Below are 288,358 nucleotides of genomic sequence, written 5' to 3'. Positions count from 1 at the left end.
TGAAGGATCAGTTATGTTAAAGGTAATTAACATTTAAGTTTTCCTAAGAAAGAGTTAAGAAACTGCTCCCACTACCCATTAAAAAATTATACAGTGTACATAAATTATTAACTCAATATGTAAACACCCCAAAAACCAATGGTGTGGTGTGGACAACAGTACAGTAAGAACAGAAGAAGGAATGATTAATGTGGCATAAAATACTCAATGATACAAGATGCCACCTAGGACTTCTGTAGAAAAAGGTCGTGAGATCCAGCAGAGACATTCAATCCATGAAACACCCTCTGTCAAATAGGCATCTTTGGTCTGAACATGTTTTTTGAGTAAAGTATTGCAAATTTCCTGATTCTTTTACTCAGCCACAAAAAACTTCCTGTGCCCACAATGTTTATAACTATCTATTTTGAGAATAATTTCATAGCCATAATTGAAACAGTAGGTGCAATAAATTCTAGGAAAGCATGTTCTTTGAAATAACATTGTACATATGAGTATCTAAAATAATAAAATAGAGAAATTATCAAACTATCAGTACATTCAATATATTAATCTTAAAAGTGTAGCAAAAATACTTGACATTAAAGAATATAGACAAAGTTATAAGCTCAAGAAAACGTACAAACTCAATGTCCCCAACATACTAATGTTTTCCAGATGTTGACACTATGTCTTCGATGACTAGACAAATGCTAATTCCAACGCAAGTGGCCAACCAATGAAAGAATACAGAAGCCATCCTATTAGACCAGCCAAACCAGAGATGCAGTGCTGACAAGAACATATTTGCTCAGGGAGAATAAAAAAGCCTCAGAGGAAGAGGCAGGAGTTATGTCTCCCTTGTGGTAGGCACTGTATACCATTGTAATAAAGAAGACTGTCTGCAACTCAGCGATCTTATGTTTCATGCAGCTTGGCTGTACACAGTGAAAAATAGGTTACTTCAGCCTTGTGAGGTTCCAACTTTGTACAATTCTTGGCGATTTTAGAAAAAAAATCACTGTGCATTTAGCTGGTCATTTTAAGAGTTCTGAAGAAGCAAAACTATGCAATTTATTTTCAAGTTTTGAAGACAGTTCATATGGATATCTTCTCAAACAGAATATCTGTCTGTAAGGGTAAAAAAATCACTGCAATGCACAGAGTTAACATTATGTAAGGAGGGCTGTAGGCTACTTTTATCACACCTACATTTTGCCAAGATCAAAATCTTAAGAGCAAACCAGTTATTTACTTCACACAATACTTAAAAAGAAATGTGAAACTTATTGCCACAGGATATTGTAGAATCAAAATGGAATCAAATATGACCAGAAAGATGCTGAATAAATCAATAAAAGATAATTTGTAACCATGAACCCAGAGCAGGTCAAGAGGGAAAGAAGGTGTATAATGGTTCAGGCCACTTGTGAGAAGATGGTTTTAAATGCCTACCTTATGTATGGTTCAGAGTATGCTGAAGTATGCATTCTTGTTTAATCACTGGAGAGTCTTGAGTGACTTCTGAAGATTGCTCAAGTGCCTGAAGGTAAACTGTGCAAACCCACTGGGATAGATTTCATTACCACAGAAGATCAATGTTTTTAATGTTCTATGCCCATGTGGCCAAATGGAGAAGCAACAATTGAAAGGTCTTGATAAGAAAAATCCTTTAAATTCTTTGTTTCACCCTCCACGTCCCTTATTCTCTAATAAGAAAGAGATATGAAGGTAGCCCTGGCCTTTTATCACAAAGTGCATATGCTAGTGTTTTCATTATGCAGTCTGTTAAACAGCCTCACTCCTCCTGTAAAAATGAAACTCTTTAAAAATTGTGTGCATAGTATACAAATCTACATGCAGACTGACTTTTTTTTGCATACAAAGACCATTTCAAAAGTAGCTGCATTGCACCCCTTTGCTAAGACATGAACCTTCATATCCATTGTAGGAAAATACATTTGGAACAATTTGCTTTCTGTAATAATTACTGATTTAGGTAAAGGTTAATATTGCCATGTGTTTCAGTTTAAAATATTCTTATTTTCCTTTTTTGTTTTTATAAAATATTATGTATTTTTTATTCTTCCTGTGCATGGTCAGAGTTTACAACTAGGTTTGAAGAACATTTTCACTTTTTTTTGAGAAACACCTGCTTTTTCATTTAAAGAGCTCAAACTGTAATCCAGGTTAATAAGAATACAGGTTTGGACATCCAGATGTAGGACATGTTAAATCACTGCAGTTTTTAAGTATACAGGAAATCCTTTTGCAAATGTTTAGTGCATATGGTACTTTTGAAGTTCAATTTAATTTTCTTTGTTCTCTTTCCCTCTCCCTCAAACTTTCTCCAATGCTTTTTGTCTGTTTCTATATGTTCCTTGGATGGCAATGCCATGGACTTTTGAAGGCCATTTCGATGCATAGGTGCACAGCTCTGCATCAGATGACATAGTTTATCCAAGATATATGCACACAAGCAGTAGATACGACACAGGTCAGCTTCTTTCTTCTTTTCAGCATCTTTGTAGAGTAGTAGGACCCAACAGTGCCTGAAAGAAGATTGTGTTCTTACATTCAGCAGCTGAGTCCTGCTGTAAGTATTGGTAGCACAGTGCAGAGTACATCTACCTCTGAGCCAGGTGTCTAAGCTCACTTGATAGTCCATGGTCAGGACTAGGCAGGACCCTTTCCCCTCTAAAGCTGGCTTCTAAAATGCTGAGAGTCATGCCCAGAAGATGTGTTTCTCTCCATTGACTATGAAAGGTGTGAACTCCAAAAGCTGTACAACACAAGTTACACCTTAATGTCCACATAAACTGGTACGTTCTGTGAAACTATTGGCCAAGTCAAGTTTTACTTGGTATGAACACAGAAAAAAATGGTCCTGAATTACCTTGCTTTTAATTAAAATTTTATATAATTAATTTTGGTAATTTAATTCCTTTACTTTCCCTTAATTATGGGAAATTAAAGGTTTTCTGCTTTTCCACTCATATTTTCATTTGACATTTTTCAGATATAAGGAAGTAGCTCATTGTAATTTGTGAATTATATAAATATTCAGAGTTATTTAACTACTCAGACTCTCACAACCAGTAATAAATTAATATTTTCTCACTACTGAATTTTTCTCTATGTTAATATATTTATGTGCCATAATGCAAATAGGATGCTACATGGTATTTACTGGGGAGTATTTACTTCAGTTCCTATGGTAAAAGTACTTTTACAAACCCTATGGTCTACAAATGTTTCACAGATTGAATTTTTATGAGATCATAGAGTAACTGATTATATAAAAGAAACTTTAATATACTGCAGGCTTCAGTGCTGCTATATGAAATATGACACACTTTATGTACTGTATATGAAACATATGCCTGTTCCATGTAAGAATTCGCTTTTGTGATAAACACCTGTAGCTAGGCTATTTAAAGTATGGCTATTGGCATCACAGGACCTGAATCCTTTTACCCTCAGGTATGACTCTGTGACATGCTGTTATCCTCATTTTAGTGAACATGAGGACAGCACAGCACAGGCTGGCAAAGTGAAATCCCAAGGCCAGAGGTGAAACTGAAACTAATATGGGTACTAGAAACTTTATAAACTATCAAAACTTGCATCATACATAATTTTACATTTACAGAAATAGGCATTGTCAGTCTGTGTCTCTTACGAGGGGATCTTCTTTTTATCAAGTTTTATATTCTTCTAAAATCTCATTATAACATGGCAATAATCTTAATCTTTGGTACAGGTATTAAATGCAAGATAAGGCTTACTACTTAAATTTATTGGTCATCACAATGTATTCATAGAGGAGAAATTTAGAAAGACTCATTTTGAAAAAGGTTTGCTTTATATTATGGGGTTCATATAAGAAGATATTGAAGTCTATTAATAATGCTGTAAAAATAATTAATTAGTTTATATTAATCTGGACAAATTTGGTCAGGAAATCATCAGTGTTACAGGGGCCTCTCTTTAGGAGCAAAGGGATGAAAAGATGAGCAGGTTTGAAGGTGGTTGCTCAGTATACCAGAAAAACTGGCTGAAATGGCAGAGGATCAGACTCAGTGACACAGGAAGCATTTACTCCTGTGAGAGACTGAAATGTTAATGATTAACAGCTCTAACAATCAGCCATTTGCAAAAACAGCAGAGTGCTTTGCTGACGATGTGCACAGTAACAGTCCAGGCAGAGGGCGTGAGTAAAAGAGGATGACCATCACAAATCAACCTTTAGCTACATGTTGGGTTTTGAGCCAGGTAAAGGAAGAGGCTGATAAGAAGCAGATCCTGTGAGGTGGGATAGTTCTTTTTATCACACCAATGTCCTCCAACGAGTGGCTCAGGTGTAAAACTGCCCCTTCCTTGGGGAAGATATTGGGACATTCACACATAGGACTGGAGGTATTCATCACTTCTCATGGGGCATATCTTGCTTAGCTAGGTTGGTGTGAGAGGAAGATGTCATGTCTTAGAAGGTGTCATAAACCACCAAGGACTTCCAAAGCACCCTCAGACTCATTTCTGGAGCCTTCCAACTGAGGACTGTGCATGATCCACACAGTGTTGCAACACCCAGGGGAGGTACCTGGGCATTCCCACATAAATCTAAGAGTAGATTAACCCACTGAACTTAATGTTTTGAGGGTTTCCCCCACCTCCAATGGATCAAGAGAGTGACCATCACTTTGACCAACAGACATCTAAATTACAACAATCAAGTCTTGTCACTGGATCCATGTGTGGTGATATCTTTCTACTCTTAACCTTTCTTTTTCCTTCTTTTCCTCTTTCTTCTCCTAACTTCTTCTATAAATATATTATAAGTCAGAATAAAAAATTCCAGTCAATACGTTAGCAAGTGCATTGTTGTGTCTGAATAAGTTAAAGTTGTCTCCGTTTAAGTTTGCCAAGTTAAATTTAGTGAAGTGCCTTACTTTTTCTAGATATTGTTTAAAAAGTTGCTAAGTATCTTATTCTACCTTAATGTTCTAAGGTTTGTCAGTAAAAGTTTGTTATTGAGCTTCCTGAGAATTTTGTTTGTCCCATGCATCACCTGGAGTGAATCAACTTTCCTCTAAATCTGCTGAGCAGACCAGGCATAACAACAATGCATTTGAACCTCCACATTTCCTGCCATTTGATGACATTTAAAACTCCTTAAAGAAGGCCTCTTGCATTTTCCTTTCTAGCTTTTTATTTTTGTTTAAAGAGGGAAAATATTATATTTAAGAATTAAAGGTGGTCTTCACTGGATTATCTTTTCATGATTCCTTGCCTTACTCTCTTTGATGGCCTTTTCTTTAAGCCAGTATTTGTCTATTTCTCATTAACTGTCTCAATTTCATTAAGTAGCTTTTCCTTTTAGTTCTCTGCATTACTCACTTTCAAAGCATTATATATCTGGAGGACATGAAATATAATACAGCTTCAGTGAAGCACAGCAGATTTGAGGAGGAATTTGCAAAATCAGGAGGGTCACATTCATAAAGAAAATCCAAGACAAGATAAGACATCTTTATTAAAACCAAGGTTCAGGGATTTTTTTTTTTTTTTTAATGCAAGAGAGAGAAGGATTCCTGGTAAAAATCAGAAGTCAATGACTAACACTATTTCATTTTTGTAAGGTCAAAAGTAAACAAAATCTCCCAGAGACAAACATTAGAACGTTTTCCATCAGTGTATCTTTGCCTCCAGTGTTATGAAGTCAAGCAGAGGCTCCATAGCAGGACCTCCTGTGACAATCCACGAAGTCTTGTTCTTGCAGAAAGGGTAGAAATAGAGGATGGGGGATCTGAACAGTTTGAATGAGTCTGTTCCAGATTCTGTTTCTCATTTACTATTATTCGTTATTGAAGCGGTGCAAACTGGGAAAAAGCTTCTTAATGCAGTGTGATAAACACCAGTTTGGAAGACTCTTTTTAGATCATTCTCCACAATCAAGGAACAGCAGAACCTTTTCTAATGTAAGCTAAAGGCAAGAGGCCAGCTGCAATAAAAACAGGGTCCAGGCCAGGTGTGAAAAGGATCAGCTGAACCATCGTGCACTACTCAAACCTTGGATCTCATGCCCTTCTCAAACTTATGAGTTGTGCTGATTCTCTGATCGCAGCAGAGATCAGACCTATAATGATGCAGAATTTCCACACAAAATGTGTGATGATAAGACCTAATGGAACAAACTGCTGAGCAAAATCTGTTGCTCATGACACATATTCATGAAAAGTGAAAATAGGGCCCTTTAGGTATCTGGGAGCCATTTGAAGGAAAATAATAAAAAACCTATGTGCTAGACTTAGGAAGCAAAAATTGAAAGTTACTGTATGAAAATGGAAACTAAAACCTTCAAATGTAGCAGATTTCACTTGTGGTTTTTTTGTTTATGTTTCTTTTAGGGTTTGTTTGGTTTTGTTTGTTTTTTGTTGTTGTTTTTTGGTTTTAGGAAAAGTAACTAAATGTTTTTAAAAGAGGATATTCTAAACAATATTTGAAGTAAATTATGCATGAAAAAATAGTCACACATGTTCTTAGAAATCCAACCCAACAGGCCCTGTTCAGGCAAAAGTCCATCCACCAACAGAGTAGTTTTGGCCTGAATAAAGCCTGTTGGACCAACCCCTCCTGGTTGCCATACAACAGGATGCGTATCAAGACTAGGGCATCAAAAAAGAAATAGTATTAGCAACACACATGCAATTGCCTGTGGGTAGGTGTTTAAACACTATTTTAGATGTAGGGGCTTCTGCTTAGGCCTGCTTCTCCATAAGTTTTCCCATGGCATTTGTGTTTTGCCTGCTTTCCCTCTATGGCTATGCTGCATGTCTTGGCATGTGTCTGTTGACATGAAGCACCTACCTTCAGGCTGAGGTTAGCATTAGGTTTTTTTCTATAGCTCAAACACAGACACCTCAATTCCCAGTTCCTAATCCCAGGCTGAATCCAGCCTTCATTTTGTCCAGTACATCACTGGAAAAGAGCCATGGTGACATCACCTGTGGAGTTCTAACAAAACAATAAATCAAGCAAAAGAGCAGAAATATTACTTAGCAGTAAAGATAGATAAGAATTCATCTGGGGGAGTTACACCATGTACTTAGCACTGGTGAGGATGCACTTTGAGTCCTGTGTCCATTTCTGGGCCCCTGACAACAAGAAAGACGTTGAGGTGCTGGAGTGAGTCCAGAGAAGAGCAATGGAGCTGGTGAAGGGTCTGGAGCACAAGTCCTGTGAGGAGGGTCTGAGGGAGCTGGAGTTGTTCAGCCTGGAGAAAAGGAGGCTCAGGGGAGAGCTTATCACTCTACAACCCCCTGAAAGGAGACCAGAGGAAGATGAGCGTTGGCCTCTTCTCACAGGCAACTAGAGACAAGACAAGAAGAAACAGCCTCAAGCTGTGCCAGCAGGAGTTTGTATTAGATATCAGGAAAAATTTCTTCACTGAAAGTGTGGTTAATCATTGGAACTGCCCAGAGAGGTGGTGGAGTCATCTGCCGTGGAAGTGTTCAGAAGAAACGACTGGATGTGGCACTTGGTACTATGGTTTAGTTGACAGTAGTGTTCAGCCAAAGGTTGGGCTTGATGATCTTAGAGGCCTTTTCCAACCCCAATGATTCTATGATTCTATTCTATGATTCTATAATTTTATACAGAAAATATTCTTTGAAAGTATAAAATAGATGAACTAAAGACCAGAAGACTTTCATATTTTCAGTGTTTGGTATATCATATCTGCTATCTGGGTATGTAGACAACTCTGAAGACCAGGTGGCACTCATGATAAATTTTCGCACAGCCCTAACTCCCTACTTATTCATAAAAGGTCATAGAAACAAAGGGAGGTTGATTGAAGGAAAGCAACAGAGTTATTCATGTAAGAAAGTGTGCATGACAGACGCATGAATATTATTAGAAAAATTCACAATGTGTCCCCGTGGTGAAATGAGCAGCAGGTGCAGGGTTGCTGCAAAGGAAATTAAACAGGCAGTTTGAAAGGGCAGATAGATAGCATAGCCCTGGGACACATTCATTACAGCAGAGGAGATGGGAACGTTCCCTTAGCACATGCAATTACACTCTGCTGATTTGAAAACAACTGATTTTATTGTGAAAAATAAAGTCATAAGTGGCCAAAGAGCCAAAAGAGCTCTTGAAAATTTCCGAGGACAAGTTTTTTATGAAATGGGAGCATCAGGCAAGTTTGGAGCTATTAAACCAGGGCTTCAGGGAAGGCATTGTTCTCAGCTTGAGGACAGGAGCAGTGGAGAGTTCTGGTTCAACAAAACTCCCAAAACCCAGAGGAAAGTTTTTTTCTTCGTAGAAGGGAGTCGTTGGAAAGGAATAAGAAGATTTGAGTAACTTGGTTACCTCTACAGAGAGAATACTTCAGAATAGATGTTTCTTGAATGTTTCCAACACATTAATCCTATAAGGTGGCAAATGAAATCCTATGCTAGTGAGGCCCAAATACTGCTCCCCAAGAGATAAATTGAGAATAAATTCACTGATCTCAGTGGAGCTAGTGTGGATTATACAATCGTGTCATGAAATGAAAATACAATTTGGCTCCTTCTCAGCTAAGCAAGGCAAATGTCAACTTTATAAATGAAACCAGCCGCATAGCAACAGCCTGGTTTCCCTTATCCAGCACAGACTCTGCTTTTAATTTCCATTTGTATTAAGGAAGTTTTATTTGGGTCATTAAGCATTTTTGTATCAGAACATCTGCCTTTGACTATAGAAACCACTGATATGGCTTCCAAAAGTAGCAGCGAAGGAAGAAAAAGGAAGATCCAGGAGAACAGCTTTAAAACATTGTAAAATGTATTAGTTAAAACTAATTATTTTATGCTATATATTAACCAGCTGAAAATACAAGATGAGTTGCAAGATTTTATAAATACATCAAAGACTTCTGGTTACATCAAAAGGCGTTCACATTCTTTATCTATTATGCTTAGGCTTAAGGTTTCCTATTCAAACCAGTTGTCATTTTTTCCTTTGAAGAGCAGATGCTCTAAAAGAGCATTGATACTTCAAAAGACTGTACCTTGAACATGAAGTAACACTTAGTAAAAATTTTGTCTTATGTTCCTCTCTCCATATCTTGCAGAAGAGAAACATAAAACTTTCTAATATTTTTTGTCTAAAACTCCATCACCATTATGCTAAAAAGAAAATTTCTCATATTTTTCTCCCCTTCAGTCCATTCTATACTTGTTTGAGAAATAGGAAAGGTCTGGATTCACACTAAGCTGGACAGAAGAGCAACACCATTACCCTTACACTAGATTATATTGCTAAGCCTCACACTGTATGTGGGGAACTTCCTTGGTATACTGCACTTTTAGTTCTGGAATGAGCAGTGCATTGAAGAAGGCCTGAATCCCTCACCTGAAGCTGAAATCAAGTCAGTCTTTTTGAGAAATTTCCCACAAGATTTCAGTGAACTTTAAGTCATGCCCTCAAACATGTCATAAGTCAAAGTAAACAGACAATTACATCTTAGAAATGTTACAAGATAAGGGTAAATGCGATGGTTTTATCCATCAAAATACTAAAATGACTGTAAATTTTGGAATATAGAATTGTCAAGGAACATAACTAAAGAGTGGGAGACAATAAAAGGGTAGATAAAGTTATGACTGTAAGTGCAGAGCAAACCAAATCAAAACTTGCCAAAAGGGCAATCCTGCTAAATAAAGGTTGCTACAAAGCTGGTGGACCTAAGTCCTCTTGGTTTAAGTTAAAACAGAGGGCAATGACCACAGAGTGGTGTCGCTGTTGAGCCGCTAGCAGAGAAAGGACCCGGGTTCTCAGTTTGGCAAGAAAAGAGAGATTTATTATTTTGATTCCAACTTACATAGACTTTTCAGGGGTCACCCAGACTGGCCAGTCAGAAACCTCCCCCTGGGCCCGACTGGCCAGGCCTGAACTGTCCAAATCTCGAGACACTGTTTCAATAACATCCGAACTTTATCTTTGTTTATAAAACACAGGAGAAAGTTCTCATGGGAAAGACCTGTGCTAGCCACAGAGTGGTAGTTTGGTTTGGATGTTAGAAAACTCTGGAAGGCAGGATGTATGAAAAATGTAGGAGGGTAGTACAGTGCTGGAACAGGTGCATGGAGACATTGTGGTAAATCCCTCTCCCTCCGGAGAGGGAGATGTGAGGGGGATGTGACAATGCCAGGTCTGATGACTAACATCAGCCCAGCTATTTGAGCTAGGTGACTCCAGAGGCTTCCTCCAAGCAGTATTTCTGCAATTGCTTTGGTGACTGAAGGGTAGCATCTGCTTAGAATTACCATGTGTTTTCTTGGAATGAATCTTGCTTAAAATATGGCAATACTTTGTTCATGCTGAACATGAAAGGGCAGGTCAGGTGTACCAGGGTGTGTTTGTAATCAGTACAAACCTGTCACTTTATTGGCATTTTGTTCCAAATTTGCACAGTAGAAAGCTTCCAGTCAGCATCTCCCAGCATCCTTGACACCTATGGAGAGGTTTCAAAAGGATTTTCAATTCCAGGAATTGCTCCTTTAAGCACAGATGGGAGCTGGTTTTCTAACTGTTAACAGTTCCCCAAGCCACCCATAACATCAAATTCCTTACCTACTGTATTCATTATCCAGAGAAATTGCTAATCCTAAAAGGGAAATGGCCATTAAAAAGAAGCATAGCTATTTCATATTTGTATGTACAAGCTTTTATTTATGCCACTCCAACTCTTGTTAGAGTAGGCAGCTACTGGCTTCAGCTCTCTGCAACAGTTACCCCATTTTTCACAGCTCTAGCCTACAGCAGTCTGAATTATATTCAAAACATATATAACCTACAATATATCCAGTAATTAAAAAAAAATATTGACAGACAGGATTACTGTGAACACTTAGTATAACCTAAATGCTTCACTGAGTTAATTTCTTCTCTAAGATGATGCATGCATTTCAGAAAAGCATGCAGTCTTGATTTTAAAATTGCTGCTGCTGTAGAAACTCACAGTATTCTAAATAACTGTCCCAGAGTTCACCTATTCTGGTGATCTCGCCTCAATTTTGTATTGTAGTTATAATTTGATTTTATTTCCTTTCAACTTCCTTTCAGTGTATTTTGTTAGATCAAAGGTTGCCTCTGTGTAAATAATGTCTAAACATTGCCACTTAGGTTGGTTTTCAAAGAATTTGTTAGAGCACATGTTAACAATATGATATTGTGTCTTATATACTTGAAATGATACAAATGCTTTAAACACTGAATAGGAAAATAGTTCAGGTTTCTCTTCCCTCTATTATCACAAGTAAATGAAGATCAAACAAACTCAACTGACAGATGAAATTCATGACAAAAAGTACAGTACATGTATAAAAACTCATTCCCATGAGTTTAAAATGACAGTAACCCTGGCTGGCTCATTGTTAATTTATATCAAAGGCAATATTTATATCAAAGGCATCTAGTGCAATTCAGTCAATTGGAGATCACAGTTTTGTCTGAACTATTTAACTCTGCAAGTTTATAAAGGGAGGATCCCAGAGGTGCTTCTCTTCTGAGTGATAAACAGAGGTTTAACCCTGTGACTCATATCAAGTTTAAAGCAGACTGTGTCCCCAGATCCCCACCTCTCACTTTCCCACTCCCAGTTATTAAGAATAGCATGTGTAAATAGTAAGAAAAGAAAAGAGCAAATGACTTGGTTTGTTTATGCTCCCATTAATGTATGAAAAGAGCTATGGTTGGTCTTTATAAATGTATTAACCAAGGAAATCCCATGGTGGAGAAAAGTGTTATTTGGGTTAAAGAACTTAGATAACCCGGCTGTAAAGAAGCTTATAGTGATAATTAGAAGACTTCTAGACATTATTACAGTGAAAATTCATAATAAATTTCTACTTGGAGGCATTAAGGCAAAAAAAAAATCTAATTAGCTGAAAAATAGAGCTTGATCAATTATAAACCTATGGGGTTACATGAAGTGACTGCCAGCAATGACAGGGGACTGAACTTGTTGAAGTCTCTCTGCTGCTTTAATTCTTACTGGAATATTTCAACCCCTCTGTTCTCCTGCCTGTGAGAGAGAAGATACTTTATGTATTCATGGTATTGGAAGGAAATAAGACTGACAATTTCACAAGGCATTTCAGTTCATTGCACCATGTCCCTCTCTGATTCAAGACCTCCAAAGCAGTAACTTTACCATTCTTTTTCACAGCAAAGTGTGCACTTCTCAAACACTGGTATGAGTCTCGAGAATTGTGTTCAGTCAGTTGGTGTAAATCTGCAGGTACATTTCTACTCTGCTTCACCTCTTCCTCTGTTACAATGGCCCTCTTGGGTCCCTTCCAACTCAGAATATTCTGTGATCCTATAATTCTGAAATACCGACATAGCTCAAGACTTGCACAGGTTTCTTTCAGTGATATCCCCCATATTTTCCTGAGGAAAAGAGAAGTTCCCTCTCCCTTATTCTACTGCCGTTGGTACCCATACTCCATTTTGGCATGCTTAGAGTATGGCATCCCATCACTTGCACCTCTTACCTCAGACAACATGGCCAGCTGCTCGTCTGCGCCTTTACTGGCTCAGGTGTCCTCTGGCAGCAGAGCTCCTCTGAACCTCAAGGATCCCAAACAAACCTGTGACCACATGTTTTCATTGTATTGTCCTCTACAGGGCTTATCAAATGTGTTAAAGGCAACACCAAAGACAGCTCCACAGCTGAGTCTGTGCTTGCAGAGGCAGACATGGCAGGCATGGCATTGTCATCTTGTAGGTACTTTGGGTCACCTCAGAGAAGATAAGGCTTTCCAACCTGACAAAACTTTTGGCAAAGGACAGAGGCACAAAACATTCTGTACCCCTTTTAAGTTCACTCACGTGAAAATGACAACCTGTGTTGTATTCAATGGTTTATATTTACTCTCTTCTACCTTATTATATGGAGTCATACCCATTGATCTTCATGAAAATAGGCTCATGCTATAAAGAAGTGGCTGAAAAAAGGTTTTATCCATCATACTTTTCTTAATTTGAGGACACTGTGATTCAGGAATTTTGAAATAGGACAGATAGGAATTTTGTATTATTGTATCTTAATGTACTTTAGATAGGAATGGATACAATTACCCTGGAAAATGCTTTGGGCATGGTATCATTCAAATCTGCTTTAAACAGAATCAGATAACTAGGTAGGAAAAAATTACCTGCATTCTGTAAAGCCTTGTCTGTAATCACTTATCATAATTTACCCCATGAAATAATGAGGTAGATCTCCACAATGGTAGACCAGATGCATAAAATAAAGCAGCAATTTCTCTTTAGATGTTTGTGCCTTATTTTACTGTCAACTGCTTGGGTTTTTTCTGTTAGCCAACTCTAATTGCCTTCTCCAAGCTTGTAGAATCTATTCATTTTAAGGGGACATAAGCCACCCTAGAGTCATGAAGTTGAAGAGGTTACAGAATTTAATCAGCTTGTTTACATTATTAATCCTTTTAATTTTTAACAGCCTACATTTTCTCTGTCATTCTCCCAGCGCATTATGGCAGCAGCAAAGCTTTTCCAGATGAAGCTGCCCAGCCTGGGTTTTTGAAGGCCACTATGGTCTTACTGAGGAGATTCCAGATTAAAAGAGGAACTACTTCAAGCTGTAAAATCTGTAATGGAAAAAAGGCTGAAGTTGCTGTGGAATTAGGATATCTCCTTGTTTTTTCGGTTGGTCTACATGCAGGCACTTTCCTCCTGGTGCCTCAAGATCCATTTCTGTGGAGGTCCCTCCTCCCAAGAAGGCTCTTCAGAGTGTATGTGTCTTTCATATCTCTCCTGCCACAGCTCTCATGGACAAGCAGTGACTGTGGCTGCCAGGCAAGATTTACCCTGGAGTCAAAGGGCCCAGAAGATATTTCTTGTTCTTTTTCCTCCATACATAATATAACCAACTGCCATGGCAGAGTTTTCAGGAGGACAGGCACAGGAGAGAACACACTCACAAGTGTGACATGAAGGGAGCTCGTGGAAAAGGATAAAGAGCCCCTTTTTGGCTCCTAAAAGAAACTAAGCAAAATAAAACAAGAAAGTGTTAGAGAAAGTCAGAAGAATTATACTCCAAAAGTAGAATTCCAGTCTGTGATGCAGAGATTTGGGACCTCGCAGTGCGTAGCCCACGGCTGGGCTAACGTCAAACCCACGACTGTTTGTGGAGTAACGACCATCAGAGGAGCAGCCTTCCAGTGCCTCAAGCCATAAAAGCTGCAGATGTCAGGAGTGTCTTAAAGGGAAATAGCCTTAAGAATGAAGTGTTTGGAGAAATCCTGTTGAGACATACCACGCTGAAGATAAATCAATGCAATCATTCCTGGAAAGCCTGGCTGACAAATTTCCCTATCGCATAGTTTGTGGGGATAGCATAAAATATTTCCTGCCTTACTGATACAAACATTCCGGGTAATTTCAGTAAGACCCAGACTAAATCTTGGAATGAAGAAAATAGGATTGAGCCAAGAGTTTTCTGGTGCTTATGAAAATTCCCCAGGAGTCAGAAGGAAAATTATAGCTATATTAAGGTAGCCTAGAATGTGAGAGATAATGCTTGATCTGGACTTTTCAGGAGAATTTCAAAATTGATAGAAGAGGTTTCTGATAAGATTCACTCAGTGTAGAATGTGATTGCTACGATACTGTAATGATTTTAGTTGGATAGATTTTCCTCCATATTATGAAAACAGATTTCTAGAAGACAAAAATGAAACATAAGTGAATATGGCATACAGTAATTGAAAAATGCTGCGTCCCAGTCTCCCATATGTTACACTGATAGGGCTAGACTCTTATTTACGAACTGTTTTAGGTCTTCAGCAGAGGTGATACAGTTGCTTATCACAGACAATAAATACATATACTGAGAAGGAGTTTAGGTTCAGCTGCAAAACTACTGAACTTCTCATGACAGCATGGATCTCCTGTGAAGTTTCTGTCCCTTCCAACATAGTGGTGAACCAAAACAATGCTAAAGCAAAGGGACCAGCTGCCCTTTATCCCATTTAGGGAATATGACTATCCATGCATATTAGAAGAATGTTTTTAATGCTGAAAGTGCAATTCTTTCAGGACAAAGACAGTTCTGTTTACAAGAAGTTATCTGTTTTGTAGCAGCCTGGTGCCTCTAAAATGCAAGTTGCCAGCAGTTCCTGGCAGTGAGCTGGATGTAGGATGAGAGCTGAGGGGAATTCCGGGAAGAGCTGGGCTGCGAAGAGGCAGCATGGAAAGAGAGCATCTGGAGATGGGGAGCTGTGACCCCAGTCACTGGCAGCCACACACAGGGAGACACACCCCAGCACTTGCAGTCACATCCTCTCCAAGGACATCAGCAATTCTTGTTATAAAATTCCTTTAGCGCTGCAGTAAGAACTGGAACTTTTCCTCTCATCCACTGTTGAGTAAACTGCAAAACCAGAAGATGTCTCAGGACCCCTTGGGAATGCTTGTTGACTATCTAGGCACAGACACAGGATCATATAGCTGTGGGTATGGAGTCCTTGCTTGGATCAGTTTTAGTTTATTGGTTACACGTAAAGTTGTGTCATGCTGGTTGCTCACCCTAAGCCACAGAGTAAGAATTAAAATAGAAAAGATGTAGCATTCAGGACACAATTTCCAGAGGTAATTATTTTGGTCCAGTCAGACTTTACTTTTCTCCTAAGAAATGAGGAGGAAAAGAGACAAGAGTTTTCCCCGTGGTATCATTCTGTGCTTCTGCTGCAACAATTAACATATAACATCTGCTGCACATCCCAACACGATCCTAACTCAACTCATCCAATTGCAAGAGACCTGAGACGTTTCTTTCTATAACCCTGCAAGCAAAGTCTTTACTATGGCTGAGGAATGTGACTAGTACTTTTATCCTAGACCTTTTCTTTGTTGTCTACAAGTAGTTCACACAGTTTAATCTTCTAGTTTTCCCATTCCAACATTTATAATAGTCTTTGGGTTTTTTCATAGAATTCCTGACCTGATAACCAGTGATCAGTGTATACCCCACTAGGGTGTGTCTATACATCTGAGGCACCATCAAGCAAAGAAATAAGAGTGGAAAGTGAAATTAATCAGTGAAGTGTAAAAGGGTCTGAAGTAACCATAATTTTTTTTTTAATAAGTGAAAAGAGTTTGAATTTTTAGACTTTCAAATTATTACCCTTGACTTTTGGGAAAAAAGAAAAAAAAGCTAACCCTCCAAATAGCTTTAACGCAAGTGGAAAAAGAAAGTTTTGGCTCACAACTTCTAAAAGGATAATTCAGCCTAATCCAATCTTTAGGAGTAACTAAAATTGTGATGCCAAATCTCTGTTTCTAGCCCAAATTGTTTTGTTATGCCAAAAATGTGTCTAGAAATATTAAACCGCCTGAAGTTAAAATGTTTTCCCTGATTTACAATGTTTGGTTGAAAATGTACTTAGGCCAATGACAAGCAATGCAGGGTGTAATTTAACTTGAAAAGAAGTTACTATAATGCTGAAAACCTCACTGAGAAATTTCAGATTTATAAAAGATAAAGGGAAATGCTGACAAACCAGAACTATCACAATGCCAGAGAGTAAAATGGTTTTAAATAATGTGCATATTTTGTGAGGTATTCTTTTTATAATTGACAGTGGAAACGTGTATACTTTGCACATTCTAATCATGGCAATTGCTGCAAGATCAGCAAAGGTTTATATATAACTTCATCTGCATAAAGCAACTGCAGTGAGCTACATCCCATCTAAAATTAATAAATTTACATATCAAGCCCAGTATTCAAATACCTGTATTTAGGTGCCTACCCTTATCTCTGGATCTCAGTAAGGTGTTACAGTGTGTTAAACCCAGTATCCAGAATTACTTTTCATCAGCTGAATAGCTCTTTAGCTCCAGGGAAGGGTAAAGTTTAGCTACCTGGACAGACCTTTTGAGATGGTAAATATTTCCTCTACTTAGACACTTTAAACTACTCTGCACAGCTTGAGCTGCTGCAGCAGAAAACCACGGGCTTAATCTGCAAGTCCCCAGTGATGACAGCCTTGGGTGCCATGGGACATCTCATTTGGGATTGACAGCCTGAATCTGGGAAACTGAGTCTCACCTTTTGTGGTAACTGAGTCTCACCTTTTGTTTACTGTCGTTAGCAGAGGCTTGATTCAGTCGCCTGAATAAGGATGGCCTTAAAATAGGCTATTTGAGAGGATTCAGGATGTCAGGAGAATCTACTCAGGTACCACAAATGTGGGTCAGGCCCCAGGGGAGAGCCATGCTTTGCTGGCCAGGCAGCCAGCAGACAGGCAAAATATCTTACCCAGGTCATTTTAAAAGGCACTGGGTGCTAAGGTGGGGCAGCTGAATGGAACTGTCAATTTTCATTAACTCTAACAAGAACACAAGAGCCTCAATCTGGAACTGAGTTTCTGTCTGTGTCTTGTGTTTAAGCTGACTATCTTAACTTCTTCCATGGTCAGCAAAGAGATGTTTCCAGGGTCACTTGCCTTAGATGTTTATTTCAATGTGGAACAAATCTTTCTGCAGAAAATCCTCACCCACTCTATGTTGATTAGAGGGGGAACTTATGTGAGAGGCTGCAGGAAAACAACAAAGGGGAGATGAGAAAAAAAGCCAGCTGCATTGTGTATTATTTTTTCAGAACATCTTTATATTAGCTCAGATAAGGTCTACTGAGTTCGCTAGAAAATCTTTGTGTTTTAATGAGATCAGTTGTAGGTCCAAAGATGCTTCAACTCAAGGAATTAAAAAGTTTTGTGCAATAATACACCAGGCTATTCTGCTTTTATAGCCTACCTGTTTTAAGTGAAATACTTGGTGGGCTTGTACTTGCAATACAGTGAATTTCTGGGCAATTGCTGGAGAACCACATTTTGGTAGTGAATAATTTTGTCTTTTATATTCTTATAAAGCTACCTGGAGATTACACTGGCCAGTTCTGTTCCTCTACAGTCGTTCACTGTCATTTTCAGAAAATCCAGGGACATGTAAACTGTACTGCATGAGAATTGAACCTCTGGTTATTGCTGCTGCCAAGCTATAGTAAGCTATTTTAAAGTAAGACTGGTTCTACACTTAAAGAAATTTTGGGACACAATCTGTGTTTCTACCTTCTGAAAACCAGAGGTTGATGTGGTGGTGGTGTTGCTATTTGTTTTTCAGCTCTTTTAAACAGAGAAACCCAGATAGTTTTGTGACTACTTCTGGATCATACTCGGATTACAAGTCTTCATAAGAGGTAAAACCATAGCAGAAAACCAAAGGGGTTGTCTGTGTTTCAGGTAAATTTTTTTTAACACAGAACAAAGAAAAAGCAAACAAAAGAAAAAAATACAAAAGAAAAAGTTGCTTGCTGTAGAGAATAGTATCTGTCTCTCTCTAAGACATAAACCTAAAAAAAAATTATTCCAGATCTCTGTTATTTGAGTAGCTGGCCAGTTTAGACTGAGTATCATCTATTAGCTAAAACACATAGTTTCTAGGTGCCAGAAAGCTAATGAAAGAAATCAGTGTATACTGCTCTATTAAATTAAATTAAATTAAATTGCTATGCTAACTAATTTTTCTCTGTACTCCAGATTAGATTGGTATGGATTTTGCCATAAAAATACTGAATATCGTCTTCATTTTAGTACTAGTCCAGACTCATCCTGACTCATCTGTGAAGTATTTTGCTGTCAGGAAGACCTCACACTGTCTAATGAAATATGTTCACAAAACTCAGCTCTTCAAGTGAATTCTAACCATGCTGTGGTCACACTAGGTAAGAAACACACATGGTTTATGACTACATGCATTTTTAGTGTTATTTATCAGAAAGGGGTATGATACTAGTTCACAGGGTAAGGGCTTTCAGTGGGTTTTAATAAGTTCAATGCTACAATTTACTGTGAAATTGAAATAGTTTCATGCCAAGGGCATAATCAGTATAAGAATAAGATTGGGATTTGATAAAATATGAGTTTGAGGGAATAAATTGTACAGGGATTAAGCAGTGGGGTCAGGCTGAAAACGTGCACCTTTAGGAAAAGGAGAATGCTTAATTTTGATTCAGAGCAGATTCATGTTTCAGACAAAACTCCAGGCTGCAACTCTCCTTTTGATTCATTTGAATATGACAAAGGACTTCATTGGGGTAAGACAGCAGCTGAAAATAAAACCTTCATTATCATTTGCTTTCCCACAGTGATCACCCAGTAACAGGAGAAAGTGCCTTTGAGGCTGTACCACGTGCCAGGAGGACAGGGCAAGCCCTGTCTGTGATTGTGACAGGGGTGATCCTCTGGGGGAGGATTCATGGGAGCAGAGCATGGCACTGTGAGGACAGGCTGCCCAGGTGCCTTCAGTGCAGTTACAGGATTTCTCTTGGCAGCACATTTCACAGCTGAGCAGAGACCTGATAACATTAAATGGGCATCTAATGCCCAACGTGGGCAAAACCCGCAGCTGTGTGCTTGTGCTCAGTCTTACCCTCTCTCCCCTCTATGAGTTGCTCCTGTACTGACTCAGTTCTGAAATCTCACAGGGTGATGCTCTGATGTGAAAACAGAAACTGAACTAAACTGTGCAATGCTGAGGGGAATAGCCACTGTGCACCAGTTTGTTAGACTGCTGTGCCCTACCTCAGCTTTTCCCCCAGAATCAGATTTCATTGCTCTTATAAAAATAGACCCAAAATTTGTTTTAAACTCATACTTTTGAAAACATTGCCCTTATGTAATTCCTAAATTTTGCTAAATGTGTAACTGTGCTAGAGCCCCAAGCACTGTATGTTTATCCCTAAAGGCTGGATTTCCAGTACTTGTAAGAGTAATGCCCCACCTCCATAGCTGATACATTTCATTTTCATCACTCTGTTTTTCACTTGCCAATGCATACAAACAAAGACCTAGGGAAACCTTTTCAGGATGCTAATGGGGAGCTTTCTGGTTTGACAGTGCTAGCAGGGTGCAAGGCTAGAGCAGAAAAGGAGGAAATTAGTCTTTCACCCTGGGAAAGCATTGCCTACTGATGTAAGGAGCCCTCTAATCTCAGTAGCCTTTCTAAACAGTTTACATGCAAAGAAAAAAAAATCCTAAAACCAACAAACAGAGGGAAGAAAGGAAGAAAGGGATTACTGTTGCAAATCGACAGGAATGGTTGTATTGAGTTTCTGCTGATAAAATCTCTCCACAGCAAAGAGTTAGAAGGAACAAAAGAGGCTTTATGACTTTTTAGGGGGAGAGAAATGAGGACGTAATGATGAGGCTGAGTATACAAGCAAACTTCTCCAAACTTCCCTGAGTACTTAGGGATTTATAAATTAGGTTTCTGGATAAGCAACACATCTATCAGTTTCTTTTTTTTTCCCAGTTATTTTTGTGGGGTTTTTTTTCTGTACATGACTCAGGTATTTATGAGTGTCCAAAAGAGAGATCATATTCTACAGTCAGAGATGACAGCAACTCACTAGGCTGTTTTGAATGTGAATTTAAAAATTACTGAAAGCAGACTGAATTCTGGGCAACCCTGCCAGCAGTTTGTTAGCAAGTGCAAGTTAATCTAACACAGGCTGTACAAATAACATTTATATATAATAATTAAACTGTCTTTTCTGCAATAGCAGTATGCAAAATGGAAAACATTTGAGAAACGCCTGAATAAAGGATAATATATTTAATACCAATGGACTGCAGAGATGAAAGAGAATCATCTAGATGATCTTTTGGACATGAGATTAATAGTCAATGGGAAATGGTAAAAACCTGAAGTTTTAAAAAAATACAAATCTAAAATTCCTTCCATCATTCTGGAACCATTCAGGTCAGAGATACCTTAAAGATTATTGATATTGGTCCACTGACACTTATACTATGTCAATAAATTAATGAATATGGTTTGATAAACTGGATAAAGGATAATACAAAACCTGGAGAACTTAATTCTCGCGTATTATTTCCTTAAGCAGAAAGAATGCCAAAGAAATTACAAGGAGAAACCTTAAAGAATTCAATAAGGGACATCATGACCCAGGATGTGTAAATTAGATGTTCTGCCCTCAGGAACATACAGTACCTATGATTCCACCATGTGAAACCTTTGGCAGCAATATTGGCTGCAGGTATTGTCATTACTATCTTTTCCTGATTTCACCTGCACAGTTTCTGGAATGGATAGACTGAAATCCACTGGGGAGTCAGTAATTTTAATATAGCTTATGGAAAGTTTTTAGGGGTTGGGTGGATGGGTTTTTTGTTTTTTGTTTGTTCGTTTGTTTTGGTTTGTTTTTTTGGTTGTTTTTTTCTGCACAAAGACAGGCCATGACCTGCTACTACCAATTCTCACTTTGTATTATGAAATCTATTAGTCTGTATCTAAAAGCTTGATACAGCAAAGCTGGTGCCTTGCTGATGAGAACAAAGACATTGAATGAAATAAATGCCTTGAAACTGGTAAAACTGGTAAAAGATAACTACCCAGAATCATTCTAAAGGTTTGAATGTCATCCTGGTCTTATCCTCAGTCAATCACTTTACATCCTTAAATATGTAATTTCAATGAGTGCTTGTTCATCCTTTACTGATAATAGCTCTGGGTTTAACCAGCCAAATTACTTTTAAAAGAAAAGTTTTACATTCCTTTTAGCTCCAAGGATTGGTGTGAGAACTTCAAAAGCTATTTTAACCCTTTCAAGAAAATTCCCAACATACAAGAGTGTTCCTTTCATATGAGATGTATTTCACTTGTCAGAAATGTTTCTCTAGGCTGCTACCCTGCAAAATCAGACTGCCCCATTGCATCTCAGAACTTGCTGCTGCCCAGTTGTTTTTGGGGTTCTGGACATGACAAAACAGGACCAATAACCTCTTTAGAAATGTTCCTCTGGAGAACAGATTTCCTCCGGTTTATCCTGCCATCTTAAAGCCTTATGTAACATGAAAAATTTGTAACATAAATAATTTTCATAATAATTGCAGGGATTAGAAAGTAATTATTATGTTTAAAGAGAAGTGCCCTGGAGCTAGATAAAACCCATGCCTGTTGACTCTAGATTTTGGTAAGTTTTGTAAGGGTTTCCTACTGCTGTTTCAACTAAAAGGCTGTTGGCTGTCAGTGGGGATGCTTTTCTTCTAAATAGGATAATGCACAGACCCAAAATACATCTCATATATTTTTTTTCAAAACTGAATGATCCTTTGCTAAAGAACTCTTCCCAGCTAGTGCTTCTTATGATTAACAAACTTTATCCAGGTGTCAGTTTTACCACATCTTGCAACTGCTGACTGCTCTTTGGAGTCTAACTTCTTTTCTGCATGGAGATACTTTTGATTATTTCTGGGTGAAGGTCAAGCAGAAGTGTTGCCTGTAAACATACTTATTTCCTGAAGATGAATAAAATATCCTCCTAATGACATAGTACTTCTGAGTGCTACTCTTGATTTTCAGATCACTACTGGCTTTCTAGCCATAAATTGAGTAACAACTTGTCTGTATTATTTTACAATAAACAAATGGGAGTTTATATTCTTTCCAAGTCTCTGTATGTTTTTCATACCTATGTATTAATGCTACCCTCAGTGTCTTTATTTGTATTTACGTCATCTTTCCAATACCCATTATCTTTCTAATTCTGTACATCACAAATATCTTTTTGTAAGGAGTTTCAAATATAATTTGGATGTACACTGTAATGTATAGAAAAGTGCTTAATTTTGATGAATTAATCATTATTTATTGCAATAATTAACAGACAAGTAGAAGAGAGAATCTGCAAATGCAGAAATCATGATAAATAGGTGGCATAGCATACACGAGGTACTAATTCAAACCCTCTGAAACAATGTAATGCAGATGTGAAATGAAGCAGAGCCAATGTATAGTAAGGAACAGATGGAATTGATGCATCTCAGAGCAAATCATAATAGGAAACATTTTGAAATTATCAGGAAAAACAAATAAACAAAACAAGCAACAAAGAGGTTCCTTTAAATCCTAGAGCTGGCTAATCACAAGCTATTGCTTGAAAGAAGCAGGAAAACAGAGGCATTGTGAAGAAAAAATGGTGGACTCAGTCCAGATCATCAATAAAGATATTAAACAGAAAAAAGCTGTAACACCTCTTCACTCTGTTTATGGGTTTCTCTGAATAGCTCCTCTGGAGTATCTTGCTCGACCCATTCACTGAGGAGATGTTCCAGGTCTTCACTCTACATTTCAGTTTACATTCAGAAAGTCAAGCATCTCACATATATGTAACACCTCACGTAACTTCTGCTTTAGGTCTTCACTGATTTTGGGCCTACCTCATCTGTGGGTCTCCTAAAAGGATTTTCTGAATGATCCTGGAATGTACACAAAACTTGCATTTTATTTTATTTTATTTTATTTGTTTCAGTTGCATGTCATTATTTTGGAATTCTGTGTATCTTTAGGATGCCTCTAGGCATCCTAAAAGATACTAAAGGAATATAGTCAATAGGAGACACTTTACATGAACAAAGGACGGTAGCTTTGAGTAACAACTGTTTTTAAAAAAAGGGGGAAATGTAGTTCTCATTTATATAGTCAAGTCAAATAAATCAAATTAGGTTTCAGTTATTCCTTCATTTCTTTACCAAATTTATAGTTCCCACATGTAAGATTTGTCAGTCTTGTGAGAATAGCCAAAATAGCCCTAACTACCTTGGGTTTAACTTGAATTTAAATGCTCTAATGTGCCTATTTTTGTAGAAATAAAATCTCTTCAGGGTAACTTTTTATTTTTCTAATTTGACTTCTTTTTTGTATGTGTAGAATTTTAGACCCTATACTTCAGATTTCTTTTTCTAATTTAGCTTTAGTAAAGTGTAATTTAGCTTTGGTAAAGTGGAAAGTATTACTCTGTAAAACTTTACTAGAGGAAAAAAAAGTCTAAGGAAAATATTTTCAGAAGCAAAGAAATATGAAAAGTTTGAGATAGGTACCACAGTCTAGGCCAGATGTTGTTCTCTTTATAAAAAATTTGTTGTAATGGGAATGGTGACAATGGCATTTCAGATCACATCAATATTTACATGGCCAGAATTCATCTCAGTTTGCTTTCTAAGTTTACTGTGATGCTCAAGGTTACACATCTGCCAGTGATGCATTGCCATGTAATGGAGGTAGTAAAAATGCAATGAAGAAATCTACCCTGTGTTCAGCAGCTTGTTACCAAGCTCTTGTGCCGCTACATTTACTACCTTGTAAGAACCATATTTATTAGCACTGAGCATTGAGACACACAATACAGCCATGGCAAGAGAAATGAGTGGTTTTACTTCCTCTGTCAATCAGATTATTGCTCAAAACCACTACCTGTCTGGAGCAGATAGGGTATGTAAGTAGTTAATGTGGAAAGTGAAGGGTTTAGAGCTCGTGTCTGACAAAGACAGCTCTTTCAGAGAAGAATGAAATAGCATATTTGGGTCTGCACTTTTATGTGCTTTTATTTGTACTCTAGTGTTTTGCTTATCTTCTTTAAACTTTTATTGGTCATAATGAGAAAGGGGACTGGGATTAGGAAATTTTACAGCTACAGTTTAAGAACTTTCCCAACAAGCATCTTCAAGAAATTGCTCCAGGGGGACTTTGGAGATACATTTATTTCCAGATTGTTCCTGTTTGCTCCTGCTCTTATTGGGTATTCCCAACAAAGAATAAGCTAAGAAAGGAAGAAGTACAAAATTAATTTATATGAGTTTCGTGAAAGACGCTTGAATAGTCTGACAAAGGAAACTGTTCTAGAAATTATTTGCAAGCATAGTCTAAGCAGGGGAAGTCCTCCTAGCACTCACTATAATGGATGTGTCCAACACTGAGGTGCTAGATATACCTTCATCAGTGAAACATGTGGAAGATAAGGAAACAAATGGGAAGAGTTATCTGTACTTTTTTGCTTCAAAATCTGTATCAATAGATTCATTCACTGTAACTGTTTCTATTATGTCTTGATATAACATACATGATTAACATACGTGATTAACATACATTATTTCTTTTAAGATTTGTGGGAGGGACTGGAAATGTTGTCCAAAATATAGGGAAGGAAATGCAACTGTAGTGCCCATAATGGTCTGCAGATTATTTAACTGCATGAGGTACAGGCATTTATGTTCAGAGAAAATTTTCCTGTGGTTACTACATTCACAGCCAGTGTTGGAAGTTTTTCTCTGTTCTTTTATTTTTCTCCAGATTGCAGCTAGTAATGCTCCAAGAAATGCTGCAAAGTTAGAGAATAAACCCATTATCATTACCTCTACTTTCAACTGTCAATCAAACTTCCCACACAATTCTCCCTAATCTTCCTCCTGCTCCCATAGAAAGTATTTGTCTTGTTAAAATTTATTTTTTGTTGAAAATATGTCTGATTCCATTCCTTCAGCTTGTAATGACCATGATTCCAATTGCAGGTCATGTTGAAGCATTTTTTTCCAAATGAAGATTCATGGTGCTATTTTCCAGCTTTGCATTGGAAAAAACAAATTTATTCCAAACTTGATAAGACCATACTGCAATAGAATTTCTTTTCCCCCAGATTTTCTCTTCCATCCTTATCCGTAAAGTGTTTTTTTCAATTAGGGAATCCTGTCTTTTCAATTAGGGAATCCTGTCTTTGCTTATTTTGATTCCCAGTTGTATAAGTATAAATATATAAAAGCAAAACATTTCTCAATGCAGTAAAGTAGAATACTTATTTTTAATGCTTTTTTCCTTGATTCTGAATGTCAGCATTATTGCCTGTTCATTGAGCAGTGAAATGCATAAAAAGTAAGACTTATCACTGCCTGGTAGCAAGATACTTTTCCATACTGCTTTGTGAGACAATGACTGCTTATTACAAGTGTCTATAATGGGAGGTGTCTGCCTCTGAGTAACAGAGGAGTGAGGCAGCTGGGGCACTGAGGTTAGAGTCTGTGTCTGTGTAAGAATAATGCTCTTAGAACATATCCAGACTTTATGCTATTTCTTATTCTTTGGTGGGAAGCTGCTTGGAGGGGAACAGCACTGAGCTGAAAGCTGAGGTCTTTTCTTAGAGAGCTGAACCTGTGCAGCCCAGCACAATATTGACTGTAAAGAAGTCACTGTGTCCATTACCATGAGAAAAATTTCCTTCCTATGTCTCTCTCAGGTCTCACCATTGCAAAGGAAACCAAATTCATCCAATAATAAACAATTAACATACTATTTTCCTGATATTCACCATTATACCTCATTAAATACACTCCATCTCCAGACCTTAAAATCTGCAACATTATTGTAATTTGTTGATCTCTTTTATTTTTTCATTACAGACAGAAGTTTATATTTCTGTTGCTCTTTGCTTTGAAATGAAAAAAGTACAAGCTTGTCTTTCCCCAGATTAGGAAACCAACAGGCATCTATTTTTTAAAGTCAACACAAGCAGAAAATGAAACATCTGTCACTTCTCAATAGCCACCAAATAAAAAACTTAATACATTATTTTTCTTAACCTTTGATACAGCTTGATACGTGCATATAATGTCTCCTAATTTGTCACTCAGGAGAGAAGCTGCCATGTGGACACAACAGTGTTTCTCTAGTTTCTTCAAGGACCATTGGAGAGTGACTCTGCTGTTTTATTTATTAGCCTTCTTGAGAGCAAAAGCCCATACTGAGAAGGAGGGGGATGACCATATGCTCTTTTTTCATGCCCACAGAGACAATTTATTTCCATTATAAAATTGTTTGTGTCTGGGTCCTTTGCCCATACTCTAAGCTGCTCTAACACACTCCAGACCAGAAGAGAAGTGTCCTGTGCACTAGGGGAGAAATGTGCCCAAACTCTTATCCATTGCCACTAAGCACATGCTACCCACTGGTCTTGGCAGATTCTGCATAAGGAGAGACACCACCAGTGTGAGGAGTAGAGTATGCAAATGCAAGCAGTAGAGTATGCAAATGTTGACTTAACAAATATGATTTTGGATAAAGGTGGACTCTAAACACAAAAACACAAGCATACAGATGGCTGTTTTTATTGATGCAATGATTAAGTACAGGCAAATTTATGAGATGTAAAGTAATGAAATATTTTGGGGTTTTTTAAGTAAAAAATTTGAGTGGTAAATAACAAATTATTATCAGGAATAAGACCCAAATTTTCAGCTAAAGGTATTGAGCAGGTTCCATGAAAACAGGAGAAGGATAGAAACTGTCATGCCCAATTAAAAAGGTTTCCTACTGCTTGTGTTTAATGTTAAAAGAATTATGATACATGCAGGGGGAGACAGCTGTTAGATGCTCAGAGATACTGTTACTGACCTCAGTAGGAAAGGTTAACATGTACTGCGAATCTGAATATCATCCGTGTGCTTGTGATAATGAAAGCCATATGACACAATCAATGCTTCAAGGAGGTTTAATTTTAATGAAAGATCTGAAAGGCTCAGGACAGAGCCCTGAGGCTCACTGACACTCAAAGAACTCACAACTGAACAAAGCTTGATCAGCACATGGAATCGAAAGGGTGGCTAGAGAGAAAACAAATCTCATCCCAGTCCATGGAGCTTCTCACACAACAACTGTGGTAGTAATGCCAAAGGCAGCTGCTCAGCTGAACAAACCTGAAGAAAATCTGAGGAATGCCACTCAAGATGCTTGTTCCTTACAACAACTGCCCTAAAAATACAACTGCATCTCATTATACCCTAAACAAATGGTCAATTTGAGACAGCATATGCTAAAGGATGTGTGGAAGAAAAGACCGTAAATACAAGTGTAAATTTTAATGAACTATAGGAGATACTATAGGCTTGGTACTAGTCATAATGGAAGCTTCATATCAGGCTTTGAACTCTGGTGTGAATCCAGAATGACTCACTGAACTAATAAAACTGAGAATTTTCAACGTGGTTTCCTTCTCTAACAGTTGAAACTCTAAATTAGGCCCATTGAGCATGGATAAACAATCTTTTCCCACCCTAACAATTAATTCCCTAGCTGTTGGTCCCTTAGATGACCAAAGCTCACATTACATTGTGTTACTGACAGACAATAAATGTATGGACATACTTGTTCTGGTTTGAGCTCTGACATAGACTCCCAATAGGGACTCTTAGGGTGTGTTTAGTTCTATGTAAAGAGTCACAAAATTTACATCATGCATTGTTGTATTGCATTCCTGAATATTCAAAAGGTCAATAAACTTTTTCTTCTGCTGAGGCCTGTTTCTATGACTGTGCTGTTCAACTCTGTCACTAAGATTTTTTAAAGGCTCTGAGGTCCCTAGAAAGCAAGGCTAAGCTACACAATTTAAAAAGTTCTGTATAGAGTACAGTCATTTACAGACAAGGGAATGACTAATTGGACTGGACTTCAATTTCAGTTCAGTGGAATCTCTCACAGATAATTTCCTGTCAATTACTTTTAAAGATGCAGAAATCCTGTAAGAAATTTTCTTCAGAAATACAGTTTTAGTATTTCTAATAGGATACAAGCATCTCTGGAAGTTTCAGAATCCCAAAATAGAAAAATAAAATCAGCACAATGAGTCCTTGGATATACTATTCACTAGTTAACACCCATCCTGTTTTGGAGAACATGACAGACAATTACAAATCCTGTGTTAGACTTGCTGTATGTATTTTCCAAGGATACATTTCATAGGGTAGATTTTTGTAAATCATTGGTGTTGTGCATGTATTTTCTTCATTCTTTTGCTAATTAGGGTTTTGGGTTTTTTTCCCTGAACAACTCAGAAAACAGAGATGAGACATTTTTCCTATATTTGTAGATCAGTAAGGAGTCCTTCAGAAAAAAATGTCTTAAATAATAGCAATGAAAAATTCATAGAGTTTTAATGTAACCTAAAATTCCTAGAATATTTCCAGGAATATTTCAGTGGTGATTGGATTGGTACTACCTACTGATGAGGGGTTCCCTTGTCTCCTGGATCGAGTGAATAGGGTGCTCTCATTAGCTGTGCCAAGCCGGCCAGCTGTTCAGGTGGGCAACACCTGTAATTCCAGAGCCTTCAGTTTGCTGTAGAAGCCACATAACCATTATATGTATAGAATAGAAACACTAGTCTAGTTGTTCAAAGGAAGGAAATTATTTCAGGTGCTAAATGCCATTTTCCCAGTACACCTACTACAGAAGTAACTCCTTAAGCAAATACAGACACTGATGCTAAGCCAGACAGGTCTGTCTTTGGCACCACAGTGGCAAGCACCTATCTGAAAGCCTCAAGTGTCCCTATACAGGGTCTAGGTCCCTTCAAGCCTCTAAATGAGCACTGCAAATTTGTCCCTGGGCTTTCAGGCATTGTGGCAACACCTGCCACATCAGCAGAGGTCCCAGGCTGAATGCCTTATTGGATGTTTCTTCATGTGTACGGCACATGTGTGCATTTGCATGCATGTGTTATCATTTATTTGATCACTTATTTATAAATAAGTGATCCAATAAAACTATCTTCAATGTAACTACATTACTAATCTGTCCTTCATACATTATGTATAGGTAAAAGGGCAAGGACAAGACTTGGAGCAGTGTTTCAACAGGTTAGCTTGGGTCCATTTCTGTGTCAGCATACATAAAATATGTGATGGCATGCCATGAAAATGTCAACATTTTCAGAGAGAGGGGTTTGTCAGATGACCAGAATGGAGACTGAGCTAGCTAAGAAGGACATGTGCAGCTGGCAAAGGCAGCCAAAAGGCACAGCACTTGGTGCAGCAGATGGTGCAGAAGAGTGCAAGAGAGGAGAAGCTCTGCACAAGTGCTTGGCAGTGGTGATGACATGCCACACATGGGATCAACTCCCCTGGCACAGCAGAGGCCTTGATCCAGCGCAAGCTTCCCCAGGAGGATGGAGGTCCAGAGCACTAAAGGGCACCCTGTGTCTCTCTCTAGGGCCAGAGGAAGTCCTCACATGCAGCCCATGTACATGGGGGAAGGCTCTAAGTCAGCAGGAAAAGGAGCCAGGAGAAGATGTCAGCAAGCTGCATGGCCTCAGGGATGATGAACACGAGGGGAAATGGTAGACTGGGTTTGCTAAGCAAAAGATACAGGGTGATGTGCATAAGATAGACTTTGTGATCAGCAAACTGGGGCTGTGAAAGCCCAGCTCTCCATATGCATGCAGATAAAGACATGCCAAGAGGACAGCAAAAAATATATGAACTATTGAAATTAACAGAGAAGTGGACTAAAAACTGGCTGAACTGTCAGACTCAGATGATTGTGACCAGCAGCACAAAGTCCAGCTGAAGGCTGGTCACAGGGGATTAGTGCAAGTGCCTCTTTAGTACTCTCAGTAGTGGCCTGGATTTTGGGAGGGAGTGCACTCAAAGCAGTTTGCAGGTGCATGCCACAAAATTGGGACAAATAACTGATATCCTAGATTGGTGTGCTGTCATCCAGGCACCCTTTGCAGGCTGGTTAAATGGGCAAGGAGTTACCACAAAGACCAGTTAAAAGTCCATAATTTATTATTTCTGGAGACAAATAACAGGCACTTGGAGGCCAAGTGGCTGGGAAGCTCGGAAGAAGAGGATCTGGGTGATCTGGAGAACATCAGGCTGACCACAGTCAGTGTGGCAAGGAAGCTAAACAGCATCCTGGGCAGCTCTAGGCAAAGTGTCACCACCAGGTCAAGGAAGATGATCCTTCAGATGAGCTAGCCCTGGTGAGACACCTCTGGAATGCCAGGTCCAGTTCTGGGCTCCCAGGTATAAGGGATACACAGAGATTCTGAAGTGAGTCCAGCAAAGAGCCACAAGTAAGACTGTGGCATCTTCCATACAAGGAGCTGTTGAGAACTAGACTCAGTGGTCTTAAAGGTCTTTTCCAACCTAAACAATTCTATGATTCTATGATTTTATTCAGCCAGGAGAGGGGAAAGCTCAGGGGATCTTGTCCTTCTATGTAAATACCAGGTGGGGGAGTAAAGAAGCAGGAGCCAGACTCTGCTTGGTGATGCCCAGAGGCAGGACAAGAGGCAGTGGGCACAAACTGCAACACAGGAAATTCTGTATAAACATCAGAAAATACTTTCTTTCTCTGGATTTCATCTGACACTGGCATGGTTTGCCCAGAGAGGCTGTGGAATGATTGAAAGCTTGACTGGACATGGTCTGGCAAACTCTGCTCTGAGAGGAATGGTTGGATGATTCCCAAAAGTCCCTTTCAAACAGCACTGCTCTGTGATATACCTACTTAAGACAAACAATGTGATTTTTTAAAGAAAGGTGGTCATTCAAAAATGCCTGCAAAAAAGCCTTATGGCACATTCCATTAATTTTGGACTTACCATACCTGTGTATGCTGTTATTTTTTATGCACACATGGAAGCACCCATGCATAAATTACTGAAAAGAGGAAATACTGATATGCTCACAAATAATGCAAACAAACACACACACATTTCTCTCCATGTTTATTAGCTCATTTCTTATCCTGCACTTGTATACTGTCTAAGAAAATAAAGCTCAAGCCTTTTTTGGTCTCACTGTGTCCAGTGATAAATAAAAATACTTGCTAGCAATAATGAAGGGTCATTCAACAACAGATACCTGCTAATTATCTCAGGTCCAACAGTCTTTCTTTCTGTTTTGTTTTTTTTTTTTTGCTATAACTGAGTGATATTAAAAGGTGCATTTTTGCATATTAGATGTTTTCTTGTTCAGTGAGAAATTCCAGTTAATACCCCACACAGAGGTGAAGGGGAAAAAAAAGAAAAGAAGAATATCTCATGCAATTTTTAAAGGATACCAAGCAATCCAATCTCACTAGGAAGTGATTTCTCCACCAGCTAAGAAAGTATTCATTTTTGGGTCAGCTTCTCTGCAGCTGAGGGCTCTTAATATTTCAGCTGAGTTCACCAGGCAATGTGTTACCACAGTCTTTGACAATTACCAGAAGGAATGCAGGAACCATCAAAGCATCTGTTTTCCAGCACTTTCTTATATAAAGGCTTTCTGAAAAACGCAGGTACCTGGAGCCCTGAACTCTTACTGCAGTACCAAGGCTAGAGAAGCAGAGACCATGGTTTTCTTTCCTCTTTGTATCCCATTTGCTATTTATTTGTGATTTCATCTCTTACATTGTGCTTTTGGTTATAGTCTATGCTCAACTCCTTTTATTTACTTCTTCTATGTTGCAAGTGCTTTTTTTTCTTCTTTCTTCTCTCCTTCCCATTGTCTCAACCTGCTTTTCAAGCTAGGAACTGGCTAAACTTTTGATTTTTATCCGGCTCTGATGCAACATCTATAGATTTTTGACCATGATTTTGAAACCTTGCCTTGACCCTCCTCTTCCTGCTGTGGAATGGAGGATTCAGAAACAGATTTAAAGCTGCTGCCTGCCCAGGTATGTGTCCACAATCTCTGTGTGATGTTAAGACAGTGGTTGTAATTGGGGAGCTCCAGCATAAGGAGCACCACAGTAAAAATGCACTATAAAACTATTTGGGGAATAAAAAGAAATTGATTACTTAAAAACTTCCTTGAAAAGGGAGTCCTGTGGGATTACAGAACAAAGAGTCAGGAGAAAGATGAAGAAAACATGTCTGTGGAGAACAGACGTGCCTGCAGGGACACATCTTAAGGAGGAAGAGATGTGAGCAGAGTAGGAACTAACAAAGAGAATTATTCCCATCTGCCTTTCATCTGGTGGTGAAAAAAGGTCGAAGATATACTCTTAGACACATTGTTAGATGAAAAGTAACTCAAAATTAGAGGTGAAAATTATGGCAGATTTACAACATAGTTATTAGAAAACTCAATCAAAGCTGTGAAGAGTCATGGGTTAACAAAAAAGGGCAAGCATTGCTGACAGCAGCTGGATTTATTTTGATATGCTGTAGGGAGAAATAGCTCTTGGTCCTGAGCACAAGGCAGACTTTTATACCTCCTTGTGCCCTGTGGCTTATCTCAGTGGAAGAATTCAGGGTTGTTTTACAGTCATTTCAATGAAGATCTTGAACTTGCTGAGAATATCTTTTCAAAATAGCAAAAAAGTTTAAAAGGTCAAGGAAATCTTAACAAAGCTTTGGAACTAAAAGTGTAGTTTTAATTCCTTATGATGTCAATAATTTTTTCTGTAGTTACTGGTGATGGGGTAATACAGATAAATAATCAGCTAAAGTTATTTAGAAGGCTAATTGTCTCCTTAAATCACACAAAGAAAACCATTTTGCATATAGCAAAATCCTGGCATGTTCTTTAACTGTCCTGTCATTTGTTCTTATTTCCCAACCATGTACCAGCCTAATTTGGCTTTGGTATATTTTTAGATGCAAGTATAAAAACAGTGGATCCAGATTCTGGTCTTTCATGCTGAAGCTACATTTATTTTTCGGTTTATGCCAATTTCTCAGGACATCCAGGGAAGCTGGGCGGAGACCACCCCTCTTCCACAGTTAATACCCCTGGTCCAAGCTGCCCACAGGAAAAGGCCCAGGGTTTATTCTGCCAGAAAGACTTTCCTCTCTCCCAGCAGTGCCTGACCCCAGCAGGGTTCTTTATGTGGTCCCAGGAAACACTGATTCCCTGCTCAACTCCTCAGCCTCTCTCCAGCTCTTTAACATCCAACACTCACTGGACAACCCCAAGCAGAGACTCAGAAGTCTTTCCAGTCTTGGTATTGCCTTGCTGCATAACCCCCCACAAGATGGGGAGATCTCAGTTCCTTGGGTCAGCTCTCTTTCCTGAAGGTGAACACAGCTTTTGCTGGGAACACCAGTGCCTTTCTGTGCACACTCCGTGGCTGGCTGTTAAGAGGCTAGCTAAATACATTTTCCCTTCTGAATTTTGGCAGTGTGATGACTAGGGATACACCATGTAGAAATGAGGAATTGTGGACTGTAGGGAGCTCTATGCACGACACATCTGTATAAAAAGTTGTCTTTGTCTCTGAGAATGTCTATCTATCTATCTATCTATCTATCATCTATATCCAACTATCTATCTAATCTATATCATCTATATCTATATCTATATCTATCTATCTAATCTATCTTTATCTGACTGTATCTATGACCTGTATTTGCATTTCTCTTTTAGTATAGAGTGATTAACAATCAGTACTGCCCAGTTACAGCTGACATTCAAAGACTGAGTGTCCTTGAATTAAACCTGAGACCAGCCTGTTGCAAAGAACTCTAAACTTATTTTGCAGAAGAAGCAAACTAAATGCGACAGGAACTCACAGGGGTAGAAAACTTTCAGTTGGTCTGGTAGGTATTAACCACCTCACTACCCCAGCATAATGAAACCCCATTAAACACAATGAAACTCTAGAAGCCCCTAGGATTATGTGAGCTGCCTTCTACAAAGCAGATTTGTGCTCTCCCTGGCTGCTGAAAGCCAGTGGAAAAACTACTGTCTGCTGCTAATGGAAATTATCAACGTCTCCTTTGAAGAAGCTTGTTCGTCAGGCTCCCTGAAAACAGCTGTGATTTCAAAAAGAGTAAGGAAGTTAGAAAAGCCACATCACCCATTTTCCTATCTTCAGTCTGGGAAAATTGATGAGAGGCAGAGAATGCAAAGCACGTGACATTTGTAACTGGGCTGACTTGTTTCTCAAGGAACTATGATATTATTGAGGACCACGACTTCCTAAAGTTCCTGTTGTTTGGCTTTCTGCAGCTCCAGAGCAGCAGAGCATGAGTTACAGGGTTACCATGTCTGGAGTAATTTGCATTAGTATGCCTTCAATTTTGTTTCCTTAACAAAAGCCAGTGATTCATGATAGACAACACTCTTTCTAGCCCAAATGATCTTTTTTTACATCTTTTTAAAATATAAAAATATAATTTGGAATTGTGATGACATGATATCAGGCCCACAGAAGGTTGATGATTATCTGACACAGCCAGCAACATCCTAAGATTGCTTTTCTTTCTGAGATATCTAGAGATTAAGGAAAATCTAGAGGTTTAAATGTAGAGATTTAGCAAAAGCTGCTGACTCAGACTATCCATGCCAGACTTCAGTAATGTTATCTGGAAGAAAAGCATTAACTAGCTAAATACCAGACTCTTCTATTTATAAGGCTGGATAGAAGCAGATGCATTTGACATTTGTCTGGACAACTGATGTCAGCATGAAAAATACCTTATTTTAATCACCAGGAATGAAATTAATCTCATCTAGTTTAAGATGACTCAAAATAAAGTTGTGAGTTTAGCTAATCATCTAGACTCCTGTATTCTGTGGAGATTTATAGACATTTATGAAAGGTGATTCATTCCACCCTGGGTATTCAGGAGCACTTGGAATAATCACTCTTTAGAGGTGTCTGTCCTTCTCCCTTGGCTATAGCAGGAAGCTAAGTGCTAGTTTAGGCTAAATGATTAGCATTTAATTGGTAGGCAAGATTAATCCCAGTTCATTTTAAAAATTCCCTGGCTACAACAGGCTTAATCCTGTCCCATGAATTCTGTAACATTCTTTACTATTGCCTAGAGGTGGAAATGAAATGCATTTCAAGCTATGGAACACAGAGACAGATTTCTGCCAAGTCCTAAGTTGCTGAAGCCACATTAACCCTTTATCCCAACTTTCTCCTGGGTTCCAGTTTGCAGCCATGATTGGTTTGAAACCTGGATTTTACTTTTCAGTGGTGACAATGAGCTGGGTCTTACAGAAATGCAAAGATAGCCAAGGCAAAGGCCCTAAGGGACATGAGACTTTTTTTTCCCCTGGGATTCCTTTACTTAGGGGATTCAATATGGAGAAGGGTGATGGCTTTTCTGCTTTTTTCAGAGCATAAGACTCAACCACAGACATTTAAGGCCATGACCTATCTTGCAGGATAATGATTAAAAATTATCCAAGACTGGGACAGGACTTTAAAAATTATGAACAAGTCAGTTGCCTGATCAAGAATATAGTATGAAAATGGGTGTACATCACTCCACCTTCTGCTTCTAGCCTTTTATTCCTTCCACTCTTCCCTTTCATTTTCAGCTCATGCACAATTCTTAGTGTATTTTAACAGTATTTTTTGCCTCCCAAATTCTCCTTTCAGTGAGAATCCACTTTGAGTGTGATAATAAAATGCATTTTTTAATAGTAATACATTAAATTGCAATTGTGCAGTACTGAGTTGGATCACAATCCTTCCTATTTTTTTCTGCAAATCTAGTGCTTCCTATTGTCATCATGCAGCAGAGAAAGAGGTGAATCACTGACCCTTCCTAGGGGAGAGTCATATAACACAGCTTCAGGTTTCTATTACTGAGTTTTATAACAGTAATAAGGTAAGAATTTATTGCTGACCTGATATGCAGGAACAAAATCTTGCCACTTAATAAAGCCATCAAACATTCTGGATTTTTCCCATGTAAGAGATCAAACAACAATACCCAAATTTCCTTTGCACTACGAGGCAACATTTAATGCCATTGTACACTGTCATATGGTTTGTCCATAGATTTTATAATCCTGGAAGATACTGTGTCTGGAAAGTGGTTTTATTGCAATTCAATACATCCTAGATATTGCCATCAAAGATTAAACATCACTCTATCAACAGTGCTTGTTAGGGAAAAACACCTGGTGTCTATGCCACAAAGGTTATTGTATTTCCTTTTCACAGTAGAGGTTTTCAGTCCTAACAATGGACTAGCTTTTTACAGCTGAGATTAAACCTGAGAATATGACAAGAAGAGCAAGGTGCTCTTCTGCTCATTGAATTATCTGGTGATTTAAACAGGAGGGCAAAGAGATAATTTCTCCCCCCCAAGTTTGTTTTATTTTCCCAAGAAATCATATGTATAATGCCAAGTTCTAAAAACATTATTCTTCTAAAGATTTTTCCACCTCCATTTTTTCAGGTATACCTGTCCCTCCCCGAAAAATTTTTAATTTGTTTAACTCTTGAACTTTGTGTTTTTACATGCAGCTGAAACTAGATTAAATAAAAGTGGAATTAAGGTAAGATTGATTTTCCAAAACCATAATTCTGTTACATTAATCACTGGAATAATTTCAGTATAAAGAGTCTCCTACAGAGACCTTTAAAATGACATCCAACTGGCCTTGAGATACCAAAAAAAAAAAAAAAGATAAGTCTTCTTTAATTTAAACAGCTTCACAATGAAATTGTGAGATTCATAGTGACTGGAACACATTTAAGACCAGTTGTAATGTTCTAGCTGTTCATTGATAAGGAATCATGGCAATCACATGCTTTTCCAGTTTTTAGCATTAAGTTCTGCTCAAACAAATTTTGAATAATTTGTGAACGTTTTGAATGCTTTTTTCTTTAAAAAAAAGTGGGTTTTTTTGAAATGTGTTTTATGAAGACTTAGCTTGTGTTTGATTTGCATTGATGGATGAGACATTAATAGGTTGAAGTATGGATGAACATATGGATAGAGAAGACTCTGGGAATGTCTTCTGTAAGCCTGCCTCAGCTGGAGAATGTATGACTCTGCTGGCATGGGAATTGCATTACAAAAAAGCAGTAGCAGCTCACTGCTTCCACTTTGCCTCCTAACCTTGTAGGTTGACTTGGAAAGTCTGATGTTAACACAGCTCTACAGACTCCAGACCTCAGCCGGCTTGGATGTGGCCAGCTTAGGAACAGGGCTTTTGCCCAAGTGGCCATCCCTGAAAGAGAACATAGTGATGTGTGTAATGGGTCCTTGCCATGCAGATGGTCTCCCCACTGATGCTGAAGGCAACATGCAGGGATCCTTCCTGTTCATCCCCACACATGTGGGAGATAAGCCCCAAACTGTGGGAGCTTCTGGAGTGGGAGCCTTGGGCTGGGAATGGTACCCTGGCCGTGCTGCTGCTGCAGGACGAGGGGCTGCTGTGGAAGAGTATTCCTTCAGGTCTCTCCAGGCTGTAAGCAGGTGGGACAGCCAGCCAGGGGTCTGGCTGCATCCTGAGCACATGCGAGGGATGCAGAAAGGACACTTTGTGTTTCTCAGGCACAGCTCCTGGTCCCCCAGTGAATGCAAATCCAGCTCCCCCTCTGCAACATGCGCAGCACCAATCCTCTGTGTGCCTCCAGCCATTGCTGGAGAGAGAGCTGGACGTAAATGAATAAATCACATGACAGGATGGAGGAATCTGTGCCTTCTGCTTCGTACTTCTCAAAGTATGAAAGAAGCTGCCTGTTAGTTTCTTCTGTGTAAGTAAAAATAACTGCAGCTTTTTCTTTCTTTTTCCTTATGCATATTCTTTTCTGATTCTAAGATTCCCCATTTGCATCACAGTGCTATCCTAATTCCCAATGGTATGAGATTATTTTCACATGCTCTTTTTTCTTCCTAGATTAAGCTAGTGATTTATTGTACCCACTAAAGGCCTTTTCTAAACTCAGACCAGTGTGTGAATCGCTTTTCTTTGCTCCCTGACTTTTAAAATCTTGAGAGAGTACCAGTAATTCAAATGCAAGTAGCAGTGCTGGGAATGGTTTCTGACTCACTGTAATTACTGGAGCAAAGGCAGCTAAATAGAGATACTGACAAGTCTACTCCAAGGAGTATATAGCAAAGGGAAAAGATGTTCTTCCTCCCTCCACTTGTATGTAAACGTAACTATATTCTAAAAGGGCAGGAAAATATAGAAGAGAAAAAAGGGCTTTTTTTTTTTCTTTTAGTTTGAGCTTTAAGATGATATGCCCAAGAGGGACAACCAAAAACAGGGGACCAAAGTTCAGCAGTAGAATAAAACTGAACTAGCAGAGATTCCATTAGAGATTAAAATGACAAAATTAAGGTCAATTAATTTAGGTCAGCCAAGGAATGACCCAGTTGTTAACTATGGGCCATTTCACATGTCTAGGGCACCTTGCCTGCTGCTCTGGAGAAACCACGTCTCCTGTAGATTCTGTGGCATATCTGCCAGTCCCTGTGGGTATCTCCTAAACCCTGGGGTTTCCCAAATGGAACTAGATGCCGATATTTAGGCACTAGTCAGTTACATGTGGGCATTTAGGTGTCTCAGTTTTGAACTGAACATCTCACTGAATATCTATTTCCTCTTTCATCTGCTCTGAAATTTTGGGGTGGGTTTTTTGTGGTTTATATTGCATATAAAGCTGAAGAAAGCATTTAACAGTTATTGGAAAATGAATCTCACAATTTTTTTTAGAATAACAGTCATCATGGTCAGCATTTTATGTGCCTTTTCATATAAAATAAATTGACATGCACCTAGAAAATAGCTTCAAAATTAGTGTAAGCTAATATACATTTGTCAAGAACAAATATATCTGACAAATTGTATTTCCTTCTACAGCAGGGTGGCCAGAAGTGGGAAGAGACAAGAGGCAGTACTTGTCACATAGTTAGTTCTCAGTGAAAGCTTCTGGCTTTGTCACCCGTGGCAATCTTACAAAGAAAGAAGGGAAATGTTACCAGGCTGAAACTACCACAGGCAGACATAAGAGCTGCTAGGAAAATTCTGCTCAGAGTAGCTGTCATTAAACACATTTTCACAACCCTGGCACTGATGGGTGTTTGCCAGAGGAAGAGAAGGTCCATCTCAGTCTTAACATTTTTCCATTGGTACCCAGACACTCCAAAATGTGGAAGAGAGGATATGTTTATTACATTTGCAGCTAAAACAGAGCTAGACTGTAAATTCCCTGCAGCACAAGACTGAAAACAAACATGATCCTGACAAGGTGGGATTAAATCCACACATGTTCCTGACAAGGTGAAGACAGAGGGGAGGTAGCTCTCCTGAGTCCACAGGGGTTGCAGTGGCTGTGAAGGGTATGTTATTCAACTTTGACATGGTGACATGAGAAAGGCAAGCACTGTATTGGGGTTTGAAGACTCGAATGATTGCTTTTAACCTTTAGCTCCAAACTGCTGATAAAGTCTTGCACAGAATTTTGTATTGACTTTTGGGTACTGCCCTTATAGTAAAAGCAATGTAGGATGAATTGAAAAGAATCCCTAGGGAAGCAATACGAAAGATGACAAATCTCAAACCCCATGATTTATAGGAAAAGACTGAACTAACCAGGGACTTTAAAACTACAACAAGAGAAAAAAGATTAGGGGGAGGCAGGGTTTGGTATCAGTCTTCTAGCACAACAAGCAAGACATTGCCTGAGTGCCATATTTGGCTGCTGGAGGTTCAAAACCTACTCTGTGGAGAGCAATATTCAGCATTCCCAGCACCTGGGCATGGCCTAGCCCTCTTGAGGGAGCTGCTGGGACATCAGAACAGGGCTGCAATAATTGTAGGCTGAGAGTTTGCTTTGGCTAAAGTGATTATAAGGCATGTAAATTCAAGTAATGATTAGCTACGTATCATGCCATGCCTCTGCCAGGAGAGAAGTGCACAGTTTACAAATCTTGTATCATAGTTAGCTCTTTATATTTTTTTCTTTTTTCAGTAATAAATGGTGAATAAATAGGTGCAATTCATCTAGAGTGAGCTTGATGAGCAGTTCTGAGAAAGTTTAGATGGGTATTTCTGAGGCAAGGCTTTGGGAATGTGATGGAAAACTGTCTTTCAGTTAAAAGTTATTTTTTTATACTACTAATTGGAATTTATGAGTCAGACATAATCCCAAAACTATGTGGATTCAGTAAGAGAGAAAAAAATCCTCTGAACTTCATTTCACTCATCTTTCCCACAGCACATTAATCCCAATAAAATCCCTCTTTGTTCTCTCCTTACCTGTGCACATTTCCCAATTTAGCTTTGCTATTATTACCCCTGGCTTCAATAGTTCTACACCACAAAATCATTTTGCTTCAGAACTGTTTCAGTTCCTATGAAATTACATAGAGAAGAAAACTTGTTTGAGAAGGGATGAGTGGCTTTGTTTCAAGGAGTCACCTTGACCCAATCTGAAGGTGTGAGGCTAATAGCCCTTCCGTTCCCTTTGCAAGGAAGGCTGTTATCCTTGGTCATAAAAAGTCAGAGAGATCCATCCACTTCTTGGTGTGGCTAGCACAGGTTTTTCCCATGAGAAATTTTCTTGTGTTTTATAAATAAAGATAAAGTTTGGATGTTGTTGGAACAGTGTCCCAGAACTTGGCAGTGCAGGCCTGGCCAATCAGGCCTGGGGGAAGGCTTCTGACTGACCAATCTGGGTGACTTTTGAGAACTCTATATATGTGATGAAATCAAAACAATAAAGGTCATTCCTTCTTACCACTGAGAACTGGTGCTTTCATTACTCTGCTAGCTGCTCAACAGCGACATCTTGGTCTGTTGTTTTTCCTCACTATAGCCATCACTGTTTTCCTCAAGGCTACCACTGGAATAAATTTCTGGAAACCTGCCTCCAGTTTGATATGCCCCATGATCTCCCTTCAATTGGAATTCCTTAGCAAGGCTATGATTCAGTTATTTGTCTGCTGACCCTTATCTTAAACTGAGATTAAATAAGGCTTAATTACCACCCTTGGATTTGTTAAGATCTATTCTGTCCAATACTGAAGCTCACAGGTATACTTTAGCAGAAATTAAGAGGTAAAGTTAACATTCTTTATTACAAAAATCAAGACACATTCATACAATCCAAAACTTGCTAATAAATTGTTATTTCTTTTCATATCCACAATTTCCTTAGTCTGGTAAAAGAAAATCACTGACAGATGGTAAAAGCACCATCTTTTATAACCCAAATAATCTAGGTTACACATTCATTTATATATCTCTCACAATACATCTGCAGTGTCTTATCTTATTGCAATAACTAAACATCAGTTCATTTACATTAACATAAATTCCAGATTTTAACACCATTCAGAGCACAATAACTTTACAAAGATTTTGTCAAATTCCTTTTGAATTACAGTGACTGTGGTTACATTTCATTAACATCCTTGACAGTGACACCTCACCAATGCCTTGGCAAAACTTCCTCATCACCCAACATCAAACATCTTCACCACCCTTCAGACACATTCCATTCCAGCAATTCAGCACAAAACCACTCGCCATAAATTTTAGTCACTTAATCAGTGCCTGCTTCATGCAAAAGACAAATCATCCCTACTTCTGCCACATCAACCCACCAAGCTCCCAAACCTAGAGGCCTCAGTACCTATCAAGTTAAATCATTTACCAAAAATCCTTGGCAGTTTCAACCAGAGACAGAAAAAAGTGTCTCCACGTTCCTTACCACACTGTTGGAAAAGCCCAGAGTTTATAAGGAGATAGGATTAATTCCATCTTCTATGGATTGGGAAATACCTAAGGATCTAAGGCCTTGCTTTCACATAAATCCAGATTGGAGGCAGATAGAGATTTAAGCACCAGAAATGAAGGAACATTTTTATTCAAATAATAAAAATTATTATTTTATTATTATAAAATTATTGAATCATGTTGTCACAACCTGTTGCAGTTTAAAAGCTATCTCCATTTCAGTACTCATGAATGTTACAAATCCAATGGTAAGAAGACTCATTTTACAGAAGTTTTCCAAGCTGTGCTATTTCCTATTCCCAATTCCTTCTTTCTTGACTCGTACTTCAGTTCCATTATTTTTTGACGCTGCTTCCAACTCTAAGACCCCTAAGCAGGATTGGCCAGGGCAGTTTCACCAACTATTCCCATACTCTCTATAAATAGAAATCCTCACTGGTCCCTCCAAAGCGCACCAGGCTATCTCTGTCACCTTTCACCATGACTTCAACCACACTAAATCCCTCTTTGTCAAGCCTTTTACAAAATATTTGCCTAGTTTTAGTGACTTTATGACAGTTTTCCTTAATTGACCTTCCTGGATTGTTAATCCTTTCCCCAACAGAAAGTGCTTCCTACAGAAACTCTTACCTTTTATTTGAGAATTTTTTTTCTATCAGACTGAAGAGCATCAACAATCTTCACTTCAAAATTTCTCCAGCCTGAGTCATTTCCTTCCATTTTATGAACAAGCAGATAACAATACTTGGTGTGTGAAGGTTTTTTCAACTGTGCACTCTATTAATCTGAAGAATGAATCATACCTCACCACAGCATCATTAGATAAATACTCATGCTGTTTAGAAATAGATAAAAAGAAACCTCTAAAAGTGATCTATACAATATAGAGAGGTGAGTCTAAGTCAAAGCCCTGGAAAAGGGATATTTACATCCATCTACAGAATATTTTTCTCTTCTCATTAAGATTTTCTGGATGGTATCCATCCAAAACAATCTACTATGAATATCAAAAGGATTTTCAGTTATCCTGCAGAGAACCAGCCCTACTTCCTTTGCAGAAGATGTAAATAAATAACATAGAAAAACAAGTACTTTTGACCTCAGCATCCAACTTATATCTTAAAGAGCCAGCACTTCTCAGCTATCTCTTATGCATTTCTTTTAACTTGTAGCTGTTGGCTACTTCTCTATTAGAACAGTTTTGCTGAGGAGCTCTTGGTTCCATAACACAACTAAATAATTTGGCTCAAGCAATGCTGACTATTAATTTTGCAGCACGGGATAAGAAAATCAATTTAGAGCCTAAAATATTTGTGTACAAGATCAGTGTAATAGAATGTGTATGAGCACATATAATCTCCAAGCCAGTTTGTTTTGTGGTCAAGTAAAGGTGTTTTTATTTGTTGATGCTGCCTGAATGGCCATTTTACTGAAGCATTATTATAAATTACTTCTCTGGAAAAAACAAGGGCTCAGTGGCTAGAACAGTCCTTTTTAAGAGGAGATGTCTACATTTAATATGACTTTGACCTACAATATTTCACCTTATTCATATTTAGGAGGCAAAATCTTCACTGAGGCCAGTGAAAAATTGCCTTCATACTTCAGTACAATAAGGATTTAAAGTCAGAAGCTGTCTATAAATTCCTGTATTATATCCAAAGTAATGGATTTACTCTGTAATCACCACTATAAAAATGTCAATATACCATTTAGTAAATATATGGAGTGGTAGTCACTTGATCTGGCTTTAGCTATCTAAAAGACAGGTACCAAATATACCCTAGCTGTCTGTGACTCCTCATATGACCAATGGTGAAAGTTCAGGCATGGAGTGAAATTCTCCCTGTTCTGAGTTTGGGAGCTAGAATACCTGGAATGCACATTTGCAGGTGCTTTTTGTTTCCCATTCCTTGTGGAAGATGCCTAGAAAATATGCTTATGCCTACTTGACAAATATTTGGGCAATTAGACTGAAGTGTGATTAGTCTCACACACAAAACTTCATCTTGAAACAACAAGGGTTTTTTTCCTCTTGCCATCCCATGAAGTAACCTTCTTGATTTCTATATATCTAACTGTTCATAAACAAGCTGACTGCATTTATTCTCATACTATTATTATTTTTTGCATTTTCTTCATTTTGACAAAGATCAGTAGTATGAGCCTTCATGCAATGGAATTTGACAATTTTTTCTTCCCATTTGTCAAATTTTTAGGAGAATGGGGAGAAAAACTATGGGAAAATGATTTTTCACTCTTCAAATTAAATGAGGGTCTGCCTGCTCATAAGCACTGCCAAACCTGACACATAAGGAGGCAGCTCTCCACACTTCCATGGAAACATGGAAAAATGTATCCATCCTTCTCATGCAGACATTCCTATGAGGATGAATGACACTTAAATTTTTCTCTTTGATCCTTTTGGACATGCCTTTAGAAAATGTGCCATCCTCATAGCCCTGTCCTGCAGCAGATCTCCGTTGCATTTCCTGACTATGTCAGAAGCTGGAGAAGCTGCTTGAGAAATGTCTGGCCCTTGCTGCTGCAGCCAGTTCAGCCTCTCCTTCTGCTGGGTCAGGTTCCATCCCAGAGCCTGCTTAAAAAAACTTCATGGCATAATTCTGTTGCCACACATGATGTGGAGTAAAAGTCATCCTGTGCCTTTACTGTTCCTGCCATGAGAAAAGCCAGGGAAGGATTAGAGATGAAGAGCTCTGGGGGCTGGCTTGCTTCTTCTACTTATGGGGAAAAAGGAGAAACTGGGACAGTGGGAACACTTTCAAGGTGAGTTGTACCCATATATTTGTCCCTCAGCACGATTTACAGGGCTTTTGAATTCTAAAAATAGATACAAGTTTGTCAGGACTTTTGTGTGAGAACCAGCATGACTACAGGTCCATAAAAATATTTTCCTTTCCCAATACCAAGTAACAGCTTTGTAGTTGATTGATCAGTTTTTTGTTTTTTTTTTTTAAATGTTACATGTTTTTTGTGGCACAGTTAAATATACATGAAAGCATTCATAACTTGATGGTAATTCAGCCTGGAAAATGGCTAATGACTTATGCAGGTTTCAAGACTGCTGAGAACTCTGTACTTGTTTCTATGAGATTTCTTCATCCTGAGAGATTTCCAAGTAACACTAACATGGAGCACTGACTTCATAAGAATGGAAAGACAAATCATTTCTGTTTCATCCTCTCCGTGGAAGGAAGCAGGAAAACATGAATCATTGATATTGAAGAAAAAGGTTTTTTCTTCTCTTTTTGTGTATATAATTCAAAGGTTTATCCTAATTTCCTCAGTTTTTGCATTTGTTAGAATTTACAGCATAACTCAGGGCACTTTCTTAATAATAAACCCTGTTTGTCTAAATATATGCAATGTAGTAATTCTATGAGTAACAGTTAAAAGAGAAACAGTGCTCTGTTCTGAACTCAGTTTGCACCTGTTCTAGGTCCTACATTGTTCCTCATCTCTACACTCTGCCATAACCTGCTGATATTACATCAACAATGTTTGTTTAAAAAAAAAAGTGTGACAAAAATCTAATAGGTAAGAAAAATCCCAACATTTTGAACTCCAACTTCAACAAATGTTCAAGGAGTATGTGGATGGACAAATTGAGACAGAGGTCCCAGTCACTAGTAGAAATTAAAAGGGTATGTTACTGATTGCATTAAGGAACCAATCTTCATCTGCTGATTTCTGGGTGAGGTGGGCCACTGATTGTAATTACTAATGCAACAAAGAGGCTTTCCACATCTTCCTACACCTACAAATCTGGATGAATCTATTTCATCCTCTGTTTGGCCATCACTACTACTTGTATAAACAAGATGACAGAAATATAGATCAAATTATCCTCTGCTGGTGGGAGATGATCTCACTATGTTAGCATCAGCTTCACACCTACCACAGGGAGGAATTTTCACCAATTCTATAAGGAATTAGAATTTATGCTTCCCAAGAGAAACACATACTTCTAGGCTGGGAACTACTGTTAGTGAGGACACACAATATTAATAATAATAATAAAAAAAGAACTCCCAAACCCCCAAGCTGACATTAATGATGTTGAATATATGTATTGCTGCTATTAAAAGGAGCTTGTTCCAGGGTTATCCTAAAATAATCTACTATCTCTCTGCTTGTGCTCCTTAATCAGATCTCCTAGTGCTGTTTTAATTAGAGAGCAATGCTATTAAGCCCAGACTAATGAAACCAAATAATTCAGTAATTGTAGAAGAGTGACAGGTTTATCTGCATTCCCTCTTTAACTTCTATTTCAAAAATATTCTCAACATTCAAGCTGCCATATTACATTAGAATTTTGACTTCTCATTTAAATTTTTGTGCACATCCTGAAAATGGTAATTTTAAAGAAAATAAAAAAATAAAGCCAACTTTTTGAAACACACACTCCTTGCAACTCTAATGTTTAAAATCTAAAAATGAGGCTGAAAACAGAGGTGAAAAGTGAAGAAATAGAAGGATAACGGCGAAACATTTTCAAGTGGAATTGTCAGTTTTCCAAGTAAAATAAAAATGAGGGTGAAATAAAAAATTGCTAATGAAAACTTTTCCCATCCTGTCATGCTGTCATTTATGGCATGTTTCAGTGATCTAAACAGCTATGGCTTCTTTTTTCCTCTTCAATGACTGTACAAAACACAAACCCTCCATTTGCTGCCTTTGAAAGGCTTGGTTATAAGCTGTTCTGTGGATTCATAATTTTCAGGAATACTCATAATTACTATCTGTCCATGTGTATTAACAAGAAATGAGGTGATATTCCTTAAGAGGAAACAGCTCTGTGAATGTATGAATTAGGACAGTTAGAGGAAGCAGACTTCTAAACTTTTTAGCTATTATCCATTTTTAAATGGACATCCAAGAACAATAGTATTGTGCTAGAGCAATTATATTATAACTTGTGTATCTGCCACTCTCATGATTTTTATAAAAGTAACATAGCACCTGCTAAGAGAATTGTTCCCACACTGCTTGGAGGAAACAGCAAAGCATTGCCTGAACAATTCACCCAAGAAGAATGTTACTGAGCCATACATTTTAAAAGAACCAGACATTTTAAAACACACCTGTGTTGGCCTCGGGAAACAGCTCATGAGAAACTGCAGTTTTGCTAGCAGCTACAGTGCTTTCTCCAAAGACATGATTTAATGGTAAGTCTGAGCTGTTCTCACAGGGGCTCCTGCTTCGCTTGGATTTGACTCTTTGGAAAGTGAAGATTCATGGGCTTGTACCTACCTCTGTGTAAATCAGGACTATCTCCTTTGAAGTCAGCAGATGTAAAAATCTGGGTGAATAAAGGAGGATCAAGGCCCTGGGCTGTCATCCCTGCCCTGCTGCTTTTATTCAGGTTAGGATTTCAAACATGTAATTGCAATATTATTTTTCCTGTCATTCAGGAATGTGGGCTGAGGCTGAGCTGGAACAAAAGGATGAATAGGTGCAGGCTTCCTTTGCAGAGCTACAGCATGGTGCCAAGGCAGGTAGTGGTGGCAGGTTTTCAGCTGCCCTGTCACTCTGAGTGATCTCTCTCAGCACTGCTCCAGAACTCCCTCTTTTGCTGACTCCATTCCTCTCCCAGGCAGCAATAATTATGCCACTGTTGATCACACTGTAGTAGAAGACTTCATGACTTCCTAATATATTGTCATGCTTCTAAACCAGAACTGCCTCAACACTGATGCTTTTCAAGCCCATATGTTTCCTGTATCACCCTTGTAAAATAGATGTGTCCCTCACCTTTAGCTGATATCATGATTTGCTCCTTACTCAAAGCAGGATGAATCCCACCTGGGAAAATTACATACTTGGTCAATGGCTTAAGCATCAGTCCTCACACTGGAGGAGATGTTGCAAATATTATGGTTGCAGCTGATGTGTTCAGGGACCTGCAAGAGGCATGTGATATTGCAGGGCTTGCTAAAATAAGTAACACGATGAATGATTGTATTATTTACAGTCTCGTTAACAGGGCCTGCACTTGAATCAGAAAACCAATTAAAAAAAATAAAGAAACAGAATATTCCTCTCAAAGAGTGGAGTTAATGCAAAAGCCTGCCTCAGAAGAAAACACTTGCACCTGCACTGCTCAACTCCCACATGAATGACAAATCAGTCTGCTCTGGCACAGAGATTTGATTTATGTACATGGATGCCCTAAACCTCACAGTCCAAACCAAGAGTCTCACCCACACAGAAAGCATTGTTAACATCATTGCTCTTTAGTGTCTTAATTTTTTTATATGAAAATCAAATACTAAATCAAAGATTAAAATGTAAAGAAGGTTTCTTTCATTTTAGAAAGCACTACAAATACAAACAGCTCAGCGTAATCCAGAACACACACCACCAGCACTTGGAAGTGAGCAGGACTTTCCTCAATGTGGAGAAGACAAAAATATTGAGCTCATTTCTATATGGGCAACCAACTCAGTAACACAGAAAATACTGCGGTTTTCATCCCTAAATCTCAAGACACACTTCCACTATTAGAAAGATCAGTATGTGAAAATACGTCAGAGATGGTGTTACAGTAAACCTCCCAGCACATCACTACATAAACAACCTGTGCACATTTTCATTTGTCACCAGCTTGCCAAAGCTGCCCCACTGAAGGCCTTCAGGCCAGCTGTGCCCTGCCCAGTTACCAAGGCACTGGTGTGAACTTCCTGTGTGGGTCCAGCACTTCTTCACTCCTAAATCACGAAAAAACAGTTTCCAACTAAAATGGATACCCGCCGTTTTGGTGACACAGATGAGAGGCCTAGCAATCCTCACTGTGTTTTGGTGCATGAGCTTATCTGAAAATTGTGTTGCTGCAACTAAAAGCAGAATCTGGTAACTATTAGGCATCTGCTTTATGACAATAATTAAAAAAGAAATACTTATACTAATGGAATCTCCCACAGTCCTTCATGGAGGTAGAAATGCTGGCCATCTTAAAAGGAACTGGTTAATGAGCTGGCATTTTAATTTGTGCTCTCAATAGTGCCCTGTTGTGTTTTCTACCATGTAAAGAATATAGTGTTTGCAATTAAGATACAGAACCAAAGCAGATGATGCACACTGCTGTTTAGTGACCTACTGTTGCTAAAATAATGAAGAATGTTCATGTTTTCACCTGCACTTGCAGATTTCCTGCTTTTCACAGTGTACCCAGACCTAAGTGACTTTTATGCTTCCTACCCTTGGGACCCTCTGCTCACTGAGATTCTCTTTGCTGAGCAATTGAAAAATAGGATACTCAAAACCGACAAAGAATAAACTAATGGCAGAAAATGCAGCAACTTTATTGCTCTCTGAAAGCCAACAAAGGGAAAATACAGTAGACTGGAGACAGCCTACTAAATTATTTATGACATATAGCCCATTCCAGAATGATTTTTTTTCTCTATTAGATATGCATTAACACATGAAAGTCAAACACATGGAAAATCTTATCTGGTCTCAGAGAAAAACAGTCCCCCACCCTTCTTTTACCTCAAGCTCAAAACTACTCTGAGCTGCTACTATCTTCTATAGAGATTGTGCTATTGTTTGTTCTAATTCTGCTGAATCCCAAACTGGGTTTTAAATACACTTTTGAAACAATCATTGTACCAACACAAGTTTTATCTACTTCATTCATTGCTTGCATCTCAGCAGATTATTCCTCAAAAATCTGTGTTTGTTAAACACAGCATTATACAATGCTACCTCACTCCTAGTCACAAAACTGTCAAAAAATAAAAGGGAAAAATCTTCATCTAAAACTGCATGCCACATTAACATACCATGTTTTATTTTTATACAAGTGTTACTTGTTCCCCCAGGTTTCAATTCATTACTATGGACCATGCAAAATGCCACAGACCAGAGAAGCTACATTTTCAAATCAAAGTTTTTATTGATTGATCAGGCATCGAATCACGTATTGTAAAATAAACAGATTTTGTTTGTTAAAAAATGTCCAGAAGAATACCATTCATAGCAAACTTGTTTCCTCATTGTCATACAGAATACGAAATTGTTCAAGAAACAAGCAAAAAAGGAACACCTGACTAATTGCTGTCACTTTGTATGTATATATACATATGTAAGTATATACACAAATTACACACATTGTGCCTATGCTGGTGTGTGTATACCCATACATATGTGTACATATATACACAAACATGTATGCACAAAGAGTACTGACTGAGTTAATAGGACATTGGAGAAATGTGGCTTAGCTCCAAATGAAGTATTCTGTGTAAAAGTAAAGATGATACAGCAAGGTCTGTAGATAACAGACTATCTTTTTTCCATTGGCCAAAACCATGATCTGTCTTTAGACTCATGCTCTATCTTTACAATGAAAATTAAATCTTTTGGGACCTCTCCAAATCCATGGTATTAGTTCCATCCAGCTCAATCTCTGCCAACATTGTAGAACCAAACACTGAGCAGTGTTTTCAGTTTACCCACTACTGAAATCAGCTTCTAGATTTAATATTTCTGGCAAAAGAGAAGATATACAGCCTCACTACATGTACTTTGGTAATTCACTTTTTCCTTTTAGACAGAAACTTGGCAATAACACTAGATTAAAAGTCCATTCTTCATGCATTCTTTTATTGTTTGCTTTGCATCAGTCATCTTCTGTCAACTCATTTTCAAAATTTTTGTACCATCTCAGCTGCTTTCCAAACATCCCAGGCCAGATCATCTGGGCATTGTATATCAGATTTTATCAGTAACATTGTACTCAATTTTAAAATTCAAAGCTCGGGGACTTATTTACTTTTTCATTTTTGAGGGTATGTGTTTCTTGATTATTAAAGACACTATGATAAACACTGAGGTTCACTCTATGTACACACTTTGCCTTTTTATGTCTACTTGGGAAAGATCTGTGGCTCCTACCTGTGAACTGTGGGATGTTACCCAGCTGAAAACCATGGTACCATGCTCGGCCCTGCACCGCCGAGCCCATGCCTGGCCTCCCACTTATTCTACACCTCTCATGTCTCCTCACAGCGTTAGACTAGAGTCTAGCTCAACAGGGTCTTCTTTCCCTGCTGATTCCACCAAGCCTGTTCCCTTGGCTGTGGTTTCGCTGGATAGTAGGTAGGGACAGTGGGAATCTCGTTCATCCATTCATGCGTGTCACTAATTAGGTGGTGAGGCATTTGGCTGCCTATTAAACATACAAATCATGCATATTTCTTTTCCAGGTTAAATGAAGGTGGCCTGTCCACCTGGTCTAAATCAGAATTTAATTGGCCCAGATATGGGTGGTGGACATGGTATGAGCAGAATGAATAGCCCCACCGGTACCACCACACCTTCCAGCGATAACACTGCCGATTTTTTATTTAATTTAATTTTGTACAATAGAATGAGCTTGGCTAGTAAAAATATGTACAATATCAACTGAGGAGAGGAGCACCCTGGATGCTAGGACATGCATGGCCTTCTCTAGCCTCGTTTTAGAGAGACCGAGGGTGAGTAGCAACTCAGAATTTCACTCGTACCACTTCCCCCGTGCCCCCAAAGGAAAGCCCATGAACTCAATAACAACTGCATTCATCAGTTCTTGGATCTGTTTAAGAAGGCATTGATATTTCTTTGCCTTCTCAACTGCAGCATCCTTGAAAGAAGGGTTGCTGTGCTTGTATCTGACTGTCACATCAACCATGAATGCCTTCTCCTCCTTAACCAAGATTAAATTGGGTTTATAGAATTCATTCATATTGCCAGATTTTTCTCCATTTAATTCAGCAGTTAGCAGGGCATGTAAAGGGAAATCAAAGAAACATGAAAAGGCATTTATTTTCTATTTAAAAAAAAGGGAAGAAAACAAATGGGCATGTACATATTCCCCTCATCTTGTTCATAAATTTTTGATATAATCATAAGGCAAACTGTAGTATAGCTTTGTACCTGGAGAATCAGTCTATAAAAAATCTGAAGCTGAGCTTAGGACCATTTTATTTTGGACCCACTGACGATCAAAGTGCATTAAGGCATCTTTTTCAAAAGACACCTAAAGCATGGTCATAAATTACTGAGCAAATCTTTAAAGCTGATATTCAATTTATCCTTTCTCTACACAGGCAGATTTTCACCACTTGCATAGTAACAACAAAACACTTTAGGAAAACCATTCTTTTAAAGTTGTCATATACCTCGAGCATCTCCCAAAATGATCATTTATACTTAAGCATTGCAATAATTACAAAAGGCTTCTACCTGGGAAGGGAAAGAGAAAAAAATGCACCTGGTTCAGCTCTGAGATAAAGTACATACAACCCCTATTGCCTTCACTGAAGCTCTTCTACCAACACCAGGATGAACATTGGGTCTCCCCATGGAGATTTCTACTGCTGCTGGGAGCTTGCTCTTTACTCCTCATTCACAAAATGAAATGTGCTTTCCCAAACAACCTGGGACAATGGTAACTACAAGCAAACTCCAGCTGCAGTGTTTCTCCATACAGCACATGTAAAACAGATTTCCTTGCTTTGTTATAGACACTACGCAGTGTATGACAATGAAACATTTGTATTTGATTTAAAACCAATGGTAAAGTGTTGCATGTCTCACTTCCGAGTTGTTGGCTGAGCTTGCTATGTTGAACCTTGTAAAATCAGCACTAAGCATTCACATGTCTACCATCAGAACTGTGACATCTTCTATTACAATCAATCCTTAAATGATGTCGTGCTTTATCAAATTAGTCTAGAGTCAGACCTTGGATTGGCTGCTCTCCTCCAGTGTTGCTGATTCTCAGAGATGGTATCAGTCTTCCACATCCTCAGTAATTCTATAATGTTTCCCAAAGACGAAAGCAAAGCACTGGTAGATGGGAATATTGCCATCAATAAAATAAATCACCAGATGATTTATCCACTCACATTTCTAGGAGATATTCCACATGTTTTTTATGAACTGAGAGAGCACTGCCCTGTGAACAGAAGTAAATTAAACTTTATTCTTTTGCTGTGTTGGAGAGCTCCACTTCCTCTCTTGCTTAAGTTTGTTCTTTTGGTCTGCACACTCCCATGTGCAAAGTAGAAACTGGGAGAACTTGCACTCAACAAGGCTGGTAATGAGACCACTAATGTTGGCACAAATAAGACCTGCAGTATACTGACTTGTCCACTATGCAGTTTTCATCCTTCCAATGAACTGCTTTTATCCACGGTAAAATAAAATTATGCAAAAGGCTGATGAAACTTTAATTAAGAGGACCATCGCTGTGCAAAAAAAAAACCCCAAACAACAAAAAGTCATTTCCCAGGTGTCCAAACTAGGCTTTCACGTTTCTCTTTTTTTTTCTATTTTTATAAATAATTTATAAATCCTCCTGCAAGAGATGAAATACAAAACCAACCAAACAAAATCAACCAAAAAAGAGAAGTTCTAAGATATTATTAAAGCCACTTCTTGTCCTTCCATACAAAATACACAGAAAGAGAGAGATTCTCTCCTTGTCAGTTTTGCCCAGGTTCGGCAGCATTTTCTAGGACGCCACTTGGGTCCACCAGCTCCGGGTGAGCTCCTGCTGGCCACCCTGGGAAGATGTTCCATCCTACCTTTTGGCTTTCAGCAGTCACGCGAGCTGCTCGGAGGAGTCTAGGTGGTCAGGGATAGGCAAGCCAGTTATAATGGTCAAACATTTATTCCACACTGTGAACGTGGGGCACACTGGCTGGCCGAATGTAATGTCAAAAGTGTAAAGGTGTAGGGAGTTCAAAGCATCATAAAAGGCAAGGGAACCGTTGTCATAGTCCAGCAAAATCCCGACGCGCCGGAGGTGAGGCGCGGGCTCGATGGGGATTTCCTTGCTGTTGTGCCTCACCACCCACGTGTTATTGCAGCGGCAAAGCACCCAGGAGGCAGAATTCTTTCCAATCCACTCGTGCTTCGGCGCTGACTTGTAGGAAATACCAATAGCATACCTGCAAAACAAAAGAGCATCTCAAGGAGACAAGTGCTTCCTGCTACTTTGTCTCTCAGTGAAGTCAAATGTTAGCCCAGAGGACTCCCTGGAATGCCCCAGCCTCTTACTGCTGTGGGTTAAGCTCTAATTAAATGATGTTTCACCACAACATCTGTACAGGCTTAATTAATGCTTTTCGCTGTCTCTCTTTTGGGTCTGAGAGGTCAGGGAAACTCATAATATTATTTCTAGTTTGGCAGCTATGGCAATTTTTTTGAGGGCTTGCCTCTGGTATTGAAAAGGAATATTGTTGAGTACTCAGCAACTCAGAGTTTAAATCACTGGACCTCAAATTTCCATTTCCAACAGATGAATACAGAGGAATTCATTGATTTTAAAATACACTGCTATCTGTCAGCTAATCTGATCTCTCCCTGCTCCTTTAATACATGGCCCAGAAGAAGGAATGTGAGAGTAAACATCAAAGGACACATTAAACTCCCCCCATTTTGCCATTTTCAAATATGTTTTGCCAGATGTTGGTGTGGTTTTCAGATTCAAATGAGAATTTTCGAGACTGGGTTTCAGGCCAAGTGAAGCAATTGTAGGTGAAGACATTTGCTCTGCAAACCATAATTTATGGTAAGATGTGCAGGGCAAAAGGATTGCGAAAATGTTCTCATTAGTAGGCACTGAGGAAAAATACCTGATTTGTAATATATAATAAAAATGTAAAAGTTCCTCACATTCTAGAGATACTGCAGTATTTTTTGGGCTTTCAACCAACAGAGATTAATGTGCCATAAGTTTTTTTTCCCCATTCCTTAGCATTGGCAGAGACAGTTATTTTTCTGCTTTGAGACAGTGGGCAATACCTGAAAACCTTACTGATTTTTGCACTCCATTAACTTTCATGATGATGTCTTTGAATACCAAAGCATAACATCTCTTCCATTGACTAAAGGCCCTCTGAAATGCACCCCTGTATGACACAGAGGATCATTCAGAAGTGGAGTTAAGCAGTCCTCTGTGTCCTGCTCCTTGCTTCATACCCTGGGGCACAGACCTACAGCCCTGCTGCTTCATGTCCCCTCCCCAGAAGCAAATCTGACCTCTGCCCCTGTTAAACTGAGCCATCAAGTTGTCCTCATTTTTATTTATTTTTTCGTAGTGATGGACAGAAAATCTTTCACGTTTAGTAGAGAAATGATCACATTTACAAAGTTCTCTCTCTGTGTAAACAAGATGAAACTTTTTGTTCCCTCCAATTTAAAAAAATCTTAAAATATACTGTATGTGGGTTCAAGAAAACAACCAACCCCAGCTGTGGAGTAAAAGTCCTGTGGAGGCTGCTAAGTATAAAGATGCATGATCTGACAGATTTATTTCCAGAGTCCCAAAGTGCTGGAGATTGAGAAACTCATCTGACAAACTATTTGAAAATACATGCTTGGCCCGCTCTTGCACTGTTCCTGGTGTCTTTGCTACCGGTCTCCATCAGAGAAACTGTGCCAGCACCTGCATGGTGTGGACTAGTGATTCTTTTCACATATATTTTTGTATACATACCACGTACTCCCGCTGATAACCACTTCCCAGTAATGCCGCCCGCTGTCGATGAACACATTGCCAGCTACTCCGTAGCTCCCTTGGCTCGTGAATCGCTCTGGTGTGTGACTCTTTTTGGATGATGTTTCATCCCGTTCCACTGTCAGGTTATCATGAGACACTTTCAGTTTTCTATGAGCAGATTTGGGGTCCAATTTAAATGGCTGACCTAGAGATGCAGAGACAAAGAGGACGGCAGAATGGTTTGGCTTTGATATTGAAAAGGAGGGTGGATTAGCAAGCCTCTAAGAAGCCCCCAGGATTACATAACCATATTCATTTCCTCCTCTCAAGCATTCTTGAGATAGACTAACCTGTTCTGCTCCCTGCAATAGCTAGTTTGCATTGCATTGTCAGTTTACTGTCAACTCCATTGTGCACTAACTTCCCCATGTCAATAATCCCTGAAAAGAGCCCTGCATAATCATCATGTCCATTATCTCTGACCTAGAGGTAACCAGAATACACTAATTCTTGCATGTAATTGAAACCAATATACATGCTAATAAAGGTCTGAGGGTTGCTTTTTTCACAGCATATTAGATTTAGAATAAATTGTGTTCTATTAATTCTCTAGGGATAAAGCTCCATAATAACATCTTCATCATTCCTACAAAAAGTATTATTTCAAATCCCACAAAATGAGCTTGAAAATAAGAAGAAGCACTAGCCTTGTCTCTTTTTTCACTGACAGCTTTATTTGTAACAAGCACAGTCAACAATTCAGGATTGCTTTGGAAGGATGCCCTTCCTTCCTATCCAGCAATGTGGTGCTGGATACTGTGCATTAAAAAGAAGGAAGTGAACTGTAACTTGGTCCAAATAATATGGTGCAATAACATTACTGAGGCTGTTGCTCTTGGCAAGTATCTTCAGCTGTAGCACAAGGTTTGTAGACAATAACAGGAAGCTTTTTGGTAAACCAAACCTTGTAGATATATAAAGCCCACCACAATTCTGACAGGCTTGCTCATTGTGTCAGAAGGCAGAACGATAATTTACCTCCACCAGGAGACAACTAGAAAAGTATGACTCCACAAGTGGTCCAGCAAAGCACTTTTTCCTTCTTACTGTCTTTCACATCCAGGGGAAAAACATGTTAGCAGAAGATTTGATGACATGCACAGAAAATGAAAATGAGATCTCTCGTGAAGTCTGTGTAAGGCACTGGCACATTTACTTAAAAACAAGATGTAAATTGTTATCTACTTCTGCAATGTGTATTTAGTTATATACTATGACTAAATGTAAAATAAACTCATTGGAAAGTATTTAGGGGCTATTTCTTCCTGCCTGGCAGCAGTAACATAACTTCCTGCTTGCCTCTCCAACTGCTTAGGAACATTTGTGTGCTGAAGAAGTATCTGAAGGATTTCTCTCTGTACTAAATTGTGTCTGGTCACATCACACAGGTTAATAGCAAACAGAAGGAAACCAGAAAGGTGTACATGCCATTCTCTTCAGACTCCTTCTTGTAACATTCACTATTGCCCGTCTTCAAGCACCCTCCCCTACAATAAGCTGGTTTCAGAGGATGCACAAATCCCAGTGTTTCCTTTCCAGCCCTCAGAGCTGCCCATGATGACTACATGACTGAGTGATTAGCTGGGACAAGAGGAAAAAACAAGAGCTGAAAACAAGTCTTAAGGTTGCTATTCTACATCTGCTAATAATTTAAGTAACCATTGTTTTTTTAAGTGGGATCTCTGACCACCCTATCACCTTGCTGAACTCCATAAAAAAAAATAAAAAATGAGGGGGATGAAGCTAAGAAATTTTCCAGTGTCCTAAGAAAGAGATAATTTTGGGGGATATAATTAGACTAGCAATTATCTTAGGAACATTACACAAAAATAAAATGTTTTACTGCAAACAGAAAGAGAAGTTTTTGCTTTGTAGAGGAAAAAGAATAGAGAGGATATTAAAACAAAACCACAAAAGAATATTTTCAGCCATTTCACATGAGGTGGCTTAGTTCCTATGTGACATTTCCAGTGACCAAACTGCAGATGTATTTCTCAAAAAAAAGCCAACCCAGCAGCATATTTTCTGCACTACTGAAGACTCAGGCAATCTTGAATTACGCTAAATAAGCGGCTCTCATTTTGGAAAGCACTTTAAAAAAGTTAAAATTTTCTGTCCTCTTGTATCTTCCAAAGATCAGATCTGAAAAGGAAGGCCAGAAAGGAGAAGACTTTGAGCATCCTGGAGCTCATGTTACTCACTGTTTGTCTTGAGCTTGCCAGGGTCGCTGCTCCTGCTGCCAGCCTGATTAATGGCCTTGACAATGAAGATGTACTTGGTGCCACTCTGCAGCCCATGCACCGTGTAGTGGTTTTGTTTGATATTAGGAACAATCATCCAGCTGTCGGCTGAGTTGCATAAACCTGCAATTTCAAACAGAGCACATCAGTCATAACATACTAAACATTTTGTAACAGAGGGACACTTGGAGCATTCCCAGGTACCCAACAACCAATATGAACTTTGCTTCTGCACCTTTTAAAGTGTTGTTACATTTACTGAGCCACTACTTAAAGCCAGTAACTCAGCTTAGCAACCCACAGCCAAGGTACCTTTTAAGCTCTTGCTAAGTGAAGTGAACCATAAAAAGTGGGCATTTAAGAAATGGCTCAGTGGAGACACTAGCAGTCTGAGATTTTTCATATCCCAGCACATGGCATTCTTTATTGCTTAAGAACTGGAGGATTATGGAGATCCCATCAATCTACTGTTTGGATTAATGAACTCAGTTTAAACCTCAGAAAACAAACGTAAGCAGTAAAGCCAGGAGGGCTCAGGAGGCACCTTTGCTGACAGTCCCCAGGTATGCATTCTTAAGAACCTGAAGCAAATCATGGGAGGCCAAACAGGGTAGAGCATGTGCTTCAGTGAAACCCTTGGCTCTTACACTTCAGACTTTGCCAGAAAGCAATCTAAGCCAGCAAATTTAATGGATGCAACTTTTTGATTTATGTCCTCATGATGAGATGCCAGCTGGGAAAGAGCTGGAAAATTTTCCATTTATAAACCTTTGTGGTTTATATTTGGTTTACATTTGATGCCTACCACAGATGTATAATATGCAAGAATTAAGTAAGGGAGTACCAATATCATAATTAAAACAGGAAAATACACTATTAAAATGAGCTTATTAACCTATATAAGTCTTTCCTACTGTGATATAATTGCAATGGCAGTCCATCACCCATACTTCTCACTGTATATTTGGAACAACTCCTGGTCTAATGGATTCCCCAGTCTCTGATTGTGGATGTTTACATAAATAAAAATTTTAACATTAATGAAGAGTATATCTTTTCACAAGTTTTTATATGGTTATACAGCTAGAAAAAGAGAGAAGCAGATGGAAGTGTATGCATGTGTGCACACATATAAGGCTGGAAAACTTAATAGAGAAAGACTTGACTGGATTAGGAACCTGACAGATTTTTTGGCCTCTGTCTTTACTGGGCATAGAACATTTCATGAAAGCTGTTGTTCTTTCCAGACAGTTTTCAGCTTTTAACTAAGGATCTACCAGCAAACCACTCATGAAGAGAATCTTTTAGAACTCAGTAGTAATTTCAGCTCTGCATATCAGACAATATGAAACCTTTATGTAAAATAAAATGTAAAGGCTACTGGTTACAAAACTTGAAAGAAACATATCTGATATAGGTTTGCAGACTGATAGCCAACTCATGGCCATATTATGAGATTCCTTCCTAATTTGATAAGTGCTTTTCATAACAAAAGAGCATTAGAAACAGAATTCAAATTCCAAATTGCAATCTAAACATTATGAAATTTGTGTCTCAAAATTCTCTTGTATTATCTTGCATTACGAAGTGCTCTTGAGAATCATGCAGAGCAGAGATTCATCCTGCTGTGCAAATGGATAACTGTGGCACAGTTTCAGGTTGTATTCATATTGTCACCTAATGTTGTCACCTAATGAAGAGCTACAATGCCTAAACTATTTTTCTGGACTCTGTGGAGAGGCAGAAATCAGTAAGTAGTTCCTTTCACTTCTCCAGGTGTGAACATCCTATCAACCACAAGTACCTCTCTTTCCTTGTCCATAGAGGGAGCCTAGGTGAGACCTCTAACTTCAGGTATCTAAAATGACATGAGATGAGTCACTTGCCTACAGATGATTTTATATATATATATAAATATATATATACACACACATATATACATGATCATATAGAACAATTTTCTGCCTTTCTCATGGAGAAAAGGAACCTCATGTGGTACCCCATGGTAACCCCAGCTGGGCCCAGCACTTGCAGTGAACTGCTTAAAGCAACATCAGTCCATGTCTTCTTTCACTGAACCATATACCCCAAATTATATTTATTTTTTCAGTCTGTGTTGAATGTGTTTCCTATGAAGAAGAAAGGAAATAAAAGAAGCAGCTTCCTGACAAAATATTTCACTGTCTACTCAGAGGAAATATCATCTTTTCCCATTTTACCACAGATATCAAAGGCACACTTCTTCTGTAGCTGAGCTACCACAGTGATTTTACATTGAGACCATCCCTTACTGGGCATATTGATGCTATTGCAAAATAAATTAAAGTATGTTAAAATAAAACAAAATGAAGCACTGGATTTAAAGGGAATTCAGTATGATTAAGGAGTCCTTAACTAAGATGCCTCTGATGGGATGCCAAATAACATATGACTATCAGTGGGATGGATACACACAGTGGTCCTAGAAGTGTCTTCTCCAACCACAGTCACACTTTAGAAGCAAAGTTCTGTGGTATATATAAGCCATATATAAACTGACCATAAGGTAGGCACAGAAATGCCCAGAGTTTTGCTACCTCATCTAGAAACTAGTTTTGTATTATTCACTACAACCTCTGAATGGGGAGATTTTTAAGACTTGTATTACACTTTCTATGATAATCCCCAGAGGCTGATTGCTCCTTAACACAGTATAAAACTTTGATCCAAATAAGTATATGAAGGACAGTAAATGTAATGTTGCATTGGTGTGAGTCTCCTCTTGAGTTCATCCCCTGCCCCCATGTATGTGGATTTATATGTACCCAATAATCACTAAGGACCTTCCCTACACACAACTCTCTGCACAGTCAATAGGGAGAGTCAGAAACCTCCTGTTCCACCTGACTCATGTTCTAGGGGAGAGATCTATCCTCTCTGGTAACAGAATACATCTTAAGTTTCTTTTCTTTGTTTTTCCAGTCTTAGGCATTCCAGATTACCGATGTGCAATAAATGTTGGATGTGCAGAGACTGACTTGGTTACTTTGTTTGACAAACCTTGCTGTCTCAACAAGCTCAGCTCTTGCCTATGCATCAAGGGGCTCAAGAATATGTTCTTGTACTTTCTGACTGTAAGTTCTTTGATAACAAGCTTTAAATTGTACTTGATTCAAAAATCCTGGAATGAAGTACTGATGATGCCAAACTACAAGTCCAAACTCCTTCAAAAGGGAGAATAGTTACTAGTGGCAGCCAAGTTAAGCTTTTAGGTATGAAAGAATAATTTGTCAGTGCATCAAAGGAATTTGTCTCCAGTTATGCCCTATCAGGACAGCCTTTCTTCTCTGAATACAAAAGAATATGATTAAGAAAGTTCAGGGAAATGAGCAAGGAGCCTGGTCACACTGGCATCCGGGGGTGGTGTTTGCCCTCTCAGTTCCCTGCCAGTGGCAGCAGGTGAAGTGGAAAAGCACACATCTCCTCAGTGGTGCAGCAGCAGGAGCCAAGGGTCTCCTATTGTACCCACTCCTAATCCAGGCTACATTCAGGTTTCTTGTTTCAAAAACCCAGGGCTTTTTACAGGGTTATGCAGATGGCAAAACAATGCATTTTAAAACTGTAGCTTACAAAAATGTAGAGAATTTAAATTACATCCTGGAATGGTGCAGTGAGCACAGTGATGTCCGTACAGGATGTGTGAGTTTTCAAAAGAAGTTTCTCAGAGTCTGGAGGTAATAATTTGTAAAGCTATTTCCCTGGTGTTGGCTGTTGATGCACTTTGAAAAACAGATGGGAAAAATCCCAAGGTGTAAATCCCCCTAAAATTTACACTGGTAGATTTTAATAAAATGTATTTTCTCGAAAACTGGAAGAGGAGCAAAAAAGTCATGGGAAGGTTATTTAATCTCTTGAGTATTTTAATTATTGTAAAATGCATTATTTAAATAAATTATTACCAATTCAAATTGGTAGAGCAAATAAGGTAGGTGAAAGTAAGAGAGAGCTCTCCACCCCCCACTCTTCATTCCCATCTGAAAAAAAAAAAAGCAGGATTTCTGCAAAACACATTGAATTTTTTTTAAAGAAATACACTCTTTCTATACTTTTAATGAGGCAGAAGTTTCCTGGTTTTATCCCAAATTTGCTTTTGTGCCATTAAAAATTCTCACTAAAATCTTGAGTAGAAATTGGAAGACTGAAAGGAATCTGTTTTCAATAAAATAAAACTTCCAGAAAGAGACAAAGGCTAGAATATTAAAAAATGAATTGGTGAATCACAAATTCCCTGTTTTTCATGGAAGCTTGGGCTCCTAATTGTCTTAGATCCTTCAAAAAACTTTTAGCCTCTCTGACAGGAAGAGAAGTCCTGTAAAAGTGAAAAGGTTCTGACAGTAGTACACTATATCCTCGACACAGTGATTTTTTTAGAAATTAGACTGTATAACTAATTAACACTGATTCCTTTTACCAGGTGAGAGAGAATTGTTATTATTATCTTGTTTTTTGTCAAGAAGGTAGAGGTGTACTTTTCCTGAAGAATCTTGTATCAGAGCTGGAAAATTTGAACCCTCCTGAAACACGCTGTAACAAACCCATGGTGTTAAAAAAAGGCACACTCAATGAATACTTGAAAATCTATTGAAACGGGATAATGAAATTATAATGCACGTTAGTTAGCTAGTGACAAAGTAATTTTAAAAGCTTTTACGATATTCAGATTGCAGGTGATTAGCTGCCTCTCAGAAATGCAAATGTACAAATGCTATAACTCTGAGAGCAACTGCTTTAGTAAAAGCCTACTTAATCTGAGGTCCCATATTGCTCTTATGCACAGAACAGGTCTGCCAAATATTCAATAGCCAAGAACTTTGGCCACATTTGGAAATAATCTTTCCTGTATGAAATAGGATTCAAATGAAATACTCTATTTGGACCTGGGCCATCAAATGTTAACTTTCCAATTTTTCAGTTAATAAAAAAGAATATAGTTGATTATGTTGGATAGAAAGTATACTAGAAAAACATAGTATTGCTTGTTTTTGTTACTGAATTCTTAGCAATCTCTGGATGATATATGCCCCTGGTGGGGGAAATGTACTGTGAGTGGAAAGTGCAGTCAGGCTGGCGATGTGGTTTAAGAAACAGATTCCAAAATAACAGCCTCCATTAGCACGGTAGGTGGGTATGTATGCAAAGTGATTCCTATTGTCTCAGGGGGAAAAGGCTTGTTGGTTTAATGTAGTACTCGAGCTACTCCCTGGTGACTAACTCACAGCTACAAAAACACAGAACTGAAGTCAATTTGTAAGCCTGTTCACATTGTCTGCTACAGGCTGCACACAATACCAATGGAAAATTTTGGGATATGACAGAGAAATAAAAACATATTTACACGCAACAGCATGCAAATGCCATAAAGAGGAAAAAATTTCTGCTAACCCTAAGTCTATTTCATTAAAACGATTTAAAAACCCCCCAAACCACCTATCTTCAGTTCAAGACATGAAGATTACAGTGCAGCACCTGCTAATGCCAATTGCAGTGACAGTAGCTCTGTGTTCCACTGCACTACTAAGGAGCACTCCAATATTCTAAGAACAGCCTTGGAAAGCCATTTGTAAGAGGTGGGATGTTAGATTCTTCTGCTGGATCAAGAATATAATGTTAACAAACTGAATAAACATCCAAGCAGTGTTCTCAGAAAAATGAGGATGGGATTGACAGGGCAAGAAGAAACAGTCTCAGATTGTCCCAGGGGAGGTTTAGATTGGATATTAGGAAAAATGTCTTCATGGAAAGGCTGGTCAAGCATTGGAACAGACTGTCCCAGGAAGTGTCAGTCACCATTCCTGGAGGTATTCGAAAGACATGTGGATGTGACATTTAGGGCCATGTTTTAGTGGTGGCCTTGGCAGTATTAAGTTAATGGATGGACTCAATGATCTTAGAGGTATTTTCCAGCCTAATTGATCCCATGATTCTATGACGTTAGTGGGCAAATCTCCAATACCAGTGTAATTTGAATGAACTGGGAGAATCTCACATTTTAGAAACCCAGGCAGATTTGTAGCGTGTTAGCATTAAGATCACCATTGGAGGTGTTCAAGTCTGTGTTAAATAATGAGATTTAAAAAAAAACTTTACAATATTTAGAAAGGCCTTTCACATATACTTATATATGTATGTATTTAATTTGGGGTAACATTGTAGCATTCAATTAAACCAGGATATTTGCATAAGAACTAGCTCTATTAGAAAAATAAAACAGAAACCAACCAACCAACCAACCAAAAACAAAAAACAAAAGAACCACAAAAAATCCAAACAAAACCCCCCCAAAATAAACCAACCAACCAAACAAAAGCCCTAAAAAAACTATTCTTTCACTTCTTTCCACTTTAATTGAAGGCCTTTAGTGCATTCTGTAAACAGTTTCTTACAGTGCTAAATTTGTTTTCTCTTCAAACTTTTAATTACACTATTTTTGTGAAGTGAAAATATGAAAGACTGCATACTGAGCACTTCATGCTATGCTTGAAAATTATATTGCATCCCTGAAAGCAGACTTATTGATACATGTTTTGCAGATCAAAGCTTTCACCTCCACATGGGAAACCCACAGTACAGCCTAAAATAGAAATACCTTGTTATTTATTCTCTAGTAAGCAAGGAGTAAAATCCCACATCCCAAGGGTGTGGAAATGGCACACCTTTTGCTGCTGCCTTGCTCACACAAAGTGCCAATAATTGACTTGCATAGCATAAAGCCATAGATAAAAATGAACTAGAAAGCAAGCAACACACTGTCTTAACATTAAGTCCTCTCTGCTTAGTAGTGATTAATCAGGGAAGCTTTTCCTTCCTTATCTACCTTGCTTCAATTTGTTCGAAATTACTGAGTTTTTATTACGCAGCTTGTTCAGATGTAGAAGCATGCATTGAAGTTTATTTGGTCTTTTCCACCAGTCTTAAATTTTGCAGAATGTTCTTCAAAATCAGGCTGTTAGGGAAATACTAAATGGAGGTTTTGACAAAACACTCATCAAATTTTCAATCATCCATCTCCTTTTTTTAGTCAGTCATAAACACTAGAATACATTCACAGCACGCTTTAAAATGATGTTAAGATGCCAGCACACGAATCCTCAGATATCCTTTCAGATGGCTTGGAAAACAAACTCCTGCTTAGTGATGAAGAAGATGAGATTCATGCAGTAACAGAAGAGTCAGTGGGAGAATTTGGCTCAGTACTCAAACTTGGCATAGGCCACACAATTTTTCCACTGACATAAAGCATGTAAACGTGCCCACAGCACTGACTTACATCAAAGTAGCTCAATGAATTTTCTTCTTACAAACAAACTTTGCAAGAAGAAAAACACTTCTGCACTGTGTCACAACTAAGCCTGTCTAGCTCAGTGTGTGCCCAGGGTATTTGATGGCAAAGGTGAGAGTGTAGGAAGGTTTTAAGGGACAGGGAAAGCACACACTGATCACTTCTCACCATGCTCCCCCAGGCTTCAACAGCTTACAGCTCTGGGACTTCCTGAGCCAGGAGGAAGTCCCTGCACTTCATTGTTCTCAGTGTATTTTTTCGGCAAGATCTGTTCAGGCATCTCTCAAACTCAAAACCACACCAACCCTCTGTGGCAACGAGTTCCCAATCTAAATATATGCTGACTTGAACAAGCTCCACATTTTGACTGATTTGGTTCACTTCAGAATCCTTGTTTTATAAAAGAAGTATGTCAGCTAGTGGTATTCCCATTAAATATATGGTGAACAGGAAGAAGTTGAATGACTTCTCTAAATTCTTAGTCAGTGATCCCAATGATTGCAGAACACTGAACCCAGAAGTGTTGACTTCCTGACCAAAGGTTAGACAATACTTTTTTTTTCTGTGAGGAGCAGTTATTTAACAATAAAGCAATTCAAACCCTAATAAGTACATTTGATCAATAAAGAAAATCACAGATTCAAAACGCAGAGAGTACTCATAAAAAATGTGCTATAATACAAAATATACAACCATGTCTCTTAACCTAATTTTAAGTAAAACAGTTACCATATAAATTGTTGTTCTATTGATGTTTTCTGACTTAGCCTGTAGTTCACTAACTGAAACGTATGCTTTGCAGCCTTGAAGACTAAAAAATCAGAGAGAAGGACTTAATCTCTATTTCTGACAGAGGTCCAGATGTCAAGTTTATATAAATGACAATGGGGCTACAGTTCTAACTAATGACCAGTTCAACACAGGCTCCCAAAAGCAGACTGCTTGACTAGTGCAGACAATGGAACTGAGGCCTTTGGACTTGCTACATCTGCAAAAAGGGACATGGAATGCAAGAGACAAGTCCTGTTAATACAGACAACACTTTTTTGCTGGGTTGAGTCTTTGAATGCTCCCAATAAATGGCACACCCAGAAAAGACACAAGAATTTTTAACTGACTTAATTCTGAATTTTAAACTCTTTTAAAGTAATTGCTGGTTTGGACTGAAAATTTTGGCTTTAAATCTTTCTAGACATTATTTTTTCCTTTTGTTCTTGACATAGGAGTACATTTGTCTTTAAAGAAACCACAAGGAGACAGAGCAAGAGAAGAGAAGGTTTATACTCACTAACAACATTGGCTTGTCCAGTGAAGATGGTGTACTGCAGCTCATAAGACACCACACTGAACTCATCATCTGATGTCCAGTGCACAGTGATGGTATCATAAGAAGCTGTACAGAGCTCTTCTCGAATGGTGGGTGGGTTGGGAGCTGTGAGATACAACACAGGAGGCACAATCAGTAAAGTATTTCCCCTTTCCCCAGAGATTAGGGGATGTAGTTGATGTATGAGTTTGTAGCAATATCAACCAACAGACCTTTCAACAACTCTTTGCTAATTCCAGTACTAACTTTAATTACCAATTAACTGTTAGGAAAGAATTCTTAATATCAACATAACCACCTAGGATCCCCATATTTTGAAAATATTTTGTATTAAAGTAGCTTTAGGTTCAGATGCAATAGAACAAGTGACGTATCAGTGGTCACATTAGATGGATACCACAACAAGTTGCTTTTCCTAGGATTGTTCTGACCATTTCACTAGACCTATCAAAATGTCATTGATGCATATCAAGAGGGAGGATCAGCCCTCTTCAGTGTTGACTTGCAAGCAGTTTTTGCCCAATTTATCCTACCTACTTATTGCTATAAGTGGTATTGTGGTGGTGCAGCCTTCACTGCCCCTCTCTAGGACACACAGTGATCTGTCACTCATTAGCAGCAGATATTTAAAAATATAATTTTGGGGAAACACCCAACAGTCATACTTTCATGCACAATTTTCTCCTCTCCCCATTTTTATTCATCTTTTGGTTATCCTTTCTAACATATATGTGTGTAATTTCTTCTAGTTATAAAATTCACTTTTTCAGACTTAAATAAAAAGTTCCTATCAGAACATAATGACTGTATGAATATTACAACCAAATAGTCACCCAGGAGCCCTCTGTCTCTCTTTTTTTTTTTTCTAATCAATAGGCAAGATATCTGTGTAATAAGATATACAATCTTTCCCCATATTAATACATGGGTTTGTTTAAAGACCTATTTAAAGAAGTGGAACTTGAAATAAGTTACTTAGCTCTAAATTTTCTTTTTTTTTTGCAATCTTTAAAGAGCCAAATACCTAAATAACAAGGAAATTAGTTTCTTGTTGAAAGACTGGTGAATCTTCCTGCATGCTTGTCCCAGTGGGAGCTTCATTCCAAATCATCTTCCCTACAAGCCACATCATGAAAAGAAAAATAACAAATCCTTGTGCTTAACAGTGTTTCTACCAGCTGTCACAGAGTGAAGAAGGAGGGCATTCATGCTGAAACAACCAAAATATGTCTGTATGAAAGGAAAAGGAAAGCAACTCTGAATATTTGTGGTTTATTTTTTTTCAGTCAACTCTTTAACCTCTGTAAGCCATAAATAATAGCCTCAAAAAAAGTCCCTCTAAAGGAATTCCACCTTTACTTTTGCAACATCTTCTTTTTATGAAACATTTATTTTATTTTCCATTAAGAATTTTTATAGTTCATGTCTCTGATTTACTGATGTATGTTCCCAAGGATTAAAGTGCAGACACATTTCCAAGTAGCCTCTTTTAACCAAGGGGCATAAGGAAACATTCAAATATTTTTCATGATATGGCCATGATTTGTGATGCTCCAAATACTGAAACACAGAAGCTTATCAATACCTTTTTTAATCTTGTCAGAGAAATCATTGGGACAGATGGGTATTAATGAAAAGAAAGACAAATAAACTCAAATTAGAACAGTTATCCAGGAGAGGAATATAATCAAAATGTAGAGAAAAAAATGTCCACAGTTTTCTGAAAATATTAATGGTGATATCAGCTATGCTCCAAAAATGTATCCTGTAGAACGATCACTGGAGATTTAATTTTTTTTTCTTCTTCATTTTAATATTTTGCCTGTCCTTCAGAAGCCAAACAGAAATTGGAACAAGTATTTGTTGCAAATATACAAGTAGATCCATTTTTTTTTCTGCTGGTGTTCAACTAAAGTCTTCTGTCATCTCCTGCACCTAACAACAAAATGTTTTACTTGAGAAATGTACTTGCTATTATTCCAACATAGAAAGTAAATATTAACTTATGGAAAGCATAAATTACTGAAGGCTTTGTGAACTGTGAACTGCATTTCAATAACACCAAAGCATCTTCAACTTCGTTTTGAAAACAGCAGCCTAAATTTGCTCTTCATATGCACACCTGGCCTTATAGCTGAAAATTTACAGGTCTTCACGTGATGAAAATGATTGAAAAGGATTTGACTTAAGCAGGACATACATTCCCTGGCTCTTGTGATTAACCCACACTCACCTGAGACTATACTGCATGAATTCAGCTCTTTCATTCCCTAAAGCACTTAAGAGTAAAACAAATACACCTGCTTCTCCTACAGAAAGGCAGGGAAGTCTACATTCAGTTGCTTTGTTACAACAAAATAATGCAGCAGTCCAACTGCCAAATTCATCATTCCACAGCACATACTCCTTTAGAAAGTGTAAATTTGTAATGCAATTAAAGAGATTGACCTCAACCAGTTAGCTTCATTATTGTGTTTGATAGTGTGTGATTTGGTTATGGCATTCACTAGTAGTGTTTACAGAGCTCTGTGCCACAGCAAAGCCTCCTCAAAACTTCAGTGATCTCAGGGTTGCACCAGCACCTTCCTCTTCCTGCTCAGATGTGCTTCACCACTGCTCCAGAGGGGAAGTCCAGAATACTCCCAACACAGCAATGGAAGGAGGAATTCTCCATAGAGGATCAGAGCAAATATCTGGGAGTGGTAATTGCTTCAGATACTCAGACTTTCATATACCAGCTTTTGTGAATCAACACTCTCTCACAAGACAGAAAAATCATTGCTGTTATACTTCAGTTTGACCCAAAACTGAGTAAACACACTTAAAAAGTCAGTAACCACACCTGAAATGCGTGAAAGGCACTAATATTAGAAATGGAGTTTCTTAGATTTGCTCTCAGTAACTGATATCAAGAGCATAATTTCTCCCTTTCAACTGGGTGAGCTTAACTTGCTTTCCTTTCCATGATATCTGGATGTCTTTTGATCTGAAGCAAAATAAATGGCTCATAAGATCTACACAACTGAGAGACAATTTAGGGACACTGCCACCTCTCCCTGGTGAATCCCAGCATGAATGCAGTGCCTCCTGGGTGCCTGTTGGGATTCTATCTAAATCCTCTCAGCACAGAGATTGCCTACAAGGTCACAGATTTTGACTAAAAACTCCTCAAATTAATTTTGTTTGCTCAGCTTCCACCTCCCTGCTATCACGCAGTGATTGACTTTGTAAAGGTTCCTTATGGATTTTGACACTGAGTAACAAAAAGCAGACCTAAGCAATCTGCTTGATTTAATGGTGCTAGAGATATCCATATTGCTGGTATGAACGTGAGGGAGCTGCAGAAGCTGCTCTGAACCTCTCAGATTTTCATTGACTCAATCATGTATCATGCTGATACGTGATCATGATGTATCACTGGACTGAACCATCATGCAGGAATTCGAAAGGCATGTTACATCAGATGTGGATACAAATTTCATGTGTTATTAACTTGTCATGTATGAGTAGGTACCAAGGGCTCAGTCATACAACCATCTGGACAGTGTTTGTGTAGACCAGGACGGCTCAAAACCAACAGAATGAGAAGAGATTACACCCAAACCATGAGACTGAGCACAGACCATAGCTGGTTATTGATCTTTCAATGCTGAAAGAATTAAGCAGTAAGACAGGTTGTGAAGAGTTTCCAGGACCAAGTTGTTTCTGTGTGAAAAAATTGCTGACATATGCTAGGCAATACATATTTCTTTGTACAGTCATAGCTGAAGTGATGGATGAAGAAAACTTATCATTGTTTCAGAAGGGATTTCTGACGCAGGGCAAATTGCAAGGTCATAGAATAGATGTTCCTGCAATTGATTATAAAGTGCTATGACACAAACCAAGTATTTTTGATTCACAACGAACAAAAAAAGTCCTTATGACATTAATATTGTGCAGAGGGTTTGCAAGTAATATGTATTGCCTGGATCTAGCTAGATACATTTTTAGAAAAAGATGATTTCCAGATGAAGAGCTTGAGCAACTGTTAAGATAAGAATGCATTCAAATGATATCAAGGCTATATATACAGAGAATAGAACAGTCAGATGAAGATTAAAAGTATTGTTTTAATATACTGAGCTTGATATCTCAATGTCTGGCTGGCAACTTTCAAAAAGGTATCAGAGATTTTATTTGGATAGCAGAAGCTTTGGACAGACATCTACGTAAATGATAAGCACAAACTAATTAAATTTATTTCTTCACTCAAGAAATAGCCAAGGAAGAAAGAAAGATAGGGTTGGGGAGATGGAGTATGAAGAAAATCTGACAAATATTATACTGGGGAGAACCAAAAGAGAAAAAAAAATCTCCAGGAGACAGCCAAGGTCAATTGTTTCTAAAGCAACTGACAGCAGAGATAATGAAGCTGGAATTTAGGTTTTGACATTTTGTTCAGAAGCAGTACAGATGATAGTTATAAGGTAGGCTTCTTCACTTAATCCACAGCATAGATCTATGACAAGGATGTACAAATGGTCTTCGTTTTACTTAACTGTGAAATGTGATAAAAGTAAAGCCTAATTCGCTCTGTCACAAAGTGTTCAGTTTATGATCTATGAAAATTCCATGCACCAGTCTGAAAGGAGTAATATAAATCTTTCTCTGGAGTTTCTGGACAAAAGTAGAGAATAATCAAATGCATTTTACTCTTGGGATTATATATATATATATATCTATCTATATCTATATCTATATCTATATCTATATATATATATATATACACACACACACACACATATATTTACATGAATGTATTTTAACTGTCTGCACAGGTTGCATTTTATGCTCAGATAATTTGGACATGTGCTTTTCATTTTGCCACTGCAGCCATATGCTATTTATTAATGTGAAGAAAAGCCAGCTAGAACTGTTTTTCACTGGGCATCAAGGGCAAGGATAACGGTCTGTTAGGAAAAAACAGCTAAAATGCTTGATACATTTGCAAGTTCCCTTAGACTGCATTGTAAGCAATTTTTTTAAGATTGTGGACAAGTTAGAAAAAAGGCAGAGAAGGAGCTGTGTAAGTGACAGCCATCATGATGGATCACAGAAAATATCTTTGTAGCAAGACAACCCTTAGTTTTGGTACAGATATAACCTTTGTTTTCTGCAATGTACAGCAATTAGGCTGATAATATTGACATCTGATGCACAAAGGGGAGAAGACCTGAGGGCTGCAGGAGCAGACTTCTAGACAGAATTCACTTCATATAACTTTAAAGATCTGAACCATAGTTATCTGCATTTGAATGAATATGTCTATTCTCTGTTGGAGAGACAAGTTGGAGAAACAGGCAACTCCAGAATGGAGTCAACAGCCTTGATATATATGCCTGAAAATGAGATAGTTATTTCTCTTCTTTGACTCCAAAGGAAGGAGAGAGGCATTATTCTAGAGGTAGATTGATAGGTTAGGGCAAATAAGTCTGTTTTTTGTTTTAATCCTTCCTTTAATTACCTTGGACTTTACAATTTTGTGGTGAACGCTCAACATGATGGCAAAATTCCTGCAGATTTGGAGAAAGGCAGACACTGTAACATATCTTTGATACTGTATAAGAAGTTAAAATTACTCTTATCACATTATTATTGTGTTTTATTTACTTGAATATGTGTTAGACACTGATTGTATTCATCAGTCACACAGTGATAAAGAAATTTCTTGCAGATAAAATTTGTCTTTTAGATGCAGCAAGAACCCCACAGCTCTAAGAGGCAAGGGTGCTGCTGCCCTGTGCATGAACCCAGTCTTGTGGTTCCCAGTATTGATCTGTTAATTTATTCATAGAATCACAGAATCAGAGAATAGTTTGGATTGGGAGGGAACTTTAAAGGTCATCTGGCCCAAGCTCTGGACAGTGAACAGGGACACCAGCAGCTAGATCAGGTCGCTCAGAGTCCTGTCCAACTTGACCTTGAATGTTTCCAGGGACAGGACATATACAGCCTCTCTGGGAAACATGTTCCAATGTCTCACCAGCTGCATTGTAAAACATTTTTTCCTTTTATGTAGGCTGAACTTACCCTGCTTTGGTTTAGAATCATTACACCTTGCCCTGTCTCAACAAACCCCACTAAAATATTTGCTGAAAGGCCACAATGAGGTCTCTTTGGAACCCTCTCTTCTGCAGGCTGAAGAACCCTAATTTTCCTCAACCTTTCCTCTGAAGAAAAGCCAGAAGCCAGCCCTCTGCATGGAAAAGATAGTGGTTGGCAATGAGGAGACTGCACCCCTACATTCTGCTGAACTAACACAAGTATACCCTCTGCAAACTGGGACAAGTGAATGGACCCAGGAAGTGTTTTACAACGCTTTTCTAACAGTGCTTTGTGCCTTTCATTGCAAATTCTCGCTGCTAACAGCAGATGCTTAAAGACCCTGGAAAATAACCTACCACATCTCTTCTGTTTTCAATTGAACTGGAATGAATTGTTCTAATTCTGGCATTGAAATCAAAACACCCTTAATTACAGTAATTTGTTTCTCTTTGTGAGTCATTGTACACTCTGAGACTGCACATTACTCAGGCTTTCAGTAAGGGTCTAATCCTGTGGGTTTCTTCAGGCCAAAGATCTCAGTGAAGCAAGGTGGGGCTCTGCTGTGGGGAGAACCCACCCCACAGCCTGGCTCAGAGCACACTGTGTGCTCTCTAGCTCCAGACACAGCCAGATCCTCCAGTCCTGTGACGGGGGAAACACAGAATCACCAACACGAGAAAACATCTTTCACTGCTGAGCCTCTGATGCTGATTGCTTGAGCAGCTTCTGGTTGCTCACGGGAACTCTGCCAGGCTGCAATCTGCTGCAGCAAGGAGGCAGCCCCAAGGGAGAGAATAACACCTGGAGCATCCATCTCCTGGGAAAGAGGGTTTGGTCCCTGTTCTCCCTCCTCTGCCTGCTCCAGGCTGAGCTCCAGATGTTCTTTCACTTCACGCTGTTGCAGTGGCTTTTAACCATTTCTCAATCCCACTTCCTCACACTCTGGTGGTGAAGAATGCAAGGAGAGGAGGTAGGAAATGCATCCTGGTTGTGTGAAGCACCTAATGCTTCCTGGGGCATTCTGGGGCTGCTGGGGGTAATATAATTAGGATTAAGAGGGAGAGTGTATTCGGTTTATGCAGCAAGGTTTTGGTTGTGGCTGGGCTACAAGGGTTATTTATGTCTGTCAGAAAAGATCAGGAGCTGACTCAGTGTCAATCACAGACAGTTCTAAGATACACCTGCCACTGCCTAAAGCTGAGCTCATGCCTGGTACCAATAGTGCCTCTGTGATAGCATTTTTAAGAAAGGGTAGGAAAGGCTATGCAGCAGCTGGGGGAGAGAAGAGTAAGAAATGTGATGGAAACAGCTCTGCAGCTGCCAAGGTCGGTGAAGAAGGAGGGGGAAGAGGTGCCAGGTGCTAGAGGAGAAATTCCCCTGCAACCTGTGGTGAAGACCATGGTGATGCAGGCTGTTTGCCTGCAGCCCACGGAACACTACAGTGGAATAGATATCCACCTGCAGCCATGGAGGAGCCTCACTGGAGCAGGTTGATATGCCCTGGAAGCTGCAGCCTGCAGAGAGAGGATCACATAGGAGAAAGGCTTCTCACAGGAATTGTGGCCTTTGGGGGACTCACACTGAAGCAGTCCACTCCTGCCTAAATACATCTGGCAGAAATGACCCCTGATGGAGCAGGTCTTGGAGAATGGCAACCTGTTGGGAGGGCCCATGTTGTAGAAGTTAATGAAGAACTGCATTCTGTGGGAGAAAGCCCATGCCAGAGTAGGGGAAGGGCACAAGGAAGATGGAATGGCAGAGGTGATGTGTGATGAACTGACCACAGCCTCCATTCCTCATCCCCAGGTGTCACTTGGTGGGGAGGAGGGAGAAAAGGTGGGAGTAAAGTTGAGCCCAAGAAGGGTGGAGTGGGGAAAAGGTTTTTTTTTAGATTTATTTTTATTTCTCAGTGTCCTACTTTTACAATTAATTTGCAATAAATTACATGAATCTTCCCCAAGCTGAGTCTGTTTTGCCTGTAGCAGTAATTCTTGAGTGAACTCCTTGTCCTTATCTCAACCCAGGAGCTTTTCATTTTATTTTTTCCCCTTACTGAGGAGGTAGAGTGAGAGTGGCTTAGTGAGCACCTGGCAATCAGCCAAAGTTGAGACCACAGGGAAGACTGAAGAAAATCCAATCACTACTATTTTATGAGGAATATATAATAATAGCACTTCAAGAAAAACAAAAGTACCTGTAAGGTAATCAAGGCATTCCAACAACTTCTTCTCCCTGGTAAAATCAAGTGCGAAAGTATCAAAAGTATCGTTGAGATTAATTTCAGGAATTAGAACCTGGGAGGATGCAGTTGCCATGGAAACCCTGTAATGAAAGTAAAAACGTCTTTGAGCACTCAAGACACAATAACTTTCATATCAAGGTGAACCTGATCAATATGATTGTTATAGCTTCTCAAAAAGCTTGACAAAAGCTTCTACACATATTTAATTTATATAGTTCAAGTTAGGAACTTCTCCAACCACTTTTATTTTTGAGAGCAAGACCTCCAATATATTTTTTTTTTACTGAGCTTAGGCCTACCATGCAGTGTCAGAAAAAATTTTTACAAGCAAAAATATACCTTGAATTCTCCTTTTTAATCACTCACTGAACCAAAGAAAAAAAGAGCACTATAATTAGCCGTGTTTTAAGCAATCCTGACAGATGCTGCATCTCTCCCAACCCTTGTTTTCCCAAGCAGTTTCTTGCTTGAGGCACACCTTGGCACTGCTGTCCCAAGGGCTTGGTGCAGTCCCCACTCCTCCTCAGCTGTTCAGCACAGCACACTGCTGTTAACTTCAAAAGGCACAGGAGGGAGATAAAACAAATAGATGTCAGCATGGTTTATTTTAAAAGGCCTTTCCCTGCAAATCATGTGTGCATACTTATATTTCCTCCAAAACTGGAAAGTTTCCTCGCCTACTCATTTCAGGAGCTATATCCACATTTTCTCTGTCCAGGTGCACTAATATAAAGGAATGAATTTTCATGAGAAAAATGCCATCAGGAAGAATTTTTCACACCCTTTAGCCTGGTATCTCAAAATGCATATTTCTTGAGAGCTGGTTACTGGATATGTTTATAGAAAGTTTGTTTGGTTTGAGAGGGATTGCAAACTTTATGCTATACAACAGAAATTGGGCAAATGTTTCAGTTTGGAGATAAACAGACAACCATGCATGCAATATATGTCTGCTATCTGTCATTCATGACGTCTCATCAAAATATTTGATTGCTTCAATTTAAAATTTTCCCAAATTAGAGTATTCTTTTTCTGTAGAAATGACTGAAGTGACTCCAGTCACCAAGGACTTACTAATGCTTACTAAGGACTATTTTTTAATATTATTTTTGGTGTAGTTCTTTAGAAAAATACAATCAGGAAAGTAAAAAACTGAGCTGTACATCTCACTGTCTTCAGCACAGTTTTTAAAAGCTGAGCTGAGGAGGTCTCCTAGTCAATATTCTTGTTATACAGTTTTCAGCATTGTTTCTCTTGCAGCTGTGGATGTAGAACTTAGTTTAAAGTAGATCCTAGGACAGACTTTTTTTTTAATATCACCAGGTCTTTTTGGACTGTTGTTTGGGGATATGCAAAGGGTCCCCAGTGTTTGTATGTGTTATTCTGAGATTAAAAATCCAAAATTTCAGACACCACATCACCATATTAGGTTCAGAGGATTGAATTTCATCCTGTAACTCTGCCCACTGTTGACACAGTAAGCACTGACACTGTACTTGATTGGAAAGGGTTTTTCTAAGATAAATGCCTTTCACCCACTGTAAATAATGCACAACCTAAATCACTGGAGTGTATGCAGTGACTTTGCTTGCATAGCTACCTGTTGTGCTTACAAGAGAGAATATTATACTGCAATTACTTTGAAATGTGTGGATAAAGAAATGCAATGAGCATGATTTCAGGAGACTGCTTTAGCTGCTGGAGCTCAGAGCCCTGGTGAGACTGTTACATGAGCAGTCTAAAAGCAAACAAAATGTTGCTCACCACATGAGAACTAGGAGAGTTACTTGTGAGGAATAATTTATTAATCCTATTTAGTCTCTTTTTCCATTTGCAAATTGTCTGCAAGCACTTGGTATTTTTTCACCCTGGGTTTTATTCACTGCTTGAAATGATTCTCTGATTTTTAGGATGTTCACAGCCATCTCATTACAGGCAGCAATCTGTGATAGCCAAGAATTAAGTTTGATTGAACACATATGGCAGCTTGTCTCATTTCTGCTCTCCCAGTGTCTCTCCTGTGATTGTGTTTATGATGCAATTGTTCATGCTTACAAGTTCAAAATGGAACTTCTCTGAATATTCCCTGGTAGTCAGGCAGAAAGCTCTGTGTCTCCACGGGTTTCTGCCCTACTGCTGATTCTGCTGAATGCTGAGAAAAAGGGCAGACCCCACCCTCAGCTTTTGACACTCCTGCTAGTTTTATTACTGGCCACAATGTTGCTTGGTGACAGAATAAAAAGGGTCTGACAGACAACGTAAAACCCACTGCCTTGCCCGGTCTTTCTTTTTTCAACTGATTTTTAATCCTCTGAACCTGTAACAGGCAACCCAGTGTTGCTGATTTATTTTTAAATTGATAATTAGCTTCATGAAGACTGACACAGCACACCAGAGTAAGTGATAGACTTAAACAAATATGTAATAGGAGCAGGGAATTTCATGCTTTGGATTTGGGGAAAACTGGTTGGAAAATGAGAAGATATAATGAGAACCCAGAAATAAAAAAATTGCTGCATTAACGAGCATACTTTTGATGTCTTGCTTCTTTGTTGTCCATATTCTCCTTTCTTAAACTTTTTTTTTTTTTTTTTCTGATTGATTGCTGAACAGCTGATTTTCTGAGGAAAAAATATTCCAGAATATTTTTTCCTCAGAAAATCCTGCTGAAACTCAATGGGAATGTTTCAGCATTCACAGCATTGCACTGAAAACCAGACCAAATTTTCTGATAGCATGGTCCTCGTCTTTGGGATCCTCGATATACCTGGCATGCTAAAGAGCAGCCAGGATCCTGAAAGAAGCAGAAATTCCCTGCACCCAGGGACCCAACACAGCAACTGCTGTAACTTCCAAACCCCCTGGACTGTTGAATCTCCATCTCTTCAAGATGCATTGTGCAGGTTCACAAAGTTACATCTTTTATTATCTTGTGCCTTGCTATATTGTGAAGAGTATAAATCCATTAAGATAATTCCCAGTTTCTTCTAAGGAATGCACCTACTACCTGATTTCTTTCGCAATCTCAGAATTTTTCATGAAGTGGGAATTTCAACCATAAACCTGTTTTTTTCAGTGTGCTTAACATCAAACTTTTGCTTGTCAACCATTCTACCTCTTTCATTTGTGCATGCTGTTATTGTTCTAACTCTTAATTTCCACCCTTTTTTGAGTGCTCCTCTTCTCAAAAGGATGTTCTTATTTAGCATTACAGTAAGGTTCTTCCCACTCTGGTACAGCATGAAGCAGCGTTTTGGGGGAATATGTTGACTATCCCCTGCCTTTGACCACATCTGTGGTGTGACAAGACAATCAGCAACTATGGCAACCCAGCTGCCTTAAAGCAAGATTTTCCTTATTTACTGAGAGGAAGGTCTCCTTTACCTTTCCGTGATGTTTTTAGCTGTTTGCAGGAAGCGAGCGTGATCATTCTCCTTCAGAGACTGCTCAGCCTGAGAGATGAGGGATGTCGAGCGCTCGATGCACTGTTTGCAGTTGGCAATCTGCTGAGCCAGTTTTCTCAACCTCACCACCTTGAGAGGAAACACAGGAAAGCAGTCACATCACTAAGGTCAGAAATCACGACTGGGTTTGCACTTCAGAGGGAAAGCTGGCCAAAGGAGGAGCTAAGAGGAATGGCTTTGGTGACAAGAGCTTCTTTCACACAAGCTTTGTGGCGAACTCCATCTAGCCATGTAACATTTTTAATATGGACAGGCACAGCCTTCCTGCCTGAATATTTTCCACATGGAAAACAACATGGGAGAGCCAAAACAAGCACAGCTGGCCTATTTTCCAGCAGAAGCAACGTAATTTCCTGGTAATTTCTGCTTACATGATAACTAAGGGCTATTTAGATAACCATTTCCCTGAAATGATGAGATCTGTGGTAAAGGCTACTTGTAGAACAACTACTTTTTTCCTATGAATTAGGTGAGTTTCATGAAAAAAATCTGAAAATAAAACTTAAAAGAAAAAGACTGTTCAATTCTATTAACAATATGTGCCTGATCTTCTCAGAATGTGCTTTTTGTAAAACGGGGTGTTTTCTGGTTGGATATTTTTAACTGGACAAAAGCACAGTAGTGCTGGAGAGCTGATTATTATTACTGCAAACATATGTGCTGGAGATAAACACACTAGATGTGACTGTAATCATTAGCTGAAAGGTTAAGGAAGGGCACAGTACTCCATTTAAAGACAATGCTGGCTAACAAAACTTTCAGGAACTACAATAGTTCCTGAAAGGTCTGGGAGTCCTTCCCTTTGTTATCACATCAGGATCATAGTTTGAACAGGAGTAAGAAATAGGAAGGAAATTAAATAATTCTGGAATTTAGAAAGGCACATTTAGACCCAGTTACATGCAAAATGAGGAAACTAACAACCAAGTCATTTGGCAGGAATATCCAAATTTATGATCAAGATAACATTCCGAACTAAAGGATTAGGGCACACACTATGAAGTTGCTGAGTTGAATTTCATATATATTTGCATCCTAAGCAGTGATGAGGGTATCTTAGTGCACCTATTTGACAACAGAAATAAAAAAGAAAATATACATATTTGAAAAATTAAAAAAAAAAAATCTGGCCAAATGATTAGTGTCATTTAACATTAGTATTTCTATAAAGATATAAACAACAAAGCGGAGAAAAAGCTGGGAATGCACAGATTTTGGTAGTGCTAATGATCTGATCAGCTTCTACGATGAACTAACGCCATAATGTTTCCTGTAACTGTGCATTCGCAGAGACTACAATTTGTCTTCACCAGTCTAATGAGGGAAAGGTGCACTGCGCTGTTAAGTTCATTTCTTTATTTACTAATTAATTACAAGCAAACAGTGAACTGAAATAAATGTTAACTTGTGAGTGTTTTGCAGTAAGAAGGCATGCCGTGATTTGTGACACCTATATATGAACCATGTTTTTCACTTGTTTTATTCTTTTTTATATCTTCTTCTAGAGGATGAAGATGATAAATTTGAAGAGGAAGAGTCTCATCTCACTCACTCCCCACCCACTTCTGCAATGGTAGGAATGACATCTGCCCTAGGATTATCTTATCTAGTTGATATTTGCTTCTTGCCTGTTAACATGTTCTGTGGGATTTTAAAGGGTTTTGGGGATAGGTGAGATGCAGGATGGAGCTGCACAGGGTTTTCAGCTTTGTGCAACTGAATCTGCAGCCTTGCAGGCACAGCTAGAACTTTGTACATGAGTGTTTCCAGCTCTGGAGCTACAGTCCTACTGAGAAATTTGTCATGCTCTACCTTCCAGAAAGACTCTTAACCATAGGCCCCCTTAAAGTAAGATACATTGGGCAGAACTTCCTGTGGCTTTTCACATGGGTCTCCTGAGCCCCTGAAATCTTTCAACATATACCACATTTGAGTCAAAGCATTCCAGATCTTGACTGGACCTTCACTGATAAAACTTTTGGCTGACCAAAATAGAACAAAGAATAGGGGCAGATTCTGACAACAGCTCTATTTAAATAGATTTGGAGTCAGTTGTATTACAAATCTTCCATGTTAATGGAAATTAGCATATGTCTTTGCAAGCAACAGAGTTTTTAAAAGCAGTCATGTATATTGCACTAATCCAAATGAATGGTAAGTTTTCTACTTTGTTGCTAGCACATCTGGCCTCTCTGCACAGAAAAAGAAAGCTGAAACAAAAATGAAGAAGGCCATCTATTTCATTTGAAGGGAATTATATTTTGTTAACAGCATGAAGAAATTCAGGTTTTGTCACACAGTGAGCAGGACCTGTGGTTTCAAACGTGTTTAAGTTAGCCCTTGCCTACAGGCTTTTCATTTCAAGTTAATTGGAATATCTTGACAGCCACATGAACCGTTTAACCTGCTCTTGACTTTATTCCTTTCCTGAGCTTTTCCCACACAAGAAGAATGAATGTCTGCCTTAGTTAGTTTAGTAGTTAAAGAGTAAACACCTTGTACCTAGAAAATAAAAACATTAATTCAACTCTAATGCATTTCTGAGTTAACAGTTAGCTAGCAAAATATGTTGAAACTTGAATATCAAAGGCTTTTCCTGCTTAAAGTGTTTGCTACTAATTATCATGGAACTTTGGGAATTAGAAATGCACACCTAATTTAATTTCTTGCATGCTTTTGAATGTCTTTTTTTGTAAATAAGTGAAGAATTCCTATTCTCATGAGTGACAATGATGGGAACAAAATTTTTATGCAGTAGTACTTGAATAAACAATTACAGTACCTAGGAAAAAAATATGTAGATAATTGTGAGACATATTTCCATGTGCTGTGGCACTTTGTGAAAGTGAAACTTTGGGGCAAATACTGTCAGGCACATAACAGAGTGAAGGAAACATTAAGTGGACATAATTTAATTGTCATTTACTGATCATAACAACATTTCTGTTTTTATCCTCAAAAACCATAATCACCTGTAGTAAGAGAAATGTCAAATAAACAGTTGAGGTCTAGCATACTAATTCTTCTTTACATGAAAGTAGCAGTAGCCAAGAACTACATAAGGAATTTTACAAATTTCCACTAATAGTATCTGCAGTCAAAAAAGCTGCAATCAAAAGGAAACTGTGTTGACCTATTTGTAGTGTAATGAATAAAATCTTTTACCTTTCCTTCTTTGATTTTGGTTCCAATTATTTGTCGTCTTTGCTGGATTATTTCAATGAGTTGGTCACATTCTTCCATCAGCTTGGTTTCTTGGCGGGATGCATTTACCTGTGAAGCAAAACATAAGGATTAACAAAACCTTTTTTTTGACATTTTCCTTTTCCATTTTCTAGTTTAAAATTTGCAGTTGCTAAAATGTTGGGTTGGCATATTTTTTTTGCTCCCTTCTGTTAGTAAAGAATGTGAGGAGGAAAGAAGTCCCAACATGTATGATGATTCCCGTGAATGTTTTCTCATCCTCCAACCATTTGTAGCTCAGTCTCCTTGAACCAGACACATTTTATACATCATTACTAATACTCAGAAGAATTATATTACATGGATTTATTTAGTCTCTCCTTCAAACCCTGGAAACCTTAAGTATCTGCATCATTCTACAGAAATGAGCACCACAGCTTAATTCACAGTGAACAACTGCCTCCTTTTAGAGGGATTTGAACCTATTTCCTTCCAGCTGCATTTAGTGATCCCAAGTCCTTTTACTGGAAGGGACAATGAACTACTGATACCATATATGTCCACATATGGGTTCCTGAAAGATTCAAATTACCAAAGATCCAAGTGACAATACCAAGTCATGTGTGTTGACTGTCTTAATTGTTCCCACTTTGCCCCAGTATTGAATCAGGTAGAAAATAGTGTGCTCATGTAGTTTACTAAAGTATAAACATATGAGGAAATTAAACTTATTTTAGTGAAAAAAACGCTCAAAAATATTAGCTTTCTATTGAAAATGTTGACTTTTGTTTAAAAAAAGACAAAAAACTTGTAAGAGAAAAGTTTGTGCTCTCACATAAATATGCTTTGTTTCTGAAGGAGACTGATTTTTTCAGTGAAAAGTCAACTTTCTGTACAACCAGAAAAAAGTACTTCTCCTCCAGTAGTAGTATGTTTAGCTTATTTATAAGTGTAAAGAGTCAGAGAAAAAGGTAAAAAGTTCTAATTATGTCTAGAAAAAAAAAAATTATTTCAGAGCTTTGTTTCCATTTGCACTTTGCTAAGAGTAAAAGATGGGAAGAAGTTAAAGCAGCTTTCAGCCCTGGCTAATTGGCCCTACAGCTATATCACCTTTTCCTCTGGGATAGTAAGAGTCAGTGGTGAAAACCAACAGGGAATAGTTTCAGGTGACAAGTAACTATACTGCACCCCTTGGTTATTTCTTCAGTCTGATGAGCCCCAAGATCTGCATCAGCATTCTTTTCTTTCCTTCCAGCAATGTGTTTAAACATGTATTTACCTATAAGCACATTTTGGAGCTCATTAAACTTAAGCAAGTGCTTAAATATCTAAATTTGGACCAGAACCAATTTTACAAATAACCTTCTTATGTGAAATACAGTGTCCTCCAGGCAAAGAGAGAACTTGTTAATAAAGGCCTGCTTTCATCAAGGTTTTGGATTATCCTTCTCAAACCTTCATAAAATTAAAGTTTGTTTGTACATTTTAGAGACTTAATTGTTAGTTAGGACATCATAATTATAAAGAGAGAATACATTTGCTCCTGAAAGGGGTCAGACATAACTGCAAATGCTGGTGAAGATGTACAAGGTGTTCTCACTGTGCTGTTTTAGGTGCCCATCCATCTCCATACATTCAGTGGTTGCTCTGCCTGGCTTTCATCACAGTCCACAAGGAGAGACAGACCACGAAGCAGCCCACCCAAAGCTTCTAGCAGTGCCCTTGCCTCTCCACTGATAGCTCAGGTAACCTAGAAAAGTTAGTTAATCAGCACTGTCCCTCCTATTCCTTCTGTTCCTGCCACCCCACCACCTCAGCTGCACCATGGATCTTTGGCACGAAAATCTGCAAAGCTGCTTTCAACAAGCTGTACTGTGTACCAGTTTCCCAGCCCTGATTTCAGTCTCACTAGTGGACTGAAATTCCACTAGTTTCAGTGGAATTTCCATTGAAAATTCCCCTGAATTTTCAGAGAGCAGGGAATCCTCCCCAGGCTCTGACAGAGGCAGCAATCACATCCACTGCACGTGGGCACAGCTCCTGTGTCAATACCAAGGTCAGGTCAGCCACAGCCAACTTCAGCACTTAATTACAGTAACACTTTTGGCACTTAATTACGGTAACACTTCACGGGAATTTTGAGTAGCTTCCACTCAAAGTGTTACTTCTAGCACCACTTACATCACCAATTTGCTTTGTCGAGCAGACCTAATTAATTTTTGGGATAACTGTCATGAAACACAGAGTTACAGGAAGGTCAAATCAACATTGTTTCATTTAATGCTCTGGTTGATTTGAATAATAACCTATTAATTGGATCTTAACCTAAAAAGCTTTTGGCTAAGAAAAACAAAATGCTTGGGAAAAAATCTCTGGACTTCTTAATGCACTGACTGCAGACTTCTCTTTTTCCTTGAAATCTGAAATGTATACTCTTTTATAAACTCCATTTGAAGACATTTCCAACTTTAGAGTTTGAACAACCTTATTGAAAATGAAATAATATTCTAAAATTATATGATATGTCTGAGCTTTGTATGAAAAAAAAAAACCCGAGCATTTAATCTGGGGGCTTTTCTCAAGCTGAAATACTACTTAATCACATTTTCAGCCCACAAAGCCTCTGATTCAATAATAACTTTACCATTGAGCACATGCCTAATTTTAAGTGCACTATATTAGCTGTGGCCCTAAAGGGACTATTTGGTAGATTACCATTGAATATTTTTTCTTGTATGTTCCTGAGGAGTCATATGTCAGACCAAAGAGCCACAGGCATGGATCAGGGCTCCAAGGTACAGGTGCTACAAAAATACCAGAATAAGGCTTTTCCTTCTGCTTGAGTCCTTTGATGAACAGCAACCTTGACAATAACTTCCAGCTGGAGCTGGCCAAGGAATGTGAGTTCTGTCTTGTGAGAATATTTGAGGTTTTACATTCTGCATTTTTTCCACATTAAAAAACAAACCCTCTTTCCAAGGAGTTCGTTAAAAGAGACTGAGAGCTGCCTTTTAAAAGTCTGGTGACTGTGCCACACACTTTGTGGGTGTCTCCAAATCATCCAGAGAGTTGACTTCAGTCTGGGCTTCCTCCACCCAAGATGAAGGTAGATTCCTTAATCTGAGCTATCTATTGTCTGAGAGTTTATGGCAGAGTTGGGGACATCTTTCTATAGAAAATTTCACTGACATCAATACACTTAGTTTTGGCATCAACCGGTTTCATAAAAATCCATGTCCAGAAATACGTTGAACCTAAAGCTTTGTAGTTTATTTGTATCATTTTTATAAACTTTTCCATGCCACAAAACAGTTTTAAAGCTGACTAGGAGGTCTTATGATTTAGCAAGAGCTATGACGGCTACAAAGAAAAAAGGACAGATTCTAGTCCTCCTGCTTTTCTGGGGAATTTATTGCCAATTCTGTAACACACATGGACCTCAAATAGTTTACTGAAAAAAACCAACAACCTTACAGATTTCAGGTTTCTTTCCAGGTTTTCCAGAGAGATGGACAGGAAGTAGGTGTAGTTAAAAAAAAAAAGGGGGGGGGGGTTCCTCAGATGTCTGTCAGGGAGCTGGAAACAGCAAGCCCTCCCAACCCAACGGGGAGAGCAGGCCAGCTGTTCCCAGCTCCGCAAGCTGAGAACTGCTTTGGAAAGTGTTCTGCTCTCTGTAGAGGCTTCCTAGGCTTTCATCTTCAGAGACCTGAGTTAAATTGCAGCTTAGCGCATAAGAAAATGAATGTGGTGGTTTCAAAGTCCCCAGCAGATGTTTGGGAAATCACAGAACTACAGAATGGCTAGAGATTCAAGGTTACAGTGGAGCTTCTATGGTTAATTCAAAGGCAAACAGAATCAGAGGACTGGATTCATACCCACAAAAACTTCCTCAGCTAATATACTGAAGCAAAGGATTTTTTTTAGTGTCAGCAGAATTTTTCTTGGAAAAGCAAAATTCTCCCTCTGAGATTCCTTAAGGGTGAGGCAATTCTCTCCACAAGTGGAAATCCTCACGTGTCTTTTTGGCAAATAATCTCTAAATGACAAGCAAAATAAGACACCCTAAATTAGAGGGGGTCTGCTTTTTAAAGACTCCACTGTCTGTGATAAATTCATGAAAACCAGACCAATTGTTATTAACTAGTCATCTGTTGATTATGCCAAATGGTAGAAAGTAAGTTGTAGAAAGATTCTGATCTTTGGAAAATGATGTATGAATTTAAGTTTTAGCTTCATGATTTAAAAATGGCCTCAATTCCTTAAAAATAAATTCTTTGCAGCTGTGGCTTTACAGGTAAAGAAGAGTTTATGAAATTTTTTTTAATGTGTTTGGGCTGATCACTATAGAATGACTCTATACTCACAAGAAAACAATTACTGTATGCTCACAAGAAGACAAAAATATCAGAAAAGTAAATAAGTAAATATCATTATTCCCCTCAAAACCTGTTACATCATTGCCACATACTTCACTTTAGATTTGAGCCGAATTCCTTCTTACACCAAATCCAGAAACTGAGATTAAAAAATCTAGAATTTTTACATATAATGGCCAATACCTATTTGCTCTAGGAAAACATTCCTCATTGCCATGCAGATGTGGAACACATTTTCTTGGATTAGTGTCCCTAGATGAATGAAAGGATTATACTCCTCTAAAGAGAGAGGCTCATTTATTTCACTCCATGTTGTAAAGCCAGTAACTTTTCTTCAGAGAGCCACAGTACATTGAAGCAATATTTTAACGTCATCCATGTTTAGTTTAGTTATTTAATGGAAATGCAAAGGATAATCATTAATGCACATTTATGAAAATATTTCTTCCCTTTCTTTTTATGACATTGCTGAGCAGGAGCCATGGATTACAACATCCTTTATTCCATATCCCTGTTTGATATTACAGGTTGTTCAATTTCGTCTTCTGTAGAGCAAAAGCAGCTCTTGGAAAATAACTTTTTCACGCTTTCCCTAGCCTAAGCGTAAATCTGATTTTATCTATGACGACAAACTGTATCTTTGGAAATATGTGATATTAATCAGCTTGCCATCTGAATGGATCTTCTACAAATTCTTTACTATGAAATGGTGCAAAAAAAAAAAAAAAAAAGAAATGGTCATCTTCCATTTCAAGTGTGCCAGAGGCTTTGTTTTTGTTTGCATTCCACATTTATCTCTAACCAGGAGACCTGTGTTTAGAAGCTGTTTCAGAGCAGGTTAAACAAAGGTCAGTGCAAAAATATGCCAACTTACTCTGGCTACATAGGAATTTTGTGAATGAAGGATCAATTAGGCCAGGAGAGCTAAACCACTTTGGGTCAGGCAGATAAGACTATCAGCCCCAATCTTGACTGAAAGTAAACTTTTTTTTAGAAGATTGAAGTACTCATTTTACTTACTAAATTATTGTTTTAGTTTTTTGTCCCGCTGTGGTTTGAAACACATTGCTGAGAAACTAACCAGCAAGACACCTAGAAGTCCTCTAGTGACACTTTCAATCTAATCACAAAACAAAAAAACCCCACAATTTCATGGGAAGAAAATAACTTTTATAGGAATCCCATTATTTTCGCTCATTTCTTGCCCTTTATGTTAATCCTTTCTTTAAACCTAAATAATGAAAATACTTTTTAATTTAACAATATTTAATTATTTATTGGTTTTACTTTGTTTTTCCTGTTGATATTAAGCCTTCGTTCCACATTGAGCAAAATATTCCACTTCATGTGTTTCATTTGGGGTAAAAACCCAAAAACTATCAAACAATCCCTGAAGTTCAAGGGACTGCCCATCCTTTCATTATGTCAAAACCAGTGCACTTGTAAACAGTAGTTCAATACTTAAAACTGTTGTCCAGGATCCAGGGTCTTTAGCCTAGTGTTTACATGCTCACAAGAGGTTCAGTGCCTTTCGTCTCCTGCTGCTCTATATGCTGTTTAGCTGATTATGTTAGGCAGAAAAAGGAGGAATTTAAGAGTATTTTGTTCCCATAACAATAAAGATCTCAGAAGGTTCCATAAAATGACAGCATTTTTTCTTACAAGATACAGTGTTTGATAGCAGGCGCAAAATATTATCTGCTGTAATATAGAAATTATATATTTATAATATATAAATACATATAAAATATAGCCAGTGGTTAATAGTCAACTAAGCTCCATTTGCTAGTCTATGGACAAAGCCTTGCAAGAATATCAGTCAAAACAAAAATCTCTACATTTGGATGTGAGGCACAGGGAGAGGTGGAGCAAATCAGAACTGGCCACCTCAGCAGGCACTGGCAAGCTCTGCTGTTAGTTTATATACAATCTGTGTGACCTCCTAGCATAACTGTGACTCCAATTTACAGAAGGTACAAAACAGTTGTAGGTGCAATAACATATTCCAGCACATGCCTAACTGTGCATAAAATATATGCATAAGTGCTGCAGTTCCATATTTGTATAGGACCAATTATACATTTAATTAGTCATTTTTTGAATCAATTTAATAATTCTTTAGGGAAATAGTATTTGACTACCAAGCTACAGCTTACTAGGCATGCAATTTAGGACATCCTTGAATGGATATTCTGTATCACCATATGCCATGCAGCATGTTTTGCCAGTTTTTATTGCTGAAGTTTCTTTTTTCAGATGCTATTTAAAGACTTTGACTAAAGCTTACCTGAAATTTTCATTGTATTAAATCAACTTTTCTGAGAGTGGAATTAAATGTTGAGTGAAAGTAATTAGAAATCAAAATAAATCATGCCATATATTTCATCAAAGTAATGTTAATAAAGAGTCTCTCGTATTTTCTCTCATTAGAAACTGTCTTAGATAAAATAAATGGTGTAAACTCCTCCTTAGAGCTTTATGTATGTCATGAGCTTTGCTAATTAGTATCTTAGTGAGCGAGAACTCCCAGTTTCCTTCAAGTCACATTTTCCTGTCCATTTCAGAAATCAAAAAATATCATTTACTTCTACCACTTAAATATGACAAATAAATGTAGCTGCTGAACAAGCATCTTCACAAAAATAGAAGACACTGGGGCAGAGGAAAAGGCAAACTTCACTGGCATTCCTTTCCAAGTTATGTGCCAAGTTTCCACACATATTCCATAGTGATGGTAAGCACTTATCTAACCCATTGGTCCTTTCCTGAAAAAAAAAAAATCCCCAGCAAAGTAGATTCCTTGCTCCAAACTCTTTGTGTGACTCTGAAGGCCATTTGCTGCAGTTCAGACACCAGGGTTTACATACAGCCTTTCCGACTTAATTTTCCCATTGAGGACTACCCAGTTTACTTGGGTTTTAACAAAAATAATCCCAAATCTCAAGGAGTGAGTACCATGAAATTTTGTGAAAACAGAGTACTCACTCTTTTTTATTGTCACAGACAAAGCCTCTTTATTGTTTGAGTGTCCTTTGGGAATCGTATTGACAGCTGAGTTTTGATTTTGCTGTCTCTCAAGTAACAGAAATGCCATAAGTATCTTATACAAAAACTGATGGAGACATTTTGTTGCAAAATAGAAGGAGCTATCTTGTAGCTGAAGGCGAACCAGAAAATCAAATTTCCATTATTTATAATTTTCCTGTTTGTCTCATTTCTTTTTGATAAGCCATACATAAAAATGGCAACAGCAGGATTTTTTAGGTGCTGCCATCTTCTCTTCATTGGTTTTGCACTACTGTTTTACACTGATTTAAAATGTATCTGGCGTGTGAGTGGTGAGTATCTGTGCCAGAGAAATAAAGGCTCTTTCAATATACTACTTTTTATGCAGGTGATTATGTAACATGGCTATAAAAACCACTATTTGACACACACAAAACCAATATTTGACTGGGAACTTTACACTGGGAACTTTACACTGAGATTTGGCCTGCAGCAGATCTTGAGAAGTGAGCTAGAAACTGAGCATTTCCATTACATACAAAGAGCAAAGGATGCAGCAGTTTGAGGGTTACACAATTAGAGGAAAATGCCTCCTCCTCTTTATACAACCAAAAATTATTTTACAGTGTTGTCCAGAATTTGCTTCCTATGACGTTTGGTGAATTCAAAACAAAACTAAACAAACAGAAGGATTGAGATACAGATGTTATAAAGCTGTCTACAAGCAAAATCTATTTCCTTTCTCCTCCCCCCTAGATAATTGCTCCAATTTCTCCTCCAGCTGAGTTCAGATTATGTTTCTGTCTAATGGATGAGAAGCTTCATGGTATTGACTATATAACAGACATTTAATCATGTATTTCCTAGAAGAGATGAGAAAAAAATCCAAAACCAACACTCAAATTGCTTAGAGAAAAAGTAACTAGCATAAGAGGCTCATGCTCAAATTTGTGCCTTATGTCAATGAATGCCATGATCTAAAAGACCTCTACAGAAACCTCATACAGTCATAGAATGGAAATTACGACAAAGAAGCAAATTTTCTGTAACACAGCAGTTTGTCAGCCAGAGAAACCTGTAAGACCAAAGCCAAGGGGAGAACCTAAACACAGCATTATGTCCTTCCCTGATTCAACTAAGAAGTGGCTAAATCCCAAGCTGCAGGCAGCTGGAAGAGGCACAGGCAGCAGAGCAGGATGCAGTCCCTGTTCCCTCACATGCAGCAATGCTGCAGAGCTCATGGGCAGGGCAGGGGTGATAAATGCCACCCTGGGGCTCCTCCAGCACAGTGGGATGAAGGGAAACCTGGCAGGGGGTTGGTGTGGCCACAGGGGTGATGCCACCCAGGGATTCACCTATATTGATGTCACCCAGGGATTCACTGGGCCTGTCAATCCTAATTTTGCAACAAGTGGTTTTGGATGACATGTACAAGGCCCCTGCAGAAAATTTAAAGACAAAATTGTCCATGACAGTTTTTAATGCTCTTAAAAATGTTTTCTACAGTTACTATCAGATGTGTGAGCGCTGCGAACTAGGACTAAAAAGAAATATATATCCAAGTAGTAGCCATTTTTATTCCATTTTCTCTGTGGAGAAAGAGCTCTATTTTATCCTATGAATCAGTTTATCATTTCATGCAGCCAGCCCTGCCATCCCTGGGGAAGCAGCCACAGCTTCCTGCCCTACACAGAGTGAGGAGCAGAGCTGCCTCCCCAGGGCCAACCCAGTGTGCTGCCCTGGGTGAGAGGAAGCTCTGCAGAAAGCAACCTGGCCAAAAGCAGGGGGTTGTAGACCTGACAGGGACTCTGAGGAAGGAAAACAAAGATTTCCTGATTAACAGCCTTCGGGGTTTCTGCAAAACCAGGTAATGACAGACAGGATTACAGGGGAATGGAGAGTGGAAAGACAGAAAAATTAGAGTAGAACAAAAAAACATGTTTGAGATGCGTCTGAAAGATGAATAGAACCAGTGTGTCAGCATACTCCTAAAGAAATAGAAAGATTTGGGGCAGAAAAGAGTGTTATAGTCTCAAGCAATCATATTTCAGGGTGTGGTTCCCTTTGAGAAATGGGATTTTAAAAATTGTTGCCATAAACTATTAGCCCAGATTATACATCCATGTTAGGCAAGAAAGCAGACATTCAGATATTAAAATTATTGTTAGTATAAAATCCTTAATATTATATCTTACTTGAAGCAGTAAAGAATACAATTTTGGCTTGATTTATTCACAAAGGTTTTCCTGCTGTTATGACCAGAACCACCCACAGGAATGCAAGACTGGAAGAGGACTTCGTGAATCTCCCAAGATCAGGTTCTCCATCAGGATAAATACTGCCAAAAATTGAAAAACTCCATCTAAAAATAGGCAAGATTTCTGTCTCCATTGCTGTAAAGAGAGGCCAAACCAGATACCCCCTCCCCAGTGGCTGGAAGATTCTCTGCTTCCAGATAATCCACATCACTGATCACTCCATGCCTGCTCATGGGAGAAAAAGGTCAAAATGACTCTTTCAGAAAGGAATAAGCATTAGCTTTAAAACATAGAGAGACTGGGATTTGGCCTTTGCTATGGGTGATATTACAGTGGGGAAGGATGCATAAGGAGATCACTAATCTGCTGTAAAGCTGGTTCCTGGGAAGCCAATGACAGCTCACTTGGTTGATGAGAAACAGTGGCTCTGTGACAACATTTGGTTTGACTGGCAAAGATTCATTTATTCAAAACACACAGAGCCTGCTTGTTGTTCATTTTCAGAAACATCAGCTTCTGCTCCAAACGAAAAGCCAAAAAAGGCATTCCTTTTTCATTTTTCATGTAATATTGAATTTTTTTGCTTATGACATGATAGAGGCTTAAAAATATTAGTTTATAGCTGCAAATAAATGTTAATTAGCATGACTTTTAAAAGTTTTTATATCTCAGAATAAAATCTTGGTAAATTTAATACAAGGAATAATAACAATTTCATTTCTTTCCTTGTTTTTAAAAGTTCAAACTATATATGAAACCAATATCTTACTTCCTTTTTTTTTTAAAGTGGTTTTAAACCCCCCAAAATCTAAATCAAAATTAAAATGATTTCAAATTAGGTAAGGAAAATCAAAGTTGGTAATTGAAATCTTTAAATTTACTGCCTATGTTTTTATATGTTTACAAGTGATATACAATGTATTTTACATTATTATCTGTAATATATATCTAAAAAATGAAAAAGAAAGCATTCACTGTAAAGTTAACTTCGTGTTTAATTTCAGCATTTGACTGAGTTCATATGTCAAAACTAATACAGTCATTGGAAAATGTTCCTAATATTTTGTAATTTTAAATTTGCATCATTAATGTTTTAACCAATATTTTTTTTTTCATTCGGGCTCCTGGCTTGGGATGAATATCTCTCATGAAAATGCCAGAAGAAAAAGAGTGTACTGACTTCTCAAAAATCAGTCTAAGCCACAGCTTCTCCAGTGCTGGAGATATGCACATCACATCTGAAGTTTTCACAGAGCTCTGAGAAACAGAGATAACTGTAAAGTTTACTTCCACATCCCCACTTGCCCAATTTCCAGCACGGCCGAGGTCCAAGGTTCTGACTGAAGCTCATTTCTTAATATTTAGCTAATTTAAATGCTAATTAGACTAATTTGATGAATAAAACATGGTAGGAATTCATTAACAACTGTGCTGTGATTGCTTTATGTCTACCGAGAAATTTTCTAAAACAGGACTCAAGGGACAGTAGTGCATCTGTTACCAGTTGAACAAGTTGGATTCTTTGCAATACTAAACTTAGAGATGGTAATATATTGCAGAACTGCAGAGAAGGTGGAGGAGCAATTTTAAATTTTTCAGATCTAGCACATCTTGGACAAAGGCCACCAGTGAAGAAGAGGCCTTATGCTGTCCTGAGCCCATCTGCTTCATGGGGTTTGCTCTGAGTGTCAGACACAGAGCAAGAAAATGTGCCTTATCTCTGTCTCTCATTACCTTCTGATGTCGTTCCAGTTGTTCTGCCTGGTGTTATTGGTGCCTATATAAAGAAATTAAACCATTCACCTCATGTCTGATGCTCATGTGGATAGACTTTCATGGTTTTATTGAGCTCCGTGAAGTTAGTGAGGCTCCAGAGAAGTGGAGCATATGCAAACATAGATAAGATGATCTCTTTGGAAGAATGGGGGGTTGTTTGGCTTTGGTAGGTTGGTTGGTTTCGGTTTGTTTCTTTTTTTTTCCTTTTTTTTGGTTTTGTTTGCTTTGCCTTTTTGGGGTGAACTTTTTTCACCTTTTCTTGGAGGGGGAGAAGTATAGGTTCAGATCCCACCCTGCTAAATATTTTTTGTGGTACTCAGAGTAGAACATGTAAGTGAAGCAACTCAAAGACCTTTAAGCACCTGTCTTCTTTGGAAGATACATATATTTAATGTATAACATTTGAGTACAGATATGTGTTTAGATAGTTAATTCTGATTAAAAACACCAAAACAAAAAACAAAACCAGAGGTCAACAGAAACCTAAATGAGGTTGGGGATCTGGGTATTCCTATTTCTTTGTATTCATTTTCCACCTGTAGATATTTCTCTGTCTCATAAAGGACCCAGAAAGACATACATTAGAGATAGTAAGTGATGTGTTCCAGTACAGTAGTGCTGGAGGCTGTATTAACACACCATAATTAAAGCAGGACAGAAAGGAAGTAAAGGAGGTTATCTGTATTGGGAATACCATTCATCAGTGAAAAAGCTTTAAATCAGTTTTCCATTACTGAAATTTCATTTCTTCACTTGTTTGTTTTTGTTTGCTTTGTTGGGATTTTGTTTGTTTGTTTGTTTGTTTAAATGTTTGCTCCTGAATGCTAGAAGTGAATGTAATCAAATTTATAAGTATTTCAAACAGAGGTCAGTACTCACTTCTACATGTTGACAGGTCTGAATGAGTTTTGCCAGAAGAGTTTCCAGTTCAGTATTCCTCTTAATAAGGTTGGTGAGGTTACTCTCCAAATTTTGCTATTAAAATGAAAGAAAAAAAGTATTAACATTTCAAAGAATTTAATATTTAGGTGAATATTTGAAAAATCTAACTACATAGATACAAACATGAGACTTTCATATTGATATGTTCCATTACATCCAATCTAATCAGATTAAATACTTTGTCTACACAAGACAAGAGAACAAAAAAGTCAAAATAAGACTGAATTCTAGAAAACAGGTTTTCTAAGGATCTACTAAAAACTAGATTAAGCAAATAGTTTTATTCAGGAGGAAAAAAAAAGAGTAAGAAGACCAGAAAATGCAAAAACATTTCCCCACAAGAAGTGGTTTATTTTAACCGAGAACATTTTTGACTCTCTATTTCCTGCTCTCAGTCTAACATCTGAATTTAAAAGCCTGCTGCAAGCTGAGATCTCTGAGCTGGTCATCACTTTCTTAGGATTCACACTGCTGGGGTGGGGCAGTTGATCTATTTGATTTAATTCCCTAGTTCAGTAGAGTTATATTTTTTAATAAATAATTCTAAAGAAAAGCATCCTTTCTATGCATAAACTCTGCCTTCACTAACTGTTCTTAACAGAGAACTCGTGGCATGTGTCTGTGTTTATCCATTGATTATAAATATCTGCAAATGTGGTAGAGCAAACTCCTTTCCAGCTCGCAGATCTGAGGTTCATCCTGGCTCTCTGCAATTACATGGGAGATTGAGATCTAGCACCAAATGTTTCAGCCTCCCTTCTCCTGCCTGTATCCCCAGGAAGGAAACCCAAGCACAAGAGGAGCAGGTCTGTGACAGCTGTGACTCTCTCCCCGGAGTTACTGAACAACAATTCCAGAAGTGGGTCCCGTGCTTTTCTCCTGACAAGGACTGCAAGTGTCTCTGCACAACTTTCATTAATTTCAACCCACATCATCTTTTATTAATGACCTTCTTTTTTTCACACTGCTACTTTCTCTCTGGTGTATCTTTTCTATCATTTCAGTCCCTGCAGCTACCATTAACTCACCTGACTTGTATAATAAACCTCCTCAACCCCCACCTCCCCACATGCATTCAGAGTGTGTGTGCTTTCTGGTGCTGTAACTGCCTGCCTATTTCATGCTGGTTTAAAACACTTTGTTTCTTGCCCTCCCTTTCAGCAGCTGTGCAGTCCCCTTCCCATTCTTGCATCTGGCTACAAGCAAATGAAGATGGCAGTATTTCATTGCTGAGTGATACACACTATGGCATGTACCAGGGCTGATGCTGTAAGCACTGGAGAGGCAGTCAGTTCTGCTCCACTAAAGAAAGCACAACATTTTGATGGCTTTACATATATGACCCTTCCAAGAAGCGTGATGGGTGTTTGAAGTATATAATTTTGGCATTTTCTTCCCAGCAGAGCCATGCATATTGTCTATGACAAGCTCTGGCTACAAAAATACCTTCTACACTACATTTATTTTATAGCCCATTAAAACAAAGAGTAACAAGAAGAGGCATTTTTACCGAACTGTTTGTGCTGGATCCTATACTTCCATAAGCTGTACTGTCAATGATCTTAATTGCAAAGGCATGTTTGCTGTGCTGTCAGATGTCCCTTTGTAGGACTGAGACTCACATGCAAAGTCAAAATATCATATATAGTTACAATATCAGATTAGCCTTTCATTTATATAACTCCCTAATCTTACATACTGTTTTTTACATGTTCTAATATTTTACACTAAAATGTTTCAATGAAAAATGTATATCCTTGATTGAGGTTATCTAATTTAAAATGTATTACTGGTCATAAAAAATAGTAACAGTTTGTACCTATACATACTATGAAGAAAACAGTATATTCAAAACTATTGTGGAGCACTGCATTGATTTTAAATAACTGAAAGTTATTACTCTTCAAATAAGGCCATTAATACACGAAAAGTCAGCATTTTCCCCTGAAACAGAAATTTATTGATGTGTAGATTATATATAGATCATTATATTCAGGATATTCCCAAAATCTGGATATAACAGTCTATTTTCCTTGATATGTATACGTATACATTGGATGAAGAACAAAATTTTAGAATAAGTTTCCTATCCAGTGACTATAAATATAAACCCATTTATATTATTATGGCTTCACACAGGTCTCTTGATACCCTCTGCATTTCCTGACCATGAAACCAAAAGAAAACTACTAAACAAGTGTGTTGCCTTAGAAAAACTGGAGTTAATCCATTCGCATGCTCTAGCTCCTTGAACTGTATAATTTTCAATATGGGAAGCCTGGAATTTTGTTTCCATGCAGTTTGGTATGCAAGAGATTTGGGTTTTTTTAAAGTCAAAAATGATCAGAATTTTGTTACATTTTTGTTGAACAACATCAGTTTATATTAATGCTTCACAAGACAACCTGGTGGCTGCTTTCTGAAATTAAAGTCAATCTTTCCAGTTTCACAAGGGTAGTACTGAATGGCAGCTCTGAAAATTGGCCTGATTTGAAAGTTTTAAAAGTAATGAAAATTGATCAATTCCTGCAGTATGTTTACCCAGATTTTCTCTTGGCAGTATCTTCCTCTAGTACCTTCCCCTATTATTTTCCCAGTCAGGCCATGGTGCCATTTTGGCTACCACATGATAGTAGGTACCTGGAGCAGAGTTTGAGCTCTGCCCTCTTTTTTTTACTCTGTATAGGCAAACACAGAAAAGGACTGAACATTTAAATTTCAGAAACAGATGTTTGCTCACAGATTTTCCAAAGTGTTGCAACCTCATTTCTCATCCACACCTGGAACTTGCCCAGTTGCATAAGATTACAGTGGCCACATTTGCAAGTCCAACTGCCTTGAAAAATTAATCCAGTTGTTGTAGACCAGTTCCTGGGAGGGTGAATTGTAGCCAGGTTTGAAGTCTGAAGAAAGTGTGCTCTCACATTAGAATGAGTACATGTGAAAAAGAGTAGCAGAGTAACCTTATTTCATTTATCTTCTTTCTTCCCACCTAATCTTCTACTGCTGTTCTGTTGGCCAAACCAAATTACAACTGTGTTTTTGGAAATGCTGTAGGTAAATCATAATTTCTTAAACATTCACACCTGCCTTTTCTTATATTTTTTTGTCAGTTGCTAATTTTCATTGTTATCTCTCTACTAAAAACTGATCTTAGAAACTCTGGGTTTTTGGGGTTTTTTTTAAGAAGCACAATAGCTGCTCTGCATTTGCTCTGTGGACATGCTTCGTACATGTAAACTCAGTAGATGCAAACTGCTCTCAAAAATCAAAGCCAATGCTGAATGCTTCCTGACTTACCAAGGTAGACCCAGGCCAAGACCTCAACATTCCAGGCATACTCTGAAACTGTTTTTACAACATCCAGTATAAAGTGAAAAGAATGCTTACTGTCCATTTAGCATGGTCTGACAACTATACAACATAAATATTCCTATAATCTTGGGATAAATCCAAGTACATGAAATCACAGACATGTAATTGAAAAGGACAGTTAAGGATGATGTTTCATTTTGTCTCTGCATGCCAATAAAATGATATGATCCAAGGACTGGAGTCTAAGTTGGAAAAATTAATGCCAAAAACTAGAGGAAGGCAACTCAGGACTGATCACATTTTTAAGCTGCTCTAGCTCATGATCATGTTGCTGCTGAAGTCATGATCATGTTGCAGCAACGATTGCGTGAGGCTTGTGCCCTGACTGAAGTGGGAGGTCAGACTAGATGATCATAATGGTCTCCTCTGGCCTTTAAATCTATCAGTCTATGAAAACCAAATGTGAACCCATGCCCTTTACCAAATTAACAGTCTCACACAAAGCATTGCTTGTCTAAAATAGGAAGGTAGCACAGATAGTTCTAAGCTACTATATGGGTTGGAAATGCTGTCAAAATAAATTAATGTAAGCTTCTAAAGAACAGAAATGCTGAGTTGTGTGCTCCTGCCTTATGTCACAGCAGACAAAACAATAACATCCCTGAGATCATCTTCTCAGAGACATTTTCCACAAAAAATATCTATTCAAAAAGCCACAAAATAAAACATATAACTATCAGGTACAATGAAATTTTAAAGTTCTACTTGAAGTAAAGCAACTGTATTTTTCTCATAAGAAATATTATTTTTCCTCCCATTGGTAAATATAAGTACTCATTTGAATTTTCCACTCACTGCTTACTGGAAAGCTTTGAGAACAGGTCCACTGAAACTGCAGCACATGCTAAGACACACATTGTGGGATAGTATATGTGAGAGTAGTCCTGATCACTATTTATATCATATCCACCATGATCAAAGCCTTTCAACAACAAACACTGACTGCAGTTTGCATTTCCCTTGATCCTGGTGTGGAACTGACCAGTGTAAGGCATATTTTGAGATTATCCCCTGGTTTAAAGAAGAAAACAACTTTGCACAGTGGAGATAAAGTTTAGTAATTATACAGGTTTCTTGAGAACCACGGCCAGTGTCTCATCACCTCTTTACAAACAGTCAAAATGCAAAAGTTTATACATTTTCAGATTGGGGTGGTTAAAGTGTGTAACTTAGACACACAGTTACACTGGTGTAAAACATAGATGAGAAATAAAACACCACAAAGCAAAGCGTGATCACATTCTAATTTACTCAAGCCAGAAGGGAAACCAGAGTGGTGTTGACATGGTAGATCAGTCTTTAGTACATGCAGGCTGGCTAGAGATCCTAAATATATTCCCTGTCACAGCCCATGCAAACACATCTTCACTGAAACTTTTCCCTCCTAATTCAAAGGCATTATGCTTGCATGTGCTCCAGTTACATTCTCACCTCGTCACAGTGACATAACCCATGAACTAGTCCTGTTGCCTCCAGGACTTGTGTCTAACCTATTAAAAAAGTTGCCAATCAAATCCAGGATAACTGCCAGAATATCAAGCATAGTTTTGAGCCAGGTTTGGGATATATGTGAGCTTAATGCTTCCTTTGGTGTTCTTTATTTAAATGGACATGCCAGGTGCACATGGAAAAACTTAAATTTTTATTCTATGTACTTATCCTAAAACAGATGACTAGTCTCCTGTAGTATTCACATGATCAACCCTTTATTTCTCCTGCCAGGGAATGGTAACATTTTAATGGGAATGATTGACCTTAAGTCTCAAATGTGCAGAGCTTGACAACTGCACTCCACATTCCTATGTGTAAAGAAATAACAGCAATGATGTTGATAGACTCCTGGGGACTAAGATTTTTACCTCAAGTGATTATAGTATATCACAAGGAAAGACCCATGAGATATTGCACTGTTAATTAATTGTCCAAGACTATTTTTATTAAAAGTGCAATGAAAATATCTGTATAGGAAGCCATTATGACTCCAATGATATTAACTAAGTTGAGTCTATTTCCATATTTCATGGGAATGTCACTTATTTTTTTTATTAATCTCTAACACGGGACACTGTGGAAACTAAAGGAAATCCAAACACTTCAAGTTCTTGACCACATAAAATCTTTATTAACTGTGAAAGCAATATTCTAGGGGGAACCTCCAAATACACTCTTGTGTCTCTGCAAAGCCATGCCCTCAAACATACCAGGAGTTCTTGCCATTTGTAGCCACAGCTCTGCCCCTTGATTTAACTACACTAAACTCTGTGAGTTGCTCTCTAGTCTTCCTTCGCTGCTTCTTCTCCCTTGGAGAAAGAGAAATTTCATAAATGGGGTCTCTGAGGAAAAAGAACAGGACAAGAGCTGTATATATAAAGCATACTACAGCAAATATTTTCCATTGATGTGTACTGTTCGGTTTGGAAAATAAACAATATATATACTTAAAAACTATTTGCTCCCAGCAGGGACTATGTTTACCAAGAGCACAGGTCAATGAAAATTACACTGTATAATTACTTTTGTTGTTGTTTTGTTATTGCAATGGAAGGACATACAAAAGTAATGAAATAACATTTTTTCTTAAACAGAGGCATTCAAATTTGTTATAAGAACTTTGTTCCAGTTTATACAGTGACAAAACTGACTATACAGTACAAGTTGTTTTTTTTTTTTCAATTAAGCTATTAGAAGATATTGAAATGCTAACTTGGCTGGGATCTGGGGGGTTGTTTGAGTACCGTTTTTAATGAGTCTTTAATCAAAGAGGGACCAGAATAATAATAATAAGGAATCAAGGATCAAGAAGAAATAGATTTAGCATCTGACCAAATTAAAAACTGAAATGCAGCTTGGACTGATGTGTGATTTAATACAGGTATGCAAAAGTATAAAAATATGTTTCAGGCCACAATATAGATGGTGTTTATTTTCCTGCCTCAATACAGGAGGAGTCAAACTGGAAACTGAAGTGTTAAAAGAGCACAACAAATACCAGACACATTGCATTTAAAGCATGTCATTAAAGACTTATTGTGGAGAGCCAGAAGGCTTATAAAATCATTCTTTTCCCCATGGGCTAATCCAGGGCAACTAAGGGTGTTAAAGACAATTTGAACTATTGCACAGCTGTCCAGCAGCACCCTAGCTAAATCTACCTCCAACCTCCCAGGACATGGACTGTACTTAAAACCAGGAGTTCAACATGAGCTGCCCATGCGAAGCATAATGTAATCCTGCACAAGCAAGATCTAGGAAGTATTCATTCCAAAATCTGAAATTCTAAGTTTTTCATGTAACTAATGACAGACATCTATATGAAAACAAAGCAAAAAATATTATCTAAAGAACCACAATTTATGCAGTGCTATTAAAGTCCTGGTTTCTACAGATGTCTGCCTAAACATTTCTGAAAGTTATATTTATTTAAGAGGTTTTATTGTGGAAATAAAATCTGGGTTTAATCAGTCAATACATATTACTGCATTTTGCGGTTGAAAAATTCCATCTTATCTAAGCAGGTAAAAACAATTCAGTATTATGCAAAGCTGGCAGCTTAGAAAGGACAGCTAGATAGGTAAGGAATGGAGAAGGTCAATGTGGTGATTTGGTCTGCATTAGGCAGCAGAGTGGTGGAGCTGTGACAAGCCTAATTCAGCTCTTTCTGCTGGCCTGTAATAAAGCTGACTCCTGGGGCAGCTGCACCCATTTCTGTTTCTTAGAATAACAAACAGCACATTGAAGGATATCTATTGATTGCCCTCCCAAGGGTATTAATTGTCCATCCTGAGAATGAAGCTGTGAGTCCATCTGTGGGCATGGCCAGAAGGTCTGGCACACCCAGGACTCACACTGGCCTTGTCTGCCACTAGTGCAGCTTGTAGCAGCTGGGCTAGCACAGAACAGCAGCAGCTTCTGTTCCAGAAATGGCAGTGACCTTCTGTGCAGCTCCACTCTAGGGAGGAAACAGGTGCATCTGTGAACACAAGGTGTTCCCAGCTGTTGTCCTAGTGGCACATCAGGAGCTGTACAGGCACCATTGGTAAGCAGAAAGGAAGCCAAAGAACTGCACCTCTTTTGGAAAATGCAGATCCCACTGTCCAATGGTTTGGTCCGTGAGGCTAGTGTCATCAAAGCAGCTAAGCAGAAACCCCATTTCTGACAAAGGGTGAATTATATTAAACAAAGCACCACTTCCAATTGTGTTTTTTGTGTTTATGGACCCTTTGAAATTTTGCTAAGAAGCTAATTACACCATGAGCTAATTATGACACTCTGGAGCACTCTGCTTTTTTGCCACTGGAATCATGGATGGCTCTGCCTTGTGCTTGCAGTGAATAGGCTCCAGCCTACATACCATAGAAAGCTGGCATCTGTCCAGTTTAGTGCTCATTCTGTCCCATGCTCACTGCCTTGCTGCCCATGGTTAGAGCTTGCTCTAGACAGAAGTGTAAATCTAGCTGTGTTTTCTTCTCCTCATTTGCTTTATTGCCTGTTCACCAAACTAAAACCTTCTATTAGATTGAATAAATGCCCTGAAAGACGTTTTGTGTGAAGAACTCGAGTTTCCCACAGTTTTCAAGTTTAGATCTAAGTTTAATTTTTTTGAAAAAAAGGTTTAAGCATTCATCTAAAATACTTGTCAACTTGACCTGATAGTATAATTTATCAGTATTTTTCTATACAAAAGCTTTTGACCAAGCACCAGGTCTTGCATACATAAGTTACTAAAACATCTTTGGATCAGATATCAGGTATAGAGCTGTTATTATATTTAAATCTTTGACTTATTAAGTTGCTATGGATAAAACCACATAGCGATATTAAATAATTTTAGTATTATTACATTCTTAGGGACTTATTAAAAGAATGTGATGGTGACGAGCTGAGCTTCATCTAAATAGTGAATATAAATTGCAAGATACAGACTTGGAAGCAGATTTTGTTTCATATCTCTGTCATAGGTGAAGTTTCTTTTCTGACCTGCCTAGTTTCCTATTGCTAATACTTCCTCAGAAATCAGCTCAGGATTTCAAATACACTAACCACCACCACTACCACCAAAAAACCCCAATCCACCCTAAACCCAAAAAAGACAAAAAACAAACCAAAACAGCAAAAAAGCCCTCACGAGTTTTAGCTGGAAAACTAAAATTTCTGAGTATACTTTAAGTACTGAGGAACTAGAAAAATACCCATGACAAATCCATCACTTAATTTTCCCCTGGCATTTTGTAACTGCTAAATGAAAGAAGAGCATACTAAGAAGATACTCAGGCAGAAGTATCACCCTCTCTCATTTAATGCTCAACACTAAAAGCTTTTCTTTCCCTTGCATCAGTAGTGCATCCAACCCCACTCCCAGACACCCTGATCTCCCTCACTACTCCTACTTCCAAAACATGTTTGCATTTTGCTCTTTTCCTGGTCATGCTATGACCTGTCTAGCTGCTGCTACAACATGCCGCTCACCTCCGGCCAGACTTTATGAACCTGAGTTGAGCCCAGTTTCTGGCTCCTGCTTTGCTGGCAGTGTATGGTGCCAGGAGTTTCTGGGAAGAATGTCTGAAAGTAAGATGAATGCTCAAGAAAATGCTCAGGGAGTGAAGGGTGCATGCTACAGACAGGGCAACACCCAAAGAAATAACTCCTTCCCCTACTAAGATACTATTTTCACTCCCTATTGGAGTGCACTTTCATAAAGAAATGAAAGAATAAATTTAATGTTAATCCAACTATCATTTGAGAGGCCAATAATTCAGGGACACATTATTTTTCAACAGTCCTCAATAATGTATTTGCAATGATTAGAAAAACCCAACCAGCCAAAAGCAAACATCCCATGTGGAAGCCACAGCAGACTTTTATGTCCACTTCAGCCTTGCAGATGATCACAGAAGTGTTTTACTTTACTAATGTGAACCAATCAATTTGTATCAACTAATGAGTTGTCCATGCTAGTGCGAAAAATTGCATGTGGATACTTCAAAGTAGTGAATTTTAGCTCAAGAAGGCATGTTTGCAAGTACTGTTGTAGTTTATTTTTACTATGCTCCTATAATCACTTGCAGCATGCCAGACCATAAACACACCTCAAGCCAGTTCTGCTTCATCAGTACTTGAGATCCCACGTCTATGTACAAAATGCTATTTTCTATTTTTTATTCCTGATTGCACACAGTTTGAAAAATAAAACTGGAGAAAACTTCTGTCAGTTAAGAATCAGTGGTTTGTGAGAAAATATTCTTGATATCTCCAGAGAACTGTGGTTCTACAAGACATTTAAAATATATATTAAAAAATAAAACTTTTGCTGTAGTTTGCAAGGTGATAGATCATATAATATGAAATCAAAGGATGTTTTTAGGAAAAAAAGTGCAAGCAGAAGCCCAGATAGGTGCACCTGTAAGATTTTAAACTTACAAGAACAGGTCTGTTTCAATTTCTGTAACATTATTTTGTACTACAGCTTCTGAGTTAGAAATTTGATTTCTTAACAGTTCAGATTTTCAGCTGAAAGGCAAAACACTAAAGAAAGGCCTATGACTTTTCTAAGAAAACTGGAAGAATCAATAATAGCTCTGCATCTTCTAATAGGAAAAGACTTTAAATATTTTACTAACGAAATAAGGAGGAGATTCTTTGGTTATAGCCTTAGTAAAAAGCATACAAATTTGCATAAGTAAATTTGGTAAATCTGGCATCAGAAAAGAGATAATTTAATCCTTATAAAAGCAAAGGAATTTATAAGTACATATATATACTAGAATTCAATAAATGCTTAATTAAGAACAAAATACTTATGAATAATAGAGAATAAAACACCTGATTTCACAGTCCCTTTTCTATAAGAAGAGAAAGTGACAGGTATTGCCCAATCCTTCCTTAACACCTTAAAAATTCAGACAAATAATAATAATTTTAAAGTGCCATTTTCTTGGTACCTCTTATTCCTCCAAAAAACCAAAAATGATGGTTCCCTAGAGGAACTCGTGTGAGTAATGAAGCAAATGCCAGATTCTGCACCTAGGACAGGGCAGGCCAGGTTTTATTTACAGACTGGTCAATGAGACACTGGAAAGCAGTGCCATAGAAAGGGACCTGTGGGTCCTGGTCGATGGCAAACTGAACATGAGTCAGCAGTGCCCTGGCAGCCAGGAGGGACAACCCTGTCCTGGGGGCATCAGGCACAGCATGGCCAGCTGGGCAAGGGAGGGGATTGTCCTGCTCTGCTCTGCACTGGGACAGCTTCACCTTGAGTGAAGGTTGAGCTTTGGGTGCCACAACATAAAAAAGACATCAAGCTATTGGAGACTGTCCAAAGGAGAGCCACAAGGATGGTGAAGGGTCTGGAGGGGAAGTCATATGAGTAGTGGCTGAGCCTGGAGAAGAAAAGACTGAGGTCTATTCAGTCTGGAGAAGAAGAGACTGAGGGGAGACCTCACTGTGGTCTTCAACATCCTCACGAGGAAGTGGAGGGGCAGACACTGATCTCTTCACTCTTGCAACAAGCAAAAGGACTCATGGCAGCAGCATGAAGCTGAGTCAGGGGAAGCTTAGGTTGGATACCAGAAAAGAGTTCTTCACCCAGAGGGTGTTTGGGCACTGGAAGAGCTCCGCAGGGAAGTGGTCACAGCACCAAGCCTGACAGAGTTCAAGAAGTGTCTCAACAATGTTCTCAGGCATATGGTGGGATTCTTGGGGTGTCCTGTGCAAGGCCAGAGTTGGACTCAATGATCATTTTGGGTCCCTTCCAACTCAGCATATTCTATGATTTTTTGACCTTTGAATGATTTAAAAAGGATCTTAGAACCTTTTCTCTTATCCATTCCAGCATACCTAAACTAAGGATGAGCTAGTCCTGCACGGCTAACTGATCATCTTCACATCAGGTGGGATAACAGTAGTGAAATGGAGAATCATCCTGCCTGAACCGTTCCATATAGCTTTGCCTACTTTTCTGTAACCATTGTAACCATAATATAGCAGGCATTCAGGTAATGAAAAATAAATGACCTTACATTTTAGTGAAAAGACTAGCAATTTAGAGGGCAGTGCAAATCCAATTATTCCTGAAGAAAGAGAGAGGGAGATCTTAACATTTCATTTGACACATTTACATAATGTGACCAATTTATACAGACTTCCTCCAGACAAATTATTCATTTGATTTATGACAGCCTTTGAAGTTTTGCCTACTATCAAGGCTACCAAACTTTTTCTGCTGAAAACATAAGTCAATGCTGATTATATAAGTATGTTTTTCACTGCACTTTGGGAAGATATCAAAACTGTAAAGCACATGGAAATCTCAGCTTGAGGCCTTCAATTAATTCAGCCAGATTTTGATCTCTGACAAAGTTTTCTTTGGAGAAAAGACATGGACTTGATTTACCCAGGGCATTATTTAAGGTCTCTATTTTTTACATCCATTGTTTCTGAGAGATGAGACTTTGTGAGAAATACCTTCTCTTTAGCCACACAAAACTTACACATACAAGTGTGCATTTACATAGGTGCTGATACATGTTCTGTAATGTGAAAGAAATGAGTTATGCAATGTGCAAGTGGCGTAGAGAGAGAACAGAGTATTCTCTGGTGTTTCTGCACATGGTCAACAATAGTATTTTGAGGTCATGCAATACTGATTGAGTGCTAAGCCTGATTTCACATACAACAACTTTTTAATTTCCTCCTTTTTTCATTGACTGAAGTAAGATCTCTTCTCCCTTGATAAGTGAAGGCTCAGGGGCCCTCATTACAGTATCCACATACTTAAAGAGCACCTACAGACATACAGTCTCTTCAAAAGCAGCCACCTGGAGAAAACAAGGAGCAGCAGGTACAAGTTGCACTGGGAGACATTTCACCTCAATGTAAAAAGACATTTTTTACAGTGGGAACAATAATTTACTAAAGTAGCCTCCCCAGGGACAAGGGAGTCCTCATCACTGGAGGTCTTCAAGATGCAATTGGAGAGATAGTCTACATAGCCACCTAGGCTCCCTTTTACATGGAAGGTTGAAACAGATCATCTTGAGAGGTCCCCTCCAAAGTGTGCTGTTCTACAATTGATGATTTATTAACCACTCTTACCAGTTAAAGAGCTGTATCTATAACTGAATCATTCTTTTAAGCACAGCTCTGTGAGCATGTGCATGTGTGTACATATGGATGTGTTTTAGCAAATACTCCAGTGAAATCAACCTGCAGCTGAGCTCGGCCTCTCACTCCATAGCACTGAGCTCCATGGCTGTATTTTGAGCTGATTTGCCCAGTCTGAAACTATTTCAATTACACAACTGTTCCATGATTTTGAACACTACAGTGTCATTAACAGTCAAAAGTGAATTATGTACACGAGAGGCGATCTGGCATCTCTCTAATTCCTACTGGCCTGGCCCACTCTCTTCTGTACCTCCAGATGTTTGGAAAACAAAGCCTGGCAAGACTGGCCAACCCTCAGGATGTCAGGCTGTCCCAGAGTGGGGGCCTTTGACTCTGCACATGAGTCTGTTTGCCTTGTGCATCAACACACAAGTCTGTGAGATGGCCAAGAAAGTAATTGTGCAAATAGCTGAGGAGGAGCAAGCACAACCATGCCCTATATTGCCTGTGTAACCATGTCAAGAAAGGCTCTGCTTTCTGAATTGCTGTAACACTCCAATAGGAAAAACAAGTCGGTTTTGGTAAGCATTTCACTTTGTTGTAACTCTTCATGCACGAGATGGGACATACATTTTGGGAATTACATATTCTAGAAAATATTACTGAATATTGAAATGACAGTTCCATTAACTTCAATTGTTTTTCATTTGCTACTGCCAGTGTGGTTCCTACTGAACGTATAAAACCATCTTTTACCCATGATTTTTTAAATTAATGAGAAACCAACTTTTACTTTATAATTCGATAGATCTGTTTTCTTTGTTTTATAATAATGTATTCATTCCCAAAGTTAACAGTGACTCAAATCTTCCAATGTCTTTGTTTCCATAGTAACTACCTTACTTCAACTGAAAGAACCAAATCACATACATGAGGCCCTAAGATGCTTTAAATTACTCATTTAACTAATTAAAAAATGATAAAACAAATTTTCTTAATAGAGATAAAAGAGTAATAATGCATAATTTGTACTTTCCCTATGTGAACTTCAATTACTTTTACAAGAGAAAAACATCCTGATCCTTATTTTACAGATTATTCAATTTTCCTAAGATCAAATGCCTTTAATCAAATATGCACTGAAGGCTATACTAGTTTTCCTGCTGAGTCTATGGGCTTTAAATGAGAGTCATCAGAAGCCAGTAAAGTTAAGAAGGTCCCTCCCATTATGAATACTATAAGATGGTAAAACTTTTGTTCAGGCAAGTAATCTGGGTGCTCAAGATGATGATTATTACTTGTTTGTTAGAGTGGTATCAGCTATTTCTGAAAGAACATATGAATGGTTACTGAAGACAGAAAAAGCAAAGATGCCTAGGTTTGACATAACAGAAGTAAGTTGCCCTTGCCACAGTCCATTGTCATGTGATCAAAATGAAAACTTACTGGATGAACATTCCCAATTTAGACTTCTAAAACTAGCTCCGTAGAAAAATGTTACCAAAAAAATCCAAAACCCAACAAAAAAAAGAAAATCTCAACTGCCCCCCCCAAAAAAAACAAAACAAAGAAAAACTCAAAACCCCCTCTCTTGCTGCTGAACCTAATTTTGAAACCGCGTGTCTGAAAAAATAAGGTTTCAATAGTTCTTGAGGAGTTTGTCCAGACCTTTAAGGTTGTCCATTCTCATTATCAAATATGTGCTGTGGTATGTCTCCAGTGCATGACACTAGCTGCTGGGTGCTTTTCAAAGTAAATACAAGTCTGCTTTGTTTCATCTTGCAGAGTTCCCTAAAGGTAATCCCAGAAAATGTCTTAGGTACAAACAAAATCTGTGCATCAACAATGCTTTTGAGATTCAGGGTCAAACAACTGGCACGAAAATCAAATGTGAATGAATTAAAGAAAAGGGAAATGAAAGAAAAGGTAAGGACAGTAAAGGCAATGGATTTCACAACTTGGTGATTGGGGAAACACTGTATTTTGGTAAAAGAGCTGTTAACCCTGACAACTGCAGAAAAGTCCCCACAGACCGTGGACAATGAGCTGACCATGTGCTCTCACAGCAAAGGTGGCTGTTGTTGCCTTGAAGGTGTTTAAATGGTGAAGAGGCTGCACAAGCAGGTTGCACAAATGGGCTGTGAGGTTCTAGCCTTGAAGACAGTCGAAACAGTTAGTCCTTAGGCAACTTGCCCTCATTGTGAAAGGGGCTGCTGACTATATAACTTCCAGAGGTCTCTTCCAAACTAAATTATTCTCTAATTCTGCAACTAGAATACTTATTTTTATAAATCATAAATTTCACTGAAATTCTGAAAATCTGTAGATAATTAGTTGAGGCATAAATAATTTTTATATAAAGAACTTAATGAAATATGCTTTTAGAAGCTAAGTTTATCATATATGACTAATAAATGATCATCATTATAGTACATAAGTGTCAATGTTTTGTACTTTTTCAAAGTATGTTGTAAATCATGAGTGAATAAAATGGCTACATAGCTTTTTCTATTAGCTATATTTATTCTATTCTTTGAATTTTTTATCTTCTGTGTGATATCAAGCTCCAGTGAATAAAATTATTTTTAGGTAGTGTACAGTTACAGAAACATCACACTTTTTCTGCTTCACCTGGAATCTTTGACAAAGAACAAGACTGTAATTTATTAAGGGATGTTTTCAGTTTTCAGTGCACTTGTGAGAGATGATAAAAAAACCAGAACAGGAATTACAAGGCATCTTCAGCATTAACTATTTCAGGTACTCTACTAAATAGAGAAATCTGATTTATTTTCCTTCATTCAGCATTGGTTGGGCACTCTAACCAAGGGTGGAAAAATTACCACCCTTTTTTCAGGACTTAGTCTTCCAGCACGTGGCGTCAAACAGTTGTGGTTCAGTGCTCCTGGGCTGCATTAATGGGAATGAACGTTTCAAAGAGCTCTAAATTAAAAACCCATTAATCGAGAAGACAGATTCAGACCTGCTTTTAAGTGCTTTTAACATTTACTTGCTTGATATAAAAGCTGTAGGGCAAAAGGAAGATAAAGCCTTAAAATATGTGTGGGTTGCTTTACACAGAAGTACAAATGAAATTAAAAGAATTTAGTTTTATACAGTGTTAGAAAACTGCAAAGAAACAACCACCTACATGAATTACAATGCTTATGACTACTTCTCAGTTTTCCCTGAATAGCCTGGCTGCCCTGATTTTCTCTGCCCCATTAAATTGTGCTCTTCTTTTTTTCACAGTCAAAAATGTTACTTAGCTAAAGTGAAATCCTTAAATCTTTTGAGGGTATAAAGTATGGCTCTCCTAATTAGGACATGATGTAGAAACACAATTTGAAGAAGACTGGAGAAAGGGGAAAGAAATACGACATCATACTTTGTACTGAAATAATGCCCCAATTAAATAAAAGTGCAAGCTAAAATTGCATGCTCTTCATTTTTCCCTAGAGGTCTTGCATGAGGCTAAATGCATTTTCAGTTTAGTCCCACAGATTTTAAAAAAATTGTGTGCTATTATGCATCAGAGCTGTAATTAGTCATTTTGATAATAACAATGGAGTTTATAATTTCACACCAGGCTGATCATCACTTGAAACCATTTATTTCAGCTCAGCACATCCCCTGTTAATTGGAATGTTTTGCTAGTGGTGTGTTCCCATTAAGATACAGTCTTGTCTTTATGGCCATTAGGGTTGACCTCTTCTCTTGACTACAAGCCAAGAAACAGCCATCCGGAATCCATGCATATGGATAGCAGGATTCAGACACACTAACAGCTATCTTCTTGTTCCACTGTGAGTTCTAGGTGAAATGAAAGCATTAGTATACAAAATGTTGCAGCCTCTTTTGCATGAGGTCAGATTCAGCAATTACTATGGTCATATCTGGCCTTAGAAAGTGGAGAAATCATCATGTCTGCCTGCAGCATGTTTTTAAAACTAGTTTTGCGATACACAAAAGGCTAAGTCCAGCCATTTTTTGACAGTTAAGAATCAGATGATTTCCAGAGATGTAGCTCAGTTCATAATTTATCCTCAACTATTTAGAACATATTTCAGACTTTTTAAAGCTGTTACTCATATCAGCAGGGATTGTAGTTTCGTCTATGATTATGTGTACCTGACATTTCCCATTATTAGATCCTTATTTCACATACTGCAATGTCAAACTTCAGTTATATCAGATTAAATTTTCCAGTTGCCTTGGCCTGATTTAATTTAATTTTCATTTTTATGGAAATGTCAGATAAAACCACCAGCTAATTTCACAAAACAAGTTACAGAAAATATGCTGCCATCAATGATAAAAAGTCTTGCTCTGCCGCTTCAGTGCTTTGAAAGCTGGACTTAAATTTGGCAGGAGACATTTTTGTGCCAGGTGTGTGCCTTTTTGCCTTTAGCTGCCAGTCCTTCCAAATTCAGCCAAGATCAGAAAAAAACTGTACATAAGTTTTGCAACTAAAAATTCTGAAGATTGTCAACACTAGCTGAGCTCCTGACTCCCAGCTGACCAGATGGAATGTGTATTATCATGGTACAGGTCAGGGCTACTCAAACTAGACAGCAATATCCTTGCAATGACTTCTCCCACCTGATGACCTAAGGCAGGGTCATATTCCAGATCTAAAGGCAAAGAGAGTTTGTCTCTCCTGTGCCCCCAGTTTCCCTCCCTTGAGGACACACTTGGTAGCGCACAAAAGTCCAAACGAAAATTGAAATGAAACAAGCACCACAAGTTAGAAACAGAGAAAGGAGCATGACAAATACATGGAAATAGGTGGACTACCAATGGATAAAAATGCTCCTGGTGAAACTAGATTGAAAGGAGGTGGTGGAAAGACACGGAGATGGATAACTGGAAAAGCAGAGTGAGCAAATAGTCATTGTGAAAAAGGGTGCTGAGACTGGTAGACAAGTGAGCTGGAAGCCCCTCTGGAAGTACAACCAGACAAGAGAGCCTGAAATGAGACAGTAAAATAGCAACATAGATACTGGAAATGATAACCACAGGAATGGAAAAGGGGCAGAGATGGTAGGTAGAAGAAACAGTGGAAAAAGGACCAAAGAAAAGAGAGCATAGTGGGATGAGAATATGCAAATGGAAATTACTGGGTTTTGGTTAAACAGGTGGGAAAATAAGGCCTTGCAGGGTAAAACCACTAGGGCAAGAGACCAGGGAGGGCAGAGCCCTGAGCAGAACAGTGGTCTGTGGGATGGCGGGGGCTTACCGAATATAGTTGCTCATCCATGGAGGTCCGAGCAGTCTGGGAACCAAAGGAAAAGGTTCAGAATAAATACAAATGTAGAAGAAGGGAAATACTATTCTTGGGACACGGATGCTGAGCATCTACAACTGGAAAAGGATCTGAGCAGGCAAGGAGACTGAGACTGGGTGCCAGGAAAGAGGAAGGCTAAGTCTAAGGATGGAAGATAGGAGTTAGAAATTGAACTCCCTCAGAGGAAAAGGCCTCTAGGTGAATAATTTTGCAGGACTTTGTGTGGGTTTATTTAACAGGGAAAAAAGTCAGCACCAGATAACTTTCTAATAAATCTCAAATGATCTCTATGATATCAGCTATATTTTCCCATTTAGCAAAACATTTCCATCTGCCAGCAGATGTGTAATCATATATTACAACAGAATCACATAAATGAGACCAACAGAGACAACTGGTCCCTCAGCAGAGAGTCTGGTTTTATTGTTTCTCACAAATCTTTTTTTTCAAACTTGGGAATACTTCTTACATGCAAAATGTGAGAAGTAAAATCCAGAAATGGTCCAATGGTTGTCTTTGGAAATGCTGCTTTTTTGGATGCATTTAAAAAGGCAAACATCAAAGGATCCTTTACTCTTCTAAATTACCAACTTGTGATTTCTATGAATTTGGCCATTGATTTGATTTAGGTAGGATTTGACCCCTTCATTGTTCATAAAGGAAATTGAAATAAAGCACTTGTTCTCCCAAATCAGCTTTTAATTAACAAAAGACTGCAATGTTAAAGTGATTATTTGGGTTTTCATTTGCTAAGAATATCTGAGTACAAGGACCAAGACTTTGATCTCTTTTGTAGAGGTTTTTTTTTTTTTTTCTTTTCTGACATTACCAAACAAAAAAGAAGTTAAAGTGGTTTCATTTCCCATAATACAATAATTTCACAAAATACATTTTCTCACTTTTGTGGTTTAGGCCCAGCTGTCAGCTAAGTACCAGCAGCCAGGCTGGACAGAACCTCGAGGATCATGTGGTCCAAACTTTCTTGGCAAAAGAAAATTTGTCTAGACTAGATGGTCCAGCACCCTGACCTGCAGAATCTTAAAACTGTCCAGCAGTGGGGAGCCCAACACCACTTCCCTGAGGAGATTATTCCAATCGCTGATTGTGAAATATTTTCCTTTCATGTCTAATCAGAATCTCTCCAGTAGTAACTTGTACCCATTACCCCTCATTTTTCCATGGGACTCCTTGTAAAAAGAAGTCTCCATCCTCCTTGTAGTCACCTTTTAAATACTGGAACATGGTGGCAAGTTCTCGCCTAAGCCTTCTTTTCACAAGGCTAAACAAACCTTCTTGAGTAAAATACTTAATTCTTTTGAGGATACACTGTAAAGTTCTCCTAATTAGTACATCCGATAGAGACTCAATTAAAAAAAAATACTGGAGAAAGAGTAAGGAAAGTCCTCTTTTAGACTAAGCACTACTTAGCAACAATAAGTCATCAGTGTGTTATCAACATTGTTCTCACACTAAATCCAAAATTTAGCAGTGTACCAGCCTGACTCTGCCAGCTGGCTTCAGAAATATTTTAGTATTTAACACTTAGCATATGTAAAAGGTGAAATGTTCTCCTCCAATACTTTTATTCAGTGCTAGCCATTTCTCTTACCCTGTTGATACTGCAGTTTGTTCAAGGAATAAGTCACTGTCTGGAAGAAAACCCTTTTGAAAATAAAATTCATATGCTTGACTTAGCCCAGAGAAATCCCAGCAAATCCCAATTCCCTTGTGAAAGAAATACTTAAGCATAACAAAATTTACCACTTTTAAAAAAGATTCTGGCAACAGAATAGTGTACATTGAGCATGCTTTTAAAAGCAAGAGGTTTGCTATGTTACTTTCTTATTAGTCTTAAGGAAAAAATATTCCTGACTGGTATCATCCAGAAAAGAAAAAAATTAAGAAATCATTATGAGAGCTGCATTATTTTGAGCACAGGCTGGTAGGAAAAAAAAAAACCTACAGAGCAAATTTTCACAAACATTTTTTTCCTGACTTTTATTCCCAGAAGTGTTTATTCTATGCCTTTGCCACTTCACATTACTGAGTACTTTAGTTTTTTCATCTATAAAAGAAAAAAAAGTAATATTGGCCTAACTCTATTTCATGAGACAATGCAAAACTGGCCTCAGAGCAGTACCCAGAGCCCTTCCACAACCACCCTTCACATACTGGGACTTGCTGGTTTTCCTGGGATGGGAACAGGCACTGCAAATGTCGCAGAAGCCTTTACATGTTAATTCTCAGCATCCACCAGTATGTTGACTGGACTGGTTATACACAAGTGTTACAACAACACTGAAAATAAGGAGTCCTGTAGTCTCTAGTATGACACTGTCACTTACTTGCTGCCATGACAAGGTCAGTTTAAGAAATATGGGTTTGCCCTCCCCACTACCCTAATCCTGCTGGCACCACTCTGTGCAGCTACGCTATAAGCCAGATGTGGGCTAAACCTCTGGGAGAAAGTAGGAAATAAGAATTATCCTGTAAGCATGTGTAAGAGTTCCAGTTTGCAACATCTCCACAGACAGTTGTAGCAGAAAAACTGAGGAGTTGATGAGCTGTGACAGAGCGGGAAGAGCGAGGTGCTCAAGGGTCAGAAATTGCCAGGCAGTCTTCATGCCAAGGGCAGCATCTCGTGGATTCACTAAAAAGTAATCCTGACTCGCTAAAGTCCCTCTAGGACTTTGAAATACACTTACATAGATCACTATTTTCACTGATGTTGTGATAGTAAAAGGAGAAATTTAGTAACAAAAAATGAAAAGTCAGCATCTGATACCACATGTGAAGATAAAAGAGAAAGGGAGGGAATAGAGCAACTGCACAACTGCTGCCAGTTTTCAGAAAAAAACTCATGCTGAGATGTGTGATCATATCTCTTTGGTCAAACATCATTCAATTTGCAAAACAGCCAGTCAACTTCAGCTGTAAAGATTTATTTACTCATTAAATCTGATAATTTAATGATGCTCTATTTATTTATTTTGAACTGGCATGACTATTTCTATTATCAATATATTTCTTCCCTTCTATTTTAAAGTTATGTATGTGGCCAAAAGGTTTGCTCATACAAACCAATGCACTCATTTACTGACACCACTTATTTCACATGACTGCTGGAAATGTGTTTATTATGGGATGAGTATATACTTGTGTTCAGGAAACTGAATTACAAATGCAGGTTTTCTTACCTGGCCTACCATGGCACTACAGTGTGGTACTGCCACAGCTCCTGAATTCTCAGCAAGTTCTGGACTCCAGGGTGGGGTTAGTTCCTTGGTGAGAAAGAAATTAATTGATACAGATAGAGTTTATGGCATCCTTGCATCTTTTATTTAAGGTAGATGCAATTTTAAAGAGAGGAATTAGATAGCAAAGTCAGTGTGTGGTATGTGATTCAGAGACTAGCTCTGAAACTCCAGAAAAGACTCCCTCATATAAAAACCCCCACTGTTTTTCAGAGTAGAGGAAGGACTCTGTTTAAGCTCATATCTTCAGACAGAGAAAAACCCTCAGCTTTATCTGCTTTTTTTTTTTTTTCCTTTTTTGGCAGCTAGTGACTTAATTTCAAAAGTTATTAAAATAACTCATGAACATGCCACTGCTGAAAGGGTCATTCCTGCTCTCACCTTTTCATCAGCACTATAGCATGTGGGGGCATATAGCCAAGTACATCAAAATATTAATCTTACTGAAAACAAATCGTTCTCAAAGGTGTGTGACTGTAACAGCCAGCACTGGTGAGGAGGTGGATAACAAGCTATCATGAAGCAAGGAGTGAAACAGAGCTCTCTCTCCTATTAATGAGGTCTCAAATTACCTGAAATTACTCACAAAACTTCTGTAAGTGACATTTACCCCAGAAGTTTCTACAGCCTGCACTATTTTCTTTAGGCTTATGACTGTTGAAAGTCTTGCAACCCCTCTGAAAATTAACCAACTTTTACTTAACAATGTTAATGATTAATTTTTCCAGATGCCTTGGATTTGAAGGATGCATTCCGGAGGCATGAATTAAACAACCAAAAAACCCAAAGAAATCAAAACCAAAAACTAAAAACCCATTGGAAAATCTAATGGGTAAGTCAAATTTCAGGTAGTCACAAGTATTTCATTCACATGACATTATAGTTCACTTATTTTTCTGGATGAGAAAATGACAACTGTAGAATGGTGAGTATCCTCAGAACACCTGTCTAGAAGTACTGGGTCATTCAGAAAAATTCAGAAACTACAGAAATATTTTAAGCAGCTGCTCCCTGGGAAAAAAAAAATGGATTCAACTAACTGTGTAGAACTGTATTAGGGAAAGAGGGAAGAGGAGAGCCTGAAAAAGTAGGTTTTTAGCATTCTAGAGGGAGATCGAGAAGAAAACCCTTGTTTCCAACCGGGTTTCATTTAAATTCATCCTCCTCTCTTTCGACTAGACTGTCTATATAATCTCCATGCAGCTATCTTCCACATCTATAACAGTTGCAAGCTGAATGTCTAACTTCAAAGAAACAGAGACAGAATCCTTAGATATGCTGAAGTCCTACAATTTTCATTAAAATTTCTTGCTGAATGGTGCAGCGAGAGCTCTGTTACTGCCCCTGTTGAGAAGGAAAACCATGGTGTGAATTGAGCTGACTCAGGGCCTGCTGAAGCATCCGTGTGCCCTGGACACATTCCCTGTGCTGTCCAGCTGCTTGCCCAGCTGTTATGCAAAGGAGGAGGTATTAAGGAGAGCCATAGGTTTTCAAGAAAGTACAGCAAGGAAGGGAACTGAACCCATGGAGCATGAGAAGGAACTGGGTTTATTCCCAGCAGTAATCGAGGCACAAGCTGCTCTACTCATAGCTTTGTTGGTCCTGTTGCCCACACAGTCCACTTTGTATTGCACTTGCTAGTCTTCCAGAGACTCCAGCCTGGACTGGGGCTGGCTCATGAATACCAGGAAAGTAGCTAACCTCTGGCCACAGGAGTAGTAAAAGCAAAGAATAAATTCTTATCTAAATTTCTGACCATCAACCACTCTCAAGGCAGAAAGTAGCTGGTATTGACCCCAGCTACAGTAGATACTGGTTGTACCACTAACAACACTTCAGGGTACCACTACAAATAATTGCATAATACCCCAAAATATATATGATACTGTTTGCTGTGCATTGTTGCGAGGTATACTACATTGCAATATTGCAATATACTACTTCGGTATCACTAGATGCAACAGGATAAGTAAAAGCACAGATTATGGCCTGTAAAGGATTACAGACAAGTATTATAGTGAATGCAGCTTTGCATTTTTAGAACATTTTTTGTATTACCAGAGTTTCACACTCATATTTGCAGTATTTGTCTGCCAGTCAAATTTGAGAGAAGAGTCTAAGTTAATGACAAAGGTCTAAATAATCAAAATAATGCAGTTAGATCTATGGACTGGCACATTTCCTCTAAGAATTTTTAAAGAAACTTCACTAGAATGGTTCTATCCTAGAGAGCTGCTCTTTAGCTAATACCTTTCAAAGCATAATGCCAAACACTCAGCTAATTCACCAAATTTTTGCAGGGAGATTTTGCCATTTGCAATGATAGTGCACCATTTTTACATTGCAGAATGGGAAGAGAGCATTTATCTTCCCTCTTGGAATGGTTCAGAGGACTTGGGCTGGAATGCATCAAGCTGCATAAGCATGTGCTCTCTCTTAGATTCCTTCCTATTATGAGGACTGGCACTCAGTACCAGAAATCCATCTGAACTACACCACTTCTACAACGTGCAAAATCCAAAAAATAAGCATACAAAGTTAATAAATAAACAGTTAATCAATTAATATACCAATTGTCAACAGATAAGAAAGGACAAACCACTAAATTTTGAGCCTGCTAAAACCTCTTTCCTTCTGTGGTGTATGAGACATTTATCTGTAAACAAAATGCCACTAGTGAATAACTGTGAAGTTAAAAGAAATTTGTGGTAATTAAAAGCAGAGCTGAGAACTGAAATATTCCCTCCAGGGACACTTATTCAAATACTGCCTTGTTTAAATGTTAGAGAATTTAGGCTAAAACATAAATAATGATAATTATCCATAGCCTACAGATGACTAATTGATTACTGATGAGTGATAGTTGGTTAAAATTAAACTAATTTATCAACTTTATATATAAATATCATAGACCAGGCTTTAAAAACCATAATTCATGTTTAGAAAACTGTTCCAAATGTTTATTAGCCAAAAGTCGTGAAACTAACATTTAGAATTTTTCACTGAAGTTTTTAATACTTACTATATTTTTATACAGTGGATCCAAAACTGAAAATAGTCACTAATTTTAAAATACCTGTGATAAAGCAAGCTATTTATAAGAAAATTAAGTGACATGCTCCATGCTTTCCTCTGTCTCCTGCTACAGAGTGGTGTCCCATATCAGAAGTCTGCTCTGCTAGATACTGTATGAATATAAGACAAAAGCAGCTAAACATTCCAAGCAAAAAGCCTAGCATTAAAAGATCAAAAATTGATACTACCTTTTATTAACATTATTTTTAAATCCCTTGACACATGACATTCTAAAAAAAGCACAAATTTGGACTTCACTGCTTTGGAAGCATTGTCTGGGAGCCTGAAGGGCCTTGCCCTGAAACATTAAGCATTTGTCTAGGTAAGAGGATTAAATACCAAAACCAGATATTTATTTGGAAAACGGCAGCACTGAGACAATGACAAGAACAAGGAAGATGCATCAGCAAAATATCACCATGTAGGCTTTCGAGGGAATCATGGGAAGCTGAAATTCAGGGAACATTAATACAGGAGCATACTAAAGTAACATGGCTGAAGCGATACCTGGGACACACAACTTTGACAGCAGCATCTTGGACAAGGAGGAACAAAATGAGCCAAGAATCAAATTCATGAGGAGGCAAGAGTAGGAGCCTCTAAAGGGGAATGGTCAATGTATAGACAAGCAAGGACTTGAGCATGGCAGCAGCTGTATGAGAAAATGAAAGGCTAAAGTTATGAGGAACTTCAGCCTGTCTGAAAATATTGTTTCAGACAAACACCTGCATATTCATACACAGATACACGTACAAACAAATATATCTACCTGTTTATGTGTGTATGTATACAGACACACACACAGACACTTGTCATTGTCAGGTCAAAAATACCTGACAGAATGAAAGAACATCTGTGAAGGTCCCATTCTGTGGATGCCACATCCCTGCAAGTGCTCAAGGCCAGGACCCTGATCAACCTGATCTAATGGGAGGCATCCCTTTCCACGGTGGGGTTGGGGGGTTAGATCCTTTTAAACTGAAGCCCTTCCATGATTCCATAAATGCAGATTGTTCAACCCATGTGACTGCCTGATTTTCCACAGATTGCAACAATTTTTGGTTTTGTTTCAAGCTGTGTTTTTTTCTTCCCAGCTCTTTCGCCTGCAGATCGTGCTCCTGACTGATCTCAACTGCAATAGGCTGAAGCCAAGCATGCTGATGAGAAGTACAGCCTGAGTGTATGCAATGCTGGGATATGACTCTCAGAGAAAGATGTCAAGCCTCCCAAATGTCATTAAAGGTTATAGTGTCAAAAATATTAAAAATTAGTTTCTTAGATGCACATTCTCTGAGGGGAAGTCTTAAAGGCAGTAGCAGACAGCTGAGGACAAGGAAACAGTTGTCGTTGTCGAGGAAGGAAGCCCATGTGGTTTAAAGAACAAAGGAAAGTGTGGGAGCACAGGGAGGCAAATGTGCATGAGGGAAACCACAGCTGGCTGAACGCATTCTAGCAAAGAAGAACAAAGATTGTAGAGGTTTATAAGAGTCATGGTAGAAAGGCAACTGAATTAACTGAATACATTGGTCAGAAACTTCATGAGATGAGCAAAAAGTAGGCTTTAGCTTTTACATTTTCCATTGGCACTAAGATGATTCTTTTAAGATAGCTACACGTACAAGGAGCTATGCTTTCTTTCCTGAATTGCAATTCAGGAAAGAGCAATTTTCTTATCATGTATGAATATATTAGTGTGAGAGATCCATGTTCCAGCTGTGATTTCAATATTTATACATAGTTATAGATTGAGCACACAGTGTAGAGAACATATACTTGAACTTTGACATCTCATATTATTGATTTGAACAAGTTGTCTTCAATGTCAACTAACAGTCCACCTGTTACAGGAGCATGCAGTTCCTATCACAAAATCCCCCTTTATATATATGTTCACTTATAGAAAGAGTTGCCAGCTTCCAAAATGGATTTCTCCCTAATCATTGCTGAAGAACAAATACAAAGCTTAATCTGGTTCCCTTGTTCTCTTTCTCTCAAGCATTTCCTGGCTCTCTGCAGAAATTTTATTAAAAGTGGACCATACCTGGAAAACAAAAAGGTAACTACCAGCATACAAAAAACCCAAGCAATAGAAAGTCCATGTTCAAATTTCTGCTTGCCCCTGCTTCCAGTCCCATACAGAATCCTATCACCTTGATATCTATAGATGTCTGTAATAACAGTTCTGTAAAGGTAGGTAGGGTTCACCTTTGGACTCTTTTCTTTGCAGCACAGATTGGAATGCATTAATTAAGAAAAAAGAAACCAGCTAATAAACCACCAGTTTTCTCTATTTGAAAGTTTACACTGGAATGGAAATTGAATCTTTGTGACCTAATACTATGTTTAAGTGACAGGAGATTCAGTTACTGGTTCTGAAATGATCAAAAACTGTTGAAGTGAATTTCAGCATTTTAGAAGTGGATTTGTGCCCAGGCATTAGACTATATTTAATTTAAAGGTTTGGGGTATTTTTTTGAGTTTTTGAGGTTTTTTGGTTTTGGGTTTGTTTTTTTGGTTGGTTTTTTTTTTCAGGATGAAGAATGAAATAACAGAAGACAATTAATTGAATATTAAGAGTAAGAATGGCAGGAGAGTATCGGATTTTACTTCACTCAGTCTTAGCTTTGTTTTAAATAGAGAAAAGTAATTTAATAATGAATTTCTCATATAATATAAATAATAACTGTTTCCAATGCTTATCTCATGTTCTCTACGAAAATAAAAGAATACAAAATGACTGTCATTATCTCCTGATGGTTTTGGCTCTTGATCAAAGATAAACCTAATCTGATCTGCCTGTGCCCTATACTGAGATTTTCTATTGGGAGTTGCACTGCAGCATTCATCATTTGTGAAGTTTCAGGTTGCTCTTTTTGTCCTAGTAAAGCATAATGCTTTGTCAAACTTCTAAGATGTTTCTATCTAACATAATTAAAAATAAAACATTTGTTCAGCTTCACCACTTAAAATAAACATTGAACCCTTTGGAATAAAATAGGTGATTCAAATCTGAACCCTAGACAGGAATTCAGAATTTTTTTTTCAGTTACTTGAGGCAGCATTGTTTACTAGCTAGAATATGAGCACAATACTTGACAGAAGAAAAAAACCCCTGGGTTCCATCTCAAGACTTGGCAACAACTGTTGGTGAGACAAACACAATGCTTTCTGTTCTTGCTTTAAACTAAGGGTACAGTCACAAAAACTGTGGGAGTAGATATGGTTTTGAAGTACTTCAAGTAGAGAGCACAATAGATAGAAGTAATGAAAGAACGTTTGTGATGGTTCTGCAGTGTCACGTTGCTTTTGCTTCACACTGTGGTTTTCTTTCAAGTTTCAACAAAGCTCTTCTCTTATGCTGCCTAAATTCTGCTAGCACCTTAATTCAAAACTTTAGATAGAGAATCTAGCTTTCAAAGTTCATAAAAACATCAAGAAATCATGGCTGTAGCTGTCATAAAGTTCAAAGTAATTTTCCCTCTCCAAAATTCTCCAAGAGTAATGCTAACTCAATGAGTGAAAGAGTTGATTTTCAGGTACAATCCACTAAGCAGTACAAAACCTGTATGATCTCTGTGATCTCTGCTGCAAGCTTTGATGGTGACTTACAGGAATAAAGTCACAGCTGGAAGTAACAGGCTGCATCTTGGATTCTCAGGTTGTTTATAAATTTGAGACATGCTACACTCCTACTTAGCAAGGATTACTTAAAAGACACAGTAGTGTTACCTGTAATAGTTTCAAGGGATCCTGGTCCAGACCATTATAAAGACTCAATAATTTTTTTACTTAAACCTAGGATACTGAGAAATTTAAACAACAAAAAATAGACTCTTTTTCATTTATCACGAGTCTGTCCTCCTTAATGCAGCCGTTTATTTAAAAGAGGATATTCTTTTTTTCCTAACATGTATAAGTAAGTATATCATGTGAAGGAAAATATGCCAAAGAGAAAGGCGTGCTTTGAGTTTGTTGTTTCTTGCACTGTGGTAAAAAGTGCTGGTTGGAGGCATTCCTGGAGAATATTATTGTTTAACAATTCTGTTTAGAGCTTTGAAATGGCAGCCCTGGACTTTATCCCATAAGTTCTCATATGAATGATCCTTACTCCTGCAAGTAGTTCAGCCAGAGAGAGAGACAGATCACTATTTACCATGTATTTCCATTACATGGGGCTGAAAAATTATATTGTTTTTAACTATTCATGCCTCTTCCTTCTCAAAAGCTGTGAGATAACATACTCAGTCTTTAAAAGTTCCATTCCTTGTTCCATCCTCCCTGCTATGGGCAGGGATGTCTTCCACTAGACCATGATGCTCAAAGCCTTGTCCAGCCTGGCCTTGAACACTTCTGGCAATGTGGTATCCACAATTTCTGTGGCCAGCAAATTCCAGTGTCTCACCAACCTCATAGAAAAGAATTTCTTCCTAATGTCTAAGCTAAACCTACTCTTAGTTCGAAGGCTTTTTCTTTTGTCCTATCACTACACACCCTGGTAAAAAATCCCTCTCCAGCTTTCCTGTAGGCTCCCTTCAGGTACTGGAAGGCTGCTGCAAGGTGTCCCCAGAGCCTTCACTTCTCCAGAAGCAGAACTGAGCAGCCTCAGTTCTCTCAGCCTGTCTGCCTAGCTGAGGTGCTCCAGCCCCATGACCATTTTTGTGATCCCTTCTGGACCCACTCCAACTGCTCCTGGCTGGTACCAACATGAAACAAAAGCAGCAGGTAATAGCCAGTGGGCTGTATGAGGGTTGGTAGTCTGTCAGTGACACCCTGACATGAGCCCCCAGTAAGCAGCACCTCTATCTTGAGCACACGGTTGCCTCCCTCTGTACCTGGCAGAAGAGTCACCCACTGCTGTCACCAATCCCCTTTTCACAGCTGCACAAGTTGTTACACAGGAGCAGATGGAGCTGCCTTTCTCAGATCCAGCAACAACCCTGATCTGACAGGTCTTTCCTCTTCACTCTCCAGAGCAGTGAAGTGTTTCTGTGAGGGCATCTCAGGTTTCAGGGGAAGTCTCTTCCTCCTGCAGGTCCCTGCCTGTTCAAAATTCTGTTTTTCTGCCTTACTGCCCCCCTGCCTCTGTGTGTGCTGGTAGGAGAGGTTTTGGCTGTTTGGCCATAGGCTGTGTGTCCCCTGCAGACTGCTTGGAACCAGCTGCCTAACTCCTTCTCAGTGTCCCTGAGGAGGACAACATCCCTGACATTGTGCAGCCTTCACTCCACTTTTTGCAGCTCAGTCACCAGCCTCAAAAGCATAGGGAACAGATACTGCAATCTCCACTAAAATGTGATGATAAAAACTGGATGGTATTTTGTAAGAGGTTACAGCCAGAGTAGAAAAATCCAGGGTGGTATCAGTTCTGATTCCTTAATAATTTGCAAATCTCTCATTGAATGTCATATTTATGTTCCCGGAGTTCTTCAGTGGATTTCAGAGATGAAAACACATTTCACACCTAAAGATACCTTACAGACTGAAATATGTACTGAGTTGAGCTAGATGTCTCCTGCTGTACTCTTAGGGCCAAAACAGCACAGCAAGTGTGGTACTGTCAGTGAATTAATTTTAGATTTGACCTAGAGAGGCAGGTTTCTATGGGGTAATGTTAAGTCATTCACTATAGAATCCCAAGGTCTCTTGCAAACAAAGCTGTCAAATTGCAAAGGTGCTTTGTGAAATCACATATTGTACATCAGACACTGAACTGAGACTCCAGTGTTCATCCTCTGCCAAGTTCTCAGACATGAACAGCTCATCTTTAACCTCACTAAAGACCCTTTTTTTGACAGTAGAATGAGAGCTGCAACAGACTGCAGATTGTCATTGAAAGTAAAAGGTTTACAAAACTTGTATTAGACATTAATGCAAGCCTGGGGGCCTTTAGCTCTTGGGTGACACGAAAAAAAATATGGCAAATACACAAAACCATTTTACATAATGACAGTCCCATGTCTTGTAAGCAGTCATTCTGCCAAAGGGCAAGTTCCTGCTCCCATTTAAGTGAACAGCATGATTTCCATGAACAAGACTAGGGCCTTTACACAGCTTTTATTTACCTTTTCTTTTCTTACATATTCACTAGTCTGATTTTCATGCTTTCCAATCTCTATTTTATATTTTTTACAAATCAACTGAGCAAAGTATAAGTCCTGAAATACTTTTAAATTACAGTAAAACAAAATCTTTCACAAATTAATTCATAATAAGCATCATAATAAGCATTCATTCATTCAAAATAAGCAGCCCTTCACTTCAGACAAATAGCAAGTTACAATGCTCAGAAAGATTAACAACAGGACCGTGAAACCTGATGTTTTCCAGATAGAAGGTCAATAAATAACTAACAGGCCCACCAAATATCTGCCTCAGAAGGATCTTGAAACATATTAGAACCAAGAATTTCTGAAACATAGCAATTACTGTCTTTTCACATGAAGTTTGAATTCAGAAAATGGATTAGGATGCTTAAAAGAAATGTAATTATGTACTGCGAAACTGAAAAGTAGTTGAATAGTTTTATCTTGATTTGGGAGGAAAGAATACTGTCTCAGAAGGCAAAAGAAAAGTTTTAAAGAGACATCAATCCTTGTTCTTTAAAGTAGACACTAACTCATATTGTGTCTCTTGTAACTCAGTGACCAGATATTCAAATTTCATTCCAGAAATTCAAATTCCTACTGAAGCAATGTTGCATGAATTGGAAACGTTAACAGAAAGACAGGATATATTTTCCAACTATTTTCACCATAGCTTGGTGGGCTACTAGTTTATGAACAAAATAAAATGAATGAAATGGAGAAGTAAAGAATGAAATAAAGATCAAACACACAATATCCTAGTGACAGAATTCCTTGCACCACACACCAATATGCTTGCAGGGCATTTACATAACCTTTAAATAGTCACTAGAAGTATTTCCTCAACTTGGCCAGTTTTTCTAGTGAAGTAACAACACACTGTGAAGTTGGTCAGCAAAAGTAAAATGGACCACTTTTACTATGCAGAAACCTCTTTATTGTTACAAAGTTGATGGTGGCTTTGTTTCCACCTATATCTATTTAATATGGACAATCCAGAAGGTCAGGAGGTTGGATTACATAGAAGAGTTGTGGCTAGGTAGGATTGCCTAATGTAAAAGCTGTGAACTCTGGGTATATATTTAATGAAACTAAAATATTGAGGGTATGTCAAATTTCTGGGGCTGCAAAGGCCATGTGAGCACTGTTTTACCCTTGTCAGGGATCTTCTGAAGGCTTATTACAGAGTTGAAAGTGAATATATAATACAGTTCATGTTCAGGAAGGCTGGGATGTCCTGACAGTATCAGAATTCCCATGCACAAGTGAAGAGCAACATGCGCATGCCTGGGTAGTGATTTCTGGAAATCCCAAAGATGTTTAGGGTTCCAGAGGAAGAGCAGGCAAATTAGAAGCATGTGAGCCATTAGAGTTACCATCTGGAAATTCTGGGCCTTTAAAATTTGCAAAGTCCAGGAGAGGACTCACCTCAGAAAACCTGAGTATATGAAAACTTGTTATTACAAACTTGTCAGGGCTTAGAATGTGAAAAAAACATCATAATCGTGGATGCTGATGAACTTCAGTTAGCCAGAATCAGGGAACCACAGTAGGATCCCTGAGTACTTCTCACCTGTGAAATCCACTTGAGCAGAATGGACAAGGCCAATGGAAAACATTCTTATGATCTGATGCAGAGTTGATGCAGAAAAAGTGCATTATTGGTATAAAAGCTAAATTCAGATGAAAAGCTGAGTGAAAACTAGTACTGTAGCTTGCTCATCAGTAAGAAATTCCACTTACACTAGTAAGGTGTTATTTTGCAGAAATGGATAAATGCCATCCACTACCTACTAGAGTATCAGTAGCTCTCACACAGTAACTATTGAATAAAACATTTAAAATTCCGTATTCTAACTTTTTTCTGTGGTTGAAATTTTGCCACTGTAAATTTCTACTTCAATAAGAAAAAAGCAAGTGAATGTAACATTTTGAATGGGAATCCTTGTAGAAATTAGACTCCATTGCTTCTCTGAAGGAGAGGTTCATTATGACAGCAGTTACTTTAAATGAAGAAAAATCAACCAAAATTTTGAATTAATCAGAAACACAACTTTTTCATATTGGTTATGATCTGGATTCTATTAATTCCCAGGACTTTATTCTATGGTGTGTTGTTCAGACCTCTAGGCTTCTGGATTTTAGTTACAACCAATGTGAAGGCACAGAGGAGAGAAGTACTCTTGGCATTTGGCACATTCTAAAGCTATCAAAAATCAGTGTTTAGGAATCAGCCCTTTCCCAAGGCATCACAGTACTTACTGCCATTTCTTAATTTTTCTGAAAACCTTGGCATCCAAAAATCTTCCTCTCCTCTACCATGTTGGGAACCTGGCACTGTGTTCCACAGGACTTGGCATGGTGTCTCCTGGTCCCCTCTGCCATCTAACTGCACACTGCCCTGCGGTGTCCAAATCAGACACACATCAGGCTGCATGACACACTGCCAGTGGAGAAGCCTTGGAGCAATTCAGATCTTCCTCAGTGTGTGGTTCACAAACCACAGAAGCCCTTCAGAGCTCTGAGGCTGAAATAATGCTCACAGGGATGAGTTGCTAATAGAGTTTCCTAATGCTTGTAGTACAAACCAGACAGCAGCAGCCATGTGCTTCAGTGAGGAAAACCTGCCTTACATGAACTCATGTAACCTTGTCGTGTTGCTGGGGGTGTGCAAAAAAAGAACAATTAAATGTTTCCTTCTTCTCTCTCCAGTTATTATTAATTTGTAGTGCAAAAATGTAGAATCCAGTGGTCAGAGTGATAACTCAAGCAAACACTGAAAAAGCTGATAGAACAGAACAAAATTATTTTCTGCAAACTCTGTGGGAAGCTTCCAAACCCAAGACTTAACCTTAGGATTTGCAAAATTACACAAAAATGATTTAAATAGCCCTGTTTAAGGAAGTTGGCCCACTAGTGCTACGACAAAATTACAGCTGGTCAGTTGATTAAAGACAAAGGTATCCAGAAATGACTGGATTTGAGGACCACAAAAATCCAGCCACAGCAGCTGGGCTGGAATAGGCCAAACTTTGACTATTGCTCTTTAGTAATAAGTGTCCTGGTTAATGATCTTTGAATGTCAACAGCTGGGATCAGATGGAACACAAGAAAAAGCAAACTATGGATATGAGGAAGCAAAGAAGGAATGCTGCAAAGATGTTACAGTGATCAAAACTGGACTGACTGCAAATCCCAAACCAGGCTGCAAGAACAAAAGAGCATTTAATGGGTGGAAATTATTTGTAATATATTATTCTCCTCACATAATAAAGAGGAAATCTCTTTTTTCCCTTTTACTGTTGTCTTATATATTGGATTGAAACACTTCCTTCTGGTCCTCTCTGCCAAGTCTCAGTATCAGAGGAAATATCAGCTCACTATTGTTACTATATAAATTAGTTGAACTTCATCTAAGACCATTCTGTAGAACTACTGTGCCAAAAAGAAAAAAAAAATTGGTATTCTCTTAACTTACTACATCTCTGTTTTAAATAAATCTGCACAGACAATGAGATTAATCTGGAGAATGTAAATGACTATTAAGAGCTAAATAAGGCAGTACACAGAAAGCAGCCTCTGCAGATGTCTAAGCTCCACATAGGCCAGACATACTCACTGTCATACTGAATATTACCTGATTCTGCCCTATGCAAAGCTGTGACTGTAACTGATTTTCTGGGTCAGCAGCCAGACTGAAATACTGGAAGCAAAAAGTGGTTGTTTCTTTGGTCCTGCTCTGGGCTGGGAAAAGAACAAACTTGACCTGGGCTTCCCATTTCTCTGGGAGAGAATGAACATCCAGGCTCTATGGACAGCCAAGCAGGAGGGCAAACATGGCCAGTGATGCCTCTCCTGTTCAAGCTGTGCGTGCCAAGGCTGTGTGCTGCTTGGGACTCTGTGGGCCAAAGCAGCAATGTCAGCAGGCTGAGAACCCCAGAGCCCCCCACCCCTGGTTGGCTGGGCCCAAGAGATGGGCCAGAAAAAAGAAGAGTCCAGTCCAAATTTCCTGCAACTTTCTCCTCAGAGACATTGTCCTTTAGTAGAGGGAGTTGTTGTTTCCAAGACCCTCATGCTGAGATTAAAACCAAATCCCATAATTCCTGAGTTATTGGGGAAAAGAGGGATGACATGTTTAGAGTTTATCTCCAGGCTGCTTTTTCCTTACCACAAAAAAATCTGTCATTCTACTAAAAAGTGGAAACAGCTTTAGGAGCAAAACTCCATTTGTGATGAATTTGCAGTCACTAAAAATGTTACCCAACTCTATTGACTAAATTGCATGATAAGGCCAGTCTGATCCTTCCATTAAGCTCAAGATTATGCCAGCATTTTCTCAGTGACTTTAAAGAGCCAAATATTCTGACCAAAGGGGCCAAAGCTGAAGTCATTAACAAAAAATGTGGAAAAAAATCACAGTGAAGTTGTTAAGCAACTGCTACAACAGTTTTTTTGAGTATAGCACAGGATAGAGGCACTTAATTGTCTTCAGCAATGATGAAGGTATTGCATGTGAAATCCAGGATAACTGTTGAGTGTATTGTGAGCTGAAACAACTTGGCAACTAATTATTTCATCCTCTCACTAAGATTGCCAGCACTCTGCCATTTGACAAACTTCTGAGAAGACAGGAATATTTGTTTTTCTAAGTCTCAGACAGCTTTGGGTTTTCAAAGCTGCATAACCAAATGAAACTCATGAAATCCATGACGAATCTACAAATCCCACCCTGCCTATTTCTCTTTAACTTCCCTTTGTGGCAGCTCAAATCCAGGAGACATTAGTCTGTTGCTAGAGTAGATTTATGCTTTTGGAACAAATGTTGGCTCTAATAACTATTTTCCATTTCCATAGAAAGGAATGTTTACTAGTCAATACTGAGCAACAGAAGGATACAGCAGTCTCATTTACTCTTTGAGCCTCAAAATATAGTTTTTCTCTAAGTATATACATATAATAGGGATTCCCACCTACTTTTGAATGCTTTCTGCTTAGTATTTTTAAAGTTCTTTGCACATCAAAGTTCTTAAATGGTTCTGTGAACTTCACTCTTGAACATGTTGACCTTTAATCTCAACATTTGATCTCTACACTTTTTTTTCTTTTTTTAGTAAATTATTTTTTTTTTGTTTTCATCAAAACTCTGAAATTTCTCTATTTGTCCATTCCACCAAGCCCCTTTTTCAACTACTTCTGCTGGCAGCTGCTGCTTCTGCAAATTTGCAAGTAACTGCTATGCAGTAAGGAATAAAAATAAAATAATAATGAAAAAAAACCCCCAATCCCCCACCAAAAAAAAAAAAAAAAAGAAAAGAAAAACAAGAAAATAATGTGAAGGATTTTGTTGACTTCATTTGATCAGCTGCCCCTGAGCTGAAGTGTTAGGTAACTCCTTTGGGGCATGTAATGTTAATTATTGATGGATATCCAATTATGAAGCCATAATATTGAATATTCATATTGGAGACACAACCCCAGGAGATTTGCTTAGCATATGAAGGAACACAAACATTGTTGTTAAACTAAAGTATGCTCTAATCTGCAATATTTTATGTAAGGCTGATTTGAATGGGCATACGAAGCTTTATTAAACATAAACTTTTAAAGGCTCAGATTTGGCCCAAATGCAAATTCCTGTCTCCTGAAATTAGAATTCAATTTGTGGTCACTTTTAAAACAAATTAGAAATACAACCCACTTTCTTATGAGACTGGGTCACCCTGGTCTTTGTTTTACAGTTTTGTAATAAAGAAACTGATTATAGCAGTCACTTCATCACAACTCTCACCACTTTGTTTGATCTTGAACAGCCTTAGCAAAGACAACAGGGTGTTCACCATGGAAGTTTTTACAAATATTTGAGTTTTTTGCTGAATCTCCATGTGCCAGCCTGGGTCCTGACAGCTCTGGGGAATTCATTGTGCAAGAGCCCAATATCACTACTTTCCCCCAGGTGGAGGAGGTTGTTGCAGTTACAGTCAAGCATCCACACCCTGACAGAAGAGGGGGGAATGTTTTTGTAAGGGAGCAGGCAGGGAGGTCGAGCCAGCTCTGAGCATGAGGCCCCAGAGCTACCCTTGCCTGATCAGGGGTTGTGACTCTTCTGACCCTGATGGTGGCAAAGCTGTGGCTCCTGCTGGCTCCCTGTGGTGGACTCTCTTTCCTTGTTGACCTTGTCCCAGTAGAGAGTGGTGGGGAATTTTTCTGATGTAACATATTCGAGTTTTCTCATCCTGTCCTCCCCTTGCCATCCCAACAGGCTTTCCAGCATGGCTTGGATTAGCCTTAAGTTCTTGTGGTTTCTTGTTTCAGATTTTGGTCTGGCCATTTGTCATCCTGGTTCTGTTTTTCTCTCTCTCTCTGTTCTTAGAATGACAGAACACAGGATCACCTCTTCGGATAAGATTATAAATGCTTCACTGTCGAGTTGCCAGTAATGAGTCTCTGCCAAATTTATACTCTAAAATTCCCCATGCAGCAATTTAATTACATTATTTTGGATACAGCACCATAGCAGCTGCATTCATTTGATGAGGATTCATTATGGTTTATGGTGAAAACAATGGCAAATTAGCTCTGGTGTGTTTTGGAATTTGCTCTTTATTTAGTTTAGAATAGCCTTGATTCAGTGAGCATGACTCTCAAGCCCATTTGATCCTGCAGTCTGTGAGAAAGTGGGAAGGCTCTGACAAAAGTTTTCAAAAATCAGATATATCTACACCTGTTGAGCTCAGCTGTTGAACTCCTGCTGGTTTGTGGTTAAAAGGGAATTACCAGACAGATCATTCTACTATATTTCAAAGAATATTACAGGACTATTTCCAGTCATGTATATAAATCAAAATAAATACATAAATAACAAATCCTCAGTCTTGCCCATATTTTTCATGGATGAATCTTTTCTGCAGAAAAGTATTATATCCCTACCAGAAATTTAGTGTGAGTTCTCAAGGAAATAGAAACCAAATGACCTCTACAACTATTTCCAAGCTCAAACTTTAAGCCAGATTTGTGAAATATTTGTTTAACTTTTTTTTTTTTTAACTCTCTGGAAGATTTATAGTCAGGGGGTGACATGAAGCCTAATCATAGGGCAAAATTCACAGCTGGGATGTAAAAACCTCCTAAGTTTGAATTTGTTCTCCTACCACTATTCTCAACAAAAGCCACAGCTTCACATTAGAAGTTTTGCCAGAATGCTAACATCATGTGAGGGGCATAATTTCTGCAGGGAATTCTTGTGCTGAAAAAAGTCTTTCTATAGACACAGTTATAGTAACATTTTTGTATCTCTAGTTTCTTTTGATTTATTCATAGATGATAGTAATTTTAATGGTAAAAATTATTTTTGGCCATTTAAAAACACAAGGAAAAAGGAAGCTTTCTGTTTCCAGATTTCCTCAAATTCTATCACATTTGTACATCTTAACCAGCCTGTAGTGAGAAAGAGAACAACCCTTTACAGAGTTTGACATAGAGAAATTGTTGTACTCCCTTCTTTTTAATGCACTTAAGGGCTACAGGTGGAATTGCTTCTCCTTCCTTGAGGTAATACTTAAAGTTCATTCAATCACTTTCCTTCCTGTCCTAATCTGTCAGATCCTTGTCTTTACTTTGTGCCAGAACAAGACTAAGTCTGACCCATCACTGCATAATTTCAACTTGCTAGACACCCAGGAAATTACTCAGTTACTATGCAGAGTTGTTTCTTTTAACTGCTCTTGAGAGCTGGCATAGCTCACGGTGGGATTGAACTGGCATGGCGTGGGTGCTGAGGAGGAGGTAGGGATGAACTGCTACAGGAAGGGGAAAGTGGTGGATGCACGGAAAATAGCCATTAAATTGTTATAGCTGCTGGGAAATTGTATTTGAGGCACCTAATCTGTGAATCTTCTACATCTAGGGCAGAAGTCTTCCTAGAGTACACTTGTGCAGTCCATGGAGACTGCTGGGTGCACAGTGGGAGAAAATGGAGTAGGCTCAGTGGTCCCACCTCTGGTGTGCTTCACCACTGCACTGTTGGGGCTGCTCATGACCAGCAGAAAATGTAGGGAAATAGCAGTTCACCAAAGGGTTGCACAACTACTGAAGCTGCTCCAGTGGGGCCATAGTAGTATGCAGAACAGACAGGGAGAGCAACATAAAAGAAAGAACTATTTCTGGTGGCAGCAAGCTTGTTAAGTTAGTCCAGACATCCCACAATGTACCTTAGCATAAGTAAGAAAAATCCTAATTTGTCAATGATGAGTAATCAATCAATAAACAAATAAACAAACAACAATTAAAAAATGCAATAACATTTGTTGAAGCAAAGTGGAATTTTGGTGGTCTGTCTGAGGTCAGAATTTGCTATATGCTATAAACATAATATAAAACAAAAACAGTAATAGAACCAAATTTTTAAGACTGAACGGGACACGTTTTACTCTCAGTACCCAAGTGATACTGCTTCACAGCACTAGAAAGGAATTTAATGAATTCTGAATCTTAAACAAGAATACTGAAATTATGTATATAATGTATCAGAAAACAAAACACAAAAGCTTCAAAACACTTCTCTTGTACCTTGGCACACCCAGTTTAAAACAGCTTCCCATTATGGAATCACTTAGCTTCTCTGGGCTTTCTGACAGACTTTCCCCATGAATTTTTCTGTAGAAATAATGACTCAGAGAGTCACTGAGAGCCTTGAGACACGCAGCTTCCAAGATCGGATATTTGCCTGACCTTGCAGACCTCCTCAGGAAGGAAATGAGTTCCTCCAAGGAAAACACGTGACAGCAGATTCAGAGTCTGTTCTGCAAGCAGGAGTCATTCAGTGAGGCACTCCACTCTTGAACTTCAGGGTAACCTGGGGTTCTTACCATGCTTACAATATGTCAGAAAAACCCCAAACTGAATCACATGAACAAACAAGAATCCTCCCCTTTACTTTCTGTTGTTTTCTTCCTTGGAGTGACAGTTTCATTGCAAACTATAATTGGAGTCATTATAAAATAAGCTCTCCCACATCTGAATTTGTAACTTGTGACAATCATTTACCTGTAACACAACAATTTACTTGTACCCTTATACTGCAAACACTCATCTCTGCATACAATAGGTGCAAAAATTAGACTAAAAGAGTTTCCTAATTTATTCAAAATTATTTTGATATTGTACACATTAAAATCGGAAGCCTTCACTCTTGAAATGAAGTATTATGAGATTTAATAGTAGAATTCAAAATTAGTTTTATTTGTTGGGGTTTTTTTTTCATTTTGCCTAAAGTGTAGTAGTGACTTCTTTGACAGAAAAATTACATTGCTTTCAAGTGAGAGCATGCTAAATTATTTAGGCAGAGCAAGAGCCCATTTAAAACTACTCAAAATTCAGACTTCATTTGAATGATTTTCGTTTGTTCAGAAAAATGTTTTATTAGCTTAGCACTCTCTTTACCCAAGCTCTTCTAACAATAGCCATGACCAGAAAATTATTAACCTAAAGAGGTAGTATTACTCAGACTAGTTCACTGTATGTTCAGGCAAAAGTTTTCAACTAGTATAAACATGAACAAAGCTGGAAGTAATCAAGTAAATTAAAGAGGTAAAAGAAGATTCCTCCGATAATATTCTAACCCCAAAAGTACCGCAGCAATTAATAGCATCCTGCCTGCATAAGAATTTCAGTACATCAAAATTTCAGAAGCATATGTCTACCAAGTCTGAAAAGAAAGCCAATTCAGAAGAGGCAGAAAAAGTGTAAAAAACAACAAAAGGCTTCATGGTGCTGCTATGTTTGGTGGATTTGACTGGAAAGGTCAGTTTTTCCTCCAGAGTGATCATAAGAAATGCTCAAAAGAGGGTGAAAACATTGTTTTATGGTTAATATAATGCCCTTTCCCCCCCAAGCAAGAAAAGATTGAATAATCATATGAATTCACCCAAAGTTTGCATGATCTCAGCAGCATCTCATGAGTCTTTTTGGTAAATGGGCACCTTATCGACCCCTGGGCTGAAAATGGCCTCAGTGCAGGAGCTCCCTAACATGACAGATTTTTCAGTGTAGTAGTGTAGTTTTATTTTGAGATGAGTTGTAACCCTCACTGCCAGCCTTCCAACAGCAAATGCTTACAAAGCAAACATAGCTCACTCCTGCCAAGCTGAAGGGCACTCTGTGCAGTGGCAGAGCCCTAGCATTGGTAAAGCCATCTGGAGTGACCCACAGCCTCAGCAGCCATCTACACAGGGGAAGCAGGAACCATAGGAATGACCATGCAGTGACCAGGAGATCCATGACTACTGGAAAAACACATGAGGTTTCACTACCAAGCATTCACTTCTATTCATCTCTTACCTATCTGTACCTATATCTTTCCCCTTTAATAGTTCACAGAATATAGTCTGGTTTGTTATATTGGGAAAGACATTGAAAACATGTGGTTTTGGGATTGAGAATTTTAATGTTTTTTTCTTTTAAACTATGTCATTTAGATATTGTTTGCAGTATTTTAATAGTTACTTGAATTATTCCTTTGAAGGGATTTCTTTCATGCAGGTGTTCCAAGTCTTTGGACCAGAAATAAAATATTTTAAATAGTTATTCAGATTAACCTTCATTCATACACTGATCAGAATGTTCTCCTCTCTTTGGTAACTTATTATTAGGATCAATATTGCTCAAGTTCAGTTTGCATGAGTTATAATGCCCATATGCTGCTGTCTTAATTTGGAAATAAATTTTGCACATGCTGTCATTAGCTATGGCTTAACGAGTCTGCTTAAGGCTTCTACCACAAGACGCACATGTTGTGAACAGTTGCTCATCTTTAATCTCTTTCAAAGTTTGACAGAATCATAACAAATAGAAAAACTGGGGTTTATAGTCTCACATTTCAGAATAGCCAGCACATCTCCAGAAGCACAGAGATGAGTTTCAAGGGGGGGAAGGCTGCTGTGGGAACCTATGGAGCTTCCAGCTGGTCTCAGAGCAAAGCACCAGGTGCTTACCAAGGGAACATTAACCTGTATAACCAGCCCAGCAATGTAGCTTCTTCTCTTTCACTTCCTCACAGGATGTTTTCACTTCTCCAGCTGTTAATGAAAGATAATGTGTTTTCTATTTTTCCTTTACTAATTTTAACTATCAGGTAGTTACATGCAGAAAATTACTGACACTCAAGCACATTACAAGCTTGAACTGACATTGTTTTTGGTTGTTTTTGTGTGGGGTTGGGGTGTGGTTTTGTGTTTTGTTGTTTGTGTGGTGTTTGGGGGGTGGTTTTTTGTGGGGGTTTTTTTTTTTTTTGTTTTGTTGTTGTGTGTGTTTGGTTGTGTTTGTTTTTTGGTTTGTTTTGTAGTCAAACGGGTTAATGTTTATCTTCTGAGGCAGAAATAGAAGTTTAATACCTTTAAAGTAAGTGCTTCAAAATGTGCATGAATTTCTGGTAGAATTACAGTAAACAATATTAAAAAAAAGCTGCAGTGGCTTAGCATTTTAGGCATACCCCTGAACAAGAGGTATATTAACAATTCCATCCTGATATTAGTTCTGTGACCCAAGAGCTCTGTCCCACTCTCAATCCCATCTCTTCACTCAGCCTAAGAGTAGATTGCTGCTCCCATCTTCATCTGTTGTGGTATTAACAATGATTTATCACCCACAAGTGGTGAGCCTACGGTAAACAATGGTGTAAGAAATGATTAATGCAGTATGGCACTAGGAAGTAACTGCATAGAAAAGGCTGCACATTTTGCTACTATTTATTGTAATGAGCTGATATATATGTTACATTAAAGATCTTTTCTCACTGTACCTTTTATTTGGAATAATATTTCAAAAATAATTTTATATCAAAAGCATATTTTCATTAAGAAATTAAATCTGAAACCCTTATGAGATAGAAAGATTCTTTATCTCTTAAGATATGAGAGATTATCTCATATTCTGGAATATTTATTTTTTCTATTTTTCTTTTCAAATTTAGGGTTTGCAGATTTTTTGTCAATAGAGATGTTGGTAACTAACACCAGTTTCAACATCAGAATTAATTTATTACACTGGCACATAAGGCAGGACATACAGAGCCAGGAACTGCAGTGGCACCTCTTCTCTTAGGTGAAGAGCACAGGAATCCAGGCGTTTCAACATAAGGACAAGGGGAGGCAAGACTTATATTTCAAACCAAAATAATTATATGAAATCAAATATTAGTGCTTCCACTGAGTAGTGATACTAGCCAATATTAATTTCAAACTTTTTTAATATCTCTGCCATTACATGATGCAAACATCTCACTTGAATTTTACCGTGACCATATAAAATATCTATGTATCTGTCATGCTTGCTGTTGCAATTTGTTCTAAGCATAGCTGAGTGAATATTCCTTGAAGCTGGAATTACCTCTCAAGTACTTGTACAAGAACTTATATTATAGGACTTTTTTAAAACTGAGCCTTTGGGGATTGCCATACTAAAAATAAGTAAGTTAATTTCTATATTTGACAGATGTGGTTGGCAGAGATGATAGTACAGGGGAACTCTGTCTATTCCAAAGACACAAATGCTCATTGAGATGTTATTTTTCTTTTTTTCTTAAAAAAACCCTCAATTTTCATATAGATATGAAACTCTATGTTGTATGTTATTCCATCAAAACATTCTTGACTTTCAAATTTTCAGCATTTGATTTCTGCAGCCACTGTTCTGTGGGCCACAAAAAGGCTGTGGACAAGGGCTCTGAGGTAGTTTAGAAGATCATGAAACCAAATAACTCTGTAGATGCTCCCCTTCCACTGTTGTAAACTGAGATATTGCATAGGACCAATATGGCACACAAGGGAATATACATGAAAAAGTAGTACTTCCACTCCAGCCAATAGATATTAAAAAATAAAAGGCTATCATAAGCAGCAATCCCGCTGGCACCATGAAGGTCTATCATTAGGAAAGTCAGTGATATATTACACATTTATTAGCTAACAAAGATATTCTAAGGTATTCTAAGCATTCTACTTGTGAAAACAATTCACTTTTGACTGAGCATTTGTTCTGTAAAAGGATAAGGATTATTTAAGTATGTACTAATTTTCCTTTTTCTTTGCTCCTCCTAATTATTCACTGATTTGAGACAACTAGAAAATAGATTTACAAGAGCAACATTATAAATGAGATGTGAAAGCTGTGAAGTGCAGGAATCCCCTTGCCTCAACTCCTTGATGGGGGTGTTTGCTCTCAAGGGCAGCAATGTCCTTCCCCGCAAAAGAAAAGGCTTCCTGCATGGACAGTCAAGGGATGCCAACAGAGACAGGGGTTTGGATAACTGGCTTTGGGTAGAGGTAAATACAGATGGGAGAGAATGGGAACACACAGTCGGATCACCCATATCAGGCTTTGAATCCAAAGTGTACTTTAGCAACCCAACACAGCTTTCCAGGCTGTGACCTTCTGCAGGAGTTTCCCCTGCCATGGACTATTCTAGCTTTCCAAATTAGGCATCTTTTCTGTTTGGTATAAACCCTATGTAAGGTTCACAGTGCTAATAACACAAACAAGTAATTGTCATTTTGCTAGGAAGTGTACATAACCAAACAGCAGTTTACAGCTTTAACATGGGCTTAAAATCTGTTATCTGAGCAGTGTAGACCAGAACCATGGAAAAGTATGGCAGTATATCTTGTTTAACTTCTAGTCTGGCTTCCCTGGAAACCAGAGTCAGGAGAACAAAAATAATAATGCTGTACTATTCACAATTTTGTTTAATTCTTTTGTTCTTCCTGAATAGATTAGACCTTCAACACCATCATTTCCTCTAAAATTGAAGGAAATAAGTATTATGTGAAAGATTTGCCAACTATTAAATTTTTGAAATTAAGTTAAAAAAAACTATAATATTATTTAAGGGAACTTGGGCAGATAAAACCCCTAATCTCGTAGTAGTTAAAACTATCGTAAAGTTCATTATCCACAGTTACACATGAAGTACTTCAAAATGCGTCCAAAATAATGAAGACACACACACACACTTGCCCCCTAAAAGACTAATTTTGGTATTCTGTATTAACACTTTCTGTTATCCTTCTAAACTCTGACAAAGAAATACCAAATGGAGGAAACAAAGGCATTTCAGATAATGTTGAACTAAAGAGAGAATTTTCTGCCTTAATAATTATATTTCAATGTAATAAAATAAGCGCAGATGGAAAACCATCGTAGTAAAGAGTTTATTCCTACATCAGTTCTCTTCCCTGCAACAACTTCATATTTTTGGATCTTTGCAAATACTGAACATAGCCAGTTAGTTATACTTTTGCATCTATTTCTGGTTTAAATAATTAAGTAATATCAAATAATATTCCATACTAATCACTGCGACCATTCATAATTTTAATTTCATAAAAAATTTATACACTGAAATATCTATCAAGCAGTATCTAATCTAATAATAATATGAAGCTGCATCTAATCTAATAATAATGAAAGGCCATGAGCTCTACACTTTGCCAGGCTGGGTATGATGTTTTAACTATATGTTGAACTTGCCTAACTGGCACTACAGAAAGTAATACTCTCAATCTGTTAAGTACAATGTAAAGGAAGATGCCACTTACCTAAAAGTTTATTAACACATATCACTATTACACCGACATATTATGTCTTCCCATATCAGTTGGATTTTATTAATATAGCTTCCATTAAATAGAAAGCTAGTAAAGTTAAGGGTATGCAGAGACAGTATACATTTAGATATGAAAATATTCAGCTACTAAAAAGGATATATGTATAAAACTGTAAAAACAGATAACAAATAAATCTATTAATGTATAGTTTATATAGATATGATCAAATATACTTTCACTGACCTACACATAGATACATACATTTTTTCTTAAAACAAATGTGTCTTTCTTCAAATTCAAAATTCTAGATATTCTTTAAGTTAGACATTACTGAATATTACCTGTATTTTTATGCTAGACAACACTACCTAGACAAAAGTACCAACATATTTTATTATGCACTGTTAGTATTGGTTTCATATATTGACACAAGCACTGTAAATATAAGCATAGAATGTATATAGATATATGTTTACATGTATGTGCATCATATAGGTAGTCCAGAAACCAATGTTCCTGAATTGCCAAGCCCACTGTTTGTAGGAGAACAGGTCTGTAAGTGCTGGATTCTTATAACATCACAGTATATCAATTAATGGTCAAGCTGACATTACAAAATAGTGCCATATAAAAACAGTTCAAAAGCTTCAACATTTTTTTTGCCAGAATCTCTGCAAAGTCATTTAAAGATGAAAACTTTTTTAATCTATAGCATGTGTACAGCAGGGAAGTAGACATATTTTTGTATTCTATTTGTAATAGCTATGGACTTGACAAAGGCTCCTATCTTTACACGGTAAAAAGTTTATAAGAGTTGAATTCAATACTCCCTACACAGAAACAATTCCTATTCCTTTAACATTCATGAGTAGTTGAATTGACACACAATAGAAAAAGTAATCCTTGCATCCTGAATTGACAGTGTAGGAAAAATAGATGTGTATGGACTCTACCACTAAAACTAGCCGGAAACCAGACAAACAAGGAGCTCCTTTTGTTTGTGGAATTGCTGAGTGTTATTCAGAGAGTTGCCCTGCTTTATAAACATGCCCAAACTAAACCAGCATTAATAAATTTCAAACAAAAATATGGTGAAACTAAGCTACAACAATTTGATTCAGCAGAAGATCTTTCTTGACTAAGCATTAGAAAAATTGTGCTAAAACTATCTTTTTGGCAAGAAGATATATGTTAGAGCCTAAATTCTTAGTACATATGAAGAAAAGTAAAAAAATTCATTTCGGTGGTGTTACGCTGGCTTTACACCATTTCAAAATACGTTTTATCATCTATTTTTCTCTTTTGTTACACCTCTTCACAGCTCCTTGCTAATATTAAATGTGTGCTATATTTCCATCCATGCCTTATAAGTTTGTTTTCCCTCAAATATTCTCTATTTTTCAGAATAAATCTTATCTTACTGCATTTTTTCCTCACTCCCATGAGTCTAACTGTATCTATCATACAATGGTAATTTTATTAATTTTTCTGGAAAGAAAAAGAATGTATGTTAAAATTGTAATTTCCTTTTTATTGCAACAAGACAAAAAGCAAAGAATCAATATCAAAAGTAATTAGCCATAAATATTTTCTTTGAGGTAATATGGTGTTGTAAGCACAGGCAATTTTTTCTATACTTATAACCTTGATTGTTTTTGCCGCTAAAAATTATTTTTGATTTATCATTATTTTGATCACCACATCATAAATCTAGTGTATTACCAGTATATTTCCTGTTCTCTGTTTTGGTGATGGTTTAGTGCTTTCTCCACTACTAACCATCATCTATGATCATCTTCAAAAAGAAAAACCAAAACCAAAGCGCATCTATCAACACAAAGCCAGCAATGGACATGAAGGTTGTATCATGTGGTTGCACAGCTAAGCACAAAAGGATTGATCCTGAAGGAAGACAAACACCCTCAATCCCCTCTGCCCCAAAACAAGTTGAGAAATAAAAGCACCTCTCAGGGCTGGAGATGTAGGTGCCAAGGGAAAACACTTTCCCATTCCGAGATGTTCACAATTATTATTACGCTGAGTGTTAAACACACATCAGTGTAGACACCTCTGCTGGACAAATGTACAGAACTCCTAATTAAGGAGTTTCATTTTTGCCACAAAAGGAGCTAGATTGTAATGGCATCTTTTGTCCTATGCTTAATGAGGGGTGAGATATTGTTTAAACCATTAGCAACACCACTGCAAGGAAATGTAAGTAATTAGAATAGCTTAACACCCAGACCAGCACCAGTTGCTGTTGTAGTATTAAGAGTGTGTTGATTTAAAAAGAAAAACCAAAAGAAAGAGTCGCCTTAGGGGGTTTAGCTTTTCTTTTTGAAAGATAAAGTTAACCACACATTTTTTAACTGATCCACTACATTATTGGCTACCTCATTCTCACTCTTTTGGTATTTTTTTAAAAGATTTTGGTAGCCTGTGTATCAAAACTCATGTATATTAAAAAGCCACAGCAGCAATATAGAAAGCAACAACCCATTTTCTCAAGTGGGGATTTTCGAAATCATTTCAATATTTAATTTGCCAGCAGTGTGTACACATTACCTGTAAGTTAACAAAGACCATCTGCAATCTCATACCTGATCTTATGTTAGCAGAAAGACCAGTGATTCAAGAGGTCATATCACCCTAAGGAAGGAGGAAGAGGACTGAATGTGAAAATGGACCTGAAATTTTTGCCCATCAGCTACCAAACACTGGTGTGCACTGTTATAGTTCCTTTACTTCTGAAGGATAAATGCCAATCTACGGAACTGAAAATCTCATTTTCTAAGATTGATTTATAAACCAGAACTAATTGCTGTGATGGGAGAGGTAATGAGAAAGAGAAGAAATCACTTTCAGATTACCGTCTTATGAACAGAGCATGTATGCTGGATCTGCATGGAAACCACTTGGCCTAATGTTCCTGGACCAGACCATAAACGTGTCGTATATGTGGCATAATAGGCATGACTGATGCCATCCCTGGCATTAGCAACATCAAATAGGCTTCTTCATGACTAAGATGATAGTAACAGAATTTTACATAGACTAACAATTTTCTGTGTAAGCTTCTTTTATACAGTTTTATACAAAGAAATGGTATAAAATTGTTTTATACAAAGAAATTCTGCATCTCAAAAAAATTATACAAATATTACACATAATGGTAGGAGTTGTCATTCTGAGACAAGATTTATTTGGCTCAAGTCTATGCTAACCATTAAATTAGTACTTAGTCTTCAAAGAGGCTGGTGTAAAGTACTTTAGTCAGCTTTTGCCAGGTTAGCTAAACTGGGTGACATCCAAAGTGAATGTTACTTGTCTTTCTGAGATACACCTTCAGAGTTTGCTTAGTCCTCTTTGCAGGACAGAAAAGACACAGATCATGCAAAAATACCCTCATTTTCTTCCTATCTATCTACGGTATTGAGTCAAAGATCACAGGGGAGAAGACATGCCTTATAAAGTCTTCTTTCAAGACTTGCATTATCTATGTACCTCAACACCAACAAATGTTTACTCTTGTTTTACATCCTCAAAACTATGCTTATCCAGTATTTAATGTTGAAGGTCTTTCATGTTATGTAGTATATTCCTACTGGTATAAAGTTGGTAACCAACACATTGTTAAGCTACTAAATAGTAGCACCTGTTAAGGATGTAAACCCACTGGATTATTAAAAACCACTGTAAATCCATGCACCTATTCATGTTTATGGCCCATACCAACATTATCAATGACTAAATTATTAACATAACAAATTAGTTCAGAAAAAAAAAATAAAGCAAAAATTACGACTTCTCTTTGGTAAATAAAAAGGTCTTTAGGAGGTGAAAGGAAGCTATCAGGTCCAGGTAAAGAAGTGTCTTTCATTATGTTAATATAATCCTAGAATATGATCTGCATATTTGCATACCAAAGAGGCACAAAACCCACACAGAATGTGCATGTGGATTTCACCAGCAATCACCGAAAGTTGTAGACACATGTGGAGCCACACACTTTAATCTGAAAGTATTTAAGTTATTTAAACCTATATTTCAGTTTCTTTTCCATGTTCAAAATTCTGTGTGGGAAGGACAACAGACAAGCCTTGCTCTCCATACTTGTCATTTCTTGATTGCAGTCCATCATTAAAAAAGTTCCTCCACAGCTGCGCACAGGCACACACAGACCGAGCGGAGGGAGGGATGAAGGAAAGTGTGAGATGCCTAATTCCTGCCTTGGCTCTGTAGCAGCACAGGAATCAGCATGAGAGAAATGTACACCCAGATGGGTGTGAGGCCACTTGCTTGGCCTCAATGTTCAGCAGGAGCTCTGCCTCTGCTGGCAGTGAGGAGAGCCTCTGAAGCACCCTGAGACCTGGCTGCCCACTGCCACCTCAGCCAGGGCATCCTGCACAGGGTCAGGCTGCTGGAGCCTCCCAGCTACCTGGGGGGAGATGTGCCAGAAGCTTGCTGAACCGTTGGAATGCCACAAGATCAGCAACAATTTTGGCTTTGTTTCCAGGATTGCACTGCCTGCAAGCCTGGTGGGAGGCAGTGTGGGAAGAGAGGGGCCGGCATTCGGCTTCCCTGGCTGGACGGGCAGCTGGCATCCCTGAAGCCAGCGCAGATAAATGCACCTCCTGTTAGTGGATATGGGAAGGGCTTTTCACAATGAAAGCAACCTAATGAAAAGTAATCAACAGCAAAGCGCATGCAAAGAATGCCTGACATTTCAAACAGCGCCTGTGTATGTGAAGTCAGCATTAAACCTTGCCAGCTGCCAGGAATAAAGCTGCAGGTAGATGAGAAAATTCACCTAAATAGTACTATACGCTGCATATTCCTTGTTATAGATTTAGAGAAATCCAAACACAAGTGAGGAATTTTTTCTTAAATAAAATCTGATCCCTTTTTACATGGTGAACAAATGGACATGGAGATCTGTATGTGTATCTCATAGGATTAGAGATCACACATCTGCCTTTCCCAACCACTGACCAAACGAGGACTTTACCATGCAACCTAAGGGTTCTTTCCTTCCCAACCACACACTGCTTGATCAAAAAAACTGAAAGGTAACACTGACCTTTAACTTGTCATAGCGGTCACTTAAAGCTGCCACCTGATGGTCACGGTGTCGCCCGACCAGTTTACACAAGGCACAAATTAACTGGTCATCAGTCACGCAGTACATGTTAACTTTCTCATCCTCGTGCTCCAGGCACATTAATCCCCTGATGTGCGAGTCCGGGATGGGCTCGATGAGCCGGTGGCCAGTGAATGGCTTCTTGTTGGGGTGAGTGGCTTTCAGGCACTCCTCGCAGTAGGACACCTCGCAGGTAACGCAGGTTTTCACTGCCTCCTGGGCAGGGTCCTGGTCGCAGAACTGGCAGAGCACCTTCTCGCAGGACGACATGCTGTTGTTATCGAACGCCCGCTCCCGGCGGGTCTCGCTGGGGGAATTGGGCCCACTGACCGAGGCTTTCTGAAACCTGTCGATGATGTTCTGCAGGGTGACGTTGCGCTTCAGCCCGTCTAGACCGCGCTGGCTGAGGGTGATGACATAGCGGCAGGTCGGGCACTGGAAGGCGGTGATAGACTCCACCGGCTCGTTGGTGGCGCAGTGGGAGACCAGGATGCGGTGCGCGCAGTTGAAGCAGAGGCTGTGAGCGCAAGGCAGCAGCAGCGGGTCTTCAAACAGCTCCAGACAGATAGGGCAGGTCAGTTCTGACTCCAGTGTTTCCATCTTCAGGCAAAGCTTTCCTGTGGCGTCAGCGAAATCCAGGGAAGCTGATCAGCTATCTGGAAACACACGTAAAATTCGATTAGGCAAGAGAAAACATGAGGGGTCAGCCGTGGGGGGTTGTCAACTTTCGCCACTGCTCCCTGGTCTATCAACCCACCACGCCGGGCGGGAGAGCAATCAAAAGTTTTCAACCTGCAAATACACACATCAAGGTATTTAAGCTGTTTTTTCCCCCCGTCTGTTCACTTGAGAATGAAAAAAACCCAAATGTTCTTGATTGTTTTTCTCTTTCCCTTTCTCTCTCATGCAATCAAGGAAAACAGCAGATGTTTTTGTGCATTATTAAAACCCAAAATGATGAGCTTCAAACAGCCTATTACAGCAAAATTAGATTTCTTTTTTAGAGGCTGCTTTTGGCTTCACTCATCTATTAGTTAAACTTTTAAAAAAACCATTTCACCTTTTCATAGCATTGTCCAAGGTTCAGTCCAGAGTATTAGAACTCCTAAACTTAAAATCTCTATTAACATTAAGAGAGTTGTTTTATCAGGTTGAAATTTTCACTTGCTATTATGGCAATAGCACAGCATTTAGAGTACATGCCTATGTTTACTTATGCAAATATATGTATATGGATATAAACATAAGGAATAATGTTTCTAGGAAAGCATGTGATATCCTACATATATGTATGCTATATACCATATACTGGTATACACCTATGAATTTCAAGAACACATGCAGCTGTATTTATATGCACCTATATTTTTGTGCATATTTACCTATATACATATGCCAAAAAGTATATCACATATGTGTTTGCAGTAAGATTGGTATAGCCAGGGGAGCACATAGTGTTGTAACTGAAATGCCTGAATGAAGATGAAATAAGTAGATGCCAAACGGTAGTTTAGCCCAAATTTGTGATGATCCTAACCTCTAATACAAGAAAAGCATCTAGACAGTAAGATAGTGTGTGTTTTCCTAGGAGGAGTTTGTGGGATTGTGTAAGTATCCACTTTTTTATGAGTATTCTACTGCCAAAACATACAAACTATGGCTTGCTTTAGTGACCTTATTAAACCCCTGAAGAGGATTTGGACTAGAATCAATGATTTTTTGAATGGAAGGCATGGGATTTTCTGGAGAAGGCAGCAGTATATCCCCATCAGAGATCAACTGAAACTTCATTTTGCTTCCTTTCCTGTGCTCAGTGTTACAGAGAGTGGTTTTGAAAGAGTCGCCCTACGCGGCTCTCCCTGCCTAAGCTCCCATCAAGGGCTCGTCACTGCTGCAAGCAGACAGGTCAGTGAAGCAGAAGCAAAAGCTATGCTTCACACTCACAGAGCTGTACCTCTTCACAGTACAATCTATTTAAGCTTTGTTGCTCATAACTGAGGACGGCTTCCGATGGCACAGCTGCATCGTCGTTACACTGTAAAGTCATTGTTCAGTTGTGTGAACTCTTGACTCCTCCCCTGGCCAGGGAGAAGGACAGAAGGACAAGAATCCCCCACAAACAAACCTTGATTCATTAAGGGTGAGAAAAGCTCAAGGCTCATTAGCAGCCTTGGGAACCAAGCATGCTTGAATCTTCTGTACTTCATGACAATTAGCGTGGGGAGCGCGGTGGCAGCGACAGGAATGCTACCTATAACCCCAACACAAACCAAAGCAAAAAGGAAAGTTCAGCAAACAGAGGCAAGGTTCAGACTTCACCATTGGTATTTAGTCCTCCTTGCTGTGTGGGAAGATCAGCAAGGCGTCTGTTCCAGAGCTATGCTTAGAAATTAGGATACTTTGCCTCTCTGCACTAATGCGTCCTTTTATTCTGCCAAGAAATCTGAGCATTTGAAAAAGGCACTGACCCCATCACAAAATTTGCTTTCCTGTATCTTCCATGATGCTGACCTTATTTGAAATAAAGTTCAGTTTGCCAGAGACTAATTCATTTATAGCTATCCATCAGCTGCCATAATTGCACGGTGCATCTGGTCAAAATTAAATGTCTGGGAATTTAATATAAGCAGGAAGACAACTCCCCTCTCAGCCATAGCCATACAGCACAGAAGAGATTAAAGCCTTTTCTGCAAATGAAGGCCAGTTTGTCTTTCCTCCTCTTCACTCTCTGTCTCACAGAAGTCTCAGAAGATCAAAATCTCATTCAAGGTGTTTGAATCTCTTCCACACCACAACTGTCTACCTCATCATTCACTTATTCTGCAGGCTGAATACTACACTGGAAAAGGGAGAAGGGGATTTGGGGTTGGCAGGAAACAATGTTTAAAGAGACAAACTAATCATTGCTCATCTCTTGGCCCTGTGAAAACCTGCCAGCCTTTCAGGTTTGTTTCTTAGGAGCATTTTCAGAATACAGGTCTTTCTTCTATGCTAATCTTTCTGTACAAAATTCCTTCTGCTGCTCCATGTGCCAAACAATTTCATTCGTTCTGTTTCCTTCTTAAAGCACTTTCTTTTTAAGCAAAGGCTTTTTTTATGGTACTCATATAAAGGAGAGGTACAGATAAACAGCTAGAAGCAGCAGAAAAACATTTGCATCACTGCCTCATGGAAAGACATTTGAAACACCATCGGGGCTCTACACAAATACCACCATCTCAATTGATGACTAACTCTAATCTATCTGACCTGAATGAGCAGCAGCTCAACCCTAACTAATGCTATTCAGTATGAGCAAGGGTGCCAAAATCTGATCTCAGACTGTAAATGTCTTGGAATAAGAGCCTATCTTCCAAGGTAAACAAAGCTGAGCACAGTGATAGAAACCAAAAAATTATATTTTCCCTGTTTTCTTTTGCAGTTGCAAATAAGTCAAAACACGCCACATCTGGGACTGAATAATGAATCCTTTAAGAGCCCCTCACCAAAGAGGGTCTGCATTTTCTGGACAATCAAATGATTACTCTTTAATCCACTTCAGCTCTGCTTTCGCTTTTAAATATGTGCCTAAAGTGCAGATCAGTGTGCTGATGTTCCAGCTACAAACTCTTTCAAACTCATTGGCCCTTGCCTTAAGGTTTCATATTGAGTTTGTTTTGCTTTTTCTGTTGAGAATGGTAGAGAATCCATAGCTACAGAAAACTGGAAGACTAGGCAGAAACACAGTATGCATGGTTTATATATGCCTATGGTTATATTCCATATTCAACCCAGCTCAAAAATTGAAAGACACATAGCCCCCAGACACAGAAAGGAAAAGAAGGGATTTCAAGCACACAACTTCCCATTTGCAAAAATATGGAACTACTGGCAGAAAATGATACCATTACCAAAATGTCATTGAAATGGCAAATATTATTTTCTTTCCACAGGAGGTACTTTTAAGAGTAGATATCAAAATAATAGTGATTATAAAAAAAATGTTATTTAAACAACAAAAATACACTTAAGGAACTCTGAATTTGTGACATCTCCCCAGGCACATAATGATTAGTTATGCAGTATGTTGTAAACATGCACTAAATGAAATCCCAGCATCAGTGTAGTTCATTGCAAAACTTCTAACATTAGTGGAATTAGCATCTCTGTAACTCTGGTTACAAGCATGACATATTTTGTAGGTGGCATTAAAACCTTTGTTTGCCAAGACATAACCCAGCAGCAACAGCGGTATAATTTCTGAGATAATATATTTAGGAAGGGAAGAAAAATTTACTGCAGAGAAACACTTGCAGCCAGAGAAGGGAGTGAGAGTATGTGAGAGAAACAGCTGTGCAGAAAACAAGGACAGTGAATAAGGAGAGGGAGGAAGTGCTCCAGGTGCAGATTTCCCTGGAAACTGAAAAGAATAAGATGAATGTGTCTTTACAAACAGATGGTATGAATCTGCTTGTAGATAAGGCCAGGGACTTGTAGACAGGGAAGTAACAGGACAAACGACCAGTTTCAGAAAATGTCACCCAAGGTTGTGCTAAATTCCTGAACTTCAAGAGGAAGAATAAAGACTTAATAGAGTTATGTTATACAAGGGGGGAGGGGGGGCAGTGGTGCACATATTTAAGGGGCACATATAGTAGATGAATTGGGAAGTCGGTACCTTCCAAGTACCTTGGCCAGTGGGGAAAGGGAGAGGGTGATGAGACTGGGAAAATTACGATAAAAGGAGGCTGCGTCCTCCAACAGTTTGAGTGACCCCATTAGGAAATGCCCACTGGCCCTTTGCTCAGGAATAAAGTTACAGGACTCCTCTGTCCCCTTTTTGGGCATAAACCTCTGGCGACATGAATTTTTCTGCACGAACCCATGGTGGAGACCATAGTGAGGCAGGCCATCCCTCAGCAGTCTGCAAAGGTTCACGGTGGAGCAGAGATCTGCCTGTGGCCCATGCAGGACTTCACACCAGAGCAGGTGAGTGCCAAAAGGAGTCTGTGACCCAGTGGGAAGCCCATGCTGGAGCAGATTCCTGGCAGGATTTGTGACCCTCTGAGGGACTCGAGTTGGAAGAGCCTGTTCCTGAAGGACTGGACCCTGGGGAAGGGACCCACACTGGAGCAATTTGTGATGAACTGCACTCTGTGGGAAGGACTCATACTGCAAAAGTTCTCATAGGAACTGCTGTCTCCAATGGGAGGGACCCCACACCAGAGCAGGGGAAGAGTGTGAGGAGTCCTCTACCTGAGGAGGAAGAATTGGCAGAAACAATGTGTAATGAGCCAAGGGCAACCCCCGTTCTGCATCTCCCAATGCTGCTAGGAAAAATGAGGCAGAAAAGTCAGGAGTGAAATTAAGCCTGGGAAGGAGGGGGGAGTGTAGGGAGAGGTATTTTATTTGTCATTACCCTATCCTGATTTGATTGGTAAAAAGTTAAAATAATTTCCCCTAGTAGAGTCTGTTTTGCCTACGACAGTAGCTGGTGAGTGATCTCCCCCTGTCCTTATCTTGACCCACAAGCCTTTCATTATATTTATTCTCCCCTGCCCAGCTGAGGAGGGGAGTAACAGAGCAGCTTTGGTTGGCACTTGGCATTCAACCAGGGTCAACTCACCACAAATATAAAACTACACTTATAAATGAATGTGTCAAAAATTCTAGTATATTGAGTATTTTTGTCAGTAAAACACTACAGAATTCTCTCCACACTGAAAAAAATCCCTAGCTATTACAATAAAGTTAGCAGGCAATGTTTTAGCATGCCACTCAGTGTCTCCTGCTCTTTTTCTATTCCAGCTGATGTTACAACCTTCAGGAAGGTGAGAACAGAGCCTACCAGAAGTGGAAAAGCAGTGGAAACCAATGTCCTACAAAACTTGCCTTTGCACCCTTGTAAAGGTGGAGCTCATGGCATGAATTAAAGCTGTTTCATTTAATTTTAAATCATAGTGAATTCAGTGCCATTGTAGGAAGAAGCAGCTGTAGGCCATTCCAGAAATTTTAAGCATCTTACTAACAAACAGCACTGGGCAAAAGAGATGGACTTGTGACATATTCCAAACTTCCTTGAAAATTCTCTCTAGTAAAATCACAGTTTGTAGTGGTTGGGTGAATTTTAGCCAAACTATGCTGAAGCAGTAAGGCCATTTCAACTCTGGTCCTCCAAACTCAGATACAGGATGGACACAAGACCACTGGGTAGTTTAAAGACTGAACACATGAAGATTATGAATTTTTTGTTGAAAACACGTGCCAACTTTTTCAGATACTAAATGAAATTTATTAAATGCCCATTATATGAGTATGAAAATAATTTCAATACAAAATATAAGTATGAAATGCAATACAATGTCTTATGCATGGATGTGTCCAGACATGTATGTATCCTAGGTTTATAGTACAGGGGGAATTACAGTCAATACACACACTATTCCTGAGTAATCCATGGAGTGCTTAAGCATGTTACTTCCATAACATACAGCTGTATTTTTCAAAGTGGCAACATTTTTCTGTTAAATGCACAATAAAAGGAAAATTTAAAATTTTTGTTCTTGTTATAAACCTGCTATAGGCTATAAAAAAACACCCAAACTTCAATTCCTTCTACTAACAGTAAAAAAAATGCAAACAAACAAACAAAACAAACAAACCAAAAAAAAACACAAACAAAAAACCCCCTACTATTCTTTCTGCCATTTTCTATCTTTTTCCAGTATATACATAAAATCATCTTGGGAACAACTTTTCTTTCCAACAAGTGAATGTGATTGTTCCACATTCCATTTAATCAGCTTTTCAAATGCAATCAAACCAATTAACTCCTTCATAGCCCAGGTAGTCCCTAGTCCATTACAGATTTTACCTTCTGCAGCCCAAAAATTGAAGTCTGTGAGTACTCATGATGCTAGCAATTGCCAGCAGCACCACTAGTGAGATATTCATCCAAACAGTGTGGTTTGTGTGAGTTGTATAAAAAGAACTAATAATCAAACATCAGACTTTTTCTTTAGAATGTTTAATGGAAACTTCTCTACCAGTAAAGAAAGCAAGCTGCACACACCCTGAAGCAAGCAAATACTTGTTTTCCCACCGGCTTTTATCAAAGCAGTGAGAATTGATAAATATTCAAAGGATAGTGTCTGTTCAACAGCTTCCGATATGCAAAAACAAATGTTCAGCATGAAAGAAAATTACTAGTTCATCCTATTCATACATTTTCATTGACAGAAGAATGATCATCTGCCTTGTCTAGAAGTTACATGCAGTGTTTCCATAATGTTGAGATAGTTGTTTGCAACATTTAAATGAAATCAATAGAGAAAAAGCACACCTGCTATGCTGTTTGCAGTGATATAAAGACTTGACAGCATCTCTTTCTGGTTGAAACATATGCTAGTAGGAGAATATATTTTCAAAAAGATGAATCCTGTTATGTTATTCAGCGAGACAAGAACATCTCACAGAATTAAAGTTTTTGGCACAACATCACATATTCCTTCTCAAGAGAGATAACAATAACTAAGGTCAAAAACTAACAGACTAGAAAAAAAAAGATTATGTCCTGTAAACCCCAAAGCAATCAATAAATTGCTGATTTAATATTATATATAGTAATATATCAGGTACAATATTGCACATGTGCACATAAACCTATACTACTATACACTTGGAATGCTTTTTGGCCTTTATATTTTATGTTTTTGCAATTCCTGTAGCTTTACATTCTTTAGACACAAGATTTAATATTTCCTCAAAATTCTTCAGGGGAAGGAAAGAAATGAATTGTTTAATCTTTAACACATGTGAATAAGCATTGACCTCCAATTAAATTTATGGTTGAAGGTCTGTTCCAAAAATGTCCTCAACTAAATTCGCACTCTTCCTTTGAGAAACTGGTATTTATTCAAGTGTACATCATAACTCCATAAGAACAAATACCGAGTTCACATCTTGGTCTGGATGCTGGCAATATGGAAAACTACAACTGGACCAACCTCAGAAACTTACCAAAAGGGACAAATTGCTACATACCACACTGTTCTTTTTTCCTCGCTCGTTTCAACCTAAGACCTTCCTAAATATAGATGCCACTCCACAACAAAAGGAAGGTTAAATAATTTTACCCACTCAAACCCACCATTTTTATAAGGTTTTGGTTGCACAGTAGAGCTGGGAGTCTCACATTTCCCCAGCTTAGATGACATGGTACACCTTGATTTTTAGGGTAGATGAAACGGCAACAGAAATACTCAGAAATTATGTGTTCTAACACATTCCCTCTAGTCACAAGTGATCACACAAGAGATATATTAGTTCAGCATGGAAACACTGGAACCACTGAACTACTGCAGCTTCTCAGAGGAGGTCTTGGGGTGGCTGAAAGAAATAACTGCATTCTCTTCCCACCAAGTTGTTCTATGAATTCCTTCCCCACAGCTAAGTAAAGGGAACCATGGATACTACTTAAGCTCATTATCATGTCTTCACCCAGATAATGACATTTTAAGTTCTAAAGGAAGAACACCAGGGTCTGTTTTTTATCAAAGAGAGTATTTAAAGTAACAGCAAGAAATGTGCCAGGAACTAGCACAGGTATGAGGGTGTGACCTCATCCATCACCTAGGATTCTGAACTTAAACTAGCTGCAAGATGTATTTTTATGAACAAAAGCTCCTTGCTTTTATAATCATATTACAAAATACCGTGTTAACCTCTCACTGTCCTACTCCCTGGTCCTCATGTGTGATCCTCAAAAAAAAGGCTACAAAAGATTTTTTACTTTTTCAAAGGAATAAGCACATGTTCTCGGAGTCCTGTCCTGCATATTTGCAAAGAATAGAAAGAGATTTTGGCTATTGTAAAAAAAACTCCTACTGTCTAACACTGAAGAGCTCCTTCTAATTCATGTCTGCTGTACTCTCAGTACACTGAACTCCCCAAGATCAATGGTGTATTTAAAAATCAAGACTTTAATCAGGTCATTAGAAGGGGAAATTAGCTGTGAACCGTGGGAAGGTGGAAGATAAGGAACAAATTACATCTGTGCTCTGAAGGTTATCTGTTTTAGACCTCTGACAGAAACCTCTGTCAGTGGTGGAGGAAATACCCAATTCAGGCTTCCTGGGCCTGAGAATAAAATGGGAACCAGCAGGATGATTAGTCCATTTGGAAGCAGAATTCTCCCACAGCCCCTCGCCAGACCCTGAGTCCTGCTCTGAGAGAAGTTTGGACATTTCCCATCCTACTGGGGTCACCAGGGCACCATGGGCATGCTTCTGCCACCACAGCTTGGGGCACCAGGCTCCTGTTCTTTGATAGCAGAATGATTTTTAGGAGCATTCCTCAGCTCCATAAACCAGAACAGAAATCTGGAGGTACCTGGTGGCAAATCACCAAGAAAAAAAAAAGAGAATCCAGTCCCTCTCTCTTGCTGTACCATGGTTCCTAAATGCAGGCAGTGGCATTCATCTGAATGGATCTCTGTAGGTTCCCTTAGCAATCAACAGAAAAAAATGGCTATCTTTAAGGCCAACTCATTTAAACTGTTTGAGATTATCTGTAGTATTAAATTATGTGTGCTTTCTAGGTATGCTTGTTTTATTCCAGCTATAAAAGGAATTTAAGAATCTAAGAAATTAAGACTACATAAACTAACAAGTGTTCATGAGCTTTAAAAAGAGATAATGGAGAATCTAACATCTATTCTTTTTTATTTTTATGTGCTCAATAATCAGTTGTTAAGCCAAATTTGCTTCCAATAAATATCTTCGAATCTGCTTAATTTCTATTGTTGTCTAGTTAAAAATCCAAGAGGAGACACAGGAAACTGAGTCGAGTTGCAGGAAAATGATCCCAAAGAAACCTCTTTCCAGCTGACACCACTGAGTGGGGATTTTTCTGCATTTGGATAGCTCTGGCCCCTGCTGCATCCAAAAGGCATGTGGACAGTTCCTGAGAACCAGATGCAATACTCTGCACTAAATCTTATGACCAGCCTGCTTGACATCACAAACCTAACTTCAACTTCTGTATTTTATTCATAGCTTTTTTGACCAATACTTTGTCTTCCTATTCTGGCAGGTCATGAAGCAGGTGAAAGACCCCCATCCTTCCTACTGCTCATCCCAGTCCATCTTCCCATCCTACTCAACCCTGTAACAGGTTTCAAAGGGTTAAGTTTCTCCCACTCACTGTACCAAGGAGTGTAGTAACTAGTTTTACTAGTCCTTTCCCCAGATTTCTTGGCATTACCAAATGGCAGCATTAACCCAAATAACCCAAAATAGTTAGGGCATGTATAAAACAGTGCCTGATTAAAAATTCTGACCCTGACAAAACAGGACACAAAATGAAAGCTGCAAAATCAACTGAGAAGAAAAAGTAGTACAGAATTGTATTTGGTGGTTAACAAGCTGCAGTTTTTCTGCCCCCAAGACACCCAAGGGTTTGGCATCCCAACCCAGACTGTGTAGTGATACCATCCACTCCTTACAATGAGATACAAAGTCTTAGTCCTTATGCTTCCCTAATAAAGCTAAATACTAATAAGGTGACAGATTTCCAAAGCCAAATTTGCTTTCCATCTCTCTTGAGGACTTCCTGTTGTTTTCTGTAAAGAACTGGTAATGCTTTATTGCTAACCAGAGACATGCCCACATGTGTTTTATTTCTTAAGAACGTGTTACATAGCAGAAACATACCACAATAAACCCTGGTGACCTCAAATAGTCTCATCTATGCATTCACATCCTTTAAAGATATTGTACTTTAAAGGCTTTTTAAAGACCTGAGGCAAAACCAATCAATATCCACATCCACGTAATCTTGCCTCATAGTTCTTAGTAACCTGTGGCAAAACTTAATTACTTTAAACTAAGAAATTAAGAGCAGAAAGGGGCTGTATTGTATCAGCAATGCAATTTGAAGCCTGTGTTGCTGCTGTACAACAGCCACAAGAGCATCACATTTATGCTCACTCTGCAGAGTGAAAGGTTGTCTTTCTGAGCTGTCACTACAGAGTGTCTGTTCCTTAGAGTCCCAGTTTCCTCCAGCCCCGAGATATGGGTGGTGTTTGATTTGTACAGTGTTCAAGGAGATCTTGATCCTGGGAAAAGCCATGCTGAGTAGCCTCATTAAATGAATGGCAAATGCTTTTTTTAGTACCCAGCTATGGCTGTGCTCTGAGAACACATATGTGTATGCATTTACAAGTGCACATGGAGCGGATTCAGAACTACTTACTAGTTTGGTTGAACTACTTACTAGTTTACTTGAAATCCTCAAATTGTCCTGCAGATAATCTTTGTAACATCCCAAAAGGGAATAGGAAAAAGCAACTAAAATGAGCAATTGCTTCTGTATAGATGTATCAATACTGCCAATAGGCCTCTCAAGTAAAAGATTCTTCATGTCACTCACAAAATAGCTTGGTAGCTTTTAAGAAAGAATGGAAAGAGTAGACAAAAGCTTTATTATATCCCTTTAGACATTCTTCATCAATGACATAAAAAAGTCTCACAGTTTATCTCAAAAAAAAAATAGAACAAAATTGTACATTTCCTGTCAGCTGGCAAGCAGGTCAGTGTTACTGTAATAACTAGAGTAGCACTTGAGAAAGAATTACTGCACAGCTTCCAGCTTCTTCTTCAATACCTACTTTCAAACATCACTGAATGTCATCTTATCCTGTTTTTAGACAATTGATTGTCTTGAAATATTTTACTGGGAAAATAACGTGATAATTCTGTACCTCTAGACTATACATGCTGCTGATTCTCCTAAATGCATGCTGCATTTTGTGGGCTTTTGTGGATACCGAATTTGCATATAAAATAACCGTAATGACCAGACCATTGGTCTGAGCATACTGGTGCCAAACATACACCCTGTGAAAAAACATCACCTCTCAGCCATCATACTTGAAGCATGTCACTGCTTTAGGTTATGTAACTTCATCACTTACAAATAAAGAAATGGAATTCGAAAGACTTTGTGCATGGAGTGAAACAGGCTGCAGGGAATGATCGTATTTTTAAAATTCTTCTCATGTAAACATGTATCTCAGCCTTCATCTGTTATTTTAAAAACAGAATTATAATGTTCCAGATGTTGTTAACACTATGCAGATGCTAATGCCCCTTTATCTCTCTAACTGGTTTTATGTCAACTAACAAGACAAAAAGTCCTTGTTTGAAAACACAAGATGAAAAATGTTCCATTTTTTCCAGTACCAAAGATAATTCATCACAGCAACAGAGCAAACCTCAACTCCTCCCTACGACTGCTAAACACATTATAAAATACTTCCTAAATTACTTGCCATGGCAAGCCTACACATATGCATCTGCTCCTCTCCCACAAAGCCACCCAGCCGCATACCCACCGCTGGATCCCGCCCTACATCTTCTGTGGGGAGCATTGCTGCGGAGACAGGGACCACGCTGACCCTCAGAAACCACCAGCAGCCCAGCTGGGATGGGCAGCAGCAGCCACCACCGTCCCAGCAATCCTGTGGCAGCACTGACTGTGTCTGCAACTGCGAGACGGTCGTGGCCGAAACACAACAGGAAAATCTCCCCTACAATTGCAGGAAAACTCGCTCCACCTAACCGCCTCCGCCAGGATTCGTGCTCCCAAAGCCAGCCCTTCGTGCTGCGCCCGCAGCAAAACACCTCCTCTCCCTCCCAAGGGCCAGCCCTGGTGGGGTGAAGGCAGGAAGAAATGGATCTTCTTGCAGAGCATCCCAGCAAGCCACGCAAGGGCCGTGGTGGGACAGGCTGGCACAGTTTGGGGGAAGGTGAGCTCAGCCCTGGGGGCAATTAGCTCTGAGTGGCAGCAGGCAGCACCCAGACCTGTAAGGGGAGGCTGGCTTGGGCTGGCCAAATCTGCTGCAGAAAATGTTCCAAAAGGAGCATTTCCAAACTTGCTGTTCTCCAGAATGGCAGAACTCTGCATGACAGGCTTATGGCAAATAATTACTTCATTGTTTTTTACTGTTTTCTCCAAATATTATTCAGAAATGTAACAGTGCAAAGTCTAGCAGGGGTTTGCCAAAAGTGAGGACAATCTGAGAGAGTACAGCATCTGTGTGAAAGACTTCTCTTCCTACAAACACCATGGAGACCCTGTGTTCTGAGATTCACCAGGTGAAACACAAGATGATAGCAGATGCTTAATTTTTTTTTCTTTTAATTTCACGTTAACTTGTATGTAAGCAGTGGACTTCAACAGGAAACTGCAAATGGTTTACCAAAGTGCCCAGGAGGAATCCTGACTGAAGTCACACCAGACATTTGGTCTCCAACAAAGGTGTTAAAAAATCGCACAAAGTAGAAACAGCAGGAAAAAATTGCTTCCTTGTGTTCTCCGTTTTTCATGTTGCAATGCCCTCTTTCATACAATGGTAACACAACAAAGTGAAACAAAACATACCTCAGACATTTGAGCATAAGGTTGCAAATCCACACTTGTCTTAGATTTTTCTTCCATGGAAGAGCCTGCACTTTGTTCTTTTGAAGCAATAAACAACTGTTGTGATTATTTAATTTCCTATTCATTTCATTCCTTGAAACAATAGACCAGAGCCCATGTGTAAATGCATGTTCTTCATAAGGTTTTTAAAGGTTTCTGCTGGCAACATCTATTAACTTGTGTGTGGAATAGCAGCTTCTAACAGGCCAATGGAGCATGTAGAAAGCAAGACAGATGTGCAGAGGGATTATGATTATTAGAACCCTTTTCCATTATATTAGACATCCATGGATAACCTATAGTCAAGTCAAGTTAAAAGCAGCCCAGTAGGAGCCATAACACAAGTCCTAGACAGAAGAATTTTAGATTCCTCAACACATATCTTGTCCTTGACCTTGCATTAAACAGCATCATGTAGTTTCTTTGGACTGTCTCTCCAGCCATGCTGGTTTATACTCAATCCAGATGCATTTGTGACCAACCAGCCCAAACAATTCTTGATTCTATGATTAGCAGATGCTGTTCTGCTCCTCTCTTTGTCCACAGTATAGTTAGTCTGCATTTTTCATGCTCTTTGCTTACAGACAGCCAGCCACAGTGTGAAGCAGCTTCAATGAACAAACATTCTTTTATATTTAAATCTTCTTAACCAATCATAAAAGTGATATGAATCATAAAAGTGATACCAGTTCCAATACTCTTAATTTTGCTGATACATCTGCCTTAATTCCTGCATGTATTTTACTTCAGTTTGAGGGTAACAGAGTATGTGTTACAATAGACAGCACTGACAGAGATATCAGAACTTAGACCCGAGGATCTCTCTGTGATGGTTTGTCAGCAAAGGCTTCAGACTACTTTTCACTGCTTATGCACATTTATATACATATACACATGGATGCAAGTGAATAATTATGAGTTCAAACCCATGGCCTCATAAAGTTGTACTTGGGTCACTGATGATGCCAGCTTGTTTGAGTTACCATTCAAGAATCTCAGCTTAAGACAAAGAAGACATCTAACAAATATCCTCTGATACACTAATCTCCCTTCTTCCACTTTTGAACTCGTGTGTGAGCTATAAAATAGATGTCTTCTAGCCTTCCTCCTCTGCAATACCTATTGAAATTCATGAAAACCTCAATAGAGATGTCTTCAGACATGGAGATGGATTCTCGTATAGCAGAAGGACAGAGATATGACTGAATATAATCAAATTACCACAGTTTAACAAGATATCATCTTTAATGCTCAGAGCCAACACAGCTGTGCATTTGCATTCTTATGATACCCACCAAGGGCTTCGGTGAATCTTACTAAGGAAACAAAAGGTATTTCAGCCACCAATAGTTCCTTTCTGCTGAAGGTTACCACCTTCACCACAGAATCAGTAGATTAAGTGCTGAACCATGGCTTGTGTGTTTCTTTGCACAGTACAAACTACAAAAAATGATTTCTTAAAGGCTGTATGGTTGCAGTAAATTACAGCAGGGAAAAGAAATGGGTAGCTAGTAACAGTAATTCCTTAAACTATGTCAAAAGATTCACTAAATTTCAACTAGCAATGTCCCTAACTCAAACAGGATGTGAAGAAATTCAGTCTAAGACTCTGAGCTAATATATTACTAGAGAGGTAAGTTACTGTATCTAAATTTAATATAGCTCAAGGCTCAGATACTTAATCAAAATCCCTCTATTGACCCACAGTAAAATTATCCTTTCATCACTTGTGGGTTCTAAAATTATGTATTTCTGATGTCAGAGTCTCCAGAACATATCTATTTGCTGTGCAGCCGCTCTTTCTGCCAAATTCAGTTAGCTCTTCCTGGTGAAAGTTTGGTCAGTGTGATCCTGTTGTTTAAGGGAACATAGAGTATGCTACCTCGCATTCTGCCTGACTCACAGCTGGGCTGTATAGTTAGAGTGTTTTTCTGGCTTTAGTGCTTCTTGCAACCAAGAAACAGAGCACCTTGGGAGCTGCAGCAGATCAACAATAGAACAGAAACAAGCAAGTGCCCAGTTAGGTTGCAAGAAATCGTATTTCCATTAAATATTCAAAATTCTAGAAAAAGATAATATGAGGACTGACTGGGAGAAGCAACTTAGATGGAGCACAAAATCATAATCCAATGTTAATCCTGAAATTCACTGACCCACAAGCATCCAGCACAGCTTTTTGATGGGTTCCATTGTATCGCTTATAAGTCAAGCATAGATAATAGATACCTTGGTAAAAACAGTTGGACTTGAGAATTGGTGCACGTGCTTTTTAAGAAAGGTAGAAAATAAGATTTTTTTTCTTGCTAGATTGGAAATACTAATATGCAGTTTCCAAAATCTCATTTTTACTGCCTTGCCTTTTGCCCTCAAAAGAGAATTCTCTGTGATACTCCTTCAATGTGCAGAACAGAAATTAAATCTTTCTTTTAAAGTTCATTATTTGTGCAATTTTATCTTATTTTTATGGACAGGGAACATACATTTTTAGATTGATAGGTGCTCCTGTGGGGCACATACTTCAATCAGTTCACTGTCTACAGAAAACAGATGCCATAGTGTAGTATAATGGATAATAATGAAACTGTAATATTAACAAATGAAACAAATATGCTAATGCCTGCAGTTTGTAACTTTTTCACAGGCAAACACAATCACATAAATTACTTGTTCTATTCAGCTAATCACAGGATTCTATGATGAAGAAAAATAGCAACAGTGGGTTGGTTAAAAATAGTATCTCTCCAGTGTTTCTTGCCTTGCCATATGGTCAGTCAGCACAGAGGGGCTGATCCACATGACATTAGCAACTTGCATTTTCACTGAACAGGGCCAAAGTTAGAGCAGCCTCCCTGCTGTTCTGAGCAGCATGTCAGAGATGTAGGCTTTTCCTGCTCTAGGCAAATACCTTCAGGACATTTCTGATTAGCCACATCCTCTGCTCACCCCAAGTGAAAGAAGTGGAGAAAATACAGATGCTCCTCCCTTTAAGTCAGCATCTGCACCTCACAATTCTCTTTGAACACTGAGGACATAAAAGGAAAATTAAGGCAGTCTGCTTTTTGGAAAAGCAGACCAAGAGCAATCAATCAATGTGATACAATGTGAGCAATTTCTTAATATGAAATTGTTTCATATGAATGCTGAGTACTAATTGTCCCTCAAACAGTTGTTTAATATTAGTTGTCCTTTGAGCTATAAAACTCTCGTCTCATTGATGAAACTCTTAAGACAAGGATGGGTCACTGTATGCAGGTGTGCCTTTTACCCCCTAGTGCTTCATTTGTACTTAAATACCATTTGAACTTGGTCCAATAAGCCATACTATAAAAGACCCACAATTAAGGCTTTTTGGAGAAAGGCAAAGCTATAATTTCAACAGCAGCATGTGATTCTAAAATACTTCATGCCTTGCTGGAGGGGAAACACATAGTACATGATTCATATTTGAATAGATTATTAATTGCTCTATCAAATATCGTATTTCCCCAATTTAGACAAGACTATCTTTCTAAACTTCAAAGTAAGTGACAAACAAAAAATCTCCTTGCTTACAATGTACAGTAGGTACTTGTAAATTTGGGGGTAGGTGAGACAAAGAAAGGGAAAAAGAAAAGCTACTCCCAGATCATTTCACTGCTACAGAGAACTTGCTTTTAACAATTCCTTGTGATCAATGAAGCCTTTTGCTCAGTGCTGCATTTTGGGTTTTGAATAAAGAAGATTAATTACTTTGTTTTAAATTGTTAGATTAACAATACAGCACTGAATTCTAATCTGAGTCCCTGAAGGACACTGAGGGAATGATCAGAGCAGGAGTATGAAAACATCAGTATAACCTGATTATCAAAATAAGGTTTGAAGAAGATCATTGTGCAATGATTTTTTTTAAAAACAGGGGGAAAAAATAAAACTAACCCAGTCAAAAGCACAGGAACTTGATCCTTTTTATGTCTTCTCCTGTAGCATATCCAAAAAGATTGTTTACCCTTTCAAACACATCACACGGAAAAGGTTTTGTATTGAAAAGATAAGAAAATTGTTTTCTTTTCCTTTGTTGTTAACTGTTTTTTAGCAATACTATGCCAAAACAAACTTGAGCTGACACTTACTAAATGTGAAGCCTGAAGTTTTTAAACACATCTTCTGAAGTCTAAGCGTCTTCTACAGTATTTGAAAGGGCAATTAATCCTAAATTGTGGAAAGGATATTGGGATCTAAAAGCTAGACAGCCTCAAACCTTTGGAAGGTTAGAGATCAGTCTTAATTTTGAGGCTCTTGGCTACATCTAAATCCCCCACTGTTTTATATTTTAAAAAATATATTTTTTAGCATAACAGGCAGATTAGTCTCTTTGGTGGAGATGCTTTACAAAGAGGATATCTGATTATGCTTTACATCTATATGATCTGATTCTGAAAACTGGGATAAAAATATGACTTGAATGAACTTGACGAACACTGCCTGAATCTGTTCATGTTTTTATACCATGGAAATGTATTAGAGAAGAAATTTAAATTTATTTTCTTAAGCATTGAAATATAGCCCTTAGTATTACAGGAAGATTATGTGGTGCTCATGAGTGGTGGTATGAAACTACACTTTCAGTAACTACAAGTCTATTTTAGCCCCACACCCAGCTCTCAGTTTTGCTGAAACTTTAGTTATGTTTCCAATTGAAGCCATAGTTCAAAAGCTTCTTCCTTATGAAGGGAGCATCTTACTGAAAACAGTAGAAGCAATTGCTCTGCAGACATTAAGAGATAGTGTCAGATACAAGAATTTCTTGGGAATGCTAAATAAAGTTAAGTACACAGACAAATACTTAGAGGATTAGAATCCAACAAGTTCATGTTAATGAAATAGTCTTTAGTCCTGTGGCTGTTGTCTATTGTCTTCCAGCACTATCCGTATATTGACTGTACCAATATATTTTAAAAGACATTAGGATCATTAGCAAAATGAATAGCCTTGAAAAGTATTAGTAAAAGAAAGCTGTGCCTTTTAATAGAGAAAACTAACTTATGGAAAAGAAAGCAAAGCATCAGAGAACTCAAGTCCTTACTTACAAGCACATGGCCTGTTAAGTAAATTAATTGCCTTTTAGATTTCCAAAAACTGCAGGACAGAGATCCTCGATATGCACAGAAACAAATCCACTCTTTTGTTATTTTTATAGTAGTTTGTTAAGAGAAGAGATATAACTATTTACAAATTCAAGTGTGGAAAAAAGATATTCTGGATATTCAGTGCTCTCAATGGAAAGCAAATTGCTTAAAACATAAAAATTATATATTTAGTCTACAGTCAGTTCAAAAACTAATTATTGTAACCTCACATAAGATGAATTTAAATACAGACCTCCAGAGACTGCTAAAGAAAACATCTCCACAAAGGCAAGCCTTGCCTATTACACTTGATTTATGGGTTGATTAATGGTTTTTATTTTCCAAAGAAATATAAATCAGTGTAACCTATTACGTATTATTTTTGTATGCACTACTGACCTGTTCATCTGATTTCTCCTCCATTCAAAACCCAAAGACAGAATTTGTAAACCAATATGGATTGCAAAGAGCATTCTTACAAAGTTCAAGCTTTAATTAATGAGCCACTAGAGCCAGGAACACTTGTAAAACATATATCTCTAATTAATCCCATCAATCATTCTCCCTCTTTAAACACTCATGATCTGCAAGAAATTAAATAAGCACCAAGTCCTGGACAACAGAGCAATAATTTTTTCCTATTTGCTATTAAATCTCTAATTATCTGGCAACTTTCTTCTTGTGTCACACTCTACTCCTTATTTTCTTGTCAGTGCCTTCTTCAGGGTGGTGCACCTGCATCTAGGCAGAAAAAACACAACTCACTGACACATTTCAGATTAAGGACTCAGGCAAGTGTTCTTTCCCATCAGCCTGAAAGGAGAATCTATCACTCAAGCTGTAGGCTCTCCAGAGCTCCTGCAGCTCTCAGTACAACTATCACGGTAGTCCATGTAAGGGAGTTTTCCCCAGAAGTAATGCTGACATACAGATGAAGAATGGAAACTGTATTGTATTTCTTTCTGTTCTTCAAAAGAATCTCCTGCTATTGTAACCTATCATAAAATACAATGTCAATTACAACTAAAAGCATGATAAGAAACTGCATTTTTACTCAAGTAAGAGAAAGGAAAAAGTTTAAATAACAGCAAAGTCCAGCAGGTGAACCAAAGAACAAAGGCCCCAGTAGTGACTGGAGAAAAAAAAAACGAACCAGATGGCAGTTAAGCAGTAGCAATATCTTTAGGGAGGAATTTTAATGAAACTTTCAGGTCTTGAGCATGACATTTTTCAGCCTAAAAGGAATGACAAAGTCCTCTAACTGGTAGGGGTGCTAAACTTCATGTTTCTGTTAATGGAAAGGCCATCACAGAGGCAATAATATGTTTCAAAATCTTAAGTTCACACAGGACTTCTATTAACATACCACAGAATACCAGGTGAGAATACATATTGCAGCTATTAATTTTAATCTCCTTGAACATGAGATTTTTAATACAGACATATCATTTCAGAGGAAGCAGCCACACTGGATTAACCAAACATTCTCTTCACAGTTGCTGTGGAAAGGTTATGTTCCATAGAAGATGAGTGAGGTAAAAGAAAACTGAGGAACAAACCACTTGTTGACTGATCCTCTCCAGGAATATCCACTCTGATGCTGGTGATAAGCAGTGGAAAGCCTTTTTATATTTTGGCCCTTTATAAAATGCCATTGCAATGAGATCTAGTGATAATTTGAAGGTTTGGACCTGCTGAAATATAATTTGACCTCCCAACCACCCCCACAAAAAAACCCAAAAAAAACTCACAACAAAAACAAGCAAAAAACCCAAAAAACCAAAAAAAGCCAAACCACAACAAAAAAGAAAAACGACCCCAAACTACCAAGAAACATTCCCCTCAAAAACCCCATGTCTATTAGTGCTTTACACAGTGAAAATTCAAAGAATAAGGATCTTGATTCTATGCTTTTAATATTTATTGCAAATTCAATTCTCTATTCCAAGTAACACTTGTTTGCCACAGCTATCATTAATTAATCCTATTTAGCTCTCTTTAGAGCAAATAGACAAAGCTCAAGTCCCTTGAAAACTAAGTTACTGGGCTGCTTTCTGTTGCCAGTAGAGATGGCTGCTATGCTCTGCAATTTTCCTCTCTGCCTGTCAGTCCTGTATATATTATCAGCTCAGGAATGCAATAACTTCTTTTCTTCTATTTTTCTCTCCTACCTTCTTCATCTAATTACTTCCAACCAGAATAAATGTGTCTTTGTGAACTAGTCAGACATAGTAGTGGCTGCTCTGGGTAGCAGCTCCAGGTGGCAGTTTTTGCCTCTGCATATTTCACAAAGCAACCAAACAGGTTCAGCAACATCAGACATCTGAGCATGACTTGGGGGGAAGAGAGGAGGGGGAAAAAGACAGACAAGACAGGCCAAACAGCCCACCTTTGGATTACTTTGCACTAATGTCTATGGATCTGCTATAAATTCAAGAACATGATGATATTTGTCTAATAAGGGGTGAATATTTCCATTTCTTTTATAACGAGCAAAAGGAATCTGCTCAAAAGCTTAAATAATGGTCACACTGCACTTATTAAACAGCAGCCAGCCTACAGAGACTTCTTTTCTGGGAAACCCATCTGGCTGGCAGCTAACTCCCCCAGACAGGAGATTTGCTGTATTAGTCTTAAAAGCATAGACCCTTATAGGTGGATGCAGGGATATAAATGTCACATTTTCTAACTACCTTTGTTTTCTGCTGGATCAACCTAATAGTATCTTCTGCCTGCATTTGTCCTAGATAAGAAAATCCCCCTAGCAGAACATGAACAATCATCTCCCTTCCAGCAACAAGAAATGATGAAAAGGTATTGTATTGCCACTGGAAGTTAGAGCAGATCAGTTATATCCCATGAGACTGATGTGTTAAGGGCTCTGCTCCTGCGCTGAGTTTTGCAGCTTTTTTCTGCTCCTTCCAAATCCTCATCAGCAGACAGATCCACACCCAAAATGGTGTCAGAATCATAATCTGCCATGGAGTCACACCTGGAATATAAAACCATGCTTTGATCCATTCACTCCGAGATTAGATTCCTGGCAGCTTCTTTTTCCATTTTCAGTTAGGAAAAGACAGCCTCAGTCCTCTCTAATGCCACAGACAGGATGAGGCAGATAAGTATGGGATGACTACACCATCAAGAAACCGGTCTGAGAAAGGGCAAATGGGGCAAGGAGCTAGCCAAATGGGGCAGGCAGGTGGCCTGTGTCAAAGAACTGATTTATAAGTAAGTTCCTCTAGACACGACAGAACAAAACTTTCTTTTTAGCCATTAAAAAGCTAGACAAAATTTTAGTCAGCTGTTTAAGGTTCTGTCTAGAAAACTGAGTGAAAGAGGCACTCCAGAATGGGATGGGACAAATCTTCCTCTCGAGAGAGATGTCCAAAATAGGTAGCATGAATATCTCTTTGTTGGTAACCATCTCTTCCACTAATAACTCAGAGAAAAATGGTACAGCCAGGATGTTCTGTATTCTTGACCATCAGACAGCTAAACCAGTCCTCTCTGGAAGAGACAGAAGTGTGTAACGGCAGTGAAGATATAGCTCATATCCAGTTTATATCACTTCCTTCAAACCCTGCTCAGGTTCCTAGATTACCATCAGGAAAGGATGATTCAGCATTTCTTCAAGACTTCCACAAAGACCAGACCAACTCAAGCCAGGCAGAAATGGGCAGAGTTTGTTTCAATGTACATTTCCTCCTTCTGCTAACCTTGCAAAGGAGCTTAGAAGACTTCCAGTGGAGTGGTGAGGGGAGATTCCATCTTAGTGAGATAAAAACAGCCCCACAAGCCATGGTAAGAAAAGAAGTCTGTTTTCACTAGATTACTTTACCCCATTTTGAAAAGCATCTAAAATACCAGTTAAAGCTGCTCTCACTTCCAGCTCATAAGAACCAAACCTTGAAAAATCCCTCATAGAAGCCGCTACTATTTTTTTGCTTGTCTTTCAACTCAAATCAGCAACATTGCCTATGTGAAAGGGTCACGTATGGACACCTTATTCATGGTGTTTTCTGAAGTGCTTTCCTTTCCTAAATTACTTACACCTCTAGAAAATAAAGATGAGTATAAATCCCTGACAAAAAGCATGGCAGAGCTCCTGTATAAAATACATAGGCAAGATATGGAAAATGAGGTGGTATCAGCAGAGCCTGTCAAGGGCTTCCAGGTCATCTTGAGGTGTCTATAATTCAACAATGAAATAACACAATTTCTAAAGCAGGGGAAGGACAGATTCAGAAGTATTATTCTGAGAAAAACTCTGTAAAAAAGCAATTTAATTTTTGAAGTCCTAGATGTGTAGGATACAGAACCACAGAATCACAGAATCAATTAGGTTGGAAAAGACCTTTGAGATCGAGTCCAACCTATGACTGAACACCACCTTGTCCACTAGACCATGGCACTGAGTGTCACATCCAGGCTTTCCTTACACAACCCCAGGGATGGTGACTCCACCACCACCCTGTGCAGCCTGTTCCAATATCTAATCACCCTTCGCGTGGAATAATTCTTCCTAATGTCCAACCTAAACCTCCTCTAGAGCAGCTTAAGATTGTTGTGACTGAAGTGCAGGACTTGCCACTCTGTCCTGTTGAACCTCAAACCATTGGCCTCAGTCCACCAATCCAGCCTGTCCAGATCTCTCTGTAAAGCTTTTCCATCCTCCTGCAGGTCAACACTCCTGCCCAACAAGATGTCATCTGCAAGATGACTGAGGGTCCTCAATCCCCTCCTCCAGCTCATTGATACATGTATCTCAACTGTCCCCAATACTGAGCCCTAGGAAATGTCACAGGTGATTGTTTCCCAGCTAGATGAACTCCATTCACCACCACTCTCTGGGTTGGTCATCCTGACAGTTTTTTACCCAGAGCAGAGTGTACCCGCCCATGCCATGGGCAGCCAATTTCTCCAGGAGGATACTGTGGGAAACAAGTGACAAAGCTCTACTGAAGTCCAGGTAAACAACATCCACAGCCTTTCCCTCATGCACAAGGCAGGTCACCTTGTCATAGATGGAGATCAGGTTGGTCAAGCAGGACCCACCTTCCCTAAACCCATGCTGGCTGGGCCAGATCCCCCCGCTGTCCTGTGCATGCCACATGAGGCCACCCAAGATGAGCTGCTTCCCTTGGTGCTTCACTGGCACCATGGTCACACTGGTATTACCCTCTCTGCTCAGGGAGCTGAGCATACCAGCCATTCAATGAGACACTCTCTGTAAAAGATGAGAAACCAAAACATTTTCCTCACATTAGCATGGAAGAGATGTGTAAGAAACCCTGAGAGATGAAATATTTCAGCAGCCATGCATGAATTCAAAAGGCAGCAGCACAGCCATCAGTTTAATGTTTAATGTTTAATGTTGAAAGAAGATTTAATGCTATCCTCAGTGACACTTTTTTTAGGTAACAAGAGAACAAGTTTTTTCCTCCACTTTGATTTTTTAAAGTATTTTAGGAGTAATTGTACATAAATAAATCTAAACAATAAACAAGCAAATAAAATAGAAATATATATCAGAATTAACAAAATATATCAGAATTACCTGCAGGGGAGATGGGGAAAAGTACTTTTTTCTCCATTTTCACATTCAAGAATATGCTATTCTGTCACTAATGCTAATCTCCTTTGACATAAAGAACCTGCTTTAAAAATGACGCTCGGCATCTGAGGAGACAGATTAAAAAGTCCACCAAGTGGTTTCCCAGAAGCCCTGCTATCACTGCTAAGGTTATTATTTCAGGATAAACCCTGTCTCATTTACAAGCTTCCTTCCCCTTCTCCTCCCCCCACCCCCCTCCCCTGGTGCTGACTTTTGGTTTCACAGTCTTGTTTTTTCTTTAGAGTAGTGACTGGGGGGAGCTCTCTTGTGAAGAACTCAGAAATTGTGATTGTAAGACTAGCTCAGTTTACTGAAGGAAGCTTTGTTCACTCTTTTTCCTCCCTCCTGGGGCAAGCAGAGTTTTTCCCCTCCTTTCCCCTCCTTCTTTTCGTAATTCAGCTGGTCAGACATCAGCCATAATCCTTCCTCTTCTCCACCCCCTTAACTCCACCCCTCAGAACCTGGCACATCAACACCCAGAGGCAATTGCCTGAATGGATGATTTTTAATCACTGTCTTGACTGGCAGCACAGGGATTAAGCTATGGTCCATTTGAGTAGTAGCTTAAAAACACACTGGCCCCCTGAAGTGCTAGACTCTAAATCATTTCTTCTGCTATGTCTAGCCTGTATCTTGCAAAAACCTTTACTGATGGGCGTAATGCAAAGTTTTTGATCCACAGATCATTACAGAAATGGAATTAACTGGCATGGCATTTTATAAAAGCTACAACTGACCCTTCTTTTCAGAATGTAATAAATCAGGATGAGAAACTCCCTTTTAATAAACAAACTCTTTGCTGTTGCCTTTATTACATTTATGCCTAGATCAACTGATGGTAATTATTTATTTTATTATTGCAGATCTTTATACTACTATGCCATCTCTATTACAACTTTGGGATGGATCAGATATAAATAGATGACTGAAGATATTGATCAAAGTCAGCATCTTCTTAATCTAGCATAATTTCTGACTTGGTGACCACATCTAACAATATACCATCTAGTCAGATTCTGCTACACTGACATCTTTAATAAGCCAGTGCAAATCACTTTTACCATAATGTGATTCCTCCTACTGAGGATGTTTTTTCCAGCAGTATCAAAATCTTTGCCATTTATAATGCAGAATAGTCTATCATCTCTGAGAATAAAGGCATCCCATGCAGTAAGTAGGGTTCCACTTTGCAAAATTTCTGTAAATGTTTGTGCTGTTTAAAAAGAAGGAATTTGCTGCATTTCATTTTTTTTAAAAGCCAAGTTTATACTCCATGCCTCTTTAACTCCAAAAGTGCCAGTATGCCTCAAAATGAGTCTGATATTGCCAAGATCAGCACCGTGTTAAGCGCCTGATGGTGATTTAATAAAAAAGGAACTAAACTGAGACCACTGAGCTTTTTCAATTGTCACCTAAATCAGATTATAACCCAGGCTTTTCAAAGGTGAATTGAATTCTGTAGACTAAACATCCAGCATCACTTACATTAAATCCCACAGGAGCAAAACATTTTAAATTCTTTAGGAAGCAAAGAAAGTTAATACTTTTTTTGCTGTGCATTCATGCTGGGACTTTATCATGCACCCAGAGAACAGAATATCTTTAGCAAAGAAACTCTATTCTCTTCAGCACTTGTATGGTAAATTATTTTGAGATGTTGAAGGGCTAATACTCAAAAAACCCATGTCTATTCAGATCTATGGCTTTGTATTATATTTGTACTTTGGTTATGAAGTCATAAGAATTAGCATTTCCTGGAAACAAAAGCACAAAAACATGACTCTGAGAAACACAGTCCTGGTTTCCTGAGTGCTTTATTATGAAGTCAAACTGGGCTTTGCAACTGTCTCTAGGTGGAAGGTGGCCTGGACCCTTTGTACACAGTCAAAATGTGATCAAAGTGGTTTATAATTATGAACCACATAAATAACTACATGGTATTATCAAACTATCTTTAGATGTTACCTCTTTCACCTGTGTGAAAAGTTCATATTATTATATGCATACAAGGAAAAAAGCAGCAAACTCCCAAACACTTGCTGTGTGAGAGATCCTCAAAATGAGACCTACACAGTGAAAAATTTCAAAATAAGTGACTGACCATGACACCCAGAATGATTGTCACTTACCAAAGTAAATAAAGTAAATTCTATTATTCAGGTCTTATACACAAGTAACAGGAAAAAGTTTCTGACAGTATTATGAACAGAATTACTCATGTCTATGCCACAACTAATGGTCTGAACAGTGTAAATCAGACACATGAAACCTGAGCCCTCAATCAGTGAGTGATGTACATTTTTCAGCTACATTTGTGTAGCACCCCTCCCCTAAAAAGTCAGACAAGAAAAACTCCATGTTACATATCTTCATGTTGCATCACAAAAATGGATATCCTGTTTCAGATGCTGAGCAAAACAGAGTTTAAAATAATATATAGGAGAGAGAGAATGTAAACAATTCAAAGCATAATACTTCACCATCCACTTGAGATTCTCTGATAAATATCTTTCTTTACTTTGAGTCAGACCTGTGCTCAAGGGCTTAAAAAGATTTCTTCTGTCTCGTTCAAAGATAAATATCACCCTATTGTAGCAGATGAAGTACAGCAGTTCTCAGGATCAGTTGCTTGTTTGGTAAAAATTCCCAGTACATTGAATGGTGCTTGTTCTTAGGACTAAATATTTTAAACACTCAGTCTTTTAAAGCATTCTCACTCATATATTTTTCTACTTCATACATTGAAGTATGAGGGCCTACTTTCAACTTCAATATTTCAGAAGCAAGTATTTGTTTATATCTGAACAATGACATTGTAAAAATATTTAGTTAAGACACAGGGGAAAAGGGTGCCTTTTTACAGTCAATGTTATCAAACCTCACTTCAGCTTCCTATCTGCCTTTCTCAGATGCTTGGGGTGTGGTAAAAGAGTTCTGTGATGGGACACAGCATCTGGAACAGGCTGACCCATCCAGGACAACTGCTCAGTGAATTGGTTAGCAAAATGCTGTTAGGGAGAATGGATCCCTTAATCAACAAAATCACTTTTTTGCCAATCTGGTGTTTGATAACACTGTTCTCCCCCTGTTCTCTCAACGCTGTTTCTCTTTAAAGATCCTGAAGTACCTGTCAAGCTGGGCACACCCCTACAGACAGAAATCTGGACATAAGGTTCATTGGTGGGTTTTACCTAATGTATTTTAAGTTAGGATTGTGTCTGACAGTTAAAGTTATTGTAAGGTTGGATTTCCAAGGGGAGAGTGGTGGATAAATTGTCTGACACAAGCGACAGTCCTCCTTATAGAACAAAATATGGATGCAGAGACCTGTTGGAGTTCTAAAACTGGGACTTTTTGTTTTTCTCTGACTCACTAGCCAGGATGTACCCTGGAAAGGTTTTGATTATGATATTGATTTATAAACAGATGGGAAAATTGAAGGAAAATGTAATTTTTTTCCTTTTCTTACTGTTATATCTTTTATTTCCAAAAAAGGCATATAACAATATGTGTTTTGTATATATCCAGATTGTGGCCAATTTTTTTGAGAAGTTCTCAGTAGTCTTTAAAAAACAGATCCCTTAATATGTTTCTAGTGACCTTGAAAATACAGGGTGTTCTTTCTGCCCATCATCTTGAGTAAGCAAAACTCAAGCTACAGTCACACAGCCAAAAGGTGCCATTTGCAAATGCCTATGTGTGCCTTGACATTTCCAGTGCTCAGTATGCTATCATCTCCTTCCTGAATCAAAGCTCTCTCCTAAAAATACTCACTTAAAAATCAGAATTTGATGGATACAGCTCTTCTCATTGGTAGCCCAATTCTTCAATGTTTGATTTTCTGCCTTACCAGAGTTGTACAACAGGCTTCATATTTTCCTGCAGCATAAATTGGTATAAATTCTGAAATAAGAAGACCTTAATGGAACATAAAATGTTTACAATTGCTGTAGGTAGCTCTTTGCTGCCAGCCATTCCTCAGAGTCTTTTCCATGCATGGCTCATTGCACAGGAAACAGTTCCAGTTTTCTTGTGCCCTACCCCCAGTTTGTATGTACTGTTCCTTCATGGATCATAACATCTGCCTTTTTATTCCTGGATTTTAAAACATTAAACTGCTAAACACATTTTAGTATTTATTGGTATTATGGGCATTTAATCACTACATTCAAGCAACCAAACAGGTCAGATGATATATGATGGTTGGTTGAACAAGGAACACTTGTTCGTCTTTTTCTCAGTGTTATGAATGCAGGAAAAACATAAGGTGTCATTTCGGAGGCTATAAAGAAAACAGCATTCAAGCATAACTTCAAAAAGAGTTTTAGCCATTGAAACCCAGCAGCCGAGGGCAACAAAAATTTCCCATGGATTTAAAATTCATAGAACTGGCAAACCTTTTGTAGAGACAAGGGGTAAAGTTCATGCGTTTCATAGCTTCACTAACTCCTAGAAACAACAGTGCCTTTATGCACTCCTGAGCTTTTCTATAGAACAGATCATTCCATGGTTAGCAGAGATAAGAAATAATGCAACACAGATACAATACTCCCACGCTTCTGAGCATTATAACGTCCAGAAAACATTCATGTGCTTGGTCAGCAGATATTCTACAACTTTGGTTGAATTACAATGTTTTAACAGTTAAAAACCCATTTCCCACCTTGAAGAAACACTAGCTGCCTTTTGCAGTTTGGCTCCCTTTTCACTATGGAAAGATTTGGCTCTGCTCGGAATGGGTGCCTGGGAAGACAGAGCAAAGTCTGAATAATCAGGCCCCAATAGGGGTCTGGCAACAAAGCCCAGAGAGGAAGTTAAAAGGATTAGCACTGTAACACTGTTCAGCATTAGTACTCCTCTCTTCCAGTCTGACCCAAAACCATCTTCCTCCTACTAAGCCTGCCCTTCAGCATTTTCTCGGTGTTCAGAACACCCAAGTTCACTCGTGTATAACTTAACCTCCTCACTTGAGGGACAGTCACACCACTGTGCCTTAGGAGCCTCTGAATGTGGCTTGCTCATTAGCTGTATCTGCATTGTTAGCACCATCACTCCAGATGAGCCTGGCTTGGGAAGCCGCATTAGGGAAATGAGTACTGCAAATGCTAATTCAAGGGTATCTGTGCCCTTGCAGAGCAGAAGCAGGGCATAGATAGAAAGTCCTTGTTGTATGTCTTCCCAGTAGCGCTTTAGTTCAGGTCATGAGAACATTTTTAAGCAACCTCCCAATTCTCTCCATTAATCAAGCTTGGATTCACATCTCTGACTAATGCTGGAGTATATGAAGTCTCCTCCTCTCAGATGAAATAGCACAGATGATGAGCTCTAGATGAGCACTTAATAATGACCTTCCACTGCTAATGAAGTCCTCAGGCCTTGACTATAAGAACAGCATGGGAGCAAAATGTGCATAATCTGGGTATTGGGCTCTCTGCATCAATCATTTCATTCTCCAGATCTACTGTAAACTGGTGCAGCATGACTTGTTAACACAGACACAGGCACTGAGTATACCAAAAGCTTCTCACCTTCAGGAAAATCTGAACAAGAATTTAAGAGTGGGCAAGATTGAAAAGTGGGAAATGTGGAACCTCAGAAATAGAATATAGAGGAAAACATGAAATAATGGGAATGAATGGGAAAAGACAGGAGATATTCATGACTGCAGTTCTGGTTTATGAAGTTAAAAATGTGTGGTATGAAGTAGGCAACATTTCCTGCCACAGGTAAGGTTCCCATTAAGATTCCTCCAGGGTATAATACAAGTCTCAACCATAATTACATTCTAGATGGGAGAAATGCTTCTGAAGTCTACATTTTTGAAATTAAATTGTCAGTTTGTGCCCCCACGCAGTTCACCGTGACTAAATACCATCGAGCACTCAAAATAAGCTGTAGCATGAATTCTGGTGAGGAAATCATCCCTGGCTGCTAGGGGACTGTAGTACCACTCTGCTAACCCTGGCTGGTCACTCTCTCTGTAAAGGCTGACATTCATCTCACCTGACTTTAGATGAGAAAAATAACATGAAGCAAGATTTTGCTGCTCCTCTGGATCTGCTTCAGGTCCACATTTTCCCTGTGTTGAGGGCCCCAGAGCTGGATGCAGTGCTCCAGGTGGGGTCTCACTGGAGTAGAGTAGAGGTACAAAATCATCTCCATTGACCTGCTTCTGATGCAGCCCAGGAAGCAGTTGGCCTTTTGGGCTATAAGGACACATTGTCAGCTCATGTCCAGCTTCTCATCCATTAGTATCCCCAAGCCCTTCTTCTCAGCCCTGCTCTCAATCCATTCATCCCTCAGTTTGTATTGATACTGGGCATTGCCCTGACTTAATCAAGTTCATATTTGGTCCGCTCTTCAAGCCTGTCAAGCTCCCTCTGGATGGCATCCCTTCCCTCATGTATATCAAATGGATCACTGAATTTCTTGCAAATATTTAGTTATATGCAAATGCTTATAAATGGGTTCTGTTAAATCTATGGAATATCACATTTGTATTTCCTGTTGAAGTTGGTTTTAAAAGGTATATCTTTTATAGGTAGCGTAGTCTTTTGCTGTCTCATCTTGTAAATAATATTTCTGTCTTAAAACACTCAAACACTTCCATTTTAATATTTTTAAATAAGGATGAGGGGAGAACAGAGCAAACTAAGAATACTATTGGATTTAAGGCTAGCATGAGTTGTTTTTAAATTTTCTTTAAATCCCAAACCTACTGAAGATGCCTTTTCTCTACACCCTGTTTGCTCATGCTGTGTTAGACCTTGCTGAAGCACTAACACAGTAATCCTTCACTTACCTTGAATTCTCAGAGAACAGCAAATGCTCAGCATTATTCTGTGTTGTTCTGCCTAGATCAAGCCTATGTTACAAAATATCTTTTACCACAATGTATTTAAAGCCTTCCCACTACTTTTCTTCCTTAGTTAAGTAAACATCCAATACAGCACCAGGAGGCTACAACTCTGTATGTCAATCCATACATCATTTGAAGACAGATTGCACAGATGATAAAGATTAGTTATGCAAGGTATTTTTGGGAAGGGCATGATTCTGCAGGTCCCTTCTTATACCTCTCCTCCCTTCTTTGATAAAAGTAGTAAGCCACAGATTTAGACCCAGGCATCTCAAATCCAGTTAGTAAGGTAGATAAACTCATGCTCAACTCAGGTATTTAAAATTTTCACTCCATTGTTTTCTCACACCAGTTTTCAGGCTGAAGTTTCTGTGCTCCTAAGTTTACTTGGGGCAATTGCTGTGGTTTCTACATCTGAGCTGGTCCCTGATGCTTTCCACTTAACTGCAGGAAGGCTTTGCTGAACTTCTGGGCACTCTAGGGGGATGTATAAACAGGTATTAGAAAACTAGCAGCATAAATTGATTTAGTCTGTGTCCTCCCCCTGAGGTGAATAAGGGACATATAGTGGCTGACATGAAAGGAGAGCTGCCTGTGTCGTTAGACTGGGAGAACTGGAGGTCACCACCCAAACAAGCTGAATAATAAACTCCTCAGTTGCAGTGTGGACATATGGAAATGTAACAGAGGCACAGACTGACCCAAGTCCAGGATTCCTTCCTCAGCATATTTGCATTTAAAAGATAAAGATAAATCTGCAAAACATTAAAAATACAACTATGTATCAAACATTTGAAAGGATGCTTTAAACCACAGCCAAGTTTTGGCATGGTAAAACATCTGTGAATTATTTCATCCACTGAAATAAAATGCTCTGAATCTCTGGAAAACGTGGTCAATGCATTTTACATGCTTAAAGTTAAACGGATAATACAACTACAGTCTGGACAGAAATTTCCCAGGTCATATTTGGGGATTTAGACTGTTTTATGGAGCAGCCTTTCTTAGTATGAGTATTGTCCACTTCTTATTACCATTTGCAATTTCCCCCAAAATAATTTTCTGCTAGTGCAAGAAAACTAGAAATTTGTCTCCCTAATTCTGAGCTATTTGGAAGGCTTTTAAGGCTTTTGGTCTTTTATATCATCTCCCTTAAATATTTTCTGAGATAATGACTTATTTTGTTGCTGGTAAAATTAGCATTTGGAGCATAGATCTTCCTTGTACCCTTATGAGCTAATGGAATTTGTTTTTCCCATTCTCCTTACCTCTATCTGTTAAGCTTTTTCTGTCCACATAAAAAAGTAGTGTGGCATGAAGTCTCTTAATTAATACAAACAGACTTATAACAAGAGCCTTCCTGTATTTAATTTTTTTTAAAAACTGGAGATTTTCAACAACAGTAAATTAGAAACAAAACCCCCAAATACTATAGTTTACCTATGTGCCAATTTGCATCTTATTTCTGAAACAAGAGTTGACAAGTCCAACATATGTGACCAATAACTGCTATTCAAAGTTAAGCTCTTGAAATGGTGACTGACATGGAGCCGGGCACTCCTTTAGCAAGGGAATTATCAACTATAGACCAGCCAAAATAAACTTAGAAATTTCCTCTGGGTGTTAATCACTCTGAATATCGTTCTTTCCCACACACTGGGCAAAGATTCTTGACCTTCTGATTTGGAGCAAAATCACCCCTATTAATTAAATAATTTGTCCATTATCACCCGAAGACATATGTAGCCTTTTCACCCTGCACAAGAAAGAACACACTAAGTAAACAAATGTCTATTGTAAATATGAGCAAATCCCCAAGCTTGTTTCATTTCCTGCAGTGCATATGCCATCCCAGTACTGCTTAGTGTAGATCTGCACAGCATAGCACATTAACACGTCTTTTAAATCTCCAGTGGATATCTATGCACAGAAATTTCAAATGAAACAGTCCAAAGCTAGGAAAATTAGTTGTTGTTGGCCTTTCAGCTATAATAGCTGGACTTATGCCTGGCCTGAAGTACAGCATTTTACATCTCTCCATATCATGATATCACTTAGGTTATATACTTTTCATAGTACCTTTTACTGAGAGGGAAACATAAAATATCTTTATCACAAAAACTGGCTTTCCCCATGTAACTGCAGTCATGAAACTGTAGGGGAAATGTTTTGGTATTGTCACTTCTGCAGGGTGAGTTTTTATTCATGCAGAAGAAGACCTACAAGCTCATAAGGAGTAATGTTCTTAAAATTGGAACAAAGCCCTTTTTAAACAACACCTTATGGTAAAAATTATTCTCAGAATTTTTTACATTGATGTTGCTCCAGAAGTACAGCTAACAAACTTCAGAAATGAAGATGTTCAAAGTTTTTGGTATATTTGGCTTTTTAAAGTATTATGTGTACCTCTAGGCCTCATGTGCAAGATTTCAGCATCTGGTAGAGAACATTTACTTGCATACACTATGTAATGGCCTCAAGACTGAAAAAGTCAGAAGCCTTGCAGTTTGATCAGAAAATTAAGCCTTATATTCTAGCTGATTTAACAGATACTAAAATAGCCAACACCCCAGAATACTCTTACGAATTTTAAAAAGACACTGTAAAGAAAAGCTTGCTAAGAAAATAGTTTTCCACAGGATTTATAAAACAAAACTCCATTGATCGTCCCATTACACCTTTACACTGCAATGCAAATGTAAAGAACAAGTACCATTGGGAACGGTTCATTCAAGAAGAGAAAGGCCAGATGGTTTCAATCGAGGTTGTAAGTGTTTAACTGCCTTTAAGCCTTCAGAGGTCTTCTTTATCCTCCTTACCTTTCTGTCTTCTACCCTCCTTCTCTTTGTCACCAAGTTCTTGGAGTTCCTGAACTATTCCTCTCTCTTTCATTTGTGCTTACCAACACAAGTTCTGGCGTTGTACCACTGAAAAAGCCTATTTTCATCCTCAAGATTTTCAAACAAGCTTCATTCTCAATTTCTGGATAAAGACTGCTTCCTCTGCTTTCCTAATGCAATTTGAAGAAGAGAGTCAGTTAATCTTTTCCTTCTCTGCAGGCTCCTCCTGGTCTCCTCTCCCACATAGCTGTTTTCCCTCTGGGCCTCTCTCTGTCCCTCTCTTCTGTACTTTATTTTCTGAGTAACCTACTCAAGTCTCAGGCGGGCACCCTGGTATTTTAAAATGACTGCTCTTAAGGAAAAATAGAGCTGTGTCCTCTGTTATGCAGGGATAACACAAACATCCAGACCTTCCCCTTTCTTTTTTTTCTCTTCCCCTTCCTTTACCTCAAGTATCTCAAAAAAGCAAACACACTTAGACATCCCTTGGCATAGCACCAACCAATGGCACTAACATCTGCCAAAAGATGTTCAGAAAGGCTAAAATAGTTTTTCTGTCTTAGGGTTTTTCAAGAAAAATTTGCAATGCCAGTTCAGTGCTAGAAGGACAAGAAGGGATTGAACAAATCAGTTTTATTCTTCTTTGTCATGATCAAACTTCCAGCTTCACCCTGATAGGGCCAGGATGAGGTTAAATGAACATTTGAAAAAGGAGAGGGATTGAGACATTTCCCTTCTCTTTCCCCTGTGTTCACTCTACAGTTCTGAGAGGTATGGTGTTGTTCAGATATCTGGGGAAGGAGCAGGAGGCCAAAAGGCTGGACACAGAGAAATGAGGAGGCAGTAATAGAAAACCTAGAGCAGTGTCAGGGTGGGGGGCAGCAAGGTTTGATACAAAGAGTTAAGAAAAAAAAAATCATTGAACTAAGAAAGCACACTGGAATTAGTCTGAAAACTCAAGGGAATGTTAGGCAAAAAATCAGCACCATTGGTTATTAGTCTCTTTTGGTGCATACCTACATCATCAGCTCAAGACAAATGGGGAAATAAAGTGCATTTCTCCATAAACCTGTTTTCTCCAGTAACAGTTTCCAGATTTTCACGACCAAAACGACACAATCTGTCTTCCTAAAGCTAAGTCTTCCACAGTATTTAGAGGTATAAATTCATAGAAACACACAATAAAAAACATCATGGAAGTAGACAAATTAGACAAAATCCATGATCTAATACCCCAGGATTTCTGGTCCAGAAAGACAGATGATGCTTGAGAAATGATTAAAGCCCTTTGTGGGCAATCACGCAATAAGATGAAGTTAAACAGGGAAAATCTGGGGGCTTGTTTTTGTTTTGCTCTGTTGGCTAGGAAGTCCCTCTTGGAGGCTGCAAAGTAACTTTATCAACTAAGCCACAATGGGAGCTTTGACAAAGATAAATGTAATGTTCTGCACTTGGAAAGAAGTAATCCCAAGCAGCAGCATGAACTGGGAACTGACGGGCTGGAGGAACAACTCTGCTGAAAGGGACCTGGGGGCAGTGAGCTGAGTGGAAACCAGCGTTGTGTCCCAACAGGGAGGGTGGCCAGCAGCCTCCTGGGCTGCACCACAACGAGTACACTCAGTCACCCAAGAAATTGGCTATTTCAGTCTACTTGGCACTTACAAGGTCACATCTGGCATACTGTGACCACTTGTGGCCCCTCAGCTGGAAAAGTTGAGAAGAGTCCAGCAGAGACCACTGGGATTATTAGGGAGTTAGAATACTTGACATATGAAGAAAGATGGAAAGGAACAGGTTTGCTCAGACTGGAGAACAGGAGGTTCAAAGGGGATCTAATCACACCCCTTGAATATCTATAAAGTTATAGAGGAAAAGATGGAGTTACTCTCTTGACAAGGATGCCTGCTGACAGAACAAGAGGCAGTGGGCATGTGGTCCTGCAAGGGAAATTCTGCCAAGATTGAAGAAAATAACAATTTTTCCCATGAGAGCAAATGAAGATTGGAAGAGGCTGCCCAGGAAAGCAGTGGACTCTCATGTGCTGGAGATACTCAACACTGTTTGAGGAAGCTGCTGTGCAAACCTGTGCTGAAGAGAAGGTTGGACCAGGTAATCTCCAGAGCACAGAGAGAACTTTCCATGAATCCACGCACAATCTTTCTAGCTATGTGAATCATGTTGTCAGCCTACAGTCATCATCTTCCTCATGCATGATGCTTTTACTACTCTGGGGATATGGGATATTTATTTCCACTCCTTGCTAATCTTCCTAAGCAGTTTACACCTTAGTTCTGTTTAAAAGGAGGAGGCACATGGGAAGCAATAGCAGATTCTCTCCTGACAGTTTCTTTTGCAGTAAAGACATTCAAGGAGAGTTATATTGTGGGAGGATTTTTTAACCTTCAGTAACAAGGCTTAATTAGGGATCAAGAGCACATGTTATAGCACAGAAGAGGCACCTCTGAACACTCATTCATATTGGGCTTTTGTTCCAATTAAGCTGGTTAACAAGGGATGTAAGAGCATTTGCATCTGAAGTATGCTCAAAGACTTCAGATAGCTATTACAATTTTAAATTTTACTTGAGCTGAAAATTCTGAGTAAGCAGGACCTTTTGAAGATTATATGTATTTGTGCAGAAATGGTGAGGAACTTGTACATCTCTCACTTAGCTCACTAAAATATTTTGACACTGCAAGGAACAAGCTCATGATAAAACTCAAGAACAAATATCTTATTATTCAAGAAAATAAGAATTAAAATTAAAATAGTAAAAGAAAATTGGGAAAGAAAGCCTGGTTTTGCTCTCACACTGTCACCTGATCTGTTCAGCATTTTTCACAAGCATGCAAATTTACCCAGAGATTTATTTGAATAACTACAATAACCAAGTATTTTGAAGTGGGTGGGGGGGATCCACCTGACACCCCCAATAACACTGACTTCAGCAGAAGCAAAATCAGGCTTCAGAGCTGCCTTTTTTTGATCAAGAAACGTTAAGAAGCAAAAGGTGCAACCTTGCAATACCCTACATTTGTTAAACACAGTAAGGGGCATAGCTGTGAGAAGATAGGTAAAGCTAAGGAAGAAACGGAACTTTCCTTTGCTAACATTTACCAAAATACTGTATCAGCAAAATTTTTCCATTAGAGCAAAGAACAGTAGCATTTAATCCCCTGGTTGTTCCCTGATGTACCACAATTTGAGCCCTGGCAAATGCAAAGTCTTGCCTTACAAGCCCAGATGGTAACAGAGGGAAAAAAAAAAACCCAGTGTAAACATAAAGATGAAAGAAAGCACTTGTGATTTTGTCAAAGACTGAAAAAAACCATCAGTTTTTCCAAGAGAAATACTGATGACTTTGTATGAGACGTTACCTTTCAGGAGAGTGTATGGTGGGGCTCCTTTAAGCCACCAATTTTGCATAAGCATCTAGGTAAACTTAAATATGCTGGGTTTTAGCAATTAAAAACCTATGGGAAAGGTGTGCACAGCTATGCAAATTAGCACAGTCATTTTGTATTCATGAACTTTATTGAGTTTTAAATACAAAAGGGACAAGATACTTTTCAGAATTTGTTGCTATAATTCTGCTGTGACTAAATTTACTCCTTTTTGTTGCACAGGGGACATATATAAAAGGGAAGCTGGTTTCAGGAGGTTTTTGTTTTGTATCAGTTTTTCCCAGATCTCTAGAATTAGCCTGAAGGATCCTTTTAGAGAGCAAGCAAATAGATAAAATATTAGGACAACACTGCAATGCAAAAAGGATGTTAAATTGCTCATCCAAGGAGATGACATAACAAATACTGACATAATTTCCAAGCAGCAAAGCAAAACTAGGTCAAATCACATTGACCTATCTAACATAATAAGCCCTTTTTTTTCAGATTTTTACAATGTAGACTGTGTCTCCAGGCATTAATGTCCCCTGTTATCAATGTATAGTGTTGTCACTCTGCTTTAATGTCTTATCACCATGTTGTGTTAATTAGACCAAAACAATACAGTGCACTTTTGAACTGCTTAAATCCCAGTTTGAAATCTCTGTCTAAACTATAATTCTGAGGTTTTCGACTTAGAAATTAAGTCATTAACCCCTTACCTGTTTCAGTAGGTGCTGGTGGGATAGGGTAAATTTGGACCTGTATAGTCAAAATCTAACTTCATGAGTTGTTGAAAACCAAGGTGCACATAGCTGACATTTCTCAGTAAGGAATTACATGCTAGCATTGGTGGCATTTCACACAAGGCATAACCCAGGAATATACAATCTCTTGAGTGTCACACAGACAAACCTGGTCTGTGCTTGACAATGATGAGTCCCTGCCCAAGAGCGTTATCCACATACACTGCCCTGAAAGGAACAGTCCTTTTCCTTGCTCAGGGCAGCCCTCCCTTCCCCTACTCTTGTTGTTCCTCTGCACATCAGATTTACAATACGCGTATTTTTCAGTGAGATTATTAACAGAGTTGCGTAGGCTTCTGCCAACAGCCTCTCGTGATTCCAACAAGAAAGGAACACAAGGAGCAAGAGAGAAATCTGTCTGTGTCCCTTGCCTACAGAGCTGAGGTGGAACCAGAAACCAGGCTGAGGGCTTGAGACCTCATTACCCAGGGAGCTGGAGCTGGTTGCAAAGGAGGAAAAAAGCTGATCAGGAGACAGAGGCAGACCTTGGTGGTTGGTCCATATAGGAGAAATTGTGAATAGAGTCTACATCATGCTGTAAAATACACAGATATTGCAATAAGGACATAATTTTAGGGAGGGAAAACCCAGTAGAATCCAATGATAAAACCCAAATGCCTCTAAACTTTTGAAGCTTGCTTGGTGATGAAGAGTTCCTTGAAACTGGGATGCTGGCTGTTCTTGTGATGGAGTGCCTGGATTTGGCAAGTCCAATTCTAAATATACATATAGATGTATGAACATGTGTAGTGTTTCTCTTTTCCTTTTGTTTTCTTCTTTTTTTTTTTATGTCTCCAGTTACCTCTCAGGAAGAAAAATCCCCAAACTAATACACAAAACAAGCAAAATTACAAAGGAAAAATGAAACAAAAAACAAAAACCCCCCACCCCAAACAAAAACTCAAAACTGCAAACCAAAATAAAAAAACAAAAGGAATCATGTTTCCATATCGGATAACTACTGAAAAAAAGCATAGAATTATTCTGAGAACAATTTTGCCATGGAATACTGATTTCTCAGTATTTTTTGAAAGAAACCATCAGTCTCGGCTAGTGTCTCAAAGAAAGGTTTAAAAAAAAAAGGGAGATCCCAGAGATGGGGGGGAGGTGGGGGGTGGGTTGGGTCTCATCTAAGCAACTCACTTCACCCGAGTCTAAAAATTGCATCAGCTTGCCAGGATCACAAATGAGTTTGCCCTACCACTCTGGTGTGTGTGTAGGGAGGGGGGTCTGTCTGAGCTGCTGCTGCAGCTGCTCAGTAATTAAATACCTGCAGGCCCAGAGAGACGAGCTAATGCCATTAGTCATGGGCACCTGCTTGGACGCTGCATGCAGAGGGAGGCTGGAGCCCCACAGGTGCACAGGCAGCACAAGGGAGCCTGGCTGAAGAGTGATGGGAAGATGTTGCCACCAAAGGCATGAGAAATATGTCGGCCTCCCTGTCTCAAAATGTAAAGTGTCATAGCATGTCACCAGCTCCTTTCTGGGGCCATGAAATATTCCTCCATAAATACTTTCCTTAAAGACTCTCACACTACAAAAAAAAAAAATCCTATCAGCCCCACAGATCTCCTCATTTACTGTCCTACTAAGACAGGAATAAAAGCCTGGACTTTATTTGTTTTACTGTCTTAACTCTTTTCTTGCACCCAGTTATCTCAACACTTATGCAATCAACAAAGTTGATAAAACTTTTGGGCCAAACAAACATCACCTCTTTGCCAGCTTTTTTCTCCTCCCACATCCCCTGGGAAGATATAAATACTAACAATAAACAACCATGACATGACAGCAAATGGGAAAGAATTTTAAAGAATTAAGAACTATTTTTACTGTTTAGAAACGAGATCAAAATCAGCTTCCTACCCTTTAGCGCTTTTCCCAGCTTTCAGACAGGCTGGATTCTGCACTGCAAGCCAGGGATCTCAGGGATATAAAGTAATTCCTTACAGCTTGCTAAAGCATTACAAGCTCTAAGCTGCACAGCTGTAATAAAAGACTTTGAACCAAAAACAGGCTAAAGAATGAAGTACCCTAACAAGTCTGAAATTCAGTTCAAACAAACTCCAGCGCACATCCAAAAGGCAATTAACACGGCGGTATGTGAACACTGGTCTGTTCCTTTCTCTCAGCTCAGTCTTCACCCACAGACAAATCAAACTGTTTCTCCAAATGCTGAAGCATTTTTTGAGCTCCAGCATATTCCCTGAGAATTCACCACCGCGAGCTCCTTGTTCCCAGCATTTCATTTGCCTTGACCCCAGGCTACAGCAGACCCCTTACCTCTCATGCTACTCTGTGGAGGGACTCTGAGGTCTGACAACTTTTTGCAGTGCTCGGAAGCTGTTGAAACACTCTGTGGCACTGCCTGCTTCCCTGTCCCTTGCCAGTGGGGAAGCCCTGAGACCAGGCAGCAGTGGGAAGCGGGCAGCCAGCTCAGCAGAGGGCTGGGCAGGCCGGAGGGAGGGAGCTGGAGACAGATCTCATCAAAGGTAGGAGGCCTAGTGGGGATCAGAGAGATGGAGATACACATCTAAATAATTCAGGCACTAATAAAAGCTTTAGGTTGGGTTCTGTTCAAGAAGTGAAACCAAGCTGAATTTCGATGTATTGCAGGCTTCCATCAATGCTGAATGTGGTGTTACTTAATAACCTGATACTGACAAACCAACATTATTTTTAAAATATTCCACATAAAGTTAATGACTAAAGTGGCTATGGATATGTATTTTTATAGCTTTAGGTTGAAATTCTATCATGGGAAGATTCTGAGAGCTTCAAGTCTGACCTCTACAGGTAGGCTGCTGAAATAGGAACAGGACCTTGGGATTGCAAATTGTACACAAAACTCTTAGAAATCAGAGGAAGGTAAGGGATCAGATGCACTACTTAACATCACATAATCATCATTACCTCCTGAAGCCATATTTTAAAAACACAACTATTTGTAGCATGATTTGCGTCAATTTGGCTCTTACAAATGCTTTTTTTGCAAACTGCATAGAGAGTGCAGCAAAATGAGAAAAATCACATCCAGCATGAATATTTTTACATTCAAAAGTGTAAACGGGTTATCCTTCTGCTTTTTATTACCCCTCCCCCTTCCTCACCAATCTTCCACATGATCTACTCTTGCAGAGCTACAGAAACAAGCATTACTTTGAAACTGATAACATCCATTTGCGTTGCAAAACTGATGTTTTTAAATGCCCTGATCGGTGCCACCTTTTTCTAATCAGAACCAACCACTCTAACAAACTACCCTTTGTCAGGGGATCCCATCCCCTCTGTTCCCACCAACCTACAGCACATGTTGCTATAGCTACCCTGCATGTCTATTTACCACACAAGTGATCAAAGGGAGCAGACAACACACATACACACACGCACAAAAAATCCTCCCCAGGCTTCCTACCGAGCAATGTCCAGCCACTAATTAACTGATACACTCTCATCCTGAGGACTCTGTACACTTGTTTTCTTTATTCTGCATGGTACACACACAAAAAAGACAGCATTCTTCAAGATGCAATTTCTTCCCTTACAGGCCCAACAAACAGCAAAACATCTCAGGATGAACTTTAAAAGATAATTTCCTAGTGCCAGGCAAAGGATTACAGAACTTCAGGATAAGGATACAGCTTTTCTACAGAGGAATGCATTAAGAATTTTAAAAAGTATGCAAAAGAAAATAGGAAATAAGAAACACATGCAAAGAACTTAAACAGCTGAAAGGAAATGGGGTGATTTTGAATTTTGCATATGTTTTGCACTGAAATTTTATACAGCCTTTATTCACTTGGTGAATTATATGCACACTAAAAGCCATATGACTGCAGACATGATAAGTAATTGTAATGGTTTTATGTGCCTTAGAAACACAGTTTTTCATTTTTAGGTGGCCTGTCAGTTAAACAGTTGTTTTGTTGAACCTCTTTATGTGACAAAGGGCTCAAGACTCGAGACTGCCTTGATCAAAGTCAATGGTACTTCAATAGGAAGAGGCCAAAATAAGGAGCTGCATTTTTTGTCAATGACACTCCTGCGAGCTGCACTTTAGGAATATATTGTGGTTGAAAGAGAGTGAAAATGAAGTATTAAAATTCATCAAACATTTGCTTTTCTGTGAAGTAGGCTTAGGAAACAAAACAGAGCCCACAGTGCCCTCTCCAGTTCTGCAGCAAACTCAGGGAATCCAGCCACGTAACTGTGTCCAGCCACACAAAAACTCCACTCTAGCTCATGAAGGCTGAGCATCCCCTTGGGAGTTTCCATCATTTGCAAATTTTCTTACTTTAAAAAAAATAAGCTGAACTCAGTACTTTCCAAAGCAGGGGGAAAAAAGTGTTACTTTTAAAGGCTTTTTTCTTGTCTATTATTTCTTTCTTTTTGTTGTTTTCTGCAGCCATGTCAGATACCTTAAAAATTGCACTTCTGCTTCCTAACACTAGTCTTACAGCAGACACAAATGGGTATATTTCCTGTGGATGCTTAAACTTTTGCAGGTACATGTTGATCACCATGGTTTCTCACACAGGATAGAAATGTTCCTATTCTGGTTGCTTACCCTCATTTGGTGACATTATTCTATGAGACAGCAAGAAGACACCTCTTGCTGAGGTCTTCAATGAAGAGCTAAAAAAATGTCTGCTTCTTTATTCTGTCTCATTTACAAATCTCAGTGCAATATTTACACCAACTCCTGTGACCTGCTAGAAACTACAGGACTGGCACAGCAGTGAGGTAGGTTGAATCATATCAACAGACTGCATATTACATTTCTACAGTAATTCCTCCACTTCCACTGGGGACATCAGTGCATTTGTCTTTCTATGTGCTATTGTTCAGTAGCTGTGGGTTGCCCTTGGGTCAGATCAGTCATCAGCATAGTACGTGGTTTCATTCCAACACCTGCCATACATTGCCATGTGCCTATGTACTTGATGGTTAGCTCTGCAACGCCAAACTGAGCTATAGCACCCACCAAGAGCCTCTCAAAAGTGGGAGCACTCACTCCCAGAGCCTGAGGAGAGGAAGGAGTTAACCCCTTCCCTCCTGGCTGGTGTAAGGGTGAGGAAAGGAGCACCAGGGAAGGGCAGAGAAAGCAGCAGGACAGGTAGGAAAAGATGACTGTGAGGTGGAAGAGTATGTAAAAAAAGAGCTATCTGTTGCTCTGAATAAGAGAACCATGGAAGAATCATGCTCTGTATATTCATCTTTCCCTTAAAATTTCCAGCTAGAAGCAGGAATGAGGGCTCCAGCTGCACATGACTTCCCTGCTTCTAAGTGTCGGCTGTAATGGATTTCCTAAACGTTTTATCCGGTTAGCTCATAGCCCATCACAACCTTCAGTTCCCACTAAACCGCGAGTTCTGCTGACAGGGGCTTGATGCACACAGTAGCTCAGCACCCCCTTGACCTCCAGCTCCCTGCATTTTGTCCCTCGGGCCCTAGCGGTGCCCACAGGCTTTCCCTGCCAAACTGAAAATATTTGTGCGCAGCAAACCAAGCGAAATAGTCCCAAACTGTTCCCCTGGCACGGGGGAGAAGCCGCACTCGGGGCAGGTGTTTAAACAACCCCGAGCGCTCTGCTCTGCCCGCCCCACCGCGGGGCCCCTCGGAGCGCAGGCAGCCCAGCGCTGCTCTCCTGCGCCAGGGACGGGACGGGACGGGACGGGACGGGCCCGGCAAGAGCCAGCCCGCCTGTGCCCGCACCGCTCTGCAGGATGGAATGTCTCCCATCCCTCCTCCTCTTTTGGAGAAGGGATGCTAAGTGTGTGCCTTACCATTCTCACTCCCCTCCCATTCTCTATTAGGCTTATTTGCCTTGTTCTTTTTAACCAACCACCTTCATCACCCACGAAGCCCTATTCTCTAGGTAGAAATATTTCAGGAGAGTAAAGTGCACGTTTCACAGAGCGTTTTACACTTTATTATCGCCATCCTGGAACATTTCTGCTTCTTTCACACTCCTCGATGGTAACCCCCTGTGCCAAAGTACCCTCTTGTGGTGATAATGATTTCTGATAACTATGTGCATCCAGCTGACCAGCTTGAGTATATAAAATGCCCTTCATTGTGCTTTGCAAGGACGAGAATTCCCCTCTCTTTAAAGAGTTATAAAATGTGGTGATTTTTCTGGTGGAAGGAAGAAATACCTTTCCTCTTTCCATCTTCACACCTATGTTCTCTCTTTCTTTACCCTTCCTCACCTCCTGTAACTTAGAGAAAACCGGTAAGGAAGCTGGGATTTCCCACCATGGTTTCAGAAAGTAAGCATAAAACAAATGTTCCATTTGCACTACAGGTGCAAAATCCCCACACATGCACTTCCTGGACATGTACTATGAAAGTCCCCCTGAGAACTGAATGAATAACACCCACACAGAAAACCTAGAAAACTTCTCATTTCCTCGTATTTACTCATTGCCTACCCAGAAAATAACATATTATGAGCAAGTTTCGGAAGTGGACTGGCAAGGCTTTTTAAACTGGGACAGATCTTTGATTCAGTCTTAAGATAAAGCCCATTTTTCTTGCTCCCACAAGGCTCTTCTAAGTGTACATTGTTGCTGTAAAACTATGAACAACAGGAATCAAAAACATTTTGTCACTGTGCCGTATAACTGTGAGAATGAGAATAAAAGCTGCTTTTGTCTCCTCAGGTGAATAGAAGTCTTCAAAAATAATCTCATTTGAATAATCTTAGAGAAAAAATCCCTAGAAAACCCATCTTAAAGTACTTTTGTGAAGCTGCAAGACAGATTGAAACTACTACATTTTAAAACAATCAGAAGATTAAAGCACTGGCAGGCAAGGAACTCATGCAGAGCTGTTTAATAAATTATCCCTGGGCTGAATTATTGGCATATTTAGGCTTATAACACAGCAAGTTCTTTCCTTTCTCATGTCACAAACAGGGCTGCGAGACAGCCTACACAATGCACTTAAGCCATGGCAAACTGGAATTGATTTACATAGCTCGCAAACCGCTTCCATGCTCCCTACAAATCCAAAACGTACCATGACTTGCATGGCATCCCTGCCTACCGGGAGAATCAGGGGGAAAAGAAAAACCCAGCCCAGAAACTTACAATTATAAGAAACAAAACAAACAAACAAACAAAAACAAACAAAAAAAAAAAAAAGGAGGAAAAATAAAAAGCCGTGGAGATCCGCAGGGGCTGGGACGGGGAGTAGCCGGAGGCGGCGGGCAGAGGCTCCTTACCTGCCTCATGGTGAGATTCCCATCATCCATCCAGCCGGCCAGGGGCTGCTCACACCGCGCTGCTGTCGGCAGGGCAGAAATCCATCAAGTTTCCCACCGTAAGCAACTTTCCCTCCCTCCTCTTCCCTGCCTATTATTTCCAACCCCTTTTTATTCTTCGCTGGAGAGAGTCCTAAGACAATGTCAAGTTTCCCAACCTTCTTTCCCCAGCCTATGAAAAGTCGGCAGCGGGGAGGCAACTGTCCGCCTGGCTCTGATTTCAAACCGCAGCGCAGGGATGGAGCAGTTGGCTGAGCTGGGCCATGGAATAGCCTCGCCAATCAGGAGGAAGGGGAGGGAGGCAGAGCACATAAAGGCTGCTGCCTACACGAGGATTAGGAAAGCTTTCAAGGATTTAAAAGACTGAAAGCAGCTGGAAACAGTGTCTAGGGCTACAAAGAGGGAAGTCAATTTGCGGTGTAAGAGATTATTCCCATTCTAGTGTAACTGCTCTGGGTCTGCTCGGAGCTTAACAGACTCGCAGGACTTCAGCGAGGATATGTAAATGCCCAGTTGAAATTGCTGCAACATCACAGTGATGCAGGAACGCTCGACAGCAGCCCGGTAAAGTGGCAATATCCTGTCTCCAGAAGCACCGATTTCCTCATGTCAGATTAAAAGGAAAATTACATAATGACATGAGCAGGAAGTAAAATGCAGTCTACCATTTACATTAAGGGCAAGTGCCTGTCTGCTGGAAGGAGCAGGGATGTATTGCGAATCTGCAGGCTATGGAAATATTTTGTTGTAAAGCTTTATTTGTTTCAGTGTCAAAGGTTTAATCATCCCGAGCCTCAGTTCATTGTCTGCTTTCCTTTCTTTAGGGAGGGTGGTTTCCTCATTCCTGAAGCTTAGTTCCTCGTGCAAGATAACACTGGATCCCAAATGAAACTTCAAGGAAAAAAAAAGTGTTGTGTTTTGGTTTTTTTAATGAGATGAGCTGCTATCTGCTGCCCCTCGGTGGCTTTCATTAAAATAAACAAAGAAAAGGCAAAATCAAAAATCTTAAATCTGAAGTGCCGATGCTGTTTGAGTTACACCTTTCATAGAATTATGGAATTGTTTGGGTTGGAAGGGACCTTGAATATCATCTAGTTATTAATTTCTTCCGTTCAAACAAAAAAAAAGAAAAAAGCAGAGAAGTGCGAGCCTGCAAATTGATACCAGCCAATCTTCTCCAAAGTGGAGAAGGCTTCTAACTTATTATCAGTTCAGAAGCCTGTTAGTCACTCTGTTCCACTCTTAATGGAAATCTGTCTTTTGATCTTAGGGGACAATCAAGCAAATCTGATGCCTGAAGTAAAGTCCCAATATTATGAATTTGCTTCTGCAAGGGCTTTATCTGCTAATGAAAAAATTAGTCACCATCCAGAAAAAGCCTTACCAGTACAAGTAATCTTATTGAATTGAGCTACATAAAAAAAAGTTACAATGATGAGTTTCCAGGATTTTAATTAAATGCTTCCAAAAGTATATTGCCTTTTAATTTATTATAAGCTCCAGACCTGGGTATGTCACAGGGAAAGAAAGAAAATATCTTAAATATGTATTTATTTGTTTTCCCATTTAAAGACAATAATTATTTTTCTCAAAAGTGCAACAAAGAAAAGAGTTTGTGTAATATTGGTACTGTCTAGATCAGAAGCAAGGCATGGATGGAGGGAAAACTTGATTTAAACCACTACTGCACTTTTTCCCGGTCCAACTTTGCTTTTGCCTGGTCCATACCCTCAGGTGGAAGGATCCAATTATATGCTTTAATGTACAGCACCAGCCATCTCCAGGGATCAACACAACGCATTGCATAAGGGTGAGACCAACCACTCTCTCTAGCCAACATGGAGACAAGTGAGTGACAGCCCCAGTGATGGTCTAGTCCTGCCCACTTGCACAACAGCTTAAAGCAACTGCAATGCAGAGAGTGAGGTGCATTAAGACCACTTAGCAGGAATGCTTGTCCTCTGTTCCCCAAGCATAGCTCAGGGGACAACGTGTCACTTGAAATGAGTATGTGGTATGTGAAGACCTTTTACTCCTTTAAATCTAGGAGAATCCTCTCCAGGATACATTCAAAGGAAACACAAAAATACTTTTCCAACGTAATTAGAGCATGGGGGGTAAACTACCCTGGTGAAGGGGATATAGCAAAAAGTCCAAAACTCACAAAATTAGTCAGGATTATAAAGGATTCACACCAAAACCTTGTATTTGATTTCAGGGTTTTAAGAAGGGGATTCTTAGGACAGTTTCAGAGTTTCACATGAGAGCACAGCAAAAGATTCTGTAAGAACTCAAACATCATAAAGATAGAGCAGTTGTGTAACTTTTCTGGAAATGCAGACACCTTTTCATGTACAACATACACAACTTACAGGATTGGATGGGTACTGCATTTTACTGGAAACCCAGCAGAATGTGGCATCAAAAAAATGAGTTGGTTGTATAGGATGAAAACTGAATTCTAGTATTAGCAAAAACATGAAACCATTAAAATCGATGACCTATGTTGGGGGGGGGGGGAGTGGGCTATTTTTTTTGTTTAAATTCAGTGTCACAGACAACCCCTACTCTATTTATGCCATTCACTTTCCACCTTTGAGGAATGTACTTTGTGATCAACCCACACTCAGTTGCTGGAGTTTTTTTGGTGTAAACAGTTTATGTAGTCCAGACCAAGATAAGTCTGCACCAGCTGCAGGGGGTGCAGCAGTACTATCACATGCAGTGGAGTCACAAAAACAGGTCCTGCACTTCACTTCCTAGAGTATCCTGAGAGGCACAAGAGGAAAAGAGAGGAGCTCTGTCTGAAGTGGTTTTGAAGGTAGTTAGCATCCAAAGGCACAGTGGTACAGCTAGATTTGAGGAATTGCTGTCTGGGATGGAAGAAAAGACAGTTGCTGGTTTTTATACCTTCCTCTGAAAATGTGGTTTCTCATCCATAACTTAAGTGTATGTGTGTGCATGAAAATATCTTGTGGTCTTTGGGGAAGTGAAAGGATATTCTGTCCCTGAAGGAGGAAACTTTTTGCAGTCTGTCCAGTGGAAGCAGTGGAGGTAAGGGCAGCCAGAGGATATGGGGCCATGTGTAAGTTCAGATATCACTGGGAGCAAAGACCTGTATAAACCAGACCAACGTCATGGTTGGGACCACAACAGTTGTAGAGGATGCTTATTGAATTAATTAAGTTAAAAGACGAATGGTAACAAGTGCACCAAACTACTGGCAGTTTTTGTTATGTGAAGGCTGGTTATCAGTAGAAATGGTCACACATTCCTCTTATCAAACCTCAGTTTATCCTGCCCTTGGAGTTGCGTGTGACACCAGCAAACACAGAAATACCGAAGTAGCTCTGACCTTGCTGCTCACTGTGGATGCTTGCCATAGTCCTTATCACACACCAAGCACCCCCCAGGCACAAAGGGCAGACACACAAGCCCTCCACTTAGCCTCATGTCTCAAGCATTATGTTGCCCCATTCACTAAAGCAAAATCAAGGCAGGATAACTTTAGTTGGGCTTCTGTTATTGGCAGCATTGATCAGAAAGAACTTCAGTGTGGTTTGTGCTGTCCTGCTCTTGACTTGGCAAAAGTAGTCAGCAGGCACTTGTGAGAACTCAGAGTGTTGGGTTCTAACTAAAAATCCTGCCTCCTATTGCTACTTAAAACAAAGATGTAATATTAGAATGTGTCATGAGCAAATTTATGTAGCCAAAAAACTTTGAGAGTTCCTATAAATGTGCAGAAAACCCTACCACCATGTAATACCAGTTAAGTTACAAATTGTACATTATGTAAAAATATCATAATTTTTTTCCATAGACTAGTATTAGGTGTTGGTTGCTCTTTGTCAGCACATCAACTATTTCTGGAAATGTTCATCTAAATTTAGAGGAAAGAGGCTTACTTCAGTGCTCATCAATGCAGGGGCAATTTTGAAGGTTTTAAGTTGTGACAAGGCAAGGACAACCAAAAATTTTGATACCAAAAATTTAGCACTGTTTCAGAATCTGAAACATTTGGTCATTTTGATTTCTTAATTAAACCTTCCTTAACTGCTTTCATAGTTTCTAATTAATTACCAAACTCGGGAATTATTTTGAACTGCTGGACAAAATGCAAAACAGCCTAATGTGGAATTACTCAGTTGCTGGAGTTTTTTGGTGTAACACAGTTTATGTCTTCCAGACCAAGACAAGTCTTCATCAGCTGCAGGAGGAGCACAGAACAGGAAGTGGAGAAAAGGACTTTCTCTCATTAGCTGTATTCCAGCTGCCATGGAAATCCTCCTGGGTCCGCAGAATTTAATATACACTAAAGACAGAAGAACCACTCTGCCTCTTTACAGAGCTGTGCCAAGCAGAGACAGACCAGACCCCAGGATCTGATTATATGGTAGGAATGAAAGAGTTGCAGCAGGGAAAAATATGACCCAGCACATAGGTTAGAAAGAAACAACCCTAGTTTGAAAATCAGCACTTTCAGGTATGAAGCTAATCACAGATAGATTGCCTTTAATTTGCAATATAGGCAACTGATAAAGACATGCTTTTCAAAATAAGACAAGCAGTTGCACTGCTGCACTTTGAGAGAAAAAGGTAATATTCACACCTAAACTATTGGCATTGAAATTCATTTCTAATGGTTTTTTTATAGTCCCCCCGTTGGCAGTTTTAAATTGGCACCTGCAGGAAGAGCAAGATGGCCAGAATGCAAAATACGACTTAATAACCCCATATAACACTAGAATATTTAACTCAAGACAACACTGGAATGTAAAAATAACCTCCAGAAGAACTGGCACAATATATGGGGTTGTAAGGTGAAGACAAATTTACGAGAAGAAGGTATTAAAAATAGGAAAAAAATCTGAAATACCCCAAATATGAAAAACTGTTCTCAAGATGGGAAAGCTATCATGCAATAGTTTCAAAAGATATAGTTAATATTTGTGAATGTAAGACTGTACAGAGCTGGATTGCACAAAGCTGTACTTAACTGCTTTTATCAACATTGCTGCAGTGAATGCAATGAGGATAAACTGACTTCCGTGGCAGAAAGTCTGAGTCATGGCATCTAAATGCACACACATTTTCTATCAGAGGTTTAAAACTAAGACCAGCAACGTCAGACATCCTTACATTTACGCAAACACACTGAAAGGCACAGTGTACAAAGATGTCCTTAAGGAGGATCGTTGGGGAATTCATTGCCTTTCAAGAGAGATGACTCAGCCTTTTGGCAGGGTATCAGTCAAACAGGCAGAGGTGAGAAAGATCAGAGCATCCTTCAGTCCTCTTGGTGGATCAACCCTTAGAAGATCATTCACCCTTTACAGAATCACTCAAATTGCTCTGATCTCGCTTGGGACCATACCAGCTGCAGGCAAGAGAGAAGGGAAGACATCTTCAGGAGAGCTTCTTTCTCCATCACTTATGCAACCTAAGTAATCCTCAGCTCAAACAGACAGAAAGGTGGTTAAAAAAAGATCCATCTGCACTTGCCTTAAGGACTGCACTAACTAGACTTTTTGATTAAGGCTTTTTAATCAAAAGAATAATATCTGCTGGATTTCATTTTACTACATCTGCTGTGAGGCAGATACTTGATCTGCTAGGCTGAACAAGCTGATGCAGTCATGTGTAATAAATTAGGGATCAGAAGACTCTGATAATCTATTCCGAAATTATATGGAGGTATAGTAAGCTAAAAAGACTGACTAAAGAGGATGCTATAAGGGTTCAGAGTTTCTAAAACATCTGCCCTCTAGTATATATAAATGCTGAATTAAATGTAAATTATAATTAGCTTACCACTGTTTCTCCATACGATTTCCTAGGGGTTTACAATTAGTTGATACTTCAGGGATAATTATACTTCATTACTCTTAGAAGTAGTAGATAATAGTTAAATTACTTTTTTTTTAATATTCCAGTCCTAAGAAGCCTCAATGGAAAAAACAATGATAAAGTAAGAAGAAAAGAATTGCCTTATGTATTTATAACCTCTATCAGCATAGAAAAAAAAAAGAGTAACTTTATTCCACTGCATTTTGTACAAGCTGCTTATTTAGTGATCAATTGCAAAAGTCAGTCATGCAGACTCAAGTAAAGCAAATAAAAATCCTGCCAAATAGCAGAAGTTATATCATACATGCCTTTGTCAGGCAAACATCAAACAGTGTCTGTCAAAATCAATGCTATTCTCCTATTCCAGGAGTTATATCCAAGTATATGATCACACAGATTCAAGGGAGAGTCATCTGGCCACAATTTCACTAAAAAAAGTTAAAGCCTAAACTGATAAATTGTCACTTGAACAAGCAGGCACCTACTCAAATCCCCATTATTGTCGTGTTAGCTGAGACCATCAAACCATGCAAATCTTTCCTTTCTAAGCAAAAGCCCCTAAACCACAGGTTTAGCAAAATGTGTGTAACACTCACAATTAAGCCACTCTGCAAACAGTTTTTCTTTAACCTGCATACAACAGGTTAGACATATCATATACCACGCACGAGTTTGCCAGAAGTGAGAAACTCAAAGCACTGCTGAGACTATGCCATGTCCAGGAAGAATTATAGACAGATTGACTCAGTGTTGCAAAACTTTCCAAAACAGAAGAAGTGCTGGTGTTTCAACATATTTTCAAACCCTCAGCTGGGACAAGGCATTATCATGAAAAACTAAAATATTTCTGCGTAATTTTTAATTCCCCACATTTCTTATTTTCAGAAAATATTTGATGTTTCAAAGTTCTGCTATATTTCCCTGCAATGTCACTGCACAGTTTTGGTCATACAGAGGTAAAAAAGAGTAGCTCAGGTTTCTCTTTAAAAATCCCATGGAGCTAAATGCCACTAGAGGAACAACCAACCAATGTATCGCTGACTTCAAATCAGGTATTTCAGCTCAGATCAATGGAGCTGAAGTAGTCTGAAAGTTAAAGTCAGACTAAAATATTGTTATTTCATTTTTCTAGTCAGAAAAGTTTGCCAACAGTCTGCACTATCTCGTGAAACCTAACTTAATGAGAAGATTACTTTTTGCAGTTGAAATTCCCAAGAATATTGTTGTAGGGGATTCTCACTTATCTCTTCTTTCCAGTGATCTGGCTACCCATGCCAGCCCCCTGCTCCATGGAAAAAGGGCATCTGTGAAACAGGCAACATCTCGGGACAGGAGGTACAAAAGTTACCTGTCAGCTATGCAGCAGCAGGGTCACATGGAAAACTTGTGATGGGACACAGAATCATATCTTAAATACTGGAAATATGAACTGCAGCTTGAAAATTACTTGTATTCAGGGGGTAAGGTGTTTCATCTCCTCCACTGGAATTCTCAGACTGCATATTCAAGCTGCCTTTATACTGCTGAGGATAATAAAGGAGAGAATAAATCTATAAGTGCTAAAACATCTTTGAACATTACTGTAATCAGGACAGCACAGGCTCTTCCATAAGCAGGAATGAAAGACACAGAAAGACTAATCTTTGTGGATGTAACTACACATTTCTGGGCTAAATTTAAGTGTTTAGAATGCAGAAGTCAGTATTAATCAGACAACAAACATACCACTGAAATTATTTCTAGAAAAGTGTGTGTGTCTCTGTGTGTGTGTGCTTGTAGACACCCATGAATGTGTAGAGAAATGTTCAAATTCTTTAAGAAAAAATTAAGGTATATGCTTAGACTTTCTCAGTGAAAAAAATCCCAGAGTCTTAAGGTGCTCTTCCCTACAGCTGAACAAAATACTTCCCTACTCAGAATACCAGTGGATTGCAGTGTTGGTGGTCAGAGATGAGGCTGTAGGGGGTGGGCTGGGGAATGACAACTAAAACCTTAACCCAAACCCCAAATCCTTTGACTCTGGCCAGGAAAACCACTTTATACAACTGAGAATTTGCTAACATATGTGGCTCATGATTCGACTCATAAGCTTCTGGAGTTCACCAGGGTTACCATCAAGGTCAGATTACCTACAAAATATCAAATTACTGTACCTTCCCATTGCTCTAGAGAAGCCCTTGGTACTGACTATGTAATATATTTATGTGGGAAGGTTAACACCAAAGCCATCACATTCCTCTAATTTCAAATGAGAAAAACAGGCAAAGAATTTAGAAGTCAAAAGAACCTTCTTATGAGAGGATTTTAAATTAAGTAATTCAACAGCGTGGGCAGATATCATGAAGCATTAGTCACAGAATTTAAACAGGAGACAGTTTCAGAAAGTCTTTGCTTATCACATTTATGTTTTTTCTCACCAGGAGCATTGCTTAAAACCAGCTAAGGAGGGTTTCGAAATGGTGTGTTTATAAATAGGCTCCCTGGGACTGCCCTGGGAGGACTGGTCTGGTTGGGTCTCACGCTTCTATCTGTGTCAAGCAGCCCTTTTTTAACTTTTAAACCATTTTCAGATGGCACTTTTATGAGCCACTGTACCTCGTTTCTTTTAATTACAGGAATATATAGTGTAGCTTTTCCAGTCTCCAAAAGAATTTTTACTTTCTTTAGCTCACATTTCCAGATGTGTCACCTATTCAGTCCTCCCTTTTTGTCAAACAGCACTGGCAATAAAAGACAATGACTGGAAAGATAATGTTCTTCTCCAGGTTCCAGGCAAACAACTTTTAGAATCCAAACCTTTGATTCTCATCTCATAAGATGCCCTTATTAAAAAAACCCAAAAAACAAAAACTAAAATTAAAAAAACCAGACTGTTCCATAAAAGCTATGTTTTCATAGTTGATGATAAACATTTTCATGAAGATACTAAAAAAATCTGAAGTAACCCAGAAAATCTGATTTAGGTAAGACTTGTGGAAAGTGAAGCCCAGCACAGAAATAAAATGCTCACTACTAGGCGTTAATTTTTGCATCTCTTACTTCCACAGGTTATTATTAGTCTGCATTTATCACTTCAATGCTGAAATTGGCAGATATGGTCCAAAGTGTTTAATTTCATGAGTACACATATTTGTTTAAAGGGAGACTCAACCATTCTAACCCCTGCGTGCAACACATTCCCCAACATCATTATTTTACAGAAAAAAACCCCAGAAGTAGCTGCTGCAGCACATCAGCCTGATGATGAAGGTTAATGCATGCCTTCTAAACTATTTCATGCAGATTCTGATCCCTAGGGCCACACTGTCACATATGCTCATACTCTTTTCCCATCTTGTTCAGACATCTTCCTTAGCTGTAATTTTGCTGTAATTCACTATGAAACTGTGATGATACAGGAAGGTCCTAACACCCATTTCATAAAGGCTTTTGCACATCTCTTGGGCATGAGCAAGGTCCTTTATGTCAATGGGAATGTGGAGTGATGTCCTGAATATCCTGGCAGCTTCAGCAATCCAAGCTTTTGGTGCTCTCAATTTCCCATCTACCATTAAATTAATGATTAATAACTCGGCACTATATGGTGCTGCAGGAAAAAATGAGACAGGAAGACCCCTCAGCACATGCAGAGGAATAAGGCTGAGTTGTGCAGCCATGTTGCTCAATTACCAAATCACTTGGCAACAATTGATTTTGCTTTCCTCCTTCTACTTGTCTACTCAGAGTAGAAGCACATACACACAGTGTACTGCACTTCACACTGAAGTGAGAGAGAAAAAAGAATCATACTAAGGGTTCAAAAATGAAAGACAAGTGTGATTTAAACACAGTTTCCATATTTCTTTTATCACAGGAACTTGGAATTCACTGGGATCTTTGGATAACTACCTTCTTCACTAAGTATTTAATTGAGTGGAAAAATGTTGTCCACCACAAAAAAGAGCAAAGCACAGAGTCCTTTGGGAAAAGGTGATGACACTTCAGCAGGGGAGCTCTCCAGGCCATCCCAGCATCCTTAACCCTAAAGGCTGTGGGGCACAGAAATAACTTCACAGAAAAATTCACCTGCCATATCTTCATATTAAACTTTAGAAGTGTAAAGCACTGACCATGTTCAGCTTCGAAGCTGATAAAGAAGGGAGAGCATCTGAAATGCAAAGTCTAAAATAAGAGAAGCTGTCACTACAGTCAGAAAGGTCATCATTGTTACAGCTTTATGGGATTTGAAAGCCTGCAAATAAAGTAAATGGCACAACTCACAGTCTTTTTAGATTGATACCTGCTGCAAAGAGGGGATCTGTACTTACCTTATTTTGGGTGTCTTCCTGTGAGTTCTCACATTCAATCCTTTTGGGAAACTTTTCCCTTTATGTAGGCTGTGTTTGGCCACCACAAAATGCTAAAGCCTTCAGCACTCTTAACTGAGGGTGGTTATTATGGGTGTGCTGTAGGGGAACAGCGATGTGTGTCCACCACACTGCTCTTCCAGTGACTTCTTGGACCCATTAATCTTTCACTTTTGATAAATCAAACTGATATATAATAACAAAGTAGTTATTGGCAAGGAGAAATCAGACAGTAGACAGGTGATGTTGAATCTTGAGCATTTTTATGCATTTATCTTTCAGTGTGGCCTCTCCAAGAGCTAATATCATCATGTTGCAAATATTAGCAGATGTTGCAGCGTCTCAAACAGGTGATAAGGGGTTGCTATGGTTACTATATTCTCTTAAGCTGAATACTAAATAGGTTCACAACATACATATTCGTAGTTGTTATTTAAAATATTAGTTGCCCAAAAGGCATTTGCTTATGAACCCCTTTCATTTTTTTCACAGACTTTCCACTCCTTTATCTATCAAATAAAGTAGATTTTGATACTGTTTAGAGAAAGAAGAGGTCACTAACCATTTTCTTTCTTCACAAAAGGGGACGAGCTAGGTAGCTCATTATCTAGCCTGTTTATAATTAAGTCCAAAAATAACTGCTCCACTGTACTAGAATTGTGAGAACTTTTATTTCAGAGGATTTAATGAGTCATGGAAACGCATTTAAAAGTCTGCACTAAACAAAGAACTAAACATTAGCATGGCAATAGACCATATAGCTTTTAATGGTCTGAACCCTTTGTCTCACATTCACAGACCCAAGATTGTCCCACCATCAACATTTCATCCAGTGTTTCTTTCAGATGGGTTACTTTTTTGCCAGTGAATGTGAAGGTGATATTTAGGAAGTCTATTATCAGGTATGCAAATTGGGGGAAAATGTGTCACATCAAATCATGACCATTTACTAAGATATTACTCATGGGCAAATGCTTTCATGCACTGCCTACTTAGAAGGGCAGTTGAATGGAGTTACTGTAAAGGCATCAAATTTCAAATTTTTATACTTGTACTCTTCATGATGCAATTAAAGGGAAGTTTTAACTAATTATTAGTTATTATTAACAGTAAATTATTTTAATTTTACTTGGTTTATTAAAATATATAGAATTTAAATAAACATAAGGTTTCCTAATTTTTACTATCATCAAAACACTGCTATCTTGACATTCTTTGGGTCACTGTGATCATTATGTACCCAGCAGCTTATTTTGAATATTTTCATTGACATCTGATACAGTCCTAGGATGGAACCCTGCTGTTATGAAACTCATTTATTTTAAACATAGCCCCAATTTTTACTGAGGTAAATATGACTAGGTTTACATCCATATGCAACTGATAACCTGATTGTGGTCAAGGAAAACAAAAGGAATCCTTCAAACTTGGCTAATAACTTAGTTGGATATATTTGAACACCTGTTACTACAGTAGTGTTGGTAATCAGTTCAGTTTGAAGTAAGATTCAGCAAGAGCAAATGTGCTTGCAACTTCCAGATCTGCTTTCACAGCTTGTACCCAAAGAGATTCCTGGGAAATGAATTAATATTTGGCAGTCTGAGGCAGCAAATTTTATAGCAGGACTGAGCAACAGGGTAAGAATTCATGGAAGATAATATATTGAGCAGATCTAAGCATTAAATAGGCACTTTCCTTATGTATTTTGAAGTGCAGAATGTTGCATATTTTAGAACGAAAAATGGACATAACATGTTGTTCTTGCAAGGTGTTACCATGTTAACAACTAGAGAACCTTCTGTTAAAACTATTAATATGTGGCTTATCACTTCATAAAAGCTTGAAATCACAACACAACAACAATAAGCACATGTGGTGCACATGAAGTCAATCTGCAAACACAATAATAAGCATTCAGCAAGAGGCGTTTCTGTACTGTAGTCAGCAGAGGTAAAATTCTCATGCTTGTTCTACAATCACCACCTTTGTTACCTACAAAATAAACCCATCCATACTCACTCTGTATTTGGGGGCCTTTCTGAAGTGCAAGAAAGGCTTTTGTTGCCTCCTTGTTCCTCAGCACACACCAAACTTGTGTGTGGAAGTTTGAAGGTGATGGTGAAGCTATCTGCCAGAAGGCTTAGCAATGTTAAGGAAATCTGTTCCCAAGCTTACAGCTGACCCTCTGTTTACCAAGACAGAGATGATCTATCATGAGGATTGTGTCACTGGTTTCAGTGTTTGGGTACTTTTCACCTGGTTTTAATGGCTGTGAAGGAAGCACACCATTGCTGCATTGCAGGAGTTGCTATGTTACACTTTATACCCCAGCACTGCTATCACCATGAAGTCTCTGTGTTGTAGTTCCTCTGCACTTACAGTCTTAAAAGGCCACAACTTTGCATACTTGAAATTTGTGATACATTTTCTTCCCAGCATATACCCACCCCCTTGGGACACAAGAGTTTTTGTTAAGGACCAGCTTTCTGCTTGTGAAAATAAAGTGAATTTGTTGAACCCTGACCATTAATGCAGAGTGCATTCCACACCAGCCTTTAGTAACAGAATATCCTGACAGTCAGCATAAGGGGGATAAAAACACCAGCAAGTAAACCTTGGGATAATTCAAACTATTCACTTGAAATGTATGGATATCAATCCATCTTGCCCATTTTCATGTTCCTTCTCTCTTTCCTGTACTTTTTTTTCCCCTTCAAAAGAGGTATACAGCAAGCGCAAACATTGAATTTTTGTATCAGACAAACAACCAAGTTTTGAATGTCACGTCCACACATGTGAGAAATGTGTTCAATATCAGGGCACCTGTCATATATAATGACTCCATGGAAACAATATTATTCTGTTAATTATTGCATCCTCCAAGATCCGTGCTAAAACCAGGTCTCCTCATAATGAAATGAACTTTTATCCCTATCTGCACTCACAGATTTCTGCTGCTCATTTCTTCCTAGATATAGAAATAGTAAATATTATGAAATTTTGGCATACATCCCCATATTTCCACATTTGTGAACAATTTCATATAATTTGTGGGTGTGAACAGGTTGAATCCTTAGAGATGTGCTCAGAAAACATGCAAACCTAAAAGTATATATCCAAGTCTGAGCTCCTCTTGGAGACTTGATCTTACCAAAAAACCCACAAAAACCAAGAAAACCAACCCAAACAAAAGCAATGCAACCTAAACTTCAGATGAAAGTTCCTCTCCAAGCTCATCCATTCACAGTATTTCCTTTTAGGAATTCCTCTGTCTTAATTCAGTTAATTCTTCCTCTTACTCACACTTCCTTTATTTTAGGGGTAGTGAATGAAACTGCATTTGACACAATAATTCAGCAGAACCTAGCTGACATCTTATCCTGTCACCCCTATCTGTGTCCAAGAGCAGTGGTGCTGATAAATGATTAGCTGATATTGTTCTTCTTTTCAGTCTCATGAAAAAGACCTCTCAAAGGAGAACCAATTTTATTTAGCTGAGGTTTTACTATTTCTCTATATCCCATCAGCCCTGGCATTAATATGATATTGTGGTGATTTAACCTAGGAGTGTGGGAATTGCTGAGGGATGTGCTTATTTTTTTAACAAAAGTTCAGGCATGCTATTATTAGCAATCTCTGGTATGTCATCAATGTCAAAGGCCAAATACTTTCTTGAAATGTTTAGGAATCAAGTGTATTCTGAATCTGAGGAGTCTGTTCTCACTCTGCCATTCACATGCACACACAGCAGTGTGCTGCAGAAAGACTCCATCCTGCCAGGATGCTCCTGAGCAGTCCCAGTGCCTCTGTTTTGAAAGTGTTCAGGTTCTCAGCAGGACAAATACTGACTTCAGGAAGCAGACTAACCTCGCCAGCCAGTAGTTCACAACACTGGACCTGGGAGCCTGAATTTAACCTATTTTAGAGACCACTTTACACCACATAAAGCTCCTTGCCTACATAAGTGTATCTGACAATTTGGCACCTCAATAATCCTCAGCCAGCTGCCTTAGCATTCACCAAGAACACACAACTAAGAAACACAGAAGGTATTGACATAAAATTCTTCAAGCAGTTGTGCTATCAGGTAGATAAAGAAGAGAGTGTTCCTGAGCAATCCCAAAATCTGTCTCTGAGAGCAGCATGGATCTACAAAATCACTCTGAGAGATGGCTTTTAACAGCTCTGTGCTTCCTCACAGGCTTCTGGATTAAACTTTCCCTGTCACGTTTAATGAACAGAGAGAGGGTGACCAATGTGGAAATCAAATCTGAGAGAAGTAGCCATTCTTTCATGTAAAACTGGAAAGGGATTTCTCAACCACAAACTTTCTTGTCTTTGTCATCAGGGTCATTTATAGAAAATATGAATCATGGTTGCAAAACACTTCATAGAAATTAAAAGATAAAACAGTGAAAAAATCAAGCCCAAGCCTTTTCTTTCCCAAGGAAAGGGTTAAATAATACAATTATTTCATTAGAAGCAGTGGCCATCTGTTATGCTTTATAAAAACACTGGCAAACAATGTTAAAAACATCCATTACATGCAATAGAGAAAAGAAAAATATGTTTATTTAGCAAATGTTAATGTTTCTGAAAGATGTTTGATTAGAGTCTGGAATTTATCATCATTTGCTAGAGCTCAGCCTAGAAGCCTAGCATCATCAACACATATTGTCAACAGGCATTAGCAAACAGTTTCATCTCCATGTGAAAAAACAGTGATTAAGCTCTCCTAACCACATTACTAGGTGTATCATCCTCCACAAAACATAATATATGCTTTTTTCCATCCCCTTCCAAGAAATATTTTATAGCATCTCCTCAATCTCTTAGTAATTAAAAAAAAAATATCTTTAGAAACAGAGAGATGCCTTTCTAGCACAAACAAGAGCCTTTAAACTTTCACAGGAAAATTTTATGCAAGAAGGAAGAGTAAGGTGATTTTTCATCAGAAGAAAATTGAAATGATTCACTAATAAAAAAAGGTAATGTTAAGAAGCATTGAGTTCAAGTGCAAAACTGAAAGTAATCTATTGTTGCTATTTTGACTATTTGCTTCTCAACAAATATATAAATACTTAAAAAACCCAAAAACCCAGGATAGTGGAGCTTTCTTGCTGCTGCTGTGGCTGCCAGATGTCATCATGGATATTCTAACGGGAGAAGAGAGAATGATGCTAAATTGTAAACTAAAGTCTTCAATCTGAAGGAAATACACTTCTTTCTTCAGCATCCCCCCCATCATCATAAGAGCAGCTACATTTCAGTACTGTTTTCTTTACACTGTCCCTCAGTGTAGCCTGAATGATTTTCTTCTTGTATTGGTGCTGTTTTGCTACAACATTACTTAAAGAAAGCAATACCTTTGTGCTGGTAAAATGAGGGGGACAGGGGAAGAGTAGACACACCTTTGTTAAAATGTGTGAATATATATACACACAAAGCTCCATTTGAATCAAAGAGTAGATGTCCACTGGCTGGATAGCAGGTGTATATATAATGGGGAAAACTTTCCCACATGTGTTTCATTCTATACTCACGCTAGCAAAACAATAAAATTTTATTTTCATATGGTAGATAAAGAGGGCTGAAGCCAAGTTCTTCCACTTAATTTGAAATGGTGAGATTCAAAAATTTTCAGGACAAAGTTCTCCCAGTAGCAATCTACCTGTTCATGGGCTGATTTATGAAAGGCCAGAGAGGCAGGTGGCACATCCAGAGGGTTATCACACCATGCCTTGAGGCAACTTTGTCCTACACAGGTCCTGACTGTGACAGATCCTTGCTGAGGAAAGATCCTTATGAGGTCAGGAACTGCAGAGCTCCACAAACATGGTGGAGAAGACCATGCAAGTTTTATTTTCACTCTCTTCGAAACACATTGCTGCTTTCTGATGGCTTCTGAATTTCTCCTAACTCATTGCACATTTGTGACTTACACCTACCTGCCTTGAAACACATTAAAATGGCCATAAGGTTTTATTTCCTCCAAGATTTAGCAATAATTAAACATAGCAGGCTTAAATATGTGAACCCATTTCAAGGGAACGAGAATACACTGGAGGCCGTGGGGAGGGGTATGTACTTTGTGAATGCAAAGAGCACATGGAAATGCTTTTATCCCATTAGCACAGGCACAGAGGCTGCTCCAACACAGCTGCAGCTGTTGGAGATGAGTGTGCAGGATGAGATGAGCTCATGGTTGGGTCCAAATGGGACAAGGGTCCTGCTCTCTATTAAAGTAAGATCACTGAGGAAGAACAAGCTGTTCACTGTATTGTCCCTCCACCTCTGTTCTTGAATTTTCTAGGAGTGTAATGCCAAGCAGCCACTCATAACCAATTTCAGCCCCATCTGTGCCCATGAGTCATTAACTTTTGCACAGTACCTCACATCTTGTTACCATTTTACATGCCACAACCACCGAATTAACTCCATGCAATGCCAGAGTGAGCAGCGATAACAATATAGGAATCTGGAACAAAAATGACAATCCCCAACACAAAGCAGAGGAGCAGTACTGTCTCCTGTCACTGGGACTATATATATTCTTGGTCATCTGTCTCAGAGAACGTTCAAAGACCACTTTAACTGAGATGTTACTCTATGGGATAATGAGGCGTTGCCATTTCTTACAGTTCTGCCACAAGGCTTAGGCTATTTGATCTTTTCTGTGAAGCCTCAGCTCCAGATACCAAGTCATTATGTGAGAACTGAAGATTTATTTTCTTTTTTAAAAGGGATTTAGCCTTTAGACTGTTGCAGAGAGAGAGCTGACAGTCTGACCTGAATATAACCCCTACGATTTGAAAGCCAGAGGCTAGAAAAAAGGAATGTAGAATTGCTGTTAACATGTTATGATTTTTAAGCTAAAATATTATGATTGTGAAAGAGTTGGAGTCTGGCAGGAGGTTAATGCTTTTTGAAAGCTAGTTCTCTACAGGTAAGAAAAGAACTCATTTTGTGCTCATGCCAGCCTAGGCAAAAAGCTCCAGGAAGTGAAAATATCTTGTGATAGCCAGAAGAGCTGCTGCAAGCTCCCTTCCTCTGCAGAGCAGATGCAGAGGAGGCTGTGCAAAGCATACTAACTTTCAGGTTAAATACCTGTTGCTTTAAACAGCCTGCTGACTCCATGGCATTCATCAGCTTTAGCTCAGGCTTTGCAATCTCTTTAAGTGGAAGGGACTACAGAAATCTTTGTTTCTGAAGACAACCCACAGACTATCCCATTTCCCACACCTGTTTGCTGTTTGGAAGGGCAGATATCAAAAAGACACTAACCACACTGATCACATACATTGCCTTTTGGAAAAAAGCAGTTCATTGCAGTCAGTGTTATCAGCATTTTAAGACACTCATTACCTGCCCTGCTGACTTGCCCTGTAGCCCATCACTGACAAACACTTCTGTGTAACTGTACACGTGCACACAGTTCTGGGGTTACATTTTTCCCTTTTTATGCCAGTATTACACAGAGCACATGAACCATGACAGGCAGCTGTAGGCACATAAGGGAAGCAGCCAGGTGGTGGGGGCAGGAGGGCAACTTTGCTGCCTGGTTTGATAGGAGGTGATGGGTGTCAGTGGGTTCACCACAGGAGCAGAGAAGGGCAGCTACACCCAGGGAAACCTTCTCCTTCCCAGCTGGCTCCCACAGCTCAGCCTTTCATGCCACTTCACCCAGCAGCTGGAGCAGACAAGACATCCCTTTTCCCAGACATCTTGCCTTGACCTCCTTTTCAGCTTCTCTTTTTCTCCCATTGCTTTTCCTTGGAGCAGCACTCTGACCCCACTCCACTTTGTCCTTCATGAGATGGCTTTTGCCTGTGACTATTGGCATGATCTGAAAAGTAAGGTAATTGTTCCCTTGAGCTAAAACACTATAGTTTAGGAAACTCTGGGCTTCTTATCATACTTCTTCATTTTATTTTTATTTCAGATCCCACTGCAAAACCAAAGTGCAAAATTACAGATTAACAGGGAGTCTTGGATGACTTAATGATGCAAAATGGGCCCCAGTCACTACATGGTTGAAAACCTGGGTCCTGCAGCAGCAGTATTGATAGCCTTTACCCCCACCTATAAAAGGGTAGCAAGCAGGAAAGATATGTTAACAGAGTTATATAAATATGTATAAGAATAAATAGAGAAAGTAAGCAGTTCAACTAAGCAATTAGAGCTGTTAAAAATCAGATATGAGAATTGTAAATGTAGTATGTGCATGTCTGCATGGATGCTTGTAGGTATGTAATCTCATTATTATGATAATTACTTAAGAATACCTCCCATAATCCTGTGTACTGTAAGGCAGAGCATAAACAGCAAGAAAACCCTTGATTGCATCCAAGATATTCCACCCAGACTACAAAAGTAGCAATTTCCTGGCACTGCCCCAAATTAAATTCTACCACTTCAAATGCAATAGCAGACAGATACACATGTTGCTGCTTATTTTTATAGTGAAAATACTCAGTATATAATTCCAGAAGCATTTTATTAAATGTTTTAACAAATTAAACAATTAAGCAAATATAATCATATAAATCCAAACTTGATGTCAGTAATATGAGGAGGGACTTGAAAACAAGGAGAATTATGCACTCTGCAAGAAAGCTTACTCACAAAGTGATTTAGAGGGGAAATTAGAGTCACATGTGACTATCATATTGCATCAGAAACAGCTAATGAGACCCACAAATTCTAAAAATTGTTCTGTTGGTGAAGTCAGGAATTTCAGGCTAAATACACGTCCTAGGTTAAAAAATAGAGGTATTTAGTATTCTATTACCACCAGCTGTGGGGCATTAGCTGTTATCTCCTGCTATTACTCACCCCTGATAAGAGTCAATGGGCCATCAAGGACCCACAACACAACTCATGGAATTATCTCATCCTATTGTGAGATGTTCCACCCAGGAGGGAGGAGCCAAGGATTCCCACCTGGATATAACCTGGCCGTGGAGCTGCCTGAGCTAGCCCTGTCTACTGGGTTCCCAGAGGACAAGAGCTACCAGTGGACCTTCAGGTAGAGACCAGACCTTCCACAGGATCACTGCTTCAACCTAACTGCTTCACTTGGACTGCTGCCACCACCCTGACTAATAGGGTGTCAGGTTGTGTCTGACTCTGTCAGTGTTTTTTCTTGTATTATTGCATTTATTGTTAATTTTCCTATTTAATTTATAATCCTGACTTGCTATCTCCCACTGGTTTGTTTTCAAAATAACACAATTACATTGTCTCTAGGCAATGACTGACCCTTTTGCTTTAGAAATTTAACTTTATTTTGGCTTAAGAAGCTTATCAACCCTTGCATCCTCTCAGCTACCCCAAATCTTACCATGAGCTTTACAGATGACTCTGCTCACTCGGCATTTCTCCTGGGATTGGGTTCTTATGGCAGGTGGAGCTCGATGCACATCTCTTGCTGTTCAAGTTGCTGGGGACTCGAACTGGCAGCACAGTGAAGGTTTACCCAGACAGAAAGCTACATAGGAGGAGTCCAGTATACTGGAAACACTCACAGACAGTGCCATGCTCAAGCTAAATGTGATAATATTGGCTCTGAATTCTAGCTCACCACAGGATTTGTCAGTGCAAGTGATGCATACATCCCTGAGTTGTGAGTGAGCAGAGCCAACTCAATGCCTCTGCTCAGGTAGCGCAGGGTGCCCTAAAGAAGGTACCAAAAAACTGCCCACCTTGCTGAGGTGCTTAGAAGTGTTTTTTCTCCAAATGGCTGCTTGTATCCTGCTGCATAGCTCTGTGTGTGATGTCAACACAACTAGACTAAAGGGTTTCGCACTGTAAGGCTAAAACTGAAAAGGCATTTTGTTTTTCGAAACTAACACCCAGGTTGTGCTGACTGCTCAGAAGATGAGGCCTAAGGGAAAAGAAGATGTCAATAGTTTTAAGATCATGGGTTACAAAAAAAATCAAAACTTTGTTGTCATCTTTTATGGATCCAAGAGACAGGGAGGAAGAGGAAGCAGAAAAAAATAACATCAGTTCTCCTGGCCACTATTGCTTTTTTTAGTAAATCAAGCTCTGCTTTTTGAAATACTGTGTGATCTCCTGCTAAGCACCTAATACCTTCCCAGCCTTCCTTCGTGCTCCCTGTGCTAGCAGTACCTCATTTATTTCCTTGTAAGGTGCTTTGAGCCGTAACAACTATGAAAGGGGCTATACAAAACAGAATTCTATTCTCTCATATCCTAGTTAACTTTCAAAACCAAAACACTGCACTTGGATGCACACATGCAGCTTTGACTGCAGCTATTGGGAGCTTTCTTCCTATATCTGCAGGGATAACAGACCTTTATGCTTTCAAACTGCTCAGATACTGGGGGTGAGGAGGAGGGGGGTGGGGTCCTTTCACCTTGGAGTAATCTTTTAAAAAATGCCTGCATCATGCTGCATCCATTTGAAACCCCTAAATGTTCATATCTGCAGCAGTCCTGTGGGTCACCTGCCATGGAAAAAAGATTTCCCTGGACAAAAAGGTCTTAAAATATTTTATTACAGAAATATACTTTTCAGGCCTTAAAACAGATTAAATATATGAGAATTCCTAGAAGTCTATATTGTTCCCCTCAGGGATGCCAGACTTTATTTACAAAGCTTATATATTGCTATAGTAAGGAGTTTTCCTGGATGAAAAGTGCTCAGGGCATTATGATGGATAGGTGGATGGCAGTGAATGGAAAAAAAAAAAAAGCACATAGAAGCTCCACCTGGCTGAATGGCATTAAGATTCCCCACGGGAGTCATATTAGGATGCAAGGTTTTTCTCTACTGTTTGCTCTAACAATGACAGACATACATACATACATAAATGAAATCACCCACAGCACTCAATAATTTATTTGCTTCACCCTGGCCATGAATGTGCTAGAATAATAAACCACCATATGGGTGATAGTACAGTCACTGCTAGTGATTCCACATTATTGTAGCTTTGCAATAAGATAGTTTAATCTTTGTTTCCTCTGAAAGACCAAAAGCAATGCACACATAGCCATGGTTTAGAATAATATTTTCTGTTGTTTGCTTTTCCCAGTATTAAAAAGGGTCGATGGATGCCTTTTCCTAACAGCTACACTCTCAAAAGCAGAAGTAAATCTAGCAGAACAAGGATTCCTAATTCTAAGGATGCTAATGGCAAACCCTCACATGTGTGTAAATAATTAATTGGTTTCTTGTTAACAAGTCCAGGTTTCTCATTCTTTGTTTGCGACCCCAAGGGTTGTTTTATTCTATGAGAAATAGAAACATTTAGGATTGTATCTTCCTAGCCCATGACTAATTTATAGGCTCTTGTGGCATCAGGTGCAAAGATTCAAGATTCAATTTGTCACCCCAGGCAATTCCTGCTTTAAAAGATGGTGCAGGTATTCTGCAGAAATAAATGAAGGAAAACATTAATGATGTAAAACCAACAGTAGTATCCCCTATGGATGTTATATCTTTCAAATTCATAGAGACACATCAAGATATTGAATGTCTTTTGTACTGGTCTGGAAAGACCATAAAGCCCTCTAATGATCTCCTAAAAAAAAAAAAAAAAAAAAAAGAAAATAGAGAGAGAATTAACACCACATTTTTCACACTGAACAGTATCAGCTACAGCCAGCTGGGGGTTTTTTTGCCTCCTTTTTCCCAGCATTTTGTTTATTGTTGGTTGGTTTTTGGTTGATTGGCTGTTTTTTTGTTTGTTTGGGTTGGGTTTTTTTGTTTTTGTTTATTTGTTGTCATTGTTTTGTTGGTGATGGTGTTTTGTTTTGCTTCTTGGGGTTTTTTTGTTTTTTTCTTTTTAACTTTTTCAATTTCACCTAGCATTTCCAAGCCTGCAGCTCTATAAGAAGATGACAATATAGAAATGGCATAACAGAAAGAGTCAGATATCAAACAACATTTTTTTTCATTTTCTCCTTTTCCAGCTAGATCACCAGTCGCATAAATAGTTACTTTCTATGTATATTCAGCTCAAAGGCTCCTTTTTTAATGACTACAACTATACTCAAACAACCGTGTCTTCTTTTTAACAAGTCCCCACCTGCCTCCCCAATACGTCTCCCTGGAACTGATTCTGGGAAAACCTCTTCTCATGGGAAAGAGAGAATATGTGAAAGATGTCCTGACCTCTGATCATGAACACTAGACACCTACTTGGCTCAGAAATTCTAGAATCAGATCAAAACACTGAACCTCTGCCTTTGTTTTCCTTTCTGTAAAATGGGAGCATTTCGTACAGATTTCCTTATGCTGAAAAACACTGGGCAAATGCAAGTTAGTTATAGTGTAACTACTTGAATACTTGCAGGAGGATGACTGATTGTAGGGATACATCAACATGATGAATTTTTTCTATGAGACATAATATTTTTATCTCTTTTGCTCTTTGAAATACATTGTAAGTATTTAAATGAAAACCATACTACTGTGGAAAACAGTTGTTCACTCTTAGGACTTGTGAACTAAGTATCTTGAGAAAATGCTGCCCACACCTCTTTACCACATTTTAGCATTTTGCTTTGCTTCTTGATTGCATTCACTTGAATCTGGTATTTAATCTAAGAACTCGAGAAACCCTTAGATAATAATGTTCTAGGACTGTTGAAAATAGGTGCTATAACTTTCCAGAGAAAAACAGGTTACACATTATTATACACTTTTTACTGTTAACTGTTAATTTCAAAGAGCAATTAAATATTTTAGATGTTTCTCCTCTTTAAAAACTTTTGCAGTCTATGTGTGTAGGGATGGTATTTTATGTTCTTTAAATGTCAAGATAATTCTGCAGACTTTAACATTATAATGGCACCAACTTAAAGTCATTATAGGAGAGATCTATCTCACTACATTTTAACATCGAAATTAGGGGTTAAATCTAAGTACGTGAGCTTCTGCTATAATGCAGAAAGACACAAACCTCCAGAAGGCACGTAGGAAAAAACTTATCCTTTAGAATTAACAGTGAAACAGTCTGTCATTTTGATTCATTGAGGTTAGCAAAGATAAATCCCCATTTTTAATTAGCTATCTGGGATGGATATCAGAAGGGAAAATAACAAGGAATAATGTAAAACATATTAGTAATATGAATCTAACAAAAGATGAAACAGAGACCAAGCACAGTTTCCTCCACTGATGTTCAAGAGGAGGTAAGCCTGAAGTTATAACCATCTGTTAGAAAAGTTTCCTTCTGGATTTAGGGGGAACAGTTTCCAGTGCTGTTGTCCATAGCTAAAAAAATAGTCAAACTCCAGATACAAAAACCGTCTCAAGAATCAGTGTTTAAAAGTCTCATATGATGCCTTCTCTTGTGTTTTTTAGCCATTAAAAACTGAGATTTCTAGCTTTAGTCATGTTACTTGTCCAAACAGCCATTTTCAGTTACCACATGACATCCATAGACTGCAGAAATCTCAGTGGGAGCTCTATCAGTATGTGTTTAGGCTTAAAAAAAATTGCATGCATTTCTTTGTACTTAGGTCAAGAAATGTTGGTAGCATCCACATTAATGCAATATGGCAACTGCAGATAGCTGTTGAATTTTTTGAATGCCTGGCTCCATGAAGATTCAAATTGCTCTTTTTTAGCCTAAGATATTTCAAGTACTATATGTCAAAGCAAGTTCTATCACTCCACATTTCAGGGCATGAAATTTTTATTTTATGATGGTAAACATTAGGGCTTCAATAACCTTATATATTTACTTTTCCCAAAAGGATTCAATAGAAATTCTCACCATTCATCTGAAACTTACAGTATATTTAGAAATGCAATAAAAATGTTTTTATAATTATGTACAGAGTACTTCTTCTGTTTAGTGAGCTGAGTTGAAGGGAGCAAAATGATTTCTACTACAAACATGAGCATGAAGTGAACATTTAATACCAAGAAAATAAACCTCTAAATAAGACTCCAGACTGTCACTAAAACCTACAGGAGTGGATTTCACATAAGGCAGTCTTTGAGAGAATATAAGAAATAACAAGTTATTGGCAAGCAAACAGACCAAGGAAGCTTCCTGGGTCTTTTCCACTAATAAACTCTCAATTTTGGCAAGAGATATCTGTAATTTGTAAGTGGTTTTGATCTCAGGGAAACTTTCCTGCATTTCTGCAATGAGGGAAGACACTCCATATGGGAGGCTGTGGTATCAGTCCCTTTGGGTGGAAGGGCAGGATAGAATCCGACACTCATTCAGTGACTGGTACTGGTTTCAAAGATAGCTCTTATCTCTTCTTCTCAGAAACCAAGCAGAAAATCACAATGTTGTGCCTGAAGACAGTAGAAAATATAAGGCCATAAATTGCTCCCTGTTTTGCTCAGATGCCAATTCCACACCACACAACAGATGTTTTTCTCTCTGTCACCACCAGCAGCTCTTACACCAGCTATCATGAAAGCAAGTACAGAAATTACACAGTGTGCATGTTATTTGCTCTTTCAGTCTGCATACTTGTGATAGCAGGAACATACAATAAGGGAGATAATTTTGTGGTTTCGTCAATAAAACAACTTCTTCCCACTAAAATCAAACATTTCATAACAAATTTTGCCTTATAAAACTAAAAGTAAATATACACCTAACATTTCCATCTACATATTATTGTGTATATTTTGCAGCAGTGAAAGATGTACAGCAAGGAATCAAATGCGGAAAAATTCTAAACCTTTCCTAGTCTCACTGGGAGTTAATTCTCAGACAGGCTAGCTTTTGAAAACAATATTTGATAGTATTCAAGGAATTTTAAAACATATCTGTGTGGAGAAAGTTGATTTTCACTTGTAAAATAAATTAGCTTCAGACTTGTGAGCCTTTAAACAAAATATCAGGAGAGACATTGTTAGCAGAGATGAAGTCCTGCCCAGCAGGTTACTCAACTACAAAGGCATACTTAAATTGTGCTTATCCCAATTCCATGTGGGCTCCTGTGGAGAGATTCCTGGGGCTGTATACATGTGGAACTAATCAATCAGATAAAAACATCCACAGTTCTTGAAAAACATATTCTGTGCTCTATGTGATTTTGGCACTAATGTGTTATTTAATATCATACCTGATCCAGGTTACAAATTGGCTGGGATCTGCCCTCTAATGAAGATGCTTTGCTACCTCAGGTGTCCTGCATGTGGCCAAACAATTTTTAACTAACTTTCCTCATTAGAGCAATTATTAAGGTCTTAGCTTTAACAATGTTATGGAAAACAGCTATTGAGGAACCTGTATTTACTCGGCAAAAAATCTCAGGGGCTGGAAGACAGGCAGCAATGCCTCATGATGTGCTTCTGGCTAATTAAGATGTTGGCTGAGCCTGTGTTAATCAAGGTCCATCAAACTATGCTTCATTAACATGTAAATTGGTAAACCCTTCCACAATTGCCCTACCACCTGAACTCTAGCTATGGGCCCCAAGACAGACAATAACTGGACTTAATATGTTTTTGAGTTGGGGAAATCATTTTTTTGACAACAAAGGAATTGTGAGGTAGAGTGCAAATGTATATTGTTTCAAAATAGACATGGATATATTAGACAAATACTATAGATACGCATAAACAATGTGAAGGTTTAAAGATATGCCAGCAAAAGGACTTAATGGGAGTGATACATAACAAAAGGAATACATTTCTTTTCTCAGATTAATTTCTCAGAGGTGATGGTCCCATTGAGTTGATGGAGAGACATGGGTACATCCAGAAGTCAGTTCCAAGCATTTAAGAGAGAAGTTATGCCAAATTAGATTAATAGAATATAATGATAGATATATTGAAAAAAATTATTGGTTCAATCTCTTTTAGTCTGAACACCTTATCAGAATTTAAAATAACCTTAGAAAAGTGTTATATTCAGATGACCTAAGCTATCATGAGCATGCCTGATGTTTTCTATCAACTAGTCTTAGATGTTACCAGCTCAGCATCTTACCAAGGCCACATGAATCAGTCCAAGGAGACTCCCCTTGTCTAGGGATTTATACAGATTTTAAATAATTGAGATAAGGTCTATATAGGTCTGAATTGTTTACAAAGCCAATGAGTGTCCTAATAAAAGCATTCTAATAAGTGCCTTCAGATGATAGTCAACTTCCTCCTTCCTTCCTGCTTTTCTTTTTCCTCCTCCTACCATAATGAGCAGGAACACTTTAACGTTAGTCCATAAATAACTCTTTTGCTTCAACAGTAGTGGCATAATATCTATAAATATGTGAAAAAATCAACAGTTATTCAAACTGTGGGTAGCTGCCTATAGACAGGCTAACTATGAAAGTTGGTGCTGTAGCCAGTGATGATCCAGTGATGGTCTAGATCTCATTCCCCATGAACAGTGGAATGAGAAGAGCTGCTGAGGTGGCCTCCTTGTGGAGGGGTCTACACATGGGAGCCTCATTTCAGAGGCCCTGGCAGAGCTACTTCTCTGGAAAGGCAGTGTGTCCTGTGTCAACTCTCAGTCCCATGTGGATGTCTGAGGTACCTAAGTGCATCTCTAATGGCTCTAGAGCCTGGCATGTGAGCAACAGAATGGTACTTCTAGTGTCATTTGAGCTGAATCATGTGTAGACCTCTGTGCACAGATGCCAAAGTTTTTGAATCTTAATCTGGAACTGAATGCCTCCTAGGTAGTATTGCACGTGCTCCCAGCCTTCACTCTTACCATTCTCTCAACATCTACTGACATTTCAAAACACTTTCTAGGCAATTTACTGACTTAGACAGTAAAAGGTGTGGAGTACAGAAATAGTCTTATAAAATGGAGTAGCATCCAGCACAAAGTCTGGTATTTGGAAGAGGTGCAGAGGCAGTCAAATTTCATTGTTCCTTCATTTGCCTCCTGAGAATGCTCTGAAAGCCCTTGAAGTCCTGAAGTCTCAGCTTACACCAGTTCTACACTGGATTTGCACTGGGTAGGAAGGACCAACATAGGAAAAGAATTCCTGCATTTTTATAATGGAGATGAATTTTGACTGACTAGTCGACCCTTAGCTTCCTTTATATAGCACTGAACTTTGATACTCCTTTTCATGGAAGTAAAAATAATCCATTTCTCTATTCTGTCTGTATGCAATCCAGAAAACTTCAAAAGTTCTTATAAATCTCCATGGATGTCAGCTAATAATGTACTGGGCTTGGACAGACTCAAGCAGTGTTGGAAGCTAAAAGTTCTTTCCCCTTAGGAAATCACTGGTGGTCTTTCCCAAAGTGTCAGCCAAAAGACCATTAACATTTCAGTCAGTTTTAATTGGATAAGACCACACATCTCTGTAATTTCACTCTGCATCAGCTGTGAGAGACAGCATCCTGCCCAGTCTGCCACACCATGTGGGCTGAATTTTAACTTTTAATGGACCACAAGTCAATCTCTTAAAACCTGGAAGTTTATAATGGAAAATGAATACTACTTTTCTAGAAAAGCTCAGATTTTAAAGATGAAGATTACTTACATCCAACAAGGAGGTACAACATGCTTGTAAACTTTATAACTTTTCAAAGATGAAGGGATATGGGCTTACATTATTGAAGGACACCCCAGTAAGAGTGGGATGTTTGTGAACTCTTCAAACCTTAGCCATATTTTGTTACAGCCTCCCACAGATCATGCATTCAAACCATCCTGCAGATGACCTCCTACTCTGCAGTTCAATTTCTGCCTGTTTGCAATGGATTTAAAACCAAGAAAATCCCAAGCTATGGAATACACTGTGATTCTAAGGTGCTGTAGGATGTGCATAACAGAAAAATGCCCCAGCAATCATGTAGATTTCCATCACAAAGTTTTGAAAGTTACAAAGACATATCTAGAAACTATAGGTATCATTTAAATATATATGCATGACAAAAATACTCAGCCTGTTTTTTACTTCATGAGTAAAAAACTACCACATTGGTATCTAACTACTTTCATAGCAATAATTTAGGAATGATAAATGATGATTTTTGAAGCAGCATTCAAAATCTCCTATTTTGTCAGGCAGTCAAGTGGGAGCTGTGCTTGTTAATTCCTATCCTTTCCCACCAGACTGGACTTCCTGCTGCTTACTGTTGGCAGCTTCCTGTGATAGCCCAGGTGTGTTTTCTTCCTTTTAAGAGTAAGACAAGTAGAATTCTTTTAGAGTATGCTTAGCCTGACCCACAGTGACATTCACTTCAGGTATTAATTCCTAGGAAGATGGGCAGCCTTGAGCTCTAAGTGTAAGCTTTTTGAATCCTCTGTGTAATAACAAATGTAGAAAGTGTTTAGTTAACATAGAAAATGTTTGATGTTAGCATGAGTCTTTTCAGGTCTGTTGGAACAACAGATCTTACAGTAATGCAAGCAAGAGTACAAATAAAATAATACTAACAAAGCCAGCTGGGAAAAAAATCTGCAGTGTGCCAAGTGCATTTTAATAAATTGTTGTTAATGTTTATACATGCATATATTAGTATGTATATAGCATAGAAAACACAGCTTTTATTCTCGTTGGGTTTTCTTTGGGTTTTTTCTGCTCTACATGGTGTTTATGTGACATTTGGACCAAGAAATGTGAAAAAACTTACAAAAAAGTCACCAAACTCTAGCACAGCACCAGTATGGCAGCTCCACGTTTACCATGTCTTTTATAGGATTGTTTATGTGTTTTGAGAAGCAATATTACTGTTTTGATCTGCCTAAACCTTTCAGTTGTGACAAACAGTTGATAGCTAATGACTGCTGGAATGTGCTTAGATTGCTCTAATTTTGTAAGTAAATGAATGTTATGTTTGATTATATGTGTTTCCCTCCACCTTTGGAATTGTGTTCTGCTTTCACTTAATAAAAGACATTTATAGCAAAGATTTACTTCTTTATGCACAAGTGTGATGTTGGTGGTGATCAAGGGCCTTTTCCCAACTATAATGGCCATATAAAAGTAGATGTATCTCTACTGTTTTTTAAAAATTGATAGGATAGCCAATTGATAGCCAAAAATTGATAGGATACTGATTTTTAAAAATTGATAGGATAGCCAATTCTCCATTTTAGACAGGTAATTTCAGTGCCCTCTGGCACACTAGTTTTAATATAGTTCCTTCACGGTCTACATGAAGAGTTGTAATATCAGTTGTGAGTTCTGTTAAGTTATATGCCTATTTTTCCTCCAAAATACAATTTTGAGATTTAGAATTCATGAAAACTAGGAAAGATGTAGCAGCAAATACATCTCTTTTATCTCTCTAAACTAAAGGGTGCTGTTGAGCAGTTTAGAAACACTGAACCAAAGTAATTTCTTTATTAGAGAACTGAGGAGCCTTAACTGTTATCAATAACCAGAGAACACATCCTGCTCCTTGTTTGCTTCCAGTGAAACAAAGGAGGTGAAATAAACATTGCACTCTGGAGGTAATATTACCTTTGTCTACAGACAAGCAGGAGAAGCCTAACCAGAAATATCAGTTTATTGTCATTTGTTAGGACTGACACTTATCACTAAGAGTAGGGGCAAGTACATAATAAAGTTGGTTAGTTAAAGTTGGTTGATAAAGACCAACCTAAATAAACTCTTGTTTTTAAGGTGAGAAGAATCTCACACTTGTGGTGGTATTTCAACAGTCATGGTCATATCTAGTGGTGTAACACAAGGAGATTAAGTTTCCCTTTTTCTAAAGCTGTTAATAAGCTGAAGAGGGGGAACATTTTTATTATAATTCTTAAAATACTGCTGTCACATTCTTCTATTTATACCACATTCCTATATTAAATCACTGAATTTTTCTATCCTTGGGCCCCTCTAGCACATCTCATTAGTGGTTGTTTTTATGGAGATTTTTGTTTTTAAGCCAAAAGAGAACCATAGTAACTGTGCATTTCCCAAACCATTTCATTCATGAATGGGAAATGAGTCTCCAAGTCTTTACTCACATGAGTAACCACATTGATATCCTTGGGCCTTCCATTATTAACAGCTAGAGCTATGTGAGTATAAATCTGCAGGATTTGGATGTGGCACTTCATTACTTCATGGGAGTGAAATCTGTAGCTGAAATCAATAGCTAAGCATGTGAGGCATATAAAAGATACATATTCTTTCGTGGAGGTCTGATTGCAATGCATCTCTCAATTTTGTTTCGGCATCAACAAATAAGCATATCATTGTAAAGAGACATACAGACTGTAGGCAGTAATTACAAAGACACATTTTAGATAGACATTCTAGCCTCAATAGAGGAGTTGGGAATAGTCCATCAGAAAGAACAGAATAATTGTGAAAAAGGTCAACACTTCTTGAAAAACTAACATAATAAGTCACAGACCAAGTTTTTGGTTCTCTGTTAATCAGTAGTGTAACTGTTGTCAATCATTCCCTCTTACCTTGTTTGTGATTTTTGAATGGCCACAAAAGAAACTTTTGTTGGTAATTATGGTCTTTACAATTCGTCTGAGTCACAGGCAGGATTTTCAGAGCCTGCCTGTGGAATGGGCATAGTATACCCCAAGCTGCGCTCACGTATGTCTGACCAATTCAAGCTAAATTTTCCCACGAGAATATGAAAGGAAAAAAAAGATTCTGACCAACACAAGTCACTATTCCAGAAATAACAAAAAGAACAGGATAGCCAGGATCTTCTGGTTTAACATTCCTTTTTTTTTTTTTCCCCCCTAAAGAGGATAAATATGATAACTTTTCCTTTGGATGGGTGTACTTAGACAGGATATGCACCTGTGCATCTTGAATCTTCTGAAAGAGCATTTATATTCTCTGCCCAACCACATGCTTCCCATCCCACTGATATGAGCATTCTGCTAAAAATTACTGCCCAGAATTAATGCTTCTTCATTTGTTTTTTAATTCCTGAATTCCCCTAGGATTTTTCTTTCCCTCAAATATTTTCACCTTCCACAGATACATTTTTGTTTTGTTTTCTTTGGCTATCAGTTTAAGTGACCTACCTTTGCCCTGCTGAAAACATGAAAGGATTTGTGAAGGAAAGTTCTCACATAAAACCCAGTTTTGGAGTTGATTCAGCAAAGTAACAAATCAGATAACATCAAAGCAAGAACATCTGAAACTAAGATTTAGGCAGAACAGCTTTTTCAACAAATTGCAGCCTCTATAAATTTACCCATTTCTAAACAGCCAAGTCTGTTTATTCCCTTGTTTTCCTAGCTTTGCCGAAAGAAAAGCTGAAACAACTTTGGAAAAATAACAGCAAAGTTGTTCAGCGGAAACCAACCGCTGTACTGTAAACAGTGCCTCTCCCCAAACTGCAGCTGCACAAAGCAGAGACAATGCAGGGACTCTCAGCATCATTAACCAACTTCCCTTCCTCACCAAACAGTGCCTTCGATAAAGCAATTACAATAGCATCGTGGAACAGTAGAACAAGGAAAAAAAAATAACCTTACCAGCTTCTCCTACAGTACACAGCTGAAAGGAAAACAAAACCCCCAGCTGCCGTATCGCATGCAATTGGTCTCCCAGAATGAATTGACTGAAAGAACTATGAAAGGCTAAAGTCTTTCGGCCCCTCTGTTCAGCCTCTCTTCAGCTCCCACTCTCCGAGCTTCCTCACAAAGCCATTCTCCTACTCCCTAATCCTCGCCCAGGAAAAGCAGCGCGCACCAAATGACTTCAGCAGGAGCGATCCTGCGGGGGGTGGGTGGGGGAAGAGAAGGGATGCTGCTGCCACTCAGCCCCGCCGGCAGCATCCTCGGGGAGGCGATCCGCCAGCCTGCCGAGCTCCTGGGCAGGGCATCCCGCGCACAGCAGGACAAGGCACGGAAAAGTGCACATCTCCGGCCAGCACCCTCTCAGCCACTCATTTCCGAAACCAGCACACCGCTGGGTGCTTGCAAGAGTCCCCCACATGCATCTCAGTTAGCCTGCACTGGGCTAGTTAGGCTTTTTTTCTTCTTTTAAAATTAGCCATGTGACTTCCTAAAGCCCTCGTTGGGCCTAAGATTTTTCTTTTTAACAAAGAACATGTGAGTAGACCGTAAATATTTCAAACAGCCAAACAACAACAAAGATGTTCCCCCAGAAAATCAATAACAAAAAGTATAAGAAAAAAGACCCCAACGGACACAAAATCAATAACATAATGAGTCACCATATTAAAAAACCAGTGGTGCCTCCCTGACGTGCTTTTGATAGCTAAAATCAGAACAAGAAATTAAATTTTTCATAATGAGAAAAGGTTTCGATCTTCATTTGCAGTTTATGTACAGAGAGACAACATTTTTTAATATAATTTGTCTGCATATGTATCTCAATATAATAGATATTGAGATAACATCCCCTGCATATCCTCTGCTTTTCAAAAAACATTAAATTTTCGTTAAAGAAATTCTGTTGTTTTTACTAGTTTTTAACACAAGTTTTACTTCTCCACAAGATGCAAAAAACCTCAGAAACAGGCAGCTGCCACAAAGTAAATCAAAGACCTAGAAAAGCAGATGGCATAATTTCACATCTTAAATGTTGGCTGTGAGCCTTCCAGTAATAATTTATAAGGAGACTTCCTCCTGCTTGTTCCTCTGCTTGGCAGCATGCTGTTTGAGCCTTTCAAACAAAATAAATAGACTTCAAACCACCAGCTTCACACACACTAACACTTACCAATGCTATTTCAACCTGACACAAGCTGACTTTGTTCCTCTGTGACCCTGGACAGAAAACCAAGGTGACAGTTTGATGGATGCGATCTCTTTTCACAATGTGGGTTGTGACTTCACAGCCCTCTCTCCCCATTATTGCTTTGCTGAAGGAGGAGACAGGAGAACCAGAGAATCTTCCACCATACAGAGACATTTTAACTGTGAAAATGAACCAAATGTGTGCAATAAATGCCTGGAACACATTTTCCTACCTCAGAAATGGGAAGCTGGGGGAATCCCTTTCCACTTTTCTTTGGGTTCGGGTCTAAAGGCGTAAGGAAAAGGCTTCAGGAAGAGGAATTAATCCAAAGTGTTTAATTCAGACATATTTTAAGTTTAAGGAAATGGCAACATCACCAGAGAACAAAGGAAAGAAGGAAGGAAAGAAAGAATTTTTTTTGTTTCATTTACGACAAAAGAACACTTGGAGTGGGACTTTTGTGAATCATCTCTTAACTGTGCTAATTCAATTACTGAACCATGAATCTTGAACAATTCCTTACTGGACGAAGGTCTCACTGCAGTAATCTGAGGCAAACAACTGCAATGGGATGTTTTTTATTTATTATCTAAAAGACACTGTCAAATATCAGAGCATTCTTATATCTTAAAATTGGTGTCTGCAAATTCAGTATTTGAAAACCGGTTTTCTGCTAAAATGAATTCAGAAATCTTTTTACAAGATTAACACATATAACATAAAAATCCTGCCAGATTTCACAGAACTCTTCATGAAGAAATCGCCTTTCCATGAAAAAGGTTGAAAAAGGAAGATGGTGAATGAACTCTGAAATGTAAGGCTGCACCTCCACAGGCTTGAGCTCATGAACAGACACCCTAATGCCTCTAATTTCCTTAGAGAGGAGCACAGTTTGCTAATATATTTTGGTATTTATTTCTGATTGTTCATTGAATCAGATGGGTTCATCATAAATACTGGGGGATGTCAAATCTCTGATTTTATTGGTGAATACTGGAGCCAAACAGCCTGGCTCAAGGAAGCTGAAAGATAATCAAACAGAAAATAGAGATGGATTGATATCCAAAAAGCCAAAGTCTGACAGATTTATAAAGAGGAATATCAGCAATTATCTTGTTTCAACAATTCAATTCAAATTTTCAATTTTTTTCCCCTTAAGAATCACCTTAGAATTACACCCTTGGTTTAGGTGACCCCATTCTGGGACTTTGTGGGGACCCTAGCACAGTGAAAGTCATGTGGTGTGAATTTCACCCTTTGAAAAGAAGTTTTAGGAGATGTGCTTGTGAACCACTTACATCCCAATTACAGCTTCTAAACTGCCACCATTGCTTCTTTGTTTCTCCCTAACAATCTGAGAGCATTCCCACTATAAAGGAAGCACCTTAAATGTTTTAGAAAGAACAAGGCCTCTTCACAGACCACTTGATATAAATAAATTACCTTTAAATTAAAAAGCGTGTACCATCCAGCAGGTGGTTAACTATGATATGCACAAATGAGATGAGCTCTACTGATCAAAAGGGAGAATGAAGAATGAAAATTGTAGACACCTTTGTACTTGGAAGTTTGCATATAGGAACAAACATTGCAAGAGGACAAAACCAACAGGCACTAAAAATTTGGAAGAGCTCATTTTTCTCATTCTTATAGCAGAGTGAAACTTTCAGGCTCATGATAAACATCTGAAGGAAGTTTGAGCTTTGGGAAATGTCAGCAGGTTTGCACACTCTGCTCCATAAGTTTTTCTCTGCTTGCTCACCACTATGTCCTCTTATCTGTATGATCTGTCCAAAGCACCTTTTTTTGCACAGCATTTACTCCTTTCCATGTTTCTTGGATTAACAAAAAGCATAAGGCTCAGAGATAAGGCTTTCATTTGGATAACAGCCCTACATGTTTAATAGCAATCATAAGAGCAGTTCAAAGAATCTTTTCTACAAGCAGAGTGGTGCAGGCAATTGCACTGGAAAAGATTCCAGCAACACTAAAGATTAGTAAATTCTTTGAGACTCACTGGTGTGACTGATTAGGGCGATCCACTGCAGTTCTTTGATTTTTTTTTTTTTTTTTTTAAATTTTGAACTCCCAGTAATTCTTAAAGGCAGTGTAGAAAATGGCATACTAGAAAGACTCGGGTTGGAAGAGACCTTAAAGATCTTCTAGATGATCTGGAGGTGGCATATCTTTATAAACATAAGGAAATGCACGTTTGAAGGTTACACTGTCTCACTTTTAAGCATTTGATGGAGAAACATGAGTTCCGTAGTCAGTAGATGCTCTAGAGAGTACACTTTTTATTTGGCTCCCTTAACACGGTCAATTAATTTTAAAAGTTTATTATTCCATGGCAAGGTTTTTTAATGATCTATGCTCAGCTAGTCAATAACATATGTATGTTGGATTTCAGGGATTATATACTTGATCAGATTTTTCTTCTGAGAAAGCAGTGGGATGGCAACTCTGCAAACTGGAAGAGGAGTGACCTGGCAGGAAGGAAGGAAGGAGGGAAGGACAGACTAGCTGTGAGAGGAGAACACAGTGAAAAAAACATAGTTGGGTAAGAGGGAGAAAAATTAAAAACTCAGGTGATTAGAGTCACCTGAGCAAGAATGTTACTGAAGTCAATGTTTCACTTTGTCAAGGGTTATCTAATAGCATTTCCCTGGGGTTTGATCTCCATGGGCTCAGTCTAAACCCACTCTCTTTGCTTTTGGTTCAGAGTTGGATGAAAGCAAGGATTCAGCAGTGCAGCTGGGTTTACATTAGGAGTGTATGTGTGAAACTGAGGAAGTCTAGCTTGGCACTTCAAAGTACATCAGCCGATGCTGGTGCATCAGCCTGTGAACTTCAGTAAATATGTCAGTCTTCCTGAAGTTGGATGGAAGAGCAAAATTAAAACTGCAAAGAAAAAGAACAGCATGTGGCTTTCACAACACTAAATCTTGTGTCCTCCTTCAGCAATAAGATACAAGGAGCAAAACAGATGTTGCTCTCTAAATTGGTCAAGAAAACACATTCTGAGTGCCTTTTCAGAGGCTTTGGCATAAATGGCATGTTGGTCAAAGATAAGCCAACACAATCATTTTGGGCAGTGGGCACACCTCTTGTGCAGCCAGGAAATACTCCTAAAATCCAGCCCATCTTTAGCAGCCTCCTGCACCAGCCTAGGGATGAGGGGGCAGCCTGGGGTTTGGAGATATTGGTAGTATGGACATTCCCTGATACTTTTTGAAGATCAGATGTTGTCATCACAACCGTGCTACAGACAGATTGTCATGAGCAGGCACACAGACAGAGGCACTGAGAAGGCTGCATGGCCTTTAAACCCCGACCATCAAGACTTTTGTAACACTTTTAGTATTTGAAGACAAACATCTGCTAAAAAATTCTTAGGTCTGGAGTCTCAGACTGTTAAGTCTTTTGGAGGAGACACATGTATTTTCCCTGTAGTTCAGAGGTTTGCAGCACAGCTGGAATTCCAACTTTTGAATATTACTACAGTGAAAACATATACACAATGATTTACATAGTGGTATTCATGCCCATTTTTCCAAAACAAAGAGAAATTAATGGAGTTAACTAGGGTATATTTGGGAACGGGGAGGAGAAGTAAGGAATAAAGTGGGGTAGTGACATATGGTATGAATAGCTTATGGGAAACTGCCCTGCAAACTGCAGCAAACACAAACATCATCAATGCCTTACAGTTAATCAGACTCCATGCAAGACATCTACTTATACCAACAAGAATTTGTAGTACTGAGCTGGAACATAAGCGCTGTTGCAGATTTACTCCCTCATTAAAGATTCCTCCCAGGAATTATCATCATATTCATATGACAAGAAAAAATAACATATCATTTTATCTGGACATTATCCAGTAATGTATGCAAGTAAAGTAGTAGAATATTAGGTGTGAGAAATGCCTGAGTTAATACCATGCACTGCTCTTGCTGTGAGAAAATGTGGGCTGTTTTTTTTTATTATTTATTTCAGCAAAATAATGTGAGATAAACCTGTTACTATCCAGGACAGATTTCAGTGCATATATTGAGTGGCAGAGGATAATAAACAATACTATGGCCTAGAACTGAGACAAGAAGAGAAACTTGAAAAGGCAGCTTTGCAAGGCTGGAGAACCCACTTTTCTGTTTGAGTCCACTGTGAGCTCACATTCCAGGTACTGCAAGTGCTGCATTTCTATGACATCTCAGCAGCAATCACCATCCCTCTTTCAGAGACCACTTTTCTGTGCCTCAGCTCAGACCTATATGATGAGGAAGAGAATGGCAAACCTGATGGGCAAACATAAGGGGTCATCACAAAGAGGAGCCTCTAGCTGAATCACAACCACAAGTAATCTGGGAAATTATTTTTGACCACATACAAACTGAAAAGGTACCTTCCTTTACATCTCATTTGCACAGATCCAAGCAGTTAAATTGCCTAAAATTTCATTCAAGTTGGGTTTTAAGCTGTCATAACATTTTATGTTATTCTTTTGCTCAGGCTTCTCTAACCATTCTGTTTTTCTTTTCTAATGATGTATTTCCCTTCTGTATTTATTCTGTGTTTTTTAATTTGACCGATTCATTTCTCTTTCTCTTATAGCAGCTTACTGGTCAATTCAACATACTCAAAGAAGTTAGAAATTTTAATATACTCAGACACGGGTTTCCTTCCACTTAAAGGAACTCCACTAAAGCACAAGTTTTATTATGAACTGCATAAACATTTTGCTAAGGTCAAACCTAGCTTGACTTAATGGACAACAACCATAATACTGACTGTCCAATATTTACTGTCTGTAATGAAGAGAAAGATGCTGTGGAAAAGGCCAGGGTACAACCTCTGCAGCACCAGGTAAATGACATTCTTTCCTGCACCAACTGGACAATGAAGTGATGCTGGTAGATACTTATGCAACCCAGCTATTTTCAAAAAAAGACTGAATCCCTCTTATGTGCAGGTATGATCTTGAACTCTTAAAATATATTTGGAGCTGCTTTGATAGTTTGTGCATGGCTGTTTGTTGAACTGGCAGGCTTGACTCCCACGTAGATGAACCTGCCTGTGAAAGTGAAGTGGATCATCCTCGGAGGGAAAAAAGAAGCATATACAGCTCCAAATGCAAATGCTAGAAAGGTACCTGCCAGGGGCCATGGCTGCAGCTCCCCGAGATTACTTTGGAAGAGGAGAGGCTCCCTCCTATGGCTAAACCGAGTAAAACTGTGAGCACCACCGGGAGCACGGATGCTTCAGAGGCGAGAAAAAAAAGAAAAAAAAAAAAGAAAAAAAGAAGAGAAGAGAAGAGAAGAGAAGAGAAGAGAAGAGAAGAGAAGAGAAGAGAAGAGAAGAGAAGAGAAGAGAAGAGAAGAGAAGAGAAGAGAAAAAGGAAAAGGAAAAGGAAAAGGAAAAGGAAAAGGAAAAGGAAAAGGAAAGAAAAGAAAACTATAAAAAACCTTGCTATTGCATATGCGAGGCACATGGAAACTGAAATCCAGAAATACATATTTTTCAGACACACACACAAAAAAAATTGATATAATTTTAGATATTATAATAATAATTACATTATTATTACAAAGATATAATAATAATTACATTAATCTTAGTTTTTTAGCTAAACACCTCACACCTCTCTACAGAAATTATTTTTAAAACACATTTTGTTATGCTTTCTTAATATTTTAATAGCTAAAATAGCATGGCAGTCAGAAAAGGGCCACCTTTTTGGAATAAATATGAGAATAATAATGAAGATACATTGTACAAAATAACCAATGTGTTTAACATTGTATCAAATCCATTAGGCATGTAAAGTTTACCAAATGAAGCATAACATCAGAAACAAATTGTGTATATGATTGTATCCCTACTTATAATATGTTCTTAGTTTTTATATTTCATTTTCTTACACTGGGAAGCCAAGATTTTGAAACTACAAACTTTGAATTACTGGACTGAATGGTTCAGAAATAGAGTTTTACTTATCTAAAAGAAATAGCATCTGTATTCTGAGTCCAATAATGCCACTTGCCTAAAGAACATAAGCATGCCAAGAAGCGGGGAAAAATGTTTAAGACAATATTCAGTTATTAATTTTTTTCTTGAAACACATTGTGGTTTTTAAATTTCCTTTATTACAATTACAGCAAGTAAACTCTTTCACCATCTCTCTCTGGGCAGCTCAGCTTACGTTCAAGCCTACCAGACCCAAAATGAGTTGTCAAGGGTTCTTGGTTTCCATTGTTTTTATGGCAACAGTATTTGTTATGTAAAAGAAAAATAAAAATCATGGATAGTTGGTTTGTAGAAATAATATTAATTCCTCTAAATTAATCATGCATTTTTTTACATCTGAGGAAAAAATGATACAGTGGTTAAAAATGTTTTCCTTTAATTTATTTCTCATTTTAAGAGGCTCTAATCTTGGTTTTTCATTTGTTCCATTTCAGTCTCAATACCTGAGTGCAAAGGAATATGTGATCAAGTACAATAAACAACCTTTTGACTGCCAAAATTTTATTGTGGTATACCCAGCACCTGCACTAGCACAATTTTCATTAATGGGCTACAGTAAATGTTTATATAACTACCAAGAGAGTTTATTAATGTGAACAAAAATTCTAGAAGATAGATCATCCTTTGCAGCAATTAAACTCTACAATAAAATGCAGTCTGACATATACACAGTTCTCTGAGACACCTTAGATTAATGAAAAGGGGGATATAAAATCAACCCTGATTCTGTGGTAAGAATTCCCATTTGTCCACATATCAGCTTTTTGTAGAGTTTAAACCATTACAGCTTTTATGAAAAACAAAAAGGACAGCTTTAATTTTCAAATAAATAATCAATTCTTCTGTGAAAAATCTTTGTATTTGAGTTTTGACACACCAAAAATCATTAGGTTTTCTGTGGGCTTTCAGGGTCTGTTCCAACTCTCCCTGAAGCCAGAAGGATGGTATGTGATGAATTCCATGCCAACTAATTTGAATTGTGACAGGGTGGCTCCTGTATCTTCCCTGGATCACCACTAGTCAACTGGTACTGCACCAGGACCTGGACTGGGCTGGCACGTGGAGAGAAAGCTTAGAAAAGCACCTAATTTACATGTAATCTCAGCTGCCTTTTATCAATATTATCTCTGCCTGTCACAGTCTCAAAAGTTGGCCTGTTTGAGAACAGTGGCAGAGCTCTGTAACACCAGCCAGGATATCTGGGCAGACCCTCCACAGTCAGACTGCTGTAAGTTTTCAGAGAGACTTGAGCAAACCCTGAGTACAAACACAGAATGATCATTCCCCTCCAGTCATCACTGGTGAGGCCACAGCTGGAGCACTGGGTTCAGTTCCAAACTGCCTACTACAAGAAAGACAGGGATTCTCCGCTGGAAAGGGTCCAGGAAGGGCCAGGAAGATGATAAGAGACGGAAACATCTCTTCTATGAGAAAAGGCTGAGAGATCTGAGAGTACTCAGCCTGGAGAAGAGAAGGCTCAGCAGTGTCTTATTGATGTTTTTAAACACCTGAAGGGAGGGTACAAAGGAGACGGAGCCAAGCCCATTTCAGGGGTGCTCAGTACCAGGACTAGAGGCAGTGGGCACAAGCCAAAATTCAGGCAGGGTCTCTCCAAACATCAGGAAACATGTTTTCACTGTGAGGGTGATAGAGCAGGTTGCCCATAGAGGTTGTGGAGTCTCCATCTTTGGAGATGATTCAAAATATGTCTGGACACAGTCCTGGGTAAACAGCTTTAGGTCACCTGGTGTGACTGGGGGTGGTTGGACCAGGTGACCTCCAGAGGTCCCTTCCAATCTCAACCAGTCTGTGATACCACAAGGAAGGAACAAAAAACTAACAGAAGCTGAAACACATAAGAAACACTCATGATTCGATAGTTTTATGCACATTTATTTACACATTACTAAATATGTTATGAGAGTTGCCACAAGAAGAGGGGAGACTTAAAGAACATAAAAAATGAATTAAAAAATCCTTGAGAGGAGCAGGTTTTAAAAAGTAATTGCCAGCAGCAACCAGGGCATCTCATATTTCACATGTAGCACGTAAAACAATTTTCCATACCACCTCTATCCATTTACAGCCATTGCTCTATTAAATTGTTTAAAACTACATTCTTCAAGGCTGGGTATAAGCTACAATTTTATTAAAATAACAAATACAATCAATACATACATAAATTTTGCTAATTGCACTAGTCACTGAGTTGAAAATATTCACTCTTCCTCGTGTCCTTTACCATTTCCCTACCTCTCTTCTAGGATGCTACATCTCTTTTTCATCTTGATGAAACAAGATATTCTCTCAGGTCTCTGCATGTGAAATTGAAGAAGATATGGGAAAAACTACACAGAGATGTTCTAAATCTCGGTAATTCCAAGAAGTAATCTGTTGGATAGAAACCTTCAGATGTGGAAAGTACCAAATTTCAAATTCTTTTAGTCTGTCTTCCCCACCTTCTCTTATTCAAGGATGTGGAGGACAGATGAATCTAATCCTCAGACTGTAAATCTCCTCTGAGTGAAATTCGGTTTGAACTGTTAAATGTCATGGACACTAGAACAGTAAGAAATAACACTGTAAGTATTGTATCCTGGAAATATCTGATTTTTCTATAATGCAGATTTCCACATGATTTGTTTTCCACATGATGGAGTAATGGAAATTACATTGTAAGTGCTTGAAGCAACTTTTATATAAAATATGCAAAATGCATTGGTTTTCAGTTGTGTAGGGTTTCAACCCACACACTTGGTGGAACTAACTCAAAGACAAGATGTAACATCTCTCGTTCTTACAAATAGTCCTCTGAATTCAACAAGGTTGCTTGAGGGAATCTAGATTAATCACACATGAAACTTCCCAATTCCATGGATAACCTTTATTAAATAATTCAGACATCCCTTTATTTTCTGATGATGATGAACTACAGTAATATGTTATTTTATTCCCCTGCACATATGGACTTATTACACATATATATGTACGTATGCATACATATATACGCATATATATATCACAGAAATTACGCTAGACACCACTGTAGAAAAAGCATCCCTTTATTTATTTTTTTTTTTAATTGCCAGGGAAGCTTCACAGCATTCTTCTATTTTTCTCTCCTCGAGATTTCACAGAGGTTTTAGAACAAGTGAAGTCTTGAACATGCACCTCATTTAAATAAGAATGGAGGGGAATATACTCTTTGGCAGCAGCAGTGCCTCAAAAGACAAATGTTTTCTGCTATTCCTGTTTTCATTGCTGAAAGCCATGCTCTGAGCCTTGCACTCCGGCTGGGAGTCTGCTGAGCCCGTTTCAGCTGGGCTGGCAGGGGTCGTGCTCCCCGAGGGAGGAGGTCACCCCGTGGCCTGGGAGAGGAGGGCAGGGGAGCTGGAGGTGACCCCACACACCACATTGTGCTCAGGGGCTGGAAGTCAGCTCTGCTTATGCTGGATCACGCCGTGAGCCAGCCCGACGCGTCTGACACACGGAGGTCACCTTCCATCCTGGGGATCCATTCACACACGCAGATCTTTTTCTGTGTGTGTTTCTATCATTTGAACAGCAACTGTGACAACAAGAATGGCTCACCAGAGACATCTGGGGTACTGATGAACTCATTTTCAAAGAGCACTGGAAAAAGAGACCTAATTGTGGGTGCCTCGCCATTAACAGAAAACTAAATCACACAGTATGTGATGCTCCTTACAAATAAAAGCAGTGTGTGGCAGTAGAAAGGATATTGTGGAGAGAGAGACTAGGTATTAATACACCATTTTGAAGTCCCCACTTCACCTCTATTGCTATTGTGTGCTTCCATCGTGACCTTATGTAATCCTGATCTCACTGTTCTTTCCTTACCTGTTCCTTATAGTGGAGATTTTGTTCCCTCAAAATATAATCATTGTTAAGAAAAAGCCACTAAACTTTATGAGATACCAAGCTATGCTGTGGAGGAGTATCATAAAAAGATTTTGAGTCTATTAATAAATTGTATATATAAGAGAAAATTACCCTACAAAGTCTATAGCTTACAGATATTCCTTGATTTTTAGTTGCTGTTCTTGTTCTATTTGAAGTATTTAAAGAAAGTAATCATGAAGCTACCAGCTCTATTATTGGTACCTTTAGAAATAAATTGGTGGGTAGAGCTGTTTCCACTCTTTAGAATTATTTAGCATTTTTATTTTCCCACCAGGGAGGTTAATAGTATCTTTCAGAAATTATTTATACACCAGTAGTTAGGAAAGCATCAAAAAAGCTTTTCATTGTTGTTTTCCTTTTATTGCTGATCTTTTCAAAGAATGAATAGAAATAACCACAAATTAGAAGAGAGATTTATAGGATGTAGTATCTAGCACAGTATGTAGTACCATCCTTTGGTCTACACAGAATTCCATTTCTAAACAATTCACTTACAATTAATAATATACTGAAATCATATTCAACAAATCACGCTGTCTTCAGAGAGAAAGGTGATGTGTTGACGACCCAGGAGCTGCACTGATAGAGTAAGCCAGAATTGCCCAATTTTTTGCAGTATGCTGGATGCCCCAGAGCCAGATGTGCCAGCATAGTTTATCCAGATACACTGGCCTGGTACTGGCAGCTTCCTGACAGACATCACACACCACTTGCAGTATGACAAAGAAAAATCTAGGAGTGAACAGACACTCTGAGCACATCCCTGAGAGCCAGCAGACTGAACCTCATCTGTGGGGAAAACTGCTGGAAGCTTTATTGTTGCATTCAGAGGGGAGAGCACCATATTCTGTGCCAAAGCAGGCATACACTGCATTCACCAAAGCTGCTCCTGCACACACAGACATCCTGAAGCAGCATTAGAGAGGGGGTTGAAGCAGTTCTAGTCTTCAATCAGTTGCTGATCTGCACTGTGAAAATCTGCAGGGTCCAGAGTTAGCTGGTGTACAAGTACAGTGCTATTTCTCATTCATATGACACTTAGATCTAGGCCTTCTTAGCCTTCAACCCTGTGAGAGACTTAAAAATCCTAATTCTCATAAACACTGTTAAGATCACTGAAGGATTTGCCCACTGTGGCAAACTATAAAAAATCTGCAACCACCAAAGCCCACCCCCTACCCCAAATATGCCTCCTGGATTTCTGGAATTTGGACTTTGAGTTAGGCCACCTGACAGGACCATGAGATAAGATAAAGGTGGTACTATTGTCCAATTATCTCAGGTCTAAGGAGAAGTAAACAAGGCTGGGGGATGCCATAGCCCGTAGACTCATTTGCTGAGCCAGGTTTACACATTCTTTCTCTGCCAGTCAAGGAGAAGGAGGAGTTTTTGGGTATGTGATGGTTAAACATCTGGTCCAAAAAAGACAGAGGAGGTGAACACTCACCACTAGAAGCTACGATTGGGCTAAATAAGCAGACCCTGGGAGATGTGATGGTGCTTTTTATCATGCCAGTTGTAATCCATGACACAAATTGGCCCAGGTGTAAAACACCCCCACCCCAGGAAGGTCACATTCACACAGCACATTCATGTGAGGGTCAGCTGCCATGTCTTTGAAAGGGTCATAAACCATCAAAGACCCTCGAAGTGCCCCCACACTCATTTCTGAGGCCTTCCACCAGAGAACAGCATGTCATCCACAAATGTTCCAACAGATTCAGTGCTGCAAAAGACAGTGTAAATCCTTCCTGGCCCTGCAGGGGTGGGGCTTGGGTTTTCCCATATATACCTGAACACATCTTAACCCACCGGACTCTGTGTTTTGGAGGAGCCCCATGGCCAAGAAGACCAGCAGAAGAGGACCAACGGGGTGCTGCTGGATCCACAGGAGTGGTGTCTACCTTTCTACTCTAATCTGTTTCTCTGTCACTCTCCTTCTCTCCACCTCTCTCTTTTTCCTATTTTTCTATCTCTCTCCCTCATGTTTACTGTTAAATAAAATCCATACTAATGACCTCAGCATAGAATCTCCTTTGCATCTTAATTTGGGCAGAGGCATCTCTCACTAAGCATAGTAATCAGATCATAACAAATCCCCAACATATACAAAACTTCAGTGAAAAAAATACAGCCTACTCTTCCCCTTTCTTCTCCTTTCCCACTATCCCTTAAGATCCAACACCTCTATGGACATGGAATATGTGTTAGGTCAGAATTTCCGATGAGTAGACCATTTTAAGTTACATACTGAAATATGAATTTGGGTTAAATAAAGCAAGACTGTAAATCCTTAGAACCTCAGTTTTAGGCTGTGAAAGGGTCATCTACTATCCTTGTACAGTGTCTAGAAAAATGTGCTTTTCAAGTACAATATAATATACAAATAATAGCATAACATGCAGTATAATATTATGATTAATAAAATCAAGCACTAAGGTTAGAGCAAAAATGGCATTTAAGTGAGTAATATAATGAGAGAGATATGGGATTACATCTTCCCCTTTTACAAGAAAGCCCTCTGTGAACAGACATATACCTACTATTCCTATTAGATTTGTGTCACTGACAGTGACTACAAAGAAAAAAGAGGCAGGAAATCCAATTCATACTCTCAGCAGATATATCAAATGGTACTATATGAAGCATGGATGATCTGTAGTGGTGAGAAGGATATTAGTGTGCAATGTCTGCTTTTCCCAAAGCACCGGCAGTTGCTCAAGTGGGGAAAAAATTCCACTTTGCAACTAGAACAGATCATCTATATGCAAATAGTGGCTCTGGTACATAGAAATAATCAGGGATTTGGGACTGTAAATGCTCTTCATCAGGAAATTATTGTTTAAATATGTTTATTCAAAAAGACAAACATTTCATGAAGATATCTAGATTGGAGTTTGGAATCTGAATCTCTGCACCTGAAGTGGCTGTCATAAGGACAAGTTATTTTGGGGGGTGAATCTTGGGGGTTTTCTACCCTTTCTGGGGAACAGACTAAAAATGCTCATCCTTTTTTTTTTTAATCTCTGAAGATTTTAATGGGATGAGAAAATTGTTTCCTGCCTAGCTCTCATGGTGAGTGGCTGGCAAATGATAACAACACACAGAATGCAAACAGCTGGATTCAATCACTGCACTTAGTAGATCATGAAATGTGATTGTGGATGCACCAGGTACTCTATGAACCAGGAAAGAGAGTTCTTGCAAACTCCAGGAGGGGCATCTGGCATTTACAGAGTTCTGAGGATATTGGGGAACATGGCACATCACACACCCAACTGACTAATTAATTAATCACACTGTAATTAACATAAATGTGTAATGACCTGTGCTTTGCTGTATTTAGAGATAAATATTCAGATACAAGGAGACACAGCTAATTCTTGAACTGTCTTACTGAGATGCTGGTACTTGAAACCAATGTCACTGTCACACCTTTCTAAAAATACCAATGTGTTTCGACAGTAAAGCTACTTCTGGGAAGAACATTGCCTAACACTTCTCACTCACAGCACCATTCAGTGAAAAATCATTCCATGTAAAAGAAAATACATCTTCTAGAGAAAGATGTACAGATTCAAACTCAAAAGAAATGCATTTCTACCCTCCAGTCCTCTAAAATCCATTACTTTTCGTGTAATGTATACCCATCCCACCACATTACTGATTTAATGGTTAGAGTGTTTTCACATCATCGTATAATAGAACAATATTTTCAAAGTGATGTTTTATTTTTTTGTCACTGATGGTGTTATCAGATGAAAGATCAAGAAGTGGATGAAATTTAAAAAATAAACATACTACAAATCTTTGCAATTGTCAGCTTTGCAAAGTCACACACATAAATTGAAATTTTATAGACATGGGAAAAGTTGTGTTAGCTGAAGGAGTTTTGTAAGCTTACTTAAATAACATGTTTTACATTGTCAGTCAGGTTCCAACAAAAACATATAATTTAAAATTAGAAAAAGAGAACTTAAGGAACTCCTTTTCCATGTAGGTTGGTAGCTTATGGCTAAGCAAGGGTTCAGTCTAGGTTGGCTTCTAGACTTCCTTCCAACCTGAACTGTCCTATGAGCCTATGAACAGACTTTAAGTTCAAAGCCTCAAAAGAATGAGCTAGTAATCTGAATTCTAGGATTATTTGTAATTAAAAAAAAAAAAAAGAAAAAAAAAGAAGAGAAAAACGCAGTGTAATTTCAACAGCACCAAAATGAAACACAAACATACCACAATCTTCAGTGCAGCACCTCTCAGATAAACTGGACAACTCACCCAAGCAGCAGGAGCTTGGTGAGATCCACAGGGATTGTTAGAATGGCCTCTTCACAGTCATCCCTTCTGCCACAGCAAAAGACCACCCACTGATCCCAAGTTTTTAAACAAATGTAATAATCAGAGCAGGGGTGGAAACACATTTGTAGCCTTTGGAATGTGTGATCAGGAGATGTTACAGCAGGTTTGGATGAGCCAAATTGACTTTTAGATCAGATTTCCTAAGGTAGGCAGGATTTTATAAGATTGGACTCAACACATTTGTTTCCACGTAAAGGTGGAAAATCAATACCTAAGAATAGCAGTTCATAAACAAAATTGACAATATTCCACTGAATAAAAAGGCCTTATAATTATGAAATAATAATTTCCTGTTTTAATAAACCAGGTCTATCTAAAGGCATACAATGAGGACAAGCTAAAATGCAGTAGCTTTTTGTCTGCAAGCATTATAGTGCAAGCTTTCTGAGGAGGCTTTACAGAAAATAGGACTGAAAAAATAGGAAAGTACTGCTTCTGTCAGAGGGAGATCTTACAGCTTCTTTATGCAAGCTTATATTCTCATAATTTCTCTCCTACACTTGGTTAAACTGTAAGATATGAAGAAGAACAAAGAACTAAAATGGTTAACAGAATCACATCAGCCCTTGTTTGACTTGTGTGTATAATAAAATAAAATGATGCCATAGATGCAGCATCTATATTTGTATTCAACAAAAACTGAATAAAGCATAAACAGGACACAGAGAATCCACTGAACTGCTGTCCTGCACAATCACTAATCCCCACCGTGAGTCCAATGTTTTATATCTATACTTTACCCCCAACATATTTTGCTTTTCTGCTGCGTCAAACCTCCTTTTACCAAAGAGGAATGAGGAAAAACAAGGAAAAGAGAGAGAGTTAGAAAGATATATCAGGGGCATGCCGGAGATTTGGGGATACAGAATGATATCTCTGACAAATTTGCTTATAATGGATGAATGTGGAGTTCAAATGAATTATGGAGTTTGCTTCCTCACAAGCACATTCAGTGTATTTTCCACATCTCACATGAATCTACCATGTATTATTTAAGGTGAATTGTTTTATTACCTTTATCTGTGCATGGTAACAAATTACATCTGATGTTTTGCATTTAACTCATTACTTTAAACAGCATTTTTATGTGACTTTGGAGAACACACATACATTGCAGGAAATAATTCAACAATTCAGAGAATTATTCAATTCAGAGAAATGCTTACTCTCATTCCAGAGAAAGAGAGTAACTAAAGCTAGAAGTATATGCATGATATATTGCTCTTGGTATGAATTCTGCCACTCTCTTAATTACTGGATTTTTTACTGGTAAATTAATTACTTCGTTTACCTGTCACAGAAGATCTGATTATATTCTCAATACTAATGACTTTAAAACGTGTTGGACTCATCTCTAAAAGCTCCAGTCAGAATATAATCACCATTTTGCTGAATCTTAAGATATATGCAAAGAGCAGTGCCCCTTCCCCCTGCTATAACATCACGCACATATATTACTGCTAAAAATATAACAAACAAGAATGAAAAAATTAAGGGAAATACAATTTTTCTAAACAGATTAAGATGTCTTTTTTAGTACAAAGTGTCAATGACCTCTCTCTATTGCTAACACACTAACCAGCTTTCATGTGCTTCCTGGCAGCTGGGAGAACAGTGATTCTGTATCTAGTTTTTATATCACGTAACTTCAAATATGCCATTGAATGACTGCACTACAAATTTTAAACATCTGCATCTCCACTCGATTCACAGATTCAGCCAGGTCTTCAAATGTTCTTATACAAAAGAATGTATTCCTTTAAAGTTCACATTTCAAGGCAAGTTTTTGGCACAGGAATGTAAAGGATCCAATAGAAATTAAAATAAAAACATGGTTTATATAATAGCAGCTCAGAAAAGATCATATCTCTGATCACGAAATTCAAAGTAGATACCTAGCAGTCTTGATTTGTGATCCTACCTATAATATTGCAGAGAGCAGCAAATACAGTGTCAGCAAACTATGTATCAGACGAACCTTCAATAGGTGCAGAGAAGAGAGAACACTGCAGAACAGCAAAGCACCATCATTATTTCTCCAATTTTACAGCAAATTACAGGTATTTACAGAGCACAGCACTCCAAAAAAAGTATGCAAGACTTGAAAATGTTGAAATGCAGAACTAAGTGATACCTCTACACATTTCTTTAGCCCCTCCTGAATACTAATGTTTGCTTAACTGCAAAGAAAGTCTATCAGCTCCTTTAATTTCCTATTTAACCTTCCACAGATGAACTGTACTCTAAAAACAGACTCAAGAATTGCTTCTAAAGATTTGGATAGTATTTATCTACCAAAAATACTTCATGTAATTTAGGACTTTTAGAACTTCAACAGGAAAATGCCTTTTAGTATCTAGAAAGATGATAATGAAGTACTTTCTTCCTAGTGTTTCACTGAGAGCTGGAAGACATACCTTTAATAAGGTAACTATAACAGTCCAGAAGTAGTTACTCAAAAGAAAAAAGAACATAATAATTCAAGTAAAAAAGAAAGCCTGCATGGCCTGTTGAGCTATCTTTTACAGATTTCATTGCTTACATGAGCAAAGACTCATTGAAAGTCCAGCTGGTAGCTGGAATCTGTAGGACCTCTTGTGTTAGTCAAATACCTCCATGCCTTTTACAGATGCATATTCTTATGCCTTAAAATGAAACAGCTGTTGTGGGATGATGGAATCAATTAGGTTGGAAAAGACCTCCAAGACTGAGTCCAACCTTTGACCAATCACCACCTCATCAACTACACCATGGCACAGAGTGCCACGTCCAGTCATTTCTTGAACACCTCCAGGTGACTCCACCACCTCCCTGGGCAGCCCATTCCAATATTTAACAACCTCTCAGTGAAGAAACTCCTCCTAATGTCCAATCTGAACCTCCTCTGGCACAGCTTGAGACTGTGTCCTCTTGTCCTGTCACTGTTGCCTGGGAGAAGAGGCCAATCATCACCTATCTATAACATTTCAGGTGGTTGTACAGAGTGATAAGTCTTCCTAGAGCCTCCTTTTCTCCAGGCTTAACAATCCCAGCTTTGTCAGCTACTCCTCACATGAGTCACTCTGTAGACACTTCACCAGCTTCATTGCCCTTCTCTGGACATGTCAGACACGGCATGAACAAACAATGGTGAAACAGGACTTTAGTCATTGCTAAGTTAACAAACAAACAAACACACACAAACAAGTGAAGAAATTTAAAACACTATTTCTTAACAAAGATTTTTTATCTGTGACATTATTCTGAGGTATCTTCTGGCATTGTGCAAACCAACCCAAAATATGAGGAGGGGAGAAGAGAAATAATCAAGGATTCAAGTTAGTACAAAATTAGATTTTCTGAGAAGGAGAAGTTTATGGTCCAGGCACATGACTTGTAGCCAGGAAATCTGACTTTTATTCCCAGAACTTCCAGATTCCTTGTCTCTCTCAAAAATGCCTTTCCAAAGCTGTAAATGCAGAAATAAATTTAAAAAAAATAAAAGGGAAATAAAAGGATGGCGATAGAAAAAAGACCAACCAAAACAAAACCGGCTGTGTTAATCCAAACTCTTAGGGACTGCGAATACCATTGTGGATATTTGGTTAGAGCACTAAGTTCCCTGGCAGTCATGGCTTTTTGTGTTACTGTTGTCTCATGCACAGCCTCTGAATGTGCTGGCTTTGTGCCACAAGCCCTACATGTCCAGCAGGTACCCCAAAACCCCAGCCACAGGAGTGTGTCAATATGCAGACTCACACATGTAGAAAAAAGTGAGCAATAGCAATAGGTTCTTGAAATTGGAAGTAAAATTTTTCCTTTCTCATCATCACTAAGGATGATTTTACCAAGGAATGATGAGTTACCCTGAGGACACAATCTGATTTTACACATCTGTGCAGCAAATCAGGCATAGCAATGATTCCAAACTATCTGCCATAACCCAAGTTTAAGACTAGCTGCTGTGGGAAAGGCTGCTCTCCAATTTTAACCAGGAATCCTGTTTCAGCCTTGGTTTTTCCAAATTGATTTGTCAAACTAATTCCTTTTTAGCATGATACAGTTAAAGCAGTAGGCATTTACCGCAGAGAATACTTCTCTCTGAAAATGTCCTAGATGCCAACAGGCATGAGGTGAGAGCTGAACTGCTGGAGACTCACAGCTGTTTACAAATGCAATTTGGTTGAAAATTCTAATTATTAAATGGCTTAGCACATGTTTCTATGAACCTGCATCTTGCTGAGAAAATACAAAATGTTTAGTGCCAAATGTGATGTCAAACCCTCTGTGTGAAAATAGATCTTTTAAAGCTTTCACTCATCTGCTAGATGACCTCTTATTCACTTAATCTTAGAAATCTTTCAAAGCAGTGCTGGAAGTTATTAACTTTTATTTCTTGAGCCTTTAAAAACTAAATTTTGTTATAATTCAAATGGAATAATTTGCAGATGATAAATAATCTCTTCATTTAATCTACTGATTTTTTTTTTTGGCTGTGCTGAGAGGGTCATTAAGAAGATATATTAAATTTGGTGTTTCCACCATGAACCAGTAAAAGTTGCCAAAGACAGAAACACAAATAAAGAGACTGCTGCTCCTCTCCAGCTCCCCAGCTGTCAGGACAGTAAGTTTAGGGTTACAGGGGTAAGTACTGTATCTTATTCAGGAGCCAAAGCTGCTTTTGTAACCACTTCAGATGAAAAATCTGCAGAGGAATGTATTCAACACCATTTATGAGCTTGGGTTTCAGTAAAATTAATAAATATGCTTCATTTTAGAAATCAAACAATTGCAGTGAACATGTCAGTCTTGCCCGTACAAAAATGAAATATGCACAAGTAATCCCTGATGTCCAGGCCTGTATTTCCACAAGCTGTGCAGATTCATGGCAAGGTCAGCACACAGGTACAAGCAAACACCACCTCTCTGAAGATAAACAAGAAAGGTCTGTGATATTATAGTTTATTAGACTTTGAAAATCAAGTAGAAAAACATCTTTTGTGGTTGGTTAAAGAGATGCCAGCTGGGCAAGATTCCTTTGGCCAAGAGAAAACAATCAAAAGTAAAAATTAAGGGGAAGTGGTCATTTTTTCTCAAAAAAAGGCCTAAGTATCTGAAGATACAATACTGTGCTTAATGAGAAAGAAAAAAAAAATACTGTAATGCCAGAATTTCCAGTGTGGTCTTCTGTCACATGAACTATTCTTATTCAGAGTGTGTACTACTCTGAAATGATTAAAGTAATAATAACGACCCCACAGAACTCTCAAGGAAAGGGTTAGGAAAAGAGAAAGGAAGGTATTTTATTCCTGTAAATATCTTGAATAACTACAAATTAAAGATGAATGCCACTAAATCAGCCATAAGCAACCCTTAGAGTACCATGTTTGTCAGAGCTTATGTTTCCCATGCTTCAAAGCACCAAACTTACTAAAACACGAAAAATCTCAGTTGGCCATGAGGTCATCATTTCACTTTAAACCAAGTGAAGGCGAATATTTGTCTGGCACAAATGATCTTGGTTAATGCACATTGTAGTGTTTGTGCTCACTGTATCTGAAAACTGGAAGCCATGTGATCACTTGCACTGAACAAAGTATTCCTCAATTTTTTTTTTTTTGTTCAAAAATACTGAGAAAAAACAACATTTCTGTGTGACCATATGCACTTTCCAAACATATTCAATAACCATTTCTGCTGATCTTTTCTGATGTTTATAAATGAACTGATAACTAATACTTGTGAATTCAAATTATATTTTTCTATTATTGTGACAGAACTTTGGTCTTGGCTATTGTACAGGCAATATTTTGGATGCCTGTGCTTCTGAAAAGCTTTTCCAGCATGAATACCTCCTTTTCAGAATGAAACCGACTGTAGGTCCCTGAGCTAGTAAAAGATCTATGGCCACTTAATGCTCACAGTTTCAAAGGTTTAAACACAATTTAAAGAGCAACTTTTCCTCTGGACTCCCTAGATCATTCTCCAGAAATGTTTTCTTTACACTGACAGTTAATAAATGGTTTTTAAGAATATTTGCAGAAAATATTTGCAGCAAAGCATACATAAAGAATAGCAGCAGTTTCATGTTAGCAACATTTCTGAGATCCTTAAGGTTGACTGCAAAGGTGGACTTCAGCTCTTGCAAATCCACAGAAAGCATGCAGGGCTGAGCAGCTTAAAGCTGATAATGCATAGAAATGGTTTGGCTGGTCTTGCAATGTCACCTTATATTTAATCAGATGGTCACTATAGCCATGCAAAAGCTAATGAAACTGCTTAAATGTTTACTACCTTAAGTACATTAAGCACTTAATGTAAACTTAATGTTTACTACCTTATAAAAAATAATACAACCATTTATCACAGTTTGAGGTGCCAGATGCTGCCCCAGCTGTAATCACAGAGCAGTGCAACACAACTTTTCAGTGTACCAACAGTGCCAAACAGAAGCATCTCGGTTTTCAGCCACTGCTACAAATCATTTGGATGGATATTTTTGGTGCTTCATAAAGCAGATGCAAAGAAAAATTAGTGTATTCAATTTTACCCTGAGCTCTTTCCTGACAGAAAGTGTTGCCCCTATATTCTTGGCAGAATTTTGGATGTGAACTTCATAGAAGGGCACAGATGTCTCCCGGTGACAGGAACAAGAGTTCTATCATTCACTTTCATGGAATCAAAAATAAGACCAAGACTTGGGCAAAACCAGACAGGGTTGCAAAACATCATATCTGTCAATTTTTGATATCTGGATTGCAATGATCTTAGCTGAAATTCTAGTGACTTGAAGGACCTGTGTCAACTGAATGTTTCTCGTTCAGTATTGCTTTCTATTTCAAAGCACACAAAAAACTGTGAGAGATGTTAAAAACATCTCAAATTTCATGCACTCATGCTCAGCTGAATTCTTTCATGTGGAAGATCCTTGACATTTTATTTAATATTTTTTTCATTTTGCTCTGCAGAAAGTAGAGGCATAAAATTGAAATATTTTTTTAAACATTGTTCCTTTCCTGAGGCTTTAAAGGTTATTTACCAATTTCCTGAGCCAGTAGCTTTGTTTCCCTACTGTAAACTAAATACCAGTGGACATTTTGTCGAATACATTTCTCTTGAAATTGTTTTGCCTTTTTTTTCTCCTTCCACTGTTTAAAAACTGTACATCTATCTTTAGTTAAGCTGGAATGCTATTCCAACTGGATGGGATACACTGTCACTCCTGAAGCCTGCTCCAGGTCATAAAGAAGTAATGGGAAATCTTAACAGAAACTTCAGTGGCAGCTGGAAGGAGCCTGTGATATGCACACTAATGGTTTTCTGTAAGTAGTACCAAGGTCAATTAATTGTATGTTTCAAATAAGATTTGCTTATTTGAGCTTATTCATAACATTGCGCTGTTTCAAAAGCATATTCACAATAAAATATAGTTAAGAAACCAGAGAAATCTTGGTTCAGTAGCAGAGGTGTGGGTATGGGATCAGTTCCTCCCTCTACCACAGACTGTTGGTGCAGTATTAAGCAACTTGCTTTAGTCCAGAGTCACAGTCTACACCTTGAGTAAACACAAGAGGCAGTGGGAAATCATTTCAGTGGAGATACAGCAATGAAAGCACCTGAGGATCCATCCAACTGATACCTTTCAGATACTATTCCAGTTTTCACATATTCTTTTGTGTATTAAAAAAGCAAGGCTCAAGATAAACACATATGCAGAAAAATAAAAATACAGAACCATATTGTCAGCAACACATTCTCCTGTAATAATCTCAAGCATCCACTGGAATGATGGGAAAATATCAATATTAATTACTCAGGAATAATTTTATATGCCATTAACCTTTGCATATTAATGTATACTTATTAGCTGGAAACTAATACTGTCAGCCATATATGCTGGTAGCAAGAAGTACAAGAAGAAAGTGAAATAAAGAGAGACATCAGACAAATGTACTGAAGGAAAGAGAGGTGGTATAACAGTTACTGTCATTGGCACCAGCTGTGAAATACCAGCCCTTTCACAGCGTGGGAAAAATGAGAACATCAGAAGCAGCAAATGTAAATCAGTCTAGTTGAATGTTGCATTATTCCATTTAAAAAAAAAAAAAAAAAGGTTACAGACCTTTAGCATTGGGCAAGGATAGACCTTCAGGTCTAATTTTTCAGTTACTTTGCTCTTCCAGGAGGAAAGCAACATGGGAAGAATAAGAAAACCTATGAACAGTTATGCATAAGAGCAGCTGATCCTCCATAAAAGCATGTGAAAAATGAAGTGAAAAGTCCAACAGTTCTTCACAATCTTCCAGAAAGCAAAGGGGCTGAACAGCAAAACCTGTTCAATAATCAGATTTAAGGAGAAAGAAGGGAAAGCAGGATGTATTTCTGTTAAGCTACAGTCAATATGCAGTATAAGCAATTTTCTTTGAGATTTAAGTGGAATTTATAGTATCATAAGCCCTCCCTTGTGAGTCCAGCCCTTTAGTCCTCTAGAACATCATTGCAGTTTAGCTCTATTGGCATTTTCTGATGAGGAGCCAACCACTGAAGTTCTTATCAAGTCGAGCTTTTTTCTCAAAGGAAAGAATTTCAAACTGAAAGATGTTTTGGGTTCAAAGAAAAATGAAAAGCACTTAATTTGTCTACTCAGAACTGCTTTTGAAAATACACAAACAGGGATTCCCCAGAGAACCAGACTGTAATTACTTAGATGTCATGAGTATGTCTGGGGCCTCTACTCCTCTAAGAAAAGCACAGATAATCCCAAACCTATGCCTATGCTTCCTGTTACTATTTGTGAAGTCAAATCTATGAGATTTGAAGCTGGTCTGAGTAATTTTTTTAAATATATAGCTAAAGTCCTGTTATACAATCCTATTCAATTTTCACTCTCAAATAATTTTTTTACTATGGGAGATAATAATAAAACCTCAAGATTTTTTATGTATTTGATGCGTGGAAGAAACTGAAAACTATTATTATACTTTTGAAACAAAGTAGAAACCAAATATTGTGACGTTTACAAACAATTTTATTTAAAATTTCTCCATGCAGAGGACAGTTTTTCAACTCAAAATACACATATAGGTATCAATTAAAGACAGGGTTTGGTTTCTTTTTTATTTTGGAGGGTGCTTTTACACATTTACAAGCCTAATTAGCTTTCTGCTTTCTCTAACTCTGGCCACAGTTCTCAAACCATCTGCAAATTTCTCCTTTCAATGACTTGTCAGTGCCTGACCACTTGTTCAAAAATCAGCAGAACAGGATCCTAGGTCAACAACTAACAATGGCAACTTCTGTTTTCTACAATTCCCGACCCTATCTTGCATTCCTAAAATGCAATGGGGACTTTAGATACTCAAATCTTCTTACTTGCCAAAGGAGAATAAAAGCAACATGCTGTCAGCATGTTTTCCCTCTCTGTTTGAATGGAGCAATTTAATCACTTTCAGGAAATTTGCCAAAGTGATGAGCTTAGAAACAAGGGGTTTGATTCTCTTATTTCTCCCTTCAGAATACTTTAATGGAACAGAGACATTATTTGTATTAATACATTAATTTTCAGGTTAAGAGCAAGCAGGGCTTTCTTGGAAGGGCATTGTGTTTTGTTAGCAATTTAAAAGCTAGAGACTGCGGATGATTTCTCAGGATTTCATTTTGGCCCTTCCACTCAGGGAGGCACACATTACCCCTGCCTCGCTGTGTGTCCTGCTGCTGCTGCTGCCCCAGGAAGGGAAGGGACAGGGATCCCCATGGAAAGCCTGCTGGGAGCTCACAGGCAGAACAGGCAGCAATTCACAGCAGCATGGTTCCCTCTCCTCTGCCCAGGGCATTCCCAGCCCAAATTCCATAGAAATGCAGCCCCTTCGAGGACCGCCTGGTTGAAGGAGGCCATGAGGTTGAAAAGATACCAAAGGTAAAATTGCAAAGAACATACTCAGGCACACAATGCTATAAAGATGGAATCAGGCTGAAAACGTCTTCTGCTCATCCTAAGAATGAGAGGGTAGCAAGAGAAAAACAATGGAGGGCACAGACCTTGCCCTGGCTTTGGCAAGCACAAAGCCCTGAGTTCTCATTTTCATGGGTAACTGGAGAAGCCAAAGGAATACAACATGGGCCAAACAAGTTAGGAACAAATCTCAACAAAGGCTATGGCTCCCTGGTATTTTACAGCCTGCTCAGAAACTTCAGCTACTGCAGTGGTACCAATAAAGCTTCCTTCAAAACTCCTCTTCACATCCTTCTGCTTTTTTTCCGGATCATGAGAAAAAATAGGAAGGTTTTCCAGCTGAAAGAACACTGGCACTCTAGTGGAGCAAGAAAGTACTGAACATTATATTTCAGTTCTTAAGCATCTTTAACTTAAATTTGGTGCTAAATGGGATGCATTCAGTAGGAATATTCCTCCTTTGAAAATGTCACCGTGACTGATGACAAAGCCAGAGAAGATAAAAATCACAAAATGCTATCAGGGAAATGTAGGGGATATATATTAACTTTGATGTAAGCCTTTTATGGCATACATAAAAATAAATGATCTTAAAAGTTAATACAAATCACCAAGCACATATATGTGAAATCACAAGAGCCATCAGTGAGTTATAGATCAGTATCTGAGTACCAGGACTCACGTGCTACAGCTTTGGATAAATCATATTTACATAGCCTAGCTGTGCTCCCTTGCACATATCTCTGCAAAACATCATTTCATTATCAAGACTGTTTCTTCCCTGTGAAATGTAAATCTTGCAGTAGGGGCCTGCTGAGATGCAGGGCTGAGTGCAATGTGACTCCACCATGCTAATTAACTAACAGGCAGGCTCAATCTCAAAGTAAATGTCAATCCATGTGATTAGAGAAATTGCTGCACTGGCATTTTCTTTACTGCCTAAAGAAAGAAACTTTGGAGTCATTCTTTACTTTAAATGCCAAACTACAGAACACTGTCTAGTCCTAAGCTACCATTTAAGTTTATCCCCTTTTGTAGTTGCTCCATCATTACCCTGATTTGTTAATTTTTTTTTCTTTTTTAGAAGACAAATATTACAGGATAACATTATAGTATGTGTAGGTGTCATTATCAAGATCTATAATTTAACATTACTTTTCCTGAAAATTATAAAATTAAACATAAGACAAATGAAGCCATTAAAACAAGAGACTAGAAAAAAATCATATTGCAGCAAAAGCAGGCTTGGTGAGGAGAATAGAATAAGTTAGAGTCCTCTCTAGCTTATGTCAGGAGTAGACATGGCTTAACACGTAAAGTAAACCACTATTATGATCTATCCCAGGAATTATTTAGGATAATTTTCTTGCAATTCAAAGAATGCAAGCACATAGTCTTGAAGCCATCAGCTTGCTCATTTTTCCCTGCAGTCTGAAAGCATTTTCCACATTTTGTTACCAAACCTTTCAAACAAAACAGCTGCAACCTCAGATACTTGCTCTTTCTGTTCTCATAACAGAGTCAAGGTAAGGCCAGTACAAGATGATTACAGTGACAGGAAGGGGATACAGTCATCCAGAACTTCTTCAGATGCTTTTGTCTTATCAGGGATGGATGAACATTCTATGGGATCTGCCTTTGATTCAGTGCCTTGCATAAAGACACTTTGACTCTTACAGATATTGGTTTCAAGTGCAGTACAAAACTGAGCTTGCTCCTCCTGAAGGTTTGCTCTATTCTTGTTTTAAGGCCAAACAATTTTTCAAGTAAAATTTTAAAGTTTTATACCAAAATAGGAAACTCCAAGCAGTATCCGACCACTTTTACAGATCAGATACTGAATTTTAAGGCTTCAGACCAGTCTAGCTTTTGCATGTTTTGTTGGTTGGTGAGTAAAAGCAGAAAGAAATCTCTAAGCAAGCTTTTCTCCAGAACTTCTGTGCTGTATTTCCTCTTCCATGTTGAAATTTGATCCCACTTAAACCACACATAATAAAAAGTATTATCTTTCTTTACCATTGTCATGGTTTAGCCCCAGCCAGCAGCCTCCATGAAACTGCTCACTCACTCCCCCACCAGCAGGATCAGGGAGAGAATTGGAAGGGTAAAAGAAAACTCATGGGTTGAGACAAAGACAGTTTAATATGGAAAGCAAAAACCATACACACCAGCAAAGAAAAACAAGAATTTTTTTCAGTGCTTCCCATGGGCAGGCAGGTGTTCAGCCATCTCTAGGAGAGCAGGGAACCACCACACATAATGGTGACTTGGGAAGACTAACTCCATCACTCCATATGTCCTCTCCCCTTCCTCCTTCTTCCCCCCACTTTGTATACTGAGCACGATGTCAGATGGTCTGGAATGTCCCTTTGGTCAGTTCAGGTCACCTGTCTTGTCTGTGTCTCCTCCCAGTCTCCCATGCACCCCTAACTTCTGCTCCAGTGTGGCAGCAGGAAAGGCAGAAAAGGCCTTGGCTGTGTGTTAGCCCTGCTCAGCAGTAACAAAAACATTTCTGTATTATCAGGCTGTGTTCAGCACAAATCCAGAACACAGCCTCATAGCAGCCACTGTGGAGAATGTTAACTCTACTCTGGCCAAAACCAGCCCACGTGTTTATGCATTTCAGTCTCTCTTAGTAACAAAACACTCACTCACTCACTCACATGACTCCTTAAGCCATGCATCACCTAACAGACTTTTCAGGAATGGTCTTTGAATCCCTCTCCTAGAAGGCTCACATTTGGGTTGCATTGCTTTCACTGGGTAAGTATCTATATCTTCTCAATTTTTTGCTTCTGAGGAAGGGCAGGAGCTCAGCAGACTAGCTCTAATTTCACATTTGATGATAGAATTAGTTACACACATGAAAAAAAGTTGATCAAAACAAGGTAGATAAAATAGCAACAGTTCTACTTAGAGAAATATTTCACTCAAAATCTACTTGACAAATAGCAACCAGAAAGAGAAACTTTTCAAATATCATGATGTGCACTACAGTGTCTTGATAGTTTCCACTTGGTTCTCACTCAGTTTCAGACAAATATATAATTTTTTTTTCTGAAGTTAATGTACTCTTTTGCCTCTTCTAAACCCAAAATATTAAGATAATATCCAGCTCCTGGGCAAAAGAAGCAAGCACTCTCCTTCTCTTCTAATTAATGGGTATCACCATGTCTTGAAGACTCCTCCTGTCAAAACATGTGTAACTTGTAGCAGTTTGCTATTAGTAATGATGTTAACAATGACCTGTCAACTTAACTAAAAACAAGTGAATTAGGATTGCTTGTGAAACAGACAGAAAGCCTGATGGGAATGTCAAAACTAACAGAATAGTTTCAACTCTGGTGGTCTTCTGGGGTTATATATGACATACTTTGAGAGGTCAGAAACAGTTAATCAGCTTAACATAGAAGAATTGACCAGAATTGTCACTTCAGAAAGATTTCTAAACATTATACATGCTTTGGTTAAAAAAAAAAAAGTGCTTATTATCAAAAAGCTCTTCAGTGCACTTTGACATATTCTGTTATAATCATATTTCACCACAGACCTGTGTAGACATATAAATATATCTGGAGTTTAGAAGGACTATTATTCATTACAGCAATTCACCACCACCTCACCAGAGTAACTCTTATGTTCCTTTATTGAATTAATAGAAGATTTAGGTTGATAAAATGATACTTGAACCCAGGATTGTCTTTAGGAAATAAAGGGTTTTCCAGTACATATTTTCTCTTAAAAACAAGTAACATCTCAAAAAAAAAAAAACCCCAAAAAAAATAACCAACCCAACAAAAAAACCCCATGAGCCCATACACAAAAAATCTGAATGTAAACCTCTGTTCTGAAAGCATAGCCCCTAATCTCCTGCCTAGAAGGAATGCTCTTCTTTGTCCATTCTTGTTTCAAATACAGATATATTACAGGAAAAAAACCCCAAAGCAACAAACCACCATCCCTGAAAGTACATACTTTAATGTCTACATCAGTGAAAAGGGTTACACATTTTTTACATAAATGTAATACTGCCAAATCTGCAGATTTTAATTATGTGTTTTCTTTAAATGATATAAATTTGGTATTAAAATATGTTGGCATGTCACTACCAACAACACCATAAACCAGCAGAATTTTAATAGTATATATATTATTAAATTATTAAATACAAATTTATCTCTATTAGGAGTACTTGCAATTGATTTAGAAGGACATATTCTCTCACTGTCTGGATTTTACATAAGCGCCCCAAAACATTCCAGTTTTCACTGTCTTGGAAATAGAAAAGAGGGCTGAGGGTTATGTCTAAAGACCTGACTCTGGGTCACAAAAGGAGAATTCAAAAGAAAGAGGCAGAGTTAGTTGCTAAGAGACCACAGCTACTGAACACATGCTGTTATCTAATGGCATGCAATGAAGGCTTTGCAGTGAGAGAATGTGTAATGTGTCTCTATGTATCAATAACGCCTGTCATTTACTGAGGGTGAAATACCATAATAACAGTGGAGGAGGCCCCTCATTGTAAGCTGAAGAGCACAAATGCCTAAAAAAAACAAACCCCAAAACAAAACCAACCAAAGAAAATCCCCCCTAAAAGTTGTGAGGGCTAAGCCCCCTTGAATTTGTTATTATTTCTTCATGTGCTTTTAAGTTGCTAAATTGTGAGTTTGATTTCGTAATTCACATCTCTGTTACTAATTTGTTGATATTAATCTGTATCTTATAATCAGCAAAAAATTTTCATGACACTGAAGCATACAGAAGAAAGGAGCCTGTACCAGCCTGATAATTCCAGAACTAAAAGGGTTGTATGTGATGTTCAGATGATAGAATACCACCCTTTTCTGCAACAAGCTTTAACTGGCAGAGTCCTTTTTAGAAAAAGCCAGCTTTGGGCTTCACCCTGAATACAAGGCAACACAATGCTGGAAGCATGAAAAAGGCAAGCTATTTCAACATTTGCCAGGTTCAGATTACAAAACCCATAAACTGTAAAAATAAAAATCCATTTAGAAATTTATTTTCCATGTTTATACTATTTGGTGAATTTAAAAGTTTCCCTATAATGCTGCAGGTATCTCAGGACAAAAATGGGTCTTTGCTTTAAAAAGTTTCAGATACGCTTTTCCTTAAGCAAAGTATTCCTTTCCTCTCCCTTCTCATGTTCTTCTTACTCCTCAAAATTTTAATCTGTCTGAACATGCAGAAGAATAGGCAGTTGAAGAGCTGTGAGCAGAACCAGCCGTCCTCAACTAAGCCATTCCTGCCCAACCACTCTGCCTGTAACTAGATTCAGCATCCTTTCAAAAGTGTTTCTACCCTCTGGTTATAAAAGGCCAGTGCAAGACTAGCTGAAACCAACCACTAAAGTAGTACATGTCTATAATTAAACAAAATAAATTCCACATGTGCTGTCATAATTGCAGAAGAGTTTGGGCCATCTAGTCCAGCCCTCTGTAATGAGAAGGGACATCTTCACCTAGTCCAGGTTGCTCAGAGTGCTGTCCATTCTGACCTTGAATATTTCCAGGAATGAGGCATCTACCACCTCTCTTAGCAACCTGTTCCACCATCACTACCCTCCTCGTAAAAATCTTCTTGCTTTTATCTATGCTGAATCTACTCAATCTTAGTTTAAAACCTTGTCCTGTCTAATCTGATTGTGGATTAGGTAACACACAGCATTACCAAGATCCAGGACACAGAGGTACACTCTGTTACTTACAGTTATTTACGAAATTTATGCAACTTAACTCTAGCAAAAACATGTAGGATGCTCACAGAATAAAAGCTAAACCAGGCTTCTTCCACTATTTTCCCTTGCAACATCACACTAAAAAGGCAGCTTTGAAGTTTCTTGCACCATGCCTATGTAGAGTCTTTTCCCAGCACTGCTCTACCCCATGCCAGTGGCCTTTTCCAGAACAGAGCATCAAGAAAGAGAGTGAAGTTCTTGTTCCTGGAATGGGAATGCTGATGCTCCCCTAAGCTGCTGTATGTTATTCATCCACAGAGCTACAACGAATATTTTCTTCTTAGCAAAATTATTGAACTAATAAAGTGTAATTGTTCCTTTGCAGCTATTGTGGTCAGTAACAGATCCAGCTTGCATGAATGTGCGCTCTATTCTCATGCCAAAATTCTCAAAGAAACAAAACATTGCGACATTCTTCCCTTAATGCATGTGTTTAATTACTGATAAAGGAAGGGAATGATAAATGTGAACTAAAGAAAAATTCTGTGTATTCACCCAAATTGAATGAGATTATTTCCCTCCCCATGAATTCCTGAAGGCATCAATTTAATTGCAAAATTTCCTTCTAATATTCCAAATAAAGGACGCAGAATTTTCAAGTTGTTCAATTCTAGTATCTTTTTTGTGCACTCACAAATGTTAACAACGTCCTCTGGAAACAAACAAATAACCCTATAAAACCTATGCCTAAAATTTGGATCAGTGTCCACAATCAAGATATAAAAAGGTGCAGAAAGGAAGAAGTCTTCTCCACTCAAATACCAAACTCATATTGAAAAGGCAATGAACCATGCTTTTCATTTTCAAGAATATTCAATCAGAATATTAAAATGCATTATGATGATAAGATGCAGCTAAAAATCCACATCTGCCTTATATCCATAAAATCTTTAAGTGATTTAATAAGTCAACAGAATTTCCACATTAAACTTGCAAATACTTATACATAATCAACAAAATCAGCACACACATGTATGTTTGTGCATTTTAAACAGAACAGTTTTTATCTGTGAATAAATTCATTATGAATGATAGTCCTCCAATAGCTATCTTTGCAAAAGCAATAATCATAGTTCTGACTCCACCATAGCCATTCAAAAATTTCCATCTGCTTTTAAAACATTCATCTCTCTTCCAAGGCTGTTAAATATAAATACATTTAGAACTATAAGTATTCTTAGATAAATATAAGACCAGTGTAAGTACAGGTACTGAAGTAAGACCCAATGACTTGAGTTTCCATTTCTGTCACCAGTCACCACTTCTGAAAAGGGAAGATCATTGCATGCATCAAATATATTCTATAAATTCTATAAATTATATTGCACTGTGGTGGAGAACTATCCCCATGTTATCTGTCTTCTGATAATGTTTTTCATAGTGCTAAAGAGATGTGCTACAGGAAGCATCTGTTATTTTGCATTTCAGTAATCATTTAAATTGAAAAAACTACTTGTTTGTTCCAACAGAAGTAAAAGCCTGACATAAGGCTTGGGATTCAGTCAGGGTTTTTGACTTAAGGAGAGTAGCATGATTTTCTTAATCTTCTTGTAGGGATTGAGACTATAAGAGAAAAGGTGTGTTTAGATACCAAGAAAAACACACTTTTGAGAATTGAGCCTGTTGCACAGAACCACATCACATACATAACATGCATTCTTTGTAATAAAGATCTATATTTCAAATAAGCAGTTAAAACCTTTCCTGAGCAGGTTGCAAATGCCTCTAAGTGTTGCACAAACTGAAACCACTTTGACCTCTGTGTGATGGATTGCATGTGGAAGGTTTTCCAAGGAATCTGAGTGGCAACACCTGTTCCAGTGAAAAAGTGGCTCACGGTTTCTGGCTCTGGAAATTCAATTACATAGAAGAGGGTCTTTGTCTTGTGGTCTTGAATTTTCATTTTCCACAATTTGACACTAAAGGATACTTTTAACACAATAATCCAGACGTCTGAACAAACCTACTAGAATCTGCACAAAACGCTATTGAGCTACAGGCTTCCTAATAAAAGATTAGACTTGTATTTTCATTCTGTGCCATAGAATGAATGCATATTTCTAACTTTCCATTGATTTATACATCTCTTTGTAACAAGTGAAAAAGCATTATTCGCTCTTATCACTAATAGAGCTTTATGTCCTAGAATTCTTACAGCAGTTGCTAAACAGCTTGAAAACCAAAATAAATAAAAGTTCTTTTTAATCTGTTATCGTTTACCCCTTCCTTTTGCCTAGGATATGTAGTACAACACACCATATGTGATTACTTCTGACCTCTGAAAGCAAAAGAGTTGTTTTCTACCAATGCATCTAATGTCTGTAAATCAAACCAGTTTAATCTAAAGAAAAGTTCTCTCACTCACCTCACTGTCATGTAATTTTTGAAAGACTAATTATAAAAGTAGGCAATTAATTAATTAACTTCATTTACAATTTCAAAAGTACTTCATAAGTAGTTTCTTTTTCTTTTCCAAAATTTATTGGTTTCAGTAGAAAGCACAAAAATGGTCATAGAAACTTTCATAGAAATATACATTTGGTAAGGGTTCATACTATAGGAAAATGCTAACAATACACAAGTACATGTTCTGGCCATCCTATTTGAGATAACAATAGCAACTACATCATCTAAAGTACAAGCATTCTCTTTGCTCCCAAGAAAAGAGGGCAAAAAATCCCAGTAAATCCCACTGGCAGAAAGAAAAACACTGTGAGGCCCTGAAGCAATGCTCAGACAGACTTTTGAAAGCCCCATTATGAGTTTCCTCCATAGCTCTTAGGGTGCTTCCCAAAGGGATGAATTCCCAAAGGCCCTCACAATTTACAGCTGCAGACACAGAGAGCAGAGCTCTCGGAGCCCAGGGCAGGCAGGTTCTGCACAGAGCTCGAGTGGTTCCAGCAAATGTCCAGCCATGGATGATCCTCACACATCAGCAGGACCAAGGAGCAGCGCATGGGCAGCAGTGCAGACCACAGGGCACAGGGAGGCACAGGCCAGGTTCACTTGTGACTCATCATTCAGGTGAAATAAGGCTAAGAAATATGACTACTAGTGACAAGCTAGCAGGAAAAGGTTGATGCTTTGAGCCCTGTGTTTTCACAAGCTTCACTATCTGAGAGTAAGTAGCAGACAGGACTGAGAACTGAGAAATTATTTCCTGGTCTTGCTGATGCCCATTTATTTGAGAATCCAGAGCAAACTCAGATGCTGCTTACTCTTGCATTTTGGTTTCCTAATCTTGAATTTCAACATTAAATCTGAAAGCAATACTAATTCAGGGAGGCATTCTAGGGATTGCCTGGGAATGTACTCTGAGCAAAGCTAATAACTGGAACAGCGGATGAAAGTTTTAAGTGCTAAAGGAGAAAGACAAACAGTAAGAAACTGAAAGCAGCAGCATTTAACCAATCTCAGAGAGAAAGCACTTATCTTTAATGAACAAATAGCAAGGAGAAAAGGCAGGGACACGCACAAGCCATAACAATTACATTGAGAGTCTCTCTGTCACTAGCTGTCACAAAGACCAAAGACGAATGGAGCAGATTTATTGCTGGGCTTGTGTAGGAGCTAATCACTAATTCTCGCCGATAGTTTGAAATGTTTTGGATGGTTGATTTTGTCCTATTACCAGACAGAAGCCATCAGCCACTACAGAGAAAACAAACACTTTGTGGCAGATACAATATTCCTGATCAATTACCAGGCAGCACGAGGACCTGGCTCAGCTGCTCATCATTTCAGTTCATCACCAGCAGATGGGACTTGGAGCATATTAGTATTTCAGTTAGTCATCAGCCTTATGTACTTCATTAGAAAAACCCAACAAAATAACTAAAAACATTCAAGAAAGCTCATATTTTTTTTTAATAAATACATTCTGATTCTGAGTGTCAGGTCTGAGTATCTAAGAGAAGGACAAACTGATTCAATAGCTCTTCACTGCATGAATTTGAGCTGACTTTTGGTATGGCCCGTGTTTGGTCTCTCCATCAATGTATGAAATCAGATTAATGCAGTGAATAGCTATTGAATTAGTCTGTCGTCCCCTTAGACACCTGTGAAATTAACTAATTAAGTGACATTCAACACTCAAAAAAACAACAAAACAAAACCATACTAACAAACAAACAAACAAAAAAAGCAAAACAAAACACAACAAACAAGCAAAACAAAAAAAAAAACCAACCCAAAACAAAGGAAATAAAAGCCCCACAACAAGAACAGTCATATGAACAGCAGCACCACACAGCCCCTTGGCAGCTTCAATGCTTGAGCCCCAGCTGAGGATGAGCAAGCACCTCAGCTCATTGCCTTTACATTTCCAAACACTCTCAGCCTTTTCAAGAGCTCACCAGAGGCAAGAACTGTGGTGCAAAATGTTCATAACTACGTGTTGCTCACGAGACACCAAGCAGGAATCAGTTTATTAGTGTTGTCAATCTACTTTGATAGGAATGGGGAAGTCTACAATGAAAGGCTTTGTTTCTTGACTTTTTATGAGGCACCTAATTGTCAGGGTTATTTTTACTCTCAGTGTCTTACAGTTTGATGTTGAATACAATCAAGTTCCCAGACTTCCATATAAGCCCATGTGCATACAATCCCATACTCCCACTATGCCTAAGTGACTGTTTAGTTCAGATTACTGCCAATTAAAACACAGAAGAAGAGGTCCAGGAAGGAGAGCACACTGCACCAAGGTAGGACATTATTATTCTATTTTAAATGACTGTAGATATACTTGAGACAAGAAAAGCTGTGAAGTTTACATTTTGAGGGAAGGAATCAATCATCTTGCTGCCCAAGGAAAAGAAGGATTTGAAAGAACTCAAGTGGCAGATCTGAAGACATCATCTTTCACTGCAGCCAGCATGAGATTATAGGCAGAGCAAAAAAGAAAACCAGCAGGAGAAAGGGACTGGAATGAGGAATAAGGAGGTATTTTACCTCCTGGAAGGCAAAAAACAAAACAAAACAAAACAAAATTATTACTAGTGACCATAAAGGAACAGAAAGAAAAAAATATTTTAAAAAGTCAGTGTTTGTCTATACAGATACTGTACTTATTTACCAAAATCTGAAATTTTGATGCAAATTATTTGCAAACTAATCCCAGCAAGGAAAACCCCTCTTGTGCACACTCTTGATTTTGTAACACAAGGTCTTTATTTTTGCATAATTTGACCTCAAGCTGTAGAGCCAATCTGTATTTTGGAGTAAGAATAGATGCTCTACTTCTCTGACTGGACTACATACTTTTATGCACAGGTTTGTTTCCCATGAAGGGAAATAAAAGATGCATTTCCACTAATTTCCTGCTTTATTTTTATAATATTACTTGAAAGTCATATGGTTAGGTCTTAACCCCTATTGATACCTTTCTTCTCTTTTCACCAGAGAAGTAGTAAAAAATAATAAAAACCAGGCAGAAAATAGTTACGTTATTGAATTTTGAACATAATTTAGTTGGATTTCAGGTTTTGTTTCTAGAAACTTTAGGAAAATGATAATGGTTTCAGGAATGCAAAGCATATACTGTCAGAACATAACAGAAGAGGAGTGAACTGCCTAAAATCCATGCACAGCCAATTAACTTATATGGCACACAAATGATTACAGATGTTTCAAAAATGTAACCTTTTCCCTGTTCATGTTTAGAATTCACACTGACAAAATTCCCACTTCCAAGTGCCAGCTGCCTGGGAACGGCTCCTCGAATGGTGTGCACAGATACAACATGTGTATGCTTACATTATTTAATTAAGCAATGTTTTGTGGCCAAAGTTGTGAGAATAGCTAGATCATCGATGTCTCAGGAGTATTGTGTGACATTCTGAGAATGCTTCCCAGCACAGGCTTCACCCAGGAGTGCTGTGTTTTCATTCCCCAGGAAAGTACAGCAACAGTAATCCTGCCTCATCATACTAATATTTAACAGCTGTAAATTCTAAGTCCTTATCTTCAATATATCTTTATCTTGTTGTCTTGTGGGTTTTTCACTCCTCTCAATTGCCACTATGGAATTGCATACCATAGATGGATTTAGTCACAAAGGTCATTGGGGACAACCTCCTGATTGAAGCAGGAATAATCACACCTTCTAGGACTGTCAAGTCAGAGGCCATATCTTCCAAAGAGTGGTTGTTTTGCAGAAGGCTCCCACTTCTCTGCAGTGTCTCAGTCAAGGACACATTTTCTCCATGCCTTGAAAACAACTGCAGGGTGGGAGTAAGTGATGCTAATGGGAAGTCCCACATCTAATGTGGAGGCGTGGGAGGGCAGATGGAGGAGAAATAAAGCAGAATTCCATTCTGTTTCATCCTGATCCAGTGAGAAGAGAGGAAGAAGACAGCAGCCACATGAAGGAGCAAGAAGGAACACAGAAACCAAAAGCCTGCGTGAGGAAACCAATTCCAGCTCCCCAAATCTGGTGTCATCCAGAGTGCAAATATCCTTCCACACAGCACTGCTTGGCCTCCCTTCTCTGCCACATCCCAGAGCTGCTTCACATGTGATCTGGTGGGTGTGCAGCATGGGTACCCACTCAAAAAACAAAGTGGTAGAGACCTGCCAGGAGCACAGCCCTGTGGGGTCAGGACAGAGTACATCCCACAGGGAAACAACTTGGGGAAGGTAAAACAACTGTTGGGTAATACCGACAGAGACACCCTGACCTCAAGGGCCTCTCCTCCCACCTGAGCTTTTGTCCTCCTGAGTGGCTTTCACCTCTTTTGTACTGCACAAAGAATGGCCTAAAATATTTGACCTAATAATCCATAACTATTAATCACTGTTCATACAAAGACAAAAAATAATTTTCCTCATTTATCGTGCTGGTCTCAATGTTGGCCCATTTTTATTTTCATTTACAAAACTAAGCATTGTCTGGCGTAATAGAAATGAGACTCATAATACTACTTGCAATGAATAGTTTGAGCCGGAAAAAACCTCCCACTCCAGCAATAAATTATCTCCAAGAGTAATTTTCTTGCCTCACACTACAACACTGCCCCTTAAATACAACAATTTCTCTTAAATAAGAGAAATCATTGAAAGAGAATATTTCTGTAAGATCAGTTCTTCCTGCTTTGAGAAAGAGAGATCTCAGCTTCCCAGTGACATTTGACTTTTTATGAATGTTTCATGGCTTTTTCTGATCACAAGTGATCCATTATTTTATACAAAAGCTGTATTGAGTGGACACCACCTTTTGAATGTCACACACAACCATCAATAAAAGGTCCTTAAAAATTTCCTGTTTCTTTTTTCTAAAAATTGTCCTTTTGTACAGAGTGGATTCAGTCATGGTAGTTTCCCAAACACTGAATTCTTAAAATGAAGTCGGGTTTGTCTCCCCCTCATTCTCCAGGCAATCTGAACTATAAATGATTTTCATTATCAGTTGTCAAGTCTTCGTACAGAAGAAAAGTCATAAAAAACCCCCAAGAGAAAACGCTCTAAAGAAACCCTGTGAATGAGAAAGACCATGATTTATTTTTGATAACAGGACAATTTTGACTCTACTATGCAAATGCCATCAGCCCCTGTGGTTGTCTCAAGGGTGCTATTTGGATTCTCAATTAAGCTAGTTTAACAAAGAAAGGCAGAGAAATATTCTTGCAATAATAAAAAGGAAATGATGGCCCAAGCCAACATTAAATCTATTCAGCCTTTTAAAATAGTCATATTTTCAGACCTGTCAAAGCTAGTGTTTTATGATAAACAGAACTTATATTGAGATGTTCTATTAAAAAAAAAAAAAAGCCCACAGAGCACTCTTAAATATCCTTTCATTGTTTTCTTCAGATCATTCTATTTGCATTTACCTGACAGCAATTTGTAGTACACCATCTCCACTGTACTTAAACTGAGCATGTGCAAACCCTGGGTAATCTCAGTGGCTCAAACAAACAGAGCCAGCCCCCTGTCCCTTCTCCAGGCAGCAAGGTACTTCCAGTTAAGCTTACACAGCACTCCAGCAAGGGATCCCAAACAGCAGTAACACCAGTGTGAGGGAAAACAAGGATTTTAGAGCTCCACAGATCACCTGTCTGGTTATGCCCTTTTTTGACCCACAGTCTTAGAGCAAAAGTCCTCTCCTGCTGGCAGAGAAGAGTGTGAAAATCACCTTTTTTTAAGACACTTGTGTGGATCTTACTTGTGTTTGGAGAAAGTATCAGACGTGGGCATGGAACTTCCCTTGGGAATCTACCAGCAAAACAAGTCCTGAAGACACACACTGATCAAGGGCATGAATTCAGTGTGTGCCCTGCATTCTTGGGTAATAATAATGTCATGACATTTTGCTTTCTAAAGAAAGAAAGATCTCTCTTCACTAAATGACTGAGCCATAAACAGCATAAATTACATTACTTCAGGGAAAGCTTTCAGTATTTTCTCTTTACATGCCATAAGACTGCAAAACCTAGCACATGCTTCTTTTTATCTGTAGAACTGTACAACTGTGCCACTCCTAATTTTAGTTAACAATGCCAGTGCTACACATGTATGCATTCAAAGGAAATTATTTTCTGTAAATATAAACATTTGGATACTTTTGTTATGTTGTCTGTTATGTTGTATATGTTTGTTATGTTGTCAGGACACCTAATAAAACTGGCTAGCAGGAAGAGCATCCAAACATTAAAGTGTGAGAAAGTATATTTGTAAATATCAGTTTAATTAGACCAACTGGCATAATAGGAAATACAATTTTATCACCAAGAGTTTCAGAAGAGTAGACTAGTTCTCTGGCTGACCTACCTTTCCACCTAAGCAAACCAATACAATGAGTTATTATGGCTTCAAATAGCTGTAAAAATAACAAGCATCACCCTGAGGTAAAATAAAAATAGACAAGTTAATTTGAAGCTTCACCAACACAGGCTTTTAGTGCTGGAAATAACCAGCTATTTAGTATTCCAAACTCTTGAGGAGCTCACTGTCACCCATCCACCTCTTATATTCTTGGTAGCACCCAGGGTCCCCACACGTGTGACTTGTGGCAATCACAAAAGGTAGCAAAAGGGCACAGGCACACTTGAGTTTAGTCAAAAATATAAAAAACTCCCTTTTACCAATGAAAAAACCCAACAGAAATTGTAATCCTCAAGTTGTCTAAAAGTTGTCACAGTTATTGGTTTATAGATTATTTTACTGGGTAAGTTAGAAGTTTCTAGAAGTTTCTCATTTCAAGTAGATTTATAAAATTCAAACCATATCTGCATACATCTTACTAACATATAGACTGAAGTTATTAAATAAGATCTTGAAAAATTGCTTGTAATGAAAACGTAAGTTGAGTCTTAAGTTTTGGAAATTCAGTGGAAATTAAACAGTAATGAATCTGTATTTTTATGACTTTTTTCTTTCAACGTATAGTTTACCACATCTCCTTAAATTCCTTTCAAATGTTGTATAAAAACTGAGCTGTTAACACTTCTTTTTTGTGTAAACTATATTATTAAAACATGCATTTGTGTTTTTCTTCACCTAGGAAGTCTGTTTTATAGATTTCAACTCTTTTTATTTGCAGGTTAATTTACAAGCATAGGTCACTAAAATAAATTATACAGTTAGTAAAAATAGCCTGAATACTATTTTAAGGATCACAAGTATACTCTGTCACCCAAAATGTGGGATTGGGAAATTATGTTTCATATCATTACTTTCTACACAGAATAAGCAGCAGTTTTGGTTTCAAAAAACTTACAGAACATTAGAATAGGTTATAAAAGGATGGGGAAAGTGTCTTTATTAGCTTTCCCATGTTATAGATTCAAACCTGAGAAAATTACAGCCTTAGGTGTAGAGGGCCACTATTTTAGGGACGAAATTATGACCCCGTGAAGTGTGTCCAGCTAGCAGAAAAACTCATTACTCACTTCTGAAAACTGAAGTATTTGGCTCAAAGTCACCCTGAGAGTCAATAATGCAGCCAGGTAGTGATCCATGTTTCCCTCACCCCAGTCCAGCCTGCAGAGTAATATTATCTTCCCAGTTAAATACAATATTGAAGCCCAGTCCCATTTGCTTTTCTTTTTCTTGACTAAGGTTGTTTTTACAGTCCCTTACAACACACCACTGTAACTGCAGCCAAGAGCAGTGGTATTTCCAAAGACCTGTATAGTAAAATATTCACCAGGTATGCTACTGCCGTTCATTGCCTTGCTAGGGTTGAAAAATCCAGAATGGTTAAATTCCCCTGTTTGCTTAGCATTTTGTTGGGACACAGTGCCTACAATTATATGAGTCAATTAAATGAGACTGAGACTGTTTTCTAGCACAGAAGCTAACAGGCATGGAATACCTCATATTCACATTGTTAAATTCTCATGCACTCTGAAACAGAGTGGCCACAGGCATAATCTCTTGCAGGGGTTATCCCTGGCTCATCCTGGTGCCCAAGCCACACCTGGGAATAAGGAAGGCCATGCCAGTTTGCCAGGTCAAAATTATGTCCAGAACCTTCCCCATTAGCAGAGACCTGCCCTAGCCTCCTGCAAGCCCCTCCTTCGGAGATGAATTTCTGTCCAAGATAAGATATTTTCCCTTAATCTCAATTTTCTAACAACACCAAAGGATCAAATAGCAGCTGCAGCAATGTAATAGCTTGATTCCTTCTCACTCACTAAGAAAACAGTTTTTTATCCACACCTCTTCCATGGGTTTGAGGGAAACAACCAGATCTACAATTTTGGTGCTTCCAAATTTAAGGCAAGAACAGAGTTGTTCTGTAGCATGGCTGTTAATAATGAAAAAATGTTGCCAAAACGTTTGGTTTCTCAAATCACAGAGACCCAAATTAAACCACTCATATAAAGGTAAAAATACTTTGATTTCAGAGTGGGAAGAAAGGTATCAGTTTTGATCTCACTGGCACCTTCATGTAGTTTCTATTCATGTAGTTTCTATTGCTTTACATTTCCAAATGTAAACGGGGGGGGGGGGAAAGAAAAAGAAAAAAATAGAAGAGAGAGCAAGACAGTTTTCTTGAGTCTGCTAAGGACAGAGAACTCACGTCCACACGGAGAGACTGCTTTTTATAACAAACACACCTCCTAAAAGTCAATTACTTTCCATTTAACACAGCGGGAGTGACTGGAGGCGCTGCTGAAACACACAGTGCCATCTAACGGAGGAACCACCTTGTGTAACCGGAGCATCCACACAGGGAGGAGCGCAAAGTCCACACGGGATCTGTGTCAAGCCACAAGCACACCAGGAATTTTTCAACGAATAGATGATTCCTGGAAAAAATCTGATCTCAAAGTTTAGCATTTTTAAATAATCAGACTGCATTTATGGGTAATTGCAGCAAAACCGGGTGGCTGAGGCTGCGTTCTCTTCTTTCAGGACGCATTATAGCTGGGTGTCAAAGGAAGGCACACCAACACAAGCTGGTGACACATTCCAAAAGGGACATGTGCCAGCCACCTACAGAAAGGTGGGGGGAAAATAGTTAAGCTTCAGTGCTGCTCCCCTCACTCCCAAAATCAGCCCTCCATGAGGCAGTAGTGGCACACAGCACTCTGCCATGGTTTGCCTCCGCTAGGGGCTCTTGTGAGCTCCACCATGCAACTCTACATCAGGAAAAAAGTGGTTGCTTCTATAAATACAAGTTCTCAGGATGAAATGGTAATGAAAAGTCCTTACATGGCTTTTCAAACCCAAACCATGTCATAGCTGGGAGGAGATTTGCAGGGGGCATTACAATTAAACAGTCATTTTTAACTGCAGCTGGTTAAAAATAAAAAGAGAAGAGAGGATAAAAAAAAGAGAGAGAGAGAAAGAATTCCTGCATTTTTAATAGATTGCACAAATTACAATTGTACTTATATTCCAAAATCATGAAGACTTAGAAAAATATCTTAGGAAGGCAATACAAATATAAGTTAATTATACAAATAAAAACAATGCTGAACTGTTGTATGATAGACACACAAAAAGCATGAGAAACAAACTTTTCAAAGTGGAAAGTTTATTAAAAATATCCCTATAATTAGAATGATACCAGAAGATTAATTTTGAGACAATTTTAATCTTTAATTCCCTAATTGTTTTACCGTTTCAAAATTTAAAGTATAACTGCATAGGGTAAAATTGGCATTTTAAAAGTGACTAATATCCTCATGGTACTTAGCAGAATATTTTTGCAAATTCATACAGCAAGATATATATAATTATATCATCATATATGACTAATTTGTAACTCACACCTGGGTTGCCACAGGAACCCCTTTATTTCAAAGAGAACCTTAGAGTGCAGTCACAGTGTATATTTACATGCTACCTTTTATTCATGGCTAATTAAATTCATATTTACATTCAAAAGTAAACTCAAAGCACCACAACTATACATTTTGTATACATACATATACAAAAATATGGCCTTGCTTTTGTGGTTTCACATCTCTCGTTTATAAAACACTGAAAGTACAAACCTAAATCTTTCACTTGTTTTCTCTGCCTTTATCCCATAGATGAAGAAACTAGGATTTAGCAGAAAGAATTTGAAGTTATTTTCATGTAAAAAATAGATATCTTTCTTAAAAATGTAATCGACAAGGATCACAGAATCATTTGGTTGGCTAAAAGCAAAATTCTACGGATTTGAGGCCTAAAAATGGCAAAACAGTTTGAGATAAACTAAAACCAAATGTACAAATACATTCGGTGTAACTGTGAATTTAACAGCAAACTTTGTTATGCTTGACTGAAATAGGACTCTGTCTTTTTCTCATTAATAAAGGCATATGCTCAACCATGGAAAAGAACTGTATGTTCCCATGCATGCCTGATTGTGCTACAGATGAGGTGATATTTAAGTAATTTAACCAGGCCATGAGGCTTCAGCTCCTGATTACCCTAAAACTCATCCTCACCTCATCCTTCCCACTTGGCCAGCACAGGGATTCTCCAGTAACTTGGTTGCCTCTATGAGGGATGTGTCTTCTGCCCACTGAGACATGGGATGAAACCACTGGGAACATTTGCTTCACTGCTGGTATCACCAGCTGATTTTTATCTATTTTTTTCTTATCCTTCCCAGTGTTGGAAAGTTCTCTCTTAGTAATCAGGTCTAGGCATTTTCTTCTTGGGATTTTCCAGGGAGATTGTCAATGGAGGGAAGAGAAAAAAAGCCACAAGAACCTCAAGTTTCTTGGCATTTGTAGGCTGACCCTGGCTTAACTTCACTCATGAATTCTCTATCTCCTCCCCTCATAGGGCACAGGGGGATGGGGAATGGGTGTTGCAATCAGTCCATCAGATGTTCCTGACACTCCTTCCTCTTCTCAGGGGGACCCCTCACTCTCTTTCTCAGCATGGGTCCTTCCCCCTGGCTGAAGTTCTTTACAAACTGCTCCAGTGTGGGTCCCCTTCACAGGGTGCAGTCCTTCAGGAGCAGACTGCTCCAATATGGGCTCCCACAGGGTCACAGCCTCCTTCAGGCACCCACCTGCTCTGGTGTGGGATCCTCCACAGGCTGCAGGCACGTCTCTGCTCTACCAGGGATCTTCATGGGCTGCAGGGGCACAGCTGCCTCACCATGGTCTGCACCACAGGCTGCAGGGGAATCTCAGCTCTGGCACCTGGAGCACATTTTCTCTCTCCTTCTTCACTGACCTTGGTGTCTGCAGGTCTGTTTCTATCACAGGTTCTCACTCCTCTCTTGCTGCAATTGTTTCAGTGCTGTAACTGCTTTCCCCTTCTTAGTAAGTTCTCACAGGGGTGCTGCCACCATCACTGAGGAGCTCAGCCCCAGCCAGCAGCAGGCCCATCTCTGAGGAAGCTGGACATGGGGGAATCTTCTAGCAGCTTCTCATAGAAGCCATCCACCACCAAAACTCTTCCTCACAAACCAAACACAGACTCTTTTTCTGACCTCCACCCTCCCATAGGCAAGGATGCCATCTTCTAGTCACTCTGGGCAGATTGGCTAGCCTTATCACACATGGTTTTCACAAGATAAGAGATGTGTGGAATAGGATATCCCACACAACATTTACACCAGGCCTCTCCCTGGTACAGCCTTGCCACCATGCAGAGTTGTGTGCAACAGGGAAGAGGTGATGGAAGGCAGCCCTGCCTCAGCATTCCTGTGCACCACAGTGCCCTGGAATCCCTGTGCCACATGCTACCTCAAGTGTAGCCCCAGCCCTCTGCTGTGCACCGCTCCAGGTGTGCAGAGCACTCCCCAATATCAGCCATGGAACACAGGGACTCTCCATGTGCCACTGCAGCTCAGAGCTCATTGCTCATGGGCTGCTTCACCTCGGTTAGTTTTAACATGGTAATGCATTTACCAAGGGATGGTTGGCTTGGATGGAGGTTCTAGTGGTCAGTGAAGACATGTGCCTGCTTACTGATTTAATAACTAAGCTGGCCAGAAGGATCAAGTGGTTTTTCCCAGGTGATTCAGTAAACCAGGGCTGTGCTTCTTATTAACACCCAAAGTATTTCCTACTACCACCTTTAGCCCTGAACAGCAAAGCTGCCTTTCCAGAAAGCAAAGAAGCTGAGAAGCCTATTGTAAAGTGCATTAAATTTCAGTGAGAGAACAAACCATGAAGAGCGTTAAAGTGCAGAATATTAACAGCTAAATCTTGAAAGAATGAGGGACAAGAGGTGTTGAAAAACAAACAGAAAGATAAAATTCATATTGTTACCTATTTTAGGAAGGGGCTTAAAAGACTTTTTAAAGATTAGAGATGAAAAAGCTACATTGATCCACATTTATCCTCAATTACTACTGGGAGATGAGGGTTCAGCTTCTTGTTTCATCTGCAGAATTCTTTTATGAAAGGTCGATTAAATTTTCCTTTGGTTGAAACATTGTACATTTTTGTAAAATCTCTGTCCTTTGCTTCTCTGTTTCTCAGATTCTCCTCTGTAAAGTCGAGATAATGAATGTTTCCTTTTCTCTTACCCTTTGTCTGAAACGGCTTTCAAGTTCCCAGGAACCATATCATATAAAGTGACTAACAGGAGAAAGCCCTATTCTCAGTAATTCCTCTAGACACTACTAGGAAGTTCAGAATATGAAAGGTTGCATAACTCTACCTTAATAAATCAGAGGTTAACAAGACCATAAACCTCTATCCGTAAGTTCAAACGTTCTTTCAGTATTACTGCAGTGATAAATAAAACATCCCCAGCATTAAAGTTCCCATCATTTAGACCTTTCCTCTTGATGTTTGCAGTGTGTTTATCAAACTAAAAAGCGTTCATAAAGGAATCCCAGACTCCAACTATCAAGTCAATAGTCCTTGCAGTAAACACAACATCAAAAAGCCCAAACTGTTTTAAATACACAAGACTATAAAGTTCTCTTTTCATTCATTATCTCTCCTGCACCTGCTCCAAATACTTCTTAGCTTAATTGATGGTCTCTAAACAATCAGTGTTTATATTCACTTTGGAGCTGCTTCAGAAGGAAGATAATAGTTACTGTTTGTTTTCCTTCTGTATCCTGGCTGTCACTCAGAGCCACATTGGATGGAATCTTGATTTCCATTGCAGACACAGAGGAGACTCCTGCACCCACCACAGTCGTTTGTTTCCTGACTCTGGTTAACAATTCACATATTAACCATGTTACTTTACCTACCTTTTATGTTCAAGCCTTTTTATTGCATTCCAGTAAACCCAACCACCTTCAGGCAGCAGCAACACACAGGCTAGTAAACCTTGGCCTGAGGTCAACCACTCCCACACCAGGTCTCTGAGACTATCACCCAGGGAAGTGAACTGCTTGTCCCTGGGCATTCACTCCCCTGAGCTCACCTGCAGGATGGACCATGGGGTTGGTCTGCACCTCATAATCCTAGGGGGAAATAACCCAGGAGCACTGTATTCAGTGGGACCTGAACTCTGCTTCCTCGCTTGATGTAACAGATAGTCTCTGGAGAGTTAGAGCATCTCATCCTCCACATCCCAGGCTCCTGGAGTGGCTCACAAGGAACAGGACACATAGCCCCAACCTCTGAACATGTTCTGTATACTTTGACCCTGAATCTGCAGAGCACTCAACAGGATAAGAAAAATTAATGCTGTGTAGTTGAGAGACATACAGTTCCATGAAGAGAAAAAGAAAATGGAGAGGCCTTGTCTGGTGTTTTGGTAGAGAAAGTTTCCATATCAATTTAATAATTCGTTCTTCAGTGGGAATCAAGTTTTAAAAAGGAGGTGAAATTTTTTGCTCCTTTGTGACAAAAATGTAGCAATCTATGAAGAATGTTTATGCTGCAAAACATAAAATATTACTTTCACTGATGAGTGTGCCTCATCTGTGCGTACAGCCTCTCTTGTTGCCTCAGTGGTCACATTCAGCTGATAACCCACTGAGTAAACACCACATAGGGAGCTGTGGTAACAGCTCAGTGCTTGCACAGTTCTGACTTTGACCTTATATGCCCCCAGAAAGAGGACAGGTACATTTTAGTTTTTGTCATGTGCCGTCAGTGCAGGAATGGTCTGTCAGAACTGTGTGACAGCCAAAGCAGTCTTGGAGTTTTGTTATGCTTCTAGGCACCTCCTTATGGCCAGACATCACTTCCTAAGGGAAGCTGGATGGTTGCTCACAACACAGTTCCGCACATGCATCATTTGGTGATTTTACTTCTGTATTTGAAGACAAACACCTCTCTTCACCAAACAAGAAATGAAGACCTGTAATATCTAAATTCACTAAGAAAGTGTGATTCCCAGGAAAATTGCTGTTTCCAATATTAAGTCATGGTTAAGGTAACATTTTTATCACTGCAGAGTTCCAGTTTCTCAGTTACATGTTTCCCAACAACACATTTTCTAGCATTATCAAAGAAAATGCAGTGATACCTGGCTAGTGTGCCTCATTTGATGCCAGCATCCTTTCTTAAGAAACACTTCCCACTGACTAAGAATGATGGGTGTGCACAATTCTTTGCTATAGCTCCCTTAATTATCTCTCAACTCTGGCTTTCCCAAACTGGGAGGTAAATGGCAGGTGGCACCAATACAGTGTCATTTCTCTCACAAAATGACAGTTTTCAGAAAGCACGCAGATGAAGGTACAGATATTGCCAAACATATGCCTACCTAACAAACACTTTTTAGTGAATGCAAAAAGAGACCAAAAAGCTTCTTTCTCAGAACTGTGCTGTTAATATTTCTCTTGTGCACTGAGTGAAAACATGAGAAAATAGTGATTTCAGCTGTGAGGTTTTTGTGGTTTAGATAAACATTCTTGCTGTTAGGGAATTGATGTCTGACAAACTCCACTTCTTGATTTATCACATTTCACACAAAAATTCATCTAATTGCAAATTGTTATTTTTGCATTTACAGTACTATCATTGTAGCCCACCATGATTACAGCACCTGTGAAACTCAGGGCCTGAGGGAAAACTACTGTAATACTGTCTCCTTTCTATTAATGGAGTAATTCAATACATTCACCTTCCTGAGCACTGTCATTTTATACAGCCAAAGCTACATATTTCCTGCTGAAACACTGCAAGAAACATTCCTACATTGTGCTTGCTTAATATGCTGGGTAATTCACAGGGGGAAAGAAAAGTATTAAAAAAATAAAGTGATACTGATTTTACTTTCAGCCAGAAAATCCTTTTTACTGCTTATTATGTTTTTCTTTTAAATATTTAAATAAAACCCCTCTTTTCTACAGGTGGAGGGGGTTACTTTAATAAAAAAATAGCAATCAAATTAGTCAAGTTTATTAATAAGGATTTCCATATTGATTCAGTTACATTTTATTTTTTGATACTCATCCTCACAGCCTATGGAGACTTAGAGTACTTCCTGTTATGATTATTATACTGAACTTGTAAAAGACCAAAGAAGCATGGAAATTTCATTTGTTTCTCTCATTAAGTAAAGATTCAAATTCTGTATTTTATTTGTATGCACAGCTTCTCTTTCTACTCAGTGGAACTGAAAGCCAAGTCACACCCCTATTTATTCTAAGATCATATTCAAACATAATTCAAAGCATATCTTCCCTCTACAACTCTATAAACAATGAAAAGAATTTTCAGCTTTGGTTTTCAGGCTTTAAAACAGATCATTGACTTGACAGTGATCAGAAAGTAAGCCCAAAAGATGGCTAATATTACAACTCCAAAGAAAATGCTTTCAGACACTCGTTGTCTTTTTTACAATCACACTGCAAAAAGGCTAAAACCAAAGATGCTTACCCAGGAAAAATATTCATCTTGAATCTGCTTATCTAGTTGTTATCCATTTAAACTGGTACAATTTAACAGAACAAAATTATTTCATTTAATGAATACAGACATAACCAAAATCTAGCTACTTTAAAAAAAAAACCCAAACCAAACAGTCAACAATTAAAAGGGGAGAAGGAAAAATATGAAAGTGTATGGAAGATGGCCTGCTTGTGAGGTAGCTAAAGGAATCCAACATTAGTTCCATAATTAAGAGTCTCACTTTCACTTTAAAATAAGCCTCTAATAGTGTTTTGCCCTTTGCTGGAGATAGTTATCAAAGTACTTATGAATGGAAAAGAACTGCTAATACTAAAAGACTGTTAAGTTGGGCTCTACTTCAGCAGAGTAGAACTTCAACTGTTTTCTTTCTTTCACTGACACACACACAAACCTGTGTATTTACATCTGCACACTTTTTTTTTTTAAGAGTGAAAATCAGAAGATTTGGATGCATCAAGACAAGGATGCTGCCAGAATTTTCTGGGGATGAGTAGTTTAATCCTGCAAAGTATGGCTGTTGTGGATTAATACCAGTGGGTTTGTAAAACACCACACAATCACTCCCTCCCTCACTCACTCACCACCCTCACTGGGGTAGGGGAAGAAGAAAGGAAAAAAAACAATAAAACACTAAAGATTAAACAAATAAAAATAAATAATTGAGTCAATGGAAGAAAAGGGAGTGGGAGACAGGAAAAAACAAGCAATGCAAAAGCAATCACCCGGCACTTCTTGTGGGTAGACCAATGCCCAGAGAGTTCCTGAGCTAAAGATGGCTAATTCCCTATACCTCCCTATATTTTTCTTTATTGCTAGGTATGAGTTTATATGACACGGAATATCTCCTTGGTTGGTTCAGGTCATCTGCCTGGTTTTGAACCCTCATCCTCAGTCTATTCCCTGGGGTGTCAGAGTGAGAAACAGAAGAGACCTTGACGGTGTACAAAAACTGTTCAGCAAAAGCTAGAGTATTAAGAGTGTTACCAGCTCTGTTGCAGTCAAAATTCTGAAACTCAGAGCTGCTATGAAAAGAAAAATCTATTCCATTCTAGCCAGGCCCAGTACAAAGGTATAATTACTTCCATCAAACCCAGGTCATATTCAGAAGAAAAAGAACAAAAAGGAATTTCTCCTAAGCCATAACAAACACTGGCAAGCAGCTGCGCTGTTATGTTCCTTAGTTTTTTGGCAGTAGACTGTAGCTTTCTCTGTGAATTTAGAGGGACCAAAACACCTAACCGCTTCTGCAAATATTCAGTTTGATTACATCATTGCTAAACTCTTAAAGAGAACCTGAGTTCATGTATCTTTCTAGAGCCATAGTATGCACCACTAGGAGCTCAAAGAGGACTTAGTCTGAGACAACTTTTTTTTAGCTGTGAGAAACTTCATAAAGAATATTCCTGCACTTTTGGGGTGTAATTTTGTGATGTTGCAACTGCCACAGTGCAACTGCACTAACAGGCAGGACACTTGTAGAACTAACAGTATCAGAGACTCCAACCTTTCCCCTGCCAGCCTCAGGACAAAAGGGAGTTCACAATTCACTTGAAACAAGTTTGGAATGTAAAAAATGGCTTGAGTTTAAATATGACACACTTTCTAGACATGGTTATTCCTATTTAACATCACTGACACATGGAGGACGTTCGCTCAGCCTCTGCTAGCATTTTTAGTGTGCTGTGTAGCAAGAATTAAGTAAGTCCAGCTGCTACTTCATGGAGAAGCAGATATATTTGTAAGAGCTCTGCCAAATTTCCCATCTAAGGTCTAAAAGGACATGTTGATGGAAGACAATCTGGAACCATGTTCCCTTGCTAACCAGTCAGGGGAAAAGCAGCTGTCACTCATCATTTTCTTCTTCCGTAGAAGACCCTTGCCTTCTCTCTTCTCATCCACACCTGAGAGAGACCTGCCTGTTTACCTCAGAGAGAATAAAAAAAAAACATATTTAGCCCTCTCTTGTTTATCCTACCACCAGCATTGCTACTTTTCTCCTTGCCTGAAGTATCTCTTAGCTGAATCCAACAGTGGAGATAGATAAAACCTTTCACATGCTGCTGCCACAGCTCTGGTGAAGAACAGATACCCAATGGAAGGAGTTAAAGGTCATCTCATCAGGTAAATGACAGACAATAATGAAAATCCAAAGTACTGGGTTAAAAATACAGGACAAAAATGTGAAGAAGCGGGGAAATAACGCAATTATTTCAATAATGCAAATATTCCTTGCAAGGAGGTGGAGTGGAGTTTTCCCCAGATGTATGCACAGGAGTTGCTACCCACAGCAGAAGATTTCTGGGTGAGCCTTGGATTGAAGTAATTTGCACATATCAAGTAACAAACTTTTAACTTGCAAATTTGGCAGTGGCATCACAGATTTAGGAAGCTGGTCTACCGCTAAAGAAGAAAAAACCTCCTTATGATACATTTGCCTTTTATAAACCATAAAAATATTTATTCGCTGAGACAACGAATATGTAGATTCAGAAGGATTAAGTATTGTAGGATACTTAGGATACGTAAGATACTATTTCAGAACGCTAGTAAATTACAAAGAAATTCTCAGACTGCCACAGGAAAGAAAGCTTACCTTTAAACTTGTTACTTTGTTGGCACTCACAACTCCTGTTTCAAAAATATATTCCTAGGCAGCAGTGGGGGAGTCTTGACAGACTCCTAGAAAAGGCAGTGAGCCAACTTGTAGTTATTTTAAAGAATGCATCAGTTGTCTACAATTTTGCACCCTAGCACAGATCCTGTTTGTCTGAAAAGGATCCAGGCCATATAAAAATGGTCTTCTGGACAGAGTCCAGAGTTTTACAGACTAAAAGCACATAACTTTACAACATTCCACTTCAAATCTTGCATGAAAATGCTGGTTAGCAAATTGTGATAGGTAAAGGGAGGCAAATAGCTTTTAACATTGTCAAAATATTTTTGGGTCAATCTCAACACTTTGGGAAGAGCAATCCCAAAACTGTGGGAAGAGCAAAAGGGAAAAGTAACATCTGTAAAATATTTTATGTTCTACTCTCTGCATCCTTGCAGTGATATTTTACTCAATGCTACACTTACAGGGAGGTATTACTCTGATTTTTTCAGTCTACAAGGTATAGGCTCCATGCCATCTCTTCAAAATTCAGATTAACAAAATCATGTAGCTGCCAGTATGGTCTCTTAAGTTATTCTGCAATACCCTTCACTGGTTTACTGACGTATTGAGAATCAAATATGAGGCTTGACTTTTAAGAATACCTTCTTACATGATTGGTTTTATTGCCATGAGTAGACCTACTAACCTACACAGGACTATACTCTGTAGTAATGTTAAGCAAGTGTGTAAATGTTTGCCAGCTCAGGACCTTAGATCCCTGTTCTGGGATGACCTAACACATGACCTAACATAGAAAGTAATATTTACAATAAAATTGATTCCTTCTACTTCCATTTCACCCATTTCCCATGCTTCAGTGCTTTTGCAAAATAAATGCAAATTGTCATTAACCCTTTTTAATTGTTAAACATTGAAACTCTGTGTGTGAGATGTGCAATTTCTTTGCACCACTTAGTTCTGAATGTCCTTTAATGCTGTAAAACTGTCCAGTGATATGAATTTATCACAGATAGCTCGTGACACTGGTGCAGGCACACTTGCTGTAGGCAGAGCACTCCATTCTAGTGGGAGGGACATACTACTTTTCTCAGCATGACCACACACGCACACAGCTGAAAAACAACAGGTAAAGCTGTTACATTCAAAGAACCTTGTTCCTAACAGGCTGCCAGCCTTGCTTAGCCAGAGGTCAAGTTTACCAAATAAACAGAATTTTAGCAAAGAGTGATCAGGTTTCTTAAAAAAGGGAATCACAGCCTGAGCAAAAACAGCATCTGCAAAAGTGAGGACAAATGCTCAGGGCCCCAACAAGGGGACAGGCTGACAAAGCTGTGGATAAATCAGGATAGTCATCCTATTCAAAAGAAAGGCCTCAAAAGAGACGTTGATGCCCTGTTATGAATCCAGTCACTTTTGAGTGGTAGATCATAACAGCAAAGCTGGTAGTTCACATGGTTAAAGTCCCCCACATTAAAAGCCATTTGAACTTGTTCCAGGAACATAACAACAGTGTATAAGAAGCTGCCAGTTGTACCAGTCTGACATAAAACAAGGTCCCTTCAATTTCCCTTATAGAGTAGCTGCTGCAGAACTATTTTCCTTATAGGACCACATTTGGCTGCTTCATCATGCTATAATTCCAACAGTCTAGGAGGTGTTTTAAAGTTAATGAAAAGGAAGGAGGCACAGGAAAAAATACTTTTTAAAAATGCTTTATCTTGACAAAGTTAAAATTAAACAAAAAAGGTTTCCTTTCAGAAATGCCTCATAATACTCCTATATAAATTTATGGTGGTCTGAAGCAGAGAAAGACAACAGCAACGAAGACTCACTCACTTCAAACTCTCAAAAAGTACTTACAAAACTCATCTGAGATGTGTGCTTTGAGTCCTGAAAAAAGGAAGAAAGATTATTATACAAAATATAACATTAGAATCTATTGGAAGCAACCCAAAGCAGCCAGGAACTGGGTCACTTATTCTAGATATGACAGATTCAGGGTTAAATTCTCATTTTGTCTATAATTTGATATGATTCTGAGAGTTTCTGTATCAGAGAACTGAAAGCAGATTCATCTACATTTTTGAAGTCAGCTTCTCTGTTTCTCCTCCACACCCTCCATTTTAATGGCTGTTCTTAAGACTGAGGAGCCTTTTTATAATAGAAGTATAGTCAAAATTAATCAATCCTTAAAAAAAAATGCTTTGACCAACTCATGCTTTCAATCAAAAACAGCAGATGAAAAAATAATAAAACAACATGAACCAGAAATACCTAAATAACTCACCAGAGCTTCAGCAAATATGGAACATGGCTATTTGCCATATTTCTGAGTAAGTGGCTGAGATGTTCTTTATAAGCAAGGTACAAAGCCCACAGAGGGCTCTAATGTCACCCTATGTAATAGAGGCATCAGGTCTATCACCTTTTTCACTTTCTCATAACACAAACAAGTCATGTATTAGTGGGATATTTGCTATTCCAGTTTGTTATTTCTTGTGCTTTGAATAGGAATTCCATCCTTAGTTAAACGGTCACGCAATTCTCCTGAATCTCAAATGCATACATATTTCTAAATTTTAAAAAAAACAAAAAAAAAACAACCCTTAATCTGAAAATTCTCTAATAATAGAGATGGAAGAAATAGTGAATTTGCTCTGAATGATATATATTTGGCACATTCTGGTGCTTCTGCATCAGCACAACTGTCAAAATGCAAGTCAGAATTGAGACATGGGAGCTCCACCCTGTCATCACATCCACATATCTCCTGCTCCTCTCAGATCTGCTTTCTCAAGAGCCTTCAAACACTTTGCAGTCCTCATTTGCCAATGGTTGAGTACACAGTGCTTCACCACTTCCCTTGGAAGACTACTCCATAAATGTTAGTTGTAAACCAAAGAGGAATTTATAATTGGATACAGATCTCTCCCAAAAATTGTCACACGCCATACATTAGTTTCTGTGTGCTGATCAGTGCAGTTTGAGTGCTTCTGTAATACTCATTCAACATCCTCTCTGATACATGCTGGGATGAAACAATTCCTCTTTTGTGACTTTGAAATCTTTTCAGACAATTGTATTCCTTATAGCCACTTTTTTTTTGTAGCAGACAAACTGTGCACTGCAAAAGCAGCACCATACTGAAAAAGGAAGTCTTTTTCCTGTTGTTTTAGTTTATTAGCTTGCATCTTAATTCTAGTACAAGATACACATGAAGAATCTCTCTTGAAACATAAAGATTTTTTGGTGGTGGTGTGTGGCTAGCACAGGTCTTTCCCATGAGAATTCCTTTTGTGTTTTATAAATAAAGATAAAGTTTGGATGTTATTGAAAACAGTGTCCCAGTATTTGAACAGTGCAGGCCTGGCCAATCAGGCCTAGGGGGAGGTTTCTGACTGACCAATCTGGGTGACCTTTGAAAACTCTATATATATGATGAAATCAAAACAATAAAGACTTTTTCCTTCTTGCCACTGAGAACTGGATCTTTTCTCTGCTAGCGGCTCAACAGCAACAGTGGTGGTCGTGGGTTGGGGTTTTTTTGGTTTTGTTGGGTTTTTGTGTGTGTGGAAAGGCAGAAGAAAAAATGTCCTCATGTTATATAAGATGTATGAACAGTGGGGTTCAGCACAGCAGTATTTGTCACCTGAAGAGTCAAAAGGAAAGCATAATTACCATTAGATTTGTAAATGAGATTGGAAATGTACCTATCTTAGAGAATAGGCAGAAAAAAGAAACATAATATAGAAGAAAAAAGAAAGACAGTCTTAATAATAAATCCCCTGTTACTTCAGTCTCCTGCACCTGGGATCTCTTCCTTTAAGAATAAAGTTGTAAGACACTTTGGAGAGAAGCCAACTGTCTGGAATCCTTTGTCCAAAACCAAGTGTGGGCTTCTAACAAGTCATGACAGAAAAAGGCAAGATCTTTTCACTTTTTATAGGATCTTAAAAGCCCCTTTCTCCCTGCAGTTTCACAGAAACTTAAAAGACAAATTAAATCACTGCAACTGAGAACATAAAACTCGTGCTTCAGTCATAAATGTTCAATATAACTTACAGTGGTTACCACTGTACATGAGAAAAAAGTTCTACCCATCTGAGAGCATGAGAATACAATGGCAAGTAGTAAAAAGGGAATATAAAAAACAACAGAAAAAGTGCCCTCAGCTCTTACACATATTTGTTACTGTTGATTAATTTTGATAATACAGAGAGGTTTCATTACACACATGCAAGTTTTAAAAACAAGGTCAGTCTCACTTTACATGGGCTATTCTATTACTTTATGTGTTCAGTGCCTTAAAATCTTGTGGTCCCATGAACACAGGGCTCTCTGCTTCATGTTGTTCATAAGTTAACCCTTTTCCTCCTAGGAACTGCAGGCAGACCAATATCACTGCTTTGTAAGTGCTGATCATTCTGAGAAAGTAATCCTTAGCTGCAGCTGATGTATCCTGGAAAGAATCCTCCAAGGGACTTAGACCGTATGGTTTCATGGGCACAGAAGAACAGGCCTTGGGAGCAGTCTCTCCTAGATAGGAATGGCTAACACTGTCACTAGAAAAAAGTAGTGAAATTTCTGAATATCAGAAGAGAGCAGCCCATCAGCCCCTGTAGTGGGGATGTTGTAGGTCTTGGTCTGGGGTAATGATCACCACGGGCACTTCACACCTTGAAGTCAAGCAAAACCTAATTTGCAACACACATCTTTCTCAATCTAGTGCTAAATCATTTCATTGGAGGAAAAATACTGAGACACAGCTCTTTGGAAAGTACAGGATGTTTTTTGTTGAATATTGGTTCCATATTTGCACAATCTAGTTCAGAAGGTTCCTTTTTTTAATATAAAACCACGAAAAACACTCAGACAGTCCTGACCTAGGAGAAATATTGAACCTCACTCAGAAGAATGTAATCTTTCAAACAAATTTTAGCTTTAGATGTAGTTTGTCCAAACATTTTAAAGAGTATTTTCCTCTAGGCAAAATGTCAAAAACTGGGTTAGAAGAGACATAAGGCTATACAGTTACCCAAAATTACTGGATATTTTATTAGCCTGGCTCAATTTAATTTTTGTAAATTATTTTTAGATGCAGAACTTCTAAATCTCAGAAAGAGTGTCATATAGTGATGCTGCCTATCAATATGTAATAACATGTTTCTGTTCCAAAAATACAGTAATTAATAGTTGTGGTAATTATTGCCATCACAAACCAACTATTTCCCAACAGTTACGCATTGGCTGCCTGAGACAACGTTCCTTTCCTCTGTGCTCAGGATAAGGATTGAATTAAGACAGAAACCACTGTGGAAGACAGTAAATTCCCAACAGGAATGAGCAGAATGCATTATGGCATCCCTTTTGCAAGATGGAGTCCTCAGTCAACCACACACTCTTTGCCCAGGGAGCAGTGAAATTCACAGTGGCTGTCTCGCCACACTGGCTGAATACTAGCCCGGAAAACAGTTCTGAAGAACAGCCCCAGCTATAAAAGGAGAGGTAAAGCATGTTCAGGCTCCGCCACTGAGAGATGACTTTGAAGAGTGTGGTAGAAAGCAAGTTGCTCTGTGAAAACATATCTCTGCTGTAACACCTTTGCAAACCTTTGTAACCCTCCTCCACATCAGAGTGAAATATTCGAAGACAAGTGAATAGATGGACTGATTCAAGTGGATGCCTGTGACAGTAGAAAGGTTTACCGCTAATAAAAATTTTTAAATTACAATATGAGCTAATTTTCTAATTTTAGGAAGGCCAACAGTTCAGCATTTGCCATTTCATTAATTAGACACTAACAATTAACCTTTGTTAATTTAGTAAACAAAGCTCATGAATCACAATCTCGCAAAAGAACTAACCTCAGAAATGCTGAGTCATGAGAATGAGGTTACAGGAAGTATCAAGTAGAAAAAATTAATCTCACTTCCATTTCCCTGTTTTTCTATTTTTACATTCTCCTTTTCCTGGATCATTGCCTTTAATCTGGGGCCTTATTGATCGAATGCTATGCCTTATATTCTCGCAGTGAGCTTAATGGATATAGCCCTGCAGTGTACAGCTTCGATCGACTGTAATCAATGACTCAGCACGTCCAAACAAACTGGGGAGAGAGACTCATTTGTTGCCCATGGCACATCAATAACACATTTTACACCACAAACCAAAGCTGTTCTCCAAGGAGAATCTTGTCATGTAACCATTCAATCTACCTCCTGCTTAGACTCAGTGCTCAGGAGAACAGCCTCTTCTCCTCCACAAACACAACCTTCACATTTATTTGCAGTAGTTATGCTCTTGCTTACTTTACATCTTCAGAGACTGTGCTGTTGCAGTTTTCATGGCTACATCACATAATCTATGTAGTAAGAGAAAAAGGAGTGAATTTTGTAGAGTAAATGGCAGTGGTTTCACACATGTAACTATCCACCCTTTTGCTATGATTTTATTAGGTTATGTATTCATTCATGTAATCTCTGTTGTTACTAGATGCTAATGTTAAAATGAGAGTCTTGGCAATAACTCTTGAGCCTAATAACTGGGTAGAAGCAAAAGAAATGTAATCATTCAAAGTTCCCAAATTCCAAAGCAATGAGTCTGTGATATTGGAATCAGTAAAGAGCGTAGCAGTGGATCCCAGTCTGAGGCTGAACCTGTTTTCTTTACAGGTAAGAGCCACCCAGGAGACACCAGAGAGTCTCACTGCTGATCTACTATCACATGGTTAGAGTACAGCAACTGGAGGCATAAAGTGGACATGAAAGGAAAATGCAGGCCCAGCTTAAGCACTGCTATGGTGGGGGACATGGACATGAGATGTATTGGGGTCTGAAACTGGAAAACATTTCCAGATTCCATGGTAGGGACACAGCCAAAGTCATAGCAAGCAACTACAGCAATGTAAGTCTGAAAAGGTCATTGTGGAGCCATTTCTTGCTCACAGGGAGAATCAACTACACTTAGATCCTCCACAACAGGTGTTTTGTTCAGTCTGTGACAAATCTCCAAAGCCTGACCTGGTAGCTTCTTTGGGTAACCCATCACAGTGCCTAAACACCAGCTGTAGAGCTCTTCCAAAAATCTAATGAAACCCACCATTACCGCAAATTGCCTTCTGTTCCATCCTCAGAGATGAAGAACAATTAATTGCCATTAATTATGATACCATTATCACAATGGTATTTACAACCATGTCTTGTGCTATTTATTCTCTTTTCTAGACAGCAACTCACCAAGCTGAGCTCGTGCAAGTAGCACTTTTGTGCAAAAACTGGTGAGCAGCCAGATCTGGGGCTGGCTGCTGCAACTGGGTGTGTTCACCTTTTGCTCTCATATGAAGGCAGCAGTGGGCAGCAGGAAGAGCTCAACTCCTCCTTGGACCTCTGGGCAAAGGCAGATGGACAGAATATTAGTTTGTAAGATGCTTGTGCAGGGCATACTACGAACCCAGATTTTCAACAGAACACACTCAGTTCCTGCAATCTATGTCACATTTTCTTAGTACAACTTTTAGTTTGTTTTCCATTAGTCTTTCTCCAGTTTGTTTGTGCATTTCTTAAAGTATCACATATAAAACTGGGTGAGCAATTCAGGATGACATTTATCACAACAGAACAGGGCAAAATGGTTACCGCTCATCCTCTTGTTTATAATACCTTCAGTAATGACTCCCAGAATGGCTTTCACATTTCAGCATTTTGCCTCATCAGCAACTTGCATTCATTTTCCAATTTGCGGTAGCCCACAGATACTCTTGCTGACTGAATTATTCCCCATTTTCTATAAATAAATTATATTTTTGTCTCTGACTATAGCAACTCATGCTTCTTTTGATTGCATTCTATCTTCTTGATTTCAGACCAGCTTGCCAGCTAGTGAAATAACTTTCAAATTTAGTTCTACCTCCCTCAGCCTGGGTGATGTACTGGAAACTTGGCAGATGATACTGAATCCATCAATTAAACTTTTTGGTTTTGCAAGCCCTTTCTAGAGAGCTTTTTGTTTTAATTTTTATTATATTATAGCAATTCTGCATACCAAACACTTTAAAATGTCTGTGGGTGAATAAAGGCCTTTCAGCTGATGGTTCTGCTCAACTGTAATCTTCCATTTTCTCCTTGTGTTTTGTTACTTTAGTTCTCAAGTGACAGAAAATGTTCAAATTGGACTCTTCATGGTACAGAAAACATATGAATCAAAGCTTCAAGGCACATTAGCCTAACCGCCAAAATTAAAACTCAAGCTCACAACTGTAAGTCATTTCATTTGCTTTCATTAATCCAAACCAAAGTAATCTTGTTGTGCATTCCAGCAATGTGGAATGGTACACACTAGAACAAGCATGGCAGGTCTCTAAAACATCAAGGTACCTATGGAGTATTGCTGAAAAATGGCTGAGATCAACAGCTAAACTCATTTCAAAATCCAAGTACCCTTTTCATTAAAGAGAGCACTCTAGGGCATATATAGTGATATTAAAATGCATGTTTTTTCTCACAAGTGCTGTGTTCATACCATAAATGTGGTGAGATTCTAGAATGAAGTATATAGAATTTTCATAATTTTGTTTTCTAACATCAGGTGTATTCCTCTATTCCCATCATCTTTGTCTGATATATGGATGCATGCAATCTTTCTTCCTTTACTGACATTCACGTGACTCCCTCCAAACCATTAAAAACCCACTAAAATGTGAAATACTTGCAAGTCTAGACATGAACTTGTCAGTTTTCTCTTCTGTTTATATCATATATATCATTCCTTAGGACATAAACTTTATTGACACAATTTAAGGCTCATTTATTAAATTAATCATACATGCTCATTGAGTCCAGTGATTCACATCATGCAAATACTGAACATCTTAAGCAACACATGTGCAATAAAAGCAAACAGATGTTTGCAGTCTAAGACTGCATTAACGGTGGTGGCATGGCAACATATCAAAGGCAAAATGAAACAGCCAGAATTGCCCACTGGAGTGTTAAGCACAGCTACATAACTTTGAACCCACAACCAATAGGATATTCCAAACCACCCTGGGTACATTGCTGTACTTAAGGTAAGAATTCATAATTAACTGCTAATGCCTAAATTCCTCAGCTAAAATTGGATGGAATTCCCCATAAAGGAGACAACTAAGATATGAATAGTAAAACAACCACTGATTTTACAGAATTAACACAGCAAGAATGTTAATGTTGTTTCATACATGGTGAAATTAAATTTATCCAAAAAAATCCATCTCAGGATGCCACATCTGAGGTTTTATATGGAATTTTCCAGGCTAAGCAGCTACAAAACAGTGTTGTCAGAAACTCAGCAGCAGGAGCACATGCCTCATTGGAGGAGCACAGCAGACAAGTCATGACACTTTCAAACTGACACCCTGAGCACTCTGCAATCCAGTGCACCACCAAGCAGAGCACTCTCAGCCTACTGCAATGACTGGAACTGTGCAAGAGGGCTCAAAAATGGCCTTTTGTTCACACCACTGAATGGGAACATCACAAACGCTAAATGAAGCTGAACTTAGTATAACAACATCTAATGGAAGCAACTGCCTTTTTTTATATACCATCTTCCTAAATCCAACTTTCAGAGGACCAATACAAAATCACCATTGAGTGAAATTACTAAAGAAAAAAAGAGAGTGCAAGTTAACATCTACCCCTTTAATGAGCCCAAAAATGGAAGATCTCAATTTGTTCAAGGAAATTCCCATGAGTATTTACTGATTTACCTAAAAGCAAGTGCTAGTTTATTCTAGTCTCTCTGCACACAATCACATGAAAATAGCAACTTCACCAAAAAAATTCAGCAGAGATTTTAGATGCATATAAAATTGAACATGTGCTACAATCACAGATATAGATAGATTAGGAAACATGTATCTGCCTTTGTACAGACTTTTAGATTCAAAGATATTTGTAAATATCTTGCCGAACATACAATACTTTCAATGTGAAAAAGACACAAAAATATGGAAAAATGCAAAATTTGCAATGAAATATTTGTGTTCCCTTGATTACTTGCTACACCATCAAAACCTAGACTTAATATTTTTAATGCAGGAAAAACCCACAAAACCAGTACGGAAATACAGCCTAAGCAGTTGTTAAACTCAGACCCTAACACACATTGCATATTTTTAATACCTTCCCCTTTTGAGTCTCAAAGCATTGTGTACTCCAAAGCTCTAACCCTGATAGTTTTGAAACATAACTACGAATTAACACAGAAACAAATACATTCAAAAGATAAGCTTTTATAAATAAGACTACTTGTGAGATAACACAGGACTACAGATTTTGTGGAGGCCTAATTTTCAGCCCCGTAGTTTTCTGAACTTTTTGGAATGAATAAACACACCGGAATACAGGATAAAAAATTTCACATCTTCATCACAGACTTTTCATGCTTTACATTTCCCAAACCTTTTTAATTAAAATACTTGCATTTTTCCTGTCCTAAACAATTACATTACACAATAGTGAACAAATATACAGATGTCACAGACTTCTAATCCAGAGCACAGTTTAATGTTCTCTCCTCAAGAAAGTGCCTTCTTAAGCCATTCCTCAGCTTTACACTGTCCAGCTTTTTGCCTCTTTCATTTTCATGACTCCTAAGCACTTGTGCTCACAGGAGCTGTAATGAATTCAATGCTGGGCCAGAGGTTTCTCATGGGGAACACTTCATCTCATTTTTAGGCTGTGGTTGCAGATTTCAATCATAACTGGAAAGTGGCACAGCAGAGTCAAGCAAGGCATTTCAGTGTGAGGACAGCTGCTGGACTAGAAAGCCCAGCTCAGATTTGGAATGATATTTTTAACTTTAAACTCCAAATACATTTATCCGAGGCTGAAAGGAGAGGCAAGTTTTCAAAAAGGTTAAAAAAAATTAGGCAACATACACTTTTTGCAGATCACGTGATCTCTGGAGAGCAGCATTAGGCAGATGAACTAGACAGACTGATAAAAATGCCATTCTTATAATTCCTTATCATTCATCTTCAAGGCAAACATTTTACCTCATGCAATACAGAGAATTCTACACAAAAAATAATCTTGCCTTGCTCTCTGGACACCCATCTCCATCCTGAGTTATTCTTAGAGCTCTTGCTTAGAGCTCTTCAACTGCAGATGGCAATTTTCAATTAGGTATGTGCTTCAGGGGAAATAAGGAATTTACTAAGGTCACTTAAGGGCAATGAAATCTCACATGCCATATAAAATGCTTACACTACAAAATGATAGCATAATGGAATGGTAAAGCCTTTAACAAAATCGTAAAGGGAGCATGCAACTAGTACAGCATGTTCTTTTATTATTTCAAGCTCTCCAGTTACACCTTTGAAAGATTAGTCTTTTTTTTTAATAATTTTATTGCGTGAGTGTAAAGATACCAGGAGAAAACATGATGTGCCCAAATGCCTCCTGCCAATGTGTAAGAGCATTCAGCTTCACGTTATATGCAGATCAGAAAATGAAAGCAAAAATGAGGTGATGCACACAAGTCAAACAAGTACCAAAAAAAGTGCCCTAACTTTGTTTTCAGGATTAACAGATTACTAAATATGGAAAACCATTGAAGACATTTATTATGTTCTTTCATTTCTAAACAAAAATTTTATGATATTATATTCTAAATACGTAAAGCACTTTCTGATTTAAAAGTGACAAATGAACAATAGTTCTCATTAATTAACCCATCAGTAACACAACAGGAAGGCAGAAGAAAATTTTGGTTCAAGTTATTGATACTATCAAGTCCAAGTATTCCTGCTTTCCTTCAGTCTTGTCTCAGTTATACAGCTAAAGCTGGCACCACAGGTGTATGCACAGACTTGATGTGATCATTGACTTTCTCTGGGTTCAACACATTCATCCTCAAAATATACAGTCTGACACAATACTATTATTGCACTCTGAACACAGTTCTGCCATTAAAATTGATATAAAGGAATCCTTGAATGAATATATTTTTTTTTTTTTAAACAGGGTCAGAATTACTTTAGCTCTTTCTTCTTTAATAAGTGATTAAAGCTCATCAATTAACATGGGTTGGAGAACCATGCCTAGAGCAGGAGGCTGATTTGAAGGAGCTCAAGCCAGAGAATGGTCACCCAGCCATAGCTACTGGAATTTCTTGTGATTTTAGATAAAGCAAATGTCTATCCCATACTTTAAATTGCTTTGTTTACTTTGCAATTTCTTTCTCACTGCAAACTTCTCTAGGATGTATTTCCCAGCCATCAGTTCTGGTCTGAGAAGAGTTTGCTCTTCATGCATCCAGGTCAATGGAAACTTGTGTTTCAACGTTATCAAGCTGAGTTAAAACACCAGGGCAGACACTGCTTTTGTGCAGGTCCCACAGTGATGCTGCAAGCTCCAAAGCCACATCTCCTGTGGGTGCCAGAGGCAGGCACTGTGGCTGAAAGGGAAGAGAGCCAGCTCCTCCCCTTTTGTCCCTTGAAAGGGTCACACCCAAAAGCTCACCAAGGGCCAGGCAGGCTGCAGCCCTGGCCAGCCCTGCACTAGCATTGCCACACGGATGGCTGCTCACATCCTGGGATGAGTAAGCTCATGTCAGCCCCAAATATACTGGAGCGACTTTGAACCATATTTCTACCTTGCTTTGCACTGGGAAATCAAAACACCATTAATGATTGCAACATAACCAAACAAACTCACGGGGACAATGCAAATTACTGCAGAAACTTGAAAAAGGAGATTTAAAAGGATGTTTCCCTGGAGTCTTCTCTTGCCCTTTAAATTCACACTTTGATTACTAACAGCCCTGCTAAGTGTCCTGTGTGCTCCTTTTCAATTCAGAATCATAAAGGTATTTCACAAAAGCACCAGGGTGAGAAGGGCAACAAGTGAAACGTATGGTTCTTGTCCACCAGCCCTGCTTTCTTAGCTGTGGTGACTTCCACCAAAACTAAAGATGAACAAGCAACCCATTAGCTTCAGCCCTGAAATAGGAACTTGCTACTTTGTGGTGTTGAAGCACCCATAAAAGTCTCTACTGGAACTACTATATCTATCTTATGTCATTCCCATTAATACCTCATTCTACATTCAAAGTCATGAGTTTAGAAAAGTCTTACACAGAAATGAATAAGAATCTGTATGAACACAAGTAACTTTTAATTCTGCCTGATCCTTATTCTGAGTTAATTTTAACCAGGTAATATTAATCTCAGAGAGACATTCATTCATAAAAGTTACAAGTATTTAGAAGAAAGAGGGTTTTAAAATACTATTCATCTTCATTGTAAGCTTCTAAACCTCTAGGCATTTTACTTTCCTTCTGACTGCTAGGAAAGATGTAGCTACATTTCCCATAGCCAGTGCATTCAAATGCCTGTGCACACACAAATATCAATAACCATGAAAATAAGAGGAAAGTAATCATATGTCTATCCGTCTCTAAGGTCAGAAAAACCAAAATCATTCTGAAAATGCACTCCAGCTGTTTCTGACTAGTTTTCTGCAGTTTTTTCCCTTCAAATGCACACTAAGAGATCAAATGAAAATATTCTTCCTTTCCTATGTTTTACACCATAATGGCAGAAAACTTGAAAGAAGTTCTGAAATGAGCATGCTGCTACTTAACAGTAACTGTCCCAAAGGACTGCACACCAGTATTCTTACAGCTAGGTACCTATTTAGAATGGGTTTTCAACTTTATTTTTCATTATGTCCTGCTAAAATCTTCTGGGAAAAATTTCTCCATCTTTGTGAGGATTTTACTGGAAGCATGTTTTAAAAATGTTATCATACTCTGCAAATACTTCCTAAGACATACATATCCTTGTTTTGAACTGGGTAATCCCGATTGTAGTAGAACCTGTTTAACTTACATTTCCTATAATAGTACCTGAAGTTTATTCTTTAACTCACTACAAAATCTTTATTACTACAGGAACTCCCTGTATTCTAACAAACACATTCCGGCCATGCTGACTTAGATGCATTCACACACATCCAAATAAAATACTCCAAAACCCTAGATATGCTAAAGGAACACAGCTTTTACAAAATGTACATTTTAAAGGTTAAAGGAAACCAAAAGAAACAAACATGTCAAGAACTTCTTTTCCCAGACATGCTAGGATGATAACACCATAGATTTGCAGAGCTTCAGAGCATCTCAGCTTTATTTCCAGCCTCAGCTCACATCTGTGTTCCATCAGAGCTAAGAAAGTTTGAGAATCTCTGCAGTAAAGCGAAGGTGCATCCGACTTAGGAGCACATGGAATGTCAGATAAGTTACGGGAGCGCTGCAGAACCGCCCGCTTTGCTCCGCAGCCCCCACGAACTCACAAGCCATTTTAGGAGGGAACAACACTTGGAAGGGCAAGTCTCGCTCCGACCCTTTCCGCACCCCGACTCCGCCACCCTCCAGCTGAGGGGAACCGCCTGGCTTACCTGCTTCTCCATTTTTCCCGCTGAGAGTTTTTTCCTCTTTCCCGCAGCCGAAGCAGAAGGGCACAGTCCGTCCCCGGCGGGGCTGCGCTCGGTGCGGAGCTGCGCTCGGGGCGGTGCGGTGCGGAGCGATGCGCTGCTGCCCCCGCTCGCCGCACAGCGCCCTCGCCCCTCGCAGGCACGGACAGCCCCGCCGAGCTCTGCCTTAGGTCGAACAGGTTTCCTTATATAGGTAAACACAAATTGCATTCCTGGTGACAGAGGCTAACTGGAAGTGAGCTTAAGTTAGTTAACTCCACAGATACCAGATGGGTCCGAGTGCCCGAAGTTTGCCTAGTGTGGGGAAGGGTCTCCAGACGGGAGAACAGTTTCCTTGCGGTAGTTTATCACCTCTGTAGTTATTCCATTACTTAAAGCCACAGCAATACTGAGTACTATGCTAGTATTACATTAAACACTTGATGATTTTACAGAGCGCTCAGCCTGCATTTACATCCTAGAAAAGCAGAGGTGACTAAGGTATGTGTATGTACTAAAAGATGACAAAGTTTTGTGTATACACTTTCTGATAGTTTAAAAATAATTCCCACAATATTGGAGTTTCCATATAAAGACTGCCATATATGAAGTGTTAAGTGAAAAGGTGAGAAAATGAGAATTTCATTACTGATACCAACAGAAAGATGCAGTGTAAGAAAAGCTTGTTTTACTCTTTCCTGGTTCCTTTTCTATACAATGTGATAGTTAAGCATTTGGTGACAAATCTGTCTTTGTCAGAGATGTTTGATTGCAATATATTAACAGACACACCCCTACCTAAACAGGGAAGCAGTGATAGGGGAAGTACCAATAAGAAGCCTATGCTGCACTCTGCAGAGCAGTGACATGTGTGTTTCACATATTTTTTTCATCATGTTGCCTGCTCACTACTTGCTAACCCTTTCTGCAAATACAACTTCAGCAGGCAAGTAATTAATTACAGAGAAAAACATATAATATGTGTAACTTTATTACAGTCAGACAAGATTCATTGTTAGTTGTGTCTCTTCTTCAAGCTAAAAGAGTTGATATGCAGGGGGAGTTAGACAGCAAAAAGCATGAGGAAAGGAAGAAAA

General features: G+C 38.6%; 1 protein-coding gene across 6 annotated transcripts; it reads right to left on the bottom strand.

Moving 5' to 3' along the window:
• Positions 1 to 50,016: 50,016 nt before the first annotated feature.
• MID1 (midline 1) lies at positions 50,017 to 287,446 on the bottom strand. 6 transcript variants are annotated; one of them, XM_085052300.1, is made up of 11 exons: positions 189,124 to 189,382; positions 143,765 to 144,480; positions 114,876 to 114,959; positions 93,852 to 93,947; positions 81,539 to 81,646; positions 78,294 to 78,442; positions 74,862 to 74,989; positions 66,542 to 66,685; positions 57,897 to 58,058; positions 55,633 to 55,840; positions 50,017 to 54,082 (listed from the first exon to the last, which is right to left on the bottom strand). In XM_085052300.1, exons 2-11 carry the CDS (start codon positions 144,422 to 144,424, stop codon positions 53,734 to 53,736), a joined length of 2,088 nt encoding a protein of 695 aa, XP_084908426.1. In that variant the 5' UTR covers positions 144,425 to 144,480; positions 189,124 to 189,382; the 3' UTR covers positions 50,017 to 53,733. The 6 variants fall into 6 exon arrangements, with proteins under 6 accessions (XP_084908426.1, XP_084908417.1, XP_084908389.1 ...); XM_085052291.1 differs by lacking the exon at positions 114,876 to 114,959 and having other exon boundaries at positions 50,017 to 53,085; positions 53,717 to 54,082; XM_085052263.1 differs by lacking the exons at positions 114,876 to 114,959; positions 189,124 to 189,382 and adding an exon at positions 287,247 to 287,446.
• Positions 287,447 to 288,358: the final 912 nt, after the last annotated feature.

Source organism: Lichenostomus cassidix, chromosome 1 (genome assembly GCF_008360975.1).
Source record: "Lichenostomus cassidix isolate B80296 chromosome 1, HeHo_3.0, whole genome shotgun sequence".
Taxonomy (NCBI): Eukaryota; Metazoa; Chordata; class Aves; order Passeriformes; family Meliphagidae; genus Lichenostomus; species Lichenostomus cassidix.
The sequence above is the reverse complement of the archived record's forward strand: the minus strand, read 5'-3'. Positions and strand labels throughout refer to the sequence as shown.

What these genes read in the sequence shown, in the direction of transcription:
- MID1 (XM_085052300.1), bottom strand. Translation starts at nt 144,424, where the DNA reads ATGGAAACACTGGAGTCAGAACTGACCTGCCCTATCTGTCTGGAGCTG. An exon ending in GTAGTGCCATGGTAGGCCAG is followed by an intron (nt 93,948 to 114,875) that starts GTAAGAAAACCT and finishes TCATTTTAATAG; the next exon opens with CAAAATTTGGAGAGTAACCT. An exon ending in CCAAAATCAAAGAAGGAAAG is followed by an intron (nt 78,443 to 81,538) that starts GTAAAAGATTTT and finishes TTTCCTCTCAAG; the next exon opens with GTGGTGAGGTTGAGAAAACT.